Source organism: Manis javanica, chromosome 7, assembly GCF_040802235.1.
Source record: "Manis javanica isolate MJ-LG chromosome 7, MJ_LKY, whole genome shotgun sequence".
In the NCBI taxonomy this organism is placed as follows: domain Eukaryota; kingdom Metazoa; phylum Chordata; class Mammalia; order Pholidota; family Manidae; genus Manis; species Manis javanica.
The window spans coordinates 53859098-54147455 of NC_133162.1; the positions used below are offsets into that span (position 1 = coordinate 53859098).

Consider the following 288358-nt stretch of genomic DNA (forward strand, 5'->3'; position numbering starts at 1 on the left):
TTCGCTGATTATACTCTGAGAATGTCAGCAAGCGAACTTTTTCTTCCTTTCCTTTTCTATCCCAGGATCCCTGTCCTGCCAAGGGTGCCCTTACAGCACTGCACTATACCCCCATTCTTTGAACGATTCCATTGTTTTCCTAGAGAGCACACTCTTCTGTTGCCCACTTCCTCTAGTTGAATTTCTGGCCACTACTGCCAAGGAACACATGAGTCCTGTCCTTATTGTTTAAAGCTTACAGTTTAAATCCCCCAATGGGTAAAAGGAGTGGTCCTTAGTGGTCCAAGTAAACATCATAAAGCTACAGCCTATATTCCTTGAGAAGCTGCTTACACAAAGCCAGTCATCTTCCCTTAATCACTCAGGATTTTAGATTCTCTGTATGTCTTTCTGTTCTCTACATGGGCCTTTCAGTTGTGGAGGATTTAAAATTTACAAACTATTTCAGTTACATTATTACATTTGATCCCTGCAACAACTTTGTGAGGGAGACCTAGAGGATTCCAGTGACCTGTTTGAAATCACAAAGCGAGTTGAATAAGACACAATTTTTGTCCTAGAGGATATGTAGATTAATAAACTGTTTGGTTTTATGTCCTTCTGTTCCTATAAAACACTGTACTATTTCTTGATCTGGGGACACCACATGTACTGTTTCCTTTGCTTGAACTACCCAACTTGCCCATTTGCCTCACTTAACTCCTACCCATTTTTCAAATGTCAGCTTTGATTTCACTTCCTCCAGAAGTATTCCCTGGTCCCCCAAGTCTAGACTAGGATTTCTTCCTTTATATTCCCATGACACCCTTAAAAATGCATAAGTAACTGTGTCATAGTATCTGTCACCTAATGAACACTTGACTGATAACAACATTAACTGTTATTATCATTCCCCATCTATCTCTTACCACACTGTGACCCTGCTTGCCATTGTATCCCCAGTTCTTACTCTGGGATGGTGTTTAATAAATAGCTGTTTAATAAATAAACAATGTATATTGTATCTCTTGCTTGGTATAGTTCTTGGGTCCTTGAGTTTAAGAACAAATGCCAGAGAGGGTTTAAGAGGGTCCAGAGAATTTTAGGTATTTCCAATTTTACTCTTCATAACACCATCTGAGTATTGGTAGCTAATATTATTACCTATTTTTATTTAAAAAAATCTATTTTCCTTTACTTTGCCTTTATCTCACCACTTTTCCTTTGGGGAACTGTCCCCTTTCCCACTTTTGATTCGTGTTTAGATGGGGCTGCTCACATCTTCAGACCAAGAGTAGGCCTAACTGGCATACTCCATCCCCTGGGTGCAGTGATAAGTTAGGGATGGGCACTCACCCCAAGCTGGGAATCCTGGGACTTCTGCCAAAAGTCTTGGGTAAGAGAGAGGATCTCTTTTCACTTTGAAGTTTGCAAGCAATAGAAACAATCATGGAACTGCTGGTTCTTTGAGAACTTGTGGAGAAATCAGTGAAGTCCCCACAGAATGACCAGAGCCAAGAGATGGTGACAGAAGGAAGTGTGATAAAGCCATCGCTGAATGCCTGGATCCAGCTGTGCCTGATCCCCTGAATGTCCAGATTTATGCACTGATAGATTGGTTGCAACTAGTTTGAGGTGCATTTTGGTCAGTCTCCAACAACCGATAGAATTCTGACTAATTCAGTGGAAAACACAATACTATGATAATTTTATTACTGTTTCTTTTGATTTTTGTATGCTCAATTCTTCCTATGTGTTTTGTATCCATGTAGTTTGTCTTTGGTGGTTAATCAGGAACCAAGCAAGCAAGCATGTTTCTAACTTATTTTTTCGAAGTCTAGAGTTATTCCCTGAGCTCACCGGATATGTCCCAGTTCACAGCTGAGCTGAGCACAGGCCTGGATGCCTCTTCCAGGAATGGTGATGTTTTTACACAGATTTGCCCACACATCCACACCCTGCCTGTTGTTCTCTCCTTGGCTAAACTGTAGAAGGGTGAACACACCAGGGGGTGGAAGGGTGTCCTGTGATCTCAAAGTAATGTAAAGCTCCTGAGCTTGTAGAATCAGGGCCTCAGAACTGAATCTGAATGAGATCTGTGCCCAGATCTGGGCAGATAAAGACTCAGATTCTCTTTGGAGACCACTTCCTGGCCCCTTAGGAGACTATAGAGTGAAAGGAGTTACAGACTGTTTGAACTTCATGGCTGGTGAGCACTGGTCCTTAAGGGCTGTAGTGACTCCACCCATGGACCTTTTGTCCTAAGGATGGAAGGATAGAAACAGCTCCCCTTCCTAGAAGCCTTTGAAGCCTATGAAGATCCCTCTGGTGACCGTTTGCCACAGTCAGTAAGCTTATCAATTGTTCTCTATTCCTGACTCATGGATTGCATATTAGTAATTAAAGCAGGGAGGCAGAGATTCAGTCGTAGCTTTTTGCCAAAATGTATTCCTAGAAACTGGATCATTGAATGCATCACTGTGTAATAGACAATACTTCCATTCAAACAGTGTTATATTTGGGAGTTATGGTCCTAAGCAAGGTCACAGCTTCAAATATAACTAGAGATGACTCGTCATTGTCACCAAATCCAAGATACAAACTGCAGAATCTTAAGAAAATGGGTTTAGGATCTAAATTGAAAAATGCAAAATTTCAAGTTTTCAATGAAATATATATTCTTTACCCAATGTTTATATAAGTACCTCAGTCATATATAGTATTCATACATGTGCAAAGTGCTAATTGTAAAAAGTATTCTTTCTTTAGAATTAAGTTTTTCTTTTTAGAATCTTGAAAGTTTTTTAGGAAGACATTTTGGATGATTTAGATCTATAAATCACTGCTCAGTCACTTTTGAACTGGTTTTTTTCTTTTACATTTCCCTACAGTAAGCGTGGATGTGCTAATCTATAATATAACCAACTTTGTTAGGAAATTCTTGTTTATGATGATGGCGATCACAGTGATGCTGGTGGTGTTACGCTCCCTGAACCTGGTAAAGACACTGAGAAGTGACATGCAAATTGTCAACAGCATATAGCAAAATTTCAATTAACACAAGCTATAAAACTCTCCATTAAGTAAAATCCATCTTCGCTGCAAACATATTTATAATTAAGAGGCATGCTTCTTTCCTTCATGAGGCAGAAGTAAGCCAAATTTAGGGCTCCCTTCCACGTGGGACATAACAAGGTCCATTCATCCTCTCTTCTCATTATGCATGTTCTTTCCTCTGCCCTTTTGTCCTATGATGTCCTAATGATAGAACTTGGGTTTAGGCTGATGGGCAGGCAGAGGACCCAGAAGTCATAAGCCATGACATGGATTCCAGTGGACTTGATCAGAGGTCTCTCCCTAAGAGCTTAAGACACAAGCTCAACTCAAAACAAGGTACTACTTATTTTCTTTTGTAAGAGTTTCTTATGTATATGGCCTCCCAAGAAATTGTCTATGGATCTAGGTTTCTGCATCTCTAGGACAAAATCATCTTCATTCTGTTGATGTCTTATATTGACTTCTAACAGAACCAAAAAAGAAAAAATTTTCTGACTAGGTCCTAGTTAACATGAAAAAATTCAATTATATGGCCTCTTCCAAACACTACAGCTCATTGAAGTTTAACTATGAAAGTACTTGGAAAGCCAAGCGAGATGACACTGGTATTTTGAGAGCTGTATTTTACATTAAAATAGAAATTGAAATAGGAATGTATTTGTGCTTGCCTGTTTGATAATGTTTTACTGATAGGAAGTTTAGGGAGAGGGGTGTGAGGGGGTGAATGAATGTCTACCTTTTGGTTTATTATCAGTGAATGTTTTCCCCAGTCTGTACCCTGTTGCTTTATTTACGAATGATGTTTAACAAAATTATGTTTTTGCTTTGGAATTTCATTGCTGTTTTCTCTCTTGCTTACTTAGAGATCTTTGGATATTTAAGGGTTGCAGCCACTGTGATAAGTGTTGACTTCTGTATTGGAGGGTTTTTCTTTAACTTTATCCCAGAATTAATGAGCACAACAAACAGCTGTGCCGATAAACCCATTCTGCTTGGTGACACACTCTTACCAGAGCAACTGGCAGATGGTCTGTCTCGCAGGGGGTTGGAGGGGAACAAGGAAAATGTTATTAGGAGAGTGGGTCTTACTTATTTGAAACCAGGTTCCTCCATTTTTCTCGTGGTATTCAGTGTCATGCCTCATATTTTTACCCGCTCTAGTTAGGTGGGCAGCCTCTCCTAGCCAGTTATATAGTTCCACTTATTTTACTTTTCTTTCAGTTTCAACATCTTTATTCTTGGCACTGAAAACTTTGTCCAAACTACTCTTAGGTGAATCCCTGGGGGTGTTATTCCATAAGAAGTCTACAGCTTGATTCAGTCTCCTGACGACATTACAACCAGAAAATGGCAAAGTGAATAGAAGGAAACAAGAAGCGCTGGCTGAGTGACAGAGGCAATTCTGTCCCAGTAGCATCACTCAGGCCGATGTCAGCCTGGAGGCAGGGCATGCACTGTGTGTGGAATGTTCTGTCTTTGCCTTTCACTACCATGACTTGAATGGAATTACCTGTTGCATGTCTTACATTCCTCTTGGAATATACTAACTTATGTTCTAGGCCTTGGAGTATAAGAAACTGATTTGTGAGTGTCTAGAAATCCAGGTATTGCCTTTTACTGTTGTTTGTTTTAAAATATCCATTAAGGAAGGGAAAGGAAGCCTCCATTTGTTTCTAAGAAAAGAAATAGTCCTTTCCATAAATGCCTATTGGAGAGCTAGCAGCCCTAGAAATAGGGGTGGGCATGTCTATGTATATTCAGATAGATCAGTATTTTGTCCTTGAGTGGTATGGGGTCTTCTATTACAAGCTCTTTTGTGGACATTCATTATTAACTTTTTTTAAAGCTATGGATAGTTTGCTCACTTTCTTTTTATCCCCAGCTCTATTCAGATAAATTGATAAATAAAATTGTATATATTTAAGGTATATACAACTTTTGATAGGTGTATGCACTGTGATTTAATTAACACATCCATCACTTCACATAGTTGATGTGTGTGTGTGTGTATATGTGTGTGGTGAGAACACTTAAGATCTACTCTCTTGGCAAATTTCAAGTATCCAGTATAGCATTATGAACTACAGTCACCATGATGTACATTACATCCCAGAACTTGCTCATCTTAGAACTGAAAGTTTGTACCTTTGACCAACATCTCCCCATTTCCCCTACCCACAGCCTCTAGCAAACACTATTCTACTCTCTGATTTTATGAGTTCATCTATTTTAGATTTCACATATAAGTTAGATCATATTTGTTTATCTGTGTCTGGCTTATTTCATTAGATATGTGCTTTTGTATCTTCTCTAAGTCATTCCTTCTTGTAAATCTCTAGGTGTTACGTCACCCAGATGTTTTACCATCTTGACCCCTCTTACCTGTGGAAGCTCCAGCTGATCAGCGTCTACATCAGAAAACAACATGGAGACTTGAAAACAACATGGATAAACAGAACTGTAATGTCCACACTGAAGGTAGTGTGAGGTCCTAGTGAAGAGCAGGCCAGAGCCAAGGAATCTCCTTCTAGAAACTCCTTGTGTTCTTATTTATAGAAGAAACATCTGCCTCTAAGTGCCAAAGTAATCCAGGATCATAGGCAGGGCCTAAGATTTGATATTTCTGCTTGAATATCCAAAGAACCACAAGCAATCACACTTCTCATGAATCCAAACCATGATCTCTAAATCAACAGGGCATTCGGCTCCTCCTCTGACTCTGCTCTTGCTGGGAGTGAGACCCACATTCTTCCATGCATCTCTGATTCCTCCTTCTTCTCTATCACCTTGCAAATGCTTATCGTTCCTCCTCCATGGGGCATCCTGTTCTTCCTGGCCCCACTTCCTCGCCCAGTTCCAATCTTCCTTGGAACTGATACGGGGAGTGTGCAGAACACAGGACATTCCTATAACCCTTACACAGTCAGGGTCTCTTCAGAGATCACACTGAGAGGATGTCTACAAAACAACCGGCTCGTTGGCAGTGGTAATACGTATTTCCCTAAAACACGTACGCAAGAGAGGAAAACTGTATGTGACAAGAAGAAGATGGGGCGAGACATTATCCATCTTCATAAAGAGCCTAATGTTGAAAGGGCCGCAGGAGAAACTCCCTCTCAAACTGAGTAATCATCTACAAAGGGTTAAAACAAAAGTTCCTCCAGCCACGGCTGCACACAGAAGAGAGGGGCAGAGGTTCTGATCGAGAACTTTGATTTCCCACAGATTGTTTGAGTCTTAAATGAAATTTGGAAAGGTTCCCTGACATCAAAGTCTGTTCCTTTTGGCTAATCGATTGAGTATGTTGTGCCTGTCCTCCCCCAAGCCCCCCGCGACCGGAAACATATGTCAGATTCTCCCTTTGCCAGTAATTTAGAGGTTCAAGATAATAAAACATCCTTTTTGGAAGTAAAAGAAAGGTGGTCCTGGGGAATGTTAAGGCAGCAGAGAATAGCAATGATTTATTTTTCCCGAAAAAATACACAAAGCTCCATCAATCCGTATCTGAATATCATCTGCATAATTTGAAAAATAACACATTGAAGGGAATAGGCCCTACCCAACTGTCCTGTTCACATTTACATCTGGAACAGCTGCCAGGGCCTCTTGGAGCTGATTTTGTTCCGTTCTGCAGGACCGACTTGAAGCCCAGGCAGAAAATGAAAGTGAGCAAATTTACCTCTGGCATTCAAAGAAATGCTTTTGGTCAAAGTGAGTATTTCTGACCATGACTCATTTTCAAAAGAAGCATTGAATTCGCTTTGTCATCTTTGCCTGGATCAGAATCAATTGGCCCTTTTATGATTTTTAAAATATCCTATATAGATGGGATGGCACTTATTAGGCTTCAGCTATTCAATATTGCATTTTAATATATAAAAGCCACTGTTCAATTGAATATTGAGTTTTTTAAGGAAGTAAACCTATAGAAAAGAAATTTTCAAGAATCTAAAGTAAATGAGTTTGAGGAAGATCAAACTGCCCTTTTGGCCGTTTCAAAGATCAAAAGATCTCTCTTTTATAGAAATCAGGAGCAGTTTGAATAGCTTCTTTCCTCTACTGCAAAGCTCTATTTTTTTTTCCACTATCAGTGCTAGCTTGGGACTGCCCCATAATGGTATGAAAGGCCCCAGCAAGGAGGGAAGATGATTGCATTCCCAGAAAGCATCCAGGACTTTTGCGTCTGAAATAGCAGGTTTTTCATTTAATTTAGTCTTGAGCTTAGTAGAGTGAGAACGTGAAACTATGTCCTCAGCTTCTTCAGGGGGAAATGTGGCCTTGAAGGGCACGTGACGGTCTCCTGATAATCATTTTCAAAGTCTGCCAACTATTTTTGTCTCCACCTCTCAGGGAGGCTGGAGACCTAGCTTCAGCCGAGCAGACACATCGCCGGGAAATTCAGGGGGTGGAAGTAGACATGGAGGTGGAGACTGCACTCCAGATCAGGAAACCCCCAGAATCTGAGGGTTTTGCCAAGTACTGATATGTAAGGAGGCTATCTTTGAGTTCATGCTACCCAGCATTCTGCATAAGTTTAGGAAGTTGCCTAATTTCTCTATCCTCTATTGCTTCATGAGTAAAGTGGGGATAATAATATGTACCTCACTGGCTTAATCTCCTCAGGGCCTTTGCTGATGCTCCTCCTTCAGCTTGGCCAACTCATGCTCAGCAACTAGTATTCAGCTGGAATGGCTTTTCTTCTGGGAAGTATTCCATGAACCTCCAGACTGAGTTATGGCAACTCCCCGTCTGCCATTGGACAATGTGCTATGATTTCCTTTGTAGGACTTGCCTCAATTGTAATTGAGAACATTCTGTGTGAGTACCACTGTCATATCTGGCTCCTTCTAAAGAGATTAGGAAACCTAGTTTATGCATCTGTGTCTACAACTAAAAAGCACAAACAAAATGTTAAGTGAATGAAATTAATGGAGATAAAGTCAGTCACACATTAAGTGATTTAAAAAAGGGCTATTATTTCAAATTCTTATTAAATTCCCTGCACTGTGGGCTCCTGGAAGCCTAGGAGAGCCTCACCTCTCCACAAGTGTTGAGGTGGAGCCTTTACATGGTAGCTGATCCAGGAAAATGTGTGGACGTATAGTCGGACATCATCAGTCATCTCTCCATCCGACTGCCTTCTTCACCTGCCCGTTTGTCTTTTCTCTGAGACTATGGTATTGACTTCCAAGGAGATTTTGGAACCCTTGTGCATCCCCTCATGATGCAGGTTTTCTCTTTCCTGGAATGGACTTTCTGACTTCATGGACTGCCGCTGTCCTTGCCGCAGTCCCTCTGGTGGAGAAGGAGGTCACCCTACAACTATTGGCTCTTGTACCTCACCACGTGTATTCCAACCTGTACTGCCTTTCAATAGCTATGGTGCTGGGGTCTGGCCCCTGGGGCCTTTGTTAGAGTTCCCGTGCTGGCTGATCCAGGAAAATGGAGAACTCCCTAGGAAGGGTCTGCAGTGAGAAGTGAGAAACCGATGGTGACCATGGTGCTTTTAGCCCTGGTTAGAGGGTTGGGTGGGGGTGGGGGGGAGTTGGAGATGTTAGTCCAGTGAGCCTTATAAGCTAGATCAGCTCTCATGCTTTTAAACATCAATAGCACCATTAACATCTCCATCACAATTAATTAATACAACTTAAAAAAAAAATTCCACCAACATTGTAAGATATTCATGGTTGTAACTTCATCATTTAGAACCTTTTTGGTTGGGTTTTGCCAAGTACTGATAAGAAGTTACTTTGTTTGTCATTAACTATTTACTGTGAATTAGTTTATCAATTCATTTCATCGGAGAAGATGGTGGGGTGCAGGGGCAAGCATTAAAGCATTTATTAGGTAGGAATAAAGTGTCTCTATTAGAGTTCAGGTAACAGAATTCAGTTTAGCTATTTTTAGCAGAAGTGGATTTCACACAAGGAATAAAGAGCTTACAAAAATCCCTAGATGGGCTAAAGAGGGAGGCTTTTGGCAGAACTTGAAGGAATCACTCCTAGAAAAACACCTCAGAGCTGGCCTACCAAGGAAGCCGCTGTCCTTGCCGCAGTCCCTCTGGTGGAGAAGGAGGTCACCCTACAACTATTGGCTCTTGTACCTCACCACGTGTATCCCAACCTGTACTGCCTTTCAATAGCTATGGTGCTGGGGTCTGGCCCCTGGGGCCTTTGTTAGAGTTCCCGTGCTGGCTGATCCAGGAAAATGTGTGGATGTACAGATGGACATCATCAATCATCTCTCCATCTGACTGCCTTCTTCACTTTTCTCTGAGACTATGTTATTGACTTCAGAGGAGATTTTGGAACTCTTGTGCATCCCCTCTGATGCAGGTTTTCTCTTTCCTGGAATGGACTTTCTGACTTCATGGAGAACTTCCTAGGAAGGGTCTGCAGTGAAAAGTGAGAAACTGGTGGTGACCATGGTGCTTTTAGCCCTGGTTAGAGGGTTGGGTGGCTAGCAGATGTAGTAGAGTGCAGTCTCCACCTCCATGTCTACTTCCACCCCCTGAATTTCCCGGCAATGTGTCTGCTCGGCTGAAGCTAGGTCTCATGTGGAACCTGTGCTGCAGGGAACTCTGGGAAATGAGACCATTTAGTTTGTCAGCCTCTGTAGGATACAGTAGCTAAGAAGGGCTTGGGATGGACAACAGTCAACCAGCCTGCAGCTTCTACCACAGGCTGTGTGGTGGAGTTGCAGGAAAGCATTTTTGAGAAAGAAATGGAGAAGAGGCCAAAAATGACCTTGACTGGCTTCCCAGCTTTGCTTATTGCTGGTCCTGGTCATTAAGATGAAGCGTTTCAGGAATGCTGTATCAGAGAGAAGCTATGCCTTTCTTTGGGTAGATGGTTTTGAGGTCTGCATGTAAACTTTCTTGAGTAAATAGCCTCTTCTATGTCCCTGGCACTTATGGTGGGGCTATTTTGTTGGTTCATAAACTGATTCCTATACACAGAGGGAAAGGAGAGATCCCAGAAGGAGGCAGCCCACTCCAGACTGTTAGGTGGCAGGTTCAGTAAGTAGGGGAACTTAGATACAAGGCTTGTCTGGTGCTGCCACAAGACTTGTAGATCTCCACATCCAACTGCCAGTATCTGAGACGTTCATATGGAGGTCTTAACTGGGTTCAGTCACGCATACCATCCAGATGGTCTCAACAGCGCCCTCTCAAGGCAACGTCCCAGAAAAATGCTCCCACTGTGGGAACAGAAAAGGAGTGAGGAGCCTCTGAATGTCCAGGTCCTGTTTGAGGGTCAATTGGCAGCCATGTCCTCTTGATTACCTTCTCCAACAGTTTTAGTTCCCTCCTTAGTAGAGAAAGAAGGGTGTTTAGACTCACATATGACTGTGTGGTCTGTCTTCAGGCTAGCGTGTTTTGGCTTAGAAAATGCTCTCATGACAGTGACTGAAAAGAGAAACTTTATATGCTACCCAGGAATGTGTAGCACTTTTGCCTACCAGGTGAGTCGCTATTTCCCTGATGAGGAGACCCTAAATGAGGGCTGGAAGTCGCTTATTTTAGATGGACTGTGGAAACCCCTCTGAGTTTCCATGAGCACCAGTCAGTGGTGCTGTCCTGCCATCTTCTTTTTAACATTCCATCCAGCAAACACCTTAAGCTTTAATAAACATCTTCTCCTTTAATAGTGTTGACTCTAAGCTAATAAGGCAACTAACGAATCAAGTGAAGGTAAATTTCTCATTAACAATTTATTTAACTTTGTTGAAGAGAGCAATTCCGACTGCTGCTAATTGAGTTTGTAACAAAAAGATGCATCCATTTTACTACCACCCTCAGGACCTTAATCAAACTCTGGGAAAGGGAAAATAACTCTCATTAGCAGACTAAGGTAAAAATCCAGGATGGAACGGAAGACACCAGAACACGGTTAAATTCCAAAAACTTCAACAGGATTACAAAGCAGAGGCACAGACCAGCATTTCACAGTGTTTTGAATTTTATTTGCCAGAGGACAAGTCCTTTCACTTGAAGCTAAAGCTGCGTATAGGACTTTGAAGATTTTGGCTTTCGGATGTGGGTGATGTGTTCAATTTCTCTCCCTTTATTGAAGATCCCTCCGTGGAATGTGGAAAAGCATGCTGGGTAGACCTATAAGGGGACTTACCCTTTCAGATGATCCAAAACCTTTCTCTCTGGCTCCAGGAGGTGGTTGTAATTTAGGAGTTTAATAACGAAGGGCTGAGCGAGACTGCCTAAAGTGACAGCCTTGTTGGCAGAGGGGCATGTGGTGTGTCTGTGATCGGCCACTCATTGAATTTGAAGGGATTTAATAATTCTCCTTGAAATTCTCAGCTTTTCCTCAGACTTTCCTCTGGAAGCCTGATTAAATGCGTATTATTTCTTCTTAAGTGATTTTACAGGTCGTTTATTTTGGATTTATGAGCATCAACACATTTTAAAAGGTATTAGTGAGCTGTACTGCTGGATACTTGTTCTCTAAATCATTAACTTTACTCTCTATCAGCATCAGATAATAAGAAATCTTTCAAATATTACTTTGTGTTTGCTTCTTTTGTATTCATTCAGGTAACAAATATTTTTTAAACACTTTCCCTGTGCTAGCTTCCAGAAATACTCCAATGAAAAGGATAGGCATGGTCTTGCTTTCATTTTCATGTAGAAATAAAAAAAATGTTTAGTGAAGTCTGTTATTGTGAGATTATGGGAAATGAATTTGAATTTGAATTCATTGTCCTTTTGCATTTAATGCTTGGTCTAAAAAATGAAGTTCTATGTGGAGAGGCAAAAATAGGATATGGTTCCTGTGTTTTGACGTATGCTAGTGTGTGGTCACATTTAAAGTACAAAGGTGAGGTGAGGGGTGGGGAAATTCCCCCATTTCCCTTGTTGCCTTCTTCCAAGGCACCTGTCCCATAGAATATGAAATTGTCCAATTGTTCTAAATTTGTAGCTCCAAAATGTCCCAGTTTTAGCAAAAATTCTTATTGCCTGTTTTGAGAGGTGCATTTCATCTCCTTTACTTGCTCATAAAACCTTCTCTTTGTGTCCCATTCATAAGGCTGGAGTATAAGGTGCTGGGACCTGGGTAGAATGAGTAAAATGAGTATGATGAAGTGAGTCATTTGAATCATGAAGGAGAAGAGAATCTAAAGGCCTAGGCTATGTAATTGGAACTACCTGTGAAGCTGGAGAGGTGAGGCAAAAAACATAATAGCAAAAAGATGAGTCAGGAGCCAGGTGGGTCAAGGTGAGCATTCAGAATGAAGGCCATGAAAAATATTGGCCTGGGTGTTGTTTCTCTGCCTCTGAAGCCATGTTTGTAAGTGTCATAGGTGGGGCCTTGTCAGCCTAAAAGCCCTTGTTGGGACTGTGTAGATGGAGCCCAGTGGAAGTGGTCCACTGTGCATCAGCTGGAGGTCTGCCCTCAGAACTACCTGTTCACACTACCCATGGCCTTGGGGAAACCTGGATGAAGAAGAAGAGCCAAGGATGCCCCACCTTCTCAGGAAAAAGAGCAGTTAACCCAAAGCAGGGGAGAATTACCAGCGTCCATGTGGCTTGAGATTTTACAGATTACTTTCCCACCTATCTCATTTGCCTCTCCCAATGGCCCCAGACGCAGATGGGTAGCTAGAAGGTGGATGGTTCTCCTTTATTTGACAGAGGATGAAATTGAAGCCAGTGAGAGCAAGAGAGTTTAAGATAACTGTGCAGGGTCAAACCTCCTAATACTACCTGCAATTCTCTTTCCAGTACAATTTACATAGTATTCAAATGACAAGTAAAAAGCAGCAAATGATGAAACAGAGCATTAGGAACTTAGTGACACATGGAAATATAAGTGTAAGATTGTAGCCACTTAGCTGGCCCTGATTGGCAATGGTAGAAATGTGTCTCTGAGCATTTACCACATCTTCTCCCCACAACATACAGACTGGCATTCTATCTATAGCCACAGTCCTCAGGGTAATTAAGATTGTGGAGTCCAGGGAAACATTTTATTCAGTAAGATTCCACTCATTTGCTTATTCAGTTGCTGAATTATCTTCCAGGAGTAAATTCAGGTTTACCACTCTATTTGCTTGCTTTTCTTGGGAAATCTGAGCAAATTGAATCTAATTAACTCTTCACATTTCTCATTAAGACTTCTTACATGTCAAACTTTTTGACAGAAAAAGAAAAGACAGCACAAGTTGTGTAAAAAGCAGCTTTGCAAAAACATAATCCATGTGTGCTGCTTGAGCAAGAAGGGTTAAAAAAGGCAACAACAAAATTCCTGCTTGTTTTTGCTTGCTTAAAAAAACCCCAGCTCAAACCATCTCCAAATGTAGCTTAGTCCATTTTCAGACTCTATACATTATGCATCAAGATTTTGTACAAAAAGAACTTGAGAGGAACGTCTGCATGAAACCACTTCAGTGGATTATATTTGCAGTTCAGCATATTAGACTCAAGAAGTACACAAGACATTCTGAAGTCCTACCTCATTCCCTTGTCTGCAAGTTTTCCACTTCAGGTAAGTAATTTTTTAGGAATGAGAATTTAGCATCTGCCTTTTAAACAAATTGAGAAAGGATTTGGTCTTCCTTTCACTTAGCTAAGCGATGATGATGCAAGTTTGAACAGAAAGCATAGTTGAGAAGGTTGATCTAATAGGTCTGTGGATCATGAGGTTCTTCCAGGCAAAGCTGCCCTATCCAAGGTGGAACAGCTGATGTGAAAAGACACTTCCAACTAAAGGAGCTCACCTGGGTAACTGTAACAACTGCAAGCCCCACCTGGCTTCCGTTCAAAGTTGAGTTGCCACAATAGTTAAACATCTGGATGGAAAGCTCAGAATCAGCCATCCAGATGTCTTCACCTAGTGGATGCCAAACACTGAAGCTCCGTCTAGATGTTTGAAGGGCCAGCAGAACTTTTATTTCCTGTTGTTTAAGTAATGGATTGTTGGGGTATTGGAAATGTAGTATCTATTTCCTCCTACCCCAGAGACCATACACCACTGAGGAAGGGTCTGGAGCACCCCAAAAGCAACCTATTTCTGAGCTTTTAATGATGGGAGGTCCTAAACCGACAGGTGAGGTCTGACCCCAAGGCATCATTACTGTTATTAACCACGGGCTGTCCAACAACCTAAAGAGCATCTGAAAGTGTTTTTTTTTGTGTGTGTATGTGTGTGTTGAAAAAGTTCCCAGGGGCATGGCTGGGTGCCTGGGCTACAGCATTGTGTTGACAGCTCCTGTCCTTTTCCTGGCAGCAGGAGATCAGGACAGTGACCAATGAGAGGGCAAAATTCTCCTCTGAACTTTCCATTAGGCTGGTGACTCATTTGAGACCCACATTTTATGAATGCTGTGAATTCAATGCAGTGTAGCTGTTGAGGTGTCTACATTCAAATTGGATTCCATTAACTTTACAGTGTGATTAAATGTCTGAATCATAAGGACTCAGGGTTGAATTTATGTGCCTTCTGAAAGCACTTTCAGAGACTGGCAGCTTCAATGAGTGTAATTTGATGCATGGGATTAGGAGAACAAGCCTAAAGAGATATCAAATATATGATACTCAAATATAACAAGAATATGAGAACCCAAATTTGAGAAGAGTTGAGGTGGGTGAGATGTATAGAGTGGAGCTACTATTATTTAGCATGCAATTTTTTTTTTCCTTCAGAATACTTGATTTGGGGCATAAGAAGGGACTTGGGTGTTCTGCTACTGTAGTGCTTTTCAGACTTTAAAGTACCTAAGCATTAATTGGGATGCTTGTTTAAAATACTAATTTCTAGGTCCTGCCTTCTGATTCTGAAGGGCTGGAGAGGTGTGCAGGACTTTTAGACCCCACAGGGACAAACACGGATTTAGTCATTTTATATCTGGAGAGGTGATGTGCCTCCTCCATGGCCTAGGCCACAGTTGGTGGCTAGGGGGCAAGACCCAGAACTAGGTCTCTTTATGTTTTCTTCAGGGATCTTTCATCATCTACATAGTTCATGCTCATCCAGATCAGTATTATGACATAGAAACTGTCAAGGGTGCAAGCAACATGTGCCATGTTAGAGAAGTAGAGAAGAACATGGGGAGGCAGAGCGAGTGAGTGAACAGTGTATTGCAATTTACCACAAATGGGTTCTAATATCTACTTTAAAAATTTAATGTACTCCTTAACACATCAGGGTTAAACAGGAACTGCGCAATGCCTCGTGTATTTGGGTCAATTTTAGGCAATTCTTGACATAGCAATGTACAAAATGTTTTCATTTCTTAACTTCCCTTTATGGATTTCTTTGGCTTTAAATACGTTGAACATACAGCATTTGGAAATTATGGAATTGATGAAATGAAATACTTTCATTATTGCTGACAATTAGCTTCTTTAATTCTTTAAGTTGTGAATTAGTTGTTCAGATTCTTTGCAAATTTTCTATAGAGTTATTTTTTGTATTGATTTTAAAGAGCTGTTTATATATTAAAGTTATTAACTCCATATTTCTCATATATCTTGCTGAAAGTATTTTTTAAATTTTTTTTGTTTTCATTTTATCTATGGTGAATTTCCATTTACATGGAGCAGTTCAAACATTTTCTGTGGTTAAAATGATCCTTTTTGCCTGTTCTTTGAGATGCATTGTTATTACATTTATTTGTTAAAGCCCTCCACATCACAAGATCAGAAAGAAAATCACTCATACTTTCTTCTAGTTATTTTGTAGTTTTAAAATTTGCATTTAATGCTTTAACTTGTCAGTATAGTCTGTAAAGTGCAACATATAAAACATAAATATGTAATAATAAATGTTTTTCTTCAAGCAATTAATGTTCCAGCATCACTTCTTATATATTACTTTCTCACTGGTTTGTAAAGTATATCATAACTCCCATTCATTGTATACTTAGGTACTATGCTAAATATTTTTAATGAATTTAAAATTTTGATGAGTGTATATTTCATTTGGCCCCTATAAAAACATCCAGTATAGTTATTTTTATCTCTATTTTATAGATGAATGAAAAGAGGCTTAGATGGTTAGACCGCTTATCTATAAGGGGCAGATCTCAGTGCTAATCTAAGGATTGAGTAACTCCAAATTCGTAGGCTCAGCCACCCAAGTCAATTTCACCACAAAATAAGTTCTCAGTAGTAAGGCAGTTTTTTTATTCTTTGTTTCTGTTTCTCTAATTTGGCTGCTATTTTTGCACTAATTTCACACTTTAAAATATTTTAGCTTTGTAATGTTTTTAAATTGGAAAGACCTCACCCCTTATTACTCTTTCAGTATTCATGTTGAACTTAGACTATTGTTAGCAAATACAAATCCTGAGATTTTCAATGGAATTACACTTAAAACAATTTCTGTTATGTTTAAATTGTACATCTAGCAAAATGCTCTTTAGGACAGTTTTAATATTTTCTTCAGACATGCCCTTTACATTTCTTATTTTCACCTTAGGTATATTGTATGTTTGTTACTATTCTAAGAGATTTTTTCCATGATATTTTCTATCCATTATTAATTTATAGAAAATCTATTTTTAATATTTACTTTTTATCTGATTTTTTATTGTTTTTTTATTTTTTATTTTTTATTTATTTTGGTATCATTAATCTACAATTACATGAAGAACATTATGTTTACTAGGCTCCCCCCTTCACCAAGTCCCTCCACATACCCCTTCACAGTCACTGTCCATCTGCATAGTAAGATGCTGTAAAATCACTACTTGTCTTCTCTGTGTTGCACAGCCCTCCCCGTGCCCCCCTCACACTATACATGCTAATCGTAATGCCCTCTTTCCTTTTCCCTGCCCTTATCCCTCCCTTCCCACCCATCCTCCCCATTCCCTTTCCCTTTGGTAACTGTTAGTCCATTCTTGGGTTCTGTGATTCTGTTGCTGTTTTGTTCCTTCAGTTTTCCTTTGTTCTTATACTCCACATATGAGTGAAATCATTTGGTACTTGTCTTTCTCCACCTGGCTTATTTCACTGAGCATAATACCCTCTAGCTCCATCCATGTTGTTGCAAATGGTAGGATCTGTTTTTTTCTTATGGCTGCATAATATTCCATTGTGTATATGTACCACATCTTCTTTATCCATTCATCTACTGATGGACATTTAGGTTGCTTCCATATCTTGGCTATTGTAAATAGTGCAGCAATAAACATAGGGGTGCATCTGTCTTTTTCAAACTGGAGTGCTGCATTCTTAGGGTAAATTCCTAGAAGTGGAATTCCTGGGTCAAATGGTATTTCTATTTTGAGCATTCTGAGGAACCTCCATACTGCTTTCCACAGTGGTTGAACTAATTTACATTCCCACCAGCAGTGTAGGAGGGTTTCCCTTTGTCCACAACCTCGCCAACATTTGTTGTTGTTTGTCTTTTTGATGATGGCGATCCTTACTGGTGAGGTGATATCTCATTGTGGTTTTAATTTGCATTTCTCTGATGATTAGCGATGTGGAGCATCTTTTCATGTGCCTGTTGGCCATCTGAATTTCTTCTTTAGAGAACTGTCTATTCAGCTCCTCTGCCCATTTTTTAATTGGATTATTTGCATTTTGTTTGTTGAGGTGTGTGAGCTCTTTATATATTTTGGATGTCAATCCTTTATCGGATCTGTCATTTATGAATATATTCTCTCATACTGTAGGATACCTTTTTGTTCTATTGATGGTGTCCTTTGCTGTACAGAAGCTTTTTAGCTTGATATAGTCCCACTTGTTCATTTTTGCCTTTGTTTCCATTATTGGTTTTTTAAGAGTTGTTTTTTCTCATAGGTTTTCAGTGCAGAACATCTTATAATATATAAAAGATAATGATTTTAGCTTTGCATTAATTATACTTCTCATTTCTATATATTGTCTTATTGCAGTGGTAGGAAAAGCTCAGTACTAGTGGTAAAAACAGCCATCCAGACAGTGTATCTGCTTGCCTTCTGGTCTTCTACAAAATATTTATAAAGTACCTACTTTGTGCCAAGCACTGTGCTAGACCTTGGAGACAGAGCAATGAACAGGACAGGAACAGTTCCTGCCCTCCTAGAGCTATAGCCTGGGCTCAAAGACCGACATGAAACACGTATTTATGTAATCACTTCATTAATTACAGTGCTTATCTCATCCTTGACTTTAATGGGAATGCAGCTGGTGTTTCAATGTTAAATCAATTTGAGATATTCTTTAACACACTGTGTTTAAGTCTAGTTTCTAAGCTTGTTGATGTCTGGGATATACCTCAAGCTGTAGGAAAAGGCTTCTCAATGTTGCCTTCTCTAACCTGTTGTCATCTCACACGTTATAAACCCAAGGCTCAGTGGGGTGATGCAACATGCCCAATATCACGCAATTTGTTGCAACAGAGTCCTCTCTGGAGTCCAGCTCTAGAAGGCATTTCAGTACTAGTAGAGCCATGTGACTATTTACCAAATGCCTCAGGCCTGCCAATGTTTCTGACTTAAACTGGAAGCTTCTTCAGAACAGGAGCCATTTTGGGGAAGCTCCTTGTGCTTCCCTAGGTCCAAACAGTACCTTCTGCTTTCTCATGGTTGCTGCTCTATGGATTCCCTACCTGCCCCAGTGAGGGCAGGGAAACACCTAGCTTCTAGTGGGTCGGTCCAGGAGCTGGCAGAAGGGCAAGGACACTGAAGGCTAGGGTGAAGCATAAGCCTATCCAAAGCAGTGCTTATTAGTTTAAAAAACGTTAATATGTAATCCATTATCAAGAGATAATTCCCATTCTATTCAAATGCTTTTACTTTGCCTATTAATTTTTCTCCACAAAACATGTATATTGTTACCGAATTTCCCTTTTTTCTAATTAATATTATATCACAAACAATTCCCCAAGTCTGTAATTGCCTCAGCTTTTTGTCTGTTTTGTTTCCTCAATTTAGCCCTGGCCCATGAGCTTTGCTTTGCAATGCTCTGGTAATTCACTTGGCTATTCACTTGAAATAGTTCTAACAAATAAAGGAGTCTATGAGGACACCTTGAATAAACACACCTAACTGAATCTGAAATAACCACACTTGGTTGAATGAATGATGACCATGCCATTACAATTTCAACAGAAAGGAAATGGTAATAATTCAGTATGAGTCCAGCACCTTAAGAGCTGAAAAGGTTTGGCTTCAAAAATTTCCAGCGATTTCTCATAGACATGTTGGAGTGCAGTAGCTTCTTCTATGACAAACATTTAAAAAACCACACCCACACATGCAGATAATGATCAGCTTCAGTAACACTATCTTTGAAAAGGAAGAAAAGAGTTATCATTGATCTATCTATTTATCTAGCATCTATCTATCCACCCATTTACCTAAATCTGGCATTGAATGCTGAGAAAGCCAGGCTGTTCTGAGATAAGAAATGTTACGGAGGAAACATCACTCAGCTGAGTAGAAATGGCAGTTGCCTTCCCAGCAGCCATTCTCTCTCTTTTCCTCGCCCTGAGAGATTCCTAGTTTTGTTCAGCGATTGGCCGTCCCTGTTTTTTCAGGGCCACTTCCTGCCTGAAGTGGTGAAACCTGGCTCCCCTCGCTTGGTCACGCAGTTCTTCTCTGTTCCAACATTGGCCGTGTGATACAATTCTGGCCAAAGCGACACAGGAGAAACTCTCCTGGCAGGCGTTCTTGTTCTTAAGAAGAAATGTCGGGGAAGCACAGATTCTTTTACTTGGAGCTCTTGGTCCTTTTGTGAGGCTGGAGCTGTTCCCCTCGGACTAGGAGGGTGCAGCTCTGAGACGGGAGCCGACATGTTGAAGGCGGCGCCGCAAGCAGAGATGCTCTGGGTTCTCAGGGGTGTCAAGGAGGCTGCTTGCCTTTGAACTTCCTTTTTTGTTAGATAATGTAGTACGTTTTTATTATTGTTTGAGCCATTTTGAGTTTAGGATTTACTTACTTGGAGTCAAAGGCATCCTAACTGAATCAGATGATCACCAGTAATGAACAACTGGTGACTGTTTTTGAGGGAGAGAAACTCTAAGCTCTATTTCTATTTCTAACTCCATCTGTATGATCTGAATGTGCCTTTTATTTTATCCTGTGGAAACTGTCTTCTCCCCAAACCTGAATAATACTTCAGAAATATATATTAGTCTTTAGAACTGGATATAGTTAATATCAATAGAAGCCAACTTATCAGCATTTGATCTAGTAAGGGCCTTAGCCAGATTCCTAGAGTAGGTATTTCATAAAGAATATTTAGTGAATTAAGGAATGTTTCAGCTGAGGAAATAACCTTGGCCTAAGGGAAAAACTATTAGCAAATTAATGATTTAGAGTCTTGTTTGCACTTTTCTTATTATATTAGAGAAATCTCAGGCTGACCATAGACATTTAAAAAATTACCAGCCTCACTTAAAGTAGAAAACATTTAAGGTGTGGTCTCTCATTGGGAAATTCCTGAGTGTGCAATTCATCATACCTGTGAGGCTCAGTCAATTATTCCAGAGAATGTCAGTTTAGGAGGGGCTGTGGGCTTATATAAACTAAGAAGTAATTACCTTATTCAATAAAACTAAAAGCAGGCTCCTAGTTAATGAATTTGCTGGCTGTTTCACTAGTTTATAGACATTGACCCATATGAGACATATTACATATGCATAAACACAGAGAGATATAATCACTGAGTTAATTAGGGTGGGCTAAATTGCTCTAACAGACCCACAAATGAAGTTGCTCTATGACTTGGAAGTTCCTTTATCCCTCATAAGACAGTGTGGAAGTGGGATCCAGGTTGGTAAATCTCTTCTGCCATGTGGTTATTCAGGAACCCAGGCACGCAGTTGCTCTATTACCTTCAAATTGTCACTTTGTTCACTGCCATCCAACCAGCAGAGAAGATAAAGAGAAAACAAGGAAGAGGTCCTGTCTGGTTTTGAGCAACACTGCAAGGAGCACATTTTCTTACTGCTCACATTTCACTGGCTGGAATTAAGTCACCTGGTTATGCCTAACTGCAAAGGGATCTGGGAAATGTAGTCCAGCCATTCTTGGAGAAGGAATTTTGACACATGTGTAGTGTAATGGAATGAGCACCAGGCTGGAAAAGTCTCCTAACTGGAGTGACCTCACCCTCCCTAGTTTTCCCCACTGTAATTAGAGTCATCGTTGTGTAGTGTGAACATGCTTGCCCTCTGCCAAACACCTCCAAATCTCTGCTTAAAACCTTTCAATAACTTTTCATAGCATTTAGGACAAAGACAAAACTTTTATCCTGACACACAAGGCTTTGCATAATTTAATATCCACTTAGATATTCATTTTCAAGTTTGGAAAAAACTTCTCACTTTCCAGGCTCCAGCCACCCAGGACCCCCTTTCACCTCCTGTACTGTCCATGTTGTCCTTTCACAGGGGTTTTGGACTTTGCACTTTCCCTTCCTCCGAAAACTCTTTTTTGCCTTCTTTGCCTAACTAGTGCTATTCATCCTTTCTGTGTGACTCTCCCAGTGGAACCTTCCTCAATTTGGTCAAATTCCTCTCAATAAGCTCTCATTGCAGAATATACGTTTTTCCCATAGTTCCCATTACAGTTACTCTTTTATAATTGCTTGTGCCATTGATTAAAAATCCACCTCTTCCACCAAACCATAAACTCCATGAGGCCAGTGATTATATCTGTTTTTGCTTTTGTATGCTTCACATAGCTTCTGGCCCAGGAGATACTCAGTAAACACTTGCTGAACATAAGCATGTTTAAATAAATGAATGAATGAATGAATGAGGATTTGGATTCTTTTTTTTGGTTCTGCCAATAAATTATCCATGTGATCACAAAGTTTTAACTTTTGGGGCTGTAGTTTCCTCATCATGAAAGGATTGAACTAGTTGATGTTTAAGGCTTTCAGAACCATGGTCCTATTGTCCACTATTTTAAAACTCCAGCCTGTGGGTCATTCTGCTTGTTTACTTGCTCAGTAATGTTTCTTAAGCAGATGTAATGATTCCAGACGTGGAAAGGTAGAGTCAGGCAATGTATTGACAATGCATTAATATAACATTTCTCCAGTATAAAAACAGGGGCTATTTTTTTTTCTCTTTTTGATTTTGAGATTGATATTCAATAAAAAAAATTAATACCCAAGCTATCTTAATCCTTTTTTGGTGATAGGATGGAAGGTGATCATTAACAAGGTCTTGATTTCAAGTTGCTGGCTATCACATATCTACCTATTTATCTCTCTATCTATCATCTATCTATATCTCTTTAAAAACAGTGCTTTCCATGTTTATAAGACAAGGAATGCTAATTTAGAGAGGTCTTGGTAGGATCCAGAGAAGACTTGCTAGCTTCAGAAACTAGGACCATTCTATATGGCTAATTTTTTTATTTAGGTTTATCAGATAGGCCACATTAACATGTTATATTGTAGAGTCAAGTACTTAAAAGGAGTCAATCCATTCCCGGTTTTTATGAGCCATGAATGTTTTTAGAAAGTTTCAAATTTTACCATGGAACTGAGAAAGTAAGGAGAGGCCCAGGACTAAAGAACTTTGCAATTTTCTCTTTACAATGGGATTTGTTTATCACTTTCTCCTTCTTTATGAGCATTTCTTTTCCTCTCTCGTTTGCAAGATGGCCATATCTGATTTTTCATATGTCATTTAGAAGGGGGTTGTCATTTCATTAAAGATAAAATCTAACTGGGGCCATTTTTCCTTCTAACTAATTTTGTTTTGTTTTGACCAAGATTCTTTTATATTAATAGACTATTTTTTAGAAGTTTTAGATTACAGAAAAATCAATTACAAAGATTTCTCATATACTGTCCCCCCACAGTTTCCCCTATTATTACAAATTATTACTATTGATACTAATCTTACATTAGCATGGTACACTTGGAGTAATTAATGAATAAATACTGATACATTTTTATTAAATGAAGTTCATTTATTTGTATTTCTTTAGATTTCTTTTCTCTGTTCCAGAATCACATCCACATTACATTAGTTGTCTTGTTTCCTTAAGTTCCTTTCAGCTGTGACATTTTCTCATATTTTCCTTGTTTCTGATGATTCTGACTGTTTTGAGAAGTACTGATCAGGTGTATTGTACATCTATTGGAATTTGTCTGATAGTTTCTCATGATTAGACTGGGATTATGAGTTTTGGGGAGGAAGCCACAGAGATAAAGTATTGATTTTATCATCTCCTATCAAACGTACAAACCATCAACATGATTTATGACTACTGATGTTGATCTTGCTCATATGGCAGAAGCATTTGTCAGATTTCTAAACTGTAGAGGTATTTTCTCCCCACTTTTCCATACTGTATTCTTCGGAAAGAAGTCACTATGCACAGTCCACACATAATGAGTGTGAGTTTTGCTCATCCTCTTTTGGAGTGGAGTATCTCCATAACTTATGTGGAGTCTTCTGCAAGGGATCATTGGATCAAGATTCTTTTAGGTAGGTGGGCTTATTTGGGTTGGTTATCCTGATACACATTTGGTGGCTGTAATTCTGCATTAAAAAAAAAATAGGGCAATGTGACCACACCAATGTGATGCAGTGGAAAATACTAGATTAGGAATGCAAGGGTCTAAGGTTGCAAAGCAGCCTGGTTACTTCCCAGGAGTGAGACCCTGCATGTGCCCCTTTCTCCCGAGAGCTGCTTTGAGGGATCAGAGATTCAACCTGGCAATGTCACTTTACTTGCTATCCTCACTGCCTGGAACAAATGTTCTCTGGTGCAGACCATGGCTGGTTCCTTCTCCTATTCTGGGCTCAGCTTGAAAGTCATCCCTTCCAAGAGTTCTTGGAACACCACAGGTAAAGTAGCTCTTACACATCCCAGAATCTTCCATCCCATGGCTTTGTACTAATCAGTGGCATCGTTTATTCTAAGATCACCCTACTTTTTCACTTTATCATCTACCTTGAGATTATAATCCTTATCAATTCCATAAGCTCCATGAAGTCAAGGACCTTATCCATCATATTTCACCCTAGTATCTAGAAAGTGCCCTGAATAAACTACAGGCTAGATTAAAAAGAAGAAACAAACATCAAAATAACCATTGGAGATATCTGTACTGAATGTTCTCTGAAGCTAAAAATTAAGTAACACAATATCTTTGTTAGCTCTGACAAAAAAAATATATAAGCCAATCTTCACTGCTGGTGCTTCCATGAAAAAGGAAGGGATCCTTAAAGCAAAAGAGATTTTTAGTATTCTCTCTTTTGTTATGGGTTCTGAATTTCGAGATGGTTATTATTTTTACCTAGACTCCTTTTTGTTCAGGAAACTTAAATTAATAGGTATTTTGGTTGCCACAAATGGGTCCTGACTTCTCATTTAACAAATCAATGTCCAGAAAAAAAGAAGACTTTGATATCTAGAAGAGGGGCATCTTCCTAAGATTCTCTGAAATTTGAGACGTCGAAAGTACTTTTCTTCTACAATTGTTGGGAAAAAGAGCACGTTTATTCTCTAGGGGAACTGAAGCATAATGAAATGCAATCTAATAACATGCAAACTTATTATCTACCAGGATGGTTGAATGGTTCCAATCAAATGGAGGATAGAAATAGGGGTTTTATATTCAGATTTTGGAAAAATGACTCCACAGCTATATTTAGGTGCAACAGTGCCTGCAAATACCTGAAATTGTGGTATGTTCATAACATAATAAATGCATTTTCTCCACAAAATTTATCATGGGGGTGAGGAAAAAGCACTCCAAATTATTCCTGCAAATGGAAGAAAGATATCTTACTCTGGGTGATAAGCAAAAGGTTACTGCTTGTCTAAGTGATAGGCTGGTATTTTTTAATTGGCTCTTCAGAGGGCTGCCTTTGTGCCAAAGACTGCTTAGAGTAGGTGGCCCTTGTGACTTTAAAAAAGCCAAACATTTAAAAAATTTCTCCCACTCTTAGAAATTGCTAAGAAGTGGAGCTGTGGCATCATTAGCAGTAGGAATCCTTTTATGAGAATACTCTCTTTTCCTTGTCTCCATGGATAGAAGTCCTGGCACCAGGGAGATGACCTTTTTAAAAATACTAATCTGATGGCAATTGCTACTTAAGACTTATCAACAAGTTCCTTTGCTTTTAGATTAAAAATAAAATTCCGTAATGTGGTCTATGGGGCCAGGCAGAGCTCTGGCTGTGGCCAATTGTTTAACCTCACCTGTGTCCCAGGGACTTTGCATGTGCTTCTCCCTCTGCCTGAAATCCATCTCCCTTCATCTCCTTCTGTCTAGTTAAATTCTCTCTATCCCTCAGATCCCAGCCTAATGTCAAAACCTCATACCTCTCTGGCCTCCCAAACTAGATAAAGCTCCTATGTTCAATGCTCTCATAGTTCCCTGAAGTTTGTCTCTACCACAGTTAGTATAAGCTGTCTTCCCTCATTAGATTAGGACAGAGACCCTGTCTGTCTCACTATTAAGTGCCCTGGCATATAGGAGGTACTCAATGAATATATAGTGTATAAATGAGTGAATGAATGGAGATAGGTTATACATTCTGTTCTAGAATAAATTTTCTAAATACTTAATACACTAAAAACATAAAACAAGTTTTTTCTCTTATTATAACTAATAAAAAAAAGAAAGGTCAGTTTTCACTTTGTTTCATATTTACAGAGATAGCTAGATGAAGGTTAATTATGTGGGTTTGGTAATCATACAGGCCCAAGTTCAAAACCTGGGTCTATCACTCACTGGCTGTGTGATCATGGGAAAATTATATAAAATTTCTCTGTGTTCCAGTTTCCTCATCTGTAAAGTGGGTCAGACTTCAGTTGGAAGCTCTTATCTATCAATTATTAATGTGTTGAATTACTGGTTCAAGTTAATAATATCTTTAAGTTTTAGGTTCCATAACTATAACTTGAGTCTAACAACCTGTCTATCTGTTAGGGTTATTAGGAGGATGAAACACACACACACACACACACAATTTGCTTGTAAACATATTGAAGGTGTTCAATCTTGTGGAGTAGAATAAAAGCAAATTAAAACAATAGTATGACATTATTTTTCCACCTATCAGAATACCAAAAATAAAAAGTTCACTGTTGCATGTAGCTAGTAACAATGTAGAGAAAGAAATATTTTCATACACTGTTGGTGAAATATCTTTGGAAGGCACTTTGACAATGTCTATCAAAATTGGAAATGCATATAAAATTTGACCTAGAAATTTCTCTTCTAGGGATTCATCCTACAGTACAATCATACATGTTCACAAAAATGTCAATGTAGTATTGTGATAGCAAAGTACCAGAAACAATAAAAAGCTCATCAATAGGACTAGTTATGAAATTGATAAAATTAAATACTATATGGTCATTAAAATGTGCTGATAGAGAACTATCTCCAAGATTTATTTGATGAAAAAAGCAATGTAAAGAATGTAAATTATGTGAAAAAAATTAAAAAGAACCATTCTATACACACAACCAACTGTTTAAATGGGTAAAAAATAACTTTTCTAAAGACTTGCTGGAAGCTGTGGTTGCCGAATGGGGATTCTAAATTTGGGTGAAATTTATATTTCATTGTCTACACCTTGTTTATTTTTTAACCAAGTACATATAATCTTTTATCAATTCAAAATTCATTTAAAAGAGCAGAGACTATGAATTAAAATGTACAGTTACCATTAGCGCAACTACTCTTTATCCTATTATTATTAGATATTAAAATTAAGCTTCCACAGAGATCCCTGGATGGGTTATCTTCGAAGGGCACAGGTGCCAGTGGAGAATCAGAGAGGGCTGGGAATCTGGCAAAGAGGCTGATAAAATAACTGGGCAATGGGTATCAGGGACAGACGGTGACTTTTTGGGTATCTTAAGTGATAAACAGGAACCACACCTTACAACAAATGCTCTTTAACATGAATTTACTGAATCCTCTCAAGTACCTCAAAAATAAGTATTACCCCCATTTAACAGATGAGCAAATAGAGATTGAGTAGCTTGTCCAAAGTTACACACTAGCCAATGATGAAGCCAGTATCAGATCCTGGGAGTGCCCAAAGGCATGCTTTAGGCGTGCTTATAGCACAGTATCTCTGAGGTTTTTAGGGATCCTACTGCCATTTTTTAATTTAGTTTTAGACTCCTGGTACTCTTGCTCGAAATAAGCACTCTTTATTAGCAATGCAGGTCCATTTGTGCCACTGATTGTGTTTCAAGTATTTGGTGGTTTCTACAAGTAACTTTGTTCACTGCTTGTGCTTACTGTAGTTTCACCTGTTTTCTTTAGAGAAAAGACAGCTTGATGGATCAAGACTTGGAGCCTTCCTAGTGATCTCCTGTGACCAACAACATTTTAAATTAGGCAGGACAGCTCAAGGAAGAAACGAATCTCATCTCCAGGCCTTCCAGACTTGAAGCTGCATTTATAATAATCATGGCTTCATCTTAAGGACTACTCTTACTTTGCTGATCAGTGTAGTTAGAAAATTGCCAAATGCTGTCAGATCTGTCTATATCTCAAATTAATATATTTTGGGCAATACCTTTGATACTGATGGAGAAAGTAAGGTTATAGCCCAAGGTTAGAGCACAGACAGAACATATTCTACCAAGTGTCACTCAGATGCAAGGACATCTGGTTCCAGTGTAAACTGGAATTTTCTTGAAGGAACTAGCCCCCTCCTAGTGTTCTAGAATAGAGAACTAGCAATGCTCTCTATTTTAGAATACTCTGAAGTCTAAAAAATTTGGAAAGGTTCTATGCAGCAATTAATTTAACTTGTCTAGGGACAATCACTTGGCAAATGGATATTTTTCTTTTATATTTTAATAAAGGTGTTGAAAGGCTTGAGATGTTCTCAATCATTCCCACTGCAATATAATGGTTAATTTTAAGAGCTCTGTGAGTTTGATTTGTATTTAAGATTTTTACAGTCTATATATAGGTTGGTCTTTAATAACCATTTATACATTGCTTCTCTTTATATAGGTCATGAATTCTCCTGGGAGAGTAACAAGATTAGAAATAACAAATACAGTACAGAATAAATTAAAGTGCTTCAGACTGCATTATATAATTTCAGAAAATTGGTTTCACACTGAAACAATGTTTAAATAAGAGAACCAAATGATTTGAAGAAAAAAAGCATAGCATATATATTTGAATTGCCATTGTTTAGCAAGTTTTATCCTTACCAGGATGATAGTGGTTATCTGTTCACAGGGCTCCTGTTATGTGGCAGTTCATTTGGGTCAATATGGATAAAATTGCTATATTTTTCTTTATTTAAGGAAGCTGGGTGCATTATCCTTGAAGATGAATAGCATATATTAGTCAAAATGTCAAAGGAGTATCATAAAAGTACTTGTATTTTTATATATCATTCTCCAAACTCTTGTATACAAAATGTCCTTACCACACGCAGTTCAATAAATTCAGAAGCTGTTATAGGAGAGGAGTTAGTAAAATTGGGGCCAATACTATTTAAATTACTTAAAAGACTAAAAAATGGAGTTTGGTTTTCCTTTCCCAACTAAATGAAGACAATATGACCCTCTCAGAGAGTCTATTCTTCCTCTGGTTTTGTTTGTTTCTGTGAAGTTTAGCATCACTCTCCTTGTACGGAGTCCTCAGGCCTTTTTCAGTTTTTCTATTCGTGCATTAAAGGCCTCTTCCTGTATTTGGAGCTTTTCGTTTATCTCGGTCTGTGAAGACAATCATAAAAGTGGTTATGATGGAGCTATCTTTTGCGGCACATTGTCTTTGTGGTTTTGACACACTATAGTGCCTTAAGACAGACATTATCCCTCACACACCTTCCTGTTTTGCAGACACAGCCGTGTTCCACCCTGTAGTGATGTGATAACAGTTTATCATGTTTCTCTGCACATTCCCAATGTATAGCATGTCTGCTATGGACAGGAAGTGGTATTTGGACAGCCATTTTTCACATAGCCTTGTGTTGGGAGATAGGATAATTTATCTGTATTCTCAGACAGACTTTACCAATAATCACCGAATCAGAGTAACTGCTCTGGGCTCAGTTACTGCAGTGCTGTTGGGCCCCCCACCCCTGTGCAATGGATGTTTTTGTCTCCTGTGTAATACATTCCAAGTGGGATCCGAGAGAGTTTCTGTTGTGAAATAACAACACAAATAATCTCACAATTAGAACAATTCTCATAAGTATGAAAATCCATCAGACATTGTAGCTCTTGGAATTATGCCACTTTATGGTACAGTTTTGGTAGAAAAAGTGATTGCTGATAGGTTTTAGTGTTTGTAGTGGCTGTGACAGCATTTAGCCTCTGGCAGTGATATTCTGTGGACTAACAATGCTACTTGCACAATTCCAGAAATACTTTCACATGACCTCATCATTAGTAGCCCTGGAAATGTGTCTTTCCTTTTCATGATAGATAATAAAATTATGAATAGAGAAACCAGTGGTGAGCAACATGGTGAAATTGATGTTTTTATTTAGGTGATCTGACAATGTTCAGGAGTATATGGTAGTTTACACAGAGAAGTATTAATAAGTAATCTGAAGTTTATGTCTACAATATAATTTGAGGTCTTCAGGGTAACTATATATTGAGAAATTTCTCTTTCCTTAATTGATGTAGAAGAAATTTAAGAAATCAGATGCTAGTTTTGGTCTAGGTATAATTTTGCATTCTTTTTAATTTACTTATGGATGTAACTATAATAGATAGTTTTGAAATGTACACCCTGGTTGCCTTATCTGATGAGATTCTGTTCTGTCTTCACAGTAAGAACTGATATTTCTAAAAAGATCTCATTGGTGTCTACAATTCTGGATTCTCATGCGAGTATCAGTGTTTTTTGGTTCATTTCATCAAGCCCTAGATCAAGCTCTGGCCTCTGGTTTCTCACTTTTTCATTTCTTGGTGATTGGTGGGAGAGGCAAGGAGGTGTGAACATGGGCGTCTAGGTTACAGAGGAAGTCTGTTATCTTTTAGGAACCACTTATGCCCTCAGGATGATGTGGGCAGAGCAGAAAGGAACACTCGGCAGGAATGGGGAGACCGAGGGATTAGGTGAGCTATGTAGCTTTGGGCAGGTCACTTAGCCACCTTGGGTGTTAATTTTTATCTGAAAAATTTAGTTGAAAATTAAGTATGTTAACATTACACACTAGCTTTTAAATTCATAATTCCAACTTCTAATTTTATGATGTATTTACCAATGTTATATTTCACTGCTATGACACCATGAAATATTTTAAATATATGTTTTTAAGGCATGCAACATATTAGATGATATAGGGACTGAAATGGTTTGAAGAGAATCTTGTCCCAATTCCAAAGGATTGGGAAGCACTCCTCTAACTAAACAATTAACTCTTCTCATTTTCTATTAGTGTGTCCTCTGTCCACTAATAATCCCATTTCTCTTCAACTAAGAAGAGATGTGCTATCATCTACCAGCTTATGTTAACTATCATGACTCACTAGTGATTTCATATTAACCTGGAGACTTTTTCTGGTATTTCACCAAAACAAAACTCATTAACACAAGTTGTGGGCTTTGGGAAAAAGCTTCCTGAAGGTAAGGTGTCACCTAATAGAGCACTGTGCCAACAGCGGGGAGCTACATTTCAGGTCCCTAGACTGTCTGATCGGTACTTCCTTCCAGGCACATCCAAAAGGGTCTGCGTGAAAAGACTCCTTGTCTGGTCACGAACAGGCTGTCACCGGTCCACCACGTCTCCTTGTTATTCCTCCGAACAGTGATGAACGGACAAGCTGTCCCACAACCACAGGATAGGAAATTCTTCTATTTCTTTTAGGGAAGAATGGAAAACCCATGATCTGAGCTCAATAGCCTTTCACTGACCACTACCTTGAGGAGATCTTCCACTCAGCTTTTCTAATCTGGGAATTCAGGTTGACCTAAAAATACTTATGATCCCAAGATGGCAAACTTCCCTCAAGGTTTTTACATTATTTTACCCTATTGCTAAGACAGGGCCAATAGCCAACATTCAATGCCAGAATTTAGTGTTACCATTCATATTTCTCTGAAATGTAATTCTTTAACTATATTAAAGTTTGCTCCATTGGGTATAATTTTCATTATACAACTCAGGGCCAAAATAATTTCATTTTGAATGTATCTTTAAAATTAAAGTACCTAAACTATATAAGCTTAAAATGTTTGCTCTATTCAGTATAATTTTAATTAACATCTCAAGGCCAAGATAACTTCAGTCTTAATAAATCTCTAAAACTGTAAAGTGAATCAGTGGGAAAGTAAGTGGATTAATATAAAAAGTGAAGAATTCACACTACATTTTGAGAAATTTCTGAATTACAGAAAGTGAAATATGCCTGAAACCACACTGGAAAATGAGCTCTGAAAAAACTTGTACTTAAAACATAAATTCTCTGCCGCTTTTTCCTCTAAAACTGCGGTAACAATATGACTTCTAAATGAAGGAGGAAAAACTTGGAAAATTTAAAACATCTAACAAATAATCATTCATTAAATGTTCTTCCAGCAGGTCAGTGTATTCAGAAAGCTCGTACAATTTGACCACTGACATGTGACTACCTTTGAATAGCGATGCTGTGGTTTTAAGAGCTAGGAACATTGGAAGGCAGGTTTTAGAAGTGGAAAATAACTTACCCATTTAAAACAGGGGGAGAAATTTAGGAAAGCAGAGAGTAATTGCCCATCTTGGAATGTGACCAAAACACAAGGGTAAACACTGAAAAAGTGCCACACCACAGGAGTATTAAAATCCAAAGTAGTCTGGTCATGATATTAGAGGTTGTGTGGTTTTTGTGGATAACACTGGAATTAGAACTAGAACCCAGTTCACAGCTCCCATTCAGGGACTTTCATCAGTTTCGGACCCTGGAAACTCTGGATAAATGATTTAATCTCTCCATCTCCCATTTTTCATTTTATTTATATGGGAAGTGCCTGGCTTTCACATGGAGTTCAGTAGGATTACCGAGAGAAAATACTTAAAGGGGTTTGCTATCTTGGGACGGTGTGTAAGTCCACATGATCAAACCATTTTATTGAAGTAATTGGCAGTAATTTGATCCAGGCTAATGTCCATGAATCCATTTAAAATGCAAGTGATTGTGGCACCTAAGAGACCTGCATCCCCCACCTCTGGTACAAGTTTTTTCTCTGCCTACTTATATTTAGATGAGCCAGCTAATGAGTTTCCAGGCCTAGCAAGGACGGCCTCGGGCCAAGAGGACAATGACACACACATACAGCAATCATATTCTTTCTGTTATAGAATACTGGTATAAATGCTACACACTCTATATATTTTTAAAAATATTTCAATGAATAGTTAAAAACACACTGCTCACTATAAGGAACATGGCCTTGGTAAAGATGTTTTCAATTTTTGGGACCTGCACACAATTCCATTACTGTCTGGTAGTTCCTCAGCGGTAATTTCAGAGCCACAGGGATTGCAAAGGAGCCCTGGGCCATGATTACACATAAAGTATATTTAGATGAAATGTTATCAAATCTAAGAAGGAGACATGTTCTGAACTCAGTTTAATTCAACTCCACTCTGCCCTTCCACACAGTAATCAGTTATTACATTCACGGGAGTGTTAACAATAAAGCTTTGTGTAAAACCTGTTCTTCCACTATTCCTGGTAAACATTAAATACCCTTATTAAGCTAAGAACTTTGGCTGATTCTGTTGGTATCAAATCATTAAATGTTCATGTAAACAGTGTATTAACATTTGATGATTAAACAAGTAACAAGGCATGCTTATGCCAAGCTCATCTTTGGTTCTTTCTAAATTAGTTGTTAATATATTGTGCTTTTTATATATAGTCTTATGTAAATATAACTAAATCTTTCCCTGAGATGCATTAATATTTTAAACATGGAGTATATTGTTCTATTGATTCACAGTCATTTCCACAAGAAATTATAAAGCTTGTCAAAATATGCAGTTCATGTAGCCATTTTGCTTGAGAAATGATGCAAGTCTTTGTAGTAAGGTAGAAATGTTTTTTTTTTGGACAGAAAACAAAATGAAGCATAAAAATAGGCTGACTGGTACATCCTTGGCAGTTGCTCCTGAGATGGCTGCTGCCCTCGCCATTTTCATGCAGCCATTGGTGTAAACTGCTCAGCTATTAGTGATACGTGCAAAGGAACAAACTGACATGGAGTTCAAAGACTTCAAAGCTGCTCTTTAGAAACCTGGTGTGAAAACTTAGCAAAGCATTACGGTTTGACGATCCGTGTTTACTATTTAGGAATGTACTCTGATTACTCTTGCATGAGCAATGTCTACAGTGTGAAAAGGCATGAAGTCTTTACCAGTTACTTTTTTTGGTTTTCATGCCAAATGATTTTGAAAACTGGCAACACAAACCACACTACATGCTGTTGGTGAATCTACTTTGAGATCTATTGAGTCTCAGATGAGAATTATGTGGACATGTTAAAGTGAATTCCTCCATCATAAGCATCACTCTTGCTAGCAGAGTATGGACAGTGTTTCAGACATTAAGGTTAAGGTTGGCTAATTAACCAGTAAGGAAGTAAGTGAGTATGCTGCCAAGGCTAAGTACCTGAATGCTGATTAAAATGTCATTTGTGACTTGACCCAGCACTGACTTTATATCTTCAATGGTAAAACCAACTAAAGGATCCGTGTCTGAAGAGTTGGCTTCTGGGTGGGATTCCTCTGGTCCTTGTTCTTGATTGAGCCCCTATGATATTGAAAATAAACAACAGAAGTGATTTCTGGGGCATTTAGTGATTTATATGTAACTTCAAACTTCTCTTGGGTACTTTTCTACTAGGAATGATGTCAATCTGGAAGGAGATTTTTTATTTGACATTATCGGGCATTTTCATTATACATGAGTGTCATGACATTATGTCATGGTGTTAGGAAATGCTTACTTTTGAGAAAGTGGAGATTGAGGAGGATGGAGTGGAAGGGATTAAAATTGATGACCCACCCCAGCTGGCCCCCTGTGAATCAATACTAAAAGAAATATATTTAGCTGGGAAAAAAATCAGAGAGAAAGTAAATGCAAGAGCATTTGGTTCCTTTCCTCCTTCCCCTAGAGAATATAATGTTGAGGTGGGGTGAATTGAGACAAAAGGAAACATACCTCCATGTCTGTATCCAGGGTTGGGGGCGGCTCTACGAATGTTGAGTAAATATCAAATGAGAGTCCTTCTTCCAAAGGATTAGGGAAAAAGCGACCTGAAGGATTGACAACCTCTATCATTTGCTGTAGGGGAAGAAAAGAGCTGTATTATAACAAAGGCTTTGGTGAGTAACCACAATTTCAGCCAACTCACACACACACACACACACACACACACACACACACACACTCACACACACACACATATATACCTACACCTATACCTATAGTCATATTTCAAGCCTATCTTAAGTGCTATCTCTTTTGAGTTCTTGACACCACTGCCTTACTTCTCTACTGCTTTTCATGCTCTGCATCTCATAATTAGCATTTTACTTTTCCCACTGTCTCATTCTCTTTCTGCCTTCATCTTTAATTGTTTCATGTGCTAGTACCCTCTTCTTCCTCCTGCAAGCTCTGTAAGGAGACACCATGTTTTAGATCCTCTGTATATCTTCTCCAGTTCTCACAGAGGGTTAGGTGCTTCAAACACTCACTAGCAGCCTGCTGGAGACTGCTATTTCTCAGCAGAGTGGAGTTTGTGCTTGGGAGCAGTAATGAAGTGGCCACCAAAAACTTGGTGATGAGGACAATGAAGGCTCTAAAGGTTAATGTGCACAGCCGGGACACAGTAAACCAGAGGAAAGATTTGCAAAATCAACCAAAACACAGAAAGCAAGGCAAAACTTCACTGTGAGCATTTAACAATTCTGTAGCAGGAGCATGCCAATGGATGCTGCTCAACAATGGAAATGAAGAAACAGGAGTCCAAGAAGTCAACTTAAGCAGTGTTCATCCTACCATGACTTTGGGGAAAGAAAAAGGAGAATGAGGGTGCTGATGGCATTAAACATCTGAATAATTTAATTAGTTCCTCATGTTCTGCTTCCATGTTTAACAAGAACATTTTGATCATAATATGACTTCCCATTTCAATTAATCTATAAAGACATGCCCACTTGAGTGCTCTGATTTTTGTGCCTATTATATTCCTCACTGCAAGTCAATAAATTGATGTTCTAGTTTATATAGTAAGCTCTCATGACCTTCTTTTTTGTGGCTCTGAGATGAAGCCACCCACTGTATGCAGATCAAATCAGATCTGGAGCCTACAAATTTGAAGACAAAAACTATATAAATGCATAAATACCAAATAATTACTATGTTATGGAGCCTAGAAAACCCCCGAAATCATCATACATTTCTTTCTAACTTCTCCACAATATTTCAATTAAACTTACATGTTATAATATTTCATCATTTAAATATTAATATTTTTTATTTGGCTAAGTCTTAGAGTATAATGGAGACTAAGTTATTGCTTGGTCATACCCAATGTATTTTGCATTGAATTTATATTTTAATTTTAATTTTATTTTATAGGATGTTGCTGCTTAGTACAAATAGACAGAAGGACTGAAGTGTCATAACTCTGTAGTCCAGGCAATTTGGAAACCAAGAGAGTAAATGATTTAAGTCAAATAATTAGTTCATGATAGGGCTGGGAGATGCACCCTGGGGTGCTGACTTCTTGGCCTATGCAGTCTTCAGTAGACTGTAATATGTCCTCATGTTGCCGTATTTGGAAACTATCAGTAATATTAATCACTTAATCTCAGTCATTAGTGACATCATTCCAGATTGTTTATCTCAAGTTGACTAAATGTTAATCAAAATAGAACATCAAAAAAAACATACCAGAACAATTCTTTTCTCTTATCACATTCATAAGCAACTTCTTTTTTTTTTCCTAAATGGGATATTTTCACGTTTCCACAAAAGTATTTGTACTTTTTTTCATTATGCTAGTTTTTTATCCTCCCACACCTTGTATTAGTCTTTATTTTCCCAAGCTAGGAAAGTGGAAGAGTTATACATTCTAGTGTCTTATGAAACATACATAAAATAAATAAGCTGCACATGGCAATCCAGAGACAAGGTAAGATGATGAGGTAGTTAGGGTACAGACTTTCACATAGAGTAAGAAATAGAAATTTGGGGGAAGTGGTGGTGAGTCAGACATTTTGAAAAGAGGAGAAAATGAATTAATTGGAATTTTCTGAATTTACTGCGGTACTAAGAAAGTAAGCAAGTATTAATTGTCAAGGTAAAAGTATTTTCTTTTAATAAAGCAGAATTTTACCTTGTTTCACTTGCCATATTTGCCTTGCTGCTATGCTTTTCCATACGTAGGCTAGGACTTCCTGCTCATTTTCTCTCATGCCTTAGTGGAAGTTCTCAGTGGATCACCTCTCCATCTGGTAGTAGCATATTCTACCATCTGCCCACCTGTGCCCTTTTTTCTCTTGGACTGTATACTTAAATGCAAGCAGGTTTTTGTGCTTAAGTCTCTCATTTTATCTCCCATCATAAGGCTCATCTGAATGACCTGCCAACTACCCTGTTGTCCTGGTCGTTGGCAGGTGGCATGGAGCTCCTGTTTATCCCAGGAACCTGAAGCTTTGACTGAGAGTTGGATTTTCTTTTCTTTGATTTTTATGAGTGTACCTCATACACCTATTCATTTGATTTAATTCATGCACAAAAACTGGGGGGTGAGGATTTCTTTTCTTCAGGGTGATTTGCATACTATCAATGAACCAAACAATAGCATGTTTTTTTCTTTTACAAAGTGTTAACATTTGGCTGTGTCAGTAAGATACTGTTTGGGAAAGAAATGTCCCCATTTCAGATGAGGGTAAATATGAAGTCATTTCATTAATAAGAAGGTACACTGTCAAATATATAGTTTGAAATAAACATAGTGCCCAAAAGCAGCAACACAGTGATTTTTTTTCCCTCCATTAAGTAGCCTTTTTAAAAAACAAGTTTAAGGAAAATTAGAATCAGTAATTGTGGTGAGAGCACAGAGCCAGCAAATATGTTTAAATGAAACCGTCTGATGCAATACTTTCTTAAAAAAATACAATTAGGCCTTTGTTTTTTTTTTTAACAAAACCTCATGTTTTACAACATCACTGGTTCTGTAATAAAATCTATTTAAAACAGAAAGACATGGTCAGCTTTATTAAGTTAGATTTTCTGAAAGAACGTTATAATTTCTTCAAGCCTCCTATGAATAGTTGAAGCAAATTAAATAAAGCTAGTTTTATAACTATTTTTATACATTCCTGTAGAACTATAATTGTCTCATATTTTTTTCCTCAAATGTCTAATATGTTACCTCTTAAATCTAGAAAAATAAAAACAGAAAAAGGTAAAGTACATTTATTAAAAAACCACTACTATTTGGTACCCTGATTTAGCAACCACCCTTTCTTCATGAGAGAATAGCACCCATAATCTTCAGGTCAGGAAGCAAAGGGAAAGACTTTAAGTGACTTGCCTGAGGCCTAATGCTGAGATTAAAAATCAGGAGTTTCTGATTATACACATACCTCCATTTTGCCAAATGATTGGTTTTGTTTGACTTTCAAATTTCCCCTAAATATGACTTTGAATGTAAAGCAATAAATGTGTTTCTTTTGCTATTTTTGAATGCTTGCACACAAATGGATATAATAAAAACAATCATGTTGTTCCATTTGAATGCCATTTATATTTTTTCTGATAATGAGCAGACCATTTGAACCAAGGTGAGTACATTAAAAGCTCTAATAAAGAAGAGAATAGATTTCTAAACAGAATAATGGACTGTTAAGTGAACATATAATAAATAACATCTACAGATGTGGTCTCCAGAAAATTAGTTTTGCATAACTTACCAATATACATTTCCCCCAGATGTTATCTGTTATATGAAAATTAACTTAAGTTGGTTATATTGTTCATTATGTGCACATTGCATTAGTGTCAGTTAACATAGTTTACAATCTAAACTTTCATTGAATACCTGGTATTTAAAGAATATCAAGTAAATGGCTTTTTGGCATAATTTAATTCTCATAGGAAATTTCATCAACGAACATTATGTAGCCTTAAAAAAATCCTAGATCTTTACTTACGAGTCAATGAAATCACTGGAAATCTAAGAATTTACATTTAGTATGAAATGGACATCTGTGATGGGAGTAAATGAAAGGAATTTTGAACCCTCCTGTAACTAAGTACAGGGTCAGGTTAGGTCAAAAAAATGTTATAGGAATTAGAATCCAGACCTTACTGTGTTTGAGAAGCATAAAGATTATATTTGAAAATTGTGTTACTTCATGCTTTTCACTTTATGTGTTAACATTATTAACAGTATTAACTCTGGCTTGTTGTTTTTCTGTTTTATTATTTGTTTTTGCTATTATTTTATTTTTTATGATTGTTTTTATTGTTCTTTATTTTATATTTAAATTTCCTTTGGAAAAAGTGTAGATGGTTTGTGGGATTTGTGGGTAGAGTTTGTCTGACTGACATCTATGACTGAACTGGCAATTATTAAATTTAATTATTAAGTTATTCAAGATATTAAAAATGTTATTGGGATGAAACTTTACACTGTTTTGAATGGCAGAAAGCAAGATAAATCTGTTAAACTCTTTTTGAGCTACAAAAACACATACAAAAAAAATATATGTTTCAAAAAAACATTTGTTTGGAATTGTCAGATGATGACTTCATATGTAAATCAAAACTTAACTACAAAATGTCAGTCTCAAAAAGCAAACTTCATTGCAAACTTTTTCCTTAGTTAAGGAGAAAAGGCACAAAAATTCCTGTAATGTTTTAACTATTTTCTCCCTCTGAAAAAAAGGCATTACTCATTTGCAAGTCTAGTTAAGAAATACTTTTGTGGTTCTGGAAATTTTTAACAAAAATGGTAACCCATTGCCCACAGTGTACTAAACTAACAACATATGAATGCCACTTGCAAAATGCAATGAACTCTGGTAATGTCATACTGAGGCCATAAATTTAAAATCAAAAGAGAGGAAATTCAAAAGCTAAGCTTATCAGAGAAACTTTAATTAATCCATTTCTTATGTGTTTTTCTTTTGTGTGCAGGCCATTACAAACTTCTTAATATATCCTATAAATGTAGAATATCAATTCCCTACAAGAGTCCTCCTCCCCCTTTGCATTTTGACTTGGAAATAAATTCGCAAATGCAGCAAATTAATTTTCTTTCCTATGCTTAATATGCAGTATTTACATTTTGAAAAGGTTCAAAATGTTGCCAGGCTTCTGCAGGGTATGAATAGACATCTAATAGCAATCTCTATTTTTATCCACAGCATACTGGTAGTTTGAACATTTATACTTAATAGAGCTTTGAGACCATCAGATCCACATGCTAATCACCTAAACAGTGAACGGTAACATAGTACAAGTTAGGGCAGGACATGAAGACTACCCATTCCAGCTGAAGATGCAAGGAGGAATTTAAGTTGGCATGCCACAGTAAACCAATTTGCAATCTGGCTAGGACACTCCAGTTAACACCTTGCGCCAACTTTTATTTATAATCCCTTGATTTGATCTTGTTTAACTTGGGCTTGAAAAAAAAAGATAATTAAACAAACTGGTTCCAGAGTATTTTAGACATCTTTAGTATTTCTAAGTATACTTCTGCTTAAGACCACACTACAATTTGGAAAGAAATCTGAGTACTCCTATCTTAATGACCTCAGACAGCAAACTCCTCTCTAATGAATTTGAAAAAAATATCTTCTTTGTAGTGTAAATGCAATTTAAGAGGAAAAGATGTTTTGATCTGGCTCTGGTGCAAACATTTCCTGAGGGATAGAACAGATACCCAGGTATTTTCTAAGGACGGTAATAATCTGGAAGATACACCACTGAATTATAGGCTTCAGACTTGGCTCTATTCTGAATTGTGTGATGATAAGAAAATCCCTGGGCCTCAGTTTGTTTACCTGTAGGAGGATAATGATAATTGCTACATGTCTACTTCACTGAATTGTTTCAAGCACAAATTAGAAAATTTGGATGAAAATTCTGAGAATTTTTCAAAGGGAAAGTATTATTAAAGTCTAAGGTAAATTATTATTATTTATAATTACTGTTACTATCAAAGGGATCATCTTTGTAATGTTAGAATTAGAGTAGCCATATTGAGATTTGGTCCATGCTATTTCTACACATAATTGTTAACATTGCCCAAGCAGCCCACTCAGAATAATTTGTTAATGAGAACAGGTCATCACCCTGTTTCCATATAGTTCCAGTCTTTAAAATACAAATGTATTATCCAGTGCCATCTTTCTAAAGAATTCCGTGGACCCAAACAACGTCTCTTTTGAGACCTAGATAGTGTGATGTAATTAGGTAGTCATGTGGTGTGGTCAGGGCTAAGGCAAACCACCTACTTAGAAAAAGAAAGTGTTTATATCTAAATTCCAAAATCAGAAAATCTGCCCCGCGCCCTCCACACCTCTGCTGGCCACCCCTTTTATCTTCTGTTTTTCAGTGCCCAGAGTGGCCTGTGGTTGCCCAGATGGAGTTCATTTCTTTTTGAGTTCATTTCAAAAAGATTTCCTTTAACAAATTTCATCAGAAGTAAAGGGTTAGGGCATATAGGACAAACTTTCAATGTGTCTTTGTTGTGAAAATTGAAATAACCAGAGCTCTTGAAGTTAAGTTCAATATTGTACTTCTGATTCTTAGACTGACCTTATCTTACAACTTCTTCAGGGTGAGAGATGGAAAATATGGTTGGTTCCATTATAAATAGTTAAAAAATAACTAATACTTTTCAAAAATATTTTTTAGAAGCCACTCAGAGTGTATTTGTTTAGCTTAAGAAGTTACACTCTAAAAGGCATACCCTTCAACTTAGTGTGAAGTATTTCCAACAGTTCTAATTCATGGATGAATATTTGTTTGGTTTCATCAGGGTGTTCTATTTAAATTTGAGGCTTTTAATATTTAAATGGAGGAAATTATATCATGTTTTAACAATCAGAAATTAGGTATCAGTATTTGTCAATTAGTCAAAATAATAAAGATGAATTATACTATTATCTTTGTGAAAAGCCTATTTTGAACTACCATATAAATTAAAAAATTTGATTTTATATATACTGCATTTTAATCACATCTTATGATAGCTTATATGAAGATGAAGCTATTTCATGGCCTTTATATTTGAGAATACTTTTGAACAAGTACCTGTAATTTGCAGAAATCATATAAGACAATAAATCTTAATAGTAGGAAGAGAAACTACAATTGAATTACCCTATGTCCTTGATTCTAGTATTTCTCTTTTCATGGACTTCCTGTTATTTTCACAGTTTGAACTACTTGAATAAGAAGAGACTGAAACTATTTGGATAAAGTAATACATGTAACTTACTTAACTTCAAAGCACACTGACTGAACTGTACTTCATCCTAAAGTTATCAACTGGAAAAGAAAAAAATTTCTTAAAACTCTATTTGAACTAATCTCATTTAGAAATGTAAAGCTTTTTTGGGCTAAATTAGAATGCTTGTAAATCACTATGAAATTTTTAGAGAAGTCAACATAATATTATTATTCCTGATCTCTTAGACCCAAGATGTCTATTTTAAGTAATCTGACATTAAAAATGTGCTGACAAATAAAGATTAAAAAACAACACAGGAAGTTGTAAATCAGTTGGTAACCCTTTGCATTTAGGAAATCAGAGACCATGAAAATAGTCATTTACTTCAGTCAACCTCAACCGTAATTTTTAACTTAAGAAAATTTGTAGAAAGCATGATGTTTACATTTTGGATATTTTATTCATAGTTTGTGTGTTTCCTTTTTCTCCAGAGGGCCCATAAATTATTACAAGGAAACATGTCACAGTTATAAATATTTCCCTCTCTGCTTAGCTCTATCCTCCAACCCTCCCCCCTATCCTTTTAAAAAACTCCACTGATTCTTTAACTGTATTGGGCACTCTTCTTTGGTTAGCACGGCAGGATTTTCTTGCTTCAGAGGAAACTGCTGTTGATTACTGTTACATGCCTGGCATTCTAGAAACAAGGCTCTTTCAGGAAGCACCCAAACCCCTCCTCCCATGCAGGGCAGCCCCTTATACACATGGGTGCCATTATTTCAATGATCTAAAAAGAGTCATGTCTTTCCCTACAGGGAACAGCTTTAGGTGCTGTAAGGTTCCAAGGCTTTTTGTGGAAACTGAATTCTTGGAAATTAACTAAAAAACTAATTTTGTGGACAATGGCATATACAGCAATAGATTTTCTCAAAAAAGACCATCCTCCCATAATCTGTAGATCATGCTAGGTAAAAACAAACAGCAACTCTAAAAAATTTAGGTAATATCTCTATTCCAGATTTGAATGTTTTAGAAACCTGGATTTTTCCCTGTACATGTGTAGTCACAGTACTGGATTAGCTCTGCCACTCAGTAGAGTGTGTGTCTGAGATGTGGTTTCTTTATTTGTAAAATAAGGGGGTTGGACTAGGGTCATCACTAGTCGAGTTACAGACAATACAACATAGGTTACCAAAATCAAGTGACTTTTCTCCAGTTGTATCAGACTCAAAAGACATCAGCTTATGCATATCCTCAGATTGGTATTTTTCTGTCATGATGTAGAAGAATATTTGGGTTACACACTCAGTTACCTACTGGAATCTTACTAGCCTGTAGCTTTTCCATCTTTCTACCTAATGATCTTCTCTAAATGTACCCTCCCTTCCACTTTCTTTATCTTTCAGTGACATCAACAGCTTCTTGGTTACTGGACTTAAAATCTTGTGATTGTCTTCAGGTGTTCTTTCTCCCTGTCCCTAACATTAAATGTGCCACAAAATGTATTGGGGGCACCTCTGTGATTTCAGTTACACCTGCCCCCTTCCTATTCATGACAATGCCCATCTTATAGCCTTCAGATCTGGGTTCTTGCCTTCAGAGACCTTGAGCTCCAGCCATTCTGGGCTATTCCCTTGTCCCCATTCTGCCCACTGTCTGGAACATAGTGGGTGCTCAACAAATATTTGTTACATGGAAAAAAAAAAGGAAAGAAAAGGATGGATGGAGGTACTTTCCAGCCGTGAATCTTGTCTGGGCTGCCCCCTTTGCCAAGGGGTGGGAGCATTTCTCCTTCGTTCCTGCCACTCAATGCAATACCTGTATTTCTCAGTTATGAACAGAGTCTGAGAGTATTTATTTGTTAGCATAATGCCAGACAGCTAAACATCTCATTGATTTTATTGCATTGCTTAAACTATAGTTGTTTTACAGACAGAGTGACACTTAAAATTCTAAAGAATTCCTCAGAGATACCACATCCCACACACAGCTCCTGATGGAAGTAACACCAGAAATCTCTAGATTTTCTGAGTTGCCTGACTCTGAGAGTCATAAAACAGGTTGCTTTCCATGGGCCATCCACTGGCACCCCCAAACCCCAAAACAATGTGAACGGTACTCATTGGAGTTGTGCAGCATTGGCCCATCCAGGTAAATGAACACCGATGATGAAAAGCAGCAGCTCCCGTTTATTGAGAACTTACTCAGAGCTTCACATTGGGCTACTTAGAAAGCACACGACAATTACTAGGCCCTTTGATTTATAGAACATAGTGAGAGAGGTTTAATGATCTCATTTTATGGATGAGGAAACTAAAGCTCAAAGATGTTTGGTAACTCTCGCAAGGTTGCTCAATTAGAGAATGGTGAACTCCACCAGAATGTGAATCCAGATCTATTCGACTCCAAAGCCCATGCCCCTAATTCTTTAGGGGGCTTTATGGATTCCTGGTTCTTCATAGCTTCCCCAGAACATTTCTCTCCAGTTTACAGGTGAGGAAATAGAGATTCAGAAAAATAAAACTAGGGATCTTTAAGCACAAATTCTCAGGGAATTTCAGAAGGAGAATTTGTTCACTGGTTCCTCAGAGCACTACAGTGCATTGTTCCAGAAAAGCCAACAGAAGTAATGCAAGGAGGATTGAATTTTTTTAAAAAAGATGGCAAGATATAAAAAGCATTTGGTTTTTAAAGAAATTTGAGAACATGCTTAATTCAGTTGTGTAAACGGGAAAGTACAGAAGCATCAGTTTGCTTTTGGTGACTAAAACTGCATGTTCCTGCTCAAATAGCAATTTGTACTATTTGTTGTAATTGTAATTACTGTTTTCATTAGAATCACAGTTTTTTTTCTAAGAACAGGCATGCAGGAAAACAACCAGTAACCTAGACAGTTAAAAAACACATTGAGAAATGAGTATGGTTGTGTGAACAAATCTCTTGTGATTATTCTTCCACTGTCTGCTGTAATGTGCTTTAAATCCATTTCCATATTTTTAATTAACACTTAGTCCCAAAAAACTTTCTGGAGGCCATTTAAATCACAAATGGGGGAAAAAACAAATTTGCTTTATCAGAAAATTGACTATAGACTATTTTGGTGGCTTTTATTATTTTACATTTTAATGATTAAAATAAAACATAGCCCAATTACTCATGACAGAAGACAGTGAAATAATTTTCATGGCTGATAAAATTTTAAAGTTAAACCTGGGTGAATAAGATATTAGTTCTGTTGTGGACGAGTTTCATTGCCCATCCTGTGGTTCTAATTTCTGATCAGTTCTGTCCAATTCATAAAAGGAATTAGACAACTGCACCCAGGTATTTAACTCGCAGAGATGGTGGTGCTTTGGCTTTATCTCCAAAGCTGTCCCTTAGGGACTACAGTGTTTCTTATATCATATGGATTTTAGGCACCTATTTTCATAGTTTGAATTGCTCATTTCTTTGGAAAACAGAAAATGCATAAATATTATTTTCAATTTTTTTGCCCAGAAAAAGCTGTATCATCTATGCTGAAACACTGTCATTGTCACAAGTAAAGGCATCACTGAGACTCTAAAGATGCTTAGTTTCCTTGGTCCTCCAGCAAGGGCCACTGTCCTCATCTAGAAGATGGGGTAATAGTAGTTACCCACTCAGTGTTCTTGAGAGGAATAAATCAGTATGTGTAAAGCACTTATACAGTGTTTGGCATGTAGGAGGAGCCTAAAAGTGTGAAGCTTGTATTTTTTTAGATTTTCATGTCCCATATTTATGTCTACAACAGTGCTAAACAAAGCTCTCCAAGAGTAGCGACTTGGTCTGATTTACTCTCCACTTCACTGCCTAGCAGGTAGCTGATAAATAGTGCCCAAGTAATAAATATTTATTGAATAATTAAATGCAGGAAATCAAAATGGTCTCATATGGTCAACAGATCTTTGTGTCACAGTTTTTGCTCCTGCTAAATGGGGTATTGATATAAAGAGTGCCAATTTTAAGATTGTCTCTCTCTTTTTTTTTCTCGTTATCTCTCCTTTCTCCCTGCCCTCCACTATGACCTGTAACTCAGGGTGCTCCTTATCTGGTGTCCAGCCAAGATCCTTTACTTTACATATTCCTCTCCCACTACAGTTGGATTCTTCCAAATGGTGTCCATGTTAGATGGAGTTACACAAAATTAATAGATCATGGCAATAAGTCTGAAATACTAGAATGCATATAGCTTGTTTCCTGATGAAGAAATTATTCAGGCCAGGAAAACCCTTCAAGGAACTTTCTGGTTTTCACACTTGTATGAACACAGCTTTGCTATGAGGGCTTGCTAATGAAGCCAGAGAATCTGGCCCAGCATGTTAATTTACTTGATTCAGGGATCTTTGTGTTATTTATAAATGGACTCTGTACATAAGGCAATTGATATTTAGATAAGAAAATCAGAAAACAGCACATGCTTTGCTATAGTGGATCAAGAGACTGTAATATCAATCAATTCTAGCAAAGCTAACCTCATTTAAGTAATCAAAAAAATCAAGGACAATGAGCTACTGTTTCCAAATACTCTTGCTACAAATAAGAGGACTAAAACTATTCAAATAATAAATGAATATTGCAAAACTAAGCCAAAGTCTTAATTGAGCTAATCTAATTATACAATGTACAGCTAAGTCTAAACAGATTTCAGGTTAGCATATCATCGGAAAATATCAGCCACCTGACCATCATCATTGCCCTAGGAGAAGATGAATGTTTTGCCTTGAAAGGATCTAGTGTTCAAGGCATGTTCTGAAGAACAGAGTATCAAAAGGGTATGAGAAGCTATTTCTTTAGCTTCTTTTTGTACGTGAAACGTTTTGTTCCTGTTCTGTCCAGCAACAAGGGTAAATACTAAGAAATGACTAGAAGGGTAATCTTTTACAGTAATTCTTTCTTCTAAAAAACACCATTTTCTTTACAGTTTATTTTATTATACTTGGTTTGTTTATTGGTAAATAGTTTTATTTTGGTTTTAGACACAGAAATACAGCATTGTTACTGATTTCTTCTTTTATCAGGCTGATTTTTCTATTGATATATCATAAGACATTTTATTATTTTAGCAAGAATTTTTAAAAAGTGATTGCTGTTACATCTCTGAACTTCGCCATCTCGCTAGCATCTGTCAGATTTAATCACCTACAGAACTACCTTATAAAGATTACCTTATCAGAAAAAGTGTCATCTTGTGAGCTTAGGTGTGAGAATCTGCAAAATAAAGCTGTGCTACACTAACAACTGCTGTGCTAATTTATTGTAAATTATGTTTTTTTGTTTGCAGAGATAAGACATGAGAAGTGTTTCTATTTAAATTCATTTCCTATTATTTCAACATAAATACCAAATAGCTCGACAAAAAAGTGAGAACATGGAATATTCCTTAAATAGGTTCTAGTGACAGTGAAATTTATTTTCTAAGCTATTGGTACCAGTCATGTCACACACTGTTCTAGGTGCAGAATCAGACAGCACAATTAAGACAAAACATGGATACTTAGAATGCTGGATGAAAATTGCTGACTGTCATGTGAAGAGTGATGATTTATAGGATATGAACTGGAAATAATTGCATAGCAAGCTAGTCTACAACAAAGCTTTAATTCGCTGGGCTGACACTGTAAACTTAGAATGTGTCGACCTGGCACCAGCCATGATAGATTACAGCTGTTCAGAACACATAAGCATGTCCCTTTCATGAGCATTCTGGGAATCATAGTTCAGATGACCCCAGTAAAAACAACTGCAATGGTTTTAACCAAGTTGGTTCTCTAAGAAATAAAGAAATCATGAGTCATTACATTATTAAAATTCAGTACTAGGTGGCAATGAATCACATGAAGTTATCACTTTTAAACCATCAAAGAGAGGATAAACTGGGTCCTATAAAGTACCGGGAGTCTCAATACATTTTTTAACAAGATGAACCTCTTACATAAACAAGGTTTTATTATTATATTTATTATTATTATTATTAAAACTAGAGTGAAAATTTAATGCTCATAAAAGTGAAGGGCTAATGTTGCTAACTTGAGCCAGAAAGAGTATAGGCCTATATTTGTCGACTGCTTTATGTAATTCTGCCAATAAATTCTGACCTGTTCTTGTTCTTATGAGTCAATGGCAAACATGGGAGTTCGTACAATTCTTAAAAAATACATTAATGGATAGGGCATGCTGGTAAGAGGCCCTCAAATCCAATTTGTTTTTTAACTTAGAGTAGAATTTGAACTCATCTCATAAACCAGTTGTAGGTAAACCCAGTTTTTTCATTCCCCCACCACCTTTTTCTTTTCTTTTTTGTACAATACATTGGGTCTTTCAAAGAAAACAGAGTGGAAATACCATTTAAGAGAAAAGTAAAAAAACATTTTTCTGACTCTGCTATGACTTTCTATTAACAGGCTTTATGCTGTACCAGATCATGTATTTAAGGATTTAGATTTCAGTTTAACTCAATTGCTCTGGGTCATTCCACCAAGGCTGAAACATCACAGGCCAGATTTCTGCCCTGTCAAGGGTTTATAATCTGGAGGTGGAGTTAGAAGGCAGGGGAATACAAATAGCTATACAATCAATTGTAACAATTTGTGAAAATGGCTACAACTGGGCTAGAGTAGGGAACTACTAGGACTACTGGCTTTGTCTCACTTTATTTAGCTGACTACTGAATGATGTTCCAGTTAGGCAATCAGCCAAATACAAGAGCAAGGAAAGGAAGAGTATGCTGGGGTATGTGGGTGGATACCATTGTCAGTTACGCCCCCTAACAGTTACCCAAAGACAGAGGAATAACTGGCATTAAATCACTTGGAATATAAAAGCATGTTAAATTAAACTCAGCTCTTGAAGAACGTAATTATCAACTACTAACAAATATTACTTTGACTGTAAAAAAAAAAAGGAATACTATTGCTGGTTAATAGTTACTTTTACTTAAAATATTTATAATTGGAGGTACATAATATAGACCTCTAGTCATAGATTGTGAAAAACACTTTTGATAGCTAAATATTAAAAAAATCCAAATATTAATAACTATTGACATTTACATAGTCTTTTCCTCCAAAGCTCTTGACAAACATCACTGACCGTATACACACAGGAATAGTGCTGAAATGCTGCAGCTCTTTCAAAGGACTAGACATTAATAAAAAAAAAAGTAACAAATGGCTGATCTACTTAAATATAAGTTTGCAGAATACAGGTATGGGATTTGGAAATAAAACTCATGCCACATCAGCTCCCTCCCAAAGTGTTTGTCACAGTTTATTTCAACTTTATTGAATTACTGGTCTTATTTAACTTGACTTTCCTACTAAGACACCTATGGTGTTTGTATTTTTTTCTTATTTGGACCCTGAGCTGGTTTATGACTGCTGTAGGCAGTGAATACGCAGCAGGGCTGATGGCACCTCCTTTCTGACGGCATCAGCTCTGGCTCTTTAGCACCTGCTAGTGTGAGGAGGGCTGATATGTCAGTGCAACACAGGGGTGCCTCCTCCTGAAGGACTGGTTTTGTTTCATCATAAACCAAGATTGTTCTTAGTTATTTGAGAAAAAAACACATGGCTCAAACAAGTCTCATTGATGAAATACTAGATCAAATGAGTTGTTTCTGGGCTGCTTGGTGACACTGATTAAAAAGATGCCATGTTTGTTGTACTCACTTGAACAAAGTGTAAATTACATGGCAATAATTGTGTTTAAGCCCAGAAAACATGAAATGTTTAATGTACACTCTCAGGTCTCTTACTGTAAAATATTAATTATTTTATTGCATTCTCAAAATATAACTGGCAATGATAAAAATGTAATTTAGTTTCTTTATATTTCCTGTAATAATGTTATCCTTTCAAAATTTCAACTCAGGGCTTATTACAAATCATTTGCTTTAAATTATAACATTCTTTCTGCCTCAATAAACCCTATATATCTTTAAAAGTTCAGCTGAACTCCCATTCCTCTTTAAAGCTTTCATAAGTTTTTCAGAAAACAAGGCAGTGCATGTTTTCATAACTCCCATTTATACAATCATTGTACCATTTACTGAGCATGCATTACAAGTCAAGGACTGTCTAGTCCCTGGGGATTCAGGGATGGCCAACACACATTCCTCAACTTTCAAGGAGGTCACAATCTAGTGTGTGTCAGGGTCTTGGCAGAGATGACATAAAAGGTAACTGGCAATATGAAATAATTTTAGAAGTCTATGTAGGGTGTCCTAGAAACAGAGAGGAAAGATAGCCACTTCTTCTGGTGGGAGGGAAGGAAGGCAGGGATTCAAAGAAAGTGTAAAGGAGAGATGCTGTCTGAATTAAATCTTGAAGGACAAATGGGGATGAGATAGTCTGCAAATGGGATTGGACAGAGACAGAAAATCGCAGACAGATGGGGGAAGTAGCATGTAAAAAAGCAATGAGAATAAGGAGAGAATTTCAGTACAAGAGATGCACATAGTGCTGGTGAAAATCTGGGGTCAAATAGACCTGTGTAGTTCAGCTATGGTATGTAATAATTACACAAACTCTGGGCAAGTCACTTAATTTCTTATAAGCCTTAGGTTTTCTACCCATCACATGGGGCAAGTACCCTGCTGACAAATCATCCAATTGGTAGAACTAGTTTTCTTCGAGATTTTTGTGGGAACATCTATCAAGAATAAAAAAAAAATCAGAACAATGGGCCTAAAAATTACGTGTCTAATAACAAAATTAAATTTCACTTGAGGAGTGTTAACATTAATTTAAATATTTAAATTTTATAAATGTTTTAAATTTAAAATGTGATTTATAGTCTTTAGAGTTAAGTCATGTTTAGAAAAAAGTATGTCTGTCTTTTGTTATAGCTACACTGAAACGATGGAGGGGAAAAAAAATCAAAGGATTTATTTTCCACATGTCCAAATAATATCCAGCATTTTTAAAAACAAGTTTGTAAGTTAGTACAATGTATATCACTCTTCATTTGCTGAGAGGAAGCCTGCTTGATTAATGTAATTAAAGGGTTGCTTGTAACTCAAGACTCAATTAAAAAAATAAATTTGGCCTTATTAATTTACTTCCAACTGGTGGTTTTCCTAGTGTGATTTTTGAGCTAAAATCTGTGGTTGCTTTGTTCATGACACATGAATTGTTTTAGCACATCCCCTCTCCTGCTGTGCATATGATTAAGAAAGCAGAGGTTAAACAGTGCAGTAAAGAATTGGGTAAATTCATTCTATTTTTGCTCACAGCAGTTTTTATTCCCCCTCCCCCCCTTTTCAGGACTGGAAGAGTGCAGAAACCTATTATCTTCTGAAATTATTTAAGATATGTTCTTATGCTGAAAATGTAACTCCTCTCCCAACATTTTCCAGTACACTGATTTTGTGATGTCTGTGCTATGGATATTGTCTGTATTGGCAAGAAAACCAAATGCAAGTGCATCCTTTATTGAGTGCTCGTGTGTGCTAGGCATCGTGACAAGCATTTTGCATACACTGTTTTCTTTTCATTTGTGATAATCCTATGAGGGAAGGATAACCATTCTCATTTTTAGATGAGGAACAAGAGGCTCTGAGAGGTTACACTACTGTTCCAACACTCCACAATGAGCAGTTGACAGAACTAAGATGACAATTTTGGTCTGTTTCTTTCTAAACTTGAGTTCTTATCCATTTGCATTTATTTTTTTGTAGGTAGCATTTGATTTAAAGGATTTGAATCTAGTTTGATACAGCATCTTGCATATAGTTGGTATAACATTAAATTCAATTGACTAGGAATTTTACGCTCATGAGGACAAAAAACAGGCAGTTCTTGCCCTCTGAGTTAATAGTCTCATGCGGATGTGATTATCATATAAAGTACAATATAAAAAGCACCATGAAAGGCAGTTCAGGATAGTGGGGAAACCATGACAAATTCAACATGTCCAAAGGAACGCTTAGTTTCTTCCCTTAAGCCTGCTCCTGTTCCAGTCTTCCAGGTGAGGCTGATACCACTCAGCTGCTCAAATCAGAATCCCGGGGGCATCCTCGATTCCTCCCATTCCTTCACCCCTTACACCCAGTTCTTCGGCTAGTCCTGTCAGCTGTGCTCTGAAATATACCTGACATCTACTTCTCTCAATCTTCCCTGAGACCACCCTTTCCAAGATACACATCACTTTCGAACGGGTCTTCTGATCCCCTTATCCAGGAAGAACCACATACAAGGGGCAGGCAGCGTAGGTTTTGAGGAGCGTGAAGTTAAATTACGTTACAAAATTGCACAGGGAAGTGAATACAGAGAAATCACAAGGTGAACATATAGAATGCTAAAAAAATTTAATATAAAACATTTAATATAATATATTATATATATTAAAAAGCTGATAAAGTCCACAAATGTCATAAAAGAAAAAAACAAAAATCATTAACTGCTTGATCTAGATGTAAGTACATTTTACTCTACTTTTTGGGCTTCATACTCTGATCAGTGATTCAAAAAATTGACTACAATTTTGTAATATTATTTTCCACAGAAAGAATAAAATGATTATTTCAATCTTTAGCTTGGTTAATAGAAATTATTTTTATTATCAATACAGTTAAGGAAAATTTCAGCCTCACAACTCATAACACCATGTATATTTTAGGATTTATGTCAAATTTCAGAAAACTTACATCAAGTTTCCTTCATATATGAACTATAAGATTTAAGGTTCTTTTCAGGTTCTCTCATGCAGTGAACAATTAAAAATAATCTTTACTCCTTGGATGGATGGCACTCATTAACCAGTTTGCATCCGTGTCTTCATGGTTTTTTATACATTTGATGTTATCTTCATTGATGTAATAGTTTTTGTAAAAATACAAGAAATATAAATTCTTTACAATGTTTTCATATGATTCACTCTTCTTCACTAAAAGGACCATCAAGCAATCTAGAACCTTATTCATTTGCTTCTATTTAAAGTGTATTTCTTCCTCTAATTAGATTGCTAATTTTGTTATGTCTGAATTTTTGGGAGTTAAATTTACTCATTAATGTCAAAACAATTTATATTGACAATTGCTCATCTGTATTGCTCATTTCATATTCCACTATATTTTTATTTTTCCTCAGTTCTTTAATCAATTTAAAAATGACAAAAGGAAGTACTGTGAATATAAGTCCAAATCAAAAGTAATTTCTCACTTGTTGAACTAAAACATTCCAAAAGTCTGCCCAAATTACAGTTAAAATGGTACATGCAAAATTTAATGAATAAAATGTTTGCATTTCATTTGCACTTGGGTTTTTATTCCAAGTCTTCAAAAATATTTTAGAGTTCTTAAAATGTCATTTAACATCTATTGCAAGACTGGAATAACTTTTTACACAGCTGATGATTATTAGAATTCTCTATAGATGAGCTTCTAGCTCCATACATTTCAAACTTGGTTTCTCTGCTACTACTTACACATGTCCAGAGCCTGGCCCTAAAGGACACATTCACACTGCAATGTGGTCTTTGATCTTGAACGTTTGTATCATGATGTCATAGTGGCTGGTTGAAGCCATAGCTGCACAAAGATGGCAAGATATAGATTATTTTAGAGGTTCTCTCTCCCAATTCAGTGACCTTTCTACTATACTTGCCCAGCCATGTATCTCCAACTGCCTGTAAGAAGTTTATATTTTGTCATTTCAGTATCACATTATTAATGTATTTAACACTAAAGTCATCATCACAAACCTTTCTATCATTATGAAAAATTACCTTTTTAAGAGCCCCCGCCCCGCGCCGGCCGCGCCGGGCCGGAGCCGGGCGCACGGCGCTCAGTCCGCCCGAGGCGCGCATGTGGGCGCCGGGCCGGCCGTCGGCATCCCCGGCTAGCATGGACAGCCGCCACACCAGCGCCGCGGGCCTCGGCGACCTGGTGCAGTTGAGCGCGGCCCTCCCGGCCACGCGCGTGGAGGTGTCGGTGTCCTGCAGAAATCTTCTTGACAGAGACACGTTTTCTAAATCTGATCCAGTTTGTGTCTTATATGTACAAGGCATTGGAAATAAAGAATGGAGAGAGTTTGGAAGGACTGAAGTGATCGATAATACTTCAAATCTTGATTTTGTAAGAAAATTTATTCTGGATTACTTTTTTGAAGAGAGAGAGAATCTTCGATTTGACTTGTATGATGTCGACTCAAAAAGCCCCACCCTGTCTAAGCATGACTTTCTGGGACAACTGTTTTGTACATTGGGGGAAATTGTTGGTTCACAGGGAAGTCTCCTGGAAAAGCCAATAGTAGGAATTCCAGGGAAGAAATGTGGTATGATCATACTTCCAGCAGAGGAATTAAACTGCTGCAGGGATGCTGTCCTGATGCAATTTTGTGCTAACAAATTGGACAAGAAGGACTTCTTTGGAAAATCAGATCCTTTTCTTGTGTTTTATCGAAGTAATGAAGATGGCAGTTTTACTATTTGTCATAAAACAGAAGTTGTCAAAAATACTCTAAACCCTGTATGGCAAGCGTTCAAGATCTCAGTCAGAGCGTGATTGGCGATTATGGCGATTATGACAGAACAATCAAAGTGGAGGTATATGACTGGGATCGAGATGGGAGCCATGATTTCATTGGAGAATTTACAACAAACTATAGGGAGCTTTCTAGAGGGCAATCACAATTCAATGTATATGAGGTGGTGAATCTCAAAAAGAAAGGAAAAAAGAAAAAATACACTAATTCAGGAACAGTAACCTTACTCTCTTTCTTGGTAGAAACAGAAGTTTCATTCCTTGACTATATTAAAGGACGAACGCAGATCAATTTCACAGTGGCTATTGATTTTACAGCATCAAATGGCAACCCTGCGCAGCCCACATCTCTGCACTACATGAATCCTTACCAGCTGAATGCCTACAGCATGGCTCTGAAAGCCGTCGGAGAAATCGTTCAGGACTATAACAGTGATAAGATGTTCCCAGCTCTAGGCTTTGGTGCAAAACTGCCTCCAGATGGAAGGATATCTCATGAGTTTGCTTTGGTAACAATGCATCATCACAAGGAATTTATGTTTTGAAACAAAATACTTGGGTCCTTTAATATCAGTTTGCTGCTTATGCTTTTAGTCCATCACATAGTAGCTCTTGTGACTCTAGAACCTGTACAATTTCTAAAGGATTGATTGAGGAGTGTGATACTAATGAGGAAAAGACAGTCACATAGATTGGCCATAAATCTACCTGACACACAGCTGACATAAATAGTCTGTCCTGGTTAATTATTGCCGCATAATAAACGTCCTTCAAAATTAGAGGCATCTACCAATACAGTTCCATTATATCCATAATCTGTGGGTCAGGAATTTGAGTAGAATAAAATGGGGAATAATGCATTTCTTCAAGATATCTGGGGCCTCTCCTGGGATGGCTTAGATGGCCAGAAATGGCTGGACTTGTTCAACTGGAGCCATATGTCTGGGCTTCATTCTGGCTGTCGGCTGGATTCCCCAGTTCTTTTGTGTGTCATGTCTGGGGCTCTTTTGTCCCCTCTGAAGCTTCTTTGCTCATGTGTGATACCCACGCTAGGATGGCTGCACGCCTCCCCCTCCTTCTACGTATAACCTGTCCAGGCAGTCACCGTGGGCTTCCCCACAGTGCGGCGGTCCGACGGTAGTCGGGTTTCTTACACTGCCACTAGCTTCCCCCAGCAAGCACTCTGCCAGGCTGGGGCAGAACCTGTAGGCTCTGTACACCGTAGCCTTAAGAAGTCCTGGAAAGTCATTTTTGCTTCGCTTGGTCAAGCGAGTCCCTAAGGTCAGTGCAGTTTCACAGCAGGGAAAGGACCTTCACCTCTCAGTGGGAGGGATGCCAAAGAATGTTTGGCTATCCTTCATCTGCCATCTTCTTAAATGCTATTTCTTTTCAAATTTAAAGGATGAGTTATGGCTAGAATTAATTTTTTTCAAATGTGAAGCAATGACTATGGTGGGAGTTAATTATGATTTCAATATAACAGAGTAGATATGACTAGAGTACATAGTTCTCTAATGTTTAATTTACATAGACAGACTCTGTGTGGTTAGATCATATATAGGCAATGTATTCCACTCTGCCTTCAACACCAAGTCTGCACAGATAGGGCTTATAGGCCCAGCCAGCCTACTGTCACTTGCCCTTCCCGATGAAATAATGGGAAAACCAATATAGAAATGGGTACCTATCATTTTGGAAAAAAATTTAACTTTTCCTAATACACGTGCCTCCCTGCCCGACCCTATATATGGCAGAAGTACATTCATCTGTCCCCAATATTTTTGTACATCTTCATTTGTTATTTTTATTCATGTTACAAAAACAATTGATGATCATTATAGGGATTTTTTAAAAACATTCTATAAGCAAAGGGTAAAAATAAACAATAATACTAAAAAATAAAATAGTCTCCAAAACTGATGAAAAGAACAAAAAAAAATTATCTTTTTTAATTATGTCAATGGCACAATTACTTTTAGATCCTTTTGCTCAAATCTGAACAAATTTGATTCATCTTAACTTCTTAGTCTTTCATATCTAATGGTCATGAACTTCTGTATTAAATTTTCTTTATATTTCTTACATATGTACACTCCTTTCCATTTCTATCACTATATCCTAGTCCTACTTTTTTTTTTAAATTTCTCGTTTCCTAATTTCCTATCTTTGTCCCTCATCACTTTTCTTTTCAAAATGTTGTGTAAACATTGCCAAGTTACTTTGCTCAAAAATACTTCTTTTATCATTATAGAATGGTCTTATGCTTTAAAACTGCAATCTAGAATTGCTTTTTATAACATTTAGAGTTCTTACCAAGACAGGATAAAAAAATGAGCTCAAATATCTGAATAATTGAAGTTACTTCTGTATCTATCAAGTATTATTAATTGGATGAATTGAATGGGAAACCAGTCTGAGTTTGACAGCTGTCTGAATCACAGAATATTTTCTAAATAGAATTTTACTTTCAAGTGGTAACAGTTCTTAGCTTCTCAACTGGGATTCCCAGAGAATTTAGCCCTTCTGCTCAGGGTATCCATTGTTTATAATGAATTAACTAATCTCCTCTGCATCTAGAGTCTTACTAGCCATATACCATCCTCAAGAAAATTAAGAAAATAGTCACCTAAAAAGTTTTCTGTAGGGCTTAGTCCTCTTGCAGAACCCTTGTTAATATGACTGGTATAGTAACTGAAATAAACTAATAAAATGTTATAAGATTTTGGATTTTGAATCTACCTTAATGACTTAGGAAAAAATACCACTTTGTTTATAATTAGCAATGCCCATTTGCATATAAACAATGAATACTGCCAAATTCAAACACTGTCCTACTTAAGAGAGCAAGGGGCTGATTATAAAACAGCCTCCTTGTAGTGCTGTCTACATATTATATGTCTCTGTTCCTTTATAGACTAAAATTTTACTATTAGTGAAGAACAGGCTGATGTATCTGAAATTTCTAAGTTATTTGGGTATGAATTAATGAGGTTTTTCCTGTTTACAATTTGAAAGAAGATTCGAACTGCTACAATATATATTGTCCAATATATACACATGTTTGTTACAATATTTTTATGTTAGAATTCCATGAAAAATACACATATTTTGAGAAAAGAAACTATGATTTAATATTCTGATTCTGGAGCTATCATTAAAAATGTTTTAAATCTAATTTTTAAAATTAAGAGTAGATAATATTTGTTTGTTAATAATACAAAGTAGTGACGTTGATGTATTTGGGTAGCATTTAGTTGTTAAAGTGACAAACGACCCAGAAATTTGCAGCTTTGACAAGACAGTATTTTTATCTTGCCTTCACATAGAAGTCCAGAAGTAAGCAATAGAAGGCTATTTTGCTCTACTTTTTTACAAAATCTTTTGAGGCCTAGGGGCTCTCTATCTTGATGCTCCTCTCTGCAGGCCTCCATTCCCAATATTACCTCATGGTTCAAAATGGTTGCTCCGCCTGAAGCCACCCTTTCATATTCTAGCCAGAGAAATAGGAGAAAGTCAAAATGAAGGGTATGCTCCTTCTGTTAAAGACATTTCAGTTAAGTTACACACTTCACTTCTGTTTACATCTCATCAGCCAAAACTGTTTTGATAAGCTTACTTACTGAAAAAGATGTTAGGAAATCATGTCTACTCCAGTCAACTATTTGCCCAGCTAAGAGTCTTCTATTAAGGGAAAAGGGGGATAATGGATACAGGAGACAATTTGGAGACTGCCACAGATCACAGTGTCCTAACTCTGCTATGTCTCCCAAATGCCTATTAATAAACCATACATACCTAACTCTTATCTCTTTGGGGGAGGAGGTAGTAGGATCTTTCCAAGCAAATTACACACGGTTGTAGCAGGCAAAATTCAATCCTGCTGGTTTTCAGCTAGGCTTGACCATCAAAATCATCACGGAGCTTTTAAGAACTAATACGTCAAGCCCAATCCTGGACCTATTAAGCTAGAATTATGGTGAGGAGGTCAAGAGTTTATTTTTAAAAGCATTACAGGCGATTCAGGTACATGGTCAGGTTTAGATGATAGCACAAGGATTCTTTGTTGGGACATGTGAACAACACTATTTCAGAACTGGTTTAAGGTAACAGCCTATAGGAAAGACTGAGTTAGAATTGTTAGCATCTCTTTAAATGTTTCTTTCTTCTCTCATATATTGGGCTTGGCTACATGTTCTTCTCTTCCAACTTTCATCAGCTTTCAGAGCAGTTCTGCCACAGCTCACATGACAAAGTAGAGAGGGAAAAGGGACTTTCAGATTGAAAAGTTTCCTGCAGGAGCTTAGGTGATAGGTAATGACAACATTCATTGCTATAAAGCAAACTACTTGAAGGCAGGCCTTCATCTTTATGAGGACCTTCAGAGCCCATGACATGGTAGATGCTCAAGAAATACTAGTACGGGGGAAGCACGAAGCTGTGTTGGTCACAGGCTGATTTAGCTCTCCGTCTAAGTCTGGCTGCTCCAGGGGCTTCTCGTGGGAAACTAAGACTCAAGATTTAAGGATTACCACTACCTAGTCTCAGATGAGAGTACCTCACTGACGTAATCTGATTTTACTGATAGAACACTGCTCTCAGAACTGCCTGGTGTCTAAAAAGGTAGATCAAGTTCCTGGCATACTGAATTAGTTTTCTGAGAAGGTCATATTCTGAGCCCCTCATGTTCCTTTTTGGCTATGGACCATGTGATGCTCACTTTCTAAGTAGCTTTTTCCTGGATCCCTTTGAAGGAAATTTTCTGACTGGGCCTCAGTTTTATTCCTGAGGTAATTGATATTACTGTTCTATGAAGTTACCTTAGATTGTACCATTGCTTATCAATGGAACTTGCTATTTTCCTGGCCTTGCAAAATCCCACTGTTTTCCTGGATTCTCTTTAGAACAAGGAAGAACAAGGATACTCAGTAGAAAGCATGTTTCATCTAAAATTTTAAGGTTACTTTTTTATTAGGTTGAGTTTCTCAACTATAGTTGTAGTCACCTGGTCTCACTAATTAAGCTATTTTTATTAAAGGAAACTAATGCCATCCTCCACTCTGTTACACATTATTTCATCCTATTTTTGTTTTTATTTAAGCATTTTGTCCAACACTTCTGGTTTAGATGAGCTTACTACTTAATCCCTTTGATCATGGCTATTGCTTCAGAAAGAGCTCCACTTACTTCTCCAGTAATGAACGTTGCCAGTTACCTAATAGTCTGTAATTACAGATGTTTAAACTTTGAAAAACCAGTTTTCTCCCTTCCCGTTTGCAGGACACAGACTTAAAGAGATTCATGTGAAGAGAAAAATCCATTGTATTGTTGCTGGCATAAAATGCTGTAGGTAGCTTTCTGCTTTTTGTCTCAACTCTTTTCAGTGTTTCTTCCCCTCCTACTTCTTCAAGAAAGTCCTAATTAGGGTCTAGTGGTTGTTAACACCTGTTTAATTTCCCCTTTAAGAAGGAAGGTGGGCTTTAGGTTTTGAGCAGTTAGCATTCTTCCCTAACATTAGCAATTGGAAAAGGTTAGTAAAGCAGTGGGCTACTGGAAGAAAAGACGAAAGACAACAGACACCATCGGACACCTAAATCCAATGATCTGAGAATTTCATACACATTAAACTTGATTAATAATGGTGATTAACTTCACATTTCCAAACCCTTTAAATGAGGAGTAAAAGATTTTGAGCTGAGAGGAAAAACGAACCAAATTATTTTGAAATAAATACCTAATGTGTGACACTAATTTATTCTTAGAAAAAAGTTTAAATTTTGAACTGGGAAAAAGAACTTGAATTTGAAAAAAGCCACTTTTTTATTATTTTTTAGCACATATAAATGAGTGTATATTCTAGACTAAACTCTTATTGTCATTTTTTTCTTTTATAATTTAAAAGTATTATTGTCTTTATGCTTCTAACAATAAAATTCTGTTTTCATTATATAACTCTGAAAATGTCTTGGCTGAGGAATTAATTTTTTTTAGTTAGGATTTGATTATGCTTTCCCCTTTAATATTTAATTATTTAAGGAAAACTCAAGGAAAGAAATCTATTTCAATAAAATAATTAAGAAATGTGGAGAAAAAGCCAACATGTCTCAATTTGTATTTTGGACTTCAAATCTTCTGAACTTTAATGCCTTTATATTTCAAATATAATGTAACATCTAGTTACAATTGAAAAAAATGACCAGACTATATTCAACTTCAATAATTTGATGTAATGATTTTGTCACTTGGTTTGAAAATCATTCTCATGGACACAAAATACAGTTTCAACCAAATTTCCACAGGAGGGCACTATAGTGTGACTCTGGTATAAATTGCAATTACAGCAACCCATTCTGTCATTATCTGTCTCTTGATTAAACATCTGAAATAGTGAGTCCTCCTGAATTAGAAAATTCTAGTTTTCAACACATAATATAGGCAGATATTACTTGTGGTAAATATTTTTTCTTTGTTAAGAAAGGAATATAGGTGGCATATAGTCAACATAAAATCTTATCTGAAAATAAACCAAATTGATAAGATGCATGGTCTAGATGAAGCAAAATCTAAATAGGTCAAAATTATGTAGTATTTTAAAAAGTAACATGAATGTTTTAGATCAAGCCAATCAAAATCAAGAGGCATTACAACATACAAATGCATTTATTACTTATAAGTGGTATGTATTTATAAATACCATATATAAATGATGTATGTAAATCATATTACCTGCAAATAGTACTTATAATGGTATGTCAGGTTAACCAAATGATATATAGGTAAATCAATATTAGTGAATGTAAAAACAAAATGAAAATGTAAATACCAAAGCATTTCCAAACTGGCTCACCTCATCCCAACAAAGCTCTAAAAACATTCACTGTAGTGATAAAGATAAGAGATTTGACCCAAACTAAGAATTAAAAAAAATATCGCTGGTCCTAACTTTCAATTTCTCTAGTGTATTTTGAAGTTGCTTTCCAGAAGATATTGTATTTTGATGTTTACTAGAGTTAAATTAATATAAAAGTAATTGTAATCTTGGCAATTACCACGTCTTATGGGCCTTGCCTTACTATTTTGAGGACTAACATCGTGCTATACAAGTTCACAAAAGCTATATGGAATAGACAGTTTCATTAAACTTGAGTAACAAGAGTCGTGGTTACAGATACAGTCACATAGTTCTATAACTTTACGTAACAGGTCTGTTTCCATTGAAGACATTACTCATTTCATTATAGTTTTGCTAAATGCCATTTAGGTAAATCCTAATACTGGAAGGAAAGACTGAGAAAGTTAAAGTGGTAAAAATGCCAACATAAACAAGGCTTAACTTTTGGGTGGTACATATCCCTCTTTTTAATCAGTCTAATACTAATCACTTTAGTGTTCTTAGAATCTATAGTTAAAATAAAATAATGTAACCAAAGGACAAATATGACAGCTTTCTGAATCTGCATTCTGTATTAGAAATTGAATGCATCATATTTTCAAATGTAAAACACTTAAACAGGGATGTTCTCTGAACTTTTGAGGGTTCACACCTGGATTGAATAATTAAATTTGTTGGTAATTAAAATGCTAGTTCATTACACCCCTGGAGATTCAAAGCAGACTGTTTTAATTTAAATATCTTTTCTTTTAGCTCATACTTACAGATTCTTTAGCCAATAGATAATTCAAAAAGTAGATTAAAAATAAAAATAAAAAAGAATGCAAGACTTGGATAATCTGCTTGCACATTATAAAAATTTGCTTTAAAATATTATTCTTGTGTAAAATTGGCAAATTACATAGTCAGATAATTAATAGAATCATACAAATGAAAGGTTTTCCTTTGCTTTTAATCTGGAATCTAGCTAACCAGAACATTCACTTTACTGGATTTTTTAGTTTTTAGAACTTCTAGTTTAAAAATTTTCCCCAGATTTATTGGGGTACACTTTTATATATAAAAACTTACACATATTTAATGTATACATTTTGATGCATTTGGAAATATGCACACACCATGATATCATCACTACAATCAAGATAATAAACACTTCCAAAAATATTTCTTGTGTCCCCTTGTTTCCTTTATTTATTTATTTGTGTGGCAAACATGTTTGTTGACTGTGCTTCTGGTGTCTGTCCTTTCAACAAGTTTTTAAGTATACAGCACAGTATTGTTAACTATTAGCACCACATGGTACTGCAGATCTAAAGAACTTACTCACAGGCATACCGTAAGCTTTTTACCCACTGAAAAATTCTCCATCTACCCATTCCTTCATTGGCTGGCAACTACCATTCTGTTCTCTGCTTTTATGAGCTTGACTATTTTATATACTCCATATAAATGGAATCATGCAGTATTTGTCCTGTAACTGGTTCATTTAACTTAGCATAATGTCTCCCAGGTCAGTCCATATGTTGTCAAAAAAGGTAGGATTTCCTCCTTTTTTTAAGACTGAATAATTTATGTATACATCACATTTTTTTCTATCTATTCATTTGGTGATGGGCATTTGGGTTATTTCCATATACTAGCTATTGTGAATGATCCTATAATGAGGGACTGCAGATATCTCTTTGAGATCATGATTTCAATTCTTTTGGCTATATACTCAGAAGTGGGATTGCTGGATCATATGGTAGTTCTACTTTTTAAGCTTTCTGATGAAACTCTTTACTATTTTCCATATGGCTGTACTACTTAACATTCCCACCAATGTTGTACAAGAGTTTCAACTTCCCTACATCTTCACCCACATTTGTTATATATACTTTTTACAATAAATATCCTAACAGGTATGAGGTGATATCTCTTGTGGTTTTGATTTGCACTTCTCAGATGATTTGTGATATTGAGCACCTTTCATATACTGTTGTTCATTTGTATGTCTTCTTGGAAGAAATGTTCATTCATGTCCTTTGCCTGTTTTTAAATCTTTTTTTTTTGCTGTTGAATTGTAGGAGCTTCTTATTTATTTGGAAATTAACTCCTTATTAGATACATTCTTTGAAAATATTTTATCCCATTCTGTAGATTGACTTTTCACTCTCTTTTGTTTCCTTGCTATGTAGAGCTTTTTAGTTTAATGTAGTCCCACTTGTCTATTTTGGCTTTCATTGCCTATGCTTCTGGTGTTACAGCCATGAAATCATTGCTAAAATCAACATCATGAAGTCTTCCCCTATGTTTTCTTCTAGGAGTTTTACAGGTGTTATGTTTAAGCTTTTAATCCATTTTGAGTTGATTTTTGTATATGGTCTAAGGAAGACAGGGGTCCAAGTTCATCCTTTTGCATGTTGATATCCAGTTCCCCCAATACAAATTTTTTGAAGAGACCATCCTTACGCATCGTGGATTATTGGAACCCTTGTCAAAGATCAGTTGCCCATATATGAATGGGATTATTTCAGTTATAGTCAAATTACTTGATGTTAGTAACTAAAAAAAAAAAAAGCAACCTCTGGGATCTATCTTAGGGATAGGTCAAGTTCCCATTGAATTTTGTATCATTCTGGGATACTAAAGTGCCTCCCTTCAAAAAAGAAACCCAAAAACAAAAAGCCATTTTATTATCATTTCCTTCCTTCCTTTGTTTATTTTTACCAAAGTAGGAGGAGGGATCAATAGATTTTTCACAAAACTTAACATGTCAAAATGAAAGCAAATTTTGGTTAACCAACATGCTCTGTCTCTTAAGCAGTACCAAAACGGTGCTGCAAAAGTCTACTTAATTTCCAAGTTTGACTCCACTAAAAAAACAACATCAGTATTTTGAGGGGTGACTGATGTTTCTATCTTAAAACAAGAACAATCAGAAGTGAAATATGACAACAGATGAGTACTAGAAACCTTCACAATACAACAGGGAAAAATAAGAAGATAATGGGAAGTTTATAACCCTGGTTTTTACATGGGCTTCAACTTTAGGTGAATGAATTGACAACACTGTGCCTTCTTGGGCAGGATTGTATAATAAATTCTAATAGAAACAGGAGCCAGAACATGTGAAAGCAGCTTCTTCTAACGATCCACACAGGAACATGCCTGGCATTCCTATGATTCAGAATTTGGGAGTTTTAAAATATTACATGTAAGGTGGATCAAAATGATTTTACTTCTTTCTTTTGAAATAACTTCTAATTTACATGTAAGTTATGTGTCATAAGTTAAAATTCCTGTATAACTATTGCAATTAAATTTCAGACTAATGCCATATTTTTCATCAGACTTCAATTTGCAATGATTTTGCTACATAACCACAGAAGAGCTATTAAAATTAACTTTGATCTAATATTGCAATATAATCCCCAGACTGCAGTAGGGTTTTGCCAATTATCCTAATAATGTCATTTATAGGCCTAGGATCTAATCCAAAGGCATGTTTTGTATTTAAATATTTCTTTAGTCTCTTTAAATTTATAGGAGTTCCTCAGTTTTTCCTTATTTTTCTTGATCTTGACATTTTTGAAGAGCCTAGAACAGTTACTTTTTAGAATATTCCTTTCTGGGATTTATCTGATGTTCATCACGATTTATACATTTTTGACTGGAGTGCCCCAGAAGTGATGTAATATTCTTCTCATTGCAGCATATCAGGAGGCAACAACATTAATTTGCATCATTTATTATACTATTAATGTTTATTACTTGGATAAGATGGTATCAGCCTAGCTTCTCTGCTGTGAAATTAATTATTCAGTAGGTTGTACTTATTATTTAATAAACAGTAACAGTTTTTATGGGAAGCTACATTAACACTATGTAAATATCAGTTCCTTATCAAATTTATACCTTCAGTTTTAGCATTCTTTGATCATTTATGCCTAAATCAATTATTACTGTGATGGTTACCAGACAGTAATATTCTAATTTCATTATTCTATGTGGATTTATTAGTTGTCATTCTACTGATGCATTACTTCCTCCAAATATCTTTTAAAAATTCATGTATTTATAACATTAATGCTTCATGGATATGTATTTTAATCAAATAGTCCATTACTATCATAATTTGTTTTGATGTTCAAAGTAGCTAGTAGGAGATATTTCAAGTTGGATCCTGTGTGTCCCATCACTCTCTGAGTACTTCTCTGCTTTCTGGCACAGTAACATATTCCAGAACCATCTAATATTTTCTTCCCCAAACCTGAAGTAACTTATTTCCTTATGGAGCCCTAGTTTTTTTTTACTGGACAATGGCATTTGGAAGCCATGAGGTGGGTGTTTAAAGAGCTCATTGTTACCAACCCATCATTGCTCTGGGCCCTCTCAACAGACAAAATTAGAAAAAATATTCATTACATTACACTCTGTATCTACCTATCTAACCTATCTATATTAAAACCCATTAGTTCACACTGATAAATCCAAAACCATGTGGTTTACTGCAGTCTTCTCCCTTTTACATATATAACTCCATTTTCCTATAGTAATAAAGTGTATTGTTCTTGATATTTTTACTTATTTTCTCAGCACCACCCTCACCTGACTTATCATATGTAACCAATTTTCAAAGCTGTGCCAGTCAAAAATCCAACCCTCGACATAACGCTGTTCTCCCCCTCTCCCCAGTGCTCCCAGCCAGGCTCTAAGAAGGGGAATGTGAAGTGGATGAAGAAAGGAAGGAGGAAAGGCTTAAGAATCTTAGCTCTGGCTGAGTAGTCCCTTATACTGCCACTAGTTGTAGTGACTGGAAGCTAGACCCTGGATGGATATAGCTTAGCTTGGTCAAAAATTTTACAACTCCACGTTTTGAAGTAATCTTTAGTCTTTTCAATATTAACTGAAACAATCAGTTTAGCTATAAAAGCATATAAGGGAAACTAATGTTACAGTCCCTTTCTCTTTTAATCTCAGGAATTCAATATCTTTCTCACTTTGGAAGGAAGATACACAATGCATAGAAGTACTATAGATTATTCTTTCTTTTTAATTGAAAAGGGTATATCTAATTAATTTATTCATGAGGTTAGCTCCCTATTGATATATTTTTGCCCAAAGATGTGCAATCACCCAGTGACATTTGGTGGTGTATGTAAATACTGACAGGCCAACTGCAATATGGCAGATCTGTTTCCTACTTCTATATTTTGAGAAAAATTTTTTATTGCCAAACATCTGAAAATTGATATGGCAAGTGTTAAAAGCCATATACTCATGTAGATAAACATGAGTGAGAATGAAATTTGTATTTTTAAAAGAAAAATAAACAACAACAAAAGTAGAGTGAAAAAGCCAATAACACATTAAGAAGACATACATAGCTAAAAGGATATAATAAATTAGAAAGAAAGATATAATACCCTTATCCTCAAGGGTATTCAAAAGCATTTTGAAAGAACAGGAAGGTTGAAAAAAATAGTTTTAGTTCTCTAATATAGTCTAAAAAACAATGAATGTGTGTGGAACCACAGATTTTAGGGCTCTAGATATAAAATTTAAAACCAATTCTGTAACAGATGCTAATGTAAATGATGCTTATGGGCATTGATAAAACACTTTGCCTTCCTTCTACTAACATATTCCATAATTATACTGTGATTTACATAGTTTATATATAGAGAGATGAATGTGGAATTGGAGAAAAGTATTCATACATTAGCATTCAGGGTAAGTAATTCAAACATCTAATTGTTCCAGCTCAAGGAATATTTAAAAATATTACCGGTTAGGTGTTCAAAATTACTTTGGTTTATTTTTTGATTCATGCTGATCATTTACAAAATTAGAAAATATTCTTGATCATAGATGCACAGTACAGAAAATACAGAAAAGGAACAGAATGACAATTATCAGGAAAACATTTTTGCTTTTTTTAATCCTAGATACATTCAAAAATCATTTTAAAAAAAACTGAGCTTGTGCTATTTGGAGAGAGTTATGGATGAAAACAGATATTTCTAGTATTTTTTTAAATGGAGAGAAATGGTGTGTAAGGCACTTAATTGCACGTTCTCTGAACTCTAGAGCTCTTTTACATGCATTTTAATTAACTTGAAACAGTTTGAATCTCTTTCTTCAGTATTTGAGAACACCAGTGAAAATCTTATTATTATAAAATTACTCTGGAAATTTATGCAATGCCCAATTTCTAAGTCTTCCTATTTATAACTAGCATAGAACCAAATGAAAATGGAGTCACTCATTTCAAGGACAAATGGAGATAGTCAATGCAGGTGCCTTGCAGGAATTTACAGCTCTTCTCAGAAACCAGCAGAAGACACCTGCCAATCCCCAAATGCAAGTCTGGTTATGCCATCTCTGGACTTTCTAACTCCCTTGATTTAGCTATCCTGATCTAAATAAGAAAGAAATCTATTAGGAAACCAATAAGCTGAAAAAGCCAAGTAACTTCTATGTTTATTCCATAAAAATCTCTTAATCTGTGAGAAATTTAGAACTCATTGTTCCTCTAGCCGTGAGTTTCCTGGCTTGTAGGTCAAAAGTCTTGCAATAAAATACCTTTCTGCTTTGTTTTATTAAGTATCTAGAGTTTGGCTTTTGATACTAGAATGATTTAAAAATTTAAGATCTTTAACAATTACAGTTTTAGTACTATAAGTATAAAGATCGTTTTTTTTTAATGGTTGCAGAAGTTCAACTGGTTCAATTGAGTGTTTACTGAGCATTTCCCTATGTAAAAATCTGCAGGAGAGTCAATTAAATAAGCAAGTCTTAATATGAGAAGTTAATAATCTAGTGGAAGTTGATACTTTAAAAATCACATTTTCTCTTTTATTATAATTTATACAAGTGTAAATGAAATGATGTGGGAATTCAAAGGAAGTCATCTGACTCTGGGCTATCAAATATGATTCCATGAATAACAGTATTTTCCAACAATTATGAATGAGTAACATATCTCTATCACAATATTTTCCCCACCAATGAAAATGATTTTATTGCTTTTTAATCATAAAAATAAGCCAAATCATTGTAAAAGAGGTCAAGCAATACATAACACTAACAATGTAAAAAATTAAAAATCCCATAAACTATTAACATTTAGATAAACATTTCCCCAGATGTTTTTCTATGTAAATATGCACATAAACCCCTTTTATTGCTACATTTAATATTATATATGCGTTTAATAAATAGGAAGATATGACATAGGTATTTTGTAATGTTTCCTTGTCAATCTTGAGTGAAAATTCATGAGCTCTTCATGTTTAATGGGTATGTAGTCTTAAATTGTACGAATGTACCAATATGTGTGTAATCAATTTCCTACTGAGGAACACGATTTTCCAAAGTCTCATGATTGTAAAAACAGCACTAGAATAAAAATCCTCATAGACATATCTCTGCACACATTGAATTATCTTCTTTGGATAAACTGTAAACTGTTAGAATTGCCTGGTCAAAGGGTTTGCCTTTCTAATATTTTGATACATTTTTAATAAATTGCACGTTAACAGACCAATTTAAATTTTCACAAACACTACAGGAGAATTTTCTCACACATAGGCTGATGCTCAGGATTGCCAGTCTAATAAAGATAATGGAATCACATGGTCTTGTTTGTATTTGACTAGTGAGCCTGAAAATCTTTTTCATATATTTAGAGGCCATTTTGTTTCTTCTTTTATGAAATGTTGTTCATATTGTTTATTTATTTTACTGTTAGGTGTTTTTCTTTTTCTTTATGGGATGCCAGAGATCTCAATCCTTTGTTTAACAAGAGTTACAGATAATATTTCTCTTTTAAATATTTTTTCAAACTTGTTTTTGGTACTTCTTTCTATTAAAAATGTAATTTTGATGTTTTACAATTACCAACCTTTTCCTTTATGGTTTATGTGACATGTTCAGAAAGGCCCTCCCCATCCAAAATTATAAATAAATTAGAAATGAATGCACTCATATTTCATCTAGTTGTAGTGTGATTTTTTTTTAATTAAAAAAAGTTTAGTTTTTAAACTTTATATATTTTATTTATCTGGCATTTTCTTTGACTTAAGGCGTAAGCTGGTAATGAGCATTGTTCCATTTTCTATATTTCAATCATTGATTTGAATGCCATCTTTATCATATATTAAGATCCTATATATCCTCACAGCTATTTCCATTTACTCTTCCTTGTGCTTCACTGATCTGTTGGTCTTTTCTTTATCTTATATCATTGTATCTAGTAGGATAAATTTCTCTTCATTACGTCATATTTTTATTGTCCCAGGTGGAAGAATAATTTTTTTATACTCTCTTGTTAGTCTATATGCCCCACAGTAGGGTGTCCAGCCACACATTTAATCTGTCTTTGAGTAGCACTGTACTGGATTTAAACATTAAGAGCTTAAATTTTCACAATATTCAGTATTTTTATCAAAGACGATACACTTCCTCTTTTGTTCAAGTCTTCATGTTCTTTAATAAAATTTATAGTTTATTTACTTGGGATTATTATTTTGACTTTTTTATAGCTACCTAATACGTTTCTTACTTTTGTGAATGGAGTTTATATTCCAATATATTCTCCAATTATATACTTTAAACATAGAATGCTATTAACTTTTATGTTTTAGTTTTTAATAGCCACCAAACTGAATGGTACTTTTTTCTAGAAGTTTTCAGGATTCTCCTGGATTTTTCAGATAAATAGTTACAAATTTAAAGCTAATCATAATTTTGCTTTCCCTTTTCCAATATTAATACTTGTTGGACTGAACTGCGTCCCCCTAAAATTCATATGTTGAACGCTTAAACCCTAATATGACTGTGCTTTAAGGTTAAATGAGGTCATAAGGGTGGGGCCCTGTTCTAATTGGGTTAGTGTCCGTATAAAAAGAGAAGTCAGAGAGCTTACTCTCCCTTCTCTGCCATGTGAGGACACAGAAAGAAGATGGCTGTCTGTAAGACTGGAAGACAATCCTCACTGTGAAACTGATGAGGAACAGAAACTGACTACCCTCATCTCAGACATCTAGTCTCCAGAACTGTGAAAAATTATATTTCTGTTGTTTAAGCCTTCCAGTCTCTGGTATTTCGTTATGGCAGCCCAAGAAGCTTAATATACTTTTTTAATTCTCTTATTACACGGGCTAAAAATCATAAAAACGTTAAATAATTGCAGGAACTCTTGTCTTACCACTATTTTTAAAGGGAATGCTTGTAGTATTTCATATTTTAGCTTTTTATTTTGGAAATGCATACTTTAAAAATGTTAAGTATCCTTCCATTCCTATTTTAGCAAGAGTTCCTATCAGCAATGTGTGTGAATATTAAATTTCATAAAAACTTTAAAATGTTTATTAAGATAATATAAATTTTTCTTTGTGTCTATTAAAGGATGACTTATATCAGTGAGCCATCCTTGGATTCCTGCAATAACTTTACTTGATCATGATGTGTTATGTTTTTAAAGTATCACTGAATTCTATATGCTAAAATTTTATTTAGGTCATTTGCACCTCAATATTCCTGAGTAAACTGTTTTGTAGTTTTCACTTTTAGATTAGTTTTGACAAGATTTGGATTCACTATTTTGGCCTCATAAAAATAAAAATAGCCTTTTTTCTTTCTTTTGTCATGCAAGAGTTTAAATACATATCAACTATCACTTGAAGGTTAAAAAAAATTTTACCTCTGAAGATTTGTTTTTAGCTATTGGTTGTTTTACATTATCTTGTGCCTATTTTGATATTTTTTTCTTCCCTTTCTACCACATTTCTCTGCAATGATCTGTGGCCATTTCTTTCTAACTCATATTTAGTTTTGTATTTGTGCTTTTCCTTTATCTGTTAAAAATTTAGGCTAGTTAGTATTTTACTTAATATATTTTCTTTTTAAAGAATCAATTATTAAATTTATTAATTCTACTGATTTTCTTTTTAAAAATCCACCAATTTCTGCTTTTATCTTAATGATTTTTCTTCTGATATCTTTGCTATTACTGCTCATTTCCTAAACTCTTGAGTACAATGTTTTATTAATTAATTTTTTTTATAGTTTCATATTAAAATAGCTTTAAGGCTTGGTGTAGAGCTTTGGTTGTGTCCCATAGGCTTGGCCATTAGTATTTAGATTGTTATTTTTCTAGCAATTTTGGTTTACATTTATTCTTTGCCTAGGATCATTCCAGAGAATTTTAACATTTGCATAAAGTTGATGTACTGTTTCCTTATATATTTTTTCATTCCTAATTTTAGTGCATTATTGTGAGAGTATTCTGTGCTATTTCTAATATAAGAATTTTTGGGGCTTTTTTTGGGGATTAAAATTTTACATTAAAAATTTTTCTGATGACTGCTTAATGTCTTCTCTGTAGATAACAGATGAAATACATAGTTTTTGTGGCCAAATGGAGCCACAAGTGGGATGTAAGAAAGAGTACATGAGGAAAGAGAAGTCAGGCTATTTACTGCCCCATTCCCTATTGCTTTGTTATGGTTCTAGACTACACTGTGCTACTTTATGACTTCAGTTCCAGCATAGTGGCTCCTCTTCCAAGATTCCATCTCTTGTTAGACTCTAGTGACACCCTGCCCTTCCTTTTCTTCTTTAGGCTTGGAGGTAGTACTAGTGAGAAGGGCTAGATTTGCTGCTGTAAAAATACTACCCTCAAATCCAGTGACTTACAACTACAAAGGTTCATTGGTTGTGCTGCTGCTTCCTGATGTCTAATGTAGGATCCAGGTAATGGAGAAGCACAAACTGGCTTTAACTTCTTCACATCTGTTTTATGACATGTCAGCTCACATTTTATTAGCCCAGACAGCTAATGGCCAAGTCTAATAACTTCAATGGAACAGGGAAGTATAAGCCTTCCCAGGAATAAGCAGAAATGGGTGAACAGTAATACAATGCACCAAAGGTATTAATGCTTTCCTACTGTTACTTGTACATGGGTGCTCAAAGGTTTTCGTCTCTGTGTAAACAGATCTTTCCTTAAGTTTTCTGAGGATGCCATTTCATGTCCAGAATCCTGTTAGATAAGGTGGTGCTCACCCAATCTTTTAGCATTGCTTCCTTTCAACATAATGTAGCTTTTCTTTCAAGAATTATAATAATTACATTGTTTTATACTTCATTAATTAATAATTTGGCCTTAATTTTATGCTCAACTGCATACAGCACTCACTAACCATTTCTCTTCCTCTTTGCCATTTCTGTAGTTTTTATTTGGACAAATCTCTGTCTTGGGTGGATTGCAGAAACAAATGGATTTTTCAAAAATGTTACCTAGGTACCTGGGAGATATGCTTCCTCAGACTTTGTATATTGAGATTATTTCATGTTTTCTGGACATGTGAATACCAGTTTGATTGAGTATGGAATTCTAGAGTCAAATCTCTTTTCTCCCATACTCTACTGACACTCTTCCACAATCTTCTTGAATCTAAAGCTGTTAAGGAGAATTCTTAAATCTGTGTTTTTTGTTTGTTTGTTTTTACTTCTTCCTTTGTTGGTGACTTATATTTATTGCTTGAAAGCTTTTACCTTGAAACTTAATAACTTCACTTGGATATGTCTCAGAGTTTGTCATTTGTTACTCTTTTCTTCTAGCACTGTGACTTTTTTGTTCTTTATTATCCTCCCTTCTTTCACTTTAAAAATGTTATTTCAGTTAATGTCTTTGAATGTTTTTTTTAATTTCATTCATTCTGCTTTTTTCTTCAGATGTAGTAGTCCCAGGTATACTGGATCTCTACTGGATCTCTTTTAATCCTTCTTTTTATGTCCTTTCCCTCAGATTTCATGTGCAACTTTTAAAAAATTGGTTCTCCATGTCATGGGTTGGTTTTTCTACAGTGTCATTTCTTCTCTTCACTACTTCTAAACATTTTAAAGTTCTTCAATGTCATCATTTTTCTCTCATTAGTATATAAGTTCCCTTTTCATTTAATTCTATTTTTTAAAATATAACAGTTTTCTTGATTTCTTTGGGGGTACCAATCATTTATAGTTTAAATCTTTTTTCTAGATTAAGTCTCCTTCATCCAACTTTAGTGGGCCTATTAGGTTTTTTTCATTCCCTTTTCCCTCCCTCCTTTCCATCAAACCCAACAGCTTGATATTTGCCCAAGATGGTACCACTTTTGATTTAAAGAAAAGTCAGAGATAATGTGCTGTATGCAGAGGCTATTTCACATCTACTTGTCAATCTTGCTCATCTGCAGTAGAAGAGCGGACTCTAAGCTAGATATTTTTTGCCTTTTTTCAAAGCTAACAACAACAAAAAAGTGGGGATCTTTAGATTTTCTATTATATGTCACTTGTGACTTTACTATGTTTTTAAAACTGGAGAGTTTAAGCTTGGCTCTCAGCATCCTCTCTCCATGTGGTCTAAACAGTATTGTACTTAAAAGTTGTTCTGTGGCATTTATAGTACAGGCCTCACTTTTCTTTAAGTCGGAAATAAAAGAAAGGAGTTTTGTAACATGCCCATATATCATTACCATTCCAAGAAGCACATTATAACTTTCTTAATTTGTTATTACTAAGATGCAGGAAAGCAATGATCAAACTTAACGTTTGCTTTAAGATATTGTATTAATAAAGTCACAGCTTTATCAATATTTCCTGAAACTCTGAGGTATTTAGAAGTAAATTATAATATTGGAATTATTTACTCCATTAGTAAGTGTATCAAAAGGCAATTTACTTAACCTAAGGACTTCCTGTAAAATTACCAGTGTTTTCAAAGCATACTTATGAAATGAAAGTAACTGATGGAAGTTTTTCATTCAGCAATTTTGCTGAACTTTCTATTATGAATTGGAAATCAATTCCTAAGCATCTACAAGATATAGTCATGGGGTAGAAATTAACACTAACACTGTTAGTTCTCATGAAAAAAATACTATATTAATACTTTTCATTTAATAAACTCATATATTTTCACAATGAATTGGTAAATGTTTTGTTTTAAACTTAGTTTTTTCAACTTTTTCCAGTAATTGTGTACTTTGTGAACTGAAATGGCCTCACTTGATGTAGTACTAATCTGCCTCTGACCCTCACTTTGGAAATTAAAACATACACACTCACATACACAAACATGACCTTTGCTGCATGTTTAAATAATGCTTTCTTTATGGAAAAACATGCTTATTTTTATATCTTTCCTAATAAACTGGGGTTTCTTTTTACAAATAATGTGTAACTATTTTAATTTAAACTTATTTGATTGCATGTTTTCCAGTGAATTGACTAATTTTTGGACTGAAGTGAGTGTCTTGCTTAGTTGCTATGATACTGCATAGCCCTAACTTGCTTCCTGACCCTGACTTTGTAAATTAAAACACCTACAAACATAATACTGTTCACAGACACAAATACACACCCAAACTATGACCTTTGCTTCATGTAAAAAATAATCATCTCTTTATGGAAAACCATGCTGAATTTATGGCAAAAAAGTAGGAAGCTTTCATTCTAACTGTGTTTCCAGAAGAATTTTTTCCTATATTAAAACTCTAGTAAAGTTCCCTTTAGTTCATTAAATATTCTCACAGTCAGGTTTGAAAGTGGCTTCAGGTTGTTTATAGCACCAAGCCTGAACCACACTGACTAGTATCCATTTAGAGCTGGTCATAATCTTAGTTAACTTAATCCATTAAATTATGTTTCTGTACTCTTCAATACACAGCTCTGCTCAAGATGAGTGTCTCTTCCATTATCTGATTGCAATGTTACAATCATTCTTGCTTCCATAACCTTGCTCATACTGTTTCTAATTTCTATTTCAAATCTGAAATGTTCTTTGCTAACCTTTCTAAATTCTGCCCTTCTTTGTAGGCCCACCTCAATTCACAACTCTTGCAAAAAACTTTATTTTGCTGTTATATTCCACATTGACTCCTCCCTTTCCTGACTTTTTATCTTATTTTTGAAATTAAAGCTTCATTGTTAATTCCCTATTTAATTTTATCTTTTCAAATAGATTGCATATTCTCTGATGTCAGGTACCATACTACTCTCCTTTTTAATTTTTCAGCAGTCATAAAGCATAGCCTCAAGGAGGACATAATTCCTTTTGGTTATTAAACAAATGTATCATAGATGTGTTTACTTTTCTCTAATTATAATAATGGACTATTACCTCTATGTAGAGCATAATTTTTAAATACTAAGTTATTGTTAGACTTTGCTTTTCTTGTATGGGCAGTTAAAGTATTTAACATTCTATTAAAACCTACATTAAGGTAATTTGAAGCCCTTGAAGTTCCAGGAAAGCAGATAATCACTAATATTGTTTTCAAAAATAAGGATTCATGAGATGGACTGTACTCCACATAAATATGTGAATTTAGATTATAATTCTGAGGAAAGATGCCCTTTTATTTCTAAGATCACTTCCCTAGTATGTTCTTTGAGTCCCTTCTTGTGAGCCAACTCCTGTCAGAACTTGAGAAGTTTTGTAACTGTTCAGGGTTCTCTAGGATACACTTGTTTCCTGGCTCTTTTGTTTCCTTTGTTCTTCATTCCTTGGTTATTTCTTTTCTTTTAAAACCTTGTAGGGCTGTTAGGAGGATGGAAGTCTCCAAGCTCTGACTGCCACACAAGTAAGAGTTCAGTAGGTGTTAGCCATTGTGTTATTTCCTTCTGATTATTTTATTATGACATTCTCCAATATGAGTCTCCTAAAATACACACAAACATTATTTTGTATCATTTTGCTTATTTGTATCCAAAAAGGTATGATTAAGAATATGGAAGAAAGTAGCAAGCCAAATGCCTTCCAAAGTATCTAGTATTAGCCTGTTAGAATGTTTGGGTTTTATTCCAATTTTCCTCAATAAATGTTGATTAATCTTCTAAGATGTGTAAAACAGTGTGGGGAGGCCTATATTATTCAGGAATAAATCCTGATAATTTTCTACAATATTAATTAGTTATTTCAGCAACTAGAAATAATGTTATTTAAAGTATAGGGGAGAGACTTACATATATAATTCCAAGGTTAAAAGTCAGAAGTACCCAAAGAAGCTACAGATAAAATTTGAGTTCACAGGGGGAAATGGAACAGCTACTTGCAGTTTAGTGGGTTAATAATTCATAAAAGAGAGAGGATTTGAAATGAACTTTGATGACAGAACTAATTTTGGCCAAGCATACAGTTTTGGAAGGTGGGAAGGTATGATGGATTATGGATTGAGTACAAATTCTCTGTCACTTCCAACATTGAAAGGTGGAGTTTGTTTCCCTTTCCCATAAACCCTAGCTGGTTTCTCAGACTGCTTTCACTAATGCTATGTGGTTGAAGTGACACTGTATCAGTTCTGGACCTAAACTCTAAAGAACTGGCAGCTTCCCTTTCCTGCTTGTTGCAATCCTCACTTTTGGAATCCAAGCACAGGTAACGAGGACAGCTAGTTACATGGAGAAGACTGTGTAGACCATGTAGAAAGAGGTCAGCTTCCAGCAGTTTGCATTTCCTTGATGACTAATAAAGTTGGATACACATTTTCTTTTGGATATCTTCTTTTGTGAAGTGTATGTTCAAGTTTTTGCCCATTTTTTCCTACTGGTTTATGTCTCAAATTGTATTGATTTGTAGTTTATTGTGGATTTGTCTTTTGCCACATACATTTTATAGCAAGTATTTTCTCCTGATGTACTTGAACTTTTGTCTAATTTACTTGTCTTTTGTTGGAAAGAAGTCCTTGATATTAATGTAGTACATTTGCCAAAGTTTTCTTTTATCGTTAGTATTTTTTGTGACCTGTTTAAGGCCAATTTGATATTTTTCTATGCTCTATAAGCTTAAATATTTTTACCTTCATTTTTGGATCTGTATTTCATCTGGAATTGATCTTTGTTTATATCATGAGCTAGTAGTCCCAATTCATTATTTTCCTTATAGAATGTGCACTCCTTGACCAGTGGCACTTACTGAAAAGACCATGTTTTCCTCTACACTACTTTGCCACCTTTGTTATAAACTAAAGGACCACGTAAATATGTGTCTCTTTCTGCACTTTTTTATTCCCTTCCAGCAGTCTATTTGTCCATCATTAACCTAAAAACATGGGGTTTCAATTACTGTAGATTTATAAATTTTGACATATGGTTACTATAACCTTTCAATTTTGTTCTAAGAAACTGTTTTAGTGCTTTTTGCCTTTTGCAATTCTTTATGTATTTTAGAATCAGGTTGTCAATTATATGCACAAAACTTGCTTGGATTTTTTAATGAGATTATGTTGAATATGTAGATCAATTTGGAGAGAATTGATATCTTTATTATGTTAAGTTCTCTAATCCATGGCCATTGTGTATTCCTCCATTTGTTAATTGTTCCTTAATCTCATCCAATTATGCTTTATAGCCTTCTATGTATATGTGCTTTACACATTTCTAGTTAGACAGATCATGCTTTTTGATGTTTTATAAATATTGTTGTTTTATTAAGTTTTATTTCCCATTGTTCCTTGCTAGCATATGTAAAACATTATTTTTGTATATTGGTCATTTTCTATAGTGTTATGAAATTCTTTTATAAATTCCAGTAATTTTTTATAGATTCTTTTGCATTCTACATATACAATCAGTTCATGTGCAAAATAATGGTTTTAAAACTTACTTTCCCGTTTTTATTACCCCCAATTGATCTATGTGTCTTTTTTTATGCCAATACCATATTGTTTTAATTACTACAGTTTTGTAATATAATTTGAAGTCAGGAAGCATGAAGCCTTTGTCTTTGTTCTTTTTTCTCAAGGTTGATTTGGCTATTTGGGGTCTTATGTCATTCTGTATAAATTTTATGATTATTTGTTCTTTTCCTGTGAAAAATGCCAATGAGATTTTTGATAGGGATTGCATTGAATCAGTAGATTGCTTTGGGTAGTATGAACATTTTAACAAAATTGTTTATTTCAGTTTGTGAGCAGGAAGTGTCTTTCCACTTATTTGTGTCTTTTTCAATTTCTTCTAGTTTTCAATACCTGGGTCTTTCACCTCCTTAGTTAAATTTATTCCTAGGTATTTTACTCTTCTTGATGCAATTATAAATGGGATTGTTCCCCAATTTCTCTTTCTGACAGTTCATTGCTAGCGTATAGAGACACAACAGATTTTTGTCTTTTATTGATTTTGTATCCTGCACCTTTATTGAATTTATTAGTCCTAACATTTTTTTTGGTGGAGTTTTCAGGGTTTTCTATATATAATTTCAAATCATCTCCAAATAGTGAGAGTTTTACTTTTTTCTTTCCAATTTAGAATACCTTTTATTTCTTTTATTTGCCTAATTGCTTTGTCTAGGACTTTCAATATTATGTTGAATAAAAGTGGTGAGTGGCATTTTGTCTTGTTCCTGACCTTCAAAGAAAAGCTTTTAGCTTTTCACCATTGAGTATGATGCTAGCCATAGGCATGCCATATATAGCCTTTATTGTGTGTGTTACACTCCATCTATACTTGCTTTATTAAGAGTTTTTATTATAAATAGATGTTGAATTTTGCCAAATGCCTTTCCTGCACCCATTGGGATGATCATATGATTTTTATCCATCATTTTGTTAATGTGGTATATCATACTGGCAGATTGGCAGATACTGAAATATCCTTGCATTCCTGGAATAAATCCCACTTGATCATTAACTATGTCCCCTGTAATGTATTGTCAAATTTGGGTTGCTAATATTTTGTTGAGGATTCTTGCATATGTTCCTCTGGGATGTTGGCCTGTAATCTTTTTTTGTGTGTGTTGGGGGGGACATTCTTGTGTGGTTTTGGTATCAGGGCAATGCTGGCTTCATAAAATGAATCTGGAAGAGTTTCCACCTCTTTTGTTTTTGTTTTTTTGGAACAGTTTGAGAAGGACTGATACTCTTTAAATGTTTGGTAGAATTCACCAGTCAAGCTTACTGGTATTGGCATTTTTTTTGTTGGGAGTTTTTTGAATATTAAATCAACTTTCTTACTAGTAATCAGTCTGTTCAGATTTTCTATTTCATCATGATTCAGTCTTTGTGTGTTATATAGTTCTAGGAATTTATCCATTTCTTCTAGGTTGTCATATATGCTAGTGTACAACTGTTCATAATAGTTTCTTATGATCCTTTGTATTTCTGTGGTATCAGTTGTAACATCTCTTCCATTTCTGATTTTATTTATTCAAGTACTTTCTTTTTCTTGGTAAGTTTAGCTAAAGACTTGTCAATTTTGTTTATATTTTCAAAGAACCAGTTTTTAAGTTTCACTGATGTTCACTACTGTCTTTTTAGTTTCTACTTCATTTATTTCTTTTCTAATCCTTGTTATTCCTTCACACTACAAACTTTGGGCTTCATTTGGTCTTTTTCTAGTTCCTTGAGGTATAAAGTTAGGTTGTTTGAGATTTTTCTTGTTTCTTGAGGTGTGCATTTATCACATAAACTTCCTTCAACAGCTTTTGCTGCAACCCACAGATTTTGATATATTTCCCTTTTTGTTTGTCTCCAGATACTTTTTGATTTGCTTTGTTTTCTTATTTGAATGATTGGTTGTTCAGTAACATGGAGTTTCATTTCCTCATATCTGTGAATTTTCCAGGTTTCTTCTGGTAACTAATTTCTAGTTTCATACCATTGTGACTAGAAAAGATGGTTATGATTTCCATCCTCTTAAATTTATTAAGACTTGTTTTGTGGCCTAACAAATGATCTATTCTGGCAAATGTTCCATGTGCACTTGAGAAGAGTGTGCTGTTGCTTTTGGGGATTTTCTGTATATTTCTGTTATGTCCACCTGGTCAAACATGTTGTTTAAGGCTGATGTTTCCTTATAGATTTTCTGTGTTGGTGATTTATCCTTTGATAAAAGTGGGGTATTAGAGTCCCCTACCATTATTGTATTGCTATATCATATGTGTTTTGGTCTGTTAATATTTGCTTTATATATTTAGGTTCTCCTGTGTTGGGTGCATATGTTATATCCTCTTGCTGCATCAACCCTTTATCATTATGTAATATCCATTTTTGTCTCTTATTGCAGTCTTTGTTTTAAAGTCTATTTTTTCTGACATAAGTACAGTTACTCCAGCTTTAGTTTGGTTTCCATTAGCATATAATATCTTTTTCAATCTCTTCATTTTCAATCTGGTGTATTTTAGGTCTGAAGTGAGTCTCTTGTAGGCAGCATATAGATGGAGTCTTGTTTTTTACTTTTTATCCATTCAGCTACTCTGTGTGTTTTTATTGGATAATTTAGTTCATTTAAATTTAAAGTAATTTTGATAAGTATGTACTTACTGCCATTTTGCTAATGGTTCTCTGGATGATTTTGTAGTTCCTCTCTGTTCCTTTCTTCTTGTCTTACTCTCTTCCTTTGTGGTTTGATGACTTTCTTTAGTGGTATGCTTACATTCCTTTCTATTTATCTTTTGTGTATTTACAATAGGTATTTTGCTTTGGGTTACCACGAGGTTTACATGTAAAACCTTATATCTATAACAGTCTATTTTAAGTTGATAACAACTTAAGTTTGATCCCATTCTAAAGTTCAATATTTTTACATTTAAACATCATATTTTATGTTTTTAGTCACATTTTACATCTTTTTATCATGTGTGTCCATTAACTATTACATTTCTAGCTTTTTTTTACAAGTTTTGCTTTTTAACCTTCATGATAATTTTATAAATGATTAATCCACTATCTTTACTATATATTTACCTTTCCTATGAGGTCTATTCTTTCATGTTTTGTTACTAATTATCACCCTTTCAGCTCAAAGAAGTACCTTTAACATTTATTGTAAGGCCAGTTTAGTGGTGAGGAACTCCTTTAGCTTTTCCTTGTTGGGAAAACTATCTCTTCTTTAATTCTGAGTGATAATTTTTCTGAGTAGAATATCTTTAGTTGGAGGTTTTTCTCTTTTACTACTTTCAATATATCATGTTACTCCCTTCTGGCATACAAAGTTTCTGCTGAAAATCTGCTGGTAGTCTTATTAGAGTTTCCATGTATACAGCAAGTATTTCTCGTGCTGTGGGTCTCTTTGTGTTCATCTTTTTAAAAATTCTTTGGGCTTCCTGGATAAGATGTGTGTTCCTTTCCCAGGTTGGGGAAGTTTTCAGTCATTATTTCTTCAAATGAGATTTTTGTACCTTTCTTTCTCTCTTCCACTTTGGACATCTTGTGATATGAGTATCTGTTTGATATTTTCCCATAAGTCCCTTAAACTATCTTCACTTTTTTTTTCATTCTCTGATTGGGTGAGTTCCACTGCCTTTTCTTCAAGTTGTCTGATTCTTTCTTCTGCTTCATCTAGTTTTCTGTTGAACCCCTCTAGTGTATTTTTTGGTTCAGTTATATTTTTCAGCTCTATGACTTCTTTGTTGAAGTTGTAATTGTGTTCATCCATTTTTCTCCCCAATTTGGTTAGATTCTTTATGACCATTATTTTTGAAGTCTTTATCAGGTAAATCACTTCATTTCATTAAGGTATTTTTCTGAAATTTTAGCTTTTTCTCTTGTTTGGCACACATTCTCCTGTTTCTTCATTTTGTTTGACTCTCTGTTTCAGATTTTATACAGTAGATTAAACAACCATCTTTCTCAGTCTTGAAGGAGTGGCCTTGTATAGGAGATGAATCTTGTTGCTTAACTTTGCCTCAGTTCTTTGTTGTCTCTTGAGCCTCTGTGCTTATACAAGCAACCTATTATATTTTCAGTAGCTCCCAATAGTTGAGGATGTACCTATACTTGTCAGTGTCCTTAAGAGAAAGAATTACTGTTTAATGTATATTGAGGAAATATCAATGGCATCACAACTGCTCTTAGGATCCAAACTGTGTTCATCAGAAACTTAGGGTTACTCTAGCTAACTCTAAGAGCTCCTTAAAGAGGTTATTTTAATGAAGTCTCTACACTATCTCTTTTTCTATATCAGTATCTCTACACACACACACACACACAGACTCAGCATCTCAAGTCTCTAGTTACAGTGTTGTATTGGGAACTGAAAGTTTGTGTCACAGAACAAAATGTTTTATACAAAAGCCTTCACTGGAAATTTTATTTAAAATAGTAATTAGGTAAGTTTCTTCTTTTGGCAATTTAATGAATTATGTTCTTAAATCATTGTCTCTATTTTGAGTAACAAAAATTTAAATTTACAAATTATGTAAAATGCTTATTTTAGGAAGTCACTCATGCTTTCACTCATGTCCTTCACCCTTTAATTAATTTTATAATTTTGAAATGGCAAGGTTATGTTACCATAAACATTTCCTTTAATTTGAAAAATGTGATTTTTGGAAAGCTGCTCTGCACACGTAAGGCTCTAAATAAAGCTTCTTTTTCTAAATCAGTTTAAATTAGTTATATTATAGATAGTGATGCAGTGTTGGGTCTCTATGAAAAAAGAAAGAAATAGCACTGAGTTCTGTCAACTATATATATATATATATTTTCTGTCTGAAAAGAAGTAGGGAAGTCAGGCCAATAGTGATTTAAATGACTTAGAAAAAAATCTTCCTTCTTTTTGTCTTTTTTTCCAGTGGTTTAGTGGTTGTTGGAGTTGCCTGTAGTATGTAAAGGCACTCATTTTGTGTATTTGTGAATTTGTGTAAAGGCACTATGCATTTACTGTCAAAATTTAACTGAATTTTTATGGTTTTGGCATAAAACTATTAAGACAATACAAATATTGCAGCCATGTTTTAATCAAAGGTGACTTTCTTAAACGGACTTAATTCCAAATGTCTGGCCTTATTTTAAGTTAATGGCTCTATGTCTAAGTAATAATCTAATTTTAAGCTTTTTGTTTATTTCAAGTAAAGTCAAACAATATGTGCATTTGTTAGGAATAATCTTTGGGCAACACTTTAGTTGATGTACTCCATTAAAAATGATTCAGGAAGGCTTTGAGTAACCTATCCAAACTGTCTTGTAGAAATAAAAGGGATAACATTATCTGTATGTTTCTTCTACTCAAAATTAACTGTTGAACGAATGTTAAATATTTTCCACATCTACATATTTTGGATTTATTGAAATAAGTTTCCGTATTGGGCCCCTTCCAAATTCTTAGGAGTATTTTAACCATAAAAGGCTTAAAAATATTTTGCAATCCCTTAGGCAATAATCTGATATCTAGGAATTTTTTTAAATGAATGGAATATAAGCTTTCAAAATTAGAATTTCATGTGTGATCCATTGCAGACAATGTCAGTGTCTCTAATATGTCAAGCACTTGAGGTACAAAGGGGACAAGAGAAAGGGAAAAATATGTATGGAGTACTATTTTCCAGATATTTTAATTTTTGTCTAATTTATTTCTTATAGCACTCCTATGAGGATAGGAGGTATTGTATCAATTTTAAAGATGAGGAATCTATAGCTTAGTAGTAATGAGTAATTTGCCCATGATTAGAAAGGCAGCAGATGGAAATGGAATTTAAATATAGGTAAAGAAATGGAAAGGACAGTTAACCATAAACTGGCCACTTACATACATTATCAAAATAGCACATTTACACATTCATTCAATCACTCACAGAGTTGGCCTCTGGTGTGTCTATGTGTTGAGCACTGGGGATGTAAAATGAGGTAAGTAGACATGGATCCTAAAATCAAGGGGCTTGCAAAACAGCATGTGGTGCTAGGTTACAAGAGCTATGAAAGAGGAATGCCTATGATACTGGACCCCAGAAGATGGCAAACATAATTAGCATTTTAGTTGAGTGACTATCCTCTTATCCTGCTTATCCTCACAACTATGGGAGGTAGATATTATTCCCCTCATTTTATAGATGAAGAAACTGAACTTCATAGAGATTAAGAGAATTCTTAAAGATAACCCAACTAGTAAGTGGGAAGGGCTTACCTTTGAACCAAGCTCATGTAACTACATCTGTTTTCACCTTGTGCCAAACTTGAAATAGGACTCAGTACTTTTTTATATCAATTATACAGAGTACATTCATTAAAGCATTAGTGACCAGTGCAGATTTTACTGGAGGGGTTCCATTTAAGCACTCTTCTTTCACTAATATTAAAAATTTGCTTGGTGTTTAAGAAAGTATAAACATGTTATAGGAATGACAAATATGACCTACCTCCCAAACATGGTTCCCAGATCTCACTCCCCTGGGCTCAGAAGTGAGCATGCATAGAACAGCCACCACCGAGTGACCAGTGATGGTAATGATTCCCTTAGCAATGTATTTCTTAGTGCCTTGATGAAGGGAGTATGTTCTCTGGACACTTTTAACAGTAATGGCTATCAAGTGGCTAAATAAGTTGTACATCATTTCATCTTCCTGAACTATCTGAATTCTTCCTCCACATTATGGCAGGGAAGTTCTGGCATATTATCCTAAGTGAATGTAGGCAACCATTGAGTATGTGGTCAGGTTTCTACAAGAAAATAGCACACTAAAGCTGAGTAATTGAGGAGGTTTTAATTAAGAGGATATTTACAAATATGCACGATAGTTTGGGAGAAAGTAAGAAGAATGGTTCAGCAACCTATCTATTCTAGTCCCTGGGCCTAACAATTCGAAAGGGGAGGACACAATTTCCAGAATACTGAGTGAAAAGTTGTATAGACTGGACAGAAACTCTGTCCTTCTGTAGAGGATGCACCCAATGTAAAGTGACCCAATAAGGAGGGATCTGGGAGTAAAAACATGTCAGCCTCATTCTTCTCCCACCCATGCTCCCGTGTACTGGCCCAGCTAGAAGTCCCAGAGTAAAGGATTCTTATTGATGATTTCTATAAATGTTGACTTTCTGTAGGCTAAAAAGTGGATCTGAAGGGGTAAACAGAAGACATTCAAACAATAGGCCAAATATTTAATATAGGGATCTTTTATGTTATTTAAAATGTTTTAGGTAACATCTATATTCAGTTATAATTGTTTTTACCAAGGTAACTAATTATGTTGAATAGGTGACTGCACCCATTTTGAGAAAATGGACATTTGTGTTAAATTCAGAACTTTAGCTAAAGAGTTTATCTTGAGGAACATTTCAGGTTTTCAAAAATTTACATTTATATCAGTTATGCTGATTTACATTTAATGATCACATTACTCCAAAACATTCATTATTTAACAAAGAACAATTAAGTACCTTCCCTTTTCTTTCTCAATTTTGGTTATAATTTAATACACTGTACAGTGTCCATTTTCATAAACTATTTATAAACTGAAGTACATATATTTGGTTAGCAATATTTTTATATAAAAAACACATTATGGGGTTCTTGGGTAGAAGCGTAAAGAAATCAAAAGGGTTGTAAAAGTGATGAAAAACTTAAAATAACTTTTTTATAATATTGTTTATGTCATCCTTTATTCTTTTGGTGTACATATTTGGAATAAAGCTAAACTATGTTCTATTTTGTTTTAATTGTTGAAACTTCTATGGTAATCATTATAACATGCTGCTTAGTTTAAAAGTGATCTAAATAGTCTCTTTCATTCATGGCTCTCTTTGGTACTCCTTGGGATGAAATCAAAGCCTTTGCAGAAGAAGTTTTGGACAATGGTTAAGAAATTTGAGACAGCAGTTAAGCATGTGGACATTAATCTTCAGGTTTTGTATCTTTAAAATGTAGTTAGATGGTGCCTACCTCTATTGTTGTGTGCTGATTACATGTGTTGATAAAGTGCTGAGAGGGTTCCTGGCATATAGTAAATGTTCAGCTAAATTAATTTCCTTACCCCTTACACTTTGCCTAGTTAACACCTATTATCCCTAGATCTCCACCCAAAGATAGCCTTCTGTGATACATTAATCCCTAGATTAGATGAAGTTCTCTAATATACCTCTTTACAGCAACCTATATATATATTTCATTTACAAGTACTTTGTTTTAATCATGTCTTTGGATTTATTAATATCCATTTCTCTTGCTAGACTGTTAACCATTAGGAGTAACTATATTTGTTTTGCCAACCAATGTCACATGCTGACAGTAAAAGTAGTATTTGTAAACTAAGAGTAAGTTCTTCAAATTCTTAGTATGGTAGACATACCATATTTGTTTATTAAATATCTTGATTACTGAAGGTGGCAATAGACACAAACCTGAAATTAAAGGCAACACCTAGAATTGGAAATGCATTTATAAGACAGTGATCTTGAACCTGTAATTGTTCCTTGGGGCAAAATACTTGTTGAGCTTTGCCCATGTGGAACTGAAATGTATATTTATTCCTGTTCTTGAGAGTTCCAGAGAGTGCATTGAGTACAATATCTATTTGCCTTAGGCACCAAGATAAGTTGTATGATTATCAGGAATAAGCCTTGCTTATAAAAGGCTTAGCTTCAAACACTTTAGCACTTCTCTCTGTAACTCTAGTCTGAGTAAGAAAATACTATTTTTCCAATGAATTATTTCTGTTTGCACAAGTCAGAAGAAACTGAAATTTGGTTATACAATGAACAGATATTTATTAAGCACCTTTTACAAGTAATCTACTTGGGAGATGGAACATTCCCATGGGAGATGGTGGAGAATTTAATTTTTTACTACAATTCCAAGGGGCTTCTCTAAGAGTGACAAGCAGTCAGTTCAGGCCAGAGTAGGTTGTACAAGCAGCCTGACACAGGAGAGGAGAAAATGCAAGGAGACAAAGAAGTGACCATTTGGAGGGTGACTGAAATATGGGGCAAAAGAGATTTCAAACATTGTTGTAAGTGGGAAATATATTAATAGTCTGTTGCTATGTAACAAATTACCTCAAATTGGGCAGCTTAAAACAACTAACATTTAGAATTACACAGTTCTGGGGATCAGGAACCTGGGAGTGGTTCAGCTAGGTGGTTCTGGCTCAGGGTCTCTGCCAGGCTATAGCTTGACTGGGCTGAAGTCATCTCACCTTGAGAAAGATCATCTTCCTACCTCACTCATGTGGCTGTTGGCAAGCTTCTGATTTCTCCAGAAGCTTCCAGGGTGTCCTCACGACATTGCAGCTAGCTGCCCTCAGTGCAAATTATTTAAGAGAGAGAGAGCAAGAGAGTGCAAGCAAGCCTCATGGTAATCACAAGACAGACATCACAGTTATCTTATAGCCTTATCCAGGAAATGACATCCCATCACTTTTGCAATATTCTATTCTCTAGAAATTAGTCACTAAATCCAGCCCACATACAACAGGAGAGAAATTAAGCTCCACCTCTTAAGAAGAGAAATATTAAGGAATTTGTGCACCTAAATCTCTGTGATGCCTTATGTATAATGCCTGGGCTGACCTTTTAATGAAAGCTAACGAGATAAAGAATCACCATTTCCCTCCAGCTCCAAGGAATCAACTGTGCATTTGTGCATGTGTACATGTGTGTATGTCAAAAGGCAGAGACATGCTTCAGGGCAACCCACCTATAATCAGATGACATACAAACTAACACTTCAAGGCACAATGCTTTGGTGTCAAATCCCAGCAGTGGTCTGTCCATAGGAGGGAGGATTCAGTTCTAGTCTATGAAGGTTAGAAATGGTTTTGTAGAAGAAACACAAATTGCTTAAGATTTTAAATATTAATATGTGATATTTATTTAATATATTTTTCATTTTATTGAAAAAAAGATAATTCAAGTCAAATTTCCACTGTTTAAATGGAGCCAAATAACCTGCATTCATTTGTTAAATGAGTGTGTCTTTTCCCACCTATAATACTTGATCCCTTTAGTTGGAAGGTCATAATTCTTTAAGTTACTGAGTATTGAATAAGGGCCATAAACATACTCTGAATTGTGGATGGGCTAACCTTGTGGTTCTTCCTCTTTTTAAGAGAGTGTTTGTATGTGTGCTTGTGTGTGTGTGTGTATGTGTGTGTGCACATGCCTAGCTCCCCACAAGCACTGGCAAATTTATGTGATCCTGTACCAGAAGGCATGCAAATTCTGAAATAAGGGAAAGTAGGTTGCTGCTCCAATCTAAATTCTTATTAGTCCAAAAGCCATGACTGGGAGCTATGAAACTCCATATTCATCAAACTTCCACCATTTGCTATGGTCATTAGTGCCTCAAGCAAACAAATGAAATAAGCAATCTAAAAAAAAAAATTCCCAAACAAAAAAACACTCCACCTCATCTACCCTTATACTATTTCCTTGATCAAGCAGAGTTAATTTGCCACAGAAAACTCTGGATTATTCTTTCTCTTCATTCCTATAGTGTCAATGGTGCTGATGCAGCTGCATAATTTGCATAGAAAGTTGCTTGATTCTGCAGTCAGAATACCAATAAGGTGGCCTCTTTCTAAGCATGTTTATTCTCTTTTGATTGACTCTTCACTTGCATGCTTTTCTGCACAATGCATACTTACTTGCATATTCTCAGCCATCTGTCAAACACCAAGCCTTAAGGCTGGCCTCATAATCAAACTTGAACACTCTCTGGAAACATTGGTATATGACCTGATATTACAGAACTGTGACCAAAATCTTCTTTTTAAAGAAAATAATCAATAAAAATTGCATTAATGTACAGTTTTGGCTGACTTACATTTGATTACATACATTTTTTAACTCTACATTCACCAAGATAGAAATAGCTATATATTTACTATAAATGACTTCCTAGTTATAAACAACTATAGTTCTCTATCCTCACCAACTGTAGCAGTCCAACATGATTTCTAGCTGGTAGAAAAGACTCTACTTTGCCATTTTATTAGTTATGCTACACAGAGTAAGAATGGCTAATCATAAATTTTTGGACATAAGTAATAAGAACATTTGGAAGTATACTTATGGGAAGAATAAGACAAAATAGTTTACATTGGAATTGTCCTGGAAAATTCTAGAAAAATCTGGGATAGATGATCATACATTTTAGATGATCTGTCTCAGCTTCCCACCTACTGTTTAACAATTTTACTAAAACATCTTTCAATAAGAATCATATAGCTGAAGCTGGAATATATTCAGAGATAAAACTTATTGCCTCTCGGTTTATTCAATAAAATGTCTTAAGTGCCTTCCATTTGCCAGGACCCGGCTAAGAGTTGGTAGTATCAAAGTTAGAAAGGCATGAGCTCCTGCCTTCCCACATCTTATCCTTTCCATGTCTGGATACATGTATTATTTAGAAAGTGATTGCATTACCTAGTCAAAATCTTCCCCCAGAAGAGCCAATCACTGGTCTTTGGTCTGTCATTTGGGAGTTATGCAGATGAGATAAATCTCTTTTTTATCTTGCCAGACATTTAAATCTGAAGATAATTATTCTATTTTCTCTGGATTTTTTTCTTCTTGAGAGGCCTCTGGCCTGGAAAATTCAGGTTACTTTTCCTCTGAACACATTTGATTTGAATATGTTCCTTTTCACATGTGGGCTGCTGGACATGATATAGTCTATTTTAGACATGTCTGAACATGTTAAAGAATGAAGAGACCATTTTCTTCTTTAAGCCAGGAACTTGGAATATTGATGGATTCTACTGAGTAGGTAAGCACAGAATAGAGACATACTGACTTTTCTTAGATTCCATTCATCCCCCAACTTCATGATATCTATTGGCCAGATAGTATCTTAAATAACAGAGTAAATCCCTGTGGCTAGAGTTCTTGTTTTCTAGGTCTTATTGTGATCGCCCTAGACATTTTGGTGATTTATATAACTCATGAATAGTAAGATGCTCATCCTCAAGTAACAATTAAATCCTCATTTGCAAAAGAACCTTTTGCTTTAGGGAAAAAGAACACTGCCTAATCATATAAACATGAAATGCATCTCTCCAAAATAAAACAGACATTTTCATAATGTTATGCAATCTTTTAAAGTTAAATATGCAAGAAGAAAAGAAATAATGCTGAATAAGGAAAATAAAAGGAAATGGAATAAAACTTTGATAGTTTAAGTCTTTTAAAAAACAGCTACATGCATAAAACATGCTGACTGCAAAAAATAATCTCAGGACATACAGACAAGAATAAAGTGAAAGCAAAGTTTATCTAATATACTACCAATATCAAATGACTATTGCTAACAAAGGGATGTCTGTCCTTTAGGACCAATTTTCCATGTATAGAAATAGCATTTCAGGCAGTAGGAAGAGCTTAGTCAATGAAATAACATTTTCCTTATTTTACACTAATTCGTTTAATAATACATAGATATTGATGTAAAATTAGAAACTGCAATCACAATAGACACACTAAGTAATCTGTTTTGTTACTTAATTAACATTGTGAATAACTTTCAGCATTAAGTACATTATATGAGCACTCTTAACGATGACAAAATTATATAGAGGCACCACAAATTGAAAAACTATATCCTTCTATACATGAAGTAATCATGATTACTTCACAGTTTGAGTTTTGTTATTTTTTCCATTACAAGTAAATATATGCACCGATAACTCTAGCCATTATCTGATTATCAACTTGAGATAAACTCAAAGAAACCCAATTGTTGGCTCAAAAGGTAAACACATTTTAAAATTTGATATATCTTGCCAAATTGCTTCCTGGAAAGTTTACCAATTTACACTCCTTCCATCAGTATATGAGATTGCCAGATTACTATACTCTCACAAGACAAAGTGTTATCACTGTAATTTCTGAGATTCTGGTAATTTTAGTTCAATTTGTTTTTCTTTGAGTAATACAAATATTTTCAAATCTTTGCATAAGTTTATTGGCTCTTTTGTATTTTCTCCTTTACATATGCTTTGTTAATTTTCTCATTAGCATGGGCACCTTTTTCTCATTGATTGGTAAGAAATCATCATATAAAATATGAAGACTATTATGCCTGTCATTTATATTGTAAATTGTATTTTTAGAGTTTGTTCGATTTTTGTTTATAGTGTTCTACTCCCTCAAACAGAAGTTATATACTTTGATGTGGTCAAAAATATTAGTGGCCCTTGGTATCTTAGAGTTTCAACTTATAATGGGTGTTCCCATTATACATTAGACATCCCAAGGTGGTTCATATAAAGCACATTCTTCATAGTTAAAAATGACTAATGTAGGAATATTTTATTCTATATCATGTATTGACCACTAGGTGAATAATATAGTTCCTATGCTGAGAAAAACAAGAGAAGAAAATTACATCAGTTACCTTGATCTCACAGAACTATGTTGTTAGTATCATAGGATGTAGCTTTATAATTAGAAGGTATTTAATAATGAGGAAAGAAAAAATAAAGTGCCCCTTCCTTCGTTCCTTCCATTCTTTTTCTTTCTTTCTATCTTTAATTCTTTGGAAGTGTCCCTCCAACAAATCTGTGAAAGAATAATAGGTTTGGGTATATAGAAAAAAAAGGTTAGAGAGCGTTTTAGGCAGTAGGGAGAGCTTACTGCAAGGTAGACATAGGAAACCTGTAATTATGAAATGACCAATCAGAGAACTGGTCACAGAGGAACTGAGATTAATGCTAGTAGGCCAACGGATGGAAAAACTTGAGTGACAGGTTCGAGAGTTTAGGTGCCATGTGAGCTGTGATGGAAAGCATCTTTAAATTCTGCCATTTATCAATTATTTTACTGGAGACAGATTCCCTGAATTTCTCTTAAAAGATTTATATTTAGAGAGGGATCGTTATTTTTCTGTGCTTTGAAGAAAAGGACTAGAGTGAAGTTTGATAAATTGTATATCTAAGCATCAACCATTTTCTTTAAATGATAGATTCTAAAGTCAGTCACATATGCCAGGTAGAGCAAATAGAGTTATTTTAACACAACAATTTCTGATTGATTTTCTTTAACAACACCCAATGTGAGTAGGTCAAACTGTAAATTATGTCCTGTATGATTTTCCTTCCAGCAGTTTGCTAATAGGATAATCCAACAAGGAAATAAAAAAGCCTTTTCAAGATTGAAAACATCATCTGGATAAGTTTAGATTATTTTGATAGGTACATCTCAAGGGTAAACTGAAGAGAAAAAAGATATCTTTATAGCTATGCTTCAGTTGCCTTTCTCCTTTTCAAAATATGATTAGACATGCAATGTTGTTTTTGCTTTTTTTTTTCCTTAAAAGAGTGAGTGTTTACGTAAGTCTCCTATTTTGTTTATTTAGGACACCATAACTTCATAGTTTAAAGAAAGAAAATAAAATTTATGTTTCTATCTGGTTATCCCCTCACCCTCCAAAGCTAACAATTTTTAAGTACAGTGTCATTGACACTTATAATCTGTGTGGGTTTTGAAATAAGGAAGAAAAAAGCATTTTCTTTGTGCTTTAGGAATAAATGCTCAGAACATGATATTATATACAATTGACATTCACTGATTTTAGCAAGGTCTGAATTTTCTGTATTTGCTGACTTTAAGTGATACTATTTTGGGTTATGAAAGGCTGCCAAAACATGACTCTAGGCAAGGTAACCACTCAGGTATATTTATCATTCTCTTTAAAAATCTTTCTAAGTATACTATATTTATAATAATCAGATTCTGCTACAGTACCACTTGTGAAAACAGGGCCTCCACCAACAGCTGCACAGACTGCAATGCACAACTCCATTAATCAAATAGACTACAATGTGAATGGTGTACCCTGAAATTATGCAAAGGGGATTTGTGTGAAAATGTTGATGCTATAAAGTAAAATTCTGAAACATATTAAGCAGTCTTGCTTAAACAGAAATAAAACTACATCTACCTATTACATTTTGTAAATTAGGGAACTATTAAAACAGACTTAATCTTATAAAAGTTTTTTTTTATATTCAAACAAATATGTATGTGTGTATATGGGTTTAAATACATATATGCATATAATAGAACCTTTGAAAGTACAAATGATCCAAGACTTAATGTGTTGTCACTTTGGTTAAACTAAACTTAATAAATATTTTTAAAATTTACTATGTATACATAATTCATGATATCAATTTTATTTTCTTAGGGAAATTTGGGATGTTAGCACAACACTCTATAAATGACTCTTCAGCTAAGCCTAGTTTATACTTAAAATATGGAAGCAACACACTTGTATTTAATTTTATGGATTGAGAGTTCACTTATTTTTTTCTGTTCACTCTATCATTTTGTAAATACCAGATAATATTTTTCTGTCTGTCAATATATTAGGGTGGAAGCATGTTTATATGCCTGAGCTTAAGTTACAAAATCTGCCTCAATACTTCTCAAGGATGAACTAGAGAGCTCCACATCCTTGTCAGAATTTATTGTTGTCAGTGTTCCAGATCTTAGCCATTCTAATAGGTATGTAGTGGTATCTCACTGCTGTTTTCATTTGCACTTCCCCGATGATATATGATATAGAACATCTTTTCTTATGCGTGTTTGCCATATGTATACCTTTTTCAGTGAAGTATCTGTTAAGGTCTTTGGACCATTTTATAATCAATTTGTTTGGTTTCTCACTGTTGAGTTTTAAGAATTCTCATATATTCTGGGTAACAGTTCTTTATCAGAGGTATCTTTTGCAAATACTTCTCCCATTCTGTGGCTTATCTTCACATTCTCATGATACTGACTTTCCTAGAGGAGAAGTTTTTAATTTTAGTGAAGTCCAGCTTATTTTTTTTTTTATGGACTGTTGTTTCCTAAGAGTCATTGCCATACCCAAAGACATTTGGGTTTTCTTTTATGTCACCTTCTAGGAGTTTTATACTTCTGTTTTATATTTAGGTGTGTGATCCATTTTGACTTCATTTTTGTGGAAGGTGCAAGCTCTGTGTGTAGATTCATTTTGGATATGGATGTCCAGTTGTTCCAACACTATTTATTGAAAAGGTTACCTTTGCTCCTTTGTCAAAGATCAATTGTGTATATTTATTAGGGTCTATTTCTGGATTCTATATTCTGTTCTATTGATCTATTTGTCTATTCTTTCACTAACACCACACTGTCTTTTGGTCACTTGAGCCAAATAGAAAATCTTGCAGTTGGGTAGTGTCTGTCTCCCAACTTTGTTCTTCAACATGGTGTTGGCTCTTCTGGGCCTTTTGCCTCTTCATACAAACCTTAGAGTTTTTGTTATTCATAAAATAACCTGCTGGTTATTGTGATTGTACTGAATCTATATATCAAATTGGGAAGAAATGATCTTGACAATACTGTTCTCCTATCCATGAACATGAACTATCTCTCCATTTATTGAGTTCTTCTTTCATTTTCTTCATCAGATTTTGTAGTTTTTCTCATATAGATCTTGTACTTATTTTGTAGATTTATACCTATTTAATTTTTGGGTTCTAATGTAAGTGGTAAAGTGTTTTAATTTCAAATTCCACCTGTTCATTGTGGTATATATGAAAGCAAGTGTCTTTTGTATATTAACCTTGTATCCTGCAACCTTGATATAATTGCTTATTCATTCCAGGAGGGTGTGAGTTTGGTAAATTCTTTCAGATTTTCTCCATACACACTAATGTCACCTTCAAACAAACAGTTTTATTTCTTCCTTTCCAATCTGTATGCCTTGTATTTCCTTTTTTCTTCTTGTTTTGTGTTAGCTAGAACTTCCGGTATGATGTTCGAAAGGAGTGTTGTGGAGAGATATCCCTGTACTATGCTTGATCTTAGTGGAATCTGAGTTTCTCATCAGTAAATATGATGTTATCTTTGTTTTTTTGTTGATATTCTTTATCAACTGAGGAAGATCCCCCCTATTCCTAGAATGTTGAAAACTTTGATCATGAATGAATGGGTGTTGGATTTTGTCAAATACTTTTTCTGCATCTATTGATATGATCGTGTGACTTTTCTTTTTCAGCCTTACATGATGGATTACAGTAATTGATTTTTGAATGTTGAACATGCATTACATACTTGGGACAAATCCCAATTAGTTACAGTGAATATATTATCAGATATATTTGCTAATATTTTTCTATGTTCTGAAAAATTAACTCTAAATGTGTCTATATTCTCATTCTGGAATTGACTTCAGTTATCTCCATGTCATACTTTTCAATCTATCCATACTCTCATATCTTTTTTCCTGTGCTTATCATGCTTTTGCCAACCTGTGTTTCATTTTAGAATTTTTTTCACTTTTCTTTCAACTTCCCAATCTTCTTTCTAGTCATGACTAACCTTGTTAAGCACATCTATTTCATTATTAATTTTAATTATTATATTTTCTAATAACATAATTTCCATTTAGTATATTAGTTTCTAGTTCTCTGCTAAAATTCAGTATTTTGTATTGTAGATTTCAGAATATTTCTTATTTCTTAAGCTTAATTATTTTACAGTGTATGACTAATTACTCCATTATCTGAAACACTTATGAATCTGTTTCTATTTTCTATGTAACTTATAATTTTAATTGAGTGGCAGACATTGGTTATGAAAAACTGTTGATATAATCTGAAGTGTAGCATGAATTTCTCTTACTTTAGAGAGGAGGCTAACAGCACCACATACAGGTAATCTTAAATCCATCAGATATTAAGATAATTGGACCCAAAATTCTGTCCATGTGAGGACTGATCTCTTTAAGTTTGGTCCTTCAGAGTCCCAAAATGCAGCTTTTGGAATTTACTATATTTTCCTCCCCCTCCAATTTTTGTTCTAGTTTCATGTGTTTAGCAAATTTTCACTTTATAGCTTCTGAGACTCTCAATTACTTTTTTTTTTTTTTTTTACAAACTGGTAGATGCCTATAGCTAGAAACCACTTGCAATACCATGTTCACTTCTTAGGCCCAAATTTTTCAAGCTTTGTTAGCTCTAATACTCTAAAACTAAGTTTTAAAAAATCTTGTCCACCTTTTCTAGTTCTCAGTGAAAGTTTTGAGTAAAATTATAGTTTGCCTTTATGGAATATGTCTGCCATTGTAGGAAATGGATCTCTTAATAAGTAAGACTCATTTTCAAGTTTGGTATGATGTAGAAATTTAATTCTTTTCATCACACACAAAGACAATTTTTCACACTGAGTTTACTTTTCTAAACACTTGTGTATTTTACATACTAGAAACACACATATGCATGAGTTTAACTCTAACATTGAAGAAAAAATGAACTATCATATATAAACAATGCAATCAACCAAATATTGAAGAAAAAGAGCAATAAGAAGGCACTGCCATATCAGCTACAAAGATCTGACAAAGGTATAGTAATTCAAGCAGTATGTTATTCAGACAGGGATTGGCAAACAGACCAATGAGATCACTGGTCAAAAATGAGACAACTTGAGCATTAATAAGAATAGTAAGTAAAACACATAAAATGGATTAAAACAGAAAATGTATGCCATTAGTCAAACTCTCTTAGTTTCCTATTCCTGCTGTACCAAAGTACTACCAACTCTGTGGCTTAAAACAATAAAAATTTATTTTCTTACAGTTCTGGAAGTTAGAAGTCTTCTACTTAGTGTGCTGACAGGGCTGTACTAAGTCCAGAGACTCCAAAGGAGAATTTGTTTCCTTGCCTTATCCATCCCCTAGAGGCGATCTAAATTCCTTAGCTTCCGGTCTCTTCCTTCATCTCGAAGCCCAGCAGTTGCGCATCTTCAGATTTCTAAGCCTCTGACTCTGACTCTGTTTCATCCTTTTTTCTCTTGTCAGGGACCTTATGATTACATTGAGTACACTTAGAAAATCCAGGATATTCTCCCCAACTTAAATCCTTTGACTTAATCACATCTGTAAAGACCCTTTTGCCATGTAAGCTTACATATTCAGATGCTCCAGGAATTAGCATGCAGACATCCTGAGGTGGGGGGATTATTTATTTTACCAGTCAGTTTTGGAGGATGCCAAAACTAAAACTTATTATTTTGGAAAAAAAGAAAGAATAATAAGGCAGTTAATCCTTTCTTTTCTATTTATGAACTGTATCTCAGTTTAATCAAATAATTGAAGAGTTGAAAGGAAACAAAAGCAAAAATGAACAAATGTGACTACATCAAACTAAAAAGTGTCTGTAAGGCAAAGGACACCATCAGCAGAGAAGGCATCCTACATTATGTGAGAATATATTTGTAAACAATTTATCCAATAAGGGGTTAACATCCAAAATATATACAGAGTTCACATGCCTCAACACCCAAAAAACAAAGAACCTGATTAAAAAATGGGCAGAGGATATGAACAGACAGTTCTCCAAAGAAGAAATTCAGATGGCCAACAGGCACATGAAAAGATGCTCCACATTGCTAATTATCAGGAAAATGCAAATTAAAACCACAGTGAGATATCATCTCACACCAGTTAGGATGGTCAACATGGAAAAGACTAGGAATAACAAATGCTGACAAGGGTGCGGAGAAAGGGGAACCCTCCTACACTGTTGGTGGAAATGTAAACTAGTCCAACTGTTGTGGAAAGTAATATGGAGGTTCCTCAAAAAACTAAAAATAGAAATACCATTTGAACCAGGAATTCCACTCCTATGAATTTACCTGAAGAAAACAAGATCCCTGATTCTACATGACATATGCACTCCTAGTTTCATCATAACACTCTTTACCATAGCCACTATATGAAAGCAACCTAAGTGTCCATCAGTAGACGGATGGATAAAGAAAAGGTGGTACATATACACAATGGAATATTATGCACCCATAAGAAGAAAACAAATCCTACCATTTGCAACAACATGGATAGAGCTGGAAGATACTATGCTCAGTGAAATAAGCCTGGCAGAGAAAGGTAAGTACCAAATGATTTCCCTCATTTGTGGAGTATAGCAACAAAGCAAAACTGAAGGAAATACAGCAGCAGACTCAGACTCCAAGAAGGACTAGTGGTTACCAGAGGTAAGGGGTTGGGAGGGTGGGTTGGGAGGGAGGTAGAATGGAGTTAAGGGGCATTATAATTAGCACTCACAATAGAGGTAGGTCACAAGGAAGGCACTACAGTACAGAGAAGACAAGTAATGACTCTATAGCATCTTACTATGCTGAAAGACAGTGACTACAATGGGGTGTGTGTGTGGGGTGGCACTTGATAATACAGGTAAATGTTGAAATCACTATGTTCAGTGAAACCTTCATAAGATTGTGTATCAGTGATATTTTAATTAAAAAAATAAGTGAAGGGTAGAAATTTCTATTCATAGAAGTATCCAGCTCATTAATGAAAAAAAGAATGATGAAATAGAATATCACCATTGTTTTAACTCTTAAAGAAATAACACATCTACGTGATGATGATCATTGGTTGCTAACATCACAAAAAGTGAGAAAATGACATTATGTGCCTAATAAAGTTGCACAGAAACATCTATAAATTGTTCTTGATAAGCATTTGAACTGAAACTTAGTCTTCTAACATTAACTTCTAACATTAACTACCCATTTATTGGAAATATGGAAGATAGAGCAACACTTTAAGGATACCACAGGCATGCAAGTAGCAAACTAAGTTGTGGAAAATTCTATAGAAGATGTGGATTCTTCAACACTAATTGCAAGGAAATAAAAAAATACAAATAGTGAACCTATAAATGCAAAATGACTGAACAATCAAATTGCAATGTAGGTATCTCATTTGGATACTACTTCAAACAAATAGATACTCAAGTAAATGAAAACAAACACAATCCAGTTAATCATGGGTTTTTTGAACATCAGCTATATATTTGATATTAAAGAGTTATTAAAAATCACTATACTTTAAAGTCACATATTTAAACACTTAATGATTATGGTCATGAATTCATAACTGTTGAAGCTAGTAATGGATATATGAAGGTTAATGCTGTTACTTTTTTGTAATTGATGTACAGTTAGTATACAACATTATTTTAGCTTCAGGTATGCAACACAGTGATCTAACAATTATATACTTAAGGATATGCTCACCATGATAGGTGTAGCTACCATCTGTCACCACACAAAGATCACAAGATTATGGAGTATATTACCTATGCCACACTTTTCCTTCCCATGACTTACTTTTTTTATAATATTTCTTCTACTATGTATATGACTAAAATGTTCCACAATAAAAAAAACAATTAAAGATTACTTGGTAAAGTGTCACAATAATCATGGTGCTTTGATTGTGATTACACTGAGTTTACAGGTTAATTTAGAGTGATGTGGTATTTTTAATAAATTGAGTCTTCTCAACTGGAAACACATTTGTCTCTCTACTCAGAATTTTTAAAAAATTATTTTTACTAAAACTACTTAATTTTTTGTATTATTATTGGACATTTTTGTTAGGTTCATTCCTAAATATTTTATGGTTTTCATTATTACAAATGTGATCATTTTCCAATGGGTTATTAATATAGGAAAATATCATTTTCTTAATATTGGCTATATATCATACTATCTGAAATGTTGTGTCTTGTTTTTCAATACCTTTCTTTTTCTTCTATTTTTGACACCTTTTTTGTTTTGTTACATTATCTAGGAACTGAAAAGCAATATTGGGTAATAATATCAACCTTGTCTGGTTCCTTGGGGGTATTTTAATGTTTTCATTAAGATATTTTTAGTGAGTTTCTTGGGTTGTTATATTATTTAAGAGTGTAATTCTATATTACTGATTGACTGGAGTCTTCTAAAAATGAGAAAGGGTTGCTTAATTTTATCAAATGCTCTATCCTATCTATTGAGATACACATTTGGCTTTTCTCATTAATATATATCCCAGTGTTACACCATCCTTCCACATATGGAATAAATCCTATTTGAACATCTCATCCTCTGCTATATTTCATTTCTAATATTTAATTAAGATTGTTGAATCTGTTTACATAACTGAAATTGCTTGTAACTTTGTGTTATTCTTTTGAATTTTTGGTTATAATTCATTTTTGATTCATGGAATAAGTTAAAAGCTTTCTCAGGATTATACTAACTTCAAAGAATGAGTTGAAAGCTTTCCATCTCCTTCTATCTTCTATTATTATGTATGTAAAAAGCAGTTATCTACTCTTAGAAATATGGGTAAAACTAGCCTATAAAGTCTTCCAGGTCTAATGACATTTTTATGTGTGGATTTTTCAATATCTTATCTGGTTATCATTCCATTAAGATTTTCTACATCCTCTCAAGAAAATACAGTTACCTGAATACTGTTTCTTTCTGGATTTTCAAATCCATCAACATAAAATTGTACCTGTTCTTTTATTAAAATTTTTCAAATCTTATTTTAAATTTCCACGATCTTTATTAGTTCATTTTCAAGAATATGACAAACCTTCAAACTGCTCTGAGAATATTAATCAGACTTAAAGTCTTCCACCATTTGTTCTATCAACTCTGTTCCTCAGCTAATGTTTGATCTGTTCATAGAATTTCATGCTTAGCTATGATTTTATTTTCCTTAAATGCTTGGTGATTTTGGGGCTGCCAGTGTATCTTTAATTAGACAATCCTGGTTCACTTGTCTGGGGATGTTTGTTTGTTTGCTTGCCTCTAGAGACTGTAGGAGAGGGGCAAAGAGTGATGGTAGTTAGGTGTGCTGGTAACTCATGTTCAGGATATATTCATTGCCTCTCTTGAGGGTCAGTGGCCACTTCAGAACTGCCCTCCTTTTTGATGCCAATGTTCACACTAGTTTCTTTAGCTTTGGAACAAATGCTCTGGAGGAGTCTTAGTGCTCTGCACAAACAGCAGAGGGTGAAGAGGCCGAACAGGGCAGTTGCTCTGAAAGCAGTCCCCTACTTGCTTCATTTTTTTTTCCTCTAAAGCTTTCTCCCACTCCTCTGTCTATTGAGGATGTCTAAGGAAACTTCATTAACTCTATGGCATCTTCCTTGTACATTTGGGGCTGTGGCTTAATATCCTTTCTTTAAGGATTTTTTTTATAGCTCCAGTCAGCTAGGGGAAAATACAAAAGACAATGGAAAATAAAGGAGCCAAGCCCTACTTTATCCACTCTATCTTTAGAAAAGCATAAATGCTACTTAAATACATTCTTACAAAGAGAAGAAAGGTGTGATTGTGCAATATCAAAAGAAAAAGGGAGCTCTCTTGAAATTTTTTCTTTATGATCCTAAATATCTGCTTATGCTACTGCTGAAGTCACTAACATTTTCCAAAGTTTTACTGAACAGATGAGATAGAGTTGTATTCCAAACCGATAACTACTGCAACACTGTCATACTATAGGATATAATTCTGAAATAGAAACATTTTTGGTGTAACTTTGTCAAGTGATACCTGATTTAAGTTATAGTATGAAGAGACAGCAAAGGAGTCTGAAGGAAAGTCAAAGCAGAAAAGGCCCCTTGTTTTCTTTCAGCTCACTAAAAAGACAGCATGAGAACAGGTACCCCAACAGAGGGTGAGCAATGGTGACTGAGGTGTTAAGGAGTAAGCAATTCATAAACTCCAGAATAATAGTACTCTGGAAGACTAGTTGGCACATTCTATCTGGTTCTACTATCAGGAAAATAATAAAAATTACATGAATATCCCCTTATTCACTGTTTATTTCTGACCAGGCCACTTGTGAATCTGATACTTCTAGGGAATGTAGCCTTTTCACATAGTTGAGAACCCAAGGAGCATTTTTTAGGGCATCTTTAGCCTCCTTAAGATGTTCTCATTTTTAGAAATTATATACATGATTATAAGCAAGACTGTTCAAAGAGTATCTTCAGGTAAACCATTTATTGTAGAACTGCTATTTTATACACAATCACTGAATCACTTACACAGCATTAATTAAGGGGCTACTTGGCTCTGTGTTATACTATATGTTGCAGTAGAAAAACAGCAAATGACCTTTGCCTTCAACAAAATTACAGTTGGGTTGTGTTGACTATATAAATCCACAGGAAATAATGAAAAAAACATATAACACAGTGCATATTTATGTGCTTACTGGTGTAGTAAAGAGTAGCCAATCTTCAGCAGAAATAGAGCAAATGGAATAAAATAACAGAATGTGATTGAAGAGTTTGTCTAAACCCTTTCTTTGAGATGCAATACAATTAAAGGTTTGCTTCACTGTGGAAGTGGGATTTGAATTAGGCCTTAAAAAAATGAGTATACTGAGAATAAATGTGAAATTAGAAGAGATTTAACTGAATTAATTTATCTCACTTTTCCTTATTTTACTTCTGTGAAGACATACATACCCTATTCAATTGAGCTTTGTCAAATAATCCATAAATGCATAAAGTATACGTGATTAACAATGCTTTTAATGCCAAAAGACAGCTTATTTTCTTAATCCAAAGCTCATTTTATATAATTATTCTTTTTTGAAAACTTCTAGTTGGTTATATTAACACTTGAGCAATCTTGACAAGAAGTTGCTTTAAGCAGTTAAAGATCCAGATGCTGATCAGCATGCATTAAGTGATTCAGCTTAATTAGTTCCATCTAGATAAATTACTTACCTCGCTTCCTATCACAATTTCTTCCCTGGTAGAGTAGAACAGAAATTCATATAGCTTGTAGTGTTGAAATAAGCTGAAATACAAAATAAATGTGTAACTGATAAGTTTATTCTAGGAAAAAAAGCAAATATGTAAGAGTATTTACTAATGGAAAGTTGTTCACACTGACCAAACTAAAGACATTAAACACTAAAATGGGGTTAGCTACCTCCTTTATTCAAAATGAATTGTTCAGAAATGGCAAGAAAGATTTACCTTTTAAGATGTTGACAATATAACACGGTACCTAAAATAATGTCAGTAAATTAATCTGTGATGGGTGGATATGTTTAGGATAAGGGAGCAATTAGGTTGCATCTTAACTTTTCTTGTTTTACAATCAAATAATGTACTGCTCTAAATAGCTGATCAAATTTCACATTATTTTTCATGTTCTGTTCCACACTGCAGTCAATTTCATCTGGAATGAATGCCACTAAATTATAAAATCTAGTTCCATTTCTATTGCTACTTCTCATATCATCAAACTGCTTTAAGATCAAATTAATTTCTTATAACACCTGAACAATATTCCAATATGAACTGAAATACACTTAGATGACTGGTTTTGTTGTAGCATATTTGATCATACATCAAAGAGAGGAATTAATTTAAGAAAGATAATTTCCTCAGTTCCTAACCTACAGACTAGGTGGCAAGTATATAAAAAAGATAAGAGCCAGAGGGTAGGAATTTCTTAAAACAAATATTTTTAGTAAGTTTAAAGATTTCAGCAGTGTGTTACTGAGAGTTAAAAACTTACTGAAAGGCTAATTTCTAATATCCTGTTTGTGATAATATTTGAATTTTTCTAATACTCTTCCTGCTGGTAGGAAAAATTAATAGACTCATAATACAGCAAAATGCCCAAGAACAAAAAATTGTCTTAGTGGTTTCTCTTTCACTCTGGTGCCTTTGCTATTTAAGAAAATTGATTTTAATATAACTGCGAAATTAACATTTGCAGAATGTGGCTATGAAGCATGTATAATAACTGCTTCTCTTGAATGCTGTAATGGATCAAAGTTTCAATTCATTTCAAGAATTGAAATTTTAAAGGATTAACAAAAGCAGACATTATACTACAATATTTTATGGGATTGTAGAAGTGTCTATAACCCTTGGTGCAAATATCTGTTTTTTAATTAACAACCTTTCACAGAGGAGGCAGGGCCTGCCCCACTAATGTGATGATTCATGCTGACCTCAGTGCTCTGGGACCAAACAAGGGCAACAGGACAACCACATAAATGTTCCAAATTTAACTTTGAGGCGAGCATTCAAGTTAAAGAACACTAATGAAATTTAGTTTCTTAATTGTGAATAGACAATTAAAACACATAAATCTCCTCAAGAATAATTAAGTATTAATTTTAATTATCAATATAGAACATGAATCATATTCATACCTTTCTTGAATTTTGGTTTAAAAAATGTACTTTTGTTTTTTAATATAACAGTTATTTCTAACTATTTCTACCCACTTTTTTCAGGAAATTTCGTGTTATGCTTAAATTATAGAGGCACATTTTCAGTAAATCAGTATTTTTGTCATGAGATTTTTCATAATCTAGAAATCTTTCTAATAGATATAGTTTTATAAGCACCACGTTTGGTAGTTCATTCAGCGATTCAGAGATCATATATATTGAAAAAGGCAGTAAACAACCAGCATGAGCTAGGATAATGGCAGAATGGAGCAGAAAATGGAAGCAGCAAATACCTGTAGTTATAGCTATGTGAGTGGTTAAAGTATGTAAGTATCATTCCCTTTATTTAAAGAGCTGAAGACTCCCTTTAGTTGCTCAAGCCAGGAGTTCTCCAAGTCTGTTGTTTTGACAATGCAATTAGATATCACAGACTCTGACATAAGAAGTGGAAGAGAAACAGAATCTCCTTAAGGAATATATGTTTTACTTCATGTAAGACCCCATCCAGAAACCTGGAAATTGTTGTGTCCTTTGCTTTGTTACCTGAAAACTACAAGAAACATTTAATAAATGCACACAAAGAATGCTATTGGATATTAGCAATGGTGGTGATCAAAAACTCATGGTGGATACCCATACTCACTGTTCTAGTCAGGTATCTACTACCAGGCATCTACTGAAGTGAGATGATACAGCTCTAAAGTGATTTATTTATTTATTCAACATATGTTACTCAGTTCTTATTATACTCTAGACCTTGTACTGAATTCCAGGAATAAACAATGACAAACAAAAATTCTTGTCTTCAAGGAGTTTATTGTCTAATGAGATGAGAGAGATGATTAAACAAGTAGTTACAGTATAGCGCCAAAAATGTTATGATTCTGTGGGAACATTTAGAAGGCAAAAGAAATATCTAGTCTGTAGACTTAATGCTCAGGGGGACTTAATGAAATCTAAGAGGAAACCTAAAGGTCATGAATGAGTCAGCCAGAGAGTATATTCTAATTTTTTAGGTGCAAGTGAAAGAATGGTTCAATCAGTAAAATAAAAGGGGAAGGTATATTATTTGATCACTATCTGGTAAATAGGGGAAGAGCTAGACTAAGGTAAATAAGATCTAAGTAGTTAAATAATGTTATTAAGTGTGTGTGTACATGTGTGTGATTGCAGGCATGTGTCTCAATCTCATCTCTCCTAGACTTTTTTCATTTCTTTTCTCATTCTTTTTGTGTTGGCCACATTCCCTTCTATTGCAGACAGGCTTCCTCCACCATGACAGAGGCAGCTCCAGGTTAATAGCTCTAGAAGAAAACAGTCAGTCTTCTTCACAATATTAATAATACTGGCCATGTAGGTATTGTGTGTCCACTCCCAATGAATTACTGTGGTCAAAGGAGTGGAAAAGTGTTATTAGAAGACTCAGATAGGCTATATGAATGACTGACAGAGGTTAACTAGATCCCCAAAAGAAGCAGAGAGAGCTTTTGAAAAACAGATGAATGATTTTATCGAGTGAACTAAGTACAGTGTACAGATCCTTCTCCATCCAGAAATACCATTAGAGACCAATATTTTCAAAATTCATAATGTTCTGGATGAAATATTTATGACATCCAAAATTATAGATTATTGATTAAATCAATGAAGAAATCCTCAGGCAGCTGGGTCTCTTGTAGTTTTATCAGCAGTTGATCTTACTACTAACACAACCCATTAAAAAGTGATGGGTATGCAGATTCACTCATGGTATTTCTTTCTTTCTTTTTTTGGGGGAAAACCTTTGTACATTCACATTAGTCATCAACACTCAGAAAACTAACTTAGCTTTTAACATTACTTTGATTTGTTGGCTAGAAAATACATCAAGATCAGTGAAGTTTGATGAGTCAATGAAGCAAAATAAATTCAAATTCTCCTTTCCTTATATTGCTTACCTAGAAAAAGTTTTAAGGTTAAAAATATTACACTGGCAATAACTTTTTCTGAGGAAAATATTAAAGACCATAGAGTATTTTGGAAAAAGCTTGTCTTCCTGTCAGTGAATTAGTATAAAATTTTCCTTTCTCTATCTTTTGTCACACAAAGTTAATTCATAAATCTCCCTTCCTGTAACTTCATAATCTCTCAGCTTTATACTCTTCATTGCATATAGGAATTATATTGTCCCATGCCAAAAGAGAAATTCACTTCCTACAATGAAACTAAAATGCATGGCTTAGATGCAGTGGTTGAAGATGCAAGGATGGGGCAAGGCCAGGATTAGGATGAGACAGGCAGGGAGAGGCACCTAAGGAGGCACTTACTCAGGAGCAGGTCAAGTTGCCCCCATTGCCTTACTCCCGTCTCTGCTTTGGTTGGGGTTCTCTAACTTTACCAAGGCCAAGGAGCTATTTGATAACCTCCCATGGGAACAAAGTGGCACCTTTGCTGTGGGAGTACATTTCTTCTCTCTTCCTTTAAAAGTATGATTTCTGGCTGACTTGAGCTCCTAGATTATTTTGTCAAGCATCTTACCTGAGTCCTAAATCAAAGGGAGAATACACAGAAAGAAAATGAGTCAAGACATCTTGCTCCATGCCAGGAGATACCCTGTTGTAGAAAGAGGGCTTTCACTGGATAAGTAAATTTAATACCATATTAAATTGAAACATGCTTATACTTTTGATAATTGAGTTAGCTTCATATTTATAAACTTCTTTGTAGTTATTAACATGATACATATCAACTATACTTCAATAAAATACAAAATCTACATTTAACCATCATAGAAAAAAATACATAAAATGAAAAAAATTATATGATTTAATTGTCATTAAACTTACATCTGCAGGCCTATGAGGCATTCTAAACAGGTATTGTAGAGAGGCATTTTTCTCTCTACACTTCAGTATCAATTTCAGATATTCTACAAACTGATATTTTACTTTTTGTAACAGGTGCATTTAGTATTTCTTTACAATTACAATATAAACATTTAACAACATCAAAAATAGTTGTGATATTTTATGTGACCAATCTCTCAAAGATTACATTTTCCTTTAAGAAGACTAGACATTTTCAGTATATGAAGTTAGCATGTAATGGTAACTAACACTGACATCCCCTCCTTACTTAACAATGATCTGAAATCAGATGTCAAGAAATACGTTGATGAACATTTGTCCAGAGAGCTGTGATGAAAGAGAAAAGAGCCTCGATCTTTCACTATCTGGAAGGTGTCTTTAGAGCCCCTGAATGGGTTTTACTGCTATGGTTAACTGTCAGTCCCAATGTCCATTATAAATCTGGGCTTAGAGCACACCTGTAAAATGTGTTAATTCTAAAATTCATATGGAACCACAAAAGACTCCAAATAGCCAAAGAACAAAGCTGGGGGTATTATGCTCCTTGACCTCAAGCTCTACCACAAAGCTACAGCAATTGAAACAGTATGGTACTGGCACAAGGCTAGACCCATAGATCAATAGAACAGAACAGAGAACCCATATATAAACCCATGTATATATGGTCAATTAATATACAGTAAAGGAGCCATGAATATGCAATGGGGAAAAGACAGACTCTTCAATAACTGATGTTGAGAAAACTGGACAGATACATGCAAGAAAATGAAACTGGTTTACTGTCTAACTCCATACACAAAAGTAAATTCAAAATGGGTTAAAGACCTAAATGTAAGATGTGAAACTATTAAACTCTTAGAATAAAACCCAGGTAAAAATCTCTTGAACATAAGCCTGAGCAATTTTTTCCTGGATATATCTCCTTGGGCAAGCAAAACAAAATGAAAAATTAACAAGTAGGACTACATCAAACTAAAAAAGCTACTATACAGCAAAGGATACCATCAGCAGAATGAAAAGGCAACCTACAGTATGGGAGAATATATTCATAAAAGATTTATCTGATAAAGGGTTCATATGTCTCAACACTGAAAAAAAAAATAACCTGGTTAAAAAATGAGCAGAGGAACTTAACAGACATTTCTCCAAAGAAGAAATACAGATGGACAGCAGGCACCTGAAAAGATGCTTCACATCACTAATTATCAGGGAAATGTAAATCAAAACTATAATGAGTTATCACCTCACACCAGTTAGAATGGCCACTATCCAAAAGACAAGAAATAGCAAGTGTTGTCAAGGATGTGGAGAAATGGGAACGCACCTACAATGTTGGTGAGAATGTAAATTGGTACAACCATTGTGGAAAGCAGTATCGAGATTCCACAAAAAACTAAAAACAGAAAAACCATTCAACCCAGTAATTCTACTTCTAGGGATTTATCTGAAGAAAACAAAATCCCTGATTAGAAAAGATATATTTACCCCTATGTTTACTGCTACATTATTTACAATACCCAAGATATGGAAGCAACCAAAGTGTCCATTAAAAGATGAATGGATAAAGAAGAAGTGGTACATATATACAATGGAATACTATTCAGCCATAAAAAAGAAATCCTGGCATTTCCAACAACACAGAAGGATCTAGAGCATATTATGCTCAGTGAAATAAGCCAAGTGGAGAAAGACAAATATCATATGATTTTACTTATTTGTGGACTATAAAAACAAAGCAAAACAAAATGAACAAAACAGCAGTAGACTCATAGACACTGAGAAGTGACTGGTGGCTACCATGAGGGAGGATTTTGGGTAGGTGGATGGGAAGAGTGAAGGAGATAATGGGGCACAAAAACCTCAATCATAATATAAGCTGGTCACAGGGATAAGTGGTACAGCAAGGAGAATATAGCCAATGATTCTGTAACATCTTTCTATGTTGACAGATCATAACCACATTAGTGGGGTGAGGATTTCATATATGGGTAACTGCTGAGCCACTGTGTTGTATTTTTGAAATTGCATATCAGTGATACTTCAATAAAAAAAAAAAAGAGAGTCCTGGCAGATTTAAAAGGAGGAAGGGAAGTAGGATGCCATACGAATATGTAGAGAATTTCCCTTACTCAATGATTTCCAAATCCCGATGGGCAGAAAGATCTCGGGATCAGGTTCTCCTCCAATTCTGGAGTTTACTCCCTGTCTTAACTCCACCCCAGGACCTTGCTTTACTCTAACTGATATGAAGACTACTGTGGCTTTTAGTGAGGGATACACATAAGGAGTATGTTTTTATATTAACTATTATGTTAAATGCTATTATATAAATATATATCACATACTATTAGTAATTCATGCCAGAAACCAGTAAACCAGTATATAAACCTTATTGTATTATACACATTAATATTTAAAAAGTGTTCAGACTACAACCAGGATCCTTGCCAAGGAAATAATGAGCATGTGTAAGACATCATGCAGCACCCCTTATTTTAGAATTTTAAAACTTAAAGTTGGAAAACACTACAGTATATCATATTAGAGGAACAAAGATATTTTGCAGAAGCTTTTAGTTAGGCAAAAGAGAAATTTTTACCAATGCTCGATTAAAATTTGTAAACTCTAAAAATGTCTCTTGGGAGAGATGCATGACTCTAACACAGGCCCTGTGACAGATTATATAAAAAGACAGATTTCTTAGTTCGCCAATGAAGAATAATATAATAAAAATATTTTCCCTCTGTCCACCATTTTCTAAGCAGAAAGAAAAACTTAATGAATTTAATTGATCAATACTACAAAATATTAAGGACACATAATAAATTTGAAGATATATATACAGAAGTCTCTTTAATTTCTAATACAAAGCATGTATAATAAATGTTTAAGTGGAACTTAATATTGCTCTTTCAAATGCAAAAATTTTTATATCAAGGCCAACTACCTAAAATATAGTCCATTGCAATCAAGTCACGTTACTCTTAAAGAATTTTGTGTAAAAAAATGGCATTAAAAAGAGATTCAGAGAAAAAAAGAAGTGCTTAGATAATTTATTAAAATTCTAGGTACAATTATACTTACCAAATACAAATCTTTTTTTAAGAATGCTGGGTTAACCAAAACATTTAATGTCCTGGTTTTTCTTTATCAGATGGAAATTTGAATATTGCCTAATTGTTGGTTAGGTTAATCACTGCATAAATTCTGCAAATGTCTAACTTCACTATAAATTGAATTCATTTCTATTTAGTATATGTTTTCTAGAAGATAGAAAATGAAAAATAAATGCTACTGAAAACAAATCCATACCTGATTTTTAAGTAATCGATGATAGCATTGGCTTGTTTTACATTAAAGACACTCCATTCCTCATTTTTTGGTGAATGGGATGGTCCTATTTCAGCCATAACTTCTCCAATCCATTTTATGCTGTCTTCTAAGGACATATGCAGTGCTGAAATAAAATCCAGAGAAGTCTTAAGCATTATTTTGATAGGTGTTTTGGGCCTAAAATAATCCAAGATGTCCTTAATGTGCAAAAATTTATGTTTTCAGTATTTATAAAGATAAATGGTAAAACTATTATAGTTTCTTAATGATATATTAATAATTACATTTTGTGTAAAAGAATAGCAGCTGACACAACGAACAACTGTGAATTACTATAAGATTATACAGTTGTCTAAAGAGTTTGTCCCATTTTAAAATGAAAAAAAACTAAAGATTACTTTTAAATGGAAAATAATTTTTAAAAAATGCTCTTAGGATAAAAGCATAATGGAATAAGACAAAAGTTGGTTTGATTAGCTGGTGAGGAAGGCTTACATGGTAGATGCCGTTACTGTAGACAGGAGAGCTGAACTCAGAGCTGAAAATATAAATGAACAGATACTTGGCTTTAGCTGATTGTTACTATGTGGGAATTTGGGCTTGAGGACTTTCAGTAAATGCCAGAAATATGGATTTTTAAGTAAAACATCAGGGTATTTTTTTTTCCAAGCTACAGATTTTAACTTATGTAAGCTGTTTCTCAAATGTATGCCTGGTGGTTGGTGGTGAGAGAGCTAGGTGAGTGCAGAAAGAGAGACACAGACACCATTTTGCCCATTTTGCAATTGCCAAAAATAAACAAGGCAATGATTGCAGTTTATTCTCCTGTGGCTAAAAACAATAAACAACAAAGCAAAACTACCCTCTGTAGCTCAATGTGAATCCCACACTCCCAATCCCAACCCAAGCTCTCTCTCTTAGGAAACCATGAGTAAACTTTCCACTTCTTGCAAATGGAGTATATTTTAGGAGGAGGTAGGAGAGGAATTTACGAGGTAGCAGAGGTGTTACGGGAACATAGACTGATTGTTAGACCAAGCCACTTCTGGGTTATACACCTATTCTTTCTCCCTAAGACACAAGTGTTATGCCCCCAAATTACTAATAAAAAGACAGTAATTTAAAATTTTAGGAAGACATTATAAACAATAACTTGTTGTTTGTTTATTCCAGAGTCTTTTTTACTTGTAGGAATTAGGAACAAAAGACTAACAATTAAAATCTGGTTTGATGAATGGCAATTGGTTCATTTCTCAAAGCCTCCCTCTAGGCAGTCTTTTATGTATGTCAGATACACATATTATTGTATAACTAGGCTTTCCCATATCATTCTAAGTGGAGCTCAAATATTATTGTACATTTCTTTCTCCATGATAAAATTCTTTTGGAAATAGTGGGACTACTTCAGAAATGAAAAATCTGTTGGATAAAAGCAATTCAGAAAGGAATGGATTAAAATCTGAGTAATTTTACTAATAAAATGCTATTAATTAAAGATGCAGAGAAAAAAGAAATTCTGAGATAATAATTCTAGAAGTAATTATACTTACCAAGCACAAAAATACATTTATATGACTACTTCCTTATGTTGAACTATGACTCTTTAAAGTTGTTTTTCTGTCTAATGCATTCCTATAGATAATAGCCTTAAAAATTAGGAAAGTTATGTCCCTTAGATATAACAGAAATATTTGCTCTTTTGAAAATCACATTTAGTGATGTGATTAAAGTATGAAACACAAAGCCATTTAGATAGTAAGGGCTGTTAGAAATAAAGTTTATCTTTTAAAAAATCAGTGTATTTAAAGAACACACTAGACAAGATTAGTTGGAAGACTTAAGATGGTACCTCAGAATTGCCACTTTCTGCTAGGTGATCTGAATTTCATTTTCTTTACCTATAAATGAGACTAATACCAACTTTCAAAATTATATTGCTGTTGTGAGGATCAAATAAGAAATGCATGTGAAACCTGGTAAACTGAAAAGATACATATACCAGTTTATTGCATGTATATAATACTTCCTAGAATTCAGCCCAAACCCAGCACACTGGATGTAGCAGTCAGGAGGGTAAGCTCTCACTTGCTGGGGTTGACTCTTGTGACCTTAAGGAGTTATTTAACCACTTTGAGTCTTATTTATTTTTCTCATTTTTATAATGAGGATAATAATAGAGCTATCTCATATGGTTGTATGTGAATTAAATGAGACAGCATTTGGAAAGCAAAGGCACTGTGACCTGCATGAGTTAATCCTACATACATGTTACCTATTTTTCTCATTCCTATTTGAAGGGAAATAATCAGCTTCATAGACCTGAAAAGTATTCCATGGTTAGTTCCTAATCTTTGTATTATATACAGGTGAATCAATCTAGGTCCATGGACCTGGTTGGAGCCCAAATATCTAGTTTAGCTAATACTCTACAGCTTGTCTCTGGTCAGACCCTGGAAAAACTCGACCCCAAAATGCACACTCATATGATAACTATACAAGTCTTTTGTTCCACAGTCTTACGGTTTGATCTAATTTGATTCCTAGTGGGTTGTTTGAAGAATGCCTTGTAGATAATGAAGCACAAGTTTGAGACAAGAAACAGATTAGAAACTGAGTCAGGATGAAATGCAGTTCCCACACTAAAATTTTATTAATGGTCAACCACACTATAGCTACAGCCCAGAAAATGCTCTTCAGTACTTTTTGTGTCACGATGTTGCCGAATGGGAGTGCTCACTGTGAACTCCAGACTCTGCCACCTCTTAGTTTAAGTATAAACATACCTTCCCTGCACAATCAGTAAAGATTACATTTTTCCCTGATTACTATAACCTTGTTGGGTTTAAAGTTTGAAGGGATATTTTTTTCCTGCCACAAGAAAAAACTAGGTATCCTGCTTTTTTTTCCTGGCCAGGTTTTATATGTGTACTTTCACTCTTTCAGAGCTTATGAGTAGTTGGATGGATCCTGCTCAAGTTTTAAAAATTCACTTTTGAACTGATAACAATATAAGGTTTCAAGTAAAAGAAATATTGTTGAATCAGTTGTATGTTTTGGAAATAATTTAAAATGGAATTATCTTGTCATATTTGGAATGTGAGATTCATGAAAAATTTCTACTTTCCTTTATTCTGTTTCTTGTTTGTAAATACTTAGCTCAGAGGTTCTATAGCTTAGGACTGTTCGTGTCATATATTCCTGTTTTACAATTTAATTTTTGCATAGGTGATATGTTCACATAGGTCAAAAACCATATGTGAAGATATATAAAGAAAAGACTTCCTCCAATTCCTGCTGCCTGCATGCCCAGTTTCCACATCTCTCCCTACAGAAAATTTTTCAGTTTTACTGAGAAGTAATTAACACATCACTGTGTAAGTTTAGTTTTCAGCATAACAGCTTGATATACATATATTTTGAAATGATTACCACAATAGATTCAGCTAACATCCATCTTCTTATGTAGTTACAATAAAAAGAAAGAAAAAATAAAGGAAAAAATTTTTCTTGTGATGGGAACTCAGGATTCACTCTCTTAACAACTTTCCTATATACAACAGTGTTAGTTATAGTCATTATGTTATATATTATATCCCTAGTGCTTATGTATTTTATAACTGGAATTTTGTAAATTTTGACTAGCTTCCTCCAATTCCCCTCCCCAACCTTTCACCTTGGTAACCAATGGCTGATCTCTTTTTCTATGAGTTTGTTTTTTTTAATTACACATATAAATGAGATCATATAGTATTTGTCTTTATCTGATTTATTTCATGTAGCATAATGCCTTCAAGTTCTGTCTATCTTTTTGCAAATGGTAGGATTTCCTTTTATATGGCTACTTAATATTTCAACATGCTATAGATACATATATCTCACAACTTCTTTATTCATCTATTGATGGACACATGTTGTTTCCATTGTCTTGGCTATTGTAAATAATGCTGCTATAAACATGGGGGTGCAGATATCTTTTTGAGTTAGTTTTCATTTCCTTTGGGTATATTTCCAGAAGTGGAATTGCTGGGTCATATGATAGTTCTATTTTTAATGTTTTAAGGATCTTCCATAGTGTGTTCCATAGTGGCTGCACAAATTTACAAGCCCACCAAGTGTACACAAGTATTCTTTTTTCTCCATATCCATGACAGCATTTGTTATTTTTTGTTTTTTTGGTGATGGTCACTCTAATAGGCATGAGGTAATTATTTCATTGCAGCTTTAATTTGTATTTCACTAATGGGTAGTAATGTTGAGCATCTTTTCATGTACCTGTTGGCTTTTCATGTATTTTCTTTGGAGAAATGTGTATTCAGGTCTTCTGCTAATTTTAAATTGGATTATTTTATTTTTTGCTGATGGATTTGTATGAGTACCTACAGAAAATTTTGATTATAGTTTTTTCTGTATTTGCCATTCTTTTTTCTCCATATCCATGACAGCATTTGTTATTTCTTGTTTTTTTGGTGATGGTCACTCTAATAGGCATGAGGTAATTATTTCATTGCAGCTTTAATTTGTATTTCACTAATGGGTAGATTTCTTTTCACATGTAATAAATACACATATAAAGTCTCATTTTTGTCTCTTTTATAAACACAAGCACACAATTCTACACCTTGCTTTAGTTAATAAAAATATAAAGTTTCCCATACAATACTTAGACAGCTTCCCCACATTTTCCTTTTTATAGTTTCATAGTATTCCATTTTGGGTATAGCCTAATACCTACTGATAAAATTGTAATTTCAGAGTAATTTTGGATTTACAGGAAACTTGCAATATCATCACAGAATTCGCATACACTCCATTCAGTTTTCCCTATTGTTAACATTGTTATGGTGCATTTGGCACAACTAATAAATAAATATCAATACTTTATTGTCATCTAAGTTCATACTTTATTTAGATTTCTTTAGTTTGTATTGAAGTCTTTTTTCTATCTCAGCATCCCATCCAGGATACTACATTACATTTAGTTGTCATGTCTCCTTGGACTGTACAGTTTCTCAGACTTTCCTTGTTTTTGATGGCACTGACAGTTTTGAGAAGTACAAATCAGATATTTTGTAGTATGTCCTTAAATTTGGGTTTGTCTGATATATTTGTCATGATTGGGCATGGGTTAAGAGTTTCATGGAGGAAGACCACAGTGCCATTCTCATCATATTATATCAAGGCTATACACTATTTAATATGGCTCATCACTAATGATGTTGACTTTTATCACCTGGCTGAGGTAGTATTTCCAGGATTCTTTAGTATAAAGTAACTGTTTTTTCCATTTCCATATCATATTCTTTGGAAGGAAGTCATTGTGAAGCTCACACTTAGGAGATGGAGAGGTGTGCTTCAACTTTTCTATTTTGTGCTTTGCCTTCTTGAGGGTGGAGTAGCTACATAAATTCTTGGGAATTCTGTTTGAGAGATTTGTCTATTTTACTCACATTATTTATTCAATCAGTAATTTGTATGAGTATGGATTTACGGGTGTTAATTTTTTATACTTTGAAATGTAATTCAATACTATGTTCAAATGTTCTAACTTTGGACATTCGGGACTTTTTCAGTTGGGTTCTCTGTTCCTTTGACATACCTTCATCATTCTGATTTTTAACATTTTTTTGGTCACTACATTGCCCGAGGCTCATCTTTTATATTTACTGCCCCTGGTCTACAACCAGCCATTTCTCTGAAGAGCCCTGGTTCCTTTTACTGGGAATGAACTTATAATTCAAGACCTTGGGCACATTGCCAATGGGATGTCATTGCTTCTAAGCCCTCTCTGTAGACAGAGCTAAGAAGTTTATGCGTATATTCTTACTAAACATCTGCATCTATATTAAGTTAAATATTAGTTCCCAGTGTATCTCCAATCTTTTGCTTTTACAAACATTACTACAACAAATGACTGTACATGTATACCAGGTTACATGTGTGTGAGTGGGTACACAGGATAAATTCCCAAAAGTGCAATTGCTGAGTCAAAGGGACAATATATTTGTAAATTTGATCGCTGTTAATCTTCACTAAATGGGGAAATTTTAATTGTATACTCCCATTAGCAATTTGGATAGTTTCTCTTTGACAGCTGAGAATGCTCCCAAAATTGTACAGTTTTGTCAGTCAATCTGATATATACAAATAAAATTTCTCTGTGGTTTTAATTAGCATCTTAAAATTACCTTTAAGGCTGAACTTTTCCTTTAAGAATCATTTGTATTTATTTAGTCATATCTTTAACATATTCTTCTACTGCATTATTGGTCTTTTTCTTCTAACTTCTGCATGCTTTTTCATATTACAGAATTTAATTGTTTGCTGGTATCTGAGATGCAATAATTTTCCTAGTTTCTTTCTTGTTTTTTCTTTTGGTTTCTTTGCAGACTTTTGACTTTTATATATCAAGTGCAACTAACTTTGTCTTTATAGCTTCAGAATTTTGAGACAAAATTATAAAGAACTGCCCCCTCCAAGGTTGTGAGGAAATTAATGAATTTTTTCCTCTAACATCTTTATAGTTACACTTATTTTCTATTTAACTATTTGATCCATTTGGAATGTATTCTGGTTATGGACAGAGAAGTTTGGAACTAATTTTATTTTTCTAAATGGATATCCAGTTGTTCCAAGAAGATATATTGAATAGTACCTCTTTTTATCACAGATTTGAAATACCATTTTATCAAATACTGAATTTCAATGCCTGGGTCTATTTCTAATAGGTCTTAATTTCAATGCCTGGGTCTGTTATGGATACAAGTCCTTTCTGTTCTGTTCTTTTAGTCTGTCTGCATAGTCATTCACCACTATGTTAAAATATTTGAGATTTTGTAACATTACTTATACTAGTAACAACAAAATAGCTTTTTAAATTTTTTAAAGACAGTTTCCTGGTTATATGTGCCTGCTTATTTTCCATATTTTTGTTAGAATCATCTTGCCAAAAAGTCTAATCCAAGGCAAAAACATCAACAACAAAAAAATGGTATTTTTATTGGAATATTAATATTATATATTAACTTGATGTTGAACCTTTCAAAAATGTTGTTTTCCAAATGTTAAAACTTCCTTTGTGACCTTTAAAAGTGCTTTTAAGTTTTCTTCATACAGGACTTGCATGTTTTTTTTAAGTTTATTCCTAGGTAGTTTCTCTTTCTTGTTAAAGAAAGAGAAAAAAAGTCTATTTTTTCTTTCATTAAATCCTTTATCTTTGTTTTTATTCATAAACATTTTTTAAGATATCATTCAGTGAAATTGACTTTTCATTTTGGTGTATAGTTCTATGAATTAAAACATTAGTATAGATCATATAACTAACACCACAACAGTCAGGACACACAACAGTTATATCACCTCAAAAAATTCTCTTGCTATCCGTTCATGTCTTCTCCTAACCCTAACCTTTGGCAACTACTGATTTGTACTAGAATTGTATCTTTTAGAGAATGTCCTATAAATGTAAAAATACAGTATATAATCTTTTGAGTCTGACTTTTTAAACTCAGCATGATGCTATTGAGATTCATCCAAATTGTGTGTATCATGGTTCGTTTTTATTGCTGAATAGTATTCCATTGTATGTTCACTGTATGGACATACTATAGTTTGTTTAGCTGTTGACAGATATTTGGGCCATTTTCAATTTGGGGCACTTATGAGTAGAGCTTCTACCAAACGTTTTTCTTTCTTTAAAGTAATGACTAGGAGTAAGATTGATGGGTCATATAATTTAATTAAGAAATGGCCAAGCATTTTCTGGAGTGGCTCTGCCATTTTGCATTTATATAAGCAAAGCATCAAAGTTCTAGTTGCTCTGTATCCTTGTTAGCATTTGGTATTGTCAGTATTTTTTATGTTAGCTATTATAATAGTGTGCAGTATCATAGTAGTTTTAATTTACCTAATGGTTAATAATGTTGAACATCTTTTCATTTTTTTATTTTCCATCCTTATATTGTCTTTGCTGAAGAATTCTGTTCAAATTCGTTGCCTTTTTTTTAAAGATACACTTCATTTTGGAATAGATTTATATTTATAGAAAAATTACAATAGTACTGAGAAGTCTTGGATACACCCCCACAGTTTCTCTTATTTTTAACATATTACATTATTATGGCACATTTATTACAAATAATAAACCAATATTTATACATTATAATTAAAGTTCGTATTTCATTAATTTCCTTAATATTTACTTAATGTCTTTTTTATGTTCCAGGATCCCATCCAGGATGCCATACTATATTTAGTAGTCATGTTTCCTGAGGTTCCCCTACACTGATAGCTTCTCAGACTTTTCTTGTTTTTAGTAACCTTGTCAGTTTGAGGAATACTGGTAAGATATTTATACACTGTACCTCAGTTTGTATTTGCCTACTATTTTCCTCATGGTTAGACAGGAGTTATAGGTTTTGGTGATTTTGCCAATTTTTAATAGGATTGTTTTCTTGTTAACTTTTGAGAGTTCTTTATATATTATGGATACAAGTCCTTTGTCAGCTATGTGATTTGAAAACACTTTTTGTCCCTGCTTTTAGCTTTTCATTCTTTTAACAGTTACTTTCATGGAACAAGGTTTTTAAATTAATGAAGTCCAAATTATCAATTTTTTTTATGGGTCATGTTATGGGGGTCTTGTCTAAGAACTAATATAACCCCAGTCAGGATGATTTTTCCTATTTTCTTCTTTAAGATCTATGGATTTACACTTAAAACTTATATCTATGATACAATTAAAGCTAACTGTATCAAGAGAGAGGTTGAAGTTTAGGTGTATGTTTTTAAAATATAGATGAGCATTTGTTCCAACATTTGTTGAAAAGGCTATGCTATTCCATTGAATTGCTTTTTGCATATTTATCTAAAGAAAATCAGATGACCCCTTTTGTGTGAGTATATTTCTGAATTCTGTCTTCTATCCTATTGATATATATGTTTATCTCCTAATTATGCACTGGCTTTATTACCAAACTTTATAGGAAGTCTTAAAATTGGAAGGTATGATTTATGCAGCTTTATTCCTATTTTAAAAAATTTTAAACTATACTAGGTCCTTAGACACTCCATATAAATTTTAAGGTGAGGTTGGCTATGTGTAGAAAAAAATCTCAATGTGAATTAGATTTATATTGTTTAAATCTACACATCTTTACCATGTGGAAAATTCTAATCCAATAATACATCATGTTTTTCCATTTTTTAGATTTTCTTTTACCTCTTGTATCACTTTGTAGTTTTTAACATATAAACCTTATAATTTTTCATTAAATATTTACTTAAGTATTCCTTTCCTTTATTTTTTTTCCCACTGTGTGTGTGTGTGTGTGTGTGTGTGTGTGTGTGTGTATTTTTAACTTTGTTCTGAATTTATGATTTGAAAAAAGTCTGGAGATAAATACACAATGGAGCATTACTTACATGCTGTAAACAAATGAAGACATTGAGCTAATTATAGATATGACATCCCTCAGGAAAAGCAATCTACCACAGCACTGGGTCCCAGGCCATCTCTTTAATATATTCCATATATTTAACTTTGCAGATGTTCATACGAGTGACTTAGAGATGCAGGGAAAGACTCTAGTTACTTAAAGTTACCCATAAGAGAGACCCTTGGGCTTTGACATTTTTTCACATATTCTTACAAAATCAGTTCTCTAAGTAGTTTTTGCTTACATCATGATTTGTCACAGAATAAGAAAGTAAAATTCTTGATTTTTTCAATGCTTATAAGTATTTTAACATTTTTAAATGTCTACATTATTTAAAAATTATGTTTTTGAAAATAGTTGATAAAAACTGGAAGGTTGGGAAGACCTTAATGTGCTCCATGGAATTTGCATTGCCTCTACTTACAGCTCATCAGGTCTTTAGCTTCTCTGTCTCACCTTTTACTCTTTGTCCAGTGTAATAAAAGGAAGCGTTAAATGCATTTCTTACCAAGGATTATTTTAGGCATGGTTCTCAGGCCCATAGGAGATACACACACACACACACACACACACACACACACACACACACACACACACACACACACATACAAACATCATGTTTACTTTTAGTAATCTTAAGGGACAATTTAATTCAGGTCTTATAGTTGCCATTTGTCTATAATGTAAGACCACCTATTATCAGTATGATGTGCTGTCATGATGCAATTAATGTCTTTTATGCATTCAACTGTATACAATTGTGTGATGGTATTGGTTCTAGAAGTATTTCAAGACACATTTTTGCACCTGAATATGAAAGCCATCCTAGTATAATAGCATATTTTGAATTAGAAGTGTTTTTACTACTTTTCCCAATTAAGAGTACTTTGAAGGTTATGTGTGTATGTGTTCTGAGAAAAGAGTTTATGCATGAATCTGAGTTCAGGGCACATTAAAAATATAACTGCCTTAGGGCATTTTACCTTAAATATATTTCATTTTCTACATATGCCATAATCTCAACAACTTCTTCTTGTGGTGCATTTAAGTAGTAGCATTCTTTGAAATTTCAACTGAGTAAAATTTTTTTAATGCTTAAGTACTTATGATTGAGATTAGAGGTTACTTAAAAAATGTTTCCCATAAGGACTTTAAATTCATGACATGACAATTTAAGAAGGTATTGTCAAGTAGTGACTCTATAGAATCTTACTATACTGATGGACAGCAACTGCAATGGGGCATGTAGGGGAGACCCGACAACAGGGAGGATGTAGCAACCACAATGCTGTCCATGTGAAACCCATACAAGAATTATACATAAACCAATAAAAAAAACAATGTGTTATCAAATAATATTTTTATTATTGTGGACTCTTTTACTTAAGCTATTAAGAGTGAGGGAGAGTTAATAAGTGAACTCTGACTGATTTGTGTCACCCTCTGCTTTCCTTTCCCAGTATAAGATATATCTGATTTTTTAGTAGTTTGATCTTATAGTACATGGTATCTTGTGGTATTTGGGATATTTAAATAATTTAAATTGCTAAAAAATAAACTGTATCAAGTGGTATTTTATGAATGCAAGCAAAAATATTGTGTAACAAATAACCCCAGGATGTTAGTAGCATACAACAGTTAAGAATTTATTTATTCTTATACTCATGGGTCAGCTGGGGAGTCTGCTTTAGGCTTGCATCAGTAAGACAGCCAGGAGAGCTCTGCTGCATATATTTATTTATTTTTTTATTAAGATATTATTGATATACATTCTTATGAAGGTTTCACATGAAAAACCAATGTGGTCACTACATTCACCCATGTCACCACATACCCCCACCACCCCACCACAGACACTGCCCATCAGTGCAGTAAGAAGATGCCAGAGTCACTATTTACCTTCTCTGTGCTACACTGTCTTCCCCATGATCCCCCCCACACCATGTGTGCTAATCATAATACCCCACAATCTCCTTCTTGCTTCCTACCCACCCGCCCTTCCCCACCTCTCCCCTTTGGTAACCCCTAGTCCCTTCTTGGAGACTGTGAGTCTACTGCAATTTTGTTCCTTCAGTTTTGCTTCGTTGTTATACTCCACTAATGAGGGAAATCACTTGGCATTTGTCTTTCTCCACCTGGCTTATTTAACTGAGCATAATATCCTCCAACTCCATCCATGCTGTTGCGAATTGTAGGATTTGTTTCTTATGGCTGAATAGCATTCCATTGTGTCTATGTACCACTTCTTTATCCATTCATCTACTGAAGGACATTTAGGTTGCTTCCATATCTTAGCTTTGTAAATAGTGCTGCCATAAACACAGAGGTGCATATGTCTTTTTGAATCTAGGATTCTGCATTTTTAAGGTGAATACTTAGGAGTGGATTTCCTAGGTCAAATGACATTTCTATTTTTTGGTTTTTGAGGAACCTCCATACTGCTTTCCACAATGGTTGAACTAGTTTACATTCCCACCAGCAGTGTAGGAGGGTTCCCCTTTCTCCACATCCTCCCCAGCATTTGTTGTTCCTAGTCTTTTAGATACTGGCCATCCTAACTGGTGTGAGGTTTTTATTTGCATTTCCCTGATGATTAGCAGTGTGGAGCATCTTTTCATGTGTCTGTTGGCCATCTGAATTTCTTCTTTGGAGAACTGTTTATATCCTCTGCCCATTTTCTAATCAGGTTATTTGCTTTTTGGGTGTTGAGGTGTCTAAGTTCTTTATATATTTTGGATGTTAACCCCTTGTCAGATATGTCATTTACAAATATATTCTCCTATGCCATAGGATGCCTTTTTGATCTGTTGATGGTGTCCTTTGCTGTACAGAAGTTTTTTGTTTGGTGTAGTCCCATGTGTTCATTTTTGGTTTTATTTCCCTTGCTCAAGGAGATGCATTAAAAAAAAAGTTGCTCATGTTTATATTCAGGAGATTTTTGCCTATCTTATCTTCTAAGAATTTTATGGTTTCATGACTTACATTCAGGTCTTTGATGCATTTCGAGTTTACTTTTGTGTATGGGGATAGACAACAATCAACTTTCATTCTCTTGCATGAGGTTGTCCAGTTTTGCCAACATCAGTTGTTGAAGAGGCTGTCATTTCCCCATTGTATATCCATGGCTCCTTTTTCATATATTAATTGAGCATATATGCTTGGGTTTATATTTGGGCTCTCTAGTCTGTTCCATTGGTCAGTGGGACTGTTCTTGTGCCAGTACCAAATTGTCTTGATTACTGTGGCTTTGTAGTAGAGCTGGAAGTCAGGGAGTGTAATTCCCCCACTTTATTCTTCCTTCTCAGGATTGCTTTGGCTATTCGGGGTCTTTTGTGGTTCCATGTGAATTTTAGAACTATTTACTTTAGTTTGTTGAAGAATGCTGTTTGTATTTTGAAAGGGATTGCATTGAATCTGTAGATTGCTTTAGGCAGGATGGCCATTTTGACAATATTAATTCTTCCTATCCATGAGCATGGGATGTCTTTCCATTTATTGGTATCTTATTTAATTTTTCTCATAAGTGTCTTGTAGTTTTCAGGGTATACATCCTTCACTTCCTTCCTTAGGTTTATTCCCAGGTATTTTAATATTTTTGATGCAATTGTGAATGGAATTGTTTTCCTGATTTCTCTTTCTGCTAGTTCATTGTTAGTGTATAGGAATGCTGCAGATTTCTGTGTATTAATTTTGTATCTTGCTACTTTGCTGAATTCAGATACTAGATTTAGTAGTTTTAGGAGTGGATTCTTTAGGGTTTTTTATGTACAATATCATGTCGTCTGCAAACAGTGACAGTTTAACTTCTTCTTTACCAATCTGGATGCACTTTATTTCTTTGTGTGGTCTGACTGCCATGGTGAAGACCTCCAGAACTATGTTGAATAAAAGTGGGGAGACTGGGCATCTTTGTTTTGTTCCTGATTTTAAAAGAATAGCTTCAGCTTCTCACTATTAAGTATCATGCTGACTTTGGGTTTGTCATATATGGCCTTTATTATGTTGAGGTACTTTTCTTCTATACACATTTTGAGAGTTTTTATCATGAATGGATGTTGAATTTTGTTGAATGCTTTTTCAGCATCTATGGAGATGTTCATGTGATTTCTGTCCTTTTTGTTGATGTGGTGGATGATGTTGATGGATTTCAAATATTATACCATCTTTCCACCCATGGGATGAATTCTACTTGATCATGATGGCTGATTTTTTTGATGTATTTTTTAATTCGGTTTGCTAATATTTTGTTATTTTTGCATCTATGTTCATCAGGAATATTGGTCTGTAATTTTCTTTTTTTGTGGTGTATTTGCCTGGTTTTGGTATGAGTGATGCTGGCCTCATAGAATGAGTTTGGAAATATTCCCTCCTGTTCCAATTTTTGGAAAAATTTAAGGGTATTAGGTTTTCACTAAATGTTTGATAAAATTCAGTGGTGAAGCCATCTGGTCCAGGAGTTTTGTTCTAAGGTAGTTTTTTAAACCAATTTAATTTCATTGCTAGTAACTGGTTTGTTCAAATTTTCTGTTTCTTCTTTGGTCAGCTTTGGAAGATTGTATTTTTCTCAAAAGTCCATTTCTTCTAGGTTATCCAGTTTGTTAGCATATAGTTTTTCATAGTATTCTCTGATAATTCTTTGTTTTTCTGTGGTGACCATAGTGATTTTTCCTTTCTCATTTCTGATTCTGTTTATGTGTGCAGACTCATTTTTACTTAATATATCTGGCTAGGGTTTTATCTAGTTTGTGTTTTTTCTCAAAGAACCAGCTCCTGCTTTCATTGATTCTTTCTATTGTTTTATTTTTCTCAATTTTATTTATTTCTGCTCTAATATTTATTATATCCCTCCTTCTACTGACTTTGGGCCTCATTTGTTCTTGTATTTCTAGTTTCATTAATTGTAAGTATAGACTGTTCATATGGAATCGTTCTTCTTCCCTGAGGTAGGGCTGTATTGCAATATACTTCCCTTTTAGCATGGCCTTTGCTGTGTCCCACAGATTTTGTGGTGTTGAATTATTGTTGTCATTTGGCTCCATATATTGCTTGATCTCTGTTTTTATTTGGTCATTGATCCAATGACTATTTAGGAGCATGTTGTTAAGCCTCCATGTGTTTCTGGGCTTTTCTGTTTTCTTTGGGTAATTTATTTCTAGTTTCATACCTTTGTGGTCTGAGAAGCTGGTTGGTATAATTTCAATGTTTTTAATTTACTGAGGCTTTTTTTGTGGCTTAATATATGATCTAGTCTAGAAAATGTTCCGTGTGCACTTGAGAAGAATAGGTATCCTGTTGTTTTTGAGTGGAGTGTTCTGTAGATGTCTTTTAGGTTCAACTGTTCTAATGTGTTGTTCAGTGCCTTTGTCTCCTTACTCATTTTCTGTTGGTTTATCTGTCCTTTGGAGTGAGTGGTGTGTTGAAGTCTCCTAAAATGTATGCCTTATTTTCCCCTTTAATTCTGTTAGTATTTGTTTCACATATGCAGGTCTTCCTGCATTGGGTGCATAGATATTTATAATGGTTATATCCTCTTGTTGGACTGACCCCTTTATCATTATTTAGTGTCCTTCTTTGTCTCTTTTTACTTTCTTTGTTTTGAAGTCTATTTTTTCTTATACAAGTACTGCAACACCTGTTTTCTTCTCCCTATTAGTTGCATGAAATATCTTTTTCCATCCCTTCACTTTTAGTATGTGTATATTTTTGGGTTTGAAGTGATTCTCTTGTAGGCAGCATATAGACAGGTCTTGTTTTTTTTATCCATTCATTAACTCTGTCTTTTGTTTGGTGTATTCAAACCATTTACATTTAGGGTGATAATCCATAAGTATGTACTTATTGCCATTGCAGGCTTTAGATTCATGGTGACCAAAGGTTCAAGTGTAACTTCCTTACTATCTAAATGTCTAACTTAACTCACTTAGTATGCTATTACAAACACAATCTAAAGTTTCTTTTTTTTTTCTCTTACTTTACTTTTTCTTCCTCCTTGATTCTTTATATATTAGGTATATATTCTGTATTCTCTTTATCCCTTAACAGACTTTGTGGGTAGTTCATTTGATTTTGCATCTGCTTTGTAATTAATTGTTCTGTTTTATTTACTATGGTTTAATTACTTCTGGTGGCAGCTATTTAGTCTTAGCAACACTGCTATCTATAGCAGTCCCTCCAAAATACACTGTAGAGATGGTTTTAGGGAGATTAATTCCCTCACCTTTTGCTTACCTAGAAATTAACTCCTCCTTCAAATTTAAATGATAATTTTGCCAGGTTGAGTATTCTTGGCTCGAGGCCTTATGTTTCATTGCATTAAATATATCATGCCACTCCTTTCTGGCTTGTAAGATTTATGTTGAGAAGTCTGATGATAGTCTGATGGGTTTTTCTTTGTACGTGATCTTTTTTCTCTCTACCTGCTTTTAAAAGTCTGTCTTTACCTTTGATCTTTGCCATTTTAATTATTGTATGTCTTGCTGCTGTCTTCCTTGGGTCCCCATGTTGAGAGATCTGTGCACCTCCATGGCCTGAGAGACTATGTCCTTCCCCAGATTGGGGAAGTTTTCAGCTATTACTTCCCCAAAGACACTTTCTAGCCCTTTTTCTTTCTTTTCTTCTTCTGGTGTCCCTATAGTGCAAATATTGTTCCATTTGGATTGGTCACACAGTTCTCTCAATATTTTTTCATTCCTAGAGGTCATTTTTTCTCTCTCTGCCTCTGCTTCTTTATATTTGTGTTCTCTAATTTCTATTTCATTTATTATCTCCCCTACTACATCTAATCTGCTTTTAAATCCCTCATTGTATGTTTCATTTCAGATACTGCATTCCTTAATGAATGAATCTCAGTCCTGAATTCTATCCTGAGTTCATGAATATTTTTTTGTACCTCCATGAGCACGTTTATGATTTTTGTTATGAAATCTCTTTCAGGAAGATTGATGAGTTCAGTTTCACTTGGCTCTTTTTCTGGTGTTTATAGGATTTCAGTTTGAACCAGGTTCCTTTGAGATTTCATATTTCTATGTGCCACCCTCTAGTGCCCAGAAGCTCTACTCTCTGGAGCTGCTTAGTCCATGGAGAGATTTCGGGGGTTTCAGTGGAGCATCACTGGTGCCTGGGGGGAGGAAAGAGCTGCTTCTTGTTTCCTAGCTGCTGTGCCTGTCTCCACTGCCAGAATTAGTGGACTGAGTGCACAGGTATAAGACTCTATGCTTTGAATTTGTAGCTGCCATGGCGGGGCTTCCCTTTTATTGGTTTGATGCCAGGGCAGGGACTGCCTGCTTGTGAGCCAGTGCAGGACAGGATAAAGGCACAGCAGGCTGCATATCATGATGAGGGGCCTCAGAGCTGTGTAGCCAGTCAGGGGGATGGAGTGCCTGAAGCTCCTGAAAATTCCCAACCTGCTGGGCAGAGTGCATTCAGACAATTTTGTCCACCTGTCCTTTCTCCTGAGCAGCAGGCTCTGTTACATCCTTGCCCATTTAATAGCCCACTCACTGTTAGGAAGTCTCTCAGACTGCCCACCCTTCTTTTGTCCCAGAGCAGCCGGATGTAGATCCCTGTTTCCACAAGTGGCTTGGAGTCTCTCCAAGTATTCTGCCTGTCTTAGCTTTCCAACCCACTAATCTCCAGAACACCATGAAATGTAAGGTTTGTGGCCCCAGGGCAGATCTCCAGGGCTGGGTGTTCAGCAGTCCTAGGCTTCCACCCTCTCCCTGCTCCATTTGTCTTTCTCCCGCCAGTGAGCTGGGGTGGGGGGAAGGGCTTGGGTTCTGCCAGATCATGGCTTTGGTATGTTACCCTGTTTCCTGAGGTCTATTCTTTTCTCCAGGTGTATGCATCTGGCGCAGTGTTCTTTCCTGTTGATCTTTTAGAATTAGTTGTATTATGTATATTTTCATATTATATGTGGTTTTGGGAGGAGGTCTCTGTCTCAACCTTTCATGCTGCCATCTTTAATCCCGAACCTATCAATTTTATTGATCTTTTTAAAGATCCAGGTTTTGAGTTCATTGATTTTCTTTATAAGTTTCCTGTTTTTGATTTCATTAATTTCTGTTCTATATTCTTTGTTTTCTGCTTGGCTTATGCTTTTTTTTAAAAAAAAAAACTGGATTCCTAAGGTTTAAACTTGGTTTATTACTTTTAGAGATGTTTCTTCTTTAATATAAGCATTTAATGATACAAATGGTTCCCTCTTATGATTGACTCGGCTGCACCACACAAAGTTTTCATGTGTTTTATTTTCATTTTCATTTACATAAAAATATTTTCTAATATCTGTTGAAACTTTCTTTTTGAGCCACTGACTATTTAGAATTCTGTTATTTAATATCCAAGTGTTTGGATATTTTCCTGATATTAATATTTATAATTTCTGCTAAATTCTATATGGTCATATTATCATATTTTCATGACTTCAATTTTTTTTAAATTTAAGGTTGTTGTATGACCCATGATATGGTCCACCTTGGTGAATGTTCCATGTGCACTTGAAAATAATGATTATTCTGCTATTTTGGGTAGGACTGTTCCGTAAATGTCAATTAGATGAGTAATGTCTATTTGATAGGTTTGTGTATTGACAAAGTACCTCATCTTGTTAATCATTCTGAGATATCCCTGTAATACTTACAGGTAAGGATTCAAACAATGATTCAATAATTCAAACAATGAGAAAATACCTAAATAAAGCTGAACTACTAGGTACTTTTTGAGATGGATGGCATTGATAAGATTTTTAAATGAAATTACCATATCTTTGGCAAATGAATTATTAAGAGAACGTTAGCATTGTTAAGTATTATTTGAAGTCTCAGCTTAGTGAAGATATGAACTATATGTTTTTTATACCCAAGAAAAAAATATAATTTTTACTGAAGGAACTAGAATTCAGAACTTTTGCTTAAGAACAGTAAGTTAGATGGTAGATTAATTTTAATTTCTTAAAAAAGGAAAAATAAGATACTTACTTCTAAGATTATGAAGTAACATATCTAGTAAAGTCATAAATTTTAAAGACTGAATAACAGAAAATTCCATTCCTTTCGCCCACAAAAATCCAGATACATAATAATCTAGTAGAATGGCTTCCTTTAAACACGTTTGAATATTTTTGAAATTCAAAAACTTTTCCAGTTTTCTGTAACAAAAAGAAACATCCAGATATTAAAATCAGATTAAATAATAAGAGTTTCTTTTGCAAGTCTTGAAAAATGTACATATTTTTCTTGAATGAAAGTTCTGTAATGCCCATAATCTAAAAATATCCTTGGTTATATCAAAATCCTAAATCCAAAATGACATTCAAAAAAGAAAGAGAAAGAATGAGCAAGCAAGAGAGTAAGCAATTTTGAGTGAACTCTTCTTGGTCTTCTTTCTCCACTTTCTCTTTATTTTTCTTCTAATGTTCCTCTCTCTCCTCTGTCTCCTTTCCTCCTTTCATATTTGAAGTATAGTAACTTCACTAGTTTTTCTCTGAAATTTAATGTTTTTTTTCTCATTTATACAATCAAGTTTATTTTACTTCTGAAAATGTTCTGGGACTATATTCTTAAATATTTGTTTTGCTTTCTTTTTTAAAGAATTCCAGTTTCATATATTTTATTCATTTTTTCTATAGCTATAATTTTCTCTTTAACCTTCAAATAATTTTTCAGGTCTATTTCCTTTTCGGTTTATATATATTTTCTAATTACTGTCCTCTATGTCCCTTAGTGTTTGCAACAGTGTTAATTCTTTCTTGGGCTGCTTATCAATTTCACCTCTGCAAGGTCTTTCCTTTTCTTTCTTTTATGTGTTTCATCATCTTTTCTTATTATGTCTTCCTTGAGTTTTTATATTTCTGTTTAATGCTCTTATTGGAATTGCTTCATAATTCTTTTTAATTCATGATTAAGATTTGACCATATTTTTTACCTGCTCATGGTACACTTTTCTGGTGTATTTTCTTAGCTTTTTCAGTTATTTTTCCCATTTTTCAACTATCTTTTTTTCTTGCATTGCCTTCGTATACCTTATCTTTGTTTAGTACTCAAACCTGGCCATGTTACAAGCTACTTTCCATATAAAGTAAGTTTCTGTCAAATATTCTAGTTTTTACTCATGTTTCAATTAGTGAGGGAAAAGAAAAAAAAGTATGGGTTCTCTGTACTATCACATAAACAATCTATTTCTTATAAATGAGGGAAGTATCTGCTCCAAGCTTGCACATTCAGCTCTTACTATTGCAAACTAGGGTTCTTGAAGTAGCACTTCAGGGTTTTCTCCTCACCTAGGAAGTGTATTTTTTAGCTCATTCTAAGATCTTCAACTATGTGTATTCTCATGTACTTTCTCCTGTACTTCTGGTTGATCTATAATGCTTCTAATAGTCTTCCTTCTATCTTGTGGTTTGGGCTTTCAGCATTCTTCTTGTTTGGACAAAGGTGGAATTGGTTATTTCCTTGTTGCTTACTTGTGACTTCTGGGAGACAGAGAGAAGGTGTGCAGTATGTGTGTGTGACAACTTCATACTGCCATTTTTATAAAAGAAAGCATTTATAATTCATGATATTGTAATAAATTATTTGGTAAAAATAATAAATACAGCAAGATTAACAAGTCTGAGAACAAATAAAGCTGATGTGTTGAACTAACTTTCTAACAACCATTTCTTCTATATTGGTACTAGGGTAGACCTGAACCCTAAAAATTAGTTTTGATTCTTCTATGCCAATTATGGTAATCTCATACCCCTTCCCATAATGCTACATAATGCCATTCAGTAATGTATTCTATATAATAACTATTGGTTGTGGTGGTCTCCCTTCTAAATTGTCCTAATTAATTCATAACTAAGGGTCAGTTTTGTTTTCTTCTATGGAACAAAAATACAGAAGATTAAATAAGTAGGGTTTGATTGCTACTGGCAGTCATCTTATACCTATAAGAAAAATCTAGGTGTGTCCTAAGATTACACCTTGTTTCTTGATGATACTGTTGAGGCCTTGGGTCAATCAACTCTGGAGTCAATCTATCTGTAAATATCCTATTATGTGTTATTTTACTTTCACATATCTATTTGTGTGTATATATACTTTCGGTTTTAAGTACATATGACTAGTTTTTTACGTTACATGCAACTAAAAGCATTCTAATTGATATATTTGGGCAAGTACACAACTCAGCTGGTAAATACAGGTATGAATCGGCAGGAACTCCAGGATGGGGGAGGTTACTTTACTAGCCAAGCAACTTCAATTTGCATTGGACATCAGTCAGCAAAATTAATTTTTAATGTTTAATGTATAATATTATTTAGTCTTAAGTAAAGTCAATAAGGAAACTTCAACAGTAATAAAAACTTACAGTATTTTAACAGAATCAATAAATAGGACAAAGGACAGACAGAAAGTTCAGAAACAGACCCTGTATATATATATAGGGTCTCTTCAAAAATAGTACTGGGAGAATTGGCTATCCATACAGAAACTAAAATAATACCTTACCCAATACATTAAAATAAAATACATTAAAATAAAACAACAGCCCAAATTAGTATTTTATTCTGGAATCACACTCTTCTACTCCTTAAATTTTAGAAATTTGTCACTACTGATTTCTGCTGCCTAATGTTGCTAAAGAAGAGTCTAAGGCCTACCTGGTTATTTTCTTCTCCATGTGACTTACTTTATCTCAGAGATAAAATATAAAAACAGAGATAAAGTAATGAAGTTGTATTCTATTAAAATATTAAAATATCTCAGAGATAAAGTAATGAAGTTGTATTCTATTAAAATTAAAATATAAAAAAATATTAAAAATGAGATTTAAATGATTTTTTCTGATTTACTATGTTGGAAGTATATTCTAACGTCTTCTAATTACTTTAATCTGCATTTTGCGTAAATTTTCTTAAATTTATTTTGCACATTACTGACTTGATTTTCAGCTAGATAAATCTTACACTGGTTTTAGTTTCTCACTTTAGTTCTAAGAACTTTTTATTTATGTAATTTCTTATCTCTTCCTTATTCCTTAATTCCTTGTTTTCGGGAATCAGTACCCAATATAGAATTAGGGGCCGAGTGACAGGAGGGACGTGGTGGGCTGGGTGAGAAAAAAAAATACCTTATGTATTCACCAGTTTTTGTCTAACACTTTCTTCTGTTTTAAACAGTTTGTCTTCCTTGTAGGTGGACTCTTCATCTGCCATCTCCATGCTACGATTTTTTCAAAAATTAAATATTTAGCTGAATAGCTGCATGTGTTCCTTGCTTCTTATTTTTATTTTTTCAATGTTTGACTGTATGTGAATGAAGGCAACTACTTGCCTAAGAATTTTTGGTGAGATAGTTTTGATGTCCCTCTACATTTTCTTTTTCCCATGCCTCTTCCACAACTTCTAGTACCATCTGAGTATTAATCTTGAACTTGAACTATAGGGTTAAATATTAACCATTACTGTTCTTTGTTCAGTCATCTTATCCCAAAGGAAGATTATTCAGGGAGGCATTTTGAGCAAGATTCTGCTGTGGTTTGAATACAAAAAGTTTCCATGCATTTTACTGGCAAATTTGTAGGCTTTTCCTCTGGGGATTAGGGGAGTTGAAATAGGGAAGAGGGGAGAGATGACCGCAGCATTAGCATTAGAGAAAGTAGGGAAATAGAAAGATGCTTAATAGTGGTTTAGTAAGCTTTGTTATGGTGATAGGTGATATAACTATCTTCTTTATCTCACCAAGAATTTTAGTAAAAATACTACATTATTCTTGCATGCTCTTGAAATTGGAGTGCATTTCATTATGTAAGTATGATGACATGCAGAAATAAGCCTTAAGGCAAGAGCTGAACAGCTCATGGAGGTCCAGTTATAGAAAGGTTATTAAAAGATTTCAGTGTTATTTCTATGTCTAAATAGTTATTTTCAATTTAGTCCCTATCTCTTTATCTAAAAGGATTTAGGTATATCTGTAAATAAAATCAGGGTTACATTAAAGCATGATTAATAGTAGGAGATCATGAGAAATGTACCCAGACATTTAACTTTGCTTGAAGTGTAGTCTAGAAATATGTTGTAATGATACTTCAATACTTCATTTGGTTGGCTGCTTTCATGAAGCACAATTTTTAATTTTAAAAAGTAGGGAAATGTGAGACTTCCTATAATTTATTTAAATAGGTTTATAGCTTTGTAGACTATGATTTTCACATACTTCTGTCACTTCGTGACAGGATACCTAAATTATATTTCTGTTATTTTGAAAGATATATAATCCCCACTTATAATAATGATATTTTAAATGGAAAGTGAATGACTGATTGCAAATATTTAAGGATTACTGTTACAAAAATTATATAAAGAAACTCAAGAAAATTACTTTGTAGAGAAATGGCTCCTGACATAACATTCATGTCATTTATCCAAAATTGATGTCCTGAAATTTGAGATTTGTTCAGGTGAATTCTATTAATGAGATGGTCTAAAAAGTCAATTTGTTTTGAGCCTGGTTGTTTCTAGAGAGCTAACTTCTGTCCACCCCTTGCATCACTTCCTTTGTCCTAGACCTCACCTCCTAAAACATAAAAATACTTTCAGAATTAGGATGTTAACAACAAAGAGAGCCAATAACTGAGAAAAAAAAAAAAGGCTGTCACACAAGGTGTGATACATAGTACAATTTAAGATGTGGTAAGAAATAAACAAATTTAAAAAGCATTTGTTTGCAGTACTTTTAAAAATATTCATTGCATGTAATATAACATTTAAAAAATATTTAACACAAATAATAAATTCTAGACTATATTAAATATCTATCATTTGCATCATATTATTTTACCTAGTTATATACCTATTTTTTGCCTTCCAATGACCAACAACATTTATGGTTACCTAGAAATGGAAAATAACATTTTACTTAAATCATAAACAATCAGTGACACAAATACAGTGAATGCATTTTACTAATTAATTCTGACACTAAAAATCAGAATTTTCAATGAGCATTCATTTCTATAAAAATGTCAAAGTCACCATAAAATACTTGTTTAAAAATCTGAAGTTTTTAAATGACCAATACTTGGTAAGATTCAAACAGTACACAGTGTAAGATTCAGATAGACACTGTGTACTATCCAAATGACAGATCACCAGGATTTTTAGTAGGATTTGCGAGCACTGGAGGGGAAAAGCTTCTTGAGAAAATCCTGTCAGTGTCATTTGTCTACTCTTAAAATGCCTTCCCTTCTTAAATTTTTCTTCCAGCCAGTACATCTGTGATATTTCCTTCTCAGTAGTAAATCACTGCTATTCCATAATATTTGTAAGATTTGCAAATGATTACTACTGACAGAGTCATTTTCTATTTGTCCATTATGGTTCACAATACCCTGCAAACATCTGGAGGAATGGCCTGAAGAAATCTTACACTGGGACATTATGTCCCAGAACATCACATTGTTTCCACTCTGCCAACATTATAGCCAATCAGGCTTCCATTATTAGGGCAAGATAATTTTTAAAATGAGTGATTTACTAAAAACACCTTATAGGAATTTGTGTGTTGGATATGTCTGGCTATGGTTCTAAGTAAATGGTCTCCTATAGAAATCAATGGCCTTAAGAATGAAATGCACATATATTAGAATTGTTGCCTATAAATTTAGTTATATTCACATTTTTAGGCAAAATGAATGAAATCAGAGTACTTAGTACAGCTTTATACTCAATAAAAATCACAGATGGATGGTTAATATTCAGGATTTCCAAACTAATAACACATACTGACTATTATATTATAGAAACACAACTTACTCTTGTCATGATGAGACAGAAGTCCTAACAGTTCTAGTGCAAATTGACTCAGTTTTATGAATCAAAGAGAAAGGAAATAAAAGGTACCATATGCTATAAGAACCATTTTTAACAATAAGCACCTACTCTCTGTTAATATGAACAAACTAGTCTGAAATGCATTTCTCCCATAAGGAAGACTCCTGAACAGTGCATGAAGTCAGTTGTTTGAGAATTTTTGTATTCAAGAGTTTGGAGATGTATTTATATATTTAAAACTTAGTACAATATAATAAATATTTCAAAAAGAGGTTTAAAATATGTAATAACATTCATGGTTATTTATAGATGCAGAACTAAAACCATTCTATATTTGCTTGTAATACTGACGTGCTTACCGTTGAACTCCATCTACATCCTCTGCTAGCATTTCAGTGATTTGGGCAATTGAAAGAAAGTCTGGAGACAGAATCTTTTCATGCTCCTGGAATTCAGCATCTCTCTACCAAAAAAAAAAAGTGGAATAAGTTATTTCAATCACATGTTTTACATATTAATCCCAATGACATTAAAATTTATTTTTACTGTGGTCTAGTTGCTATCAGGAAAAAAAAAACAAGTCTCCTAGATAATCATTTTCATTCTCTATTTTTAAGTAATAATACTTATCTGCTGAAAAACTGAATAGCTTGTCAATCTGTTATTTCTGCATAGTTAAAACTGGGTGATGTTTTCAAGTAATAAAATATGTTTGAATATCTACATATTCCTCATTGAACTTGGGGCTCAAAAGGAGGCAAAGACAAGTAAAAAAGACTTGCTAGCCTCAGGAAGCTTAACATCTAGTGGGAGGAACAAATGAAGAGTGACTTTAAAATAAAATAAAAATGATAAATGAGGATAACATAATATGTGGCTTTCAGTATAAAAGAAGGGACAAGAAGGAGATAGGACAAGGAAAGTGTAGAGAAACTTGCCTCCTCTATAAAGAGGGGGTCCAGGAATGGACTTTGTGAGATTGGGCATGGATAATGCCTTAGGTGAATGAATGAGCGATACCAAGATGATGAAGACAGGACAGTTGGGTACCTGAAGATATCAAGTAGTTCAAAATGGTGCCTAGGGTACAAGTGAGTGACTACTTGGAACTAGTGGGAGGTGGGCATTGGGAGCATATTGTAGAAGATCTTAAATTTAATAATTTAATAAAATTTATTGAGTGATTACAAGATACTGCACAACATATCATAAATATGTTTAGACCTTGGCTGGTTAAAGAATGACAGGCTGAAGAGTTTGTTCTTTATAAGCAATAAGGAACCTGTGAAGTTTTTAAGCAGTGGAATGACAAGACAAAACTGTGTTTTAAGGATAATCTATAGGAGGATGAAGGAAAGACAGGAGCAGAGAAAGGACAGAGATGCAGAGTTCAATGAAAAGGTCGTTAAAACAGTCCAGGAATGAGGCCTTGGGCTGCACTGGGTTCTTTGCAGACTGCATGGAGAAAAAGGGGTGAATACAACATATTACATATGGGGAACTAAAAGAAGGAAGAAAGAACAGCTGACTGGAAGAAAAAGGTGTCTTTCTCAGAACCTCCAATAGCACATACCATTGTGTGAACCAGCCAATAGCATCCTCTTTGGGTGGAGGAAGTGCTAAAAGTCTCAAGGCAAACACAGCCCTGCATTCAAGCACACTGCTTGTAAATATAGTTTCAGCTTCTGCTCACCCTCAGCCAAGCCCTGTTGTTTAGAATACAATCTACAAAACTATATGTGACACTCGTATTACATCAGTAGAAATAGGAGGTCTGGAAGATGATGCTAGTTTTAAGAAGGCAAAATGAGTTTGGAATTAGTGGTTGAGTTCAAGGTGGAAGGAAGAAATATTTAATTAGAAATGTTAATTAGAAATGTCTGAGTCAGACAGATTAAGTTTAAAGATGTTGGTTTAGAAGTCATTGCAAGTGTGAGAATGGTTGAGACTGTCCAAAACCAGAGTGTGAAGAGAAGAGCTCTGACTCGGGGATGGAAAAGAAGACTGAGAAACAGAAGACAGGATGAGCACCACAAAAATCAAGGACTGTGAAATTTGGGGGGAAGGAGAGGACAAATATTTTCAGTTCAACAAACAGTTATTTATTCTTCCATGTGAATGGGCTCCAATAAGTAAGAATATAAGAAAATGCTTTGCTATAACAAGATCACATGCCAAATTTTCCTTATTCCTTTTCAAGAGTAGAAAAATCCCAAAGCTAACACTTACTGGTAATGGTCATCAGCTTAATGTCTATAATTTAGTACTAGTTATCAAATTTTTATTTTTAAAAAGTTAATTTAGAAATAATAATATGCTACTTTATTAGCTATCTTTTTATAATCTAGGGTTAGCAAATTAACCCAAACTAGGCCAAAACCATTAGATTATAAACTCAAAAAAGAAAAATATTTTAGTACCTAATATAATACCTTGCACCTAGCAGGCACTCAGATACTTGTCAATTGAGTTAAATGTACTCAGTTTTCAGATAGGATACTATTTAAGTCAAAAATACATAACTATATATTTCTTTAAGTATTTGTTGACTATATATGTATATTTTTTTCTTATTATTAGCAGTACTGTATAATAATTCTTGTACTTTCAATCCCATTAGATTATAAATTCCTCAGGGACAGTCTTACTTCTTTTCAGAATTCTACAGATCCTTGTTATGGATCCCAGGCTGTTAATCAACTATCTGAATTCATCTCTATAACACAATGACACTGTTAGATGATGGAGCATAATGAAAAGCAGGACTTGGATTTGGAGATCTCATGATGGTTTGACTACTGATTAATTTTGTTACAGCAAGTCAATTGAACATAAATTTGGATTTATGTTAAAATGTCATTTGGTATGTTTTAATACCCACAAGTTTGCTATCATTATTAATCACAGTATATATGTACACGAAAATTATGTTGTATAGATATTCAGATCAATTTTATTATATTTGAAGATTTTCTGAATAGGAGAAAATAGGTCATGCAAGAACTGTATGAGAGAGAATACAGGGATTTAAATCTTTTGTACAATAATAATTCTAGCTAGGATGCCCAGTATTAATGCCTCATTTTTTTACTAAAACTTGATAGCTTAAGATAATCATCTCATAGGGAGGGTTTGCCTCTGGCTCTTTTATTTTCTTTTGTTTTAAATTGAATTACTGGACCTACTTTAAACCAGAGCTCTCTTCGGTTTGTTTATACACTGCCTAGCCCAAGAAAGGATATAAGGTAGTTAAAAATATTTAATCTTTTAACACATATACCCTGACTTATGAAAATAAAAGATATGATAGAAAATTCATGAATAAGCTAATAAAAATGTGGACATGTAATTGTGGCTTTCTCTATAAAATTACACCTTTGACTAGGAAAGTATATAAGCTAAACTGCACTGTAACTCATTGTACTCCACCACCTGGTGGATTTTAGCAATTATTTCTGAAGTAATGAAATTGTAAGTCTGTTATTATTTGCCAGATAATCTTTTCTATGTATTTTTTCTCTAATATCATCTAAACTTTCCACATTTGTATGTATGCCTTCCTTCTAGAATTTAGCTTTAGGGGGTATCTTTTCATCTACCACTGGCAGTGTCTTAAAAGATTCTAAATAAATGTGTCTAAGTAAATGATACAGTTAAGTAACTAACAATTTACCAAAGATTTCTAAATAAAGAATACAGTTCACCAAAGATGACTAAAGAATGGTTTCTCAATCATAGAAAACACAGACTGACCTACAAAATCCACTTTGAAAAGCACTCTTCAAGCCTGAAAATAAATGAACTAAGGAACAGCATGGAGTTGAGCCACATTAGAGCCTGAGGCAAAAAGGAAAAATCAGTAATACTGATGCCATTTCTATTTAAAAATCTGAGTCATTATGGATATTTCTCATTGATTTTGACTTTTAAAATATTGCATTAAAATACAGTTTATCTTAACCACTGAATTTTTTGACATCTCTTAGATTTTGTGTCCAAAGAGACTGCTTCACTAGCTTTACTACATTCCTAGCCATGCTCAGGAACCAATTTAAGAAAAAGAACAATATTTTAAAAATAAATAAATAAAATAAGGATAGGTAAGAGCAAGAGCTATTTCTTTAAAATAATGAATAGAGAGGCAAATCTTTGGCAAATGTGATTAAAGAATAAATAAAAAATAAATATACCTCACATCAAATGGAAATACATTTGAAAATTAGAAGGAATTGGGTGATTTTCTAGGAATACATTCATCAAATTTGACTAAGGGGAAAGAAGAAAATGGAACTGACCAAACATGAACTAAATTAAAACTCTACTTTTTAAAAAAGTCACCATGCCCAGATAGCTTTACACTTGAACTTCTACCTAACAATCTAGAACACATAAGTTCTGTTAGTCTAATAATTACAGGCTGTAGATAATTTATTTCTGAGAAGCCAGCATAGTCTACACAAAAAACCTGAACTAGCACAAAAAGAAATTATAAACCAAAATAATGAATTCAGATGCAAAAATTTTAATTAAAATATTATTTTAGAAAATTGAATTCAGCAGCATGCTAAAAGAGTAAGCTATCATTATGACCAAATAAAGTTAATTTTAGAAATGCAAACATGGATCATTAGTCACTCTAAAACACTTTTTATTTCAAATTAAATAAGGAAAATATGATTATATAAATAAAGAAGCATTTGCTAGAAGTTAGCAGCAGAACTGTTGGTAAAATATGAATAGAAAAAATAGCTAAACATGAAAAAGATTATTTGCCAAAATATTATACTGAATGGTAAAATATTGAAGTCATTCTTAGGAAACCAGAAATTAAAAAGGGAATCTGGCTAGTAACATTATTGTAATTCAACATACTACAGAGGTTCTAACTAACACCATAAGAAAATTAAATATATGGCTTAAATATTAGAAATGAAACAAAAATTATATCATTTGACGATCACATGGTTGCATACTTAGGAAGCCTGACATTGTACTTATCTGGTTTGAGCTAATTAAGAAATTTGACAAATTGGTTACTTATAAATACAGTTACTTATAAATATATAAAGGCCAATTGCTTTTCTTTCTATTAGGAGCTAATTAGAAATGGAAATGGAAAAACTTGATTAACTATACTTGCTTACAAATATAACAGAACTATGAGACCTAAAGAAATTATAAATTGTATTAGAAATTTTTATTAATAAATTACATATATATGTATATATATATAATATACAAAAGTGCAAGTTTTGGGAAATTAAAAAATAAATGTACACATGTATATAAATTTATACGTATACATGTATACATATGTTTAGAGTCTCTGTTCCACTATTTTGTCCATCCTTGTCCATTCATATTATATGTATATATTATATTCATATTATGTATGTCTGCATACATAAATATATGTATTATAATATATATATCATATATATATCATATATATGATATATATATATAAAGTGATAGCAGCAGTCATTCTATTCTCAGCGGGAAGAGAGGATAGTCTATTTAGTAAATGAATCTGGCATAACTGATGGCTCATAATTAGAAGAAAAGAAAACTAGATCCTCATTTCAAATACACAGAATGTATCTATCAAAAATTAATTTAGGGGCGGAGCCAGGATGGCGGCGTGAGTAGAGCAGCGGGAATCTCCTCCCAAAACAACATGTATCTATGAAAATATAACAAAGACAACTCTTTCTAAAATAGAGACCAGAGGACACAGGACAACATCCAGACCACATCCACACCTGTGAGAAACCAGCGCCTCGCGAAGGGGGTAAGATACAAGCCCCGGCCCAGTGGGACCCGAGCGCACCTCCCCCTGGCTCCTGGTGGGTGGAGAGGAGTCAGCAGGGAGAGAGACAGAGCCCAGGACTGCTGAACACCCAGTCCCAGGATTCTGGACCAGAGCACAGACACAGTGCATGTGCGGGGTCCTGGATACTAGGGAAACAGGGCGGCAGGACCAGTGAGCAGGTGCCTGAGGCCGACGCCGGGGAACAAAGAAACGGGAGTGGTTTCTTTTTTTTTTTTTTTTTGGCGAGTGCTTTTTGGAAGCCTTAAAGGGACAGGGACCCCAATACTAGGGAAACAGGGCAGCAAGACCGGTGAGCTGGTGCCTGAGACCAGTGCCTGAGGACAAAGAAAATCATGCGTTTTTCCATTTTTTTTTTAAATTATTTATTTGATTTTTTTTTTCTTTTCTCTTTCGTTGTTGCTGTTGTTGTTTTGGTTTGGAGAGAGCTTTTTGGAAGTCTTAAAGGGGCAGAAGAGGACACTTAGCCCAGAGGCAGTGAATCTGGGGAACTCTGGGCACTCTAACCCCCTGGGCAACAGGGAGCACAGAGACCCCTTATGGAGATAAATAGCCTCCCAGCCGCTCCCCCTCCAACGGGGCTCCACCATTTTGGAGGGGCAGACCCAGCCAGGCCACACGCAAAGCAACAACGGAGATAAACTCCATAGCAACCGGGCAGGTAGCAGAAGCCCTGTCTGCACAAAGCTGGCAAGCAAAAGACACTAGAGGTCGCTATTCTCTCAGGAGAGGAAGGCCAAAACCAACAAGAAGGAAAGCTCTCCCAGCTATCACTCATACCAACTCTGCAAACTATCTCTATCACCATGAAAAGGCAAAACTACACACAGACAAAGATCACAGAGACAACACCTGAGAAGGAGACAGACCTAACCAGTCTTCCTGAAAAAGAATTCAAAATAAAAATCATGAACGTGCTGACAGAGATGCAGAGAAAAATGCAAGAGCAATGGGATGAGATGCAGAGAAAAATGCAAGAGCAATGGGATGAAGTCAGGAGGGAGATCACAGATGTCAGGAAGGAGATCACAGAAGTGAAAAAAACCATGGAAGGATTTATAAGCAGAATGGATAAAATGCAGAAGGAATAGAAACCAGAGAACAGGAACGTATAGAAGCTGACATAGAGAGACATAAAAGGATCTCCAGGAATGAAACAACACTAAGAGAACTATGTGACCAATCCAAAAGGAACAATATCTGTATTATAGGGGCACCAGAAGAAGAAGAAAGAGGAAAAGGGATAGAAAGTCTCTTTGAAGAAATAATTGCTGAAAACTTCCTCAAACTGGGGGAGGAAATAATCCAACAGACCACGGAAATACACAGAACCCCCAACAGAAAGGATACAAGGAGGACAACACCAAGACACATAATAAATAAGATGGCAAGGATCAAGGACAAGGAAAGAGTATTAAAGGCAGCTAGAGAGAAAAAGTTCACCTATAAAGGAAAACCCATCAGGCTAACATCAGACTTCTTGACAGAAACCCTACAGGCCAGAAGAGAATGGCATGATATATTTAATGCAATGAAATGGAAGGGCCTTGAACCAAGGATACTGTATCCAGCATGACTATCATTTAAATATGATGGCGGGATTAAACAATTCCCAGACAAGCAAAAGCTGAGGGAATTTGCTTCCCACAAACGACCTCTACAGGGCATCTTACAGGGACTGCTCTAGATGGGAGCACTCCTAAAAAGAGCACAGAACAAAACATACAACATATGAAGAATGGAGGAGGAGGAATAAGAAGGGAGAGAAGAAAAGAATCTCCAGACAGTGTATATAACAGCTCAATAAGTGAGCTAAGTTAGGCAGTAAGATACTAAAGAAGCTAACCTTGAACCTTTGGTAACCACCAATCTAAAGCCTGCAATGGCAATAAGTACATATCTCTCCATAGTCACCCTAAATGTAAATGGACTTAATGCACCAATCAAAAGACACAGAGTAACAGAATGGATAAAAAAGCAAGACCCATCTATATGCTGCTTACAAGAAACTCACCTGAAGCCCAAAGACAGGCACAGACTAAAAGTCAAGGGATGCAAAAAGATATTTCAGGCAAACAACAGTGAGAAGAAAGCAGGGGTTGCAGTACTAATATCAGACAAAATAGACTTCAAAACAAAGAAAGTAACAAGAGATAAAGAAGGACACTACATAATGATAAAGGGCTCAGTCCAACAAGAGGATATAACCATTCTAAATATATGTGCACCCAACACAGGAGCACCAGCATTTGTGAAACAAATACTAACAGAACTAAAGAGGGAAATAGACTGCAATGCATTCATTTTAGGAGACGTCAACACACCACTCACCCCAAAGGATAGATCCACTGGGCAGGAAATAAGTAAGGACACACAGGCACTGAACAACACACTAGAACAGATGAACCTAACAGACATCTATAGAACTCTACATCCAAAAGCAGCAGGATATACATTCTTCTCAAGTGCACATGGAACATTCTCCAGAATAGACCACATACTAGCTCACAGAAAGAGCCTCAGTAAATTCCAAAATATTGAAATTCTACCAACCAATTTTTTAGACCACAAAGTTATAAAAGTAGAAATAAATTCTACAAGGAAAACAAAAAGGCTCACAAACACATGGAGGCTTAACAACATGCTTCTAAATAATCAATGGATAAATGAACAAATCAAAATAGAGATCAAGGAATATATAGAAACAAATGACAACAACAACACAAAGCCCCAACTTCTGTGGGATGCAGTGAAAGCAGTCTTAAGAGGAAAGTATATAGCGATCCAGGCACACTTGAAGAAGGAAAAACAATCCCAAATGAATAGTCTAACATCACAATTATCAAAAATGGAAAAAGAAGAACAAATGAGGCCTAAAGTCAGCAGAAGGAGGGACATAATAAAGAACAGAGAAGAAATAAACAAAATTGAGAAGAAGAAAACAATAGCAAAAATCAACGAAACCAAGAGCTGGTTCTTTGAGAAAATAAACAAAATAGATAAGCCTCTAGCCAAACTTATTAAGAGAAAAAGAGAATCAACACAAATCAACAGAATCAGAAATGAGAATGGAAAAATCATGACAGACTCCACAGAACTACAAAGAATTATTAAAGACTACTATGAAAACCTATATGCCAACAAGGTGGAAAACCTAGAAGAAATGGACAACTTCCTAGAAAAATACAACCTCCCAAGACTGACCAAGGAAGAAACACAAAAGTTAAACAAACCAATTACAAGCAAAGTAATTGAAAAGGTAATCAAATAACTACTCAAGAACAAAACCCCGGGACCAGACGGACTTAGCTTGGAATTTTATCAGACACACAGAGAAGACATAATACCCATTCTCCTTAAAGTGTTCCAAAATATAGAAGAGGAGGGAATACTCCCAAACTCATTCTATGAAGCCAACATCAACCTAATACCAAAACCAGGCAAAGACCCCACCAAAAAAGAAAATTACAGACCAATATTCCTGATGAATGGAGATGCAAAAATACTCAATAAAATATTAGCAAACAGAATTCAAGAGTATATCAAAAGGATCATACACCATGACCAAGTGGGATACATCCCAGGGATGAAAGGATGGTATAATATTTGAAAATCCATCAACATCATCCACCACATCAACAAAAAGAAAGACAAAAACCACATGATCATCTCCATAGATGCTGAAAAAGCATTTGACAAAATTCAACATCCATGCATGATAAAAACGCTCAGCAAAATGGGAATAGAGGGCAAGTACCTCAACATAATAAAGGCCATATATGATAAACCCACAGCCAACATTATACTGAACAGCGAGAAGCTGAAAGCATTTCCTCTGAGATCGGGAACCAGACAGAGATGCCCACTCTCCCCATTGTTACTTAAAATATACTGGAGGTCCTAGCCACAGCAATCAGACAAAACAAAGAAATACAAGGAATCCAGATTGGTAAAGAAGAAATTAAACTGTCACTATTTGCAGATGATATGATATTGTACATAAAAAACCCTAAAGACTCCACTCCAAAACTACTAGAACTCATATCGGAATACAGCAAAGTTGCAGGATACAAAATTAACACTCAGAAATCTGTAGCTTTCCTATACACTAACAATGAACCAATAGAAAGAGAAATCAGGAAAACAATTCCATTCACAATTGCATCAAAAAGAATAAAATACCTAGGAATAAACCTAACCAAAGAAGTGAAAGGCCTATACCCTGAAAACTGCAAGTCACTCTTAAGAGAAATTAAAGGGGACACTAACAAATGGGAACTCATCCCATGCTCATGGCTAGGAAGAATTAATATCGTCAAAATGGCCATCCTGATCAAAGTAATATACAGATTTGATGCAATTCCTATCAAATTACCAGCAACATTCTTCAATGAACTGGAACAAATAATTCAAAAATTCATATGGAAACACCAAAGACCCTGAATAGCCAAAGCAATCCTGAAAAAGAAGAATAAAGGAGGGGGGATCTCACTCCCCAACTTCAAGCTCTACTACAAAGCCATAGTAATCAAGACAATTTGGTACTGGCACAAGAACAGAGCCACAGACCAGTGGAACAGACTAAAGACTCCAGAAATTAACTCAAACATATATGGTCAATTAATATTTGATAAAGGAGCCATGGACATACAATGGCAAAATGACAGTCTCTTCAACAGATGGTGCTGGCAAAACTGGACAGCTACATGTAGGAGAATGAAAATGGACCATTGTCTAATCCCATATATGAAGGTAAACTCAAAATGGATGAAAGACCTGAATGTAAGTCATGAAACAATTAAACTCTTGGAAAAAAACATAGGCAAAAACCTCTTAGACATAAACATGAGTGACCTCTTCTTGAACATATCTCCCCAGGCAAGGAAAACAATAGCAAAAATGAGCAAGTGGGACTACATTAAGCTGCAAAGCTTCTGTACAGTGAAAGACACTATCAATAGAACAAAAAGGAACCCTACAGTATGTGTGAATATATTTGAAAATGACAGATCCGATAAAGGCTTGACATCCAGAATATATAAAGAGCTCACACGCCTCAACAAACAAAAAACAACCCAATTAAAAAATGGGCAGAGGAACTGAACAGACAGTTCTCTAAAAAATAAATACAGATAGCCAACAGACACATGAAAAGATGCTCCACATCTTAATTATCAGAGAAATGAAATTAAAACTACAATGAGGTATCACCTCACACCAGTAAGGATGGCAGCCATCCAAAAGACAAACAAGAACAAATGTTGGCGAGGCTGTGGAGAAAGGGGAACCCTCCTACACTGCTGGTGGGAATGTAAATTAGTTCAACCATTGTGGAAAGCAGTATGGAGGTTGATCAAAATGCTGAAAACAGACCTACCATTTGACCCAGGAATTCCACTCCTAGGAATTTACCCTAAGAATGCAGCAATCAAGTTTGAGAAAGACAGATGTACCCCTAGGTTTATCGCAGCACTATTTACAATAGCCAAGAATTGGAAGCAACTTAAATATCCATCGGTAGATGAATGGATAAAGAAGATGTGGTACACATACACAATGGAATACTACTCAGCCATAAGAAGTGGAAAAATCCAACCATTTGCAGCAACATGGATGGAGCTGGAGAGTATTATGCTCAGTGAAATAGGCCAAGCGGAGAAAGAGAAATACCAAATGATTTCACTCATCTGAGGAGTATAAGAACAAAGGAAAAACTGAAGGAACAAAACAGCAGCGGAATTACAGAATCCAAAAATGGACTAACAGGTACCAAAGGGAAAGGAACTGGGGAGGATGGGTGGGCAGGGAGGGATAAGGGGGGGAAGAAGAAAGGGGGTATTAACATTTGCATGCATTGGGGGGAGGGAGAAAGGGGAGGGAGGGCTGTACAACACAGAGAGGACAAGTAGTGATTCTACAACATTTTGCTATGCTGATGGACAGTGACTGTAATTTGGTTTTTAGGGGGGACCTAGTATAGGGGAGAGCATAGTAAACATAGTATTCATCATGTAAGTGTAGATTAAAGATTAATAAAAAAAAAAGAAAGAAAGAAAAGGGGGATTACTCCTTGATAGGATAAAACTATTGGTAAATCAAAGATTAACACATGCTTTAAATATCCTTAATTTTGATCACTTAAAGGGTGTCAGATGATTGGCTATGGAGGTACTCTTTTCTGATAATATTCCTTTCTCTTAATAAAAATAAAAATAAATAAATAAATAAATAAATTTTAAAAAAGCAGTTCCTGTGTGCTAACCTCCAATGGGTTCTACACAGTGGTATAGAGGGCATGTCAAAGTGTGGGCAAAGGGTCTGTTTGTTTTTATGCAGAAGATCAAGGCCTAGCTTGGCTACCCAGAAAATGAACTAAGATACTATATGAGGAGAGCTTCCGGCATCAGCACTCTCTGGAGGACTCGTGCCGGGGGATGATCATCAAAAAGCCTCCACAGGGATCCAGGCGATGCTGCGGTTGTGGCTGCGTCCATCCCACCGTTTTCTGGACTTGCCATTGGAATGAGGAGGGAGATGTCTAGGCTGGCATGTGCATACAGTGAGACAATGAATTTGAGTGGACCTGTACTGTTGGAACTCAACCAGGAGTTGGTAGGGGTGCAAGTTGTAGCGCTCCAAAATCTTACAACTATAGACTATCTACGGTTAAAAGAACATATGGGATGTGAACAGATCCCAGAAATGGGTTGCTTTAATTTGTCTGATTTCTCTCAGACTGTTCAAGTACAGTTGGACAATATCCATCATATCATAGACAAATTCTCACAAATGCCTAGGGTGCCTAAATAGTTTTCTTGGCTTCACTGGAGATGGCTGGTAATTATAGATTTGCTTTGTTTATATCACCGTATTCCTATTACATTAATATGTGTGCGCAAGTTAGTTAGTAGTTTAAAACCTATACATGCTTAAGGTACTCTACAAGAAGATATGTCAAAGAAATAATCAATCCTCCCATGTTTTCTTCCATATGCTACCTCTATAGCGTTTCTTCTTCCTTCCTAATTACAACCCTTAAATAGAATTCATGCCTCATATCAAATTTACCGAGCATCATAATTCCTCCAGGTGGTAAAGATACCTCGAGATAAGTGCTGGGCATAGAAGCCACAGGGCATAAACCTGCAAAGAAGTAAAAAGCTAACCTTTTCAAACAATATGGCTTCTCTCTCACTTACCAACTTTACATTTCCCTGTATGGCCCCGGAAGATGACTGGTTAGCCAGAGACAGGTAAGATTCCTCAAGGGAGGAACAACCTAAGACAGGCACAGTCGCAGGGGGGCCATCAGGTGAGAAATTGGGGATCAACAGAGGTGAGGCTTAGAACCTCACCGCCCCCTGTTTTGAGAGAAAGCTTCTGCACCTGTGGATGTTTTAATGCCCTTGTCTAGCTCGGATTAGCACATAGTCTACAGGCACACACCTGATCATCTACAATTGCTCTCTTACAACACTAAACTATGTTTTCTACCTTTATCTTGCATCTACCTACCACTTCAGCAGTTTATTAAAAATAAAAATAATAATAATAATAAAGGGAGAAATGTGGGATCCACATATAAATCAAGTATAAAAATCAAACGAATATTCATATTTGACCTGATTGTTTATAGTTCATAATGCGTGATCAAAACCGAAAGCTTCTGTGATGAATGCCCTTGTACTGTTCACCATGTAAGAACTTATTCACTATGTAAGAATTCATTCACCATGTAAGAACTTGTTCATTATGCTTCAGAAGACTGGATATTGACGAGAATTAGGCTTGAGATGGATTAATGATTGTGCATTGAGCATTGACCCCCCTATACAGAGTTTTATTGTTGTTAACAACCATTTGATCAATAAATATGAGAGATGCCCTCTCAAAAAAATACATATATATATACCAGTAATAAAATATTATACTGGTAAAAAAAATTAATTTAATGATGTTGAAGACCTAATTTAGCAAGATAAAACTTTAAATATTAGAAAAGCATTGAAGACTGCACAACCTGAAAGGAAGGCTGGAAGAAGCAGCAGCAGAACTTTTAAATAACACAGGAAAGCCAAGACCAAAAGTAAGAAGAAAGACAAACCCAAATGTTTGTGTCAGTATCTGCATATCCACCAGCCAGTATTCCCAGAGGTTCTATGTGTCTGATAAATAATGGAGTATTGTCAACATTTTGAGGACTATTAGAATTGTTTTCTCAACAATATTTTAAGTGATGTTTTGGCATCCTCCCCATATCACTGCACAGGTTTTTTCTACCCTATGTTTTGTAAATGGCTTCAATAAACACCTCTTAAGTGGTATGGAAGTTGCAGGAACCTGATCACCTTGCTGCTCAAGTTGAGCTCCAGGTGTTTCTAACATGCCAATGATGGGGTGAGGCTGTTTCCAAGGTCTGTAGGGATTACTAAATGGCTTCCTCTCGGACATGTTGAAGATCTCTAAGACAAGTGACATCTTTCCACTCAAGGTTATGTAAGTGTCCTCTTGTCCTGATAAAGTCCCAAAGGCAAGGAATAAATGTCATCTATTAGGAGATGTGGTAATATTAAGAGACGTTATACAGAAGAAGCAACTGGGAAATAATCACATTTTCTTCCAGGTGTCTGATGTGAGTTTAGTCCTTTTAAGTATACTACTTATATGATCATATTTACCAAAATATATTTTTGAGCTATTAAGAACTTATGAACAATCTATTGATAAAAGACTGATGGTTGAAATTTAAGTATTCATTTATAAGCTAATTTATAAACATTTATAAATTCCTTTCACTTACAGATCTATACATAGCCAATATTTATTTTCAATTTTTTGTCATTTTCTCTGGTCTTGTGCATTTACACAGGTATCTTCCAAAGGTTTGGTCTTACCTTTTAGAGGGAGACATTTACTTCTATGTTGCTAAAGAAACTGCAGTGCTGAATTCAGAAAATTGAAAAGAAGAATTTATGCAATGTCACAGAAAAAAAAATATTCCTGGACCTGCATCTCATGTCTGTTTTTTCACAGTACCTTATAGAGTAGATTTTCGTCTATGATAACTACCTTTCCTGGCATATGTCAGACCACCTATGATTTTAATTAGTTAAATTATATTTTACTGAGTGTCTATTATGTGAGTGGGATAACTGGTTGTTTTTATTCCAGGTACTGGCAACAAAAAACAAATGGGAAACCTCAAACTATTGGAGGCTGTGCTTTATTTCCACAGACTTGGCAAGAAAAGAAATATTTCCCTACTGTTTGGCTCATATGACTAGATGGTCTACTGGCTAAATCAATTTGGATACAGAATACATTAGGAATGACACCACAAGGGACTAGGTCTTGGGGAATCAACTCTGGAAAGAATCTGATCCAGAAAGAACTTTTCAGTATCAAACTGAAAAGCTGTGGCCTTGGGAACACAGACCTGAGAGAGAGGTTTTTGCCATCTTTCCCATCTAACCCCTAAAAGTCACAGTGGCCACAAATGGGCAGCCGGCAGGACTTGTCATTCTAATGACTGACACAGCTCTACAGATCAACTACCTTCTCCATGAATTACAGGAACTCTGCTTTCATTAATGGAAAATGGAGTCTCCACCATGCATATATTAGCCTGTTAATTTTAGCAAATGAATACAGCTAAGTGAGTCCAAATTCCAACTTGATTTCCTTAGTTTGTTACTAACTAAAAGACTGAGCATATCCAGAATTGCTTGTCATGGGAATACCTGTTCCTCCAAGAAGTTAAACAATATGCCCACTGACAGTGCTCAGAGGGCAGAAAATCATTTAAGGTCTATAACTAGTTTATTAATCTGACTCATCTATTATAATTTTTTTTTCCTGGAGCATGGCGTTTCTTTGCATCTTTAAAAAAATTAAGCAGTATTCTTTTCTTTTTTTTAAATTTCTGAAGTGCAGATTCATTAGCTCCAAATTATCAGTCTTCTTAGAAAGGACATTATCTACATGGATAAGTATATTTAAGTGTACATTGACAATTGTGCCTTTTCATAAGTTAGTTTTTGTATATATTTAAATAACACAATTTAATTGGGAAATTTCCTATGCCACTTTGAAATTATATTACTTACATTAGTGATCACAAGGGAGTAACTGGCTTAGTAAATGGCATATCACATTAAGATGTATTTTTAATGTATGCTAATTTTAAAAAGCTCATAGGAGAATCAGCATGCTGCAGCGGTCTGCATACAGTATTGGGAAGAATCTGGACTGGGAAGGACTTGTATATCTGAGCAAGGCACTGAATTATTGGCTCTGTTTCTTCATTTATAAAATTGCAGCTAATACTTATTCTCTGCACAAAAGAAAAGTTATTTAAACTAATAAGAGAGTTGAGCATATCAATGTTAATTATAACATTATTAATCTTCAGTCTTAAAGAAACTTAAGAGAAAAACTTCACAGAACATGATGGACTCAGTGTGTGAAAATTCAAACTTTTTTAAAGCAGGATCTGGCACAGCAGATAGTTCTTAATTAAAATTTCAAGATACTAAGTTATGAGTAATTCATGTTACCTAAAACTCATTTATTATTGAGAACTGGCATTGGGAGGGGCCTAACGATAATCTTTATTTTACACAGAAAACCACTGGGTCCCAAGGAGGTTAAACAATAACCTTCCTGAAGACAAGCTGACGATGAGAAATCAAGCCATAACCAGGTCGATTTTTTCCAGGTGCGTCTTTGTCCTATCATGTATTTATTTATTTAAAATAATTAGGGAAACACCAAGCCTTAGCCTTCAAATATTAAGCAATCCACTACCACTGAATAGCTATCATTCCATGACACATTTTGAGCCATCGTAAGTATGATCATGCAAAATAAATAAAAGCAATGGCTGTCCCATTTAAAATTCCAGGGTCCCTGTTCGGCGCAGAAAATAGGGGAGGCGTACTTGTGAGGTGGTCTGGACACGGAACTTGTAATGAAGGAATTTCTGCGGTTCACACTCCAGGGCACGACACACAGCGCGCCCGGGCGGGTTGCAGGCGGAAGCGGCGGGGCTAGGGACGCACAGGTGGTGCTGATGGGACCCCCGCTCGCCTCCAGGTGCCCTGCGAGGCCCCGGCACGTACCCAGCCCCGCTGCCACGCCCGGCCGAGCACCCAACTCGGCGTGCGGCTCCTCTCCGGAGGCCGACCTGGGCCGCGAACCCCGCGGGCCGGGGGCGTGCGTTTGGGGGTCGCTGGTACAGGGGAGGGGCGGCGTACCTCCGACTCGGGCGTGGCTCCCGCCGGGGTCATCGCCGCAGGGGTGGTCCGCTCGGGAGTTGTCCCCACAGACATCCCCACGGCCTAGCCGATGCGCAGCGGCCCCTCGTCGCCTAGGCGACAGGGGCGGGGCCGGGGTCGCCGGGCTGGGGAACTGAAGCCGGCGTACAGCGACTTCCGGTCCGGAGCCTGGGCCCCACCAGCAAAGGGGCTGCGACCCCGCCGTGGGGCCCTCGGCTGAAAGGGGCCCGGGAGGGAGGCCGCTAGGCCTGGGCCTCTGTGGGAAGGTCATGGCATAGAAGCAGACCCGTTCCTTTTAGTTGCAGTGAAAAGAGGGAGGAAAAAAGAGCAATTTAAATGAAGTAGTATACTTGCAAGTGTTCAAACTAACACATAAGTTCTTAGTATTAAAGGGAGATACATTACTGGAACTTGCCCATTGATTGATATTTGATATTAAGTAATTATTATACTTTAAAAATGTTACATTGTCCTGTTGAGAAGGAAAGAAATGTCCTTATCTTTTAGAGATACATACTGAAAGATTTAGTGATGATGAAATGATACAATGTCTGCATTTACTCCAAAATAATGAGGAGAGGGTCATGGGTAATGAGTGGAGGTATAGTAGATAAATCAAGATTAGATACATAGGGAGGGGGTGGTCATATATTATTTTGTATTTAGATATGTTTGACATTTTCCATAATAAAAACATTTAAATGGAGTCTCCACCATGCATGTATTAGCCTGTTAGTGGCAGTATGAGTATTCTTCTCTGGATGATACTACATGCTTTGAAGATGAAATGACCTTTGCTTGAATTGACTGCATGGGGTTTGCAGTGCAGAATGCTTACTGTAAAAATCAGACATTATTTAAGTGCTGCAGTTTCCCCAACTGTAAAATGAGGTATTATCAGCATCTGCCTCATAGCATTACTGTGAAGATTTAACAAGTTAGTACATGGGAACGTTTAGAACAGTGTTTGGCACTTATCCATGTTGGATATTATTAGGACTGGTATTAGTGTGCATTGTTTCTCCTGATTTTGGCTCACCCTGTACACAGCTACCAGAATAATCACCATGGATTTATATTTACCCATTGTCTTTCGGACCAAACTGAATACCTTAGTGTTACATAACCTCATGATAATTCTGCCTTTTCTTGAAATTACTTCACCATTCCAATCATGCACACAATTTGTGCTGTCAGCTTGTGTTCATGAATTGCCTCTAGTTTTGTACATTTTCAGTCAGTCTTTCAAGTAGATGGTAGTGTCCTTTTTGTTATTTTCACTTCTGAAGAAAGTGTTTTAATTCGTAATACAGAGTATTCATTCAACAATGTGTTCATGACTTCCAACCCCATTTAAAAAGGACTTCATTAGAACTTCCTCAATCAGTGCAAATGTAGTCAGTAGTGATTCTAGACTTAATACAAGAACTACCCACCATACAAACTCATTACCTTACTTAATTATTTGATTGTTTCCTTCTGATCACTTCTTCAAAGAAATTGAAAAGAGCAAGTCACCTTCTGCTAGGTAAGAACTCCCCATATTCTTTAAATTTAGTACTTGGTTAAGTGCTAGAGCATTTCTTTCTCTAAACTCTAGATCTAGTTTCCTCAAAGATCTGATTTATTTTCTGACCTTTGATTGTTCTGTTTCTTTGACAGTTTTTAGGTTTTCTGAACATCTTTTTTGGACCCTAGAACTAGATGGAATATTCCATTAGAGAGGGAATCAATTTTAACAGTGACGGGAGAGTTACCTCAGGGAGAGGGGAATTGTTTGGTAGGAATTCCAATTTTACTGTATTTAATGTTGCAATTTATTGAAGAAGTTAGTTTTGAGGAGGTAATTTAATTTTATGGGGCACAAATTTTTTGCCCAGTAAGGAGTGATGTTGAAAACCCATTAACCTCAAGGTTACTTTTAATTTGCACAAGTTGAAGTTGATTTTAGACTCTCCGTTCTTCCGTAGGGAGGTGCCAACAAGGAAGACAAATCTCAGTAGGTGATAACGCTTTCTTGCACGGAAAGGTCAGCTAAGTAAGTCTTCTTCAGGTCTCTTTTGAAGATAAAGGCTTCCAGGCAAAGCCTGCAAAATTCCATTTGTTATCTTAGTTTGATGTTTTAGGGCTGGAAAAGAAAAGGAAACAGATGAGTCTGGCAGTTTATACTTATTTTTTAAAAGACCTCTGACTTTTACCACATCACATTGAAAAATGGGGTAGCTTGACACTATTATTTCATCAATTGGGTTGCCCCTATTCTAATGAAAGTACTCCAACATACACACCTACAAACCTGTGAATAGCACATTTTACAAACAGAATCAGATTTTCTTGATGAGAGGCATCTTTGAAACTCTACAAATTCAGATAGTGGATGTTTAAAGTAAACTATACCTTTAATACATTTAGGAAAAGGTGAGATGATTTCTGTGATGTATATTGATGGTCTAGTGTGGCAATATATGGCAATGAGCATTGATGGTAAGATTTTAGCTGTTTTCTTAGGGAGGGGAAACGTTTCTACTCCACTCTTCATGGTTCCTGTGTTACTATCTCATTTTAAGTATGAATGAAATTCTTTAATAAACAAAATAATGACACTAATGTGATTAATGACATACATACAAACACTAAATGCCTGAGGTCTTTAATCTACTAAGTAACACCCATGAAAGTGTTAAGTGAAACAGGCTGAAAAAATTCGAATTCATCCTTTAAATAGTACTGAGACCACAAAGTTCTGGAGATTGAATTAAGATAATACATTGTATTTTGCCTTGAAAGACATTTAAATTGTTAGTTGTAGAAAAACAAATCTAAAAAGCATTTTAATTTGTGAGTAATTGCCTTCAATCTTTGTGGCATATTTAATTTTTATAAGGAAAATATTTCAATAATCAATTCTGAAAAATATTTAGTTTTCTTAAATGTGAATGTCAAATCTGCTCTTCTCATTTCAATTAAATGCCCTAATCTATACAAGTCACATGTGAGAATATTTTAGAGTCTAACCTTATTAAAACACAGTTAAGAGATGGCATAGTAAACCTAATGTAGAAGAATTTATTCTAAGACTGACTAATTTTCTTGGGGGAGTAATGGCCTTGAAGGTTTGACCTTTCTCAGTAAAACCTCCCCTATGCCTAGTGATGCTGTGGATTTCAGCTGGAAAACTGGAAGGGACACATCAGGCAGGGGAGTATGCTTGTGAGAATGCATGTTGTTCACAGATTCACATGTCCCAGTACATTTAGGTTTATGTATTTGCACTAATATATAAGTAATATATAATAAGATATATGTCCTACTAATTATTTTCATTAACAAATTGTTCTTTATTGTAGTATTTATGTATTTTCATCTGTCCTTTTATACTTCAGTGATTTACTTTTGAGCCATTGAACCAAAACTGCTAGTTCAGTGCAAAAACCAAGTTAACAAACCTAGACAGTGATATATGTAGAAGTGAAATGCTTCAACTGCCAAAAAAACTGTGCCATTTCCAGAATGTTAGCCAAGGCAGGTTGATCCAAATTCCTAAAGCACAAGCAGAATCTTTAAACACATTATTTGAGTTAGCCAGAAAGAAATTTTATAAAACTCAAAATTCATCCTACATTTTACATTTGTGAAATATGTATGATCAAAATAATTTCATTGATTGTTTTTCCTTTTAAAGCTGCCTAAAAGTGACTGGGTGCCACTTAATTAATGGCAGGGGATTCCATTGATCTTTGAATATATTTTTGAGAAAATTTATCCTGGGGGATTCTGGGAAATGCCTTGACTGAGCAAGCACTGCCTGCTTCCCTGCACTACCTCCCACCGCACTCCACTTTTAAATATAGTAAGTCTAATGTTACCTGTTTTACATAATAGCTTTCTTATAAATTTTGTTAGAAGGAAAGGTTGTGTGTTTTAAAAATTTTGAAACCCTCTAGATAATCTCTAAGGAAACTTCATCTCTGAAAATTCTATTACAGTGTAATTTCCCAAAGCATTCATTGTCTGAAATGTTCACTTTGCCAAATACACAGTATTACTGTTATTAAATATTTCTGATGTATGTACATGTTTATGATTCTAGGAAAGTAAAACAACATACATTACCTAGTTTACTCATCAGAATCCACTGTCATGGTACTCTACACAGCATTGCTTTTGCTCAAGGGAATTATTTCACAGCAAAAGAAGTGCAGCAAGGAGGTCCATGCTCATTTAATGCACTGGTCTTCCTATGCTCCCCCTTTATCCTGAAGCAGATGGCTTGATGAATAGTGGAACGGCCTTTTGAAGACTCAGTTGTAGTGCCAGCTAGGTGGCAATACCTTGCAGAGCTGGGACAAGATTCTCCAGAAGGCTATATATGCATCTAATACATGGTGCTATTTCTTCCATAGCCAGGATTCCTGGGTCCAGGAATCAAGAAGTAGAAATGGGAGTGGCACCACTCACTATTAGTACACCAATGACCCACTAACAAAATTTTTCCTTCCTGTTTCCATCAGCAGCTCTGCTGGCCTAGAGGTCTTCTTAGTTCCAGAGGCAGGAATGCTTCTACCAGGAGTCACAAGAATGATCCCATTGCACTGAAAGCTAAGACTGCTACTGGACTGCTGTGGGCTTCTCCTGACCCTGATTCAACAGGCAAAGAAGGCAGTTACAGTGTTGGCTGGGGTGACTGATCCTGACTGCCATGGGGAAACTGGGCTACTTACTCCACAATGGAGGTAAAGAAGATTATGTGTGGTAGACAGGAGACCCCTTAGGGCTTCTCTTAGTATTACCATGCCCTGTGATTAAGGTCAATGGAAAACTACAACCCCATCCTGGCAGGACTACTAATGGCCCAGACCAGGTAAGATCCATGACCATCAAAGTTGCTTGATGAAAGTAAAGGAATACGTAATTGGTAATGGAAGAAGGTCGCTATAAATACCAGCTCTGACCACTTGACCAGTTACAGAAACAAAGGCTGTAACTGTCATGAGAATTTCTTCCTAATTCTGTTACAAATATGTGTGTGTGTTTTCTTTCCTCTCTTATTTCCTTATGTAAATAAGATGTACTGACTTTTTATCATAGTATTTATGTATTCTTAATTTTACATCATTGCATTTAAATTATAGGATATCAAGGGAAAGATTAAATATAACTCAAGGCCTTTATCTTCTTTTCGGGGGAAGGGGTTAGTGCATTTTTATTGTACACAGGATAGTTTTATCATGTTAAGTAGAATTATGACCCTGTTATTTTCTTTATTTGAAGATTATGTATGTTTAAGGAGATGCATATGGGTGCCAAGTTGACAAGGGGTAGACTTGTGATGGTTAATTTTATGTGAGAACTTGACTAGACCACAGGATACCCAGATATTTGGCTAAACATTATTTCTGGGTGTGTCTGTGAGGATATTTCTGATGATATTAGCATTTGAATCAGTAGACTGAGTAAAGCAAATTGTTTTCCCTAAAGTGGGTGGCATCACACAATTCCACGAGGGCCCAAATAGAGCAAAAAGGCAGAGGAAAAGAGAATATGCTTTCTCTGAGTAACTGTTGGGCTGGAACACAATCTTCTCTTGCCCTCAGACTCAGACTTGTAGTTACAGCATTGGCTCTTCTGGTTCTTAGGCCTTTGAACTTGGGCTGGAACTATATACCACCAGCCTTCCTAGGTATCCATCTTGCAGACAGCAGATCGTGGACTACACAGCCTACACAATCACCTAAGCCAATTCCTTGTAATAAATCTTTATCTCTATGTATATATACATATCCTATCTGTTTTGTTTCTCTGGAGAACCTTGACTACTAATACAATGGTATTATTTTGTTTTCTAGAGGACACTGAAGTTCAGAGAGCCAAGGTAACTGACCTATTGTCTTGCAGATAAGTAGATAGCAGGCAGGCCCAGGTATGAACTAGTTCCTGTGATTGCAGAGCCCACTCACTCTGCTCCACTAATCACTCTATCTCAGCTGTACCAGATGTGCAGGAACCTGAACCAGAACTTTTCTACCTTTCCCTCAATGTCTCTCCTTTCAACTCCGATCCCCCTTCGCAGTGCCTTCACAATAATTGCCAATTCATCTAGTGTTTTATTCTTGGCAAGTTATCAACCAAGGTACATAGTAGTAACTGAAATGTGAGATGATATGGGTTAGCACCTACTGGGGGTATTTGTATTTTATTAGAAGACTCTTAAGGATGGAAAATCTTTTTTGCAGCTCAAATGAATGAGGTTTTATAAAGGACTGCCAAATTGTGGGGTTTAAATTTTGGAAACAGAAGATCTTTGCTGGTGCCTTTTAAGACCTTACCCTAGAGATAGCTTTCTTCCACCTACTGGTATCATAGATGTTGTTATGATTTCTTCTATACTTCATAGCATCTATTGTAGCACTCTGGTAAGCACCCAATTAATAAGTAAAGCATGATGGTACAAAAGTAAATTAATCAGTAGCAAATATTAATGCAGTTTTGGTTATGCCTGATTCTAAAGCAACAGATGGCATAATTTTAAACATTTTTTTCCCCATATCATCAAAAGGCTCAAGTGTGTCCTTTTCGGGTGAAATACATTTTTGTATTCCCTCAAGCTGGGTTAAACATGTACACTGCAAGAATTTATGGTGTCACCATGCAGCTTTCAGATGAGTACACTAAATGATCACAGAATTTACTATGCTATTTTCTATTTTATTTTACAATAACAGAAGTCACTAATTTTCTCCTTGGAAGAGTTGATTGTCTCTGTGTGCTAGGAGACCAGGTCTCTAAAGAGTATGACAAGATTATATGTGGTATTTCTCAAACTAGATATCATAGCTAATTGGTAGTTAATGTTCAGCCTCCATCTTGTGACTATGGCAATAGTCCCACATGCCCATTATGGTACAACCTGATGGCCACCAGCATCCTGGTAGACATAGCTTAGGGAAAGGTAGTACAAATCCAGTCAGGTGGGATTTGACCAGCTAGGTAACAGTAAAAATAACTTTTTTCATTTAACATTAATGGTTCTTCTTAGAACATCTTTAAACATATCCTCATGCTAAATCATCCAAACTTAGAAGGCTTGCACAGGAAAAGAAAAATCATAAGACTGAAAAAAAAAAGAGAAAGGAAGGTGGATGGTAGAACAGAGGTAAACTTCAGACTTTGGAGAAAGAAAATGGAATCAAATTTAAAAAGATGACTAGAAACCACCATGACATTGAATCACACCCCTGTCATTAGGAGTGAGCTTATATGAAGATCTGGCCACGGTGTTCTAGTGGGCTTAGCTTTGCTCTGAAATTATGCTGGTAATTGATAGGAGAGTTGCTAAGACAGTCCCCTCTTTAGGACCTAGAGCCTCTAAGCAAATGATACAATGCAATGAGACAAATTTTTTCTTTTGATCATTAGACTCTCTTAAAATGGTTGACACCATGACCATAGATACTAAGCTGACACAAGTTAATCAAAATTCAGCAGCTGAATTAGGTATTAGAGATATGTTTGAATTGTGTATTTTCAAAGTACCAATGGGCTACTCTTGTCTAGGCAGCCCATTTCTGAATTCCTAGCTATTCTTGACATGGCAGCCTTCTCACTGGATTTTGGCTATGCTCAAGAAGAATCAGGCTCTTCATTGACCCCGTAAGTGGTAGAACCCAATGGTCATAGATCCAAGGTCCAGGGGACAGCCTATGACAACAGGGCAAGACATGCTTCTAGTTTCTTTTGCTGGGTGTCATCTGGAGCCCTTTGGCAGAATTACTGTTGATTGGACAAGAGCCCATTTTTCCTGTGAACGCATAGGCTACTGGAACAATTCTGCTTACTCTTCTCCAGCAGCAGTGGGTGCTAGGCTCTGCCTGGAGTGGTAAGAAACTGTAAACTTTAACTTTCCTCTCTGCCTAAAAAGCCTTCCCTGTTATCCCTATTGGAACCTAGATCATGGGGGTGCCCATGAAACTGGCTTGGGTTATCCACACAGGGAGAGACAGACTCAATATTAGAGTCCTGCTTCTAACTCCACCTCCAGTGACTAGTGCTTAATTATATGACTTCTGAGTATTTGGAACTGAACATGGAGTAAAAGGAATTTTCTCCATGATTTAAGACAATCTAAAATCTCTCATAATATGTTCTGAGGCATTTTTAAGTTGTCATTCATTCATTAACAAATTTTTATTGATGGCTGGATCAGTGTCAGGCACTGTTCTAAGCATGTGGTGTAAAAAAGTGACAAAACTCTGTCTTAGAAATTCCATTCTAGTGAGTCAATAAACCCAGATTTTATTTCAAGATATATGAACCTACTAATTAGTATTTTGAAAGGATTTTTGTCTGTTTGAGTCTGAAGGGTTAAGATCTGCAAAGAGCCTGATATTATACATAGTGTTTCTTTAACTGGAAATCATATCCTACAGGTTCATTGCTAATAATTTGTTACAAAGGGATAAATTCAATGGAGAAAAATAGAGCAGATGGAGTGGGATATGAAAGATGGGGTTGGGAGAATCTGGGCACATTGCAGTTTTAGGTAGCCTGGTCAGAGGACAGGCCTTACAGACAATGACAATTGAGAATTTATTATCACCATCACTAAAACCAGCGTTCTGGCTAACTGCTTTCTATGCATTATCTTATTTAATCTCACAACAGGTGTGGTCACTGAAGCTTAAAGAAGTTAATTATTTTCCCTGTATTCTACACTATTTACACTATACTGTGCAGTTCTTAAGACAGAAGTTCACAAACTGTACTTGGAGATTGCACTGAAATTTGATTTGACATTGGATTTTCAAAGCAGGTTTTATAACCATTTTTTAAAACCTAGTTTAAAAACATATACTCCAATGCACTATTATCCACATGTCAACATATTGAAGGACCTCAGCCTGTTAAACTGTGTGTTAGGTATTTTTTGCATGTGTGCAAACTTTTTTTCCCACCTCTGTGCATATGTTTGAACATTGTATAAATGTCTCATTAGGTAGGCATGTTTAAATTTTGCATGTTTTAAAAATAATTCAGGTCTTAACATGTCTGTTCAACATAAATTGTAAAAGAGTTCTTGTTTAGCACAGGGTAGGAGATCAGGAATGTCTCCTGGTTACATGTTCTCATCATAATGGAATTGCTGACATTTCATTAGCAAGGGAACCCATAACTTGTTTACATAATGTCATATGAAAGGTAATTCTAGTACTCTTTGTTAGATTGGATGCTTTATGCCTGACTTACATTTGAGAAAAACTGAGAAAAAATCAAGTGACTAAACCTGAGAATAAAATCAAGTGATTTTATTTTAAACTCTGGTTTACTTAATTAGGAATATGCTGAGATGAAAAACAGGGAAGTTCTTATTTTAAACTACTATTTGCAATTGCTTATATAGATCAAGAGTTTTTGTTTTGTTGTGTTGTTTTTAATATTATGAAACCAAGTCAGGATATTGGAAAAAATTCAATATTGAGACTGACATGGCTGGAATAGTCTCATTATGCTAGTTTTTGTAATTATAAACAAATATAAGTTATAATCAGTAAACATACTAATAGTTAAACACATGTTAAAATAGACTTTTGGCTATATTTATATAAATGTAACTTTCATCTATTTGCATATTGAAGTTTAATTTTAAAAAATTAGCAGGGGAGGGGCATAGGTTGAAATGCATTGATAACAACATGGAAGTAAATTCTAAAATGGCAGCTACTTAAGGAATTAGGAAATAACATAGATTAGGCCCGTAGTTGCCTTAAATGAAACTAGTAAATATAGCTCCTTTTGTGAATATAATTGATCCAATGACCAAAATAACTTGTGTTTTCTCTTGCCTATTTTAATCTATATTGTTATGCGCTTAAGGAAGTAGAATAGTATAAAAACCTTTACAATTCATTATTCAGTCACTGACTTTAAGAGACAGAACTTGGAGGGAGGTTATTGCTGGGATACTGGGGGCAGACAATTCTCTTGGAATTAAGATTGCCATCGCCTTGTCATAGGCCTCTGAAGTTTGAGCCCTTACCACTCAACTCACTTGCAGACTTGCACCTAAAGTTCGCCTTCTTATCTAGGGAGAATGTAGGTTGTTTACTGCCAGCAACATGAGAAGTCCGGCATTCATAATATCATTTCTGTAATTAGTACTTTGGCTACTAGAGTGAATTGTTCTTCAGTGGTTGATTATGTTGAAAATGGTTTCATTTATATGGAAACCATGTCTTAATGTGGGGAAATTAAGACATAAAATGTTAACCCAAAACTTATTTTGTATTGAATTAGTGACATTGTTGAAATGGATGTGAGGAATAAGAAAAAGAATTCCCCCCTACCAAGAAGAAAAATAGACAAAGGTGTATATGGGCACATACAGGAGAAATACTAATGAAAAGAAATGCATGAAGGAGGTTCAAACTCACTAATTATGAAAGAAATGCAAATTAAAACAATAATAACATCTCTTACCTATCATTTTATCATCTCACATCGACACAAGAAGAAGGGTGGGCATAGTACAATAAGATATTTTGAGAAAGAGACCACATTCACATAACTTTTACTATAGTACAATGTTATAATTGTTCTATTTTATTATTAGTTATTTTGTAATCTCATACTGTGCCTAATTTATACATTAATAGGTATGTGTGTATATGGAAAAAACAAAATCTATGTAGGATTTGGTACTACTCGTGGTGGTTTTAGGCATCTCTTCTGGTCTTGGAACTTATTCCTTGTGGATAAAGGGGACTAGTATACTTCTTGTGGACATGTGAATTAATAGTGTTTCTGGAAGTTCATGTGACAATGTACATAAAAACATTAAGGCTAAATATAAAGGCTTGCATACTCTTTGACTTGGAAATTACATTTATAGAAATATATACTAAGAACATAATTATAAATTCTGTAAATCTCATGTATAATTTTTGGTGTAACATTGTTTATAATCTTGGTGGAGGGAGAAGAGTGAAATAAAGTAATATCTAATAATGGGGGAAGAAAGTAAATCAAGTTAGATCTATAAGATGACATTTTATATAGTTATGAAATATTGTGTTTGAGAAATTGTTCAAGATAAACCAAGAGGATGCAGTGTAAAATAAGATATATACAGCACGGTACTCATATGATCTATGTATATATATTATATTACATATATATATACTTAGTAAGAGAACTGAAGAAATGTTCATTATTTAGTTCACTAATATTTACTATCTTTGGGTGATTTCTTTTTGCTTATTTGTACTTTGCAAATATTCTATAATAAATAGGCAATATTATTTTTTACTTTTTAATGGTAAATTTCAAACTTTCACAAATGTAGAGAGAATAGTATATAATCAACCTCTATGTATCTATCACTCTATTTCAATAACTATCAACTAAGTTGTTAAAAAAATTGTGTTTAAGTTTCGATTACTCATAAACCATTGTGCTCAAAACTTCCTGAAGCTACTTATTAATTGTGATCCTTCATAAAGAATTTTTCATACCTTCCCTTGAAAAATGTTTTGTCTCTATAGCCCAAATCCTGTTTCCAAAATACTGACTTAGTTACAAATAAGTTTTGTAAAAGAAAGCTAAAAGAAGTATTTTGGTGTTGTTAATGAAAATATTAAATCAATAATGTGATTTCTTACTTTTTTTATCAAAGTAAAAATTGCATCACTGTTTTTTGGCAGTTTATCCTTGTTTCTGTGAATATATAAAAGAAGCTTATGAAGGAGGACACCCAAAAGGCAATGTGGCCAGCTGTGCACGATGTTTGCCTTCTCCTTCTTCATCTAGCTTAGGAATTAGGTAGAATTTAGTAAAGCACATTTAAGTAAAAGGTTCTATATACAGGGCAATCAGTTTTAGGAGCACTTTCGTTCTTTAATTCAGAATCTGAAATACAGAACGTGCTGTACAAGTAAATGTTTATAAGAGCTTCTAGGAGAAGTTAAGAGCCGTATTTGCTCCAAAAGATCATGTGCTTACATGCAAAACACAGACTCCCATAAGTTTAAATATTTTCCTCACTGAAGAATAAAAGCCACAAAGAGGTACATCCACCACTATCTATGTTTGTAATGAACGACCTCTCCTCCAAACTCCTTTTTTGTACCAAGCACATCCTCGCACTGTGCATTAGCAGGAGCATGTGCATTTTGATGGACTTAACCCCTCTGGCGAACTTTAATGTGCATTATTTTTTTTTTAATCCTGGGTAACTTACTTTTGGAAAGTGGAAAATTGTTTCTTTTATTTCCATGAGGCACAATACTGTGGTTCCAATGCACTTAGTATAACTGACAATAAAAATAATAAATGTGTGACCATATGAGTATAAACATAATAAATGTCATGCTTTCACATGGCAAATTGTCAATATCTATTGACATTTGTCCTTCTGACATCTGTTAAGGCCACACCATATTTATTAACTGTTTTGATTACACCACTCCATTAACTTGGTAATTTCATTAGCGTTTAGGAGGGATTTTAGCTGCTGGATATAGTTTAAATTTTATGCACAAGCCCAGAAGTTCTTGGACAGTATACACAATTCATATATATATATGAATACATAATTAATAAATAAAAGCTATTTTGGAGAAGCAGAAAACAAGACCGTGATAAGATAACTTTTTAATAACACAAACTGAGAAATTGCTCACAGAGATTGTAGTCATGAATGATGTCAGGTGTATCTGCATGCTTGTTAGTAAAATATTTTGGAGTAGAAACACCCATGTCAGAGGGAAACATTATTTACCAGCAAGAAAATAAACACTAAGACCACATAGGCTGTGTAAACAATGAAGGAAGATGTTTGTATGGAGCAAGAGGCTGAGTAAATTTGTTTTTTTATGAAATAATTTTAGACATAATATTGCATAAATTTGATGAGAAAAATATCCACCTTCTGATAAATCCCACAAAAGTTGCAGAAAAGACAAGAGAGAACATACTTGCTCAAGTCTTCTTTAGCCTGTAGTCAGTCTCACCTGTAAAATATATAGAATATTAGTCTGTGTTATTTCAGCTACTATCTATTAACAAGTTGCAAACTATACCTGGGTTTGACCTTTCAGTTCTCAGCCCACTAATTTGTTTAATTTATTTTCCTCTCTGAAGGCACTTAGAACATAAAAAAAAGTCTTAGAAGCCTTGAAAACAAATGAGTAAACACATGTACTACTTATCATTTTGTCAGACTGAACAAAGCTCTTTGGATGTGCTCAATGGCTCTTGGATGAAGACAAACACTATCAGTTAAATAAATGAACAATTCCATTGGATTCAGAAAGTTTCAGCAGAAGTTACTAATTTTTATGAACATTAACTGACAAAAATCTATGTATTTGATATAACCTGTGTATCTGTGACACTCCCTCCATGTTAACATCAGGACTAGAGAATCAGGCAATTCAGATAAAAATTGTAGCATATGGTAGAGTCTTTACAATGGTGGGAAGATAGGCCAAAAATTATGTTTGTAAATTTCTGAAATGATTTCCAGAAACACATCACAGGCTAAGTGCTTTATACAGTCTGTATTGTTAGCAGGTGTTGTGAGTACTTTATCTCTTACACACAATGCTGACATTTTACTCCTTTACACTCTTTAAGGGAACAAGCAGTGTAATTGGAATTCCTTTGAGAATGATTTGTTCTCTGTTTTGGACCCTTATAGGGAGTAAATGGTAAATAAGAGCTGAGTTTTTGGACATTAGTATCTATTGGTTGAGCAGATTATACTGTAAATTTTAAAAAGGAAGGGCAATTTAGGCAATGATACTAACAGCTGCGCAGTTATTATGCAATAGTGGCCCACCTGGGCTGAATTGTGAATTGCAAAACAAAGCTGAATGCTTTCAATTCCATGATGTATTATGCTACAAGGGAAGCTCTCAGCTAAGCAAAATGTAGAGCTACTGTCAGACCATCCCTCTGCCAAATTACTACTGCGCTGAAAAATGACTAGTGATATCATTTGGTGAGATCATCACAGTCTATTTCTCTTAATGTTTCCATCATTTCTGATCCCAATTTTATATCTCAGTAATTTATTTCCAGTAATGAAGTGTTTTCTCCTCCTTCACTTTGGTAAACCTTATATTAGTTTTTTTTAAAACTTATTCAGCTCTTTGAAAATGAGAGCACGTGAGGTTTTCTTCCACCTCCATCATGAACAGTGTAATAGGTAAGCAAGATCTAGGCAGTGAGGAACATGCTATGATTTATATAAGTGATGGGCAATTATTTTCCACATAGCAATGTTCTTGTGAGTTAAATTCAACAAAAATAAGCCTTCTTGCACCTTAAGAATTTACTACCCAATGATGTGGTTAGTTTTCTACATCCTAGAGAAAAGGAAAAAAACATTTTCTATATCTCCATCAGGAGCCCTAGCTCAGCATTCTTCTAATTTTCCTCTATACTTCCTAGTGCTGAAGAGAAAAATGGAGACTTCCAGAAACATGAGTTCTTAGAAAAAGGAGTCAAGACATAGAGAAACCATGTGGTCTTGCTGTGAATCATCACAAATAGGAGCCAAAGAAAAGCTGGGCATTATATCAAGCAGTGTTTTCTTTCCAGGTTTTGCAAAATCTGGCTAAGTTTTACAAACACTTCAGGGCAAGTTCAGAGTTCTGCGTCTTACTCCTAAATCTTTCTATGACCCTGAGAAGTCACTTAAGCTTGCAGATGTGTTTAAGATGGATTTAAAACCATGTTTCAAAATATATCAGTAAAAGAGGGTGTTCATATGGCTGCTTCCTCTTCACACACACACTCAGACAAGACAGGGAAACTGTTACTATATTTTGATGTAAAGAAAAACTCAAATTTTTCATAAAGCCAAATGGCTGCCTGGATAAATCTGTTAATCAGTTTTTCTCTTTGCTTGTTTTCTTTCTGGAATGTGGTTTCCATTAGACATTTCAATTCTGTTTCATTGCTGGTAAGCATCTGTTTTAAAATACAGTTAAAATTGGTACTCTTGGTCCAATTCCAAGGGGCAAAATCAGCAGAAATAAGTAATCCCACATCCTTAAGAAGAACCTTCTAACCCATGAAAAAAGAAAAGGTAGTAAGTACTAAACTTTGAATAACAGAGTCATAAATGAGTCTGGAAGCCTCGTTCACACTGTAATGCGCATACCAGCATGATGTCATTATCAATTAGTGTGAGTATTTTCTAACAGCCATGTATTTCAAGTATGTAGTCATTTAGTTTATGGTTATGATGGTTGTGTGTGTCGGTATCAGAGAGTGAGCGCTAAAGCAGCAGTGCCTATGGAAAGCAGTAATACAGAAAAAATTTATGCCAGCCTTCAGTCAGTCCTAATTCATTTAATGTTATTTATTAATATGAAGTAGACATAGTACCTCAAAAATCTATGTGTGTTGAATAGAATAATAAAATCTGGTTGTAGTACAATCTTTTGACTGTATGAGTTAAAGCAACAAACAAATAAATAAATAAATAATATTCATTTTTTGTCAGTCCTATCACAATTTAATTTTTTTCCTATGGAATTTGGAATGCTACAGGTATCATCGAGACTCATATTTCAGTTCATTCCCTGTGTTTTAGTCTCTCAATTTCTCTGTTTTGATCATGTCTCAGGAGTCCTTGTGCACTGATTAGAAAGTGTGTCTGAGCTGTGAGGAGAGATTTTCCTGCTGAGTTAAGGTTTGTTCTTCATAATCTCTGCTCTCTGGGAGAACATAGGAGAACACAGAGCAGCTTGCATGGACATTGACTTGTAAGTGAACTGATCTGGATGAGATGCTGTGCTTCTTAGGCTAGCTTTCTTGGTTTTAGTCTGTCTTTTAAAATTTAATTTTTCTACTTCTTTCTGTACACTGAAAATTCCATAGCTTCCATAGCTTTATAATTATTATTGTTATCATTATTAATCTTTTCTGTTTTGCTATATTTCCATGTATTAATTCCTCTCAATGGTTATGATCAGGACACAAATACTTACCATGACTGAGACTCATCAGTGAATGATATCCAGGTAGTTCATACTTTTGTGGCGAGTATTTCTTTAATTACATTATTGAAAAATATAAAAGAGCCACTGGAGAAATGTACACCTTGTTTTAAAAAAATGATTTGAAATAATGCTTGGTTTACTTGTGTAATAAAGGAAAAATAGTAAACAAATAAAACAAAACAACAAGAAAGCCCTGTTTCTGGCTGTGCTCTAAGTAAGCATTTTTACGAGTAAGGCTGATTTCCCTCTGGACAGTGGTATGCCGCCAGTGTTTGAGGCTTTCAGACGAAGGCCGCTGTGGCGGTTTGCTCGGAGCGTGCTGCAGTTGGGTGATCTGGGTAATGTTCTGTGTCTTTGTTAATCACACAATGGAAGGACTCAACTTACTGAATCATTTGCTTTATTACAACTCCAGAACAGTATCGTAACTGCCTCGTGGGAACTTTTGGGTGGGAGTTATTCTGGAGGCAGTCACTATGTAAATACATCCCTTCAATTCCTGTAAATGGCACTAGGACATTTCTGCTACAAATCAGTTAAAAAATTCAGTTAAAAAACAAAATGACCCTTTAGATAAGACTCCTAGTGGAAACTTTTAATGCTGCATTTAATAACTTCATTGTACTAGCATGTTGTATTGCTAGGGTGGTAAGTGAATTGGATAATGTATGTAAGAGGGCTTTGGTACAGTGCCTTGTAGAAGATGAGCCCTCAACATATGCTAAGTATCCAGCAGTGATGCTGGCTATTGACCACATTCACATCATATATTACATTTCAAATGGGTGTGCACCTAAACTGCTTTATTTGAAAACTTGAATGTGCTCTTCCCTCTTTTTTCCCCAACACAAAAATGTGTATTTTAAAAAACATATATAGAACTCTTTCACATGATCCTATCTTCTCTCATGGTTTCCAAAACTTTGCTCCATCAGCTGTCTCTTCAGGCTCTTGCTCCACTACACTCTTTTCTGCAAACTAGAAACACTCTCAAGTTTCCCTCCAAGTCCCATCCATAAAACAATAACTCTCCTTGATCCAACCTTCTCTTTAAGCAACTGATTTAGGATTATTCTTTCCTTCTGTCACTTTCCAGTTTCCCATGTAATTTGAAAAGCAGCAAGTGGTATGGCAGAATGAATATAAAAATATAGTGGCATGTCCAACATATCTGGAATCAATTGCAAACTGAGTGTTAATCAAAAAAGAAGATGCTGACTCACTAAGTCAGCCTCCCAGTATCCAAATTATGAGTCTAAATTATAAGAATTTGTCCTACATACTGTGGAGGATGCAAAAAAGGCAAGGCGTGGTTTTTATCTGTGAGCTGCTTACAAACTCATTGTGGAGAGGACAACATGTATAGAAAAGTGACAGGAGGAAAGGGAGGGCCTGTGGCTGGGAGGAGAGGGTGACAAGATCAGAGTTGGATCTAAAAGATTTGAAGGTTGATGAGATACACTTTCAGGTGTAAATACAGTTAGTGATGGAAAACGGTAAATGTGTTTTAGATAGAAAATGTCTAGATAGAAAGGAACAATCTGTTTAGGTGCAATATTACTTGATGTGCACTTTATTCAATAAACATATTCCTGAAAAGTGGAAGGAAATAAGGATAATCATATCTAGTTCTTTTAAAAATAATGACAACTGGCTCTCTCATCCATGAATGAATGCTAAAGAAGTGGGTTCTCAAAGTTTCCAGTCTTACCTTAGTGTAAATGACACAATTTAATTAACTCTTTGAGGCCTTTAGCTGATCAATCATTTCCTGTGTAAATAAATCAGATACCTATCATTTAATATAGTAATAGTAGTATGCAATGCTACATTCAATGCAAAGTGTTTTAAGCCTCTTGAGTGTTTTTTAATAAATATTTAAATGCTATTCATGTCAGCCCAATTTTTACTATTAACTATCTCAATAAATCTCTGTTATATAGTACTCTTTGGGACAAACTTAGGGAGGAATTACACCAAATTTGTAAGTTACTAGAGGTCTCTTAGATCCTGGATCATTTTCAAACTCTACAAAGTTCATTAAATTGATAAGAACAGGACTACAAAGGCGTTCAGTTAGCCTGATTTTCGTAGGATGTAACTTACTCTTAAAAGTCACATAGCCAATTTTACATGGCTGGAGGTCCACTTAATAAATGGCTACTTCTGTGCACTAGATAGGACCCAAGAGACCTGAAATTCTTCATGTAGCTTCCAGTCACCCACAGACTTACTGTGTTTATTTATTGGTCTATAGCAATATTTTATTGATATACTGTACGTCAGTTTGTTAGGTTGGATCATTCTATGTAATATTGCAAAATATTCCTGATACATTTTTATTTCTAAAAGACTGTGTTCCTCTAGAGAGTTCTGTGTAATACCCATTCATTAGTAATTTTCAGAGGTGATGGGGTGGGAGCTAGGGCTCTGGGCAGGTGGAGAGTAAAGACAAGCTTGCTGGTTTATACGCAAACTGGGACATGTCTATGGAAGATGGAGTATTATTATTGAAAACATTAAATCAAGTCTTACTTTAGTGACTTGATATTAGCCTTTCATCTAAAACATGATCGCCAAAAAGCACCATGCCACCTTTATCCAGTGATAAAGTGATATCCTTCAAAAACAATCCATCATAGTTGAGTTTTCCTTTAATGTGTAATTTTGACCTAGAGCTTTTGCACCAACTTGTAAAACTGTGTTAAGATGAAAAATACTAAGACTTAACAATGAATACCCACCTTCTTCCTGATTTCCCTATAGGAAATCCAAATCATGAAGTTACTGGCAGAAAAACTCCCAGTGTTATAAGCAACATATTTTAAAGATCTATGTGGTATAATATAACAGAAAAAGCCAGAAATTGATCAGAAAACCAGAGCTAGACCAAACAGTATTATATACATGGAAGAATATCAGCCATATTTCTTTGAACAGAATTTGATTTTTTTCTGGTTATATTATTCCATGGACTAACTTATCTGGGGATTGAATTTGTCGAGCCATGATTCAGAATCCTTTTAATGAAGTTATAAAAGGAGTATCTACAAGTTATCATTTCAAAAAGATGAATTGAGTTCCATATTTAAAGATTAAAAATGTAACGATATGAGTTTGCTCTAAAATCTTCTTCTGACAAGGCTTACTAGATTCTATGAGCTGGAAGGGAATTTAAAAATTATTCAGTTCACCAGGCCATTTGCAAGATAAGGAGGCTGAGACCCAGAGGGTAGCTGCATTACTCAGCCTTCCACAACCAGGCCACATCTCTTCCTGCTACCACTGTGCCACTTGCTTGAGGGTATTGAATTCTGCAAATGCTCTGAGTCTCTATAGGTCTATCATTTTATTGTGCTTTCATGTCCTTTGATCCTTTGATTATTTTTCTTGTGAGCAAAGCATATATGTCAACAGAGATGCAAACTACTTTTAAGCAATAATTAGTGTAGTTTACTGAAGTTTGGATTCATGTTAAGTTCAGAGCTTGAACTTCACTGTCTGACAGACATGGATCCTGGTTCTGCCTCTTAATTGGTGACATATGACAAGTTATTTTACATAAGCCTCAGTTTCCTCATGAGGAAAAAAGCTTGTGTTTATTATTGAGAACATAGTGAGTGGCCAATAAATATTGCTCTCATTATTATCATTCAATAAATGCTTACTTGTCAGTTGAATCTAGGAAAGATTTCTAGGGCTTTATTGTTACCTTTAAAAACATTCCTTATTCCAGTATTATTTAAAAAGTGATAGTGATAGCTTTTAGGTAAAAATTTGTGAACATCTTCAAATATATTTCTTGTTGGTAATATTTCTAGATTTATAGGTTTCATGACCTCATCTGTATAAGAAAAATCAACACAAAAAGCAATTTATTGACTTGCTGATAAGTCAAGGGTAGATCAGAGTTCAAGTGAGGTTTGATTCAGCAATTAATGGAGGATGGAGGATAGAGATTCCTCAAACAATTAAAAACAGAACTACCATATGATCAGAAATCCGACTTCTGGGTATTTATCCAAAGAAAATAAAAACATTAACTCCAAAAGATGTATGCACTTCCATGTTCACTGCAGCATTATCTACAATACCCAAGATATGGAAACAATCTAAGTGTTCATCAATGCATGAACAGGTTTTTTTTTAATGTAGAATATATACCATGAAATATTATTCAGCCATTAAAAAAGAGGAAATCTTGCCATTGTGACACCATGGATGAATCTTGAGGGCATTATGTTAATTGAAATAAATAAGTCATTGAGATTAATAGACAATATGGTGACTATAGTTAATAATATTGTATTGCAGATTTGAAAGTTGCTTAACAGAGTAATCTTAAAAGTGCTCATTATAAGAAAAAAAGTGTGACTATGTATGATGATGAATGTCAGCCAGCTAGATTTATTGTAGTGATCATTTTGCAATATATATGAATAATCATGTTGTACACTGGAAACTAACATAATATTATATGTCAATTATGCCTCAATGAAAAAAAAATGCACTTAAAAAAGCAGAAAAATTAAAATTAAACTGTATTATCAAAGGCCCTATTCTCTTTTTCGTTGTCCCCTCTGCCTGCCAGTGTCTGCTTCATCCAAGAAAGGCTGAGCTCGGGAAACCAAATGCTTCCTAATTCACATTATGAAGTAAAAGAGGGAAGATGTCTTCTGGAGCTCTCAGAGAAGGGGGTGGAAACCTATTTCTTCAGACACTTTCAGCAAAGATCTGTGTTCACGGACCCTCAGTGGGCTCTGACCATTATGTGAGATATTGGACTTGCAAAGGCCAGTCAGGATCCATCTGTGATGTTGGCGACAAGTCAGCTTCTCATCACTAAACATGCTATGTTGGGCAGGGAAGGATACTCTGAAGGAAATTAGAGTATGTTTACTAAGAGAAAAAGACAATGGATTGTGGGTAGGAAAACATTGTCTGCTACATCTGCCCGAAGCTAGTGGTATGTTCCAAGTTTGAGATCAAATGTTAGATGTAGCCACAGTTCTTCATTTTATGTATCATCAAATTTCTCACTTTTGCAGACTAATAATCATGATGGACTAAGCCATGTCAACGTGAATATATTTAAAGAATTATTTCTATTTCTATTTAAGTTTTCTCAATCTCCTTCCAAAGCAGTGGCCTATAGAAGAGTTTACTATCATTGGACAGGAGATCCAGATTAATTATATTAAATAAAGCACATTGCAGACTCTCTGGAGGGTGGTGTTTGAAGCTTTGAACCCAAAGAAAAATTATTTGCATTATTTTGTATTCTCATGTATTGAATTTTCTTCTTTTGAAAAAAATTCTTATTAAGTAAGATAGAAATGAGATTGGATTGAATTCATTTGAATTATTTTGGCCACGAACATAATTTCCATTTTCAGCAAATTATATTATCTACATGTAGTCCTTCTTATTTTCACACATTTTATTTAACAATATATTAGTCAAGTTGAAATTCTTTTCTGTTTCTATCAAGGAAATTTATGCTCACAATTCTGACATCCTCTAAACACTATGGATCACACTGCACAAATGTCTGAGGATACAATATGTATCCAAGCTGCAGTAGACTAAAAATAATTATGGCTCTAAAGTACTTTGCATCCCCATGGAGAATATACACTTCACTCACAGGGAAAATAATCACAGAACCAAAATGATGTGAAATACAACAAAATGATGCAGCCAGAGAATCTCAGAGAACTTTTAGAATGAGGAACTTGCCTTACTTTGAACCTCAGAGTTCTGAGTGCCCCAGGGTCTCAGGATAGTAATGGAGTAGCCTAAAGGAAGGCAGTACTATGGGCAGTTAGTGTTGGAGTCCTAGATTCCTTGAGAATCAGATGACAGTCACAAATGCTCACACTAGTAAAATTCTCCTCCAGCCAAGATTTCACCTATAATTTTGGGGTTCATGGACTCCCATGGAGCTCAATTTGACACAGAAGCATATCTAAGTCATTTTATCAGAATGAAAAAATTAAACCCTCCTTCCTTGAATTTTAAAATTTAACATCTGGCTTCTGATAGGTATAGCTTCAGGATTTGAAAAAAAAAGAGTTCATTGTTTGTTAAAATACATGTCTAGTAGTTTGTTCTACTAGAACTAAGAGCATGTGAAGGAGCATGTGTGGCACCGATAGATTCTTCCAATGCCTTACACATAGTAGGTACAATGCATCCTGTATAAAGTAATGGACAATCGGTCTTAGGATTATGCTGAGTTAGCATCTCAAGTCCAATGTCATAAAAGTAGTCCTAGGTGAATACTTATTAAAATAATTCTTTATTTTCTCATAAACTATTTCACTACTATATAATTTTTCAGCTTCTGAGTAGGGTTTTTTCATGTGTGAATGCATTAAAATATACAAAATAGTTAAAGTGCCTGGCTATTCTCCTTCAATGTCTTGCCTCTATAACTTCAGTGAAATGTTTCTCAAAATGAATAATATATTATATTTATGAGTATATTCAAATAGTTCCATAAAAATAATTCCCTACACTTTACATTTTAAGGGCTATTTTAATTCTGTCTTGATTTTTATAATATCTAATAAGCTGCTTTCTAAAATCAGTGTTCTCACTGGAGATGATCCAGCACATTGACTCAAATGACTGAAACAACACGATTGGTCTTAACAGTGAACAAAACTATGTGAAAATTTGTAATGATTTGTAAACATTTTCACACTTATTATGATTCAGATATGGACTGTGGCCCAGAAAAGATTTGGATTTATTTTGATAGTCCCTGTAATTAGCTCAGCAATGTTTTTCTAAGTTATGATTTCATGCTATTAGAAATTACACATTGTTGAGATGACACGTGCAAAGAAGGTATGATATTATATGGCAACAATTAAAAACACTATAAAGTAAACTAAACAGGATTTCAAACCAAGAAAACAAAGTCAATGTGGCATAAATAGAATCAAAAAGGGAAATATCTAGTCTTAAGTTTTAGATACAATTCTAAGCACCTAGTCCAATTTAGTTTTGAATAAGCAGAGCAAAACTAGCATGCCAATGAGGAAATACAAAATGTAGACTTTACTCCTATAACATTGTTATGGGTATAGAGATCAAGGAAACATGCCCTGGCTTACATATCATATTACTAATGTCTTTTCTCCTAGGAGACATGACAGGCAGTATTGGCTACATAATTTGTGGGGCCCTAAACAAAATGAAAAGGCAGGATTCCTTGAGCAACGCTCACTTAAAAAAAAGTTCAAGATGGTGACCCCCGTGCATTCACCACACATGGGGTCTTGTGCCACTGCTGGTCTCTGGGACAGGGAAAGAGAGCTGTAGAGATATATCTGAGTCCTGTCTGTCCCAGTTCCAAAGTCTCCTGGGCTGTGAGGAGATGCTCAGACCAGCCACAGGGGAATGGCCAGCACTATTTGGTGCAAGTTTTGAAGGCAATTAACAAGGGCTGCTTCTACCCAAAATCTGTCCTCTAGATGGGTTGTGAAGATTAATGAGTTAATATCAGAAATTGCTAGAGGTCAAATCTTCACTTGCCTAAAAGAGAATAAAATTTTTATTTTGCCTTTTATGCTTTCTGAGAATCCCTTCAGTCTGCCACTAGGCTTTTAGTGGAGCATGTGGAGAATTTAGGACAAGATGATGAATCTTACTCAAGGGCATTTCAATAGCTTTGCAAACTTAATGCACTAATGTAGGTCTTGGGCCCTGTGTCACAGAGTAAACAAAGACAGCTGAAACTTCGAATAAAGAGGCCATCGCTCATGTTATTATTGTTGTTATATAGGAGACAATTTATAACAATGAATAATTTTTTTTATCTTAAAATCCCTCTTATTGTTGCATGTCTACCTAATTTTATTTTCAGCAACTAACTACAAGGCTATAACACTACTTGATTGACAAATACACAAAGAATATACTTTGGCCCTGTAAAAAAGAGAAGAAACTATGTTGTACAACTTCAAACTAGGTAAAGCCCCATATGAAAGCTGTTGGAACAGCTGAGAACAGAGACAAAGTCACAACATCCTTTGCCTTTACACACACTTGAGATCCCAGAGAGGCAGATTCTAGCCCCCTTGCCACCCAGCCCAGCTGTGTCTCTAGTCTTAAAAGCCACTTAAGGGCATCTATTCTTCCAAGACTCTAGAAAAAAGGTGCTAATGAAGCACTTAATACTTGAGCTAAAGAAGATAGGCCGACTAGAAGCAGAGAAAATAGCCAGAGGCAGCCATGCGGAAGGGAGAGAGGGAAAGGAAGCCAGGGTACAGCAAACAGGAGACAGTAGTCACCATCAACATCCACATCTGGAAGTTTCTTGTTCTTTCCTCACATTCCCTTTGCCATGCATTTCAAAGCTTGTGCATAGAAGTTTGGTGTCTTCAGTTCAAGAAACCCTTGGTGATAGAGCCATTGCATTCCTGCCTTCAAGGAGCTTTCAAACTGGCAATGGAGATAAGGATATCAAAAACTGAAGAAAATGACTAAGAACATTGTAAGATTTAAGAGGAAGATTAGAAAGGTTTCCTGAGGGAGGCTTCAGGGGCCAAATACTGAGGGCTGTGATGGGGAAATGGGCAGAAAGGGGAAGGCAGGCTGCAGGAAGGAGAACTCCTACTGAGTAGGCACCTACTGCCTACCAGATGGAGCCAAGAACCTTCCATAAATGTGTCTCCTGCATCTTCATGGTGCCTCTCTAAGCCCAGTGCTACTGGTTTAGAGACAATTTTTAAAAATCTCTGATAAGTCGTATTACTAAGACAAAAAATGAGACATGATTAACATCCTTAAAAAAGCCAAACAGCAAAAAGATTATGGTACTTCTTTCTATATATAATTCAAAATAAAATAGTACATCACAAAACACTTTCACATATATGCAGGAGTTAAAATAGCTTATTTTCTGATTTTCTCATGTCTAAATCCTGGGTAAGTTCATTAAACTTTGACTTGTGTCAGGTTTGAGGGGCCCTTGCTCTGCTGCACCTTAATTACATGCTCTTACTTGGCTTATTGGATAAAACACATTGTGCCTAAAGGTGACAGAGCCAGTAAGAGGCAGAGGAAGGGTTCAAACTTAGGTCTGTCTAATGCCAAGGCCCAGGCTTTTAATAATATGGCTTTCCCAGAGAGCTGTGCCTGATGGACATGCAACTCCTTGGTGTGTGCTCACCTCCTGGGGGCCTGCTTATCTCTAGGGGCAGCCATACAGTGGGAGACAGAACATCTGAAGAGGCAAAAGCCTTCCTAGGCACAAGGACACTCTGTGAAATTTTGTTATAGGTTTTTAGGTAACATAATCTCCCTTACATCTATGGTGTATTGATAAGTGAGGAAAGTGGGTTGCAGAGAAATGTACATGGCATGATCCCATGCTTTCCTAACAAATGCTCCTATATGTTTATAGGTGCTATTATGTGTTTGTATAGGTACCTTGGGTATTGGAGGGAGGTAAGAAAAAGAGGAGGGCAAACGATAAGCTCCTAACGTAATGTAAAAGGAACATACATAACAACACAGTTTAGTCTACAACATTCCCTCAACTAGGTGCCTACATACAACTGCCTCCAGGGAAGACATTCAAAGACAGCACTGATTGATTGGTTTAGCTGATGGGACTCTGGATAATGTTGGCCTTAGAGTCCTTCCTTTCATTATTTTAATGCAGTTTTTACTCTAAGGTAAAATAACAAACAAACATAAAAGATTTCCCTGAATCCTGCACACATTTCTAGCCACAGAGGCCCCTCTCCCAGCCTCTAAGTTCCCCTCCAAGCTTCTGGATGGGGATCTGCCCTCTCAGTTCCCCCAACAGATGCTGGCAGGGATGGCAGTTCTCAATTGCACACCCCACCTCACAGAAAACAGTGAGAAAGGTGGAGGGCACCCCTGGGAGCCCAGGATTGGATCATCTGCCCTAAGAGGGGCAATTGCCACTCTCTCCTGGGAGATTTTTGCAATGCAAGATATTGCCCAGTGGTTTTTTGAGGCTCGAGTTCTTCTAGAAAAGTACGAAATTCAGATTTATATGTGACTGCTGTTTATATTTAATGGTTGGCAGTAAGTCACACCTGAAAAGATGAGCCACAACAGACCCATTTGCATTCACCTGCCATCCTGCTTTGAAGGAGAAGGGGTCTAGTTCAGTATTTTGACAAAAGCTCAGGAGAGTATATAGCTCTCTGGTGGAACACAGTGTTGTGTGGGCATGGTGGTTGGGTGAGGTGGTTAGGATGGGAAGATTGAGCATAAAAGGAATCACAAAGTCAAGCTTTGTGGGAGAACATAACTGTGGTCCTACGAAAAGACACTGGTGGTAACTTTTGCTGATTTCCCAGTTTTGCTGAGTGTCAACTTTTCCTAGCTGTACATTTTAGATCAGTTGCTAAAATTGAACTGTGGAGCTCAGACTCTTGAGAGGAGCACTTCAATAAGGAGTGAAGGCATTCTCTCTCCGGCTGAATCACATCTACACACACATCCCATACATCCCAACCTGGAGTGTTGTTTTGCTCTTTTTATTACTTAAGAGTTAGGGCTAGGAATGAACTGAAGTAAAATATAGTGTGTCATTGCATGTTCTGAATTCCAGCATAATTTGAACACCTCCCACTAAGATTTGTCATTCTGCCTCTAGGCAGGATTGTTCTTAACATATTCTTGACATATGAGCACCTATGGTATCCATTAAGCCCTCCTGGGAATTAGATCTCCTTAAAAATACTCAAAGTATGTCTCTCTTAAAGAATGGAGTTCTGTATCTCCATCAAAAGGATAAAGGTATAGCCTTCACTCTGCTATATCAAAGGGCAAGAAAAGTGGGTTAGCATTGCAGGGAGTAGAATTAAGTCTGTGCCAGCAAGTATTCAGGAGGCATGCTCATAGCTTAATATCAGCAAAACCCTCCTTCCCACTCTGTGTCTTCAGAAAAGGGGCACAAGAATTCTGGAACATCATACTCTATTAATTTTTAAACACTGCTGTTAAACACTGAAATATTAAGAATTGTTCTGTACCCAAAACAGACATTTTTATTTTGGGGAGTGCTTCTTCACCAATGATCACAACATTCCTTTGCGAGGAGCTGGCTAAAAGGGAGTAAAGTTTTTATGCCTTGCAAATCTGTCTTCTCTGTTCTGGTGCAAGTCAATAATTCATTTTATGCAGCCATAGACCAAAAATTTTGAAATTTCTGAGTCACTGGTGGATTAGCATATTCTGTATGAACCCAAAGACACTTTTCTTGCCAACACATTGATTACTATATCCCTACATGGATATTTCTGGTACACTGTCTGTCTAGCAGCCATAGAATCCCACTGATTTGTCTGGGTAATTTTTGGTTTTAGAACAACATATGGGCCATATTCTCAACTTCTACCATTTTCAGTGTTTATTGTTATTTCGTCAAATTTCTTAAGAGTTCTTTCCATTTCTCTTCTGAATTCTCTTCATTTTCCTTGAATATTCTGATTAGTAACTCATTTACGTAAAGCTCCAGTTTTAAAGTTTGTGGGACAGGCAAGCTCAGTGATTAGAAAATGGTGAAACCACAGGCTAAGGTTTTTTTGTCCTTGCTCTGTCATTATTTAATAGTAATAATTCATAATGCCACTTAACATACTCATGCCTTAGTCTCCACTTAACCAAATACAATGAAGGCAGTTTCCTCCTATCAGCTTAGCAAAAATATAGTGGCAATGAATAAGGTACGGGAATTACTTTGAGAGTCTGGAAAAATCAGAGGTCTTGACTGCACTCTGCCAACAGCTCTATTTGCAGCCTGTGCCAGTCAGGCTGACTGTTTTTCACTTTGGTTTCTCAGTCTGAGCAATGTGAGTAATAATTTCTTTCTCTACCTATTTTACAGAGCTGTCTGAGCCTCAACAGGCAATTGTGATACTTGGAAAGATAAACACTACTAAGAATTTAAGGTAGTGTGTTCTAGCTTCTGGAAAAGAATTAGTCATGAGCATTACGTTTATCAATGCCCTATTAGGTGCAGGTACCTGTGCTTTTCTAAATAATTTTCTAATTGAAATATAGTTTATATACAATCATATTGGTTTCAGATGAGCAACTTAATGACTCATCAGTTATATACATTACTAAATGCTCACCATGATAAGTGCAGTTACCATCTGTCACTGTAAAAAGATATTACAATATTATGAGTGATATTCCCTATGCTATACTTCTATCCCTATGACTAAATTATCTGATAATTTTAAGTTTGTACCTCTTTATCCCCTTTATCTACTTCACCCATCAGGTACCTGTGCTTTGTGTTAATTATGTGATCTTTCACAATCTCTTTACTGTCTCTGCAATGTGGGTATAATTATCTCTATTTTTATGTGTGGATCAGGAAACTAAGACTTGATGTTTGAAAGCTAATCCAAGGTCAGAAAACTGGTAAGAGGCAAAAAAAAAGAATTTGAGCTTACCTTGTTAGTTTTTGAGTATTTTTTTACCTTATAGGAGTTAGCTATATAGTTATCTATATTCATTGTTATTTGTCTATATTCATCTTTGAACAATTAGCTTTTACTATAAAAATTTTGGAATATACAGCAATTTGATCTAAATTCCTGAATGTCACCTGTTCATGCATCAAGGAAGATGATAACTGCAGAAATGGCTTTAGGGCCAAACAAAGTAGCTGAGCATGGCTTCTACTGAGGGTTTATAATAGATGCCATAGGGGAGTGCATGATATATCTAATCTGTAGTGGCAGAAAGCAGATCATTGATTGCTAGGAACCAGGGCAGTTGGGGGTTAGCTTGGGAGGGCACATGGGAACCCTTTGGGAGGATGGCAATGTTCTATTCCTAACTGTGGTGGTGGTTACATGGGTGCATACATTTATCAAAACTCATTGGTATCTACACTTCAAATGGGAACATTTTACTATAGAGAATTTATGTCTCAATAGACTTGGTTTTGAAAATACATGTGCCATCATCTACCTGCTGTTCATTGAGCAAGTTATTTAACCTTTATAAGTCTCATATTACTTTGATGAAAACAAGGATACTAATTGTACCCACCTTCAAAATGTCAGGGAATATTAAATAAAATAATCCAGAGGAATACTAAATAAGATAATCCATGTAAAGAGCTTACCATCATACTCTTTCGTAGTAACAATTCAACACATGCTTGTTCAACAAAGACCTTCTAGGTGCGTAGGTGCGTAAGAATCAGTGGTAAATCAGAGAAACTCTCTGCCCTCCCAGAGCTTGCATTCTAGACTGGAGGCAGCAATAAGCAAGTAGACAAAAAAATTACTATAGGGTTCAATAGCAGTAAGAGTATGATGCTAGTGAAACAGCGACATGATAATGTCTGCGAGGATACTGGCCATTTCCCTGACTAGTCCATGAAGAACTCTGTGAGGAAGTGTCACTTCAAATGACATCTAGATAATATCCAGAAGACAGCCACAGGAAATTTTGGAGGAAAGTGTTCTGGGCAGAGGAGACAGACTGTGCAAAGGACACGAAGTGGGAGCAGGGTCTGTTGAGGGGACTGACCAAAGATTGGGAGTGGGGGGATATGAGTGAAATGTGAGTCTGGAAAGCTCAGCAGCAGGACAACTCATCTACCCTGTGGGAAGACACTGGAGGAAGTCAGGGAAGCGATGGTATGTTCTGATTTACATTTAAAACAATTTCTTTGATTTCTGTGTAAAGTATGGGTTGTAAAGGGGTGAATGAAGCAACAGGGAGATCAGAAGAGAAATAGTGATGTTTGGACTGAATGGTAGGATTTAGCAATGGTGAAATGTTGGCCAGATTTGGGACCTATTTTAGAGCAGAGAGAATAGGATTGCCCAGTTTGGCTGTGGCAAGGGATAGAGAAATCGTTTCTTGGCTTGAACAACTAGATGCTATTTATTGGCTTGACATTTACTGATATTTAGTTATAATATTTTTTTCTGAGGAGCCATTTGGTGAGCTGTTAGGTATTATATCATGAAGTGTTTCTGGGCTAACTATTGGTATTAAAGTGTTTGTGTGCTAAGAGCTAATTTGGGGTTAAACTCTTAGCTTTAAGTCTTAAGCTGTCTATTAGGTAATTATGTGGTTGTGCTGGAAACATTCCTGAAATCAGAAGGGCATTTGTGCTTGTCTGTGTGTTTATGTGCAAACAGGAATGTGTGTGTGTATGTGTGTGTGCAATGCATTCTTGAGGCTGCAGAGCTCTGCTTTCAGGAGTGACATGCAAGGGCAGAGCCTAGAATTCCTTATTAATAGGGGTCTAGAAGTTGCCTGCTGCTCACCTCACTTGCACCATCCTACTTGTACCATGTAATCTTCATGGAGCTAAGATTTTGCCCAGCTGTGGTACCCACATTACTCTTTTATGTTTTCAAACACCTAGAATTCCACCAGCCTTCCCCAGTATCTCTGGCAAGCTGGAAAATATTTGGGAGACCCCTCTAGTTTTTTTCTCAAAGTTCAGAATTCAAAGGCTGAAGCCTGACTTTATCCCTTTGGTGGAGAGGTGCAGAGTCAACAGCACATTAGGTAGCTAGTGGAGCTTTTCTCTTCCACCTCAACTTCCTTCCTCCCTAGTTGTTCTCTTTGTCTCCCTCTGCTTGGGCTCCCTCATCTAGGACCTACTGGAAGTTTCACTAAGTGTGAAGGACTACTCTGGGGTAAATCAATGAACCATATTCCCCAGGGGTCAACCTTTAATTCACTGATAATGCCCTCCATTGAGCACACACTACCTGCTAGTGCTTTATAGGAATTCACCCCCTTAATCCTTCCATCAAACTCAAAAGCTCACTTGTGCAAACTTGTAAAGCTCTTTTATTTTTCATTTCTAATGGTTGAGTGCATAGGCTCAGAGAGTAATGTAATTTGCCCAAGGCCACACAGCCAGTAAGTGACAGAATTGGTACTTCGACTCAGGTCTATATAGCTCCAGATTCCTAATTTTAACTGCTAAGCTGTGGGGCCTCAATTCTTTTAAACCTTTGAATATGGGATATATATAGTAAGATTCCTGAGAATCTTGGCTGGTTACTAAATCAACTTCCTGTGAGGCTGGCTGTGAAGCTTGGAGAACATTACTGCCAACATGGCAGCTGCTATCTTAATGAAAGGCCAGGCTTTCTGCATTATTTCTATGGAAGGATCTGTTTATTTGTTTTTAGCCTTTTATCAAGGCATGGGAAAATAGCAGCATTTTCATTTTTGGACTCAAATTTCCTTGATTTTCTGCTGATCAGTATTTTTTGAAGTGCATCTTTAACCCATTGGTATTAATTCACTAAAAAATTGTCCATATATTATTAACCCTGAAATTTTTACATGCCCCAAATCACTGTCATATTGAATGCTTGTACTACTTCTTATATAAGGGAATTCAGACACGTGATATGCAGCAAGTAAGTTCAAACAGAGGCATTGTTGATTGACACAATGATTGACAAAAGCACAAAAGACTATTTTTCAGATTCATGTTGCTTCAAGGTCTGGCCAGAACCTGTGAAAGGAAATTATAAACACACACACACACACACACACACAGACATATGCATGCACATGCGCATGAGAGAGAGAGAGAGAGAGAGAGAGAGAGAGAGAGAGAGAGAGAGAGAGAGAGAAGAGGGAGGAACACATTCATATGGTATTTCTGGACTGTCTGAAAGCAGGAAATATAGAAATACTGTTTAAATGCATGATCTCATGAGATCTCTGTGCCACTTTCGCAGAATAAAATGTTTTTATATCTTATATAGATAATCAGTTTTATATACATAATCAAACATTGAAGCTGGCACTAGAACCGGTCCAAATAAAACCTGCAATTTTTCCATTGCTACTTAAAACTTTATTTGCTGAAATAGGGGGCCAAAAATTACGCACTCTCCTATGACAATTTGCTATTCAGAGACTATGTCTTTATGTGACTCAGATGTACTTCATTTGAGTGATGGAGAAATGAAAGTCTGAATCACAGATTTCTAACAAAGCAATGGAGATGAATCTATTAAAGTATATTTCCTCACTGCTTTGTTTTTGACTTCCAATTGGCACTTTTTCTCGCCTCTCGGCTTTGAAACTCGAGAATAAAATGCCTCTGGAAACAAAGCAAAGCGAGCTGAAGTGTGTGTGTTATACAGAATACTGAGAGCGAGCTTTGTGCCGTGCACAGCTACAGCTGTCACCGATTTTTCATCTACAGTAAGGTCAGCCAGACAGAAAGACCCAGGACAACGCAGTCAGTAGCATCTTTGTTCTCATCTCAGTGTAAAAGATGTAACTCGTAGTGACTTCCAATTATGGTTAGAGTGATTTTTCAGCACATCATTGGCTTGGATATTAATTGTTGGTCAGATGGGGGAATTCTTTCAAGCTCCTCAAATAAAATAATAGTATCTTTTATTAAAGATGTTAAACCAAAAGCTCCAGACATAAATAACTTCTCTCTCCATACTGGAAATTGATTGGTTTACCTTTTGTGAGTATAAGGATGAGTTAGGAATTCAAAAAGATTTTCAATCATAAAGAGACAACTCTGTTAGTCAGAGTTTGACCATATAAATTAGTACTGAGATCCTTTGCTCTTCTTTGCCTGTCTTCCTTGTAGCTCTCTCTGTCCCTTTCCACAGCAAGTGGCTGGATCAATCTTCTACTAATTAGATGCCTCAGAAACAGTTAGCCAACAGATTTAGGAATTGTTCACCCATCAGTGCTATCCATCTTCCAATTATTTGTGGTTAAAATGTAAATTTTTTGCACATTTGTCTTTCCATAATGCAAGCTAAGTAAAAAAATTAGGGATCTTATAATCTGGGTCTTCAAATTTTGTGATTTCAACAACATGATTTGGAAAGAATCTTTCTCTTCCTTGAAGCATTTTACATGATAAGAATATTTCTTTTTGGTGATTAAACAACATGGAGAGTGCCAAGTTAATTTTTTCCAGTAGATGATTTATATTTTTAATGCTGCACTTCAGCTGGAATGGAACTGTGTCTCCTCCATTCTCTTCCTAAAAGATTATTTTATATTATCTAAAACAGATGTTATAAAAAGTTCTAACGGAAGAAGTTGCACCCCATCACACCAGCACCGATGTAAAGCAGCATTTTCCTAGTGTTACTATGTGCCTTTCTCTATTGCTCGTGTGTTTATATACTGAACAGAAAGAGGTAACACAAGCCTTCACAGTTCTCAAAATATATAATTAAGAACTGCATCTGACAAGAGTTTTTTCTACTGACAAATAAATGTCACTTTTAAAAGGAATATTACAGGAGGAGTGATAAAAAATAGACAAAAGGGCAAAACTTGTTCCCTCTCCTCTTCGTGGCAGAAAACAGAGGTTTTTTTTTTTTTATAAGTACTTACAATGACTACACTGTTGACTTGGCATGCAGATCAAAAGACTGACAGATTTAATTCATGTTTCTGTGCTATACAAACAATGACATGTACGAGCCAATCTGTGCTGCTTTCAGCAAGTAATTGAAGGTAGTGCAAACACAGACTTTAAAAGATCAGTGGTGCCCAACTGAACTGTTCCACAAAAAGAGATCTGAGAGCACATATTCTTTTTCCTGTTTCTTGGGGATTCTGCTTTGCCTGCCCTCTGCCCTGCCCTTACGCTCCTGGAATTAATAGCGACTGATAGCCTGTGCATTGTGTCAACAAGAATGGACACACATGCGCTGTATATTAACGCACTAGACTGCTGCTGGTTGAACAAATAAACTCCAAGAGTGCGCAAGAATAATCTGAAGATGTGTGGAAGTTAACCACAAGAAATCAATGTTTGCATAAGTTTCCATCACACAGGCAGTTTATGCTCTATAATGCAGGGATGGTCAGGGTAATAAGATAGCAAATTCATCCACAAATGTAATGTATAAAGGATGACCCTACAAGATTTTGACATGACATTTTCTGTGGATCTAACTTGGTTGGAAACTACAGGCGGCATTTCTCTCTAGTAATTTGTGTACTTGATGTTTTTTTTTTTTTTCCAAATTGCATGGTGCCAGCAATTTAGTTTTTAAATACAATAGTCTTTTGAGAAGTACTGAAGAAAATGAATAGAAAATCACCAGCATCATAGCAAATTATCCTAGGTCAACACATAATGCCTTCATTTTCCAGATGTCTCAATTCAGGCAGCTACTTTGGGCATTTTTGTCTAAGTATGCTTATAAGTATTCCAAGTTTAATAATACATTTTCTGTTGTGTATTACTGTAGGCTAACATCATCCTATGTGTATCTTCCATGTTAAAAATTCCAAAAGAAATGGATTTAAAAAATGGACCCAGAGGCAGTGCTTTTGCTTGAATATTTCCAATGAATTCTTTGTTCAAAATCCTTGCCTTTACTTTTGGGTCATGGATAATTTCTCATGATTCTGCCTCAATTATAAAACTGTAATTGTTTTATATCAAAAGGTTTTGAAATATAACTTCCATTTTTTTAATGCCCAGAGTTTAAACATTTGGAATTTTGTTCATGCCTTAATAATTAATTGACAAATTCTTTAAACAATATTGGGTCTTCATGACTGTCTTAAAAAGAATTACATAAACAGGGCTGGCTCATTAAAGACAAAATTAAAAGTTTCAAAAAGTGAAAACAGCAAAAAATATCTGTAATACTTTCACTCCCAAATAATTATTATCATTTGGAGTCTATCCTTCTACATTTTTAAAAATAATATTCTATCCATTCTTTTAGGAAGTAAATAGGAAACTTGAACCTTTAGTCATTATTTCTCTTTCTCTTTCTCTCTCTCTCTCTATATATATGATTATATAAAATATGTTCTACATTTATGTAAGTATATATGCTATACTTTTATGTGTACTTTTTTATACACTTATTTACATGATACAAATATGTATACAATTAAAACTTTTCTTTTCCCATAGAGTTGTGCAGAGTTAAATCTTTAAGTCTATATCTTTACATTGAAATTCTTCTGTGGATGTCTTATATTCTAGAGCTTTTGAATAGAGAGGTACAGCCTGTGCATGTAAGTTACATACAAGTTAGGAAAGGTGAGTATATTACCAGATCACATGGGCTGATTGATGGCAGGGAGAGAAACTGACTGAGAAGTTATTACTAAAACTTGAACAGAAAGATGACTAATTTGAAAACTATGGGTGTGAGTGATAGAAAATAATTTAGGTATGTTTAGTCAGAAAAAGGGCTTAAGAGAAATTTGATAACTGTTTTTATTTGAATGGTTGCCATGAGAATTCTTCCTGAGTGCTGTCCTAGTCAGTTCAGCTGCTGTAACAAAAGTACCCATTGACAGGGTGGCTTAAACAACAAAGATTTCTCTCTCAATTCTAGAAGCTGGAATTCAGAGATCAGAGTGCCCTCACAGTGGTGTTTTCGGTGAAGGCCCTTTTCCTCATTTACAAAAGGTCATGATGTATCCTCATCTGGTAGAGAAAGGAAGGAAGGTCTTCTTACAAAGGCACTAACCCCATCAGGCTGGTCCCACCCACTGGACCTAATTACTTCCCAAAGGCCTGCATCTCCAAATACCAGCACACTGGGGATTAGAGTGTCAAAGTAGGAGTTTTGGGGTACACAAACAACATAGTCAGTACTCTAGAAATAAGAAAAATAAAAAAAGATTACAGGGTGAAAAGGAGGTTACATAGGAGGCTTAGGATCCTGCTGCAAAGAAAGAAGGAATCAGCAGCTGGAAATATTCAATGGTGGTATCAGCTCTGTTTAAAGTACTAAACCCCTCATTACTGAAGGAGTCCAACGGGATGCTGAATGGCTATCAGTCAGGGATGCTGGATGGGGTTAGCTGCACAGGGAGAAATGTCATACTCTGAGAAGCTCCTTCCTTCTCCAAGACCGTATTTCCTTCACGCCAGTCAATTCAAAGGGCCTGACTCCATAAAGATCAGGTTGTGTGTATATGTCACGTTGAAGCCTAAATGACACCTGAAAAAAAACTAAGAGCAAAAATGGTTTGTGCAGCCATTTAGGTAAAACTTCCAGTGATGTAAAACAACAGCTCTTCTGCGATGCCAGATGTAAGTGGTACTTTTAATTCTAGAAGTATAGGATCTTCATAGTAACACAGAAAGCCTCAAAGACATTAGCGGGAATTTTCAGTGTTTTGACATTGGTGGTATGGATTCTATATCCCACCTCAGAAAAAAAAAGCTGTAAAGAGGCCTAAGGAAATGGGGAATTATGTGTAACACACTTGATTAAGTGAACTGCATTCCTTTCTCTCTGTGCAGAGTCTAATCAGTCAGTCTGTATATGAAAGCATTGCAATAATACAGTCTGGAAGCAAGTAAACATAAATCACCACTTTGGCAACAAACCAAACCGATAGGGAATGAAGCACAGAGATAATTCTTCAGTAGTAGAATAATAGCATAACCCAAGATGACTTTATGTTATTCCAAGACAGAACAAGGTTGAGCATTATAACTAAATACTGCAATATCTGCAAAGGTGAGATGATCATTATAAATCAGGAGCCAGGAGCTTACACAGAGAAGAAAAGAGCTGTAGTTAGAGACAGATGCTCCAATTAGCAAGATATCCATTTCCAAATTATTATGTTTTCAAATAAATTCTGACATGCCATTTCAGAACACTGGGAAATAATACTAAACTAGCCCAAGTAGAAACAGGAAGTAAATCTTGGCAGAGCTGTACACCCTCAGCATGTTACTGATAATTCATTCCATTGCTGAGAATGGGGGTGGGGTGAACAGAATGATTATAAAAACCAGTCTTTAACTTGAGATGGCTTTCCCAAACTTGGAGTTACAAATTGAAACTGGCAGTCAGATAAAAATATACTGTAATTACTAAAGCAGATAGTTCAACCAGATAGTTTAAATTGATCTATAAAGACCTTCATGCTCCAAAGTATCAAATACAGCTGAAAGTCTTTTGAGCTTAATTTGATGCTCTACAACATGGTGGGCATCCTTACGATCTCAGAAAATCTATACAGTTCCTACATGCAGACATAAAATTCTGTTTTCTTTTCACTAAGTTCATTCATGCTCTGGTTGGGACCAATACATGCCCAAAAAATATAATCCCACTGCCACTCTCTTCAGCCCACAATACACATAAGCCAGTTTTTCAGAGAGATACGCGACATGGTGATGCAGGTATTGACTTCAAAAAGCTGCTCTCTTGGTAAGCAGGGGAAAGACACAGAGCAGGGCAGTGTTTTTAAGTGTATTATCCTATATAAGAATCAGATGTATTGCTTCCTATCAAAGCAGTTTTCTAGAAACATCCTGGTTCTGTAAAATAAGATTCTGTGGGGTTGGCCTTGACTTTATAATAACCTACATGTGGATTTCAGTACCTCATCTGTTGAGTATCATTGGCTAAAGGAAGTGTGAGGGTTCCCTTCTCTGCATCCTCCATAACTTCTAGAATTTGTGGATGTTGTAAAATCAGTATTAAGGAATGAGTGCTGGGTGTAGAAAAAAAAAGCCAAGGGAGATGAGATGAGGAAGAAAAACATGAAGAATGACAAGCTTGAAGATCAAATGATTTGAAGTCTGAATGTCTGAGCACAGACTAATGTATGAAACATGTAGACATAAGCTACTGAAATCAAAAGCAATGGTTTGGGCATAAAGTGAGAGAAAGATATAAAATGGCTGTGTTCTTAAGCTGTCACTTGTGTCAGCCTACTGCTTGTACGAGAAGCAGGCTGAGAATTTCCTTTGTATAACACAGTGATAAATCTTGGAAATTCTTACAAGCAAGTTTAAGCACCATTTGAAACTCAGCTGAAGCTTTTCTGTTGGAATTCAGTTTATACAGCTGTTGCCAATGTGATACTAATGATGATGTTCTAGGCCAGGTAATATTTGAAACTCTTTAGATGTATTATCCCAATTAATTTTTTCCACACTTTTCAGAGGTAGATGCTATTAATCTTCCCATTTTACAGATGAGGACACTGAGGCCCAGAGAAGCTGAATACTTCACCCAAGGTTTCTCTTACTTGACAGCAGAACTAGGTTTTAAACAAGAATACTGTTTTCAGAGCCTGTGCTTTAAGCCAGAATGTTATTCTGCCTCAAACTTTAGGACTACATTATATAGTAGGGTCAGCAAACTTTTTCTGTAAAAGGCCAGATGGTAAATATTTTAGGCTTTTTAAACCATATAGTCTCTGCTATTATAGTTAGAGACTCAGACTAACTGTAAATCAATGGGCATGGCTGTTCCTATCAGACTTTATTTACAAAAACCGATGGCAGGTTGTTTGCTGTTCTATAGTATTTTTTAACTGTCCCCCATTCATGGTGATGTAAAAGAACTAAAAGTTTCTATTTTTAAGGCGAGACTTTTGTGAACAAAGATTTTGAGTTCTCTTCTGGGGTCTGAAAATTTCTGTCCCTTTTCCTTCCAGCAGACAACAGGGAATGTACGTAGAGGAGACTTCTAGAAGTGGTGATAAGTTTGCCTTGAAATATTCACACTGTTCTTACCTAATTGCTCCTGTGATTAGAAACACAGATTTATGAAACAACCATCTGGGCGTAAGGGGTGGAACTTTCTAGAAGGGAAACAGATTTTGCATTTGGGGAATGTATCTCACCCAGGAGAGCATCACACCTGTAATTTAGGCTTCTTTATCTCCATGCTTTAATCCAGTCCAATGTCCAAAACAGATAAAATCAATAGTTTGGAAGATGACATTGGTGTATGTGCTATAAGCCTTTTTCTTTGCAAGCACATATCCCAACTAAGCATTGCTAGGAAACATTTGCTGCCCATTCCATCAGCATGAGGAGACCTTCCAAGTGCAAACTCTTTTAGATGACCTGCTAGTGAGCAACCTGCAAATAATAAATATTCGTGATAGTAGCTTTTGGAAACTCAACCCTCTTGAATTTGGTTTTTCTCTACCTATAAATTGGAACTATGACAACTGACATACACCACAGAATTGGGAACATTAAATAAGGACATAGGCACCAAAAAACCTGGATAATTCCAGAGGGCTAAGTAACTCCATTGGTAAGGATGTTGTTTAAAATTTCGGGGTTCAGATGATTTCACCCATTCCCTATGTGTGCACATAGGTTAGGTGAGCAGATGGCAGCAAAGTAGGAATCCCACTCTAAAGTAACACTGAACAATATTTTTAACAGTTCATATAAAAGCTCATTCATTACAGTTCTTTTAGAACATCTCTAGAATTGTTGGCGGGTGAATCTAGATACACTTTGAAGGGGAAGAAGGCCTTCAGGTATGCGGTGATGAAATAGGGCAAGAGTGGATGTTGGCTTGGAATGCAAATGCATCACAATGATAATAGCCTTTTTTTTTTTTTAGAGGGCATCTCTCATATTTATTGGTCAAATGGTTGTTAACAACAATAAATTCTGTATAAGGGGGGTCAATGCTCAGTGCACAATCATTTATCCATCTCAAGCCTAATTCTTGTCAGTCTCCAATCTTCTGAAGCATAATGAACAAGTTCTTACATGGAGAACAAATTCTTACATAGTGAATAACTTTCATGGTGAACAGTACAAGGGCAGTCATCACAGAAACTTTCGGTTTTGATCATGCATTATGAATTGTAAACAATCAGGTCAAATATGAATATTCGTTTGATTTTTATACTTGATTTATATGTGGATCCCACATTTCCCCCTTTATTATTATTATTATTATTATTATTATTTTAATTTTTAATAAAATGCTGAAGTGGTAGGTAGATGCAAGATAAAGGTAGAAAACATAGTTTAGTGTTGTAAGAGAGCAATTGTAGATGATCAGGTGTGCCTGTAGACTATGTGTTAATCCAAGCTAGACAAGGGCATTAAAACATCCACGGGTGCAGAAGATTTCTCTCAAAACAGGGGGGGTGAGGTTCTAAGCCTCACCACTGTTGATCCCCAATTTCTCACCTGATGGCCCCCCTGCGACTGTGCCTGTCTTAGGTTGTTCCTCCCTTGAGGAATCTTACCCGTCTCTGGCTAACCAGTCATCTTCCGGGGCCATACAGGGAGATGTAAAGTTGGTAAGTGAGAGAGAAGCCATATTGTTTGAAAAGGTTAGCTTTTTACTTCTTTGCAGATTTATGCCCTGTGGCTTCTATTCCCAGCACTTATCTCGAGGTATCTTTACCACCTGGAGGAATTATGATGCTTGGTAAATTCGATATGAGGCACGAATTCTATTTAAGGGTTGTAATTAGGAAGGAAGAAGAAAAGCTATAGAGGTAGCATATGGAAGAAAACATGGGAGGATTGATTATTTCTTTGACATATCTTCTTGTAGAGTACCTTAAGCATGTATAGGTTTTAAACTACTAACTAACTTGTGCACAGATATTAATGTATTAGGAATACGGTGACATAAACAAAGCAAATCTATAATTACCAGCCATCTCCAGTGAAGCCAAGAAAACCAGTTAGGCACCCTAGGCATTTGTGAGAATTTGTCTATGATATGATGGATATTGTCCAACTGTACTTGAACAGTCTGAGAGAAATCAGACAAATTAAAGCAACCCATTTCTGGGATCTGTTCACATCCCATATGTTCTTTTAACTGTAGATAGTCTATAGTTGTAAGAATTTGGAGTGCTACAACTTGCACCCCTACCAACTCCTGGTTGAGTTCCAACAGTACAGGTCCACTCAAATTCGTTGTCTCACTGTATGGACATGCCAGCCTAGACATCTCCCTCCTCATTCCAGTGGCAAGTCCAGGAAATGGTGGGATGGACGCAGCCATAACCACAGCATCGCCCAGACCCCTGTGGAGGCTTTTTGATGATCATCCCCCGGCACGAGTCCTCCAGAGAGTGCTGATGCCAGAAGCTCCTCCTCATATCATATCTTAGTTCATTTTCTGGATAGCCAAGCTAGTCCTTGATCTTCTGCATAAAAACAAACAGACCCTTTGCCCACACTTTGACATGCCCTCTATACCACTGTGCAGAACTCATTGCAGGTTAGCACACTGGAACTGCTTTTTTTTTTTAAATTTTTTTTTATTTTTATTAAGAGAAAGGAATATTATCAGAAAAGAGTACCTCCATAGCCGATAATCTGACACCCTTTAAGTGATCAAAATTAAGGATATTTAAAGCATGTGTTAATCTTTGATTTACCAATAGTTTTATCCTATCAAGGAGTAATCCCCCTTTTCTTTCCTTCTTTCTTTTTTTTCCTTATTTTTTAATCTTTAATCTACACTTACATGAAGAATACTATGTTTACTATGCTCTCCCCTATACTAGGTCCCCCCTAAAAACCACATTACAGTCACTGTCCACTAGCATAGCAAAATGTTGTAGAATCACTACGTGTCCTCTCTGTGTTGTACAGCCCTCCCTCCCCTTTCTCCCTTCCCCCCTATGCATGCTAATCTTAATACCCCCTTTCTTCTTCCCCCCATTTATCCCTCCCTGCCCACCCATCCTCCCCAGTTCCTTTCCCTTTGGTACCTGTTAGTCCATTTTTGGATTCTGTAATTCCGTTGCTGTTTTGTTCCTTCAGTTTTTCCTTTGTTCTTATACTCCTCAGATGAGTGAAATCATTTGGTATTTCTCTTTCTCTGCTTGGCTTATTTCACTGAGCATAATACTCTCCAGCTCCATCCATGTTGCTGCAAATGGTAGGATTTTCCCTCTTCTTATGGCTGAGTAGTATTCCATTGTGTATATGTACCACATCTTCTTTATCCATTCATCTACCGATGGACATTTAGGTTGCTTCCAATTTTTGGCTATTGTAAATAGTGCTGCGATAAACATAGGGGTGCATCTGTCTTTCTCAAACTTGATTGCTGCGTTCTTAGGGTAAATTCCTAGGAGTGGAATTCCTGGGTCAAGTGGTATTTCTGTTTTGAGCATTTTGATGAACCTCCATACTGCTTTCCACAATGGTTGAACTAATTTACATTCCCACCAGTAGTGTAGGAGGGTTCCCCTTTCTCCACAGCCTCGCCAACATTTGTTGTTGTTTGTCTTTTGGATGGCAGCCATCCTTACTGGTGTGAGGTGATACCTCATTGTAGTTTTAATTTGCATTTCTCTGATAATTACCGATGTGGAGCATCTTTTCATGTGTCTGTTGGCCATCTGTATTTCTTTTATAGAGAACTGTCTGTTCAGTTCCTCTGCCCATTTTTTAATTGGGTTATTTGTTTTTTGTTTGTTGAGGCATGTGAGCTCTTTATATATTCTGGACGTCAAACCTTTATCGGGTCTGTCATTTTCAAATATATTCTCCCATACTGTAGGGTTCCTTTTTGTTCTATTGGTGGTGTCTTTTGCTGTGATAATTACCATTTTTAAAAATGTAAATATATATCCATGTTTTTAAAAAACAGTATAAAAGAGGGAGTTAGTTGTCATTCTAACAAAACTGAAAGAAGCTCAGCTGTCCTCCCATGAAAGGAGCTGGTAAAGAGAATGATTCCTTTCCTCCGCTTTTTACAGGCTTTGCTTTTGGAATCTCTAGCATATATGTGTGCAAAGGTGTGGACTGTTCTGGTGGCCAGCAACTAGTTGGTGACACTGGGGAGGCTGTCATCCACATAAAGGATACCAGCCAGAAGAGATCCACATAACTCCTCGATGTGTCCACAAATCAGGTTCATAGCTAAGCAACTTGAGGGATATTTACTTATATGAATTTTTGAGCTTTTTTTTTTTAGAGGAGTTTGGATTCATGAAGGTGAAATAAATATCATCAGGAATCATGAAAAGGGTGATATGACCATGGCTATTCAATAATAAATCCAGTAAAATATTTTGAAAACTCTAAAATTTCTAATTCTTCTTATAAATATGCTATTTGTTGAGCACTTACTCTGTCAGTAACTGTGATAATGGCATTACATTAATTATTTCACTTATCTCCAACTCTGTAAAGTAGGTGATTTTCCACATTTTGACAAATGAATAAAATGGCCACAGGCACACAGCTCATGAAGGGGATTTTAACCCAGATCTGTCTGATGCCAAAACCATAGCACTAAATCACCAGCCAGAAAAAAAATCTAGGGATAACTGAGAACTGAGCTTGGTTTATAGAATTGTAACTAAGAGAACAGAGCTTATGGGTAACTTTGATGATACATATAATTAAAGGAAAGGGGAATACAACAATTTTATTTTCTTTGGCAAAGGAACACAAGCAGTTACAGTGGAAGACATCTTGCCAGCCGAGGTTCCCAAACCCGTATAAACATCCATTGTCCCCTCCTCAGACCTTCCGTTGCCACTCTTTCAAAGGAAGCAGTTGCTCATTATTTGTATTCTCAGCATTCTGGTTGTTTCTACTGAATGACATGTCAGAATGTGAAATTTTTCATTTATATATACAGGTATACCCTGCTTTTCGAAAGTTCATGTTTTGCCTCTTCTCTTTTGTAAAAAACCTATATTAGTACCTGTTTTCAGTAACTGAAAGAAATTTGAAAAGGATTTTTGCTCTTACAAGAAGAGGTGAAGAGTGAAAGTGATGTTTAGCATTCATTCTGCAGCAAGTGGTTATAGAGGCAGCGCACACCCTGAGCAGCAAGAGGTGGCCGGCCCCGCAAGCTCTTTTCCAGGACCCACACTCAGCGTCTCAGCAGCAAGCTGCCATATAGCTCTGAGCTGTGGCTGGGAGTGTCTGTGTTCTCTCTTGATTTATTTTGTGCAGACATTATCAAGACGTGTCCTAACATATCAGAACAGTCTATGAGAGGTTATTTTTTTCAGGTCTGGGAATGCTAAAAAATTTTTCATGTAAATGAATGGTTATTGCTCTTCACTTTCCACCATTTCACTTTATGAAAGGTTTCACAGGCATGCTCTACTTTTGGATAGTGGGGGAAGCCTGTATGTTTGTTTTGCTCATTACACTGTGAGCTCTATAAGTACTGGTTCCCAAACATCTTTGTTCCTGTTGTAGTCCCAGGAACATAGTAAGCACACAAAACTCAGAGTAATAAGAACCTGTATTGAGCACTTACTATGTTCCAAGATGCTCTTGCAAGCACTTCACATGTATTGTTTCATTTAACCTTCACCACGATGCTCTGCTCGCATCAGGCTCAGAGGGAGGAAGGACGATGTTCCGTGTGGGTTCCTACCCATCATTGGTTCTTTTCATTCCCTGTCGTGCAGCTTCACTGCCCGCCATTTAAACATGTTTTCTTCACTAAGTCCAACACAAAATTGGTATTTGTTTATTTTTTGTTGGCTTGCTTGTTACATATGTGCATTTTAATATAATATATAATGTATTATATATAATAGACATGCATACATATGCAGAGGGATTGATCCTTTCTCTTGTGCAGCTGGGCTATTCTTATTGGACAAATCTCAGAAAATAGCAGTCATGAAGCTGAATTAAAGTCACTTTTATGTACCAGCTGAAAAAGGGAGAAAATGAACTCAGCTTCCAAGAAAGAATAACGTCTAGAAGAAGAATGAATAAAGTCTATTTAATGTACATCTATTGAGTTTCTGGTTTATTTATCCTGGTGCTTGTGAAGAATAGAAATGAAATTCAAAACCAGATCTTATTATTAAGAAGTTTACCATTTTTAATGTTGTGGAGGTGTGGGCATTCTTTAGAAAAACCTTTTGGGCAGATGAGTCACATGTCCCTTGAGACTTGCACAAAGCTCCTGACTTACACATTAAGTCAGCTTGTTGGCAAAAAGTCATGTGCAAGGAGCCATAGTCTGTAGATCCATAAATATGTGCTTTGATACCCACTGTACCTATGGGTGGGAAAAAAAAAGCTCTGATGGCTAACAGAAAATGTTCAATATACTCTCATATTATCTTAGAATTAAATGGGAAAATAGGATCTGAGCAAGAATCTGGCTTAGAGACCCAGGAGGATTAAGAAGAGGGCAAAAAATAGCTAAACATTAAGCAAAGCTGAACTAGTTCAAGTTTAGAAGGTGAAACTATTAACAGAGTCTTGTACATAGTAAATATTCAACAAACATTTATTTGTACTGATTTGATTTCAACAGTGCTTAGGAGAAGAAATGGCCTCTCTCCCCACCCACATGTCAGCACAAGTCTTCCTTCAAGCGGAAGGAAAGATTAGCTGTTTATTTTTAATCATCCTTGAGAACAAGGCTCATGCAAGAGATTGCCTTACTCTCTTATCTTGCTGCACCATCCCACACTTTGATCACCATAAATCATTCTCTCTCTCTTCCTCTGCTCTCTGCCCATGGGACCCGTGACTTCCATTCTTAGACACATCTATGCCATATGGGTAAAAGAACAAAGTCAGGAGTCATTTCCTTTATCTGTTTTTTGAGAACAGCCCAGGAACATGAAACAGGATCTAGGGAAGTTTATATAGGAAAATGAATGACATGATTGAGTTGGGGGGCTAAAGCAGGGAGTGTGACTGAAGGAGATTAGGGGTACCATCTTAGGGGAGAGCTTAAAGGGAGAGTCTTATTATTAAGACGTAATAATTAGAAAATTTGTTTAAGATTTAAATTAGTCTGCTTTGCTTTTTACTTATTTAAAACAGAACCAATTAAAGTCATGCCCAAGAGCCTAAAAAGGCGTGAATCTAAGTGTCAAAATACCCCATTGAAAATGTTTAGTGGTCATTGGTAGATGTTATGTCAAAATAGTCCACATTATGTTTCTGAAATGGCATGCCAGGAAGGAGGTAACCCCTGATAAAGGTTTGCCACACAGGAGCTGATCTCTTCTACCTTCCCAAAATGGAAACCTGGAATGGCCGCTTTGGGGGGAGTTTATTTATTGGAAAATGCAATGGATGAAAACCTAGTATAGCCTGATAACACAGCATTCAAGAAAGTAAAGCTGTTATAATTAAAATTATTTCTCCTGAAAAATCTTCTCCTTGGAGTTACTCTACTGCCTTTCTTCCATCTGTGCTATGGTGCAGAGGGGTGGCATGTGGCTGGGGGCAAATATATAGGTTTATGGCCCTCCAAAGACTATGATGATCTATCTAGTTTTCTGTTTATTCTACAGCCAATTAAACCTCTACAATCTTGCTTAGGTAATTTGGAAACCTGTAATCAAATATATTGCCCAAGAGTATATTTTCTTTGTCTCTTTCTGCCTCTTTCTTTCTCTCATTCTCTGCCTACCCACTCCAGATCCTCTATAAAGACTCTATGATTCTACAGTATACATCTGTGTTTCCCTCCATTCCTCCTCTTTGCTTCCCTCTCCCTCTTTTTGTGCTAGTGACTAATAAGATTTGTGCATATTTGACATGTTTAAGCTTGTAGTGAAATATTTGACTATTTTTGGAAATTGAACAGGGCCTAAAAGATATGTAAATATATAACAAATATTTTGGAAAGTGCCAAAAAATATGAGAACAAGAGGATTCATAAATTAGGCATCTGAAGGCAGCTTACTGAATGGGAAAAATGTATTTGTAAATCGTACATCTGATAAAGGGTTAATATCCAAAATATACACAGAAAATATACAACTTTAATATAAAAAATGAATAAAACAATTGAAAAATGGGCAGTGGGCTTGGATAGATATTTTTCTAAAGATGACATACAGATGGCCAAGAGGTATATAAAAAGATGCTCAACATCACTAATCCCCATGGAAATGCAAATCAAAACCACAGTGAAATATCACCTCACACCTGTCAGATTTCCTGCTATCAAAAAGAAAAAAAAATAACAAGTGTTGGTGAGGAAGTGGAGAAAAGGGACGCCCCCCCATACTCTTTTGATGTAAATTGATGCAGCTGCTATGGAGGTTCCTCAAAAAATTAAAAATAGAATTACCATATGACCCAACAATTCACTTCTTTGTGTTTATACAAAGAAGATGAAAGCACTAATTCAAAGAGATATATACACCTCTGTGTTCACTGCAGCATTGTTTACAATAGCCAACATATGGAAGAAACTTAAGTGTCTGCCAATAGACAAGTAGATAAAGAAAATGTTGTATATGTACAATGGAATATTACTCAGCCGTAAAAATAAGTGAACTCTTGTGATTTGTGACAACAGGAATGGACCTAGAGGGCATTATGCTAAATGAAGTAAGTGAGACTGAAAGACACAGATCATGATTTCACTTATATGTGGAATCTAAAAAGAAAACAAATGAGCAACAACAACAAAAAAAACAGAAATGGATTCATAGATACAGAGAACAAATTGACAGTTGCCAAAGGGGGAAAGAGTTGGGATGGGAGGCAGGTGAAATAGATGAAGGCAATTAAGAAGTATAAACTTCCAGTTATAAAATAAAGTTATGAAAATGTACAGCATAAGGAATATAGTCAATATATTATAGTAACTTTGTATGGTGACAGATGGTAACAAGATTTATTGCAGTGAACATTTCATAATGTATAAAAATATCAAATCACTTTGATGTACACCTGAAATTAACAGGGTATTGTATATATGTCAATAAAAAATAAAATAAAATAAATTACACATCTGTCAATATTGCAATTTAGTTTTGGTGGACAATTGTTGGAATAAGAGTGTTTTCTTTAACTGTTGGATGTTTGGATGTTTTAATAGCCTAGGAAGGAAAATAGTATTTTTTTGGATGGGACACTATTTTGCAATTACTTTAGAATCACTGTGTGATTCTAGTTACGGGGAATGGGATTGAGCTTACTTTTATTTTAAAAAATGCACTGAAATACAATTATTCCAATGGAATCTCAGTTCTTCCCTTTCCTGGTGGACAGCAAGAAGGGTTGGGAAATTCTTCTCTTGATTCTGTAATATTTTCTAGACGCTGGGGCATGGACCTCAGGGATTTCAGAGCCTTAGAACTAAGGAGAACTTGAGAGACCCAGCACGAAGGATGCAGAGGCTCTGAGAGCTTGGATGCGTTGCCTGACGGCACACCACCAGCAAGAGCAGAAGATGGGATCTGACATGCAGACTGGGAGGGAGTTCAGCCTTCACTTGTGCTGAGCTCTAGTATAGGTTACTGACTCTCTCTGAGCCTCTGTTTCCTCCTGTGCAAAGCCAGAAATTCTAACAAGACTCTGCTGATGAGAGGAGAGCCATATAAATTATGAAGTACTATGCACATTAAGCATGCAGATGGCAACATATATGAAGTAACTGGATGGGAATCTCTAATCCAGGTGTTCTTTTTTGTTTTTGCCCCAAGAGAAATACTTAGGGAAGATTTAGCAGATTCATGGCTGGAGTTAATCCTTTTGGGGTCATGGCCTTGTGTGAGAAGCTGACGCAAGCAGTTGACTTGCACTTGCACACACACACATTCACATTTTGCATGCATATATGACTTCATGTCCTGCCTGCTTCTGTTAATTCCAGCATGGCATAGTGGAGTAATCATAGACTCTAAAGACTAGTTGACCTGAATTCAATTCTACCTCTGTTATTTGCCAGGTCCATGACTTCAGATAAGTTAGAAAGTAATATCTTTGAGCCTTCCACTTAGTTTCTGCAACTCTAATACAGAGCTAACACCAGACTAATATATCTTGGTATATGGCAGGCTTATATTTCAGGTTCTCAATAAATAGTAGAAGTGGTAGTTATTATCACTATTTTTATTATTACCATGTTTTCACATAGCCCTGAGGTTTGACTTGGTATATACCTCACAAGATCCTGCTGTTGTGGAACTTTGAGTGATGTATGGATAAAAATGGCCCTGGGGAGATTTTTTGGTATCGTCGAATTAGAGCAAAGAAACTTGTAGCAAACATTTAAGCCCCGCCAGTGAAAATGTTCCCATCTAATTTGGGAACATTAGTAGCCATAACCACTAAAAATGTTTTTCCTGGAAAGGACAGATAAAAATGTTTAACAGCTTGACAAATGCAGCTGTAAATCTAATTTAACATTTTTAAAAGAAGTCTTGTTAGGGTAATGCCTATCATGTAGACTTCCACGGAGATATAAATGTGTATTATATATAGGACAAAACATTATGAAGTCAATTAAAGCCAACCTAAAGGGTTATATTGGTGGAGTATTTCACCTTCCTAGTTTATCAGTTTCCTTGACGTCAGTATCTTTTCATTTTCCCTAATTTGAATATACCCTGGTTTATAGTAACCACTCTTTTCTTATGGGCTATTTTTGTCTTGTTTTTTCTCTTAAATTGTTTCTTTCCCTAAGGTTCTGATGTTAGTCAGTGTAACATTAACATAATTTGGATTCCCCTTTTGCACTTGGTCTTTAACAATCACATCCAGATGTTGTTTGCATTATAGCCTGATTCCCATTCAATAAGGTTTGGTATTTCAGAATATTTTTCTTTCAGCTTCGTTCACATTCCTTTAAATTCATACTGATTTAGATTTTCTCATAGTTTATTTGGTTTCAACATAGGGTCATAGCACGGAAGGTTACTACAGAGGTAATTTAGTCCAATCCTGTCTTGGAGATGAGGAAACTGAACCTTTGGGAGTATTTGTAACCAATGCTAGTAATACAGCCAATACTAGGCAAATCTAGGAAGAAACTATGGATCTTATTTTACCCCAGTCACTCCAACCTTGAATACTGCATGGTTGACCACTAAAATGTTTTTGAACTTCTAAGAAAATCATTTCTCTCATTTATCTATTATATTCTAAATTCAACCCAGAAAGATATTTAGAAATCCCTAAGAATGACTGAAATGAAAGATTTTATAGTGTGACTTTTCTTGAAATATGTCATTTTCAAAGCAAATCATAATGTTCATGCCTCTGAATTTGAAACAAACTTGTACTTCAATTTCTATATTCTTTGAACATTTTAAACAAAAAGGTCAGTTTTAAGCAGTAAGTCTTCTCCACTTAAGTAGTTTCTGAATGTAAAGTCTGAAAAAGAAAAGTGAAGTCATCAGTAGATCATATGTCATTTAGGGACATATGCAGTGTTTTAATACTTTTCTCACTAGAAAAAGAAAGGTTTAAAATTTAATTCATGTGGAAGGGAAAAAACCCAGAAGAACTAAACCTTTTGTTAACAAGACCAAAAGTATATAATTAAGAAACTGTATACTGTAAATGCTAGTGCATAAAAATGCCTCCATTTTAATCACAATCCACTTTTGATTTAACTGGTATTGAAATGAGGAATTCAAAGGCAAACTTAAAGTCTTTTTTCTTTTTTTAAATGGGATATCTGCCAACTACCAGCAATTGAGTAATTATCTTCCCCACAGGACACTCTGGGCTCACTGGAATGTGGCTTAAGATAATAATCAGATTCAAAGAAATTCTGATGCCAGTGTAACATGGAATTTGGTCATGATGCTCTTTTCAGTAACATACTAAGCTTTATTTAGAGAAATGTGTCCCAGTTCTGTTTAGCATGATGCACTGCAGATTTGTAATGGAATGAGAAGAGGTTTCCTTGCTGCCATCAGATCGAAAACTGCCAGACTTTAATCTATAGGCTTAGAAGACTGATTTAATCACTCATCCACCATTTTTAGTAATAAACTTTTGAGCACCCACCACATAAGGGATACTATGCTTGATACTGAGGGCAGAAGTTGATTCTGTTTAAAGTCAGTGTTAGCCCCAAAGGTGTACTTTTTTGAGAAAAATAAAATAAATGTGGGAATCTATGTAAACACCAATAATGGCAGCTAACATTTAGACATGTCACATGCAAACATTGTATTAAACACTTTATATATATATATATATTACCCATATCATTTCATTTAGTCTTCACAAAAGCCCTAAAAGTAGGTACTATTATATTCCCTTTGCAGAAGGATCGTTGAGGATTAGAAAGGTTAGCTAAGGTGTTCCAGATCCTATAGTTAATACATTCTGAAGCTGAACTTCAAACACAGTCTGATTTTAGACCTGATAGTTTCAACCTTTTAACACAACAGTGTATCTAGAAAACCTCAAGAAATATTTTCCATGATGAGGTAGTTTAGTTGATGCTAAATTTTAATGTGAAAGTTGAATTGTTTATAGTCATTCTTGGAATCACCTTAAAGCAAATGTTAATGTACCTATGATGTAGTGTCTTTTAGGTACATTTTATTACATCTGACCTAACTACAGTATCCAAAATTGTAGCAAATAATTTTCAATTCAAATGCTCTGATTCTTTTCTGAGAAAGACTTGAATGTTAAGGGGGTCACCAAAAGATCAAGGAAGCTAAAGGTGAAAGTGTAGTTCATAAAATAACACTTCAAGGTCCCCATTCCATGATTGACAGGATAGTTTCTAACATAAGGTGATGATGAAACTTTTGGGGTTATGTACATCGCATTTGCTCCATGTGTATGTGCCATTGGTATGCACTATACTCAGAAGGACTGCAACAACTTGGAACACTAGAGGTGTGAGGCACAGATCCCAGGTGTGATCAACCAAAACCAGGTACTCTTCCATCACAAAACTTTAGTTCATTGAACACATGTAACAAAGGCAAAACTTTAAGGAATTGGGTATGGTTAAAGTTCTACAATACCCAATATATAATTTAGACCTTGTACTAATGGTCTGGACTATAGTTTATTCTGGGCCATACATATATTTTCAAACAAATGGGAGTTTAATAATATACAACTCAATGGCTTTTGGTATATTCATATAGCTTTGCATTTATCACTGTAATCAATTCAATTATTTTTAAACATTTTCATTACCCACTAAAGAAACCCAATTCTCTTTAGCTACCATTCTCAAATCCCTACATCTTTCCCAGTCTCAGGTAACTACTAACCTGTGTTCTGTCTCTGGAGATTTGCCTATTCCAGACATTTCATTCAAACAGAATCCTACAATATATGGCTCTTTATGTCTGGCCTCTTTCACTTAGTATAATGTTTTCCAGGTTCACTCATGTTGCAGCATATATTGGTGCATCATTCTTTGTTATGGCTAAATACTATTCCATTGTAGGGATATATCACATGGTTACTTATCCATGTTACACTGGACATTTAGGTTGGTTCTACTTTTTTGTGATTTCTTTTTTATAAAAAACTTCTTCTATTATGAAAAATTTCAAATACATGCAAAAAGAGAGAGAATAACACAATAACCCCCAAAGTAGCATCTCATAGTTTCCATATTATCAAAATCTGACCATCTGGTTTCATCTTTACAAGAGAGCTTGGACTCCAGGTTTTTGAAGGAAATCCCAGACATCACATCATTTCATCCGTAAATATTTCAGTATGTGTTTGTAAATGGTATGAACTCCTTTAAAAAAAAAATCACCATTATCACACATAAAAAGTAACCAATAATTCCTTATTACCATCAGATGTATGGTTCATTGATATCTAAATGTCTACCAAGATGCTTGTCTTCATGTATTAGATTTACTTAATGGATAATGAAATTGTCAAAGCCAATTGATTTATACATAGGATCATTTCATGTGCTATAGGATAATTCTCTTTCTCTGGAACTGCAAGACATGAAGTCCTTCCATGGTGAGAACTACCACATGTGGAATCTGCCTTGATCTGTTACTGTTGGGTCTCCCACATAACCTTCCCAGGTTTAGAGGTACACAACCTTAGAGCTCAGAGATCAGAATGTTGAAATCTGACAGAGACAAGCTGGGCCAGTTCTCCATGAAATGGAGCATTGTGATATTGATCTGCTGCAGAAACACTGACTGGCCAGACAGGAATCCTTTCTACAGATCCAGGTCATAGAGTATAGTCTGGGTCAAGATCACAGCCATGAAAGTGGAAGCAGTATGACTAGCTGATATGGGGGATATTAATGAAAACAAAGGTTCCAGGTAGGATATATAATATACTCCTTTAGGGACTCATTAATTTTATCAATGTATACTTATGTTGATATTTTTCCTTTCTTACCTTCTTTGAGAAAAATTGTACTGTCATTGAAATCATAACAGTTTTTAATTGTAGAAACCTCTAAAATTCTTACAACACATAAAAGTTCATGTTTATGGAATCTATACACATAAAGGAACTGTTCTTTTCTTACTCTTTCTACTTACTATTGTTACGTTTTTTGAGAATGTGCATTTTGTCCTGCAATAGAGAGATGAACCTAACTGGTGGTGAATTTGTCAGATGTTGTATGTATATGTCACCCAAATTAGTGTTTTCACCTCAGTTTTCTGACACTGATGTGCACAGTGTGAAAGTGATTGGTGAGTGTGGAAAAAAATATGACACTGACTCAGGGTGGACCATCAGCAGCTAATTGATTAGTGGTTCTTAGGTAAATTTTAGTAAATTTTTAAGAACACTTGACAACCTTTGAAATAGCATGTAAACGTGTGTGTTTGTCTGGATTTAGGTGTTTTCTTATTTGCTGATTTTGTTTTGTTTCGTGAAAATGGCCTCCAAAAATTTCTCTAAGGAATGTCACCCTATCCTAAATGTTTACAAACCAGTGATTTGAAGGTTTGACAAGAGGAGCTAGTGAAGTTCTTTGAAAATAGTATTTTATTGTATATGTTCTTATATGGAAACTTTAAAAGTTTTTATCTAACCTTAAAACAACCAGGTACAGATCTATAATTGCTGAATGAATCAACGAATGAAGTAAATAAAAAGCTGCTTCTTTTATTTTACACAGGTCTTTCAGATTTTAGCCAAATCAAATAGTGATTACTTTTTGATTGCTCCTTTGAAGACTCCAATAACACTCTATGGGTTCAGTAGGAGACATAGGTGTAGGGGGAAGACTGTATGTATCTTATGGAACTGAACACTTCCAGAGGTCCCAAATCCTTGTAGACAATTACTAGTGCAGAAGTGCTTAAGTAGTACATTTAAGTGATAGATATTAGGCTTACTTTTAAGAATGCAGTTGTATGGCTCTGTACCTGTATCTGAGGAAAATGTTGCAGATAATTTAAATTCACATAAAAATATGCATTTGATATGCACGATACAGCTTGGATCCATTTACCCACTTTCCATTAACCTTCTTAGATTAACCATTGCAAATGCAAGCTGTTTTGTGATCTAATGACCTGTTATATGGAGAAATCAAGAATAGAGTCAAAACCCTGGAGTTGGCAGTTAATTTGAAATTGTCATTTGTGTAATTCTGTGTTTTATTAATTCAGTTCTCTTAACTCATTAGGAGGAAAGAAATTTCTATCCCCCAAAACCAGAACACTATGCCATTACAGATAGCAGAATATAGATAATATCAAGAGATTAACACTGGCCATCTCAGGGGATCGACTGGACTTCTCACATTGACATTGAAAACAGCATCTGAGCCTTAATCCTTTCATCTCTTACCAGTAACAACTGTGCCCAGGGCAAACAGCTTCTGAGTCACATAGGTTGTTTTGCACAACACTATCCTGAGAGACCATGTAACTACAAAGTACGGCAGGAAGTGAGATTGTCCTGTCTAATCCAAGTGATAGGGTAGCTTTCCTGAGCTAGTGTCAGCATTTAGTTAGAATATTTACAGGACAAGTTCTTAAAGGCCCTTATGGATGGCAAGATAGATCTACAGCTTATTTGAAAAGGCAGCCTAAAAACAAGGGAATAATCTTTCTTGAGTGCCTGCTTCAATTTGCATTTTGGAACCAAGAGAAGGAAAATTCATTTAAAATAGATTATCTGATGACAAGGAGTCAGACTTATGAAAAGAATATTCAAGCTTTATACCAAAGTAAGGAAGAATAAAATACATTCCCTACTGGAGCATAATCTTTGTGAAATTAAACATGGATAATTATTATACTCCATACATGTCAAGAAGCCCTATAATAACAATGAGGTCATAAATGGAAAAGACAGAAAAACCATGATCTCATCAAATATATATATTATGTATAAATAATATATATACATAATATATATATGTATTCATATACTTCGGAAATTTTTTTGCTCTACTAAGTTAATGAATTTGTTATATTATCACAGATGTAAAAGTAACATTTGTATTAAAGAAACAATAGTTTTAAATTACTCCTGAATGAAATCAAGGTAAAATATTTAGTTTATGCCATGAACTTCACATATGTCCAACAGACATCTTGAAGAAAATGATTAGAAAATATTGCCTTAATACATAAGGGAAATTCAAATTTGGCATTTTCTTTTGCAACTAAAGTTCAGCTCCTTAAAATTCTGTTTTCTGCTTATATTTAGATATGTCTTCATAAATGTGGCTGTCCAAAGAAAGTATAAAAGACACAGAAATCTAATCTAGGTTGTTGGAAACAAAACAGTTGACGAGGAATGAGGCCTTCTAGATATTTATTCTTCTATGGCTAAACCAGTGGTATAACCTTTGGCAGACAGCTTAATCCCTTTGAACCTGGATTGTCTGGGCTATACAATGAATTGGTTGGACTAGACTTCTAAAAGTGCTCTTTTGGTTCTAATAAAAATAAAGTTCTAAATTGCTCTGTGAGTTAAATCAACATTGTCAATCTGGTTAACTTTGAGCCTTCAGTCCCTTTAAAATAAAGAACAGTTAATGTGAATTATACAAAAAATGGATTCATCTCTTCTCCTTTTCACTTGGCCTCTGAATGTAGTCTCAGATTTTTCATCTGTATGGTGGCATTGTGGGCCTATTTATTTTTCCAAAGACTTTTTACTCTGATTATTTGATAAGAAACAATATTTTTTTCAAAGGTATTGAGTTATTCCCTTGGTTTGTATTATGGTAGATAAGTCCTTTGAGTTTTTAAACGAGTTTACATTTTCATCCCATCTCTTTGATTCAAGTTTGAAGGGATTCTATTTTGGCTATTTTATCTCTCTGCCCCTAGGAAAGCCAGACTTTAAGTTATCCCCAAGGTATCACTGGCAGCATTCCACACCATCTGTAATGTATAAATATATTCAGTTATTCAGTATATTCCAACTTAGCTAGCTCTAGTAATTTTATATTATTGGAGTCTTTGAGGAGAAAGGCATTCATTCTGTTCTGATTTATTCCTTACTGTTAGTCCTGAACTTTTGATTCGGCTGACAAGTAATCTAATACAGAAACAAAACCCTAAAATTTTTCGCAATGAGTTAAGTCACAGAAAGCTTTGGAACCCATTCACTGTCTTTATTGCAGCTGACTGGCTGAACACATTTGAGCCCCCTTGGCAGATCCCAGGTTTGAATTTAGGAGACTTAAGGCAGGTCGAATCATTCTCAGTAAAGGATTTTTGTCTTTGCAACTCCTCACTTGATAAAGCCTTTTGTTCACCTTCCTGACATGGTATCACATAAATTTCTTTGACTATTTCTTCTCTATTTAAAAATTCTACTTTTCTTTTTCTATCACTATAGTGAAAGAAACACACTCTTCTCCCACCAGTGTATGGTTCTAAAAATTTGCTTTTTACATTTAAATATTGAATATAATTTTTTTAGACTTTAATATGTGCACAGCTCCAACTACATGAGAGATTGTAAATACTGAAATGCTTGGATACTATGGATGACTTCTTGTGGGGTGGGCTCTTAGCAAATAAATACGATGAAAAGGTTGTGAAAAGCATCAAGAGTGGTAAGACAGACAAAAGTTTTAAAACCAGCTCTTCCGTACTAGTTTCATGACCTTAAGAATGCTTTAACATCTTTTCAGCATCAGTTTTTGTCATCTGTAAAAATGGGACATCTGTTGTAAAGACTAAATTACATTAGTTTGTAAAAGTTACTGTACAGGGTAGGCTTTCAATAGTTAGAAATTTTTTTTAAAACCTCTTACGTGTTTAACATTGCCTTTGGATGCAATATAGAGACTGGTAAGGAAGGTATGGCTGTCTGAAAAATTTACAATTTGGTTGAAGTTTAAAGTTTGTTTAGATATATTGCAGTGGGCTTCTTACACCATTCAGTCATTCTTTCACTCATTTATTGAGTCATTTACTCAACAAATGCTTCTGAGATGCCAAATACTATCCTTAGGGTCTGGGTAAATCAGTGAGCAGAAGTTATAGCTGGGTCTTTGAAAATATGCAATTATAACTGACTTTTCTCCACCTAGACATAGCACAATGGCATATTGGAATGATTTTGAAGACACTGTGTCTTCAGGCTGCCTAGGTTCAAATCTCAACTCTATCAGGAATTATCTGGGTAATTATGGGAAAGTTATTTTTAGTTGCTTGCAGCCTCAATATCCTATCCTTATCTGAGAAATGAGATAATAATCATATGTACCTTGGTGTGAAGATTGAGTCAGTATATTTAAAATGCACAGAATAATCCCTGACATGTGGTAAGACATTAGCTTTATTACTGTTGTTATTATTCACTATTTTCTGGATATCAGATTCTTAGTTTTTCTTTAGGAAACAACCTCCTCTCCTCTCCATTCTCAGTCATGTTTTGGCCTTCACGTGCACCTGTGACTTAAGCTTGAGCTAACTCACATGGTTCATTTTCCTTAGTCCTGGTGATTGGTTGAATTAGAACAAAAGCAAATCAATGAAGTTCAATCTAAGCCCTTTCTAGGGCTTTTGAAAGGCCTGTTCTCTTTCCTAGTGTAACTGAACCTGAGTTGATGTAGCTCCAGAGTTCCTGGCAACTCTCTTGTCACTATTTGGATTTGGATAATGAAACTTTCATGGAAAAGAGCAGAACAAGTTGGAGAAAAACCAGACACTTATGACAACATATGAACCTCTAGATCAAACAATGCCAAAGGCATAACTAACTCCCAAACTTTTCAGTTTTATGTGGCAACAAATTACAGTTCCCCTATCCTATTTTGTCTTTAGTGTGTGGCTAAATTAGCCAGAATTGGTTTTTTGTGCTTGCAAGCAAAGAAACCTAATTGACAAATACTTGGTTACTTAGAGGTTGATGCAGGTTTCCAACGATGAAATTTCTTTCCTTTCTTTCTTTCTCCCTGCATGTAATATAGTCATCTTAAGCCAATTTATCAGTGTTTGCAGATGTTTCCCTTTTGGGTAGAAGCCTGTAATTGTCTTTTCTAGGACTATGTATTTCCGGAACCTTACTGGAGGTGACCAGAGTATAGTCAGTAGAAATGACAAAAATAAAGAATGCCGTAAGTTGACTTCACTGTGGGTAAATGGTGTGTTTTTGTGCCTGGCACACAGGAGAATTGAATAGTACTAATTTGTTACTGCATATGTGGCTATATAAGAGATCTGGCATATTTATTTTAGAAATACCACAATCAGATTAAAGAAGGACAATCAAGCAGTAAAAATAAACATATGGTTACAAACTTGGTTAAGTGCTATGAGGAGAAAATATGGGGTATAAATATGAGAACAAATAACCAGAGAACTGTCTTTTGTGGTCAGCAACTTTTTAAGAAGTGACATGTGACATGCCTAGTCTATGACTCACTTCATTGTTATTATCATCATTACTACAACCACCCAAAATCAAAACGAAGAAAACCATCACTAAGAGTGTAATTGATATTGAGCATTCAAGCATTCTGAGTAAGTACTGTCACATTAAATTCACCTGACTTCTCATTCCACATATGGGGATGAAACTCAAGATTCCTACTCAAGTTTCTTCAAAAAGTCTTGGGGGTAGTGCCTTAGGTTTCTCTGATCATTTTCTTCCATGGAATTATTATTATTATTTTAATCTGTTTCTGAGATTGTTGTCACTGATTTCTCATACCTGTGCTAGATTCCACTTTGCTCTCTTATCCATCAAAAAACTAAGGACACAAAATGCAGTGTCTAAGAGATTTGCACAAAAGTTGGGTGTGGGTACAGAACTGAGCCACTACATATAGCAGGGAAAATTTCACATTTGTGTTTTAGGATGATAAATGATAGTAAAGAAGGCACTTACATTATTTTCACTTAATTATGGACATACAGCATCCATGGTCCCCATAAAAGTCTCCCAGTCATTCTTATTGGTCATTGTCCCTCCCATTGTCATGGCCTCCAAAACCTATTATTTTGCTAGTTTCTTCTCTCTCTTCCACCCTGGGTACCTTTCTCTTCGGAGTTATCAGCTAAAAATTAATTATTTTATTTAATGCTTAAAACCACTTTATGAACTATCTCGATCATTAATGTCAAGTGAAAACATTTGTCCACTGAAATAATTTGAGGTTAGGAATTACCAGCATAGGCTGAGGCTAGGGAAATCCCTGGATATAACGTCAGCAGCTGATAGAAGGAGCAAGAAGACCTCTATCTTCATGACCCCCAAGTGAGCTGGTAGAAACCCAGTGCGTGTGTATGAGGAAAAGGGGTTAGTGGAATAGGGAGAAGTGAAGTTATCAAAAATATAAAAGAACATTTCTAAAAAACCTTTGGAGTTTTTATAAAATCTGATTTGTGGGTTTGTAAGGAGAAGGGACTAATTAGTTGGGAAAAATAATTCAAAACCTAGAGACAAATACCAAGAGAACGGAAGAAAATTCTTCTTCCTCCTTCTCCTTCATCTTCTTCTTTATAACAGAGCCAAAGCTTGCAAATTCCTTTCTTATGACTATGCAATCAAGGTGCACCACTTTCTTATGACAATTGGTTCTTATTTGGGTGACTTTTATTATTTATGAGGAAAGAGCTGAAGAATTTCTCCTACTAAATTTCTCCTATATAATATTAAATTACAGTGTTCACATTGAAAGGGAATGTTCTGCCTGTTCAAATTTATTCCCCTAATGGTGAACACAGCTGAGAACTTATCTGTAATAATTATGATGATGATGGTTACAGTGAGAAATGTTTATTGAGCTTTTATTGTATGGTAGGCACTTGGGTTTATGTATATATTATCTCATTTAAGTCTCTAAAAAGTTCTGTAACAGGTACTGTTATAATCTCCACTTAACATCTGAAGGAAAGGAAATAGATGCAGAACAGTTAAATGACAAGTCTGAGGTCACATCAAGCAAATATGTGGTCAAACTCTTATTTGTGTATTGGAGATTTTTAACTTGGATTTTTAACTTGGATGTTTCATTCTTGTTTGGCTGCTTGGAAGCATCATTCTGGATACTTCCATGGTCAATGCTGTTGCAGTCTGGTACTTATATCATCAACTGGTGAGCTGATCATCATCAAACATTTCTTTTCTATTTTAAAATTAATGATTCCATTTTGAAGAAATGAGATGAATAAGGGACTAGGAAAAAAATGTAACACCACAAAGATACAATCATAGATATTTTAGGAGAAGTTTCCTTAAGGAGGAATAATAGAACATGAAGAAATCTGAGGCACAGAAATGTCAACTGAGTGCTCAAGGTCGAACAAGTATTCCTAAAATCACCTTTTCCTTTGTCAAAGAAGTTAAGAGTTTTAGGTAAAATTAATTTATTTTAATGTTGGGAGAGCTCTATAAATCTTCCTGCATTAGTTAAATAATTTGCCACCAAAATTGTTTTTCAGTAATTTTGTTTGGTTATTTTAGTGTGCGTTTTTCATAATCTGTAACACTGAATTTCTCATCAATTCAGTCTTCCAGATTTTATTAGGTTTTGCGTGCTCAGGAAATATCATCAAAGCAGAGTTATCTTCACATACACAAGACAATTATATTGATATATCATGTGCTGTAGTTTAATTTCAAAATTATTGCCTCATTGTTTTCTCCTAGAGCCCAGTTTTCTTTCTTTCTTCTTATCATTAAAGGTACAGCGACAAGTAATTCACCCTTAAAAAAAGAAGAAAAAAGAAAAGGTTTGCTTAAAAAAAAATGTAGCTAGAAAAATCTCCCACAGTGTGAATTCCCACAGTGTTATGGAGGATGTAAATTTAGCCCAGTGTGATTCAAACAATCAAGTTAGGAATTTTAATTTAATGGTTTGTTCCTTTGAATTGTTAGACGCTCACCTCATCGTGCAAGTTGTGTTTGAATTGGAGAAAATTAAACTAAAATGTGTTGAATTTGCTCCAACCAGGTTATTCTGGGAGGTCTGAATCACAGGCTGAGTGATGGACTAGAAAGAATGAATCAACAAAGCAAAGAAGATGCTTACATTATTTCCACTTTAATAAAAATGACTTTATTATCTCAATATTTTAGAATTTAAATATTTGTTTTTTGTGATGGCTATATCATTTTAGCAGTTTAAATAGGCTTGGGAATTATCTTACTTTCATATCTATACAACCCAGAGCCCATGTTTTTGGTATGTTGGACAGAAACTGCAGTGCCTCACCGATTAGAGGGTTTGTGAGTCAGTTCCTGCTCTATTGGCTGAATTGTGGCAAATAAAATGCTGGAGGAGGAAAAAGAAATGCTGGATGAAACAATAGATGAGAAGAAGAACCAAGTCCTTTTTTTTATGATATCCTAGGGAATAGTCCAATAGGCCAAATGGGTTTAGACAATCGGGCCTCATGTTTGGAATTTGGTACAGCACTTTTCTTGGAAAGTAAGAAAACATGTAAAAAAGCCCATCAAGATGAAAGTGACTTGGTTATAAGCCTTTTTACATGTTTACCCATAAAGAAAGAAATGTTAATAAAGGAGCCCTTTGAGAGTAAAATATCGTTCTTAGAAATTAGAGGCTTTCAAAGTTAAATCTCATAGGACCTTAGAGGCAAATGGACTGTTCGACTTCATTTCAAAAACCCGGAGACTCAGGCTCAGAGGGAGAGGGTGTCACGACAAGAGTCACATTGGCCCTGGCTGAGTTAGGAAAGGTATTTCCTTTCTATTTGCCCCATCATATTTCCTGGCTTTCTCTTGGGAGCACTTATGTCTTAAATACTTGTCATCACCCCTGAGACCTTTTCCTTGAATTTAATTTTGGTGTTAGTTTATGGCATGTACCTCTGTCCTTGTGAATGACAGTAGCCATGTCTCACATATGGTGGCATAATTATTCCAGCCACAAGTGCTGATAATATAGTGGCTCAGAATCTTTTCACCAGTGGTTCTGAAAGCCTTAAGCCCCTCTGCGGGTAGATCCAGCTCATGCATCATGGAGCCCCAAAGTATGATTCCTCAACAGGGGAGAATAGCATGGACAAAAATTAGCAAAGACAGGGGTTCTGCCTGCCTCGTTTCAGCATTTATAAAAGGAATTTCTCATGTGCTTATGAAATATGTTAATGTAAAACAATTAGGCCATGCAAAACAAAATGACACTCTTGAAAAAAAGCAAACATCTGAATAGAGAGGGATGGTCAGTCCACCAGACTGATTTTACCAAGAGCTCCACAAGCTGGGAAACCTGTTTTACTAAAGCGTTAAATGGCTTCAGATCTCATGACTTACCCAAGTCTCTGTGTTTTCATCTGTAAACAAAGGGTTTGGATTAGGTTATTGCTAAATTCCCTCTGTGTTCTAGCAAGTCCCTTTAAATATAGACATCTCTATTATCACCTTTGAAGTATAGGAAGAATTAATAAAGTGATGAAGACTGATAATTTTTTTTATCCTGATTGCAAAACTGCTCTCAGCTAAGATTAACCTCATTTGTATGGTTTCCTATTGGACCTTAGTCCCTTACAAAAGTCTGAATGTTTTTCAGCTTAATGTGTGCTAACAATATATTTGTTCAGTGCTTAGAACAGTAATTTTAGGAAATACTTTCCTCTCCAGAATTCTCAACAAGCAATTCTTAAGTACTGACTGAGTGCAGGGCACTCTTGGTATTGAGAGTCAAAGAACCATAGAGTTCGGCTGGGGTCCTTAAAGGAGCTTGTAGTGCTGTTAAAAAGAACAGAATTATGATTGAGGGCATATTTAATTAAGTGACAAATGAGTGATCTAAAGAATAATTGCAGATTGTAGTCTTTTGTTATTTATCCACTTAATTTTGTTACACTGAAGATTTTTCATCTTTAAACTCTCTTTATCACAGTTTAAATAAATCTATCAAGAGTTGACTCATCTAGCAGTGAATAATTGTCTTTTTGTTTTCTTTGGGATAATTTTCAGAGTTCTAAAAAAATTTCTTGGTATTTGAGTCTAAAGACTCACGGCTGTGGGAAAGAAATAATTCCAATGATTATGTCGAAGTAAATACATGTTATATATAGCTTTTTTGCTATGTTAACACTGTCCTAAAACCACATACTAAGAAAAACTGAGCATGTAGAAATGACTGGCCAGGAATCATATGGAACAACTGGATAGCATTTCAGATGTTGCAACACTGCTAGTCACCTATGTCACCCATTTGTCCCCTTTTCACTAACTAAATGATCTCAATTTCACTTGTTATGGAAGTGTACCTGGCTATAAAATATCACATTTACTAATTAATGTATTACAGGGAGCCATGTGACATAGTTGTAACCAATGAGATATAAAGACAAGTCACAGAATTGGGCTCCCATAAGCGTCATTAAGGTTATGGGAGAGGCTGATGCAAAAGGCAAATGCTCTTGGCCTTTATCCTTCCTCTTCTCTGGGACGTGGATGCAGTGGTGGATATAGCCATGTTGAGTTGTTAAGGTAGTTTTGTGAATAATACATCCTAAGTATGGCAATGCAGAGAGCTACATAGAACCTGGATTCCAAATAACATTGTGAGACTTCGTATCAGCCAGAGACTCCTACCTCTAGGCTTCTCATCCAATGAAGAAAATATAATTACTAGTTTTGGGGGGATTTCTTTTATTCTTTGTGGCTGAACATGTCTTAATGGATAAGGGTATGTGCTATGTTCAAAGTGCTTAATCTTGCTGGCTACATAGAAAGTCTTCTAGGAGTTTCTAAGTTTCATGAGGAAGACATTATATATATGTATATGTATATATGATATATACATATGTATTCATCTCTAGTATTAATATATACACATTTTATTTATATAAATATATTTAGGATTATACAAAAATATATAATATATTCATATATATCACTAGTATTAAAACTGTATATATATGTGTGTGTGTGTGTGTGTGTGTGTGTATATATATATATATATATATATATATATATGTATGTATATACTTAAGGATTGCTTATTGAGATCTGGAAAGTACTTCCTAAAATTACTATTCTAAGCACTGAACAAATATGTTGTTAACACACTACTATACACTATTTTAATACTAGTAATGGGCATGAATCTAAAGCACTCCAAGAGATTAACTTGCCTGATGATATCTGAGACGGCTTCTTGGCAGAGGGTTTGTCAGGCCTTTCGTTTTCCTTCATAAAGGAAGTGTGGGCAAGTGCGGGCTGGAAAGACACCTGGGGCACAGGAATGACTTGAAGGATGCTGCAGAGAGTCTTAGGTTTGATCTCACCAGCTAATCAAAAATACATAAAGTGATCTGGAATTTTTTTTAATTGTCTTAGTTTATGGTTGGTTATGGTGTAGATCACAACGTTGGTTTGAACTGGAAGTCACAGTTGAAGATGCAATTTTCATGTGATTCCCAGATCAGCTGGTTCCTTGATCCACCTTACCTAGTTTATAATTGGGTATAGGACCAACCTTAGTTTGTTCTTGTTTCTGTTGTTTAGCCCAACACCCATTTCTGTTCTTGGTAATTTGGCTTGTTCTACTCCCTAACTTTTAATCCCATAGGAAGTCACACATGCGCTTGATAGGTAAAATAAACTTAAGAAAAAATTGAGGCAAACTGTAACCCCTTTGGGGAGTTTCTTAGCCTTTCACTTCTATGTGCCCAAAATGGTGACTATCAGGAATTTGTAAGATAGAGGATGAACATTGATATTAAGTTAATTTATATGGTTTATGGATTTGCATTTTTTTTTTGAAATATCATTACCTTTTACTCAGATACAGAAAACATGAATTTTACACCCAGCTTTGCACTAATTGCCTGTATAACTTTGGACAAATCACTTAACCCTGCTGGAGCTACTTTTTTTTTTTTTTTTTTGAGAGGGCAGCTCTCATATTTATTGATCAAATGGCTGTTAACAACAATAAAATTCTGTATAAGCGACTCAATGCACAATCACTAATCAACCCCAAGCCTAATTCTCAACCGTCTCCAATCTTCTGAAGCATAATGAACAAGTTCGTACATGGTGAACAAATTCTTACATAGTGAATAAGTTCTTACATGGTGAACAGTGCAAGGGCAGTCATCACAGAAACTTTCAGTTTTGATCATGTATTATGAACTATAAACAATCAGGTCAAATATGAATATTCATTTGATTTTTATACTTGATTTATATGTGAATCCCACATTTCTCCCTTATTATTATTATTATTATTTTTTAATAAAATGCTGAAGTGGTAGGTAGATTCAAGATAAAGGTAGAAAACAGTTTAGTGCTGTAAGAGGGCAAATGTAGATGATCAGGTCTGTGCCTATAGACTAAGTATTAATCCAAGCTAGACAAGGGCAACAAAACCTCCACGGATGCAGAAGATTTCTCTCAAAACGGAGGGGGGGGTGAGGTTCTAAGCCTCACCTCTGTTGATCCCCAATTTCTCACCTGATGGCCCCCCTGCGACTGTGCCTGTCTTAGGTTGTTCCTCCCTTGAGGAATCTTACCCGTCTCTGGCTAACCAATCATCTTCTGGGGCCATACAGGGAAATGTAAAGTTGGTAAGTGAGAGAGAAGCAATATTGTTTGAAAAGGTTAGCTTTTTACTTCTTTGCAGATTTATGCCCTGTGGGTTTTATGCCCAGCATTTGTCTTGAGGTATCTTTACCACTTGGAAGAATTATGATACATGGTAAATTCGATATGAGGGACAAATTCTACTTAAGGGTTATAATTAGGAAGGAAGAAGAGAAGCTATAGAAGTAGCAGACGGAAGAAAACATGGGAAGATTGATTATTTCTTTGACATAGCTTCTTGTAGAGTAACATAAGCATGTATAGGTTTTAAACTACTAATTAAATTGCGTACACACATGAACATAATAGGAATACAGCTACATAACCAAAGCAGACCTACAATTACCAGCCATCTCCAGTGAAACCAAGAAAACCAGTTAGGCACCCTAGGCATTTGTGAAAACTTATCAATGATATGATGGATATTGTATAACTGAATTTGAATAGTTTGAGAAAAATCAGACAAATTAAAACAGCACATTCCTGGGAACTGTTCACATCCCATATGTTCTTTTAACAGTACATAGTCTATAGTCACAAGATTTTGGAGCGCTGCAACTTGCACTTCTCCTAATTCTTGGTTGAGTTACGACAGTATAGATCCAGTCAAATTTGTTGTTTTACTGTATGCACAGGCCAGCGTAGATATCTCCTTCTTCATTCCAATGGCAGGTCCAGGAACCGGTGGAATGAATGCAGCTACAACTGCAACAGCACCAGGATCTTTGTTGAAGTTTTTTGATGATCATCTTCTGGAATGACTCTTCCAGAGAATGTTGATGTTGGAAGTTTTTCTTCATATCATATCTTAATTTGTTTTCTGGGTAGCCAAATTAGGCTTTGATCGTCTGTATAAACACAAATAAACCCTTTGCCCACACTTTGATATGCCCTTTCTACCATTGTGAAGAACTTATTGGAGATCACCACACAGGAATACTTTTTTTTTAAAGAGAAAGGAATATTATCAGAAAAATGTATTTCCATAGCTGATCATCTCACAGCCTTTAAATTATCAAAATTAAGGATATTTAAAGCATGCATTAATCATTGATTTACAGTTAGTTTTATCCTATCAGGGAGTAATTCCCCTTTTCATTCTTTTTTTTTGTTATCATTAATCCATAATTACATGAAGAATATTATTTTTACTAGGCTCTCCCCTATACCAGGTCCCCCCCACAAACCCCTTTACAGTCACTCTCCATCAGCATAGCAAAATGTTGTAGAATCACTACTTGTCTTCTCTGTGTTGTACAGCCCTCCCCTTTCTCCCCCGCCCATTATGCATGCTAATCATAATACCCCCTTTCTTCTTCACCCCTTATCCCTCCCTACCCACCTATCCTCCCCAGTCCCTTTCCCTTTGGTACCTGTTAGTCCATTCTTGGGTTCTGTGATTCTGCTGCTGTTTTGTTCCTTCAGTTTTTCCTTTGTTCTTATACTCCACAGATGAGTGAAATCATTTGGTATTTCTCTTTCTCTGCTAGGTTTATTACACTGAGCACAATACCCTCTAGCTTCATCCATGTTGTTGCAAATGGTAGGATTTGTTTTCTTCTTATGGCTGAGTAATATTCCATTGTGTATATGTACCACATCTTCTTTACCCATTCACCTACTGATGGACACTTAGGTTACTTCCAATTCTTGGCTATTGTAAATAGTGCTGCATTAAACATAGAGGTACATCTGTCTTTCTCAAACTTGAGTGCTGCATTCTTAGGGTAAATTCCTGGGAGTGGAATTCCTGGGTCAAATGGTATTTCTATTTTGAGCATTTTGAGGTACCTCCACACTGCTTTCCACAATGGTTGAACTAATTTACATTCCCACCAGCAGTGTAGGAGGGTTCCGCTTTCTCCACAACCTCGCCAACATTTGTTGTTGTTTGTCTTTTGGATGGTAGACATTCTTACTGGTGTGAGGTGATACCTCATTTTGGTTTCAATTTGCATTTCTCTGATAATGAGTGATGTGGAGCATCTTTCCATGTGTCTGTTGGCCATCTGTATTTCTTTTTTGGAGAACTGTCTGTTCAGTTCCTCTGCCCATTTTTTAATTGGATTATTTGTTTTTTGTTTGTTGAGGTGGGTGAGTTCTTTATACATTTTGGACGTCAAGCCTTTATCAGATCTGTCATTTACAAATATATTCTCCCATACTGTAGGGTTCCTTTTTGTTCTATTGATGGAGTCTTTTGCTGTACAGAAGCTTTTCAACTTAATATAGTCCCACTTGTTCATTTTTGCTGTTGTTTTCCTTGCCTGGGGAGATATGTTCAAGAAGAGGTCACTCATGTTTATGTCTAAGAGGTTTTTGCCTATGTTTTTTTCTAAGAGTTTTATGGTTTCATGACTTACATTCAGGTCTTTGATCCATTTTGAATTTACTTTTGTGTATGGGGTTAGAGAGTGGTCCAGTTTCATTCTCCTACATGTAGCTGTCCAATTTTAACCAACACCATCTTTTGAAGAGACTGTCATTTCATCATTGTATGTCCATGGCTCCTTTATCAAATATTAATTGACCATATATGTTTGTGTTAATGTCTGGAGTCTCTAGTCTGTTCCACTGGTCTGTGGCTCTGTTCTTGTGCCAGTACCAAATTGTCTTGATTACTATGGCTTTGTAGTAGAGCTTGAAGTTGGGGAGTGAGATCCCCCCTACTTTATTCTACTTTCTCAGGATTGCTTTGGCTATTCGGGGTCTTTGGTGGTTCCATATGAATTTTTGAACTATTTGTTCCAGTTCATTGAAGAATGTTGCTGGTAGTTTCATAGGGATTGCATCAAATCTGTATATCCCTCCTCTTCTATTTTTTGGAAAACTTTAAGGAGAATGGGTATTATGTCTTCTCTGTGTGTCTGATAAAATTCTGAGGGAAATCCGTCTGGCCCAGGGGTTTTGTTATTGGGTAGTTTTTTGATTACCGTTTCAATTTCTTTGCTCGTAATTGGTTTGTTTAACTTTTGTGTTTCTTCCTTGGTCAGTCTTGGAAGGTTGTATTTTTCTAAGAAGTTGTCCATTTCTTCTAGGTTTTCCAGCTTGTTGGCATATAGGTTTTCATAGTAGTCTTTAATAATTCTTTGAATTTCTGTGGAGTCTGTCGTGATTTTTCCATTCTCATTTCTGATTCTGTTGATTTGTGTTGATTCTCTTTTTCTCTTAGTAAGTTTGGCTAGAGGCTTATCTATTTTGTTTATTTTCTAAAAGAACCAGCTCTTGGTTTTGTTGATTTTTGCTATTGTTTTCTTCTTCTCAATTTTGTTTATTTCTTCTCTGATCTTTATTATGTCCCTCCTTCTGCTGACTTTATGCCTCATTTGTTCTTCTTTTACCAGTTTCGATAATTGTGATGTTAGACTATTCATTTGGGATTGTTCTTCCTTCTTCAAGTGTGCCTGGATTGCTATATACTTTCCTCTTAAGACTGCTTTCACTGCGTCCCACAGAAGTTGGGGCTTTGTGTTGTTGTTGTCATTTGTTTCTATATATTCCTTGATCTCTATTTTGATTTGTTCATTGATCCATTGATTATTTAGGAGCATGTTGTTGAGCCTCCATGTGTTTGTGAGCCTTTTTGTTTTCTTAGCAGAATTTATTTCTAGTTTTATACCTTTGTGGTTTGAAAAGTTGGTTAGTAGAATTTCAATATTTTAGAATTTACTGAGGCTCTTTTTGTGGGCTAGTATGTGGTCCATTCTGGAGAATGTTCCATGTGCACTTGAGAAGAATGTATATCCTGTTGCTTTTGGATGTAGAGTTCTATAGATGTCTATTAGCTCCATCTGTTCTAGTGTGTTGTTCAGTGCCTGTGTGTCCTTACTTATTTTCTGCCCGGTGTATCTATCCTTTGGGGTGAGTGGTGTGTGGAAGTCTCCTAAAATGAATGCATTGCAGTTTATTTCCCCCTTTAGTTCTGTTAGTATTTGTTTCACATATGCTGGTGCTCCTGTGTTGGGTGCATATACATTTAGCATGGTTATATCCTCTTGTTGGACTGAACCCTTTATCATTGTGTAATGTCCTTCTTTATCTCTTGTTACTTTCTTTGTTTTGAAGTCTATTTTGTCTGATATTAGTACTGCAACCCCTGCTTTCTTCCTGTGGTTGTTTGCTTGAAATATGTTTTTCCATCCCTTGACTTTTAGTCTGTGCATGTCTTTGGGTTTGAGGTGAGTTTCTTGTAAGCAGCATATAGATGGGTCTAGCTTTTTTATCCATTCTATTACTCTGTGTCTTTTGATTGGTGCATTCAGTCCATTTACATTTAGGGTGATTATTGAAAGATATGTACTTATTGCCATTGCAGGCTTTAAATTCGTGGTTACCAAAGGTTCAAGGTTAGCTTCTTTAGTATCTTACTGCCTGGCTTAGCTCACTTATTGAGCTGTTATACACACTGTCTGGAGATTCTTTTCTTCTCTCCCTTCTTATTCCTCCTCCACCATTCTTCATATGTTGTGTGTTTTGTTCTGTGCTCTTTTTAGGAGTGCTCCCATCTAGAGCAGTCCCTGTAAGATGCCCTGTAGAGCTGGTTTGTGGGAGGCAAATTCCCTCAACTTTTGCTTGTCTGGGAATTGTTTAATCCCTCCTTCATATTGAAATGATAATAGTGCTGTATACAGTATCCTTGGTTCATGGCCCTTCTGTTTCCTTGCATTAAATATATCATGCCATTCTCTTCTGGCCTGTAAGATTTCTGTCGAGAAGTCTGATGATAGCCTGATGGGTTTTCCTTTATAGGTGACCTTTTTCTCTCTAGCTGCCTTTAAAACTCTTTCCTTGTCCTTGATCCTTGCCATTTTAGTTATTATGTGTCTTGGTGTTGTCCTCCTTGGGTCTTTTCTGTTGGGAGTTCTGTGTATTTCCGTGGTCTGATTATTTCCTCCCCCAGTTTGGGGAAGTTTTCAGCAATTATTTCTTCAAAGACACTTTCTATCCATTTTACTCTCTCTTCTTCTTCTGGTACCCCTATAATACAGATATTGTTCCTTTTGGATTGGTCACACAGTTCTCTTAATATTGTTTCATTCCTGGAGATCCTTTTATCTCTCTCTCTATGTCAGCTTCTATGCGTTCCTGTTCTCTGGTTTCTATTCCATCAATGGCCTCTTGCATCTTATCCATTCTGCTTACAAATACTTCCAGAGTTTGTTTCAATTCTGTAATCTCCTTCCTGGCATCTGTGATCTCCCTCCAGACTTTATCCCTTAGCTCTTGCATATTTCTCTGCATCTCCATGAGCATGTTTATGATTTTTATTTTGAATTCTTTTTCAGGAAGACTGGTTAGGTCTGTCTCCTTCTCTGGTGTTGTCTCTGTGATCTTGGTTTGCCTGTAATTTTGCCTTTTCATGGTGATAGAAATAGTAGAGCTAGGACAAGTGATGGCTGGAAGAACTTACCTTCTTGTTGGTTTGTGGCTTTCCTCTCCTGGGAGAACAGCGACCTCTAGTGGCTTGTGCTGGGCAGCTGCACACAGATAGGGCTTCTGATTCCTGCCCAGCTGCTATGGAGTTTATCTCCACTGTTGCTGTGGGCTTGGCCTGCCTCAGGCTGCTGCTCCAAAATGGTGGAGCCGCATTGGAGGGGGAGCGGCCGGGAGGCTATTTATCTCTGTGAGGGGCCTCTGTGCTCCCTGCTGCCCAGGGGGTTAGAGTGCCCAGAGATCCCCAGATTCCCTGCCTCTGGACTAAGTGTCCCGGGGTGCTTCCATCCGGTTTTGGCGTCCCTGTCCCTTTAAGACTTCCAAAAAGCACTCACCAAAAAAAATAATTAAAGAAATATTTTTTTTAAAAAGCCACTCACTTTTCTTTGTCCTAGGGTGCCGGTCTCAGGGACCCACTCACCAGTCTTGCTGCCCTGTTTCCCTAGTATCCAGCACCTCACGCATGCACTGTGTCTGCTCTCTGGTGTGGATGGCTGGGGCTGGTTGTGCAGCAGTACTGGGCTCCCTCTCCCTCCCCACTCTGACTCCTCTCCTCCCACCGGGAGCTGGGGGGAGGGGCACTCAGGTCCCGCCAGGCTGGGGCTTGTATCTTACCCCCTTCACAAGGCGCTGGGGTTCTCGCAAGTGTGGATGTGGTCTGGATGTTTTCCTGTGTCCTCTGGTCTCTATTCTAGGAAGAGTTGTCTTTGTTATATTTTCATAAATATATGTGGTTTTGGGAGGAGATTTCTGCTTCTCTACTTATGCTGCCATCTTGGCTCCACCTCCAGATTTGCATTTTTATGTATATTATTCAATTGTATACAGTCTTTTAGATATTAGCATTGTTCATTTAGGTGTTATACACACAAACATATATTCAGATGTTATCTTCTGGAATCTATATTCATGAGGGGTTAAATTCCATGTGATTTTCTATTGCCAAAACCTTTATTTTCACCTGAAATCCTTCTTGGGTGAACTTCTGCTTTCCATGATCAATTTTCTGTTTTCTTTCTTGTATGTATCTGACTTTGCAAGATATGTGCTTGATATGCAAATTATCACATGGGTCTGGAACAAGAGTCCCAAATACATGGCACTTTAATGGCACCTTTACTTCCTTTCCATGCATGTGACCATGCTGTGCATCCCTGAGGACCCAGAGCACTTTCCCACTGAAGTCAGGCTGTCTCCAGATCTTCTTCAACATAGTGCCCCAGTGGTGGCAAAAAAAATACATGAACTGAGACTCAAGATAAAAGTCATTTGCCAAACACGGAATAGGTGGGAAGCCTGGTAACCTGTTCCTTGGATATAAAGCTGGGCTAAAGCCTCGTATATCCAAAGGGTCACCATTATCTTCTGGAAGCCTGATTTTTTATTTCAAGGAACGTGAACAATGTTATTCTAGGAGGTGACCTTCCAGAACAACTTGTATCTAGTTATGGTCTTAAACCACAATCCATGCAGTCTCCTCAATACTGGTAGTGAATTGGTAATCTCACTTGACTTTCATGTCTCATAAGCAGGAAGCTGTTTCATTTAAAATTGTGAGGAAACTGATGAAATACCTCCAGAAAATGCTATTTCTTATGTACCTACTATGTTAATTTCCTATTGCTGTTCTAACAAATGACCATAAGCATAGTGGATTAAAACAACAAAGATGTATTTTCTTATTGTCCTGGAGCTCAACAGTCCTAAAACCAAAATGGTGACAGGGCTGCATTCCTTCTTGGAGGCTCCAAGGGAGTACCCATATCTTTGCCTTTTCTAGCTACCACAAATAATATGCATTTCTTGGTTTGTAGCCCCTTCCATCTTCAAAGCCAGCAGTAGAACATTTTCAAATGTCTCTATAACTCTGACACTCCTGTCTAACGCTTGCAAGGATTTTCATTATTAGGTTGAGTCTCCCCACAACCCGATAATCCAAGATAGTCTTTCCTTTTCAAAGTCCTTAACTTAATAATGTCTGTAAAATCCCTTTGCTGTGCAAGGTGACATTCACATATTCCTGGAACTGGGATATCAACATCTTTGGAGAGCCATTATTTACTTCCTACAATAGCCAGTCACTTTTGGTGGTTCGATTGCTAACTCATCTTCACTACTTCACACACAGACACCATTTGTACACAATGTCATCCTCACACATAATGAGAAAAGCTAGATGAGGTTCTCTCTTTTATCTGGAAGATATGGAGATTCAGAAAGATTAAATTACTTGTCCATGAATAGGATTCAAACCCTGTGTGTCTGCCTTGAAGTCTGGTGTTCTAAGTGGTACACTATAAAATCTCCAGCTCTCATTCACAATAAAGCCGTAATTTTTCAAATTTGCTTTAGCAGCAAAACCTTATGTTAAATGAAATCTTAGGCATGTAACTGATATGTCCCACTTCACCAACTGGGGGTTCAAAACAAGGTCACCTCTCTTTTAACATTCAAAGTAAGTGACTCCCAGCCCCATCTTGCTGTCATAGAAATATCTTTCTTTCCTCCTTTGACTTTCTTTCCCACAACAAGCCCAAGAACACTAGAAATGTGTACTCAGTTCATGACATAACATGGAAAAAACTCTGAAGGAGTCTAATGTGTTTCCCAGGAGCCAAGATCTTCACTGTTGTCACTATTTCTGCTGCTTAGTGTCACTGCTACAGATGGGAGCGATGTGCACCCTTGGAAGAAATACAGCAGAGACCTACATACACACACTGACATCCTTGGCTGGTGGTGGATCCTGGATGTGTGGAGTAGAGGAAACTTCTCTCTTAGTGTTAGGCAGACCTATGCTCAGTGTTAGGCAGCCAATTGCTCTTTGATGATGAAATCTATAGCTATTTTCCTGAGGCAGACTTCTTTAGTGCCTGGAAATGGGGGCATAAGGATTTTCCTGTCTTAGATGCAGGTCACACCCAGAAACAGCTCCCATTATAACATCAGCATTCTAGCCCATGACTTTGATAAAGTCCTCTCTTAGTCCCAAAGTCTAGCTCATTTGATGCATCCAACTGTGTGATATTTATTTAGAGGTGTTAGAATTAGATTAGGCTGCAAGGAACAAAAAAATAAAAACACCAAATGTACTGTCATGAACAAGACATGGGTTGTTTTCTTTCTCATGTTCTATCTTGTTGTTCTACCCTCTGTTCCTAACTTTCTGAAAGTCAAGTCATAGACCAAGGTGTTCACTAAATCTGGGAGCTGCAGTCACCACCTCCATATTCCAGCCAAGAGGAAGGGGGGAGGGGGAGGAGAGAGAATGACTCTCCCTTTAAGGATGCTTTCTTTACATACCACATCTAGAACTTAGATAGCCAAATGGTCACTTTCTCTGCAATGTAGCATGGGAAATGTGACCTATATGCTAGGTGGTTACATATCCAGGTGAAATTGAAGGATGTTATTCTGAAGGGAAAAAAAAGGTAACATTCAGCAGTCTTCAGTCTAAGCAAACACCTTAACTTATTACTAAGTCACCCCATTGCATAAAACAGAATAGGAGCCAATCGCTCTGGCTGAAGCAGAAGTGGTCCCCTAGAATTGTGCACACTTGGCCTTCTACATCTCTGCTGTGGTTCTTGAGGTGGTGCTGAGAAATACAGGACTGCAGAGCTCAATCTGAAAACCGTGCTACAAAGATGGCAGCTTAAAACTCAAAGAGTTACCTGCTTTTGACAAATAAGTTTACTTATTCTCCTGCTCAATTTAAAACTTACAGACAAATAAAAAGAACATAGTAATATTAATATACCTATCACCCAGATTTATCTATCACATACGACTGCAATATTTTATTAAAGAAATAAAAGCATTTCAGATTTAGCTAGAACACCACACGGCCTCATTCTCCTCTTTCTTATTTCTATGTCCAATCTTGCCCTCCCCAACCTGAATCATATATTGGTGTATATCCTGGTTCATTTGCAAAAATAACTAGCATCCATATTTTATTTTGATTTTCATTTGTTTTATCTAATGTCCTTTTTCTGCTTCTGAACCCCCACAGAATACCACATCACACGTAGTGGGCTTATCTCCTTAGGCTCTTCTTGGCCATGACATTCTCATGTCTTCCTTATATTTGATGACCCTGACAGTTTCATAGAAGTACTGTTCAGGTATTTTGTACAATATCCTATACTGGAATTTGCCTGATATTTGTCTAATGATTAGACTAAGGCTCTGGGTCTTTGGGAGGAAGACCACAAAGGTAAAGTGCCTTCTCATGATATCATATCAAGGATACATACTATCTGCATGATTTAGTGTTTGTCAGTTTTTTCTACTGGAAAGGTACTATTTTTTCTCTTCTTTCCATACTGTACTTTTCCAAATAAAGTCACGAATGCACAGCTCACATTTAAGCAATGGGTAATTATGTTCCTTCTCTTGAGGAAGAGCATCTATAGCAACTATTTGGAATTTTTCTGCATGGAAGACTTGTTTCTTCTTCCCCATTTGTTTATTAATTTAATCATTAGATTCATGGATATTTCTTTTGTAAGTCTGAGTGATAGTCCAATACTATTTTATCTATTTTCTGCTCAAATTGTTCCAGCTTTGGTTTTTGGGAACTCTTCCAGTTGGCTGCTATGTACCTTTGACATACCCCCAGTCCCCTGCTGTCATTTTATTTATTTGAGCACTTCCCTATTTTCTAGTACTACAAGATGCTCAAGGCTTATCATAGCCCAGTCTTAGAATCAGCTATTTCTCTAGAGGTCTGGCTCCTTTTTTTGGAGAATGGTATTAAGAACTAAGGCATGCTCGTAATCCAATATATATATGCACACAGACACACATATTATGTAGATTTAAACAGACACATATAGACATGCGTATATGCATATGGGCATATATGCATGTGTATATGTATATATGGAGAAGAATTTTATTTTAACTGCGTTTATTATTAAGCTAACAGGAATGAAGTTTTAGGTATGGGATTTTTGGCATTAAGGGAATAGGTAGCAGAATTAGTGATTATTGGAGTTATCACCCTTCCCTACACACTCTGAAAGCAGTCACTTACTCATATTATATATAACTTAATTTTAATCTTTCTTTGAGTCACAGACTCCCTTTGAGATGCTACTGAAAAGTTAACAGATCTTTTGTCTAGGAAAAAAATGTATAAACAAACACATACAGAATTTGGTCCAGGACTCCTGAGGCGCAGGGGCTCCTTCAAGTTATGACCTAGGGCATCGGTGACCCCTGATCAGGTGACCAAGTGCTGGAAGGAAGAGTCAGGAAGCCCACACTTATAATCAGTGCTGCTGCAGTTTTCTCAGGCCCCACTTCCAGTGTGACCTCTTTTCTGGCCAAAGGAAAGTGTCATTTGACCATTTAGCAAATAGATCAGCAAAATCTGATCTAATAATACAGTTTCTTCACCTGTTAATTACAAACATTCTGTTTTAGGCTGCTCCTTTTTATGTAAAATCATGGTGGAGTCATTTGGGGTTCCATTTGGGGATTTTGAATCAAAATTAGAGTTAATTTGCATAGGTTCCTTAATTCATATTTATTTCAATATTGCTCGAGTCACTTCCCCTTTAGAAGAAGGGAGCGGTTTCCCTAGTGGTTCCTATTTAAAACTGATACAGTGGGGAGGCGGGTGTATTTAGCATGATGTTGTGTCTGAAAACTGACATAGGTATGGTACTGAAAGAGTTAATCAAGTTAAATCTCAGTACATTTTTCTGAATCTGTGTTTAACACTGATTATTTCAAGGTGGTTTTTATAATCACTTCCAAATGTTTTAATGAGGCTGTTTTTCATTTTTCTCAGGACTTCTTTTAAAAAAAATTTCCTTTTTTAAAAAAATTTTCCTTCCCATATTGATTTTCCAGCCACTTTCCTTAATGCCACCGTTGGCAGGCCCAGTTATGCACTTTTATGGTTTGTTCCGGAAGCTTCCCTCCGTCTCCCAGCCCCATCTATCTCCCTGTCTCCTGGGTGCTCTTCATCTGAGGAGAAAGCTCTTCTGGTCTGATTCCTTGCCGTTTCTCTTGCAGCCCGCATCCCAGGCTATGTGCACTTTTTATTTCAGTCTGTCAGTCTTAGTCGTAGTTACTTCCTGTTGTCATCTTATTTCTTTAATATCTCCCTAGGATAGAATCTACACCATTTGTGATTTTTATTGAATTCACTGATTACAAGTGTTGGAAAACTGTTTAATTCATGTCTGCATTGCTTTGGTTTCAGATGTCACCTTAGAAACTTTCCTTTTCCCCTCCTGGGTTACTGTAGCCTGGCCAGGGGCCCCTTTTCCACTGCATCAGGTAGCAGTAGGCAATTAGGCTGCCCAGGGAAGGCAAGGCCATGACACTGTCACATGTCAAGAAAGCCACAGCTTTCGGACAGCTCTGTGTAAACACACATTACCAGCCAGCCCAGACTGATGTAAGAAATTAGAGTCAGAATGCGCCTGCAATTCCTTCAGACAGAGGTCCTGTTAGGTCATGATAAAGAGCTGCACGATTTACGGCTTCCCAGAGAGGAAAGCCAACTCCCCAGACCATGCCTGGGAGTGCTATCGGTATGCCAGACTCCCTCCTTGCAAACATCAAGACACAGAAGCAAGATCACTCATCAAATGTGTTCTTATATCTTGGTGAAAACGGTATTGGGTATTTTCTAAATGGTAATGATAATAAATGGGCTTGTTTTCCCTATTTCCTTTGCCTTACTAGTCAATTTGAGTCCAGAAGCCTATTGTCAGTCTAGTCCAGTCTTTATAGTATAGCTTTTTCCTCTGAACTGTATTACTCACACAAGCTTACTGAGTGATTCTGCATTTTTATTTCAAAGTTGAAGTAGTTAAGATACTTTTGTTTTTAATGGAGGGAGAGGGTGTGTCTCAGGTTGCTGTCAAGACTCCTGCCAAGATTAGCAGAATTGAAAGCATAATATAGTGTCTTTTATGTATATGGTTGGGTATTAAAGCTTGCTCATCGGCTATTCCCCCAGGATGAGGAACTATTTCTGTACGAATGCTATTACAGTATCCCTGCCACTTTAGTGGGGAGAAGGCAGATTAGGTAACTTGTTTAAGAAAAGCTTTTAAAATTTTGGATTGTGGTACAATATCAACATTAATTTTTAAGACTAAACTACCATTTTTTAAATGTGGTAGTAAGCCAAAATAATAATAAATTTTAGACAAATAATAAAAATCACATTTTTCTAGTAACATTTAAATGGAATAGTGAAGATTGCCAAGTCAAATGGATAAGCACTGTCCCCAAAACCCAGATGTTTTCCTACACACATCTAAACACCTGAGTATTTGGGAATGTCCATTTGCGGCTGCCATTTTCTCCTGCCAACCAGATGTCTGGCATGCTCTCAACAGGGCAGGGTATCTGACTGTGAGGGTAAAAATTCTGTATTAAATGAATTCATCAGCAGAAGAGGTTGAGAACAAAGGCCCATGTGAAAAAAATCCAGGAAAGTTATTCTCTCAGGGTCTTTGTGACATGAACTGGGTTCCCACACAACACCCTTTCATGATTTCTTCATTAATGCCCATGGGAGTGACTGATTTGACTCTAGACTTGGTCTGCTTGGGCTGTTCCAAACCAAAGGAAAAAGTGGTACTTGAATCTGGGGTCTTTTATTAATAAGATTAATTGGCATAAAATTTAATAATTGAGAAAGAATACTAAAAAGGAAGATAAAGTAGGGGTTCTAATGAGAAACAGATAACCATCCCCAAGGAAATAAATGTGAATGCGGATGTAACATTAATACAAAGAAAAGAAAAAAATGTGTAGCTGTTGCATGTAGTGGCAAGCTCCCTCCTAGGGCTGCAGACTGGCTTCCAATTCTGTTCCCCCTATTATCTCTAAGTCAGAAAAATTCTGCTTTTGGAGTTGAAATTCTCCATGCTTTGTTTTACCCTAAGGGAATGCATTCAATTTTTCTGGAAGTTTTTATTTTGTGAAAGCTAAATCTCTTTTGCTTTTATCTAGTCAATGATGTATTTTAACAAACAGGGCTGGCAGTCCAAGCAACAATTAGTCCAGCCTCTGCATTACCCTATATGGGGATGGGAAACATCAGTTCACTCCCACCGGCATCTGTATCCTCGTTCACATTTTGTCTTTTCTGGCGTGCCTTTCCTTCTTTTGGTTTCTCTGACTGGGACCAACCACAGGGTCAGCCCAAGTTCGATAGGTTCCCCCAAGTTTTTCTGAAGGATGCTGGTCCCCTTGATCTTCCTTTCCTTCAGTACTGATTGGCACTGATCATTAGCCCTTGGTTATAGACCATCTTCTATTTTTCTCTCTTTCATTTGACATAGTTAGCCTCAGTCTCATCAGCTAGACTTTGGGCAGAGATCTGATCTCCCATGAGGGTCTCTTCAAAAGAGCAAGCATGATTTTGGAAATGTCATACAGTTCTATGTGCTACTTCTCCACTGGTGGGTTTGATGGGCTTGAGTAACCAGGATAAGTTCCTCCTTCTTGAGAGGAAGGGGCCCCTGAAAAGTTTATCTGAAAATATTTTCTAGTTATATTGTTAATGGATTAAAAGAGATGACAGGGGTTCCCCTTTAATATGTTTATAGGAATGTTATCACAAGTTAATGATTGTCTACTTATTGTGAATACATTTCAAAAATGCTTAAGGCCAATTACTTCAGGCCAAATTTTTGTAACATCGTTGTTTCAGCAAAGTATCTGACAAAAGCTGTTTTTTCATAATCTTCTGGGACACCCAAATTGAGTAAAATCAGCACTTTCAAGATTGTTTTTTCATGTGTTAAAATCAGTTATACTTGCATTAAAAAATATGGCTTATAATTATTCATAATGCCATGTTCCCAATTGGAACATATCCTGTATTGCACTAAAGTAGTGGTTTTCTAAGAAGGATTCTCACATTTCTGGGATAAAGAGGATGATACATTTTTTTTTTTTTTTTGAGAGGGCATCTCTCATATTTATTGATCAAATGGTTGTTAACAACAATAAAATTCAGTATAGGGGGGTCAATGCTCAATGTACAATCATTAATCCATCTCAAGCCTAATTCTCGTCAGTCTCCAATCTTCTGAAGCATAACGAACAAGTTCTTACATGGTGAACGAATTCTTACAGAGTGAATAAATTCTTACATGGTGAACAGTACAAGGGCAGTGATCACAGAAACTTTCGGTTTTGATCATGCAATATGACCTATAAACCATCAGGTCAAATATGAATATTCATTTGATTTTTGTACTTGATTTATATGTTGATCCCACATTTCTCCTATTATTATTATTATTTTTATTTTTAATAAAATGCTGAAGTGGTAGGTAGATGCAAGATAAAGGTAGAAAACATAGTTTAGTGCTGTAAGAAGGCAAATGTAGATGATCAGATGATCAGGTGTGTGCCTATGGACTAAGTATTAATCCAGGCTAGACAAGGGCAGCAAGACATCCACGGATGCAGAAGATTTCTCTCAAAGCAGGGGGGGTGAGGTTCTGAGCCTCACCTCTGTTGATCCCCAAATTCTCACCTGATGGCCCCCCTGCGACTGTGCCTGTCTTAGGTTGTTCCTCCCTTGAGGAATCTTACCCGTCTCTGGCTAACCAGTCATCTTCCGGGGCCATACAGGGAAATGTAAAGTTGGTAAGTGAGAGAGAAGCCATATTGTTTGCAAAGGTTAGCTTTTTACTTCTTTGCAGATTTATGCCCTGTGGCTTCTATGCCCAGCACTTGTCTCGAGGTATCTTTACCACCTGGAGGAATTATGATACTCGGTAAATTCGATATGAGGCACGAATTCTATTTAAAGTTTGTAGTTAGGAAGGAAGAAGAAAAGCTATAGATGTAGCATATGAAGGAAACTTGGGAGGATTGATTATTTCTTTGACATATCTTCTTGTATAGTACCTTAAGTATGTATAGGTTTTAAACTACTAACTAATTTGCACACACATATTGACATAATAGGAATACGGTGACATAAACAAAGCAAATCTATAATTACCAGCCATCTCCAGTGAAGCCAAGAAAACCATTTAGGCACCCTAGGCATTTGTGAAAATTTATCTATGATATGATGGATATTTTCCAACTGTACTTGAACCATCAGACAAATTAAAGCAGCCCATTTCTGGGATCTGTTCACATCCCATATGTTCTTTTAACCATAGATAGTCTATAGTCATGAGATTTTGGGGTGCTACAACTTGCACCCCTCCCAACTCCTGGTTGAGTTCCAACAGTACAGATCCAGTCAAATTCGTTGTCTCACTGTATGCACATGCCAGCCTAGACATCTCCCTCCTCCTTCTTATGGCAAGTCCAGGAGATGGTGGGCTGGATGCAGCCACAACCGCAGCATCGTCCGGATCCCTGTGGAGGCTTTTTGATGATCATCCCCCGGCACGAGTCCTCCAGAGAGTGCTGATGCCGGAAGCTCAAGAGGATGATACATTTTAAGGAGGTGCACCAACAGATATTTTAGAACTTAATAAGAGTATGTTTTAGTATGTAGTAGAAAGTATATAGCAGGCATATCAAGCAGAGTCTCTGGTATTGCTTAGAATGAAGTATATAAATGTTGTGAGCTAGGGTAAAGAAGACTACCAAGTATTTAAGTATTCACTAACTCATTGTATGGTGAGGTATAAACATGGCAAACATCGTGAATTTGGCAGAATAGATGAGCTTAGATGAAACACAGCTTCAAGCCAAAACTAGAACTTCTTTGAAGATGGAAGAGAAGAGTTAATTGGCATTCACTCTGTGAGAGAGAAATGTGTTCCTAACATCGTGCTGGCCCCCACTGCCCTCCATGCATGAACACACCCCTGGGGCTTAGTACAAGTAGAACACAGCCTGAATCCACTGATGACCCAGCCATCCTCCTGGCAGTATGACTAGAAAATACAGTGAATAATTTCTGGCTTCTAAACCTCAGTGTTACCATATTCCAGCATGTTCTGTGAAGTACACCAAAAATATTGTGCTAATGAGGAGCACTTATTGGAGTGACATGGACAAGATTTTATTTTAGTTATAAATTAAAGCAGACCTTATGGCATCTCTATAAATGTCATTACTTGCATCCAGTACTTTATTTCTAGAGTAGGAGAGAAAGGATAGGGAGATACAGGAGAGAGCTGGAGTTGCCTCTATCTCTGGGTCCAATCTTGGGTTTGTGTCATACGTTGACCATTGCCCATCCTATGTGGCCATGGTTCTACAGCATCTTAATCATAAACCCTACTTCTTTCTCAGCTATGTCTGCAAATACAACACATTTCTATACTTCAAACCAAAATATATTTTACAAAGTTAACTGCAGTTAAAAGCCATCTTTGGCTTTTTCCCAATGGTCATGAAATTTGGGAAATTAAAGGAATATCCTTCCCTCTAAGTATCAATTTGAATGGCCAAGAATACAAGTTGTTGATAAAGAAGAAGTCACATCAGGCAAGTGCTTGGCCAGTCTTACACAAGGCAACCATCCTTTCTGAGTTACAAAATTCAGTGGTCATTTTGCTGGAGACTAGACTTATAATGGATTTAGTTGTTTGCTGGACCTGGGAAATATCCTTTCAAAACATCTATATGAAGAATTAGGAGCTGCCATTCTTTTGCTCTAATGAGACCACTAGTGGAAATGGGTATCAGTCTTTAGTAGGGATTCTACATTTTCAGAAGGATAGGGAGGTGACATATTTTATTCATAGAAGAATCTTTGGAACTTAACACAGAGCCTGGCCTATGGAGGTACATTTCTATTGTTACTCATAATTTTCATACTTGTTCATTCATACATTTATGAACTTATAGTCAAGATCACCAGAAACTAATAATATTTTGATAGGTGGTCATGCCACTGATTGAAAAAAGAGGGAATATAAGGAAAGAGAGGTTTGAGGGTCAGAGGGAATCATGACAATCTATTATTTATTAATTAGATTCAAATGCACCTTTTATTGTTGAAAAAATAGTGTCTAAGCATTAAACAAAAGTTTAAAACATCATATTACCTAATTGTTTAGAGTTGGTTTCTTTTTACTGACTTTAGAAGGTCATAACTATATTCCATAACTCTGATAGTAAAGGAAAACATTTATTCAGTACTTTAGTAACATTTTAAGCAAAGCAAAACATTGAAATAGGCTGAAACAAGAATTCTTATCATTCTCATTCACTATAAACTCTCCATTAAGCACACGGGATAATAATGTAGTGTGACCACTGCTGATCTCTATCTCCCTTTGCCTCCACATCAAGACAGTAGTTCTCATGCTTACAAATGTGTTCATTTGAAATCAGGAATGCTATAGAGTTGCTAAAGCCAACAGTTTTAAAGTTTACAGATCATTAATGTGACTTAAATTGATTTAGCAACTCAAATATTGCAATTATCCTCTACTAAACCCATCAGTGGGTGATTTGACTGTAAATTCTGTAAACTAAAGTGCTGATTTAGAACTGGAATCCAATATAGGTAATCTCCTTCTTTTCCATCCAAGCCTTTCTTCCTTCCTTCCTTTCTTCCTTCCCTCCTTCCTTCCTTCCTTCTTTCCTTCTTTGTTTACTTGTTTTCTATCTAACAGCTGTACTAGACTCAGCATTACTTCATCTATAGATTGCTCTGGCTTTAACATTTGAGGAAATGAAAACAATATTTCCGGCTTCTGTTCTTTCTTAATACAGGGGCCTGGTGTATAATGACAAAAATTTCTTCTAATGACAAACATTCTACATTAAATGTTTATTAAATTACCTATAAACTTTAAATCTAAATTTATATGTACACCATTGAAATAACACAAAGGAGAACCAAAGGAATTTGATTATGAGGATACATTTCAGTTTATGAAAATTCCTAGAATCTGGCCAATGATGTTTCTGTTCAAGGTTATTTTATTTACTACTCCATTACGTGAGTGAATTTAATGCATCAGTAATTTAGATAGCTGGATTACTTTAAGACTGTGTATTTGGGGAGTTCTCATTACACATAAAAGCATCCTGCAGTGTTCTTTGCTTAGGGAGTCTAACCTGTGTCTATAAACCTTTGCAAGGTTTTCTTAGTTCACCACAGGGGGCTGAAACAAGTAAGCAGACAGGGATATTTTAAAATGAAAAGGGAGAAAAACACATTCTTTCATAATGACAGTTCTATAATACTTTTGAGAATCAACACCGGCTGTAGAGATGAGGATTTGCAGTGTGTATGTGTGATTGATTTACATTTGCAAGGGCACTTAAGAATTGTGTAGTAACACTAGCAACGAATGTTCTGTAAAAGAAAGAAATCAATCCATTTACAATAGCATCAAAAGCAATAAAATACTTTGGAATAAATGTAACCAAGAAGGTGAAACATCTACTACAAGACACTGATGAAAGAAACAGAAGAAGACACAAATGAATGGAAAGGTATCCTGTGTTCATGGATTGGAAGATTAATATTATTAAAATGGCAATACTACCAAAAGCTATCTATGTATTCAGTGCAATTCTTCTCAAGATTCCAATGACATGCTTTATGGAAATAGGAAAAACACTCCTGAAATTTATATGGAAACACAAAGACCCAGAATGGCCGAAGACATCCTGAGAAAGAAGAACAAAGCAGGAGGCATCACATTTCCTGATTTAAAGCTTTACTATAAAGCTATAGTAATTAAAATAATACGGTATGGGTATAAAAAATACAGATAGACAAATGGAACAGAATCAAGAGCCCAGAAATAAACCCAAGTATGTACAGTCAACTAATACTTGACAAGGGAGCCAAGAATACTCAATAGAGAAGAGACAGTCACTTCAATAAATGGTGGGGAAATTGGATAATCACATGTAAAAGAATGAAACTTGACCCCTACTTATACCACTAACAAAAATTGACTTAATAGGTTAAAGACTTAAATATAAGACCTGAAATCATGCAATTCCTTGAAGAAAACATAGGAAAAAAGCTCCTTGACATGGGTCTTGGTAATAAACTTTTGGAAGTTACACTTAAAGCACAAGCAAAACAGTCAAAAATAAATAAGTAGGACTACATCAAACTAAAAAGCTTCTTCATGGCAAAAAAAAAAGCCATAAACAAAGTGGAAAGACAACCTATGGAATGGGAAAAGATATTTGCAGATCATTTATCTAATAAGGGGTTAATATACAAAACATATAAAGAACCCATACAACTCAACAGCAAAAAAAACTCCCAAATAATCCAATTTTTTAAATTGGCACAGGACCTGAATAGATATTTTTCCAAAGAAGATATATAAATCGCCAATGGGCACACGAAAAGGGCTCAAAATCACTACTCATTAGAGAAATGCAAATTAAAACCACATTGAGTTATTGCCTCACACCTATTAGAACGGCCATCACCAGAAAGATGAGAGATAATAAATCCTGGTGTGGATCTGGAGAAAAGCAAAGCCTTGTGCACTGTTGATGGTTCTGCAAACTGGGTACAGTCAAAAGGGAAAGCAGCATGGAGGATCCTCAAAAAATTAAAATTACAACTACCATATGATCCAGCACTTTCACTTCTGGGAATATATCCAAAAGAAATGACAATATTAACTCCATAAAATATCTGTACCCCCATGTTCATAGCAGCATTATTTACAATAGCCAGGACAGGAAAACAATGTAAATGTCCACTGATGGTTGACAGGATAAAAAGTTGTATGTATATATGTATATATACACATACATACACAATGGAATGTTACTGACCCATTAAAAAAACAAGGAAATCCTACCATTTGCAACAACATGGATGGAATCTGAAGGCATCATGCTAAGTGAAATAAGTCAGACAAAGACAAATACTGTATAATCTCACTTATGTGTGGGATTAAAAAACAAACAAAACAAAACACCAAGCTCATAGAAAGAAAGATCAGATTTGTGGTTACCAGAGGCAGGGGCATGGCAGGGGAAAACCGGCGGAAGGTGACTGAAGTTACAAACTTTCAGCTGTAAGATAAATAATAACTAGAGGTTATAATTAGCACTGCTTTATGATATATAGGAAAGTTAAGAGTATATCCTAAGGGTTCTCATTACAAGAAGAAATATTTCTTTCTTTGATTCGTATCTATATGGGATAATAGCTGTTAGTTGAATCTGTTGTGGTATTTATTTCACAATATATGTACATCAAACCATCATGCCACACACCTTAAACTTATACACTGATGTATGTCAATTATTTCTTAACAAAAGTGGGGGGAGGGTGGGGAGGCCATGCGGTAGTGATTTGAAAACATAGAAATATTGGGACCAGTGTGTAAAATAATGCTTCTCTCCCCACTGCTGCTCGGGAATACAGACTTTCTGACATAGAATGAGGCATCAGCACAGCTCACAACATAGAGAGATTCTCTAGGGATGGTCAGGAAGTTCCAACTCACAGCCCTCCATCTCACCGGTTTTTCTTTGTGTTTCTTCTTTTTACAATTTAAAATAGTAGAATGCTTTTTACCCTCTTAAATCTTATTCTGAACCCTCACATGAGAGCAGAAAAAAGCCAGTCAGCTGCTTTTGAAATGGCAATTGTTGGAGCTCTAGCCACTGAAGCTCTCTCTTATCCAAGGCTCCTTCTCATGTCACTTCCTCTACGGACTCTTCCTCAGTATGGAAAATATTCTAGTTATTCATTCATTGGTTTAAGACCCTGAAGGCCTTAGCTACAATGTAAACATCTGGAAAGGTTTGATCAGCTATTCCTATCTTCATTCTCTTTTGTTAGCTAGTAACTAGCAGAGCCCAAAGGGGCTGGGCCATAGGAGTGGGCTCTAATTTGGAGATACAGTGAGGAGAAACGTAAAACATATTGGGCTGTGTCAGAGAGAACAGAAAAAGGCTAACACAGTAAGAGAATTGAACATTTGTGAAACAGTCTTAGAATACTGGTTGTCTGGTAGTAGGAAATAAGTAGGCTGCAGGAGAGAAGTAGAGAGAGAGAAATTAAGTTATGGAAATAAAAATAAAGTACCTGTCTTAACTTTTAGACATTCCCTAAATTGCCAGTCTGGTATAATGTTCACTCCATTTGGTGAGAGGCCTCATTAAAACTGAAGACTCTAAAATCTTATGCCTGATGGGCTAGGAGATCAACTAGCATGCTTCAGAAAGGTAGGAAAATTCACCCAATTTAGATCCCAGATGGAGATCTTGTTTTTTAGGGATTCTTTGGTTTAGGAGTTTAGTTAGGAATATTCAGGAGCTCAATTAGATAACTGGTATCTGAGTCCCTTCTTGGCTTACCTATTATCCCAGAGGGTGTCTCATATACAAAGGGGAGCAGGACTGCCTTCTGTCTTAAACTTGCCCCAGTCTCTGCTGGATCCTCAAATTCTTTCCTTAGCCTATGTGAGCTGAATGAAAGTTTTGAAAAGTATTTGCATTTGCCAAAGGTGATGGTAGAGAAGGGGCAGTATAAATGTGAAGGAATTCAGGTAACTTTGGAAAGAATCAGTGGTTAGTATCACTTAGAATTCACATATAAATACACAGAGAGATTGAGAATCATAGAGAGGGACTGAGAGACTCTCAGAGAGACTGAGAATCACAGTCAGCCAGAACACCTGCCACTAAATACTGGTATTTTCCATCATTTATTTGTCCTCCAGAACTGTAAAGGAATAAATTTGTGCTATTTTAAGCCACCAAGTTTGTGGCAATCTGTAACAGCAGTAATAGGAATCTAATACATTGTTGATATTGGTCACATACCTAGGACTTCTCATGGCTAGAGCAGGAAAAGATACACATTTTTAGATGATAAAATAAATTAGGTGCTTGTACTCTTTCTTCTAAGTCAAGTTCAGAACTGCAGAATATTTACTTATCCTCATTACATTTACATTGGTATCTATTTTCTCCCAAGCTGAAAATCTCAGTTTTCAGTGACAAAAATATAATTACTCATTTACTCTATCTCAGTTTACAAATTCACCAGTTTTAGAATGATCATACCAGTATTACCAACAAAAATATGATTACCAAAAATAGTTTATTCTTAGATTATTTCCCACTGAGAGTGTAAAATGAAATTACTGTGCCTTAAAGTCGTTTGGAATAGATCTTCTCTACGTGTATTGCCACCAACTGGAAACTGAGTTAGCTTCATTTGTCTCATTTTTAGATTTTTAATGATTTCTTTTTGATTGATTGAATTTTATTTTATAATCATGTAAAATATTTGTATGGCTCCAACATTAAGTCTACAAATCAAATAAGCTTGACTTCTATCCCCGTTTTTTTCCACTGTTCTCTTCTGTAAGTACATATTTTTTTTAAATCACTGGACAAATGCTATTGATTTCTTTTAAAAAATAACTCAGAGAATGCTTGTTATTTACTATGCATTAGTAATATAAATAAAAATATGTGATCATGGAAATCTTAAAATATATTAAAAGCACACAGAAAAATTTATGAAGTGCTCTGGACTCACCACCAACCTTACAATGAACAGCTAATGGCTCTTGTTTTTGCATTTATACCTCCCACTCATTTTTCCTCTTCTTCCATTATTTTGAGCAAATCCAAAATATTAAATCATTTTTTTCTGTAAATATTTTAGTATCTCTAAAAGATAAGAACCCCCAAAATAAACATAATTATTATAACAGCAAATATAAAGAGTTTAAACTTGCAGGTCATCATTTATTTTTATAGTTCTGTTTTTTGAACCAGAATCCAAGTAAGGTATACCTATTACAATTTATTCTTTACAAATCTTTTTAATCTATAGATTCCTTTTCATAGTTTTTTCTCCCTTGCAATATTTTTTAGCTATTGTTGATAAAAGTATATTGAATGTACATAGATTTTCTCATAATTTCTATTTTACAGATTGTATCTGTCTGATGCCATTTAACATGTGTCTCTGGTCAATGTATTCCCTACAAATTGATACTTGGATCTACAGTCTTAATAAGAGTTCTTCAAAGGTAGTATTTTGTTCTTCCAAGCCACATACTACATGTTTCTTTTCTCTCTGTGGTGATCAATTCCTATATCCATTAAGTCATTAAGGGTTTCAAAATGATGATACTTAATATTATCATTACTTTCTTCATTTTTAGCAGGAATGCTTCCATAAAGTGAAACAAACTTCTCATCTACTATATGGTTAGACCATGATACCATTCATATAGAAAGGCAGGATAAATATTTGGTTCTTTTTATTTAAAGATTTTAAAAAATAATGAGGTAATACCCTGGTGTCAGGGTTCTCCAGAGAAACAGAACAATAAAGTGTGTAGGTGTGTGTATAGGAGATTTATTTTAAGGCATTGGCTCACATGATTAAGGAAGCCAGGTCCCAAGGTCTGTAAACAGCACTCTGGAGCCCCAGGAGAGCCAGGGGTGTGGTTCTAGTCTGACTCTGATGGCCTACGAGCCAGGAAAGCTGAGGGTGTAAGTTCCAGTCCAAGGGCAAAAGAAGACAGACTTCCCAGGTTAGCAGTAAGGCAGGTGCATTCATTCTGCAAGGAGGATGAGCCTTCTGTTCTATTCAGGCTTTCTATTGGTTGGATGAGGGTTGCCGCAGTCAGGAAGGACAATCTGCTTTACTTAGTCTACCGACTCAAATGTTAATCTCATCCAGAAACACCTTCACAGACAAACCCAGAATAATGTTTAAACAAATATTAGGGTACACCGTGGCCCATTCAAGTTGACACATAAAATTAACCATAATATCTGGTTTCCTCATATAGCTATCATTTCCTTTTCCTTTCTTTTTTCTTTAAAAAAAAAGAGACAACTCAGATCTAAATGTATCTGATGTGTTTCTACCTAGGAAATTATTTTCATTATTGATGCTCAGATTGTTCCATCCTTGGACTCCTAAATTTTGCTCCTGAATCATTCTGACACAGTCACAGTAGTTTTGATAGCTTCCTTTCGTTGGTTGTGAAATTCACACTTATCATGTATATTTCTGACCCTAAACCTGAATCAGTCATTTCTCTGAGGGGCCTTGCTTTTTTCTAGAGTAAAATGCTATTTCAAAGCCATTATCTGGGCACTAGGGGTGCACATTACTTACTATTTGGTTGATTATTATTTTTAAATGTTTTTCATAGACAAAGCTGGGAATATATAATGAACTATTCAGAACCTCAGAATTATTTGTTTGCTGTTTTTTACCAAACATTTTTTATATTATATCTGTATATTCTCTCTCCCATTATGAGAATCCCAGCTACCATAAACCTGGGCCTGAGAGAATTAGTCTATCAAATAGTGGTTATTGCTGGATCCCATCCTGCATGCACAACAGTATCAGAAGAACAATACCCATATGACTGTCAACAGTATGATTATTAAAACAGCTTAAGTTTTTTTTTTCTTTTGCAGTTTTTTTATCCATACAGTGAGTGTATCCACTAGGAATATGTAGTGGAATTGCTACATTTAGAGTTGCTTGAAACAGGGTCCGTATGCATGGTAATGCCACTAGATGGATACACAAGTACATTTATTTGATTTTACAAAATAATTAATAGAAGTCCAACATGGTGAACTATCATATGATATAGCAATTTCACTTCTGGGTGTATATCAGAAGAAAAAATATCACTATCCTGAAGAGATATCTGCATCCCATGCTCACTGCAGCATTGTTTACAATTGCCAAGATACGGAAACAACCTAGGAGTCCACTGATAGATGAATAGGGAAAGAAAATGTTGTATATGTGTGTGTGTGTGTGTGTGTGTGTGTGTGTGTATATATATATATATATAATATATATATATATAATGGAATATTCTTCAACCATGAAAAGAAGGAAATCCTGCCATTTGGGACAACATGGATGGCCCCTGAGGCATTATATTAAGTGAAATAAGTCAGACAGAGAAAGAAAAATCCTGTATGATCTCACTTATACATGTAATCTAAAAATTCCAAACTAATAGAGAACAGATTGGTGGTTGCCAGAGTCAGGACTTAGGGTGTAGGGGAATTGGAGGAAGGTAGTCAAAAGGTACAAATTTCCAGTTATAAGATAAATAATGTATAGCATGATGACTATAGTTAATTATACTGTACTGCATATTTGAAGGATGATAAGAGAGTAGATCTTAAAAGTTCTCATCACACACAAAAAAAGAATTTTGTATATGAAGTGATGGATACTAACTAAACTTATTGTAATAATCATTTCATAACATATGCATATATCTAACTGTTATATTGTACACCTTAAACTTATACACTGTTATATGTCAGTTACATCTCCATAAAGCTGGAAAAAAATATTAGATTTTTTTAGTACACTCTTAGATTTACAGAATAATTTAGCAGATAATACAAAGTTCCATATACCCACCAACCCACTCCCACTCCCAGCTTCCTCTGTTATTAAGATCTTTCATTAGTATGGTACATTACAATTAATGAACCAATATTCTTACATTATTATTAACTACAGTCCATCATTTACATTAGTATTCACTCTTTGTATAGTTCTATGGGTTTTGACAAATGCATACTAACATATATTTACCACTAAAGTTTCATGCAGAATAGTTTCACCACACTAAAAATCCCCTGTGCTCTTTCATCTCTTCTCTCTCTACCAAACCCTGGCAACCACTGATCATATACTGTGTCTATATAGTTTTGCCTTTTCAAAAGTGTCATTTTGTTGGAACCATACAGTATGTAGTCTTTGCACACTAGCTTCTTTGATTTAGCAATACACATTTTAGACCCTCCATTTCTTTTCACAACTTGATAGCTCATGTCTTTTTTATCGCAATCCTACTCCACTATTGTATAATACAATAGTCTGTTTATCCATTCATCTATTGAAGGACATCCTGGTTGCTTTCAGTTTGGGGCAATTATGAATAAAACTACTATGAATATTTATGTGGTGATTTTTGTGTGAACATAAACTTCCAACTTATCTGGGTAAACACACAGGTGTGCAATTGCTGGACTGTATGGTGAAACTATGTCTAACTGATGTATGTGAAAGGGGAAGGGATGTGTTCAGATTTACCTCTTCTGCACATGAATATTCCATTACTATAGCACCATTTGTTGGAAAGATTATCCTTCCTCCATTGAACTACATTTGCTCTTCATCAAAGATCACTTGGCTGTATTTATGTGGGCCTAGTTTTTATCCCTATCCTTCCATCCTGTTCCCTCTATTCCTCTGTAATTAACAACTTTAAAAAATATGTGTCTGACCACTTTTAAATAAAAGTGCTCCCCCTTTTTTTTGTATAGTATACTATACATACTGTCTTAGTTCAGGCTGTTACAACAAGATATCATAGGCTGGGTGGCTTAAACAACATAAATTTATTTCTCCCAGTGCTGGAGGCTGGAAAGTCCAAGATTAAGGTGCCATCTGATCTGTTTCCTGGAGAAAAGTCCTCTTCTTGGGTATGCCCTCACATGGTGGAGAGAAAGGGGGTGAGCAAGCTCTCCCTGTCGCTTCTTAAAAGGGCACTAACACTGTCATGAGAGCTTCACCTTTATGACTTAATTACCTTCCAATGGTCCCAATCTTCATATATTATCTCATTGGGGATTTCAGTTTCAATATATGAATTTTGGGGGGGACACAAACCTTCAGTTCATGGTGCATATTTTTTTCTAATTGCATTGGTTAGTCACCACAATACAGTGTTGAATAGCAGAGGACCTAGTGGCTAGGCTTTTCTTTTCCTTATATTTGTATGACAGCCTCTATTTCTTCCCTATTAAGTAAGGTACTAGTATTTTAATGGATAGCATATAGGTAGGGAGTTAGATGGATAAAATCTCGAGGAACATCTCTATCAATTCCTATTTTTTTTGGGTGTTTTAAAAACAAATGGATGTTGAATTTTGTCAAGTGCTTTTGCTGTGTCTATGGAGATTATACTATTATTTTTCTCCTTTACTTGATTATAATCATGAATTATATTAATGGTTTCCCAGTGTTGAAATACACATGCATTCCTTGAGTTAACTTTACTAGTCATTATAAATCATGCCATCATGTATTGTTAGATTCTGTTTACTAATATATAATTTACATAAAAATTCTTCAGATTATAAGTGAGATTAGTTTTTTTATGCAGCAATTTTTGTCAGGTTTGAGGATCATGTTCTAATTATTTTATAAAACTAGAGTTGGTAGAACTCTCTTGAGAAATCTCCTGGGCCTAGTGCTGTTGTATGGGGGAATCTCTTTAATATTTCTTCTACAGAAAATGATATGTTTAGACTCTCCTTCTCCACTGCAGTTAGTTTTGGTAAATTGTAGCTTTCTTAAAATACTATTCATCTTATGATGATTTCTTGAACATCTACATCTTCCTTCCAAAAGATAAATATTTTCTCATGCATTGTTTCTTCTCTCATTGAATTTTCTAGAAGTTTAGTTACAGTTTGTTTTAGATGTATGTTTTTTTTAATTTTGTTCTGACTTTTTTGTGTGTGACAACACATTTTAAAAGTGATTTGACTACATTTAGTTCCCAATACCTTCAGTTATCTTCCTGGGTTTAGTTCCGTTCTTGTTTCAGTATTTTCACTAAAGAAGGGTTTGAAAGTTGGACTTCGGCAAACTTCATGAGGCAAACTTCTTGTAAGTCCAAGAATGTTTTTTCCATCAAATTTAAATGACATATTGGCAAATATTAAATTTTGCAATCACAGACATTTTCTTTCTACAGCTTAGAAATTATACTATATTGTCTTCTTGTACCTTTCTTTTCAGTGTAATTTCTTATTCTTTTTAATATATCTGTTCTTTCCTTCTGGAACAGTTTAGAATTTTCTTTTCTGAGTGTTATTATATTTCACTATAATATGTCCAAGTGTAGAGTTGCATCTATGATTTTGTACTCTATAAAGTCCTGTTTTCAATCTTTCTTTAAATGGAGAAAATCTATTTTCCTCACTTTATCAATATTTCTTTACCTATATTTCAAAAAATATCCATTTAGTTTTTATTACCCATATGTTTTTGTTTATATTCCTAATCTCCATAGTCTTCTTTTCTTCACATATCCCATCATTTTCTTTTCCTGTTGCCTTTGGGGAAAGTTCCTCAATTTGATATTTCAGGTCACTAATTTTACAAATGTGTTGACCTATCATACTTTACAGCTCATATTTCAACTTGTTCTTTTTTTCTTTCTTCTTGATACTACTTAAAACTATTAATACCCTTCATTCTCTGAGAATATTCCTCATGCTTATCTGGATTATCTGTTCCAGCAGTTCTTGGTCATACAGTTATTTTTGTTCAGTTGAGTATCTTTATTCTATGGCGTGCATCTCTCAGCCATCTGTGAAGTCATGGTTCCCAAGGGGTAACAGCCACGCAGGGGCTTTCCGAATTATTTGACCTTATTCTACAATAAGAAACACATGTTAGCTCAGGACCCATTTGATACATATTTAAAAAATGTTATAAATATATTTTATATATATTACAATATAATATTCACTTTATTATGAACAATGCACTCTGGTATTTCCTGCTCTATTTGATTTTATGGAAAAATATTAGTCACTAGTCACTGTATTGATTTAATCATTCCCTAATGGATCAACATCCACAGTCTGAAAACTCCATGATATATGAGGGAAGGACTGAAGGTCAGGCAATAGTCAAGAAGGAAAGATTAGAGGAATAAGCCGTAGAGCCCTGGGAACCACAGAATCTCCCGGACTAATCTAGTTTGCTCCACTGCATTGGCTACTAGTTCTGTTTCCCATTCACTTCTACACTCTTAGGAGGTGACAATGCCTTTGGATTACAGACTTCTAGTTACACCAGCTCCTCACCCTCAAAAGGCTGCACTATGAATAGCCACACCCATGGGCCTTTGTTGTTACTGCTTTCTGATGCAAACAAACTGGCAACAATCCTCCTGAAGTCCAAGGGGTGAAAGGCAGCAGATCTTAGGACCCCCGCCCCAGTCTGCAGCTCCCTGCCACTGTCAGGCTGCCTTGGTCTCCAGGGGACTCCCGCTCCCCCTACACCGACTCACAAAAGCCTTCAGCCTCTCTGAGTTTTCTCATAGTTTTATGTTATTTCTTCAGGTCAACAATTCTTCTTTCCACAGTTTCTCCACAGGGGATGATGTTTGGAAAATCCAGCAGCCATATGTTAGATTTTTTGAGAATCTTCAAAATATAAAGGCTCAAAAATTGTACTTTTTCATTGTGAAGGCCTGTGATCAGTCTGGGATGAGTCCATCTCAGAACAGGAATCAGGGTGATTGAAAGAAGATTCATCTTACTTTTTTGAAGACTTCCTTTGCATTCATGTTCTCCCATGCTGTCCAGGTAACATTCGTTCAAAGAGGTTCCCAGGTAAGCTTCAGTGATGTATTTTAGCAGTATCTGTATAACCGAAGCCACACTGGGAGCTTCAGCCATGATGCCTGGGAAATGCAGTCAATCAGAAAAGCTCAGGGAAAACAGTCTTTGCACTGGTCTGAATCATGTGGCTCATTAATGATGATTCAGGTCACTGCTTTTTCGGGGGGTCCATTATGGCCCATATGTGAGGATAAGTATGTGCTGGGGTTATCCAACAAGCAGATGAAGTGGGCCCCTAACTCTAGAGTATGATATGAGGAGCTCCATAAACCATCCCTCCCTCCTAAGGACCTTCATATGTGCTCTGACCTTTACCTGGGTTGGTCTTAAATTCTCTACCCTGGTTTGAAATTTCTGTTTTTTTAATTCCTTTGAGTTAGGCAACAAAGACCACAGAGTTGTTTCTAAACACCACCTATAAAATATAAAAGTTCTTTTGGACATTAGCACATGTTACAATATCAGTGTTGATTTTGTACATCTCACTTTACTATTTCTTGCCACAAAGATGTTTTCTCCTCCTGTATTCCCCAGATATGTATCTGCACTGCCTCCACACCATTGCTCATAGTGACCCTTAGCTCTATTCCTTGCTCTCACCAACTCCGTTAGTTTTAACATCCAAGGTTCCCTAGGATCCACACACATCTCTTCATTCCTGCAGTCACCATCCTAGGCATGTCTCACTACATATCTCCCACAGCTTTCAGACTAGTCTCCATATTTTTCAATCTGGTCTTCCTCTATCCATTTTCAACACAGCAGCCGTAATGTTTTGATTATGTCAATCATTTGCTGAGACTTTTTATGTCACCCAATATCCTTTTGAGTGGTTTGCAAATGTTTGGCTCCACTAAAACATAACCAAGAAAGACAATGCACCAACATGACTCAGCAACTAAGACAGTTGATCTCATGATTGTGGGGCATGCCAAAGTTGGTAGGGCAACTATATCTGAATTTCTGGAATGATAAGCACATTCCTGTAATATTGTAAGCATTCAGTAAATGTTTCTTGAGTGAGTGGATGATGAATGAGACAAAGAAAAGGTATATTTAGTAGCAAGAAGCAATTGAAGATAAGTTCAGAGCATAAAATTCTGTGAATGGAGAGCAGGAGAGAATACCAGGAACCTATGCAAACTTAGTTTTGTGAGTGTATATGTGCCTATGTGTATGCAGCCACACACATGTGTATATATGAGATAACTAAAATGTGCACTTCATATAGTAGGCCCTGTAGTAATTAGTTGATAAACAGCAAGAGGATTTTAAGGGTAAAATTGTAACACAATTTTTGCTTGGGTCAATCTAGTTTCTTGCCTAGATTTTTGAGGACCCTTGTTAATAAATGAATAACTCAATCCAACAGCTCTTTGTCTATATATTACTAGTAGGATGTACTCAAAGAAGAGAAAAAACTACAAAAAAATGCTTAAAAATATTTTCATTATTGGTGGCAGTGGTGCTATAATTATTTTGAGACTATTTTATGTGTGGTGTGGGATAGAGCAAATAAGTAATTATATTGCCATCTTTGAAAATAAAGCTCTTCAGGATGGAGAAAAGGAACTATAAATGTAAACCCATAGACTTGAGTTTGAAATGGCAGCACCAGTCTGAGCTATAAATGCATCTTTAAGAAGTTAATAGACATTACCTAGACTGGTCCTCTGAAAAAGCCAAGAAACGATGGTCAACTTAAATGGGTTCAATCAGCACCCAGACTGGGTCTTGAAATATCATTTCCACCTAAAGAAACCAGTGTCTTAAGGAAATGACTGAATTCCGGGTGTGGTTGTTTACGAAATATACAAGGAAAACTTGGCACATTTTGTACCTGATAGAAAGGAAGCTACCAAACAGGTTCTCTTCAAAAGGACTCAAAAGTTAAACTGAATTAACTCCCAGTGGACAAAGGTGGAACCATCAATTTGAAAAGAAACATTTAAAATAGCAAATATTCAAAAATCAGAATTCATTATGATTTCTATATGCTAAAGAATATCTCATTATTTTAAAAACTAGTAACAAAGAGAAAGCTGTAAGTATTTACCCTGATTGTACAATATGATCTGTACTTTTAGTACACAAATAATTGATGAGGCCCAGTTTTTTTTAATGTATTCCAGCTAATAAATGAAGAAAGGGTAGAATTAGGATATTACCAGTATTGAATTGGTAATGATCATTAATGCCTATTAACATTAAAAAATGAGAGATAATAAATATATCTACTGACCAAAATATATAAAATAGTCATGTCACATATACAAAAATTGAATCTCAATCTTACCATTCTTCTGTATCTCACCATGGAGATATAATCAACAAAATTCAAACTGTGAGGAAATTCTATATGACAAAAGAGCCAGTTTCTTTAACAACAATGAAAAATATACAAAGATAAAAACCCACAATATTGAAGGAGGCAAGATATATATCAAGGAAATGCTATGTATGCACCTTATTTGAATCACAAATCAAATAGGCAAGCTTTTTTAAAAGGGAAAAGAAGACAATTGGACCTGTGAAGAATGATGAATATTTGAAGGCTTTAAGGAAATATTGTATATTATTTTAAGCTGATGATGGTTTCGTGTTTAAGGTAAACACAAGAGCACTAACCAGGAGTTTAAAACTTGTTGAAGCTGGTTGGTGGTTGTAGCAGGTTTATCATATTATTCTCTCTACTTCTATTTATGTTTTTAAATTGCCGTAACAAAAAGTTAAAAGTGTTTTCATTAATTCAAATTTGTGTAGTTACTAAGAGCAACAAGGAGAACTCCTTTATCAAAAGAATTTTGATGTTCGACTTTTCTTGATTAATATTTCAAGGAAGTTAATAATATACCATTAAAGTTAGAAACTCAATTACCTGCTCAAGATTAACACTGGCAAATTTTCTTCCTAATCAATTTCCTCTGCTTCATAAAAGTTATTTCAAGTAAACTGAGAGAATTAGAAATTATAACTGAAAGATAAGAAATAACTTTGGAAATTTACTTCGTGGTTGAATTTCATATTTAATCTAGGCTTTTAGAAATTGCATATACATTGCCTAACACTGAAAGTTTCAGAAAACATAGATGTGTGTATCATATTTAGAGATCTTTCTACTCTTTTTAACTCTGTTAAGATATCCTCCCCTTTTACTCAATACTATGTCACTTCCTTGAGTAGGATATTTTATAGTAAAGTTTAAAAATCATGTCAGTGAACAAAATTGATTATACTTTTGTTATATTGCTCTAGTTAGGAAACCAATTGGGAAAACAATCAAACTGGGTCCTTACTTTATGCCAGACTTAAGTCCTTATGAAGTAAATATTTAAATATTAGAAATTAAACCATAAAAGTAATATAATAGAAAATATTGATGAATGTTCACATAACCTATATTGCGGAATGACTTGTTCATGTGATATCAAGACAGAAGCAACATAAAAAGATTGATAGACTTGAAGACATAAAAAGGTAAACCAAAATATCAAAAAAACCCCTCTATTCCCCATTTAATGACCAGCTGGTAGATATTAAAACACATGTCATAAAGGGTTAATATTCCTAGTATATTAAGAGGATTTATGACGGGATGAGAAAAACACAATCTTAGAGAAAAATGGACTAGGGTTAGGAATGCACAAATAAATACAAATCACCAATATACATGTGAAAAAAAGTTAATCAGACCTGCTAGTAATAAACTAAATGCAAATCAATACAAAGATGAGATGACACTTTCTCACCTGTCAAATTGGCAAAGACAAAGAATTTGAGTGGACAGACGTGTGTTTTCTGACACTCTAGTGCTCTACACTGATGGGAGAAGTAGAAATTGGCACAACCTCTCTCAAAGCAGTTGAGCTGCATTGAAACCCTTAACATTTGAGTAACCTTTAACATGGAAAACTTTTTCTCCAGAAATTTATTCTTAAAAAAAAAAACAAGTGTGGAAACACTAACATAAATATTTATGCAGCATTGTTTATAATAGCAAAAAGCTGTAAGCAATCTAAAAATCCAGGGATGAGGAATTTATTCAACCCCTTGGTAGAAATGTACAGATGCCAAAAAGTGCTCAACAGAAACACAGTGATAGCTATTGCTGAAGAAAAAAAACGAGTTCAGAGCAACTTATACTGTGTCATTACATCTTATTTCTTTACATACATATTTAATCTATCTGCATTTTATATAAGAATTTCTATAATTAATAGGCAAATTTTTTTAAGTTCTCAAAAATGTAGAAGAGGAGGGAATACTTCTAAATGCAGTCTATGAGGCCAGCATCACTCTAATAACAAACCAGGAAAAGACACCATAAAAAAACAAAATTATAGACCAATATCCCTCATTAACATAGATGTAAAAATACTCAAAAAACTATTAACAAACTGAATTCAAAAATACATCAAAAAGATCATCCATCATGGTCCAGTAGGATGTATTCCAGGGATGCAAGGATGGTACAATATTCAAAAATCCATCAACATCATATGCCACATCAACAAAAAGAAGGACAAAAACTACATGATCATCTCCATAGATGCTGAAAAAGCATTTGACAAAAGTCAACACCTATTCATAATAAAAACTCTCAACTCTGGATATAGAGGACAAATACCTCAACCAAGTAAAAGCCATATATGACAAACCCACAACCAACATCATACTTAACAGTGAAAAGTTGAAAGCTTTTCCTCTAAGATCAGGAACAAGACAAGGATGCCCACTCTCCCCACTTTTATTCAACATTGTACTGGAGGTCCTAGCCATGGCATGCAGACAACACAAAGAAATAAAAGGCATCCAGATTGGTAAGGAAGTTAAACTGTTACTATTTGCAGATGACATGATATTGTACATAAAAAACCCTAAAGAATCCACCCTAAAACTACTAGAACTAATAACTGAATTCAGCAAAGTTTCAGGATATAAAATTAATACACAGAAATCTGTTGCATTCCTATATAGTAATGATGAATTAGCAGAAAGAGAAATCAGGAAAACAATTCCATTCACAATTGCATCAAAAATAATAAAATACCTAGGAATAAATCTAACCAAGGAAGTGAAGGACCTATACCCTGAAAACTACAAGATGCTCATGAGAGAAGTTAAAGAAGACACCAATAAATGGAAATACATCCCATGCTTATGGATAGGAAGGATTAGTATTGTCAAAATGGCCTTCCTGCCTGAAGCAATCTACAGATTCAATACAATCCCTATCAAAATACCAATGGAATTCTTCAGTGAACTAGAACAAATAATTCAAAAATTCATATGGAACCACAGAAGACCCCCAAACAGGCCAAACAATCCTGAGAAGGAACAATAAAGCTGGGCTATGCTCTCTACCTTCAAGCTCTACTACAAAGCCACAGTAATCAAAGACAAGTTGGTATTGGCACAAGAACAGACCCATAGATCAATGGAATAGAATATAGAGTCCAGATATAAACCCAAGCATATGGTCAATTAATATATGGCAAAGGAGCCACAGATATACTATGGGGAAAATGACAGCCTCAGCAACTGGTGTTGGCCACTGGACACCTACATGTAAGAGAATGAAACTGGATTATTGTCTAACTCCATAAACAAAAGTAAACTCAAAATAGATCAAAGACTGAATGTAAGTCATGAAACATACAACTCTTAGAAAAAAACATAGGCTAAAATCTCTTGAATATATACATGAGCAACTTTTTCCTGAACACATCTCCTTGCATAAGGGAAACAAAAGCAAAAACATACAAATGGGACTATGTCAAACTAAAAATCTTCTGTACAGCAAAGAACACCATCAGTAGAACAAAAAGTCATTCTACAGTATGGGAGAATATATTTGTAAATGACATATCTGACAAGGGGTTAACATCCAAAATACATAATGAACTCACATGCCTCAACACCCAAAAATCAAATAACCCAATTAAAAATTGGGCAGAGGATATGAACCAACACTTCTCCAGAGAAGAAATTCAAATGGTCAACAGGCACATGAAAAGATGCTCCACATTGCTAATCATCAGGGAAATGCAAATTAAAACCACAGTGAGATATCACCTCACACCAATTAGGGTGGCCAACATTAAAAAGATTAGGAACAACAAATGCTGGTGAGGATGCAGACAAAGGGGAACCATCCTACACTTTTGGTGGGAATGTAAACTAGTTCAGCCGTTGTGGAAAGCAATATGGAGGTTCCTCAAAAAACTAAAAATAGAAATACCATTTGACCCAGTAATTCCACTCCTAGGAATTTACCTTAAGAAAACAAGATCCCCGATACAAAAAGATATATAACATCCCTATGATTATTGCAGCACTCTTTACAATAGCCAAAATATTGAAGCAACCTAAGTGTCCATCAGTAGATGAATGGATAAAGAAGATGTGGTACATGTACACAATGGAATATTATTCAGCCATAAGAAGGAAACAAACCCTACAATTTGCAACAACATGGATGGAGCTAGAGGGTATTATGCTCAGTGAAATAAGTCCGGCAGAGAAAGACAAATACCAAATGATTTCCCTCACTTGTTGAGTATAACAATGAAGCAAAACTGAAGGAACAAAAGCAGCAGACTCACAGACTCCAAGAAGGGACTAGTGGTTACCAAAGGGGAGGGGTGGAGGAGGGTTGGTGGGGAGGAGGAAAAAGGGGATTGAGGGGCATTATGTTTGGTACACATGGGGTCTTCCTGGAGAAGACAGTGTAGCCCAGAGAAGACAAGTAGTGACTCTGGCATCTTTGTCACCTAGGACAGTGACTGCAATGGGGTGTTAGGGGGCTTGATAATATAGGTGAATATAGTAACCACAATGTTGCTCATGTGAAACTTTCATGGGAGTGTATATCAATGATACCTTAATAAAACTATTAAATAAATTAAATTTAAAAAAAGATCTTTTGTTTCCTATGGTATTTGAAGAGTTTCTGGTAAGAACATAGGCTAAAAAATGTTAATAATAAAAAAGATTATTCAAGATAATTGTAATGCTTGTTCTTACTGAGGTAGAGTGACTGAGGGATCAATTGCAGCTCTGGGCAGAGCCCAAAGTGGTTGGGAAATGTGTATGATGTAAGCTCATATATGCTTTTAATGTATCACAAAGAAATATTGTGTTTGGTGGGTGGAGCACAGATTTTTAAATACACACACACACACACACACACACACACACACACACACACACACACACACACACACACACACACGTAAAGAGCAAAAAACAGCCTGCTAAGGAAGCTTGGGGCAGATGATGAGGAAAGACTTAAGTCCTCATGCCTATATATACTAACTCCCCAGAACTAAAGGACTTTTATCTCTGTGATGATGATACAAGTATCAAGTGACATCTAACAAAGTGGCAGATTGAAATGATCTGTTGGGTTAAGAAAAACAATAGTAAAATTAATTTTACCTGTTTTTTTAACCTTTATGAAAAGGAGAATGTTAGGAATACTAGGTATAAGGCATGTATTATATACTGTAACGCAAACCTAATAATGCCGTGACCCTCCTCACAGTCTTTTGGTGTCTTCCTGTTATTCTTAGCATAAAGACCAAAGTCCTTAATATGGTCTGTAAGTCCTTGAGGAGTCTTACCCCTGCATGCCTCACTATTTCTACCACTTCCCAATCTTACCCTTGATTTATGAGTCCTAGGCAGTTGCCTTCTTTCAGTTCCTTCAACACAGGATTTTTCTAACAACAGATGAGACTTAACAGTGTGTCATGAAATAAATCTTAATGAATTGAGACTAATAATAAAAGATGAATGGAACAGAATGGAAAACAATCCATCACAAGCAAAAGGGTAAAACAAAGTAACAAAGGGTTATTTTATATAAATGCGTCTTATTCTGTGTGTTTGTTTAATGGATTATATTGTAAAATATACTTATTATTGAAGCAAAAAAAATGTTTGAGAAGTAATACTCCCAACTTCAGCCCTATAGATACTCTGATTGGATAATTCTTTATGTGCAGCACTGTTCCATTCTTTACAGGGTGTAAGCAGCATCTCTGGCCTTTACTCACTAGATGCCAGTAGCACATTCCCTCTTGATTCTGAATTCAAAATACCTTCAGACCTGGTCAAATGTTCCCAGTTAAGAATGATTGCTCTAGCCCATGATGTTCCATCTCACCACAAAGCTTCTTCACACACTGTTCTCCCTTACTGAAAGGTGCTTCTCACCTCTCCTGTCCTGGTAACGCTCACCTTTCAGATCTCAGCTCAACTGCACCCACCATGAGAAAGTCTTTCCTGACCCTCCAGGTAGGTCTTGTTCTTTTAATGTGTGTTCTCATAAAATAATATGCTATATTTCAAGCACTCAACAATTTATAATTTTCCATTTAATTCTTTGATTATTTGATTAATATCTGCTTCACTCACGAGGCTGTTAGTCCATGAAGTCAGGTATCCCGTCTGATTTTGCCCACAACACATCAGAAAATATTCAGTGTCTGCTGTGTATTGGCACACTGGATAGTGAAAAGAACAAACCCCTCGCCCAGTCTTGCAGTGACCAAAAACACAGAGACAGATCGATATCTAAGCACAAGGTAAAAATGGCAATGGTGCTAAAATAAAGATGTAAAACACATCTTTATCGAGAAGATCAGTGTAGATTTGTTAGAAGGAAGTACTGAGAATATGAATGCTAAGTAAAATTAAAAGCATAAGGATATAGTCATATAAAAGCAGGGAAAGAACACTCTCAGAACGACCACCATATTACTTCAAGGCCCTGTAACATGTTCCTCCTACGTTTTTAAAGGATCATTCCACTGTGAAGATAATGCGTCAGATGAAATTAAGGGAAAAGAAGGGGAAGCCACACAGGAAGTCATTCAGTCCAGGCTAGGAGAACTTGGGTGTCTCAGACTAGGGGTTGTCATAGTGGAAGTGGAAAGAAGTCCATGAAATGTAAATATTTACTAAGTACCAAGTATGTAAAATCAGACAGTTGACATGCTGGGTACTTAGTAAATATTTGCTGATGTAATATCTATTGAGTGAATTCATTCAACATTCACTAACATAATTAAATCAAAGCTTTAAAAAATCAAGACAATTTTGGAGTGATTTGGAGTGATTGCCTGTTAGTTTTGTCACACTGTATCTGCCTACTAGAGTTCTTTTCAAATTCCATATTGTCTCAGAATAATTTCTCTAAATTCTCAAATTAATCTGTTTTCATACCTATAGTCTCACAGGAAATTCGTTCCAGCTCTATTACAGCATTTATCACTGTCTACCTTAGATAACATGTTTATACATATGTTCATCTGCCCAACTATGTAATGAGTGCAGTGAAGACTGATAATTATCTTTTTATCATCTGAACTCTGATATAATAGATTGTACATAGAAGACATTAAATAATGTTGGCTGAATGGAATGAATCCTATGAAAACACTCCTTGGGAAAAATTCAATTTTTTAAACTTTTGCTTTGATGATTCTTCAGACAGAAATAATCTCCCAATGGACAGAAAATTATTTACATTTCTTTTTACAAGTTAAAGCTTATTTTGAAAAAGCAGTGTTTTAAAATGTCTCAATCCCGTATATACCAAAGGCCGGTTTCAGTAATTCAAACAGTTTTTGATGATACACTTTGCTATGGAAGCTAAGGGAACATGTATTTTCATTTCTGTATGGTGATTAGCTAGGGATGGAATTGCTGTGTCCTAGAGAAAGGTATGTTTAATTCTATAAAAGTAAGTTAAACTATTTAATCTTTTATTAAAAGTTATTTACCATTTTTGCTTCACCAAACCATGTATGAAAGTTCCTATTTCTTCATATCATTGTCAACTTGTGTTACACTAGTCATTTCAATTTCAGCCATTTTGCTGCATATGAAATAGTATCCCATCAAAGTTTGAATTTGGTATTTCCTGATGACTAATGATGCACATTTCATTATATCCTTATTAGCCATTCATTTATCTTCCTTTTTAAAATGTCTCTTTGAGCCATTTGCTGAATTAAAAAAAAATTACTTTCCAGCTTTATTGAGATATAATTGACATATAATATTTTTTAAGTTTAAGATGTACAACATAATGACTTGATACACGTATATTTTGTAAAATGATTACAATAAAGTTAGTTAACACATCCATCACCTCAGGTAATTAACATTTTTGTTTGTTTATTATCATGGTGATAGTGAGGACATTTAAGATCTACTTTCTTGGAAACTTTCAAATATACAGTACGGTATTGTTAACTAGAGTCACTATGCTGTATACTAGATCTCCAGAACTTACTTCATAACTGAAAATTTGTACTCTTAGGTTAACATCTCATTTCTCCTACCACCCAGTTCCTGGCAACTACTAATTTACTCCTATGAATTTGTCTTTCTGAGATCCCACATACAGTTAAGATCCTACAGTATTTGTCTTTCTCTTTTCAACATTTCATTGGCATAATGTCCTCATGTTTCATCCATGTTGTCACAAATGGCAGGATTTCCTTTTTTTATGGCTGAATTATATATTATATACCACATTTTAATATGTATATTAACAATATTTATATATATTAAAATATTATATATATATAATATACACTATATTTTCTTTATCCATTTATCTGTTAGTAGACATTTAGGCTGTTTGTTGGCTAATGTGAATAATACTGCAGTGAACATGGGGGCGCAGATTTTTCTTTGAGATAGTTTTCATTTCTTTCAGATATATCATTAGAAGTAGGATTGCTGGATTATATCGTAGTTCTATTTTTAATTTTTTTAGGGACCTCCGTACTGTTTTCTACAGTAATCACACCAATTTACATTCTCACCAAAAGTGCACAAGTATTCCCATTTCTCCACATTCCTTGTCAGCAACTGTTAATCTTGTCTTTTTTAAAATAGCCGTTCTGATAGGAAGTGATATCTCATTGTGGTTTTGATTTGCATTTCCTTATAATTAGTGATGTTGAGAACTTTTTCATGTACTTTTTGGCCATTTGTATGTTTTCTTTGAAAAAAATGTCTATTCATGTCCTTTGCCCATTTATTAATAGATTGCTGGGGGGTTTTTTGGTGAGCGGCATGAACTTCTTACATATTTTAGATATTAATCCCTTATCAGATATATCATTTATGAGTATTTTCTCCCATTTTATAGGTTGCCTTTTGATTTCTTTTTTCTTTCTTGTTTTTGCTGTGCAGAAACTTTTAGTTTGGTGTAGTTCCACTTGTTTATTTTTTGCTTTTGCTCTTATGCTTTTGGTATCATAGCCAAGAAATCACTGCCAAAACCAATATTAAGGAGCTTTTCCCTGTATTTTCTTCTAGGTGTTTTATGATGTTAGGTCTGTGTTTAGGTGCTTAATCTATTAAGAGTAATTTTTTGTGGATGGTTTAAGATAGGGGTCTATTCATTCTTTTTCCATATGGTTATCCCATTGCTGGATTTAAAAGAAAATTGTGTTGCATGCTTTTTATTATTGAATTGTACATGTTTTAAATATATTATAGATATATGTATTTTCCAGATACATGTATTGTAACTATTTTCCCTCATTGTGTGATTTGCCTATTCATTTTCTTAATGGTAGTATTTAATAAGCAAAAATTTTTTATTCTGATAAAGTGCAATTTCACATATTTTTCTCTTTATTGTTAATGTTTTCTGTGATCAGAGAATCTCTGCTGACTCCAACCCATGGAGATACTATTCCGTTAATTTATAGAAGCTTTATGATTCTAGCTTTTATGTTTAAATCTATGATTCACCTGAAATTATATTCTATATGTGATGTAATGTGGGGATAGTAGTTGATTTTTTCCTTTTGGATACCCAGATTTCCCATAACAATTTGATGAAAGGCTTTTATTTCCTTACTTAATTGCTATAGTATTTATGTAAAAGTTTATTATATATAGGTGAGTGAATTTCTGGGCTCCAGATTCTGTTATTTTGATCTCTTTATCTATTCTTAAGTTTAATACCCCATTGATTTGATTACTGTGGCATTATTGTACCTGTTGAAATCAGGTATACATAATTCACTCAACTTTGTTCTTTTTAAAAATTATTTTGGAAATTCCATTTCTTTTGCCTTTTCATATACATTTAGAATTTGCTTGACAGTATCTAAAACAAATTCTTTCAAGGATTTTGAATGAGTTGTGTTGAAACTTTAGATTACGTTGGGGAGAATTCACATCTTAATGCTACTGAATCTTCCAATGATGCATCTATGTATCCTACCATTTATTTAGGTCTGCTTTACTTTTTCCCAACAATGTTATGTAGTTTTCATACACAAGGAGTCATATATTTTAAAATTTATGACTAAGCATTTTTAATGCTATTTTTAATAAAAATTTCCTATTATCTTAAAAAAGCTATCCCTAGGTTCTGTAGTGATCTCTTGATTCATTCCCCATATTGATGATTTATGTTCTCATTCTACCCCACTCTCTCTTAATCATTGTAGCTAGAGGTTAATCAATTATGTTAATTTTTTTGCACAATCAATTTTTGTGCTTGTTGATTGTTAATTTTTCATTTCATTTATCTCTGCAAACTATTATTTCTATTCTTTACTTATTTTAGGCTTTGTTTTTCAAAATCCAGTTAAATCTTTTTGTCTCCCATTCATCCACCATTAGATGATAAGCTATTTGTTGGCAGGGACAAATGTAATACCTGGCATGGAAAACCTCAATATTTGTCAAATCAATTATGGGAAGCAGAAATGGGAAGGTTCCACTCACCAGTATGCTATTTGGTTAACAGCTGTATTACTTATGTATTGCTGAATAATAAATTACCAGAAAGGTTCTTACCTGATAGAAAAGGGGAAGAAATATAATGATTAAAAAATAGAAATCCACTCTAAAATGTGGAAGTAATATAGTAACGTAGAAGGGGCAGAGACATGGACCAGTCAGAATTGGTCAAATTCAAGCCTCTAGATTTTGGGCAAGTAACTTCTCTAAGCTTCAGTTTCCTCATCTGAAAATATGGTAACACTAACAACGAAAAGTTTGTAGGGTTAAATGAAATGATATATGTAAAACACCTGTAACAATACTTAGAATGTATTAAGGGCCCAATGAATGCCATTTCCATAAGTCTCAGTGTCCTTATTTGCAAAATATGTTCTCAGAGCAGAGTTATTGAATATGTGGAAATAAATAAATAAGTAACATGTTTATCACAGGGCATGATCCATTTCAGATGGACCCAGAATATAAACTCCTCTAATATCATTAAAACCTATAAATCATGTTATGATTGCAGAATATGGAAAAAAACCTGTAGGCAACTTTTGGGGGTTCTAATTTTTGCTTAAAATCTAGATCTTGCCTTTCCAATGAAAGATTTTTTTGTTTTCAAAAAGCCTAGCTATGAGCCAGTGTTACATTAAAGAAGATGGAAAAGAAAGACAAGATGGGAAACATGAAACAGACTTTGGACTACACTTTGTATTCAACAAAGGAGGGAGAGCTGGGAATTGGAGATCAAGGATTTTGAATTCTCTCTTTGTATCTGAGTGATACCGAGTGGGTAAGATAAAATAGTTTAAGTCTCTTAGGAATTTTATTTGCTAAAAAAAAAGTGTTTCCTAACATAATTAACTTCTGTAAAACACTCACATTTGCATTACAAGGGTTAGTGTTCATTATGATTTTCCTAGAATTTGGTGAATATGCATCACTATGACTATTATCAGAAAAACCTATGAGATTAGACTAAAGATACACCCTTACATTTTCCACTTCTGCTCCTATATCATTTGCCAAAGGAGTCTTGTCTATGGATAATATCAAGTGGGTAGATCAGTCAACCCTCCTGTGAGCAATAGTAATATGTACCACAAATTTTAAAATCTATCTTGAATAGAATAGAAAGCATAGTCACATGGTTCCTTCATTCTCTTTACTTACTGGTCACAAAATAACTTCCCACTTCAGAATATAGGCTGAAAACTAGTTGATATATATTCATTCAGCACTTATACTTCCTTAAGTATATGCCAGTGTTTCTAAGTATTTGTTATATTACTGAAGTATCATTGGTATAATAATCTTATATTGGTTTCAAATGTACAACACAGTGGTTCAACAGTTATCCATATTATTAAATCCTCACCTCCTCTAGTATGGTTACTATCTATCAACATAGAAGGATGTTACAGAATCATTGACTATATTCTCCACACTGTACTATCATCACTGTGACCAACTTATATTGTGATTGAGAATTATTGTGCTTCTTTATCCCCCCTCACCCTCTCCACCCACCTCCCCCTTGGTAACCACTAGTCACTTCTCAGTGTCTGTGAGTCTATTGCTGTTTTTTTCATTCTGTTTTGCTTTGTTTTATATTCCACAAATAAGTGAGATCATATGGTATTTGTCTTTTTCTGACTGGCTTATTTCATAGAGCATAATACCCTCTAGATCCATCCATGTTGGTGCAAATGCAAGGATTTATTTTCTTTTTATGACTGAATAATATTCCATTTTGTGTATGTACCCCTCTTCTTTATCCATTCCTCTATCATTGGACACTTAGGTTAATTCCATATCTTGGCTATTGAAATGATACAGCAATAAATATAGGCATGCAGATATCTTTTCAAATCGTAATTTGTTTTCTTTGGGAAAATTCCTAGGAGTGGAATTACTGGATTGAATGGTATTTTATTTCTATTTTTAATTTTTTGAGGAACTGCCATACTGCTTTCCACAGTGGCTGCACCAATTTACATTCCCACCAACAATGAGAGAGCTTCCATTTCTCTGCATCCTCATCAACATTTGTTATTTTTCATCTTTTGGATAGTGGCCATTGGATAGTATGAGGTGGTTTCTCATTGTGGTTTTGATTTGCATTTCCCTAATAATTAGTGATGTGGAGCGTCTTTTCATGTGCCTGTTCGCCATTTGTATTTCTTCTTTGGAGAAATGTCTTTTCAGGTCCTTTGCCCATTTTTTAATTGAGTTATTTTTTTTAGGTATTGAGGTACATGAGTTCATATATTTAAGGTATTAATCCCTTTTTGGATAAAACATTTACGAATACATTCTCCCATACTGTAGGATGCCTTTTTGTTCAGCTGATGGTGTTCTTTGCTGTACAGAAGATTTTTAGTTTGACGTAGTTCCTCTTACTCATTCTTTATTTTGTTTCCATTGCCCAAGGAGATGTATCCAGGAAAAAATTGCTCAGGCTTATGTTCAAGAGATTTTTGCCTTTGTTTTCTTCTAAGAGTTTCATGGTTTCATGTCTTACATTTAGGTCTTTAACCTATTTTGAGTTTACTTTTGTGTATGGAGTTCAACAACAATCCACTTTCATTCTTTTACATGTAGCTGTCCACTTTTGCAAACACCAGTTGTTGAAGAGGCTGTCTTTTCCCCACTGTATATCCATGACTCCTTCTTCATATATTAATTGACTACAAATGCATGGTTTTAAATCTGGGCTCTCTATTCTGTTCCATTTATCTAGGGGTCTTTTCTTGTGCCAGTGTTACATTGTTTTGATTACTGTAGATTTGTAGTAGAGTTTGAAGTCAGGGAGTGCAATCCCCCAACTTTGTTCTTCTTTCTCAGGATTACTTTGTAAGTATTTTATAATATTTGCTCATTTATTGTTCAAGATAATCTTAAGAGGTTGATATTTGCATAGTTTCATGGGATCAAAAGAATGAAAATATACGAATCAGTTACATGTGTTTAGTTGACCCCTTTGTCCTATACTAAAGTCTTTTTTTTTTCTTATTTTGCATCTTCATACCAATAGCAAATACAAATCAAGTTATAAAGCAGGCCAAAACACAAAATGGGAAGTCAGAAATAATTTCTTATTCTCTGAAAATAATTTAACTTCCTTAATTCTCCTTTTTTAGGAACCAAATTCTATATCATATGCCATCTGCTGGTTGAATGATTTCACCATTTATGATAGGAGTTGGCAAACTTCAGCTTGCATGTCATTTTGGCCTGGTCTGTTTTTATAAATCAAGTTTTATGGGAACACAGCCACACTGCTTCATTATGTATTGTCTATGCTTTTGCACTACAATGGCAGAGTTAAGTAGTTGTGACAGATAGTGTGGCCCAGTAAGCCTTAAATTATTTATTATGTGGCCCTCTTCAGAAAAAAAAAAATTTCAAACCTTTGGTCTATGAAAATGATACCAGTTGCTGAACTATAACAAGAAAGGTATTTTGAATGTTCTTTATCTTGTGATCAGTACTTCATTTCACCTTGCAAATAACACCCATACATGCTGTGAGAAGGGCCAACTGAAAATACAGTTAAGAGATCTCCTACTCTTATTAGATCCTCAAAGCCCACATCCATGATATAATTGATCCCACTCTAAAATGATAACCATCAGTATAAAACTTACTAGTAAACATCTTTGTTTTATGGTACTTTGCCAAGCACAAGTTTTGTTTCTATTTATTCCTGCTTTATAGTGGTTCCCAATCTGAGATACATAATACTGAGACAGGGTTTCAGAGTTTCATATAATCTAAATAAAAATAATACCCAAGAAGATAATAATGAAAGAAGAAATCAGAATTCCCTTGCAGCTAGATATTTTATCTGTTTGTCCTAAAAATTGTGATGGAAACTACAAATAGCAAACCTTTAAGAATGAATTGTAAGGAAATTTGCTTAGCAGGAAGTTGTATCAAGAGCTTCCTTTAAAAGACATCTTGTTTAATTTTTTTTGGAGGAGAGAAGAGGTGAATCATTTTAGACATTCTTTTCTTAATAGTCACAAGTCAAGCTTAATTAAGAAGACAAAATATTGGCTTGCAAAGACAGACAGAGTTGATGCTTAATGTTTTTTTTGGTTTTTTTTTTGCTTTGCATTCAACATACCAGCTGGCTTGAACTGTGGGTGACACACACAATTAAAACTGAATAAAAGACTTGAAAACCTTACTTATCTGGTTTCCTATGCCTTTTTATGTTGCCCAAATCACAACCCCACCATCATCTCTGAATAATAAATCAAGCAGAAATTCCTGTTGATACAATGAATATTTTATTTTTTCAGATGTGACCATTGCTGTATCTTCTGTAAGTATAAGGGTAAATAAATGAAACAAGTCACTAAAAACAGTATATCCTATTAACCAATTAGATGATTACAAAGAGTGGAAAATTCAAAATCTAAAGCTGATATACTATCAGTTTAGCCATTTTGAATGGCTTTATTAATTTCCAATTAAGGCAATGCTGTCAAATAACTAGATTGTCTTTTTCTAACTTTTTTATTATGAAAAATTTCTAGCATGCATAAAAATTGAACAAAAACGAATATCCATTACCAGCAATAGGGAATACCCATACTTGCATTTGCTTGCTTTATCTCTACTATTTTAAAATCTTGAATAGTCTCCCAGGTTTTAATATGTTTATGTATTTATAGTGACTTTTTAGAAAAGACCAAGTCAGTTTTCACATAGATTGTCCCACATTTTGAATGTATCTGATTGTTTTCTCCTGGTGTTTTTACCTTTCTCTATCCCCTATTTTTGGAAAACTGGAATGTGGGTCTGAAACCTAGATACACTATAAACATTTTAGAAGACAATGTTTCATAGGTGGTCATGTGTGCTTTGTTTTACATCATATCTAGAGGCACACAATGCCAGGTTATCACAGTATTAGTGACGCTAAGTTCGATTACTCAGTTGATTGGATGACCTCTCCATTGTAAAGTATATCTTCCTTTGGCAACACATGCACATTTCTTTGATTCTGGCAACATTTTACTATATGATTTTAACCTTTAAAAATGATCTTTGCCTTAATTTCATGGGGGGAGAAGTCAGAAAACCATGATTTTGTAATATTGTTAATCTTTCAATGTATATTAACTGATGCTTTTTTGTGAAAAAGGTGCTTTCCTCCTAAAAATTGCTTGTCTCTTTCCCTTTAATTACCAGCTGTCAGAGTAAGGAATTGGTGTAACAATAAGATGACTATATATTCTATTTTGTCCACAACAGTCGTGATTATGTCTCTTCCCCCAGTATAAATATTAATGTGTTCCCATTCACTCTAAAAAAATTAACATATTGGCTAATAAATCACAAAAGCATCCCAGGTATTAGTCACTTTCTATTGCTTTTCCCCCTTTCATTTTGAGAATCCTAAATGTTTTATTTATTCGGTGTTTCACAAACAATTATGCCTTGTGATATACAAAGTTTTTATACTCAAACAATTACAATAATTATCCCTTTTGATACTCAAATTTCAGTACTCACAGGTCACCTTGTATTTTCTATACTCCAGATTTGAATGCTGCTACCTGTATTATATAGCAAATGTCCATACATACTTGCTCTATTTTTGTACTTTTTATCTCTTCCATTGTTTTGTCTATCTATTCTGGAGCTAAAACACACTGTTTAACATATAGTTGCTTTATAGTAAGATTTAGGATAGTTTTCATTGCTCTTCTTTTCTTTTCCAACATTTTCTTGACCATTTGTGCATTCTGAGAGTCAGATTTTCTAGCTTTACAAAACATATTACCATTTTTATTGGGATCACATATTTTTATAGTAAGTCTTTTTTGCATTAACTAGAACAATATTGACTAGGAGTTGAATCATCTAATACACGAATATAGGGTACCTCTCTGTTCAAGTTTATTTTTGTATCTTTCAATAGTATTTTATTATTTTTAATGCACAGATTTTATACGTTTATTGTTTATTTCTGTTCTCTCCAACTTTTTTATAATGGGATATTTTCTTCTATTGTATTTTCTAACTAATAATTTTTGCATATATGAAATATTAACTGCATGTTAATTTTATATCTTGATACTTCACAGAATTATATTTTTATTTCTAATTATATTTCTGTTGATTCTTTTCAAGCACACTACCATAATTCATACATAGATATATTTTTATCCTTTCTTATGTAATTATACTTCTAATTGGTTTTTTTTACAATTACATGGATAATATCTCCAAAACAAGAGTACATAATAATGTAAATGATAGGCATCCTTGTATATCTTAACCTTACAAAGTACAACAAGCAAAAAGAAAAATGCAATAAAGCAACAATGTTAATAAGAGCAATAGTCTTGTACTACTTTGAATAAGTTTTTCACCAGATGATTTTAAAAATTTAATAATGATCAGCACCAGGAAAAAAGAAGTACCTTAAATGTCTCTTCTTTCAGTAGAATGTCAGCCTGAGAAATTTATTAGTACATTTTCATTTCCTTTATGTTGAAAATATATGCCTGATTTCACCTGGGCAGGAGTCAGGGGTAGAAAAAATTTACCATCCCAGCATTGAAACTGCAGGGGAGCAAGGTGTGATTGTTCTTCCCTTGGTGTCTGGCTAGAGTTGGGTCAGCATTGCCAAGAAGGTTTTCTTCCCATGGCTTAGGAAGAGCAGGCTTTTGTTGGAGTTTTTTGGTCTGTGTGTTGGAGGTTTCTGCAATCCCCAGTCTGGAATGTGAGGGTGGCAGTACAGAGGCCCAGGAAATCATCACCAGTGTTACTCCTCAGGTCTCAAGACCCCTTTTCAACCAGCCACTGTCTTCCTACCTTTCCGAGAATTCCTGTTTGCTCATTGTGTTATGTTCAGTTTTTTAACTGTGACGGAGAGGGCCTGGGAGGGATAGGGCTATTCCACTGGCCGAACTACAATTCCTTGTCTTAGAAAGATTTAAAATTGTAAAAATCACAATCTTAATTATTTTTTACTTCACGTGTTGCACAGGAACCTAGTTGAGGATTGATTATTTGGTTACCAAAACCTCCTTGTCAAATTGGAACGTAGAAGATCAAGGGCAGACCAGGTTTAAGTCAACATTAATATGTTTGTCAACATTAGTATGTTAAAAGAAAGTGAGGAACAAACCTTTTCCCTGAGTAACTAAAGCAGAATTTTTTAACATGACTTTAGATGATAAATGATAAGTGAGAATATTTGGTCTAGGGACAAGTGCAATATTTCCTCTAGATTTATGCCTACCATTTAGCACCACCAAGTTCAGTTCATGAACACATGGAATGATAAATATCCCTTTTAGGTTAATTTTTCTATATCTAAAATAGTGGCCCAGTGGGAAGCAATGACCAGTCCATTCCCCAGTGGCTTCAGGTAGGGAAATTACTGAGTTCATCATTAATCTTACCTTTCAGTCCTCCAGGGGAGATTACTGTTGTAGAACATTGTAAAGCTAAATAAATTTAAAAGATTATCAAAGAGATGATAAATCTAAGTAGAAGTTCTCCATTCTGGGCACCCATTAGAATCACTTGGAGAATTAGGAAAAATAATACTAATGGCCTTGTATTGCTCCAGATCAATTAAATAAGAATATATCAAGTAGGGCCTGGGCATCAGTATTTTTTCAAAGCATCCAGGATTCTAATGTGCAGCCAAGATTGAAAATAACTCATACAGGTAGGCAGGTGTTGCTTTCCTTGGCAAGGGAATTTATCTATTATAATAAATTGCATCTACTCTAACAGATAAAAACTCACTCTGAATAGATGTTCTGGTTATGTGAGATAGGCAGCTCAAAAGCAGCCCCTTTAAAAGTGTTCCTCCCAACCTTACTAGTGGCATATTTTCTACCAGAACATCCTTTTAAGCCAGGAAAGAAATGGGGAATACTTTGAAAGTATTTTTTCCTAACAGATAAAAAAATCAAACACTGTGATTCTGGAGTCATGGATGCTCTAAATTTGAGATCTCTCATACAGAAATTTTGTTACTAACCATCAAGTTCAGTCCACTGGAGTCCTTAACTTAGGGGTTCACAACACACCAACTTCCATACCAGAAACCTGACCTTTCAAGAAGAACCTGAAGTGGCCCTGCAAGGAGTGAAGCACTGAAACTGTTGGGCTTACTGTGCAGGTGAGCATTCCCTGAATCCACTGTCCCTGGTGGACGAGCTGCTCTTGGGCTTGGCAAGCCAGTCTCATCTTGTCCATGGAGAACATTTTTAAGCAACATTTAAACTTCAGGGATTCTGGGGTGGTTACCTGTTCTGGTGAGTTAGTCACACCTGCAAAATAATGAAGGACTTTTACCCAAGGGAGTGATCTTGGGCTGAGAGGAATGACAGCAGGAATATATTCAGTTCCTCGATCTGGAAAGAGGTAAGGGAGGGCTGCCAGGTCCTGAAACTGGGCACAGGCTCACAGGTTATATAATACTGTGTCAGGGCTTTCATAGGAAAGAGTAAGCCTCTCTAATTAGGGAATCTTATTTGGAGAAGACAGAAGTTTCTGGATGAGATGAGCATTGTTTTCAGAGCAGAGTCATCAAAGGCTGTTTAAATCACCCTTCAGGAAATGCAACTTCTATGGGTCATTAACTTATTCCTCCTAAGGAATATGGACAAAGGATTGGAGAACACCAGCCATAGCTTCTCCTTTTCCTAAGGGAGAACCACTGACTGATAAAATGGATCTCTCTTCAGATTTTGATATCCTATGATTCCCTGAGTGGCCTATCATGGGCTCTGAAAATTAAAAGGGTCTCCACAACCAACCTCTATTTACAAAATTCTATTAAGATCTCACTCTGGAGAGGCAGAGCCAAGATGGTGGTGTGAGTAGGACAGTGGGAATCTCCTCCCAAAAACATATATTTTTGAAAATACAACAAATACAACTATCTCTAAAAGAGAGACTAGAAGACACAGGACAACAGCCAGACTACATCCACACCTGCGAGAAACCAGCGCCTGGTGAAAGGGGTAAGATACAAGCTGCAGCCCAGTGGGACCCAAGGCCCCTCACCCCAGCTCCCGGTGGGAGGAGAGGAGACGAAGCGGGGAGGAAGAGGGAGCCCAGGACTGCTGAACACTCAGACCTAGCCATCTGCACCAGAGTGCAGACATACAGTGCATGCATGGGGTGCCGGAATCTAGGGAAGCAGGACAGTAAGACCTGTGAGCGGGTCCCGCAGCCAGTGCTCCTGGGACAAAGAAAAGCGAGTGCTTTTTGAAAGTCTTAAAGGGACAGGGATCCCACAGCTGGACGGAAGCATCCCGGGTCACAGTCCAGAAGCTGGAAATTCCAGGGAACTTTGGGCACACTAACCCCCTGGGCAACAGCTCTGAGACCCCTCACAGAGGTAAAGAGCCAAATAGCCCCCGTCCATTACCCCTCTGGGGCCCCACCATAGCAGAGCAGCAGCCTGAGGCTGGCCACACCCACAGCAAGAGAGCTTCCTCCATACCTGCCGGGCAAGATACAGAGACCCAGTCTACATGCAATTGCACAACACAAGCCACTAGGGATTGCAGTTGTCCCAGTAAAGAAAGGCCAGGAGCAATTGGAAAAAAGTCTAGGCTCTCCCAGCTGACAGATGCGTCAATAGCATACCACTGCACCTATGAACATGAAAAGGCAAAAATATTTGATCCAGACAAGACTAACCCAGACAGCTTTGACATCTTCTATATCTTCCCCTGAGAAGGAACCAGGGGAGATAGATTTAACCAGTCTTCCTGAAAAAGAATTCAAAACAGAAGTCATAACCATGCTGATGGACCTGCAGTGAAATATGCAAGAACTAAGGAGGGAGAATACAGAAATAAAACAGTCTCTGGAAGGACTTCAAAACAGAATGGACGAGATGCAAGAGCCCATTAATGGACTAGAAAACAGAGAACAGGAATGCAGAGAAGCTGATGCAGAGAGAGATAAAATGATCTCCAGGAATGAAAGAATTTTAAGAGAATTGTATGACCAATCGAAATGGAACAATATCCACATTATAGGGGTAACAGAAGAAGAAGAAGAGAGAAAAAGGGATAGGAAGTGTCTTTGAAGAAATAATTGCTGAAAACTTGCCCAAACTAGGGGAGTAAATGGCCTCTCAGACCACAGAGGTACACAGAACTCCCATGACAAGGGATCCAAGGAGGGCAACACCAAGACACATAATAAGTAAAATGGCAAAGATCAAAGACAAGGACAAAGTATTAAAGGCAGCCAGAGAAAAAAAAAAGGTCACCTACAAAGGAAAACCCATCAGGCTATCATCAGACTCCTCGACAGAAACCTTACAGGCCAGAAGAGAATGGCATGGTATACTTAATGCAATGAAACAGAAGGGCCTCGAACCAAGAATACTGTATCCAGCATGATTATCATTTCAATATGAAGGAGGGATTAAACAATTCCCAGACAAGCAAAAGTTGAGGAAATTTGCCTCCCACAAACCACCTCTACAGGGCATCTTACAGGGACTGCTCTAGATGGGAGCACTCCTAAAAAGAGCACAGAACAAAACACCCAACATATGAAGAATGGAGGAGTAGGTATAAGAAGGGAGAGAAATAAAGAATCATCAGACAGTGTTTATAATAGCTCAATAAGCGAGTTAAGTTAGACAGTAAGATAGTAAAGAAGCTAACCTTGAATATTTGGTAACCACAGACTTAAAAGCCTGCAATGGCAATAAGTACATACTTTTTAATAATCACCCTAAATGTAAATGGACTGAATGCACCAATCAAAAGACATAGAATAATAGAATGGATAAAAAAGCAAGACCCATTCTTATGCTGCTTACAAAGAGACTCACCTCAAACCCAAAGACATGCACAGACTTAAAGTCAAGGGATGGAAAAACATATTTCATGCAAACAACCGAGAGAAAAAAGCAGGTGTTGCAATAATAGTATCAGACAAAATAGACTTCAAAATAGAGAAGGTAACAAAAGATAAAGAAGGACATTACATAATGATAAAGGGCTCAGTACAACAAGAGGATATAACCATTATAAATATATATGCACCCAATACAGGAGCACCAACATATGTGAAACAAATACTAACAGAATTAAAGGAGGAAATAGAATGCAATGCATTCATTTTGGGAGACTTCAACACACCACTCACTCCAAAGGACAGATCCTCCAGACAGAAAATAAGTAAGGACACAGAGGCACTGAACAACACACTAGAACAGATGGACCTAATAGACATCTACAGAACTGTACATCCAAAAGCAACAGGATAGACATTCTTCTCAAGTGCACATGGAACATTCTCCAGAATAGACCACATACTAGGCCACAAAAAGAGCCTCAGTAAATTCCAAAAGATTGAAATTCTACCAACCAACTTTTCAGACCACAAAGGCATAAAACTAGAAATAAACTGTACAAATAAAGCAAAAAGGCCCACAAACTCATGGAGGCTTAACAACACACTCTTAAATAATCAAAGGATCAATGACCAAATCAAAATGGAGATCCAGCAGTATATGGAAACAAACGACAACAACAACACTTAGCCCCAACTTCTGTGGGACACAGCAAAAGCAGTCTTAAGAGGAAAGTATATAGCAATCCAAGCACATTTAAAAAAGGAAGAACAATCCCAAATGAAAGGTTTAATGTCACAATTATCGAAATTGGAAAAAGAACAAATGAGGCCTAAGGTCAGCAGAAGGAGGGACATAATAAAGATCAGAGAAGAAATAAATAAAATCAAGAAGAATAAAACAATAGCAAAAATCAATGAAACCAAGAGCTGGTTCTTCGAGAAAATAAACAAAATAGATAAGCCTTTAGCCAGACTTATTAAGAGGAAAAGAGAGTCAACACACATCAACAGAATCAGAAACAGGAAAGGAAAAATCGCGACGGACCCCACAAAAATACAAAGAATTATTAGAGAGTACTATGAAAACCTATATGCTAACAAGCTGGCAAATCTAGGAGAAATGGACAACTTCCTAGAAAAATACAACCTTCCAAGATAAAGAAACACAAAGAAACAGAAAATCTAAACAGACCAATTACCCGCAACAAAATTGAAGCAGTAATCAAAAAACTACCCAAGCACAAAATCCCCTGGCTAGATGAATTTACCTCGGAATTTTATCAGACATACAGAGAAGACATAACACCCACCCATTCTCCTTAAAGTTTTCCAAAAAATAGAAGAGGAGGGAATACTCCCAAACTCATTCTATGAAGCCAACATCACCATAATACCAAAACCAGGCAAAGACCCCACCAAAAAGAAAACTACAGACCAATATCCCTGATGAACATAGATGCAAAAATACTCAACACAATATTAGCAAACCGAATTCAAAAATACATCAAAAAGATCATACACCATGACCAAGTGGGATTCATCCCAGGGATACAAGCATGGTACAACATTTAAAAATCCATCAACATCATCCACCACTTCAACAAAAAGAAAGACAAAAACTACATGATCATCTCCAAAGACGCTGAAAAAGCATTCGACAAAATTCAACATCCATTCATGATAAAAAATCTCAACAAAATGGGTATAAAGGGCAATTACCTCAACATAATAAAGGCCATATATGATAAACCTGCAGCCAACATCATACTCAACAGCGAGAAGCTGAGAGCTTTTCCTCTGTGATCGGGAACAAGACAGGGATGCCCACTCTCCCCAATGTTATTCAATATAGTACTGGAGGTCCTAGCCACTGTAATTAGACAAAACAAAGAAATACAAGGAATCCAGATTGGTAAAGAAGAAGTTAAACTGTCACTATTTGCAGATGACATGATATTGTACATAAAAAACCCTAAAGACTCCACTCCGAAACTACTAGAGCTAATATCAGAATTCAGCAAAGTTGCAGGATACAAAATTAACACACAGAAATCTGTGGCTTTCCTGTACACTAACAATAAATTAATAGAAAGAGAAATCAGGAAGACAATTCCATTCACAATAGCATCAATAAGAATAAAATACCTTGGAATAAACCTAACCAAGGAAGTGAAAAACCTATACCCTGAAAACTATAAGACACTCTAAAGAGAAATTAAAGAGGTTACTAACAAATGGAAACTCATCCCATGCTCTTGGCTAGGAAGAATTAATATCATCAAAATGGCCATCCTGCCCAAAGCAATATACAGATTCGATGCAATCCCTATCAAATTACCAACAGCTTTCTTCAATGAACTGGAACAAATAGTTCAAAAATTCATATGGAAATACCAAAGACCCCGAATAGCTAAAACAATCCTGAGAAGGAAGAATAAAGTGGGGGGGATCTCACTCCTCAACTTCAAGCTCTACTACAAAGCCACAGTAATCAAGACAATTTGGTACTGGCACAAGAACAGAGCCACAGACCAATGGAACAGATTAGAGACTCCAAACATTAACCCAAACATATATGGTCAACTAATATTCGATAAAGGGGCCATGGACATACAATGGGGAAATGACAGCCTCTTCTACTGCTGGTGTTGGCAAAACTGGACAGCTACATGTAAGAGAATGAAACTGGATCACTGTCTAACCCCATACACAAAAGCAAATTCGAAATGGATCAAAGACTTGAATGTAAGTCATGAAACCATAAAACTCTTAGAAAAAAACATATGCAAAAATCTCTTAGACATAAACATGAGTGACCTCTTCTTGAACATATCTCCCCAGGCAAGGGAAACAAAAGCAAAAATGAACAAATGGGACTATGTCAAGCCAAAAAGCTTCTGTACAGCATAGGACATCACCACTAGAAAAAAGGCATCCTACAGTATGGAAGAATATACTCATAAATGACATATTAAATAAAGGGTTGACATCCAATATAAAGAGGTCATGCACCTCAACAAACAAAAAGCAAAGAATCCAATCAAAAAATGGGCAGAGGATCTGAACAGTTTCTTCTCCAAAGAAGAAATTCAGATGGCCAACAGACACATGAAAAGATGCTCCACATTGCTAATCGTCAGAGAAATGCAAATTATAAGCACAATGAGATATCATCTCACAACAGTAAGGATGGCTACCATCCAAAAGACAAACAACAGCAAATGTTGGCAACGTTGTGGAGAAAGGGGAACCCTCCTACACTGCTGGTGGGAATGTAAATTAGTTCAACCATTGTGGAAAGCAGTATGGAGGTTCCTCAAAATGCTCAAAATAGAAATACCATTTGACGCAGGAATTCCACTTCTAGGAATTTACCCTAAGAATGCAGCACTCCAGTTTGAAAAAGACAGATGCACCCCTATGTTCATTGCTGCACTATTTACAATAGCCAAGATATGGAAGCAACCCAAATGTCCATCAGTAGATGAATGGATAAAGAAGCTGTGGTACATATACACAATGAAATATTACTCAGCTATAAGAAAAAAACAGATCCTACCATTTGCAACAACATGGATTGAGCTAGAGGGTATTAAGCTCAGTGAAATAAGCCAGGCGGAGAAAGACAAATACCAAATGATTTCACTCATATGTGGAGTATAAGAACAAAAGAAAACTGAAGGAACAAAACAGCAGCAGAAGCACAGAACCCAAGAATGGACTAACAGTTACCAAAGGGAAAGGGACTGGGGAGGATGGGTAGGAAGGGAGGGATAAGGGTGGGAAAAAAGAAAGGGGGCATTACGATTAACCTGTATGTGGGGGGGGGGAACACGGTGAGGGCTGTGCAACACAGAGAAGACAAGTAGTGATTTTACAGCATAGTAAAATCTTTGCTTTTTGTTTGTTGAGGTGCATGACCTCTTTATATTGGATGTCAACCCTTTATTTAATATGTCATTTATGAGTATATTCTTCCATACTGTAGGATGCCTTTTTTCTAGTGGTGATGTCCTATGCTGTACAGAAGCTTTTTGGCTTGACATAGTCCCATTTGTTCATTTTTGCTTTTGTTTCCCTTGCCTGGGGAGATATGTTCAAGAAGAGGTCACTCATGTTTATGTCTAAGAGATTTTTGCATATGTTTTTTTCTAAGAGTTTTATCGTTTCATGACTTACATTCAAGTCTTTGATCCATTTTGAATTTACTTTTGTGTATGTGGGGGGGACTTAGTGAAGGGGGGAACCTAGTAAACATAATGTCCTTCATGTAATTGTAGATTAATGATACCAAAATAAAATTAATTTAAAAAAAAAGATCACACTCTGTCTAGGTTCTCCTTAATTCTTATGAGGCACCTGCAGCAGGTGGCCCTGGTGTCCAGGTATTTTTGATAATATCATGGCTCTCTGATTTGGGGATTAAGATTGGAACTTCCTATTTAAATAGATCATTTGTCTTGGATTTTAAAAAAGTAAAATGGCTCAAGGGTAGCACAGGATTAGCTAATCCAGCATCTAGAAACTTCACAGGTAAATTTAGCAACCAGTGTGTGTCACATAAATAATACATGCCATTAAACCAAGCTGTGTATGTATGTGCAAACAGAAGATTCATTGAAAGCTGTGTCATCATTAGATTTAATAGAAGGACTAGCAGCTGACTTAATATTCTAGCAACAGAGTTGTTTCAGTTAACACAAATTTCTTAAGTGACTCCTGCATGCTGGAATACATAGAAATGGATAAAATATGGTGTCTGGCCTTTAGAAGTCTAGAACTGATTACAATCTTTCTCTTTTCAGCCAAACTTGACTATGAGAAGTACCTCCAGTTTCAGAAACTGTTAGACGGAAGTTTAACTTCCACTTCAATAGTTCACCAATGATTACATAACTCACTAAGGTCCTTCATTCTAGCCTTGAATATAATTACTGCTCATTGACTTACTCATCTCTTATTTTACATATTTATTATTAAAGCTTTTCTGTATAAAGAACCCTACCACATTCATATTATATGAAGATGCCTTGCCAGACCAAGTGCATAACTACAGTTGGTGGCTCCTTAAAGTCTTAGCATGCAGCCACCCATCTTTTCAATGTTTATTGGCCACCTTTTACATGTTGGTGTCTAACAGGAGTAAGAGACGCATAGTCTAAGTGTATGAGGAGCTACATTACACACACAGCATGTAAAGCTTTTTGCATGATTGTCTCCAAAATACTGAGTGAAAGTAAAATGAAAATAAAAGTTCATGATGGGTACAAACAATGCTTGAAAATATTTGATTCATTGTTACTTAATGATAGATGCAAAATTTCTCCAAAATTAAGATGATTACCTCAATGTATATTAGATATGAAAGCAGAAATTGAAGAGAAAGAAATTCCATTTGGACATCATAAGCAAATGACTGGTGAAGGGATGTCAGTTGCATCACATTGCTACTTCCCGCACTGGCTAACTAAATTATGAGCTCATTAGTTTATTGGGTTAATAAATGAGAGGCTAAAAATTGTACACGCTCTTACAAGTGAAATATTTTCACAGTGCCAAAGGAAGCCTGACTAATTTGAGTTAGATTTAAATCCTCTGTCTTCTCTAATGATTAATAACATGAGACAATGAAAGAGTAATCAGCTACTAATTCTGACTTGGACAGTGACTCACCAAGAAAACGTGGGAGATTCTCTTAACGCATGAGGCTACATTCCCTTATCTGTGAAAGGATAAGACAAAACTGATTATTGGGGGTCTACCTGTTTCCATGATTCTGTGCCATCATATAACGATTCTAAGGAGGCTTATATTTATAACTTAATTTGATATATAATATAACTGGTTTTGTGTTAGGAAAGCGTAGTCTTACAGGATCAAGGTCATGTAAGAACTAAAGTACATCCTAGGCTGAAAAACCCTCCAGGGCCAAGACCTATGATATAGCTGTAGTAATTAAAGTGCTGAGCTTGCAAAGGAGAATGGGAGTGATGATATATTATCATGAGATATGAAAATGTAAATGAAAATGCTTTGCAAACTATTTGGGGCTATATAAATGTCAGGTATTAGGCATTATTATTATCTCCTCCATTTATTGATGGACCAACTTACAGAACTGACTTCAAGAACGCCATGTAATAAGTCAGGGACAATTTGGAAGAAAATATATTTTTTATTCTGACATTCCTTCCATTCCTTCATCCTGCCAATATTTATGGAGCTGCTTCTACTTCTAAAGTACCAGCAGGGGAATTAAAGAGGTGTCTAAGATATTGCTATATTCAACAAGTTTGCAATTTAGTAAATATGTATAAAACAGGATCATCTATTTTCTTTAATGATTTTATGTGTGGTAGATTATTTTCCCTATGTTTAAGTTCTTTGAAATCCAAAAGTAGACTTTTATTTCTTTGACCTACTTCATTATGTTCAATGGACTATTCAGTACATTAAACCTAAAAAATATTATTTGATGGAAAAACAAAAAAACACCCTCTGTGATAGGATTAGATCCTCTATAGGGCTAAACAAATGTTAAATTATTATCACATTTATGTTTAAAGCTTCCTCTGGTGCAACTCAAGAAGACATTTACACATTTAGGATTTCATAGCTTAGAAAAGATACCAGACCAAAAACAAATAAAAATAATAACACAAAAGTAACAACCAACTTTTACTGAGGATTAAAAATGTTCCAGACACTATGTTATAGGTTAATATTCATTATTTTATTTACTCCCCATAATATTCCTATTAAGTTGGAACTTATTAATATTCCCATTTTATAGATGAGAAGGCTAAGGTTTAGAGATGATAACAAAGTCACATGGATAGCAAGTGGCAGAACTAGAAACTGAATCCAGGCAGTACAGTTACCAACCCCTGAAAGGTGACACCATTACTAGGAGATGAAATCTACCCATTTACCACAGTAAAAAAATACCTAGACTTTCAGATTAGTCCAGACCTGCAGTTCTCCAAAGAGGACAAGTTTTCCACCCAAGGAATATTTGACAATGTCTGGAAACACCTGTGGATGTCATGACTGCAAAAGTGCTACACTGTGATACTGCTCAACATCCTCCTCTCCAGAGGCGCCCACAACAGAGAATGGCATGGTCCAAAATGGAAATAGAGAAACCCTGGGCTAGACCTGTCTTTCCATGCCACAATGGTTCTGCTGCTAATAACCACTGACTTCCTTCTTTTTTTTCTAAATTGACATATAATTGACATGTAGCATTATATTTGGTGTACAACATAATGATTTCATATTCATATGCCGTACAAAACGATCACCATGAGAACTCCAATTACTGTCTATAGTGACTTCCTTTTAATGGCTCAGGCAGTCACGAACAAATGTGACCTGAAAGGCCACCACAACAGCTTAGGTAAATGGGAGGATGCAACCTGTGATCCCAGAGCTTCTATGGAAGGCAATTCAATGTGGGGTATTTTTTTGCCAGAAGCCAAGAAGAGCACTCTCTTTTGATATTTATTACTTTTTGGTTGAATCTAGAATTTGTAAATGTTTGGTTTATAGTTCACTCTCCCTATTAAACCCCCCAACACTTCTTGTTAATTTAGAACAATGTTCTATAGTTCTTTAAAAATATAAAACATCGCTGAAATCTTTCCTATATTTGAGACTTTCCATCTAACAGTTATATGGCTTTATCTATGAGTAGCTAAGATAAATAGCTATAGCAATTTCATGGTACTTAAAGTCACATTTCTTGATAATCTCTGGATTTTCAGGGACCATTAGAGATCCCTGTGTGAATCTTGGAATAATGAAAAGTACATTCTAGCAAATACTTTAGATACTCTGCTACTGCTGCAATTTTTTTTTTTGCAATTTTAACTTGTAATAAAATGAGTCTTAACAAAAATGCTCTTCGCAATCTAAATGCTTAGGTTGAGAACAGCAGGCCAAATTGAGAATTAATTAACATTTCAAAGCCATAGTGCTATTTTGCTTAATTCTAAATTGTACTTCAAATAGAGATTGATTACTACACCAAAGCCAAACAATTTTACTCTCTTCCCATGCTTTTTTTAAATAAAAAATATAGATGGCACGTATTTAGAGAGTAAGATTAAATAGTTCAATCATTAGATGTTTTTGATGAAGCCATAGTAATATCCTACTACAGAATCTATGTTCTCTAAGTCACTTTTAAAAGTTTGGGAAAACAATTATTACTGAATAAAGAAGACAGAAAACCACCCAATACTGAACACATTAGTATAATTAATGTATTCATAAAACTGATATTAGACATTTATTTCAAAAAATCCTTAAAGCACAGGTCATAATGGACCTAGTAAGCAATTTGCCACTTGCAATTAATCACTCTCTTCATATTCACAACATACAATTTTTCTTGCGATTTGAGAGAGTAATGATTTATTGATAAAAGTTTAACAAGTGTGCTAATAGCGAGTGTGTGCTCCTAATTACAAAATCTTCAGAATGATTCCCCAAAAACCTACTTTATGCTAATTTGTACAGCATTAGTCATAACACTTTATGATTTTACTTTTAAAACTACTTTTCTTTTAGTCACCCTAATTTAATTAAGAATTTTAACTAGTTACATGTATCAAGAGCACCAATGAATTTTAAATTTGAGAGTTTGATTAACATAAGAGATTAACAAGAAGACTCATAAAAATGCATGGCTGCCAATTAGAAACATCAACACTGTGTAAATTAGAATTTGTTAATTGGTTTAGCAAATGTAAATTCAATTTTTTGAAATTTTATGAACTGAAAAATTGCTTATATTTTTGTGGGCCTCCAGAAATATCTTAATAGTGATGATATTTGTTTCAGTAGCTCCTAAGACTATACTTTTATTTTAGTCACAAGTATTTCTATGTCATTTATTTTAAAAATATCTGATTATAGCATTCATTTTTCATCCACATGTTTGCCCTTTACCATCCACACTATTAAATGAAAATTTAAGTATACGTTTTTCCTTCATCTATCTTTCTTCTCAGCAAGACAGATAAAATATGTATTCTAGGTAAGGTTTGTTACTTTGTACTTTCAATATTAAAGTGCATGTAATTAATTTAGTTTCTTTAAACATTATGTATTTATGACAAAACCTACAAATGCTTTTTACAAAGATGAATACTGAGACAGCATTTCAGGTATGCAGATTAATACCATTTGCCTCTAGGAAAGAGACCCAGTATCTTGCATTTCATAATTATAGGAGGAGAAGAAGAAGCCATATTTCAGTATGCACTGTGGAATGGGGAGGTCTCCTAACAATGTAAAAGCAAATTCTATTCTCAGCAAAGTATATACATAGTCTGAGCACTAACCTCCCATCAGTTACTTCCATGCTGGGGCAGAATTTGGGATGGGATTAAAACATTCTTCTGACTGAGTTTACAGACTGTAAGTGAGTAGCTGAGGAGATAGGGCATTGGGTTGCATTGTTCAGTGAACTCAGCACTCTATTTTTCAGATGACATGATTCATTTGATAGTAGCCATGAACACCTTCACTCTGAACCCTAACTTCTCCTGCCCCTCCCAGGACTGTCTTTGAAAATCACAATGCTTGATAATCTCTCCTAAAGGCTCCAAATTCAGCAGATAATTATTTGGCTGTTCAAAATCTTTTGCGTTAATGCATTATCCTAAATGAGTGTAATTCGAGTACTTTCTCCATGATTAGCTCCAAAAGGGATAAGATACACAAGATAAGACCACAGGGCAAAGGAGTTATCAAGTTAGTGCCTTTTACTTTGATCAGTGGGGGTAGAAGGGACTTGACATTTACAGAAAACATGCTTCGTGCATATAGTTCCATATTTCGTCATCTTTAAGTAGGAACTGGGACCCAGACAGCTATATGAGGGAACCAAGTAACACTGAAAAGGCATCCTACTTGGGAGGGCTGCTCCAGGAACTCGGCATTAAAGGAAATGTGGTTGCTAGAAATCAGTTGGGTCATGGGTAGAAGGCAGCCTAGACTACCAAGAAACCAGCTGGCTTTGTTTTTTCACCCTGATCCCTTTTCCTTGTAACACTCACTGTTCCCCAATATGATCTTCCTATTATATTAGCTCAAAAGGAAAAAGGTAGAAACAACCTCAATTTCCTAAAACCAAAGGTTGTTCAATAAATTTAGAGGTTAATAGACTATTATCCAGCTATTAAGATGACAATGAAGATATATATAAATATTGACAAGGAAACATGTTTGCAATTTAATTAATTCACTAGTTCACTGAATATTCTTGCATGCTCAGTATGTGTCAGGCTCTGTTTAAGTGCTTCAGCAGTAAATAAAACAGACCTGTCTTTATGAAGTCTGAATTACTAGTGACAAATTCAGAAAATAAAAAAAATTAACTAAACAAACAAATATATAACAATTTCAGGAGTAATAATTTATATGAAGAAATATAAAGCAACATAAGGGATAAGATGGGTGGGAACGACATTTGAGTCAATAGAAGGATAAGAAATAGGGCTAATAACATTTCCAGCAGAAGGAAAAAAGGGAGAAACTCTGACCTGGGAGTCAGAATACCAGACATCGGGATGGAAGGAGAAACCAAGGCTGAAAAGCAAGCAAAGTACAAGGTGGGATAAAGAATGGAGAGAAAAGACTGCAATGATGGCAGCAAACTGGAGATGCTATAACATCCTCAAGAAGGAAGCATCACCTGCCCTGAGCTGGAGGTGACTTTGGGTATAAGAAAGCATCTCTGAACCACTGATGCACTCTACACATGCTAATAACCAGGGATGCCAAAGGCATTGGCTTATATTCAGTGGTGAGAGTACAAGTGTGCCTGTACCTTAAATATATTTAATTAAAAATAAAATACTATGTGGGTCAGTCAGTCACATCTGTGGGCTCTATCTGGCCTTTGGGTTGGAAATGTTTACCCTCACTTGAAATCCATTTGGTGAGCATTCCAGGACTGACTGTGCTGGAGAGATTGGGAAAACATGCATTGCAGTCATAGGAAACTTTCTTTAGGAACACATCAACTTTGTGATCCATCACCCTTTTTCCTCTTTTCTAGATGTACCCCCCGGACATTTTCTGTAGCAATAGAAGCTCTCTGTAAGTTAACTTTCACCACTTTGAGCCTCCTCTCACAATGGGGTGCTGTGAGTCTGCTCCTAGTCAATACAAGGAGTGTAATTCTCTACTCTCCAGTTGGGGTAATTTGGGGGAATCCTGGGCAAAAGCATTCTACCTGAAGCCACAATATCTTAGGCTATTATAATAATAAGGAAAATAATATTTAATAAGGAGAATAACATTTATCTTTTCCACAATGTGCCATGATGGTTGATTAATAAATGCTTAAAGAGTGTTTTGAAGGTTATAAGTGTCAGTTATTATTGTCATCATTATTAGCTGATCTTACAATCCAGAATTAGAAGGAGTGCAAGGTTATAGCTGACTCTTTCATCTGCTATACATATGTTCTAGCCACTGGAGAAACTAAACTTAAGCTCAAGCTAATTAATTAATGTTTATGAATCATGTTGTGAATCTCAACTGCTCTAAGTGCCAAATGCAGTTATGAGAAACACCATAGCTTGGGTTTGAACCTTGTAGTAATATTACATTCTGATTGGCTTCACTTACATTGCAGAGCAAGTACTCAGGGTCTCATTTCTACATTCTGTGAAGTGCCTGGTAGCCTGCTGGCATATCACAACTATCCAATAAAAGCAGTAATAAAGTTGTAATCTCCTCTCCTTTTCTCTTGATTTGCCTCCATATTAAAAAAAAAAGAAGTAGACTAGACAGGAAGAAAGACATTCTCTTATTTTTGGTAAAAGCTAATTCAAAATCTTCACTAATGGAATATGGAATTTTCTTTCCCTTGCTTACAAATCAGAAAAATAAAACCTATGTACTCTGGGAAGTCTGTTTCTATCGCTCTTAAATCATTTCTAGTTCACTAAGTGCTTTGAATAATGGAGGAGCTAGGAGGGCCCCTGATTTAATTTTGTCTCCTGTGTTTCTTTAGTATCTTTGTACTTTTTTTCATTTAGGGAAATAGCACAAAAGAGAGAGTTAAGGACAGTTTTTTTTTTTTTTTTGAGGAAAGCTATTAAAAGCTTTTACGAAGGACTCGAGCTTTAATAAAATCTCTCTATGCAGTAAGGCCAAATCTCCAGGGATTTGGAAAGAGGCAACCTCAAAGTTAAACATTTGGAGAGCAAACTAAATTTATGTCTTTAACATCACTTCCTTTCTTCTCTCACCCTTATCTTACTTATGATAGATACAATATTGGTTCAGCACATTTTTTGACCCCAAATCTCCAATAGATTACAGTATCAAATTATAAGAGCACATATTTGCCTGACATTTTACTTTATAAAATGTTGTGTTACATATGTATGAGTCTTCTATTGCTGTCATAATAAATGACCATAAATTCAGTGACATAAAACAACAGCTGTTCATTATTTCACAGTTCTGTAGGTCCCAAAGTACAGGCACAGTTTGGATCAGCATTTTTTCTGCTCTGGGTTTCATAAGAGTGAAATCAATGTGTCTGCTGGGCCATAGTTTTTCCTTAAGGTTCTGGGATATATTCACTTCCCTGCTCATTCAGACTGTTGGCAAGATGCAGTCCTATGTGGCTGTAGGACTGTGGTCCACATTTCTTTGTGGCTGTTGGCCAGGGGTTATTTTCAGTTTTCATAGGCTGCCCGTATTCTTTCGCTAATGGCCTCTTTTCTCCGTATGCAAAGCCAGCAATGATGAATCAAGTCCTCTTCAATCTTGAGTCTTTCTGATCTCCCCTTCTGCTTTCTTCTCTGCTTCCCACCTGAGAAAATTCTCCTCTTTTAAGGGTTCATATGTCTAGAGTAGCTGGATAATCTAGACTGTCACCATATCAAGGTCTATAAATCTTCCCCATATTTGCAAATATATTGAAAAATAATATAACATATCCACAGGTTCTAGGGATTAAGGCATGAACATCTTTGGGATAAGTTAGTTTTCCCTATTATTCCATGGAATCATCATACTGGGCAAGACACTATTATCCCAGCTTTAAAGATAAAGAAATGCAGAGTCTCAGTAGCATATGTGATTTAACTCAGATCACAGAGTAAATAAATGGTAGAGTCCAAGGGTAATGACTAAAATACTTTTGTTATTTCTTATTTTACTCTCTGATTTTAATATATATTTAAAGGGTGTTTAGTAAGTGTTCAGTTCTGTATTAAGCCTGGGAGCACAGGGATGAAGGATGAATTTTCTACATTCAAGAGGTTCACAATCTTGCAGGCTGAATGAACAAATACACAAACAATTCTAACGGCTTGTGAAGGTTGATAAAGAACATAGAAGGAATACAATCTCTGGGAAGGAAATAGGCAGGCATTAGGAAAGACTTTCCAAAGAGGTGATCTTTAAAAAAAGACTTTTCAAGAACAAGTAGGAGAGATCATCAGTTAGGTATCCAGGGTATAGTGGGAACAGAATGTGCAAAGGCTTGGTGGCAAAAAAAGGCTGAAACTCCTTCAAGAACCAGCAAATTGGACAAAAGTGGTAGAAGAGAACTGACGGCGAGTGTAGATAAAGTCATATTGTGAAAAACTTTTGAAATGTACCAGCTTCTTGTGATGGTAAGGAACAGTTGAAATATTTCAGACATAATCTAAAGTATATTTTAGAAAGGTATAAAATGAGAAGATTCAATTAGATGAGAGTGAAGATGGTGTACAACAATGGCCATTATACTCAAAGCACTTGCTAGATATTTTGAGGATTCGAAAAATATAAATTATATGTTTTGTTCTTATAGATTCTTTTATTTCATGTCAGAAATCTTTGGGTTGCCAGGAGCAGAAAGCCAGTTCAAACTAACTTTAGCCAAAGAAACAGAATCTACTGAGTCTTATTACTGAAAATCATGGGAATATATAGCTTCAGGCCAAGCTGGATCCAGGAACTCAAATCATATCATCAAGGTCTATGTCTCTCCATCCCTAACTTCTGACCTCCTCGCCTGGAATTATTTCAGAAAGTTTTCCTTCATGTTGCCCCAAAGATGGCTAACAGCAATTCTAGGTTTACACTGACTTTACACTAACAATCCCAGAGAAATGGCATTTTCTTTCTCCCAACATCCATATGATTCTGAAAAAGGATTCTGATTGGTCTGGCTTATACATGCCCACCCATGGACCAATCACTCTGTTCACAGGGATGGGGTACTCTAAATAGCTTACCTGAATTTTATATCCATCTCTGTAGTAGGAAAAGTGGAGCCAACCACATATGTTGGAGTTAGGGTATTTTTTAAAATAGAGAAATGATAGATTTTCTGAAATAGAGAATGATAGGCAAAAATACCAAGTCTTCATGATACCAGTGCATAAAAATAACCTATGGATCTTGTTAAAATATAGATTGTGATTCTGTAATTCTGGGGTGAGATCTGAAATTCTGCATTTTTAACAAGCTTCCTGGTGATGCTGATGCTGTTCACCCATGACTATGTTTTGAGGGACGAAACGCTACCCTGTCTGTTGACGGAGCCAAGCAGAGCATGTAGAAAGACAACCATAGCAATAAAAAAGCCAAACGGTAATTCAAAATGATGACATCAAAGATGTGAAAAGAGATAATGTAAAACAAAACGTAAAGGCAAATTGAGTACCACAGGGACTCAAAAAAGAGAGACTTCCCTTAAGCTAGGTCAACAGTTCTCAAACTATGCTCTGCAGTTTGACCTGGAACCTTTCCAGGGGTCAATGAGGTCAAAATTGTTTTAATAATGACAGTAAGATGTTATTTGACTTTTTTCCTGTGTCTGCCTGTAGTAATGGTGCAAAAGTAATGAATCAAACAGCACCCAGGCGTAAATCAAGGCAGGGGCATAAACTGTATAGCAGTCATAGTATTCATCATGACCATTCCTTCACAGAAAAAAAAAAAAAGAAAAGAAAATGCCAATTTTACTTAAATGCCCTTAATAAAGCAGGAGAAATTAGTTTTATTAAAATCCCAACCCTTGATTTTATTAAATCTTTTTAATATTGTGTGTGCTGAAGTGGGAGTTATGCATAAAACATTTCTACTGCATCTCAAAGTATAATGGTTGTCAGGAGGAAAAGCACTTTTTTGGTGTTCGATTTACCAGCTGAAGTAGCCACTGTTTTTTTTCATGAAACACATTTCTTACTTGGAAGACAACTGACAAACTATAGTTATTCTGAGTTGGATATTTGAACATTACCTTAAAAATGAAAAAGTTAGCCTTGTACTCCAAGGAAAACAAATGACATCATCCATTCTTAATGATAAAATTTGAGCTCATGTGCAAAAATCCGAACTTTAGAAAATGTTTTTCTATGACCAAGAGCTTCACAGCATCCCAATTTTTAAAGTCTTTTCTGATAAGACTGATGGTATAATAAATGTGATTTTTGATATTGCTGTGACATCATTTGAATGGTTTACATAATTCTGTGAGTTAAATGTTCTAGATAATCTATTCATGATGTTACAAAATTATGCATGGGTAAAATAATCCACTGAAAGTGCAAGATGGACTTAGAGATATAAGTACGCATATGCAAAAATCTCACTGATAGGGTTTCAGATTCCATATTGCAACTAACCTTTAAGAGACTACGAATTGTCAAGTTTCAGAGTGGTACCAAAGAAGAATATCAAAAATTGTCTAAAAAGACTATTAAAATGGTCTTCCCATTCCAAAACACATCTGTGAGAGCCAGACTGTCTCCATATATTTCAACCTAAACATATTTTGCAGCAGATTGAATGTGGTAGATGGTATGAGAACTCAGCTGTATTCTCTGAAATCAGACATTAGACATTGTAAAAATGTGAAACAATGCCATTCTTTTCACTAATGGGTTTATTTATTTTGGTGGGAGCTCTGGAAAATATACTTATTTTTTCATAAACATATGTCATTTATTTAGCATACATTTGATTTAATATTTTTAATGGCATTAAAATAGAAATACTAAATGTCTTTTCTGTTTAAAATATTCCAATTTTGTAACTATGTATTGATATAATCCACATAAACAAAAAGATCTTTGGGGTTCTTAATAATTGTTAAGAGGATAAAGTGGTCCTGAGATCAAAAAGTTTGAGAAGTACTAGGTAAAGCTTATCAGGAAAACCTGAGGTTGCTAGGTTTTTTATTGCCATTAAATTATGAAGTATATTATAATAGAGCAAAAACATGGGTCTTACTCTTAGAATCCCCTTCTGTTATCTATCTGGGTTTAGTTCATCTTTTGGACATGGTGTTTGGATTAGAATTTATGCTTTTAGAGTCTTTCAGACAAAAATTAAGACCACCACCAACCCCCAAAATACCTACAAGTAAATATAGTTGGTGTTATTTAAATGTCACTAAATACAATAGAACATTAAATATTTGCCTTTTTAATTAAAATGTGATTCTTCAAAGTAAAATTTAAAGATCAAGTCTCCACATTTCTGAAATAAATGCTGTTTGGCAGAGCTCCTTTTGTTCTAGTTTTCTATTGTTTTGGGGGGATGTCAAAACACACTTAAATGCTGTTTGCAGCTACAAGTTCTCATTTTTTGGCACTTTGGTTTCCCTTCAGATGCTACTAAAAATTGGATCACTAGAGAGTTGGCTGAGGGATATACCCCAGCTCACCACCTCAGAAGGAGGTTATGAAGCGCCTTATATGAATAGCCACATTCCTTCTATCTGAAAACAAAACTTCGGAAAAATAAAACTATAGTGTTCTCTACAACAGAGTTGTACCACTGATTATATTCCAAGTATTTTTCTAGATCTCTTACAAATGTTGAAACATTTAAGTCTCATACCCATCTTATGAAAGAAAGATGGAATTTAAGACCACAGAGGTTATATCACTCATTTCAAGTCACCCAGCTATTGTGTGGTAGAGAGCCCAGACAATCCGACTCAAGAGATGTGTACTTAACCAAGAAATTCTGCTGAAATAATGCTTTCATTGCACTTAATTTTTAAAATAACATTTTGAATTAAGAGTTTCTTCATTTTTGTGGCAAGTAATTTTGACTAGGATTTACTTATGCTTTGGACACATTCCTTTATGCTTATCAGACTTCCAAGAAGAGGTTCAGGAGAGGCTGAGGCCTCAGGGGATAGAAGTTGCAATGATTTAGAGTTGGCCGAAATCTATTAATGCTCCTCGAACTCGGCCAACAAAATACCCAACAGTGGCAGAAATATGTAAACCTTGTTCTCTGCTACTAATGACAAATGGCTTTGAAATGTTGTAAATGCTCTTGAATCGTGCACGATATACTGTCATGTTTTAACATAAAAATCATGTTTTAAATGACTACTCACTGAATAAAAATGATCCTCCAATAAGATCCAGTTGCTACAATTCTTCGTGGCTTGGAATGGCTCCTAATACATGGTCCCAAGCTTTGAAAAGCTTGGCTCCATAGAATACTTTTGAAAGACCAGGGAGGATTATCCCATTTTTATATCACTGTGTGCTATTGCTCAGGGACTCCACACTAGCATGAACTTAGTTGCAGAGTTATAAATAAAATGATAGCAAGAGCATGCTGGGGAGCAACTCTGTAAGCTAGTGAGGTTTGGCAGTCCTTGAATGTACCCCTTCCATTGTTCTGTGTAACTTACACCCGTGGTTCTAGACCCAAAAGTCTAAAGGGACTAGGCAGGCAACAAAAATGAGTAAACACAGGCCAGGTGTGAGTACCAACAGAAATGTGGGGACTTGTGTTTACTGGAGGGCACCTGTACTATTCAATGTGGGCTGCACTACACACTTCCAAGCCCTAGCCTTGCCAGGTATTCTGATTTATAAAAATTTGAGAAATAAGATTTTTATTAGTTACAATACAATTTTTTAAATTTTGGTAAATATTTGAATTTTATAAAATATGTGGTCAACCAAGAGTTTCAGACCTCTGACCCATGCTATACATTCTGCCAGGAAGGAGGACATTTGTGTTGCACAATTATTTATGTCTTTGGTTAGTGTTTGCTTGGAATACTCTGGCTGTGTGTGTGTCAGGAAAGGTGTGAGAGGAGAAATTTTTTTGCTCGATCATCTTAAAGTTTTTGTTTCTGCCTATTTACAAGTCCCAAGAGGGAGATTTAGGTGACTCATCTTAAATAGGCTAGAGAATGACCTCTTTATCATTTTTACGGTATTATCCTCAGAGGAAAACACATTTCTTTTGTTCTCTATTATAATAAGGGAACAACTATTTTCCCATCCTCTGAAAGATTCTTTTTGTATTTTGAAGTAGTTATTAAGGCTGTTCTTGCTCACGTCTTTGCCTCTCTTCAGACAAAATAACCCCAAATCCTTAAATATTTCCTCAAAGATTTCTTTTTCTTATAGTTTAATTGTTTTCACTGTAGACCTCTGGACCCTCTTCAAGTTGCCCATATCTTGCTTATAATA

The 288358-nt window shown here is 35.7% G+C and overlaps 2 protein-coding genes across 9 annotated transcripts; one reads left to right on the plus strand and one right to left on the minus strand.

The window, feature by feature from the left end:
• Positions 1 to 22917: 22917 nt before the first annotated feature.
• On the minus strand, positions 22918 to 151289 carry CABCOCO1 (ciliary associated calcium binding coiled-coil 1). 8 transcript variants are annotated; one of them, XR_005057163.2, is made up of 9 exons: positions 150978 to 151276; positions 134252 to 134355; positions 128053 to 128222; positions 109623 to 109767; positions 101996 to 102068; positions 34105 to 34227; positions 33553 to 33693; positions 28153 to 28662; positions 22918 to 23489 (listed from the first exon to the last, which is right to left on the minus strand). XR_005057163.2 is itself a non-coding variant. In XM_073240996.1 (8 exons), the coding sequence occupies exons 1-8, from the start codon at positions 151050 to 151052 to the stop codon at positions 28588 to 28590; spliced, it is 906 nt and encodes a 301-aa protein (XP_073097097.1). In that variant the 5' UTR covers positions 151053 to 151276; the 3' UTR covers positions 26863 to 28587. The 8 variants fall into 8 exon arrangements, 7 of the variants coding, with proteins under 7 accessions (XP_073097097.1, XP_073097103.1, XP_073097099.1 ...); XM_073240996.1 differs by lacking the exon at positions 22918 to 23489 and having other exon boundaries at positions 26863 to 28662; XM_073241002.1 differs by lacking the exons at positions 22918 to 23489; positions 150978 to 151276 and adding an exon at positions 150662 to 150933 and having other exon boundaries at positions 26863 to 28662.
• On the plus strand, positions 53137 to 55301 carry LOC108399313 (copine-8-like). Its single transcript, XM_037002680.2, is given in 2 exon segments — positions 53137 to 53888; positions 53891 to 55301. Coding segments are annotated over 2 exon segments (1221 nt in total). The 5' UTR covers positions 53137 to 53186; the 3' UTR covers positions 54410 to 55301.
• Positions 151290 to 288358: the final 137069 nt, after the last annotated feature.

Coding starts and splice junctions, on each gene's coding strand:
- CABCOCO1 (XM_073240996.1), bottom strand. CDS start 151,052: ATGTCTGTGGGGACAACTCCCGAGCGGACCACCCCTGCGGCGATGACC. Junction 102,069..109,622: donor ATCGATTACTTAAAAATCAG/GTATGGATTTGT, acceptor TTTGTATTTCAG/CTTATTTCAACACTACAAGC. Junction 33,694..34,104: donor CCCTGGATACAGACATGGAG/GTATGTTTCCTT, acceptor TCAATATCATAG/GGGCTCAATCAAGAACAAGG.